Raw genomic sequence first — 288358 nt, 5'->3', positions numbered from 1 at the left:
AACTTCCGACGGGACGTTTCACGAACGCAAACCGCGAACGAGGCCAAAAGTTTGCGAACCGCAAAGTTCACGGCGGACCCCATTGACTTTAATGGCAGGCGAACCTTAAAAACCTCCAGGCCATATTTTCAGCCACAAAATACTTACTAGCTTTGCACACATAGTCCCACAACATGGACACTGACATAACAAAAGTATTAAGTGAATCTGGGATCGACAATGACAAGCATTCTTTTTTTATCTGTGAAATTTTGACAATTCAGGAGCGCTTGAAGGCCACGGAGGAGAGGCAAGGTCAGGGCAGGCTATGAAGGGGGGGCAGGAGATGATCAGTGCCACAGTCAGGGCAGCGCAATCCTGTGCCAGTGTCCCAGTGTGCCAACCTGTGCTTGAGCCCCTCCCTCTGCCCGGCCCTTACCCCCACCTATGCAGGGCTCCGCTGCGGTGGTCCGGAGGTGCCAGTCTGGTGCTGATTCTCAGCCATGGTGCTGGCACTGCCTGCTGATTGGATTCACCGCTGCCATCTCCCTCACTGTCTGAAACCAGCACCGTGATAGAGACTGGGCACCGTGATGGAGAGCACTGACACCAGCACTGATATAGAGAGCACTGACACCAGCACTGAGATAGAGAGCACTGACACCACACCAGCACCGAGATAGAAAGCACTGACACCAGCACCGTGATAGAGAGCACTAAGACCACACCAGCACCGAGATAGAGAGCACTGACAGCAGCACTGATACCAGCAACTCGCTGCAGGACCCAAAAATATGACACTGCTCAACCTCTTCAAACAGGAGGGTACGGGCATATAGTACGGTTTGCTTTTTTTTTACAAGGAAGTGAGCCAAAGGTCCGTGTGCTCGATTAAATAAATTGTTTATAGAGTTATGCATATACATGGTCTACTGGTCACATGTGTTGAATTCCTCCGAGATCCATGCCTCATTAATATTTATAAATGTGAGGTAATCAACACTGTTGTGAGCTAGGAGAGTTCACTTATCGGTCACGATCCCCCCTGCTCTGCTGCGCTGAACATCCTTTCGGACAGGACACTGGACGAGGGGCAAGCCAACAGTTCCATTGCAAATTGGGCAAGCTCTGGCCAGAGGTCAAGCCTGCCCACCCAGTAGTCCTGGAGTTCATCACTCCTCAGAGCGTTCACATCAGCCGTTAACCCGATGTAGTCGGACACCTGTCGGTCTAGGCGTTCCCTGATGCTGGATCCGGATGAGACCTGTCGATGGGTCAGCTGAAAGAATGACCTCATATCAGAAGTCACCAACACATCTCTTCTTGCAGGCGCTGTTGGATTGGTACCCACAACTCTTTCTCTGGGAGTGGGAATTCCTCCTCTGCCAGTGCACGCAAAAGCAGAATGCAGCATTTCTCGAAGCAAGGCTTGGAAGTGCTCCATTCTGACAGCCCTCTGTGACGGTGGTAACATTTCCGCCATTTTGTGTTTGTACCCAGGGTCTAAGTACGTTGCCATCCAGTACTGGTCCCTGACCTTAATGCTTTTTATACGGGGGTCCCTGTTAAAACACTGGAGCATGAAGGCCCCCATTTGCACTAAACTGGAAGCGGTGTGGTGGCCTGGCTCCTGCTCATCATCCAGGATAATGTCATCCTCCTCGTTCTCCTCTCCCCATCCACGCACAACAACAGAGATCCCAGAAAGGTTTAAAGCATGCTCTTCTTGCTCCTCCTCATCCGCCCCGGCACCATCCTCCTCTGACTCCTCTTCAGACTCCTGTTGTTGACTTGTCTCATATAGAGACAATTCATCCAGCATTGCGACTTCCTCATCTTCCTGCTCCTGCTCCTCCACAGCTTGATCAATGACACAATGCAATGCACGCTCCATAAGGAAGGCATAAGGTACCATGTCACTCATGGCGCCATGGCTGCGACTGGCCAGTTTGGTGATCTCATCAAATGGCCGCAGAAGTCTGCATGCGTCGCGCATGAGCAGCCACTGGCGCGGTGAAAAAAAAACAAGCTCCCCAGAACCTGTTCTGCCGCAGAGTTCGTACAGGTAGTCGTTAACTGCACGTTTCTGCTGGAACAGCCTATCAAGCATATAGAAGATTGAGTTCCATCGCATCGGGCGATCACAAATAAGACGTCTGACTGGCAGATTGTGTCACCGCTGAATGTCAGCAAGGCGAGCCATGGCCATGTAAGATCTTCTGAAATGGGCAGAGATTTTCCTTGCCTGCCGCAAAATGTCCTGGACCCCAGGGTATTTGACAACGAATCACTGCACAACCAAGTTTAAGACCTGTGCCATGCATGGCACGTGTGTAATTTTGCCCTGTTTCAGTGCGCTAAGCGGATTGGCACTGAAAGGAGTGCAGGGCCAATGTGGCTCTTGGTTTCCAGGCACAACAGACGCAGCACAGCATGGCAACGTCTCACCTGGCATGTCGAATAGGTTCTGGGGATCTTGGGCGGCGCAGCGGAAGAGACGCTAGCAGCGGAAAAGGAGGAGTCAGCCGAGGAGGAGAGGGAGGAGAATGGAGTAGGAGGAGGAGGAGAAGGAGAGGCAGGCCTGCATGCAATCCGTGGCGGTAATACCAAATCTACCTGGGTGCCACGGGTTACATGCTTGACGGCTGTCAGAAGGTTCACCCAGTGGGCAGTAAAAGTTATTTGTAGTCAGAGTCTTCATACGGAAATACGATGACCCTAACTACCAAGGCCTGAGGTGTGCCTTGGCCTGGCTGGACAGTATGCCTAAAAGAGAGCATACCCTGAATGAATGTATGAAATGTAAATTAAATGATCAAAGCATGGGGGAACGGGTAGGTGGGAACCCAGAAATGAGCCGACGAAGGCTCTGATGGAGGAGGAGGAGGGATTTAAAGCCCCCCTACAAATTCAGGCTAGCCTGCAGCCAGCCTTCCAACTTGTAGTCAGAGTCTTCATACGGAAAAACGATGACCTTAACTACCAAGGCCTGAGGTGTGCCTTGGCCTAGCTGGACAGTATGCCTAAAAGAGGGCAAAAAGACACAAAGTAGGTGTGATGTGAAAGCTACAAAGAAGGCCCGCAACAACCGTTTAGTCCAGAAAATGCGAATGCTCGGCTGACTACAGGAAAGGGGGGTTACGTATGTAGCTACTAACATGGAGGATCTCCAGCGCCCCATGAACCTGATGTAAAGAAAGGACCCCCTGCGGGACCTACAAAAATTGCCCAGGAACCAGACGAATAAACAGAAAAGGGTTTAGGATTCCAGCCTGGTTTGGCAAGTAACCTGGACGTGAGAACAACTGTTTGTAGTGAGAGGATGGAGAAAGCGCAGACCCAAGGAATGATGCAGAGAAGGCCAACTTACTTACCCGACACCAAGGCTAAGGTACAGAAACATGACCACAAACCCCTAGCTTACCCATCTATACCAATAAAGGGGAAGTTGTAAGTGGTAAGAGAGAAACTGCCATCCCGCCTTGTGAGAAGCCCACTGCAAACTCTGCATAAGAACCATTGGTCAGATCGCGCATAGAGAAACTGCATGAACTGGGTTGAAGAATCCTGCACGAAACATGTGCTGTACTGGTGGATGGAAGAGGTTGAACAGAGTTGGGAATAACCCCCTGAATACTGCCCCCCCAGCTGAGGCCGGGAAAGGGGTACCCCGGCGATAACTGAGCTAAGAGTTTGGTCCCACCCCTAAAAACGGGGTGCTACCAAGCACTGAACCCCCATGCGACGGTGGAGGGATGAATGTGCACCCGCCTCCTCCGCAACCCACCCCAAACCCTGAACAGAGAAAGACACAACAAGCAAAAAGAGAACAGACAACCAACACACGAAACAATACCACTACGTACCTGACAATATGAGGATGTAAGTGCAGAAATGGCAAGACCAACAGCGCGTGAATGTGAACCTAATGCTGACACAACCCTAGTGTATGTAGTGAGTGAGCCCGAGCAACCTGCAGCGCCAAGACAGGTAATTAAAAAACGAACACTCAGGGCTGAGGTACCCACAGACCGTGGTGGGTAGTAGTAAAGGTATGGTGAACGTACACGTATGACGTATGGTATACGGGAGAGAAGATTGGGACGACAATCAATTAAAAATGAAACCTCAGCCCGTATGGGTCCGTAGACGTGACAGACCCTGGATGTGAGCCCTAGCTAACAGACATACTAGGAACATCAAGCTATGACGTGAAAGTTACAAACGAAATGCTACGACAGAACAACAGAGACAGATAGCAAACAAACCCTCCAGGCTGGTGTACCCACAGACCGTGGTGGGTAGACGTACAAGAGTGAAGAAATAAGCGTGCAACGTATGACGTACTGTATACGGGCGAGAAGATTGTGGGACGACAATCAATTATTAACGAAACCTCAGCCCGTATGGGTCCATAGACGTGACAGACCCTGGATGTGAGCCCCAGCTAACATACACTACGAAAGACAATAATGCTACGAATGAAAAAGCTATGACAGAACAACAGAGACAGAAAGCAAACAACCCTCAGGGCTAGTGTACCCACAGACTGTGGTGGGTAGACGTACAAGTGAGATGAAATAAGCATGCAACGTATAACGTATGGTATGTGGGCGAGAAGATTGCGGAACGGCAACCAATTGAAACGAAACCTCAGCCCGTATGGTCCGTAGGCGTGACAGACCAGGAAATGAGCCCTGGCTAACAGAAATGCTACGTACAAAACGCCATGACAGAAAGCAGACAGGTAGCAAACAACCCTCTGGCCTAGTATACCCACAAACCGTGGTGGGTAGATGTGCAAAGAAATGAGCGTGCACCGTATGACGTGTGTTATACAGGAGAGAAAATAAAGGGATGACAAACAAAATGAAACAAACCTCAGCCCGTACGGATCTGACAGAAATGCAGGACAGAACGCTATGACAGAAATGCTGGACAGAAACGCTACGACAGAAATGCAGGACAGGAACGCTACGACAGAAATGCAGGACAAGGAACGCTATGACAGAAATGCAGGACAGGAACGCTATGATGGAAATGCTGGACAGAAACGCTACGACGGAAATGCTGGACAGAAACGCTATGACGGATATGCAGGACAGAAACGCTATGACGGAAATGCAGGACAGAAACGCTATGACGGAAATGCAGGACAGAACACTATGCCGGAAAAAAGCTGGACCGAATGATATGACAGAAAAGCTGGACCAAACGAAAAGCTGGACTGAACGATATGACAGAAACACTGGACCGAACAAACTGACAGAAGGCTGGACCGAATGATATGACTGAAACCCCTGGACAGAACGTGATGACAGAAGAACGCAGAGACAGAAACCTGGGGCTGAGCGCCGTGATAAACCCCTGTGACTGAAATGGGTGCCTGGACGTGCAGGGGGGGGGGTGCGAGAGTGCCGGGAGGTGAACAGGTGGGTGAGTGTCCCCCCATGAAAACCGGGAAGCGTGTGGGCATCCCCTCCATGGAGCATGGCGAGAGTTCCCGGGAGGTGAACTGGCTGGCAAGCAACAAGTGGTGGGTGTAGTGTGACGCTACGACTGAAAGTTGGACAGAAACGCTATGACAGAAAAACGCTGAGACAGAAAATGCTGGACAGAAACGTTATGACCGAAAATTCTGGACAGAACGCTGTGACCGAAAATACTGACAGAAATGTTGGACAGAAAACGCTGTGACCGAAAATGTTGGACAAAAAATGCTTACGACCGAAACCTGGACAGAACGCAGACTGGGATCGACACAAAGACCAAAGAAGCAAAATCACAAGAGATAGCAGCAACCCTGGCAGACCTGCCGTAATAATGATTGCTGTGGGTGGTTTGACATCCTCTGTCACAGCAGCAGAGATGTCATTGACCGTTCACCCCCAGAGCACCGTCGCCCCCCCCCCCCTACTGGTGGAGCCAGAGGAGAGGAGCAGGAGGGGACAGAACACTGACCCCCCCACCAGGTGTGCGGCACAGATGCCAATCCCCCCCCCCCAGAATCGGCGGGAGGCCGCCAGAGGCAAGCAGAGTGCATAGGGAGAGAGGAGCTGCCGGGCAGCCAATCCCCCCCCCACACACTGGGAGAAACGGCGGGTGCTCTGCACATGTGAGGGGAGAGGGGGAGCCGGCGGCGGCTGATCACCTCCCCCTCCCCCCACCAAGAGGATTGGAGTGTGCTCTGCACATGCGAGGGGAGAGGGGGAGCCAGCGGCGGCCGATCACCTCCCCCCACCAAGAGAATCGGCTGGCGCACCGCACATGCGAGGGGAGAGGGGGAGCCGGCGGCGGCCGATCACCTCCCCCTCCCCCTCCCCCCCACCAAGAGGATCGCGGGCGCTCTGCACATGCAAGGGGAGAGGGGGAGCCGGCGGCGGCCGATCACCTCCCCCTCCCCCCCACCAAGAGGATCGCGGGCGCTCTGCACATGCAAGGGGAGAGGGGGAGCCGGCGGCCAGCCGAAGCCCCCCCTCTCCCAGTGGAACACCGGGAGAAACAGGCGGGTGGCCCCCTGTGGAGCCTGATCTACCCTGATATGTCAGGGGTCATATCTGTTCAATAAATATATGAGACAGATCGGTCCTAGCAATCCTCCCCTATATTGGATATGTCAGGGGTCACATCTGTACAATAAATACAGGAGACGGATCAGTCCCAGCAATACTCCCCTATATTGAGACCCAGTAATCCTTCTAATATGTGCAGTATGGCAGGGTGCCCCCTCTGTATTGGAAAATGACGGCAGCCGAAAACCCCCCCCCCACTCCCCTCTCCTGGCGGAAACCAGGAGAAGCGGGGGGAGGCCCCCTCGAGGAGCCAGAGCCCCCAGGACAGGGGAGCTGGCGGGCAGCCAAACCCCCCCCTCCACCCGGCGGAACAGCGGGAGAAGTGGGCGGCCCCCATGTGGAGCCATACCCCCCCTAGGACAGGGGAGCTGGCGGGCAGCCGAATCCCCCCCCTCTCCCGGCGGAACAGCGGGAGAAGCGGGCGGACGGCGTGGCCCCCTCCTGGAGCCAGATCAGTGCGGCAGAGAGAGCTGATGGGCGTCCGAACCCCCCCCCCTGGTGGAACAGCAGGAGAAGTGGGCAGCCCCCACGTGGAGCCAGATCCCCCCCCCCCACAGGGGAGCTGGCCAGCAGCCGAATCCCCCCTCTCCCGGCGGAACAGCGGGAGAAGCGGGCGGGCGGCCCCCCTGTGGAGCCAGACCCCCCCGCCCCCAGGACAGGGGAGCTGGTCAGCAGCCGAATCCCCCCCTCTCCCGGCGGAACAGCGGGAGAAGCAGGTGGACGGCGCAGCCCCCTTGTGGAGCCAAGCTGATGGCGGCTGAATCCCCCCCCGTGTGAATGATAGGCAGGAGGCCCCCTCGTGGAACGGGGTGATGCGGAGGATGGGCAGACTCCAGTGGTGCCTCAACCCAGAAATGAGCCGACGAAGGCTCTGATGGAGGAGGAGGGATTTAAAGCCCTCAGACTCCTCCTACAAATTCAGGCTAGCCTGCGGCCAGCCTTCCAACATACCTTCCCTGCCTGTGTTTGCTAGACCACGTGTCTGTGGGCAGATGTATCTTGGCACCGACACTGTGTGCCAGAGATACATTCACTTGCCGCTGAACATGGCCATATAGCTCTGGGATGCCCTTCTGTGAGAAATACTTCCTTCCTGTGACCTTCCATTGTGGTGTTCCAATGGCCACAAATTTTCGAAAGGTCTCCGAGTCCACCAGTTTATATGGCAGTAGTTGGCGGGCTATCAGTTCTGACAAGCCAGCCGTCAACCGTTGGGCAAGAGGGTTATCTGGCGTCATCATTTTTTTACGCTCGAACATTTGGCCCACGGAAGCCTGCCTTTTTGCAGAAAAACTTGAGGACGCCATGATGGACGGTGGAGTGGAGGACAATTGTGAGGAAAAGGAGAAGTAGAAGACGAGGCTGGATGGTGGGAGCCTGGAGTGTGGCTTTGTGGGTTCCGTTGCTCCCACTCGGCTCGGTGATGGCAGCTCATGTGCCTTCTTAAGGCGGTTGTCCCTAAGTGAGTGTTGGGCTTACCGCGACTTATGCGTTGACTGCAAAGATTGCAGATGGCAACACTATTGTCAGCAGCAGACACGTTAAAAAAAGCCCACACTGCAGAGCCATGTGCCGGCATCCTGGGAGCGGCAGATGTGACCATACATGGTTGATGCCTCGCTCCTGATACATTAGCAGTCTGCTTTGTCCCTCCTGTGCAATCTAAGTTCCGCTTGCTTCTCCCCCCTATCTGCTGGTCCATATCTCCCTCTGAACTCCCCTCCTCTTCCTCTCTTGTGGGCACCCACGTGACATCACTAGACACGTCATCATTGACGTCACCTTCCCCACCGCTATAATTAGAGATCTCGGAGTAGGCAGCAACACCGGGGACCAAACTCCTCATTGGGCTGATCTGGGTACTGTCGTCAGACTGCTGAGTGGCGGTTGTTGCTACCTCCTCTTCCTGATCCAATGCCAAGAATGACTGCGCATCGGAAATGTCTTGTGATGGATTGGAAAATAATTCCTGTGACTCAAGCGGAAGGTATATGGTGTTGGTGGTGTTGGTGGTAGTGTCTTTGGGGGTGCACACAGCAGAGAGTGAAGAGTGTGCAGATCGAGAGGATGAGGAGGGTGCAGAAGAGTAAGGCTGAGTGAGCCACTCAACCAAGTCTGGTGCGTCCTTTGACGTAATCGCATGCACCTTCTGCAATTTGCCACTTTGGCTCAAGCCTGTTGCTCCTGCCCTACCCCTACCACCTCTGTGGAAGGGCCTGCCTCTTCCTCTGCCTGTCATTTTTTAAATGACCCTGTGGCAAAAGTCTCTAGAGAAGTGCAGTATGTATGTGGAAGAAGGTATAACACCCCGCTTCAATCTGTTGTTTTAGGGGGCCACTGGTCTACCACATCAGTTATAATACTTTTTTTAAAATTGCGTTTGTCACTCTTTGTCATATCGCTGCAGAACCGCTCAGCAGTCGCAATGCTGCACCGTGGAAATGCACTATACTATGCTTTCTATATGTGCAAGTATTTTATACGTGTATTACACCCCTATATACTGCACACCAAATAGTACACCTATACCAGTCCTTAAAAGGACCTTTGTGGACCTAATAGTAGCTAGCTAGTAGCTAGTGAATTGCAGACTGTCCCTGCTCCAAAAACCAAACTGTCCCTCCCTACACTGAGAAACGACAGCTGCAGAATCGGTCAGCAGCACAGCAGTGCAGTGCACTATATATGCTTTCTATATTTGAAAGAAAGTATATTATACGTATACAACCCTATATACTGTACACCTATAAAAGGACCTTTTCGGACCTAGTAGCTAGTGATTTGCAGACTGTCCCTGCTCCAAACACCAAACTGTCCCTCAGTCCCTACATAAAAGACAGCTGCAGAATCGGTCAGCACTCAGCTCAGCAGTCAAGTATAATAGGCTTTCTATATTTGAAAGAAAGTATATTATACGTGTACAACCCTATATACTGTACACCTATACTAGTCCTTAAAAGGACCTTTGTGTACCTAGTAGCTAGTGATTTGCAGACTGTCCCTCAGTCCCTACACTGATAAAAGACAGCTGCAGAATCGGTCAGCACTCAGCTCAGCAGTCAAGTATACTAGGCTTTCTATACGTGAAACAAAGTATATTATACGTGTACAACCCTATATACTGTACACCTATACTAGTCCTTAAAAGGACCTTTGCAGACCTAGTAGCTATTGATTTTCAGACTGTCCCTCAGTCCCTGCACTGATAAAAGACAGCTGCAGAATCGGTCAGCACTCAGACCAGCAGTCAAGTATAATAGGCTTTCTATATTTGGAAGAAAGTATGTTATACGTGTACAACCCTATATACTGTACACCTATATCAGTCCTTAAAAGGACCTTTGCGGACCTAGTAGCTAGTGATTTGCAGACTGTCCCTCAGTCCCTACACTGATAAAAGACAGCTGCAGAATCGGTCAGCACTAAGCTCAGCAATCAAGTATAATAGGCTTTCTATATTTTAAAGAAAGTATATTATACGTGTACAACCCTATATACTGTACACCTATACCAGTCCTTAAAAGGACCTTTGCAGACCTAATAGTAATAGCTAGTGATTAAACTGACTGTCCCTGCTCCACACAGTGTCCTGTCCCTACACTGACAAAAGACAGCTGCAGAATCGGTCAACAGTGCACTCAGCAATCAGCAGCATGGCAGTCAGCAGCAGTGCACCAGAACCCTATATATACTGTACACCTATACCAGTCCTGAAAAAGGACTTTTGTGGACCTAATAGTAATAGCTAGTGATTAAACTGACTGTCCCTGCTCCACACAGCGTCCTGTCCCTACACTGACAAAAGACAGCTGCAGAATCGGTCAGCAGTGCACTCAGAAATCAGCAGCACAGCAGTCAGCAGCAGTGCACCAGAACCCTATATACTGTACACCTATACCGGTCCTTAAAGCGGGAGTCCGCCGGGAGTCTGCGTTTTTTTTTTTTTAAAAGCCAGCAGCTACAAATACTGCAGCTGCTGACTTTTAAAATAGTGACACTTACCTGTCCAGCGCGCCCGCGATGTCGGCACCCGAAGCCGATCTCTCGATCATCTCTCGGGTGCTGCCGCCGCCATCTTGGGTATGGGAATCAGGAAGTGGAGCCTTTTGGCTTCATTTCCCGGTACCCTACTGCGCATGCGCGAGTCGTGCTGCGCAATAAGGCTGGACCCGCTGCCTCTGGGATCTGTGTGTTTCCCAGCAGGCAGCGGGGGACTTTCGGAAAGGGGAGTAATCTACGCCCCTTTTCGCAGAGAGCTATCCCGGAAGTGGGTGCAGATACCTGTACTGTACAGGTACCTGCACCCCCCCTCCCCCTGAAAGGTGCCAATTGTGGCGCCGGAGGGGGGGAGGGTTCCGATGAGCGGAAGGTCCACTTTAGGGTGGACCTCCGCTTTAAAAGGACTTTTGTGGACCTAATAGCTAGCGATTTGTGTCACTACAGTCTGTCCCTGATCCACACAGCAGCCTCTCCCTACACTGACAAAAGACAGAATGTAAATGGCCGCCAGATCAGGTCTATTTATAAGGTGGGGGAATGTCCTATTGTCCATTTGCTGAAATGTCTCAATTGGCTGTCCTGTACCCCATGATGGATGTGTCATTGTGGGTCAAAGTTCTTTCACAATGTAAACGCATATGTCCACCACGTGAACAGTGCCAGAAGTCCGCTGGTTTGGCGAATCGCGAACACGCAAAATTTGCCACGAACCGACCACCGGGCGAACCGCAAGGCCATCCCTGCTCAGCACAGCATACTGGACGGGAACTCAGAACCACGTGACGTCCGTGTCTTGAATACCCTCTCCCAGAGGGCACAGTGGGAGGTCCACTCCCACTGACCTGACTCCGAGAGGGAATAGTTCAAGTGCCTAACCAGACCATAGTTCCACTCCTGTCCCCAGAGACAGTGCCCCCTGTGGCCAGGCTGAACATCTCACAGTCTAGTCAGACTGACACCGAAGCCAAATTTAGTCAAATAGGCCCAAACCAAACTGTGGTTTGTGTAAAGCTTTATTTTGAAAACATAGTGCATGCTCTTCAGGAGCCCGCCGCTACATATGATTAATCAGGATTTCACTACAGGTCAGACTTGTACTCGGAGTCAATCTTTGGATAGTATAGGAATGGAACAAAGAGCAACAGAGAACATAGACCTGAAGTGTGCCTGGGTCACGTGTTCAGTATGCCTAAAAGGGGGCATACCCAAGTATGAAATGAAATTAAATGAAAGAAAAGAAAAGGGGAATAGGTGGGTGGGACACACGAGCCTACGACCACCAGGGAGGAGACAAAGGAGGGCAGGCTTTATGCAGCCTGACTCCTCCTACAAATACAGGCTGACCTGCGGTCAGTCTTACACTTGTACTCAGAGTCAATCTGTGGATAGTATAGGAATGGAACAAAGAGCAACAGATGCTTGTGGCATCTCAAAAAGTGGCTCTGGGACATACCCAGAGAAACAAGATGACCTCCACCTACCCAAATACCATATAATAAAGGCCAGGCCCCCTGGCGCAAAGTCACAGAAACTGCTCCTATTGTGAATGAATAGTCAAAGTATTCTTTAGGGTCCAGACCCTGATTGGCTAAAAAGGGGGCAGCAATGAAGTATGCATTGAGCTGCAGAGAGGGGAGCGCTAGGAAAAGGCAATAGAGGACCATCCCTGGGTTTATCAGATGTAACACTGATGAGCTGGTTTAAAACCAACACCGGCACCACGCCTTGCCAGGCTCCAAGAACCTGATGACAGTGCCGCCTCCCGACTTTGCGAGCATGCAGATGCAAACAGAAAAAGGCCGGGGTGCCAACCAGTTGATTGGCCAAAAGTAAGCGCAACTCCCCTGGCCTCAGGAACCACAAAAAGGCAATTATAGTGCTGCCTTGAGCACCAAGCTGGTAACCAACGTAAAAGGAGACCTTGAGAGCATGTCAGATATGTCACGAAAAAATATGACCCACGATGGGAAGTCTGCTGAGCACAGCAGGAGGCTACTCTACTGAATCCCTGAGGAAGGCTGAAACAGAGTATGCAGAAAATAAAGAAAGGCCTGTCGGGGTCTTCCAACAACATGAAATGCTGAGTCTCAGCCAGATACGCCCCGAGTGCTGTGGGCCGATACGAGTTGGAAGAGGTAAAAAAAAAAAAATGATGCACACACAAGCCTACGACCACCAGGGAGGAGACAAAGGTTGGCAGACTTTATGCAGCCTGACTCCTCCTACAAATACACTTGTTGTCACCAAGCTTCACACATTAGTATAACACAGGACACCTTCTCACAATAGCAGGAGCTAATTACAATTAACAATACAAACAGTGATCTACCCCCTCCCCAGCCTAATAGGCAACTAAACTATCGTATGAGTAGACTGTCTGGCTCCTACCCAGTTCTAGAGGCCAATGTGATCAGCTCTCTCAACTAACATGTTGAGTTCAGAATCAAACAAACCAAAAATAGGAATATAATTTTTTTAAGTAATCCAAGATATATTTTCTCAGTCACCCTGTCACAGTTAGATTAGAAGGGATGAAGGCCCGGAGACATGTCCAGAGAACACAGAGGATACATGGGATAGTTTAGAAGGGATGGAGGCCACCTCTGTGTTCCCTAGACATCCATCCCTTCTAATCTAATCCATGTATACTCTGTGTACCCTGGACATGTCTCCTGGCCTTCATCCCTTCTAATCTATCCCATGTATCCTCTGTGTTCTCTGGACATGTCTCTGGGCCTTCATCTCTTCTAATCTAACCCATGTATCCTCTGTGTACTCTGGACATGTCTCTGGGCCTTCATCCCTTCTAATCTATCCCATGTATCCTCTGTGTTCTCTGGACATGTCTCTGGGCCTTCATCACTTCTAATCTAACCTATGTATCTTCTGTGTTCTCTGGACATGTCTCCCGGCCTTCAGCCCTTCTACTCTAACCCATGTATCCTCTGTGTACTGTGGACATGTCTCTGGGCCTTCATCCCTTCTAATCTATCCCATGTATCTTCTGTGTTCTCTGGACATGTCTCCAGGCCTTCAGCCCTACTAATCTAACCCATGGTGACCAGAGACCACCTTCATTGAGTGTGTCATAAAAAGTGTTTGGGGACCTGGATCCAGCCCCAGGGGATATGTATCAATGCAATTTTTTTTTTTAAAACTGCAATTTTTTTCGGGAGCAGTGATTTCATTACTTAAAGTGAAATAATAAAAGTGAAATATTCCTTTAAATTTCGAACCCGGGAGGTTTCTATAGTATGCCTGTAAAGTGGCTCATGTTTGCTGTGTTTAGAACAGTCCAAGAGAAAAATGATATTTCTAAAGGAAAACAAGTAATTTAAAAGTACTTGCAGCTATAATGAATTGTTGTTTCGGAAATACACATAAAAGTCATTGAAAAAAATGACATGGGATTCCCCACACAGGGGAACCCCGAACCAAAATTTAAAAAAAAATGCGTGGGAGTCCCCCCAAATTCCATGCCAGGCCCTTCTGGTCTAGTACGGATATTAAGGGGAACCCTGCATCAAATTTTTTTTTTAAATGCCGTGGGGGGCCCCCCCAAAAATCCATACCAGACCTTTTTCCGAACACCCAACCGGGCAGACCGCAGGAAAAGAGGGGGTGCAAGAGAGTGCCCCCCCAAACCATACCAGGACGCATGCCCTCAACATAGGGAGGGTGCTTTGGGGTAGCGGCCCCCCAAAGCACCTTGTCCCCATGTTGATGGGGACAAGGGCCTCATCCCCACAACCCTTGCCCAGTGGTTGTGGGGGTCTGTGGGCAGGGGGCTTATCGGAATCTGGAAACCCCCTTTAACAAGGGGATCCCCAGATCCCGGCCTTCAACCTGTGTGAAATCTTAATGGGGTACAAATGTACCCCTACCATTTCACAAAAAAAGCATGAAAATGGTAAAAAAACACAAGACACGGCTTGAGGCATTTTCTTTATTAATCACTAGCCGCCCGTCCACTGTCATATGATGGCGGGACAAGGCAGTTCTCTTTCTGGGCCGCCGTCATATGACGTGATCTCCTTCCCGGGCCACTAGGGCGCACACGCCCGTCGCGTCACTGGGCACCCGATGTGCATGCCCGGCGGCCGCAATGAATGCCAGGCACCCACGATGTCCGCCGGGCACCCGCAATTGCCCAGTAACTGAGCAGGACAGTGGATCTGTGTGTGTAAACACACAGATCCACATCCTGTCAGAGGAAAGGAGACCAATGGTGTGTCCCTTGTATATAGGGACACCGATTGGTCACCTCCTCCAGTCTGTCCCCTCCCCCCACAGTTAGAATCACCCCCAGGACACTCATTTAACCCCTTTATCACCCCCTAGTGTTAACCCCTTCCCTGCGAGTCACATTTACACAGTAATCAATGCTTTTTCATAGCACGGATCGCTGTATAAATGTGAATGGTCCCAAAAATGTGTCAGATATGTCCACTGCAATGTCACAGTCACGATAAAAATTGCAGATCCCCGCCATTACTAGTAAAAAATAAAAGATAAATAAAAATGCTGTAAATCTATCCCCTATTTTGTAGACGCTATATCTTTTGCGCAAACCAATCAACATACGCTTATTGCGATTTTTTTTTTTACAAAAAATATGCAGAAGAATACATATCGGCCTAAACTGAGGAAAAAATTGGTTTAAAAAAAAAATTGGATATTCATTATCGCAAAAGTAAAAAATATTGTGTTTTTTCAAACTTGTCTGTCTTCTTTTGTTTCCAGCGCAAGAAATAAAGGTGATCAAATACCACCAAAAGAAAGCTCTATTTGTAATTCAAAGTGCAACAGCGCTGAAAGCTGAAAAATGGCTTGGGCAGGATTGGAGTGTTCCTGGTAGGCAAGTGGTTAAAAAATAAAAAAATAAAAAAGTGTCCCACGAAGTCCATTCAAGCCGCATGCCGCTAACGATCTGCCTGCATGGGAGGCACCCGTCAAAATGACCACCTCTCAGGTGACAGCTCTTTTATAACTGAGGGCGAGGCCACAGGATGACATCGCCAGGTGACCCCACCCCCCTCTGACACACGGGTACATACCTATGGTTTTCCCGTAGCGTCAGAGGGGGCAGGGTGACATTACCCAGCGACGTTACCATTTCACACAGGATGAGGCTGGGATCTAGGCCCCCCAGGTACGAAATTTAAAGGAATGTTTCACTTTAAGCATTATTAACCAATTGACCACTGGGCACTTAAACACCCTTAATAACCAGACCAATTTTCAGCTTTTGGTGCTCTCACATTTTGAATGACAATTACTCAGTCATGCAACACTGTACCCATATGAAATTTTTGTCCTTTTTTTTACACAAATAGAGCTTTCTTTTGGTGGTATTTAATCACCGCTGGGTTTTTTATTTTTTGTGCTATAAAAGAAAAATACCGAAAAAAAAGAATTTTTCTTCGTTTCTGTTATAAAATTTATCAGATTAGTAATTTTTCTTCATAAATTTTGGCCAAAATTTATACTACTACATATCTTTGGTAAAAATAAGTACAAATTGGTGGATATTATTTGTTTTTTGTGAAAGTTTTAGAGTCCACAAGCTATGGTGCCAATATCTGAAAATTGATCACACTCGAAGTACTGACGGCTTATCTCATTTCTAACCCTAACATGTCATAAAAGTACAAATGACCCCTTTTTTGAAAGAAGACATTCCAAGGTATTTAGTAAGAGGCATGGGGAGGTTTTTGAGGTTGTAATTTTTTCCTACAATTCTTTGCAAAATCAAGATTTTTTTTTCCTTTTTTTTTTTTTCACAAAATTGTCATATTATCAGGTTATTTCTCACACACAGCATATGCATACCACAAATTCCACCCCAAAACACATTCTGCTATTACTCCCGAGTATGGCGATACCACATGTGTGAGACTTTTACACAGCATGGCCACATACAGAGGCCCAACATGCAGGGAGCGCCATTAGGCGTTCTGGAGCACCCAGGCCAATTCTGACATTTCTCTCCTACATGTAAAAATCATAATTTATTTGCTAGAAAATTACATAGAACCCTAAAACATTTTATAGGGCTTTTTTTTAGCAAATACAATAGAGAATGCAATGGTGGTCGTTGCAACTTTTTATCACGCACGGTATTTGCGCAGCAATTTTTCTAACGCGTTTTAAAAAACAAAAACAGTTTTGTGCTTAAAAAAAAAAAAACAGTAAAGTTAGCCCAATTTTTTTGCATAATGTGAAAGATGAAGTTACGCTGAGAAAATAGATACCTAACATGTCACCCTTCAAAATTGCACACGAATGGCACCAAACGTCGCTACTTAAAAATCCCCATAGGCAACGCTTTAAATTTTTTTTTTTACTGGTTACATGTTTGGAGTTACAGAGGAGGTCTAGGGCAAAAATTATTGCTCTCGCTCTAATGTTCGCAGCGATACCTCACATGTGTGGTTTGAACACTGTTTTCATATGTGGGCGGGACTTATGTATGCGTTCACTTCTGCATGCGAGCACATGGGGACAGGGGCGCTTTAAAAAAAAAAATCTTTTATATTGTTCATTTTACTTTATTTATTTTAGTTTGACATTTTTTCCCCAAAAATATTTTTTTTGGATCACTTTTATTCCTATTACAAGGAATGTAAACATCCCTTGTAATAGGAATAGGCATGACAGGTCCTCTTTACAGTGAGATATGGGGTCAATAAGACCCCACATCTCACCTCTAGGCTGGGAAGCCTGAAATAAAAAAAAAAAAAAAAAAAAAAGGCAGGGTATTGCAGAGTATTGGCAGGGTATGGCAGAGTATTGGGAGGGTATTGGGTATGGCAGAGTATTGGCAGGGTATGGCAGAGTATTGCAGAGTATTGGCAGGGTATTGCAGAGTATTGGCAGGGTATTGGCAGGGTATGGCAGAGTATTGCAGAGTATTGGCAGGGTATTGCAGAGTATTGGCGGGTATTGCAGAGTATTGGCAGGGTATTGGGTATTGCAGTGTTTTGGCGTGTATTGCAGAGTATTGGCAGGGTATTGCAGAGTATTGGCAGGGTATTGGGTATTGCAGAGTATTGGCGTGTATTGCAGAGTATTGGCAGGGTATTGCAGAGTATTGGCAGGGTATTGCAGAGTATTGGCAGGGTATTGGGTATTGCAGAGTATTGGCGTGTATTAAAGAGTATTGGCAGGGTATTGCAGAGAATTGGGTAATGCAGAGTATTGGCAGGGTATTGCAGAGTATTGGGTAATGCAGAGTATTGGCAGGGTATGGCAGAGTATTGGCAGGGTATTGTAGAGTTTTGGGTAATGCAGAGTATTGGCAGGGTATTGCAGAGTATTGGGTAATGCAGAGTATTGGCAGGGTATTGCAGAGTATTGGGTAATGCAGAGTATTGGCAGGGTATGGCAGAGTATTGGCAGGGATTGGCAGAGTATTGGCAGGGATTGGCAGGGTATGGCAGAGTATTGCAGAGTATTGGCAGGGAATTAAGGGGTAAGCTGCTGACACCGATCTCTTCCCCCTCCGCTGTACCGATCGGTACAGAGAGGGGGAGGGAGGAACCGGCGTCATAACATGATGCCGATTTGTTTACAAGTGATAGCTCCATCATTTGATGGAGCGATCACGTGGTAAACGGCTGCGATGAGCCGGCGGTCAGGGATGCTCTCGAGTACGCGCCCCAGGGGGCGCGCGAGAGCTGAATTCTGGGAGGCCGTTAATTAACGGCCTCTCAGAGTTAGACAACCGCCCTGAAGCTGTTAATCGGCTAAGTGGTTAAGTGGTTAAAATCACTGCTCCCGAGTCAACAGGGAGTCAGAGACAAACACCCCCATTTCCCCCCCTTGACCATTTTTTTTTCTTTTTCCCCTTTCCCCCCTTTCCCATCCCTCCCCCTTCCAATCCGACTGAACCATTCTCGCTTCTATACATTCCACTAGATTACCTACACACAACCTCAAATGTTGAATTTGAAACACGAGTCATCGACATCGCCATCTCCACATACACCTAAACGCTTCACTTCGCCAACTATTGCTGCACAACGCATACTCGAGGCTCGATACCATACGCGACCACCGTATGAGAGACCACTTGATTCTCGAGTCCACACACTTAAGTAACAGGAGATGTGCTTACTGATCAGTATGGGCTTAGTTTTATTACTTATACTATTACAATGCTGACCAGGATTTTTGGTTTATGTACTCGTGTCATTTTTCTGTGTTTGTTATCCCATGTATTAACTGTTTCTATAAATAAAATAAATTTTATGAAATCCCCCAAAAAAAATAAAAAATCACTGCTCCCGAAAAAACATTTTTAAAACTTTTTTTTGCATTGATCCATGTCCCCTGGGGCGGGACCCAGGTCCTCAAACACTTTTTATGACAATAACTTTCATATAAGCCTTTAAAATTAGCACTTTTGATTTTTCATGTTCGTGTCCCATAGGCTTTAACGGTGTTCGCATGTTCGAACAAATTTTTTGCCTGTTCGCATGTTCTGCTGCGAACCGAATCGAGGGGTGTTCGGCTCATCCCTAGTCATGTGTGAATGTGTGTCTGCATTCCTTTCTTAATTAGTATTGTAATGTAATGTATGTAAAATAATGTAATACTTTATATTTTTTTATGTTTTTATTTTTTTAACCTTTATTATAGTATGGCAGTCTTCATTATTATTATTCACTATTCTTCAAGTAAGGAAAAGATTACAGTTTGCAAAATGACGTATATAATATATAATTTTATACTTTATTAAACAGCATCCCTCTCCCCAATGTATATTTTGATCATTTTAACACCTCCTGGCTCGACACGGTCACGATATGCCTGATCCTTCATTCCCAGGCTCTAAGAGTTATGTACACCAATTAGCCATACCGTTATGACCACCCACCTAATAATGGGTAGATCCCCTTTTGTCACCAAAACAATACATCAAGGCATGGACTGTCATTTTTATGCAATAGTTTGTCTGCTTACCTGTTTCCATGTGTTCATCTAGAGACCAGCCGACCCTCACCTGTCTGCTTTTGTAATCCATCCTCTGGCATGGCTTCACCCTAGCTCCTATCAGGGAGCTCTATATTAACCTGTGCACTGCAAGCCAACCCGGCTGATCAACCTTTGTGTGTTAGCTTCCTGTTACCTGCCGTGTCCCTGACTATTCCTGTCTACTTGTGGCCCCGACCTTGGCTTTGTCCCTCACTATCCCTATCCTCCTGTTGCCTACTGTGGGTGTGAGCTGGGGGACCCTGGGGGTCGCGACCTGGAGCCAGTTGCAGCCAAGTCCGTCCTCACCACTAGAGGAGCTGGTGAACACCTGCTGGCTCTTAGACTCCGCGCCCCAGGGAATCTTACGCTCTAACCCCAGTGGGATCCGTACCCCATCTGCAGCAGTCAGCCGTAGGGTCCACAACCTTGCGGTGCACTCCTGATCCCTACGGTGTGCATCTGTCACCTCGCCTCAAGGTTACCTGACATGGACTCCACTAGACCTCTGAAGGAATGCTGTGGTATCTGCCACCAAGACATCAGACAGCAGATCCTTTAAGTTCTGCAAATTACGAGATGAGGGGTTCCATGGATAATACTTCTTATAGTGCATCCTAGTGCTATTTCTTCCCCAGGTAAGTGCCGCACACGCCCCCCCCCCCCCCCATCATCCAAATGATGTAAAAGAAAATGTGATTCATCAGACCAGGTCACCTGCTTCCTTGCTTTGTGGTCCAGTTCTGATGCTCACATGCACATTGTAGGCACTTTTGGCTGTGGAGACGGGTCAGCATGGGCACCTTGGTCAGCTACGCAACCCCAAACACAACAAGCTACGATACACTGTGTGTTCTGACACATTTTTACCAGCATGAACTTTTTCCAGCAATTTTAGCTACAGTAGCTCTTCTATTGAATCAGACTAAATGGGCCAGCCCTCACTCACCACGTGCATCAATGAGCCTTGGCCCTGTTGCTGGTTCACCAGTTTTCCTTGCTCGGACCACTTTTGGTAGGTTATGACCACTGAAGACCAGGAACATCCTAGAACAGGGGTTGACAAATTTGCTTGGAATCTAGGAGCCAGCTAAAAAAGTTACGAGCCGGGTACGTGACAGCGATCTGGACCTGTCCCTGGCCTGACATGGAGACGAGTGAGGGGAAGATAGCCCCCAGCCCCCCACCTGTCTCCAAGTCATTGCCCATAGCTCTTAGAGGGACATTTTTAAATTGCATTTTAGTGTAAATATGAGATGTGAGGTCTCTCTGACCCCAGATATCATATATAAAAGAGGACCTGTCATGCTTTTTTCTATTACAAGGGATTTTTACATTCCTTGTAATAGGAATAAAAGTGACACACATTTTTTTTTTTTAAAAGAACAGTGAAAAAAATAAAAATAAAAGTTAAAATAAGAAAAAAAAATTGTTTTAAATGCGCCCTGTCTTGCCAAGCTTGCGTGCAGAAGCGAACGCATATATGAAAGCGGTGTTCAAACCACACATGTGAGGTATCGCTGCGATCGGTAGAGTAAGAGCAATAATTCTAGCCCCAGACCTTCTCTGTAACTCAAAACGTGCAACCTGAAGAATTTTTTAAACGTCGCCTATGGAGATTTTAAAGGTTAAAAGTTTGTCGCCATTCCATGAGCGGGCGCAATTTTGAAGCGTGACATGTTGGGTATCGATTTACTCGGCGTAACATTATCTTTCACAATATATAAAAAAAAAAATTGGGCTAACTTTACTGTTGTCTTTTTTTTTTATTAAATAAAATTTTTTTCCACAAAAAAAGTGCGCTTGTAAGTCCGCTGTGCAAATATGGTGTGACAGACAGTATTGCAACGACCACCATTTTACTCTCTAGGGTGTTAGAATAAAAAAAATATATATATATAATATATATATATATATATATATAATATAATATATATAATATAATATAATATAATATAATTATATATATATATATATATATATATATATTATTTTTTTTTTGTTTTGTTTAGGGGTTCTAAGTAAAGGGATGGAGAAAGACTGGCCCATTAGCATTGTTGGTTGTAATTCCAACGGCCACCACAAGAGGGCGCCAGATTCCAGAAGGAACCATAGGATCACAGAAGGCCTCAAAGCCGGGGGCTCAATTACCGGCCGCCTGCGGCGCGGCCCGACGCGATCGCGCGCGCGGGGGGGGGGGGGGGTCCACGGAGATGGGATACCCCCAGCTATGCTGCGCCTAGAGGCGATTCAGTTCGCATTGTGCGCTATATAAGTATTTCATTCATTCATTCATATGCTGCCCCAGGCGCAAGGTCGCTGATTCTAGTCGCCAATGCGACCTGGCGACCGGGTTTTGTCGAGCACTGTCCTAGAACAGCTGTAGTTCTAGAGTTCCTCTGACCCAATCGTCTAGCCATTACAATTTTACCCTTGTCAAATTCGCTTAAATCTTTACGCTCGCCCATTTTTTCTACTTTCAACATACCAACTATAAGGATAACATGCTCAATTGCTGCCTCAAAGATCCCACCCACATTCAGATGCCATTGTCACAAGTTAATCAATGTTATTCACTTTACCTGTTAGTGGTCATAATATTATGGCTGATCGCTGTATATTTCCCAGAATTGTAGTTTACCAAAAAAGGAGCGCATAGTGGTGAATGGGAAGAGGTTCATGTAATTAACAGTCACATGTGGATGTGCGGAGACAAGATTATCAGGTTTCTTTTAAAGTGTATGTAAAGCCAAAACGTGTTTCTTTGTTTTGAATAGAGTGTGAAAGTGTTAGAACTATCCCTGTCAAGCTATTGTTGTCTCTATCCTCTTTATATCTTTGCACTCGTTCCTGTTCCACAAAGTAGATGGAAATCCAAAATTCTGTGAACAGGAACAGGAGGTGTTGGGATCTTGAAGGTGGGTCACCTATTCTTGTGACACTTGTCTTAGAGGGGATTTCCTCTCCCTTTGGAGAAATTACCTCTTATCCCTGGTGTACCTTCAGCACATGGAGTGAAGGGAAATCTCCCAGATGGAACAAAAAGATGCAAATATCTCACTTGATTTGAAGTGTAGTGCAAATGGTGGGTTCTCCTGGGTACTAAGCACCTATAACAGGATCACTTGACTACACATGGGGTACCTTTATTTTGTGCCATTTCCATCAATGCCTTGGGACAAGGCTGGGGATGCCTTGGGGAATACTCAACCTTAAGGCAAGTCTCCACTATTATGCCGCGTACACACGACTGACTTTTCGATGGACTTCGTCCGGCAGACTGGAATCCGTCTGACAATTCGATCGTGTGTGGGCTCCAGCTTACTTTTTCTTCCCAAAAGTCCGGCGGACCTAGAAATAAAACTCCAGTCCAGTTGAAAAATCCGGTCATTTGTGTGCTAGTCCGACGGACTAAAACCGACACTAGGGCAGCTATTGGCTACTGGACAAGAACGTCCTTATTCTACGTCATCACGTTCAAATCCATCGGACTTTTGGAGTGATCGTGTGTGGCCAAGTCCGTTCGTTTGAAAGGCTGGCGGACCTCAGCTGCAAAGTCCGTCGGATCGTCCGCCGGACCAAGTCTGACGAAAAGTCCGGTCGTGTGTATGTGGTATTAGAGATGAATGTACACGTGCACCATAAGTGTTCTCCAGTTAACTCTTGGGTCCCCATGTCAGTGTACATCTTCTCTGTGACTTGCCTTGTCCACATCCAACTGCCCAGCGTATCACCGTTACCTCCATGGGCACATAGTGTAGACTCCATGCATGCACTTCCCTTAACTCTTCCGTACCTGGGCACAGGCTAAGTTTCCCGTGCATCACGAGCCTGCTCCCATTGCTGTGGGAGATGGACTTCTCACAGAGAGAAGGCCGACAACTCCATCCTGCAAGAGGCTATCTCATCTATCTCAGGCACATGCTTAACGACAGGCTGCTTGTAACCCTAACCTTCCGCTATCTTAGGTAACCCTTGTGTCTTTACATCGTATTAACTCTTGTACTGATGTCTTCATACCCTAAAGTACCTTAGTGACCTGAACTGTCGAACAGTGCTGGTTATTTGCATTACACCCCTTAAGTAAATTCAGACCAGGCTGAAAAGAGTTTCAAAACTTTGCTTGAAAAAGTGAAAAAGGCATTAGCGCGTCCAATATACAAAAGACATTATTCTTCCATACTTTCCTAACCCTAACTCAGGCTGTGTATTGATCCAAAATATTGAGGCCAGGTATTTTTAGTGAAGTGTACAGCATACAAGGACAATTTAGACTCAAGTGGCCTAATCTCAATGCAGTTTTGGCTGAATGGGCACAAATTCCTATGGAGAGACTCCAAGGTCTGCGCAAAGCGTGCAGGTATAGTCACAAAGGGGCCCAATTCAGAATGAATGTCCATGGTTTTGAAATAGGATATCCAAAATGTTCATATAGATATGACTGTTTTCTACAGGTTCAGAAAAAAAAGTATGTCAAACAAGTTCAGCCAACAGACAAAAATAAATAAAGTAAAAACTTGCGTCCACAAAAGCCAGGGCTCAAAATTAAAAAATCCTCAGCTACTAGCCAGGCCTTAAGGCTTACTCGCCACCAGTTGCCCCACCCAACCCCTACCCTGCCCTGCTCCTAATTCTGTCCCTTACTATGCCCTCATAAATGATCTCATGAAATGACACTTAAATGTATGCAGAATTAAGCTATAGGAATAAATATTAACGTTATCAGAGTCCATAAGTGCAGCCTCGCCTGTGCCCATCATTGCAGCCTCACCTGTGCCCAACAACGCAGCCTCACCTGTGCTCATCAATTCAGCCTTACCTGTGCTCATCAATGCAGCCGCCTCACCTGTGCTCATCAATGCACCCTCACTTGCGCTCATCAATGCAGCCTCACCTGTGCTCATCAATGCAGTCGCTTCACCTGTATCCATCAGTGCCGCTTCACCTGTGTCCAACACTGCAGCCTCACTTGTGTCCATCAATGCCGCTTCACCTGTGTCCAAGAATGCCGCTTCACCTGTTCCCAAGAATGCAGCCTACCTGTCTCCATCAATGCCACATCACTTGTGCCCAACATTGCAGCCTACCTGTGCCCTTCAATGCCCTTTCACCTGTGCCCAACAATACAGCCTACCTGTGTCCATCAATGCCACTTCACCTGTGCCCAAAAATGCAGCCTACCTGTGTTCATCAATGCCGCTTCACTTATGCCCAACAATGCAGCCTACCTGTGTCCATCAATGCCACTTCACCAGTGCCAAAAATACAGCCTACCTGTGTCCATAAATGCTGCTTCACTTGTGCCCAACAATGTAGCCTACCTGTCTCCATCAATGCCACTTCACCTGTGTCCATCAATGCAGCCTACCTGTGTCCATCAGTGCACTTCGCCTGTGTCTAAAAATGCAGCCTACCTGTGTCCATCAATGCCACTTCACTTGTGCCCAACAATGCAGCCTTACCTGTATCCAACAAAGCAGCCTCGCCTGTGCTCAATAATGCATCCTCACCTGTGCCCAACAATGCAGCCTCACTTGTGCTCATCAGTGCAGCCTCACCTCTACTCATCAATGCAGCCACCTTATCTGTGTCCATCAATGCCGCTTCACCTGTGCGCAACAATGCAGCCTACCTGTGTCCATCAATGCCACTTCACCTGTGCCCAAGAATGTAGCCTACCTGTGTCCATCAATGCTAATTGACCTGCGCCCAACAATGCAGCCTACCCATGTCCATCAATGCTAATTCATCTGTGCCCAAAAATGCAGCCTCATCTGTGCCCAAAAAAGCAGCCTCACCTGTGGCCAATACTGCAGCCTCACCCATGCCCAACAATGCAGCCTCACCTGTGATCATCAATGCAGCCTCACTTGTGCTCATCAATGCAGCCTCACCTGTGCTCATCTATGCAGTTGCCTCACCTGTGTCCATCAATGCCACTTCACCTGTGCCCAACAATGCAGCCTACCTGTGTCCATCAGTGGCGCTTCACCTGTACCGAAGAATACAGCTTACCTGTGTCCATCAGGAAAGCTTAACTTGTGCCCAACAATGCAGCCTACCTGTGCCCATCAATGCCACTTCACCTGTGCCCAAGAATGCAGCCTATCTGTGTCCTTCAATGCCCTTTCACCTGTGTCCAACAATGCAGCCTACTTGTGTCCATCTAAGCAACTTTACCAATGCCCAAAAATGCAGCCTACATGTGTCCATCAATGCTGCTTCACCTGTGCCCAACAATGCAACCTACCTGTGTCTATCAATGCAGCCTACCTGTATCCATCAATGCTACTTCACCTGTGCCAAAAATGCAGCCTACCTTTGTCCATCAATGGCGCTTCACTTGTGCCCAACAGTGCAGCCTACCCATGTCCATCAATGCCACTTCACCTGTGCCCAATAATGCAGTCTACCTGTGCCCATCAATGGCGCTTCACATGTGCCCAAAAATGCAGCCTACCTGTGTCCATTAATGCCGCTTCACCTGTTTCTCATGCTGTAGAATAGATAATGGGGTTCAAAATCAGAGTTACGATACTGTATAGTATAGTATAGATACTGTCTTGTCTGTTTCAGGAGAATATGTGGAGCGAGGTCATGGATACATGAACATGATGGTTCCATAGTATAGGGCCACCACAGTTAGATGTGAAGTACAAGTGGAGAAAGCTTTATGCCTCCCTTGAGCTGAATGAATCTTCATAATGGTGGAGACTGTTTGAACATACAAAATTAAAGTCAAACAGAAAGAACACATGGCTATGATTCTTGCTGAGATATACATTACTATCTCATTGAACCACCTGTCTTGGCAGGACAGATGAAAGAAAGGTGGCATTGCACACAAAATAATTTATTAACTTGGTGGGACCTGCCGTAGGGCAGTTTGAAGGTGAGGGTAACATGGACAGCAGAGTTCAAAAAACAAATACTCCATGATATAGATGCTAAACAAGCACACGACTTCTTGTTCATGATGGAGTTGTAGTGCAATGGTCTACAGATGGCGGCGAACCTATCGTAGGCCATGACAGCAAGTATAATACACTTTGTAGCCCAAAGTGCTAGGGAAAAGTAAATTTGGGCAACACGTCCCCATAGAGAGATGCTTCTGTCCTTGGCTAGAGCGCATTGATAAGAATTTTGGGCACAATAGTGGAAGAGAAACAAATATCAATAATGGAGAGGTTACACAGGAAAAAATTTGTGTTGAACCATACCACAGGAATCAGTAGAATATATCCAGCAATCGTTATGACACACACCAAGAAGATAAGGAAGCAAATAATCTGGAGGTAGGGAATGTTAGAAAGGCCAAGCAAGATGAACTAGTTTGAAGATGTTTGGAATAAGAGAACACAGGAAACATTGAGAGAGTATGGATTTTATGACGAAACATTACTGTAAGGTTTAACGCCCAACTTCACTTTAAAATAAAAAATAAATCTGTTGCCCGCTCCATCTTAAAGCCCATCACTGAAAACATTTTTTTCTTGTTCAGGTAAATTTTCCCTAAGCATCTTAATGAGTGAAATTGAGAGCAAATTTTTACAAACAAGTAGATGGCAATTTCAGAAACCACACCACTCATCCATAATCCTAACTGATTGTACATAACACTCTTATAGCATAATTAAATTAAATTATAAAACCGTTAAATTGTTCAGGCTTGAGCATCATTTGTTTAAATAATGTGTACTAAAGTGAAAAAATGTACTTTCCAGGCACCAATCATAAGAAATAAACAATAAACTTTTATTAACAATTAATACATAGAGATAAAAAACACATTCAAATACTGCAGTATTACTACAGTGGCAGCTAGACCTCTCCAATATTGGGCATAGATGTCAGAAACATGTCATAGTAGACATGTAGGACTAGACTATAATGTAGCAATAAAATAAGCTCTACATGTTTCGCAAAAATCGCTTCTTCAGGAGCTTTGTATATATTCAAAGAGACAATCAATAATTATAATGCAGTAGAACTATATATAATAGGTAGGCAGATAGTCTCAGAGTATGCAGAAAGCACCTAGGAGCAAACAAATGGACACACAGCATGCAAGGTGCGTGACAGGTGATATGTGGGGGCGTGCCAGATAGAAAATGTATAAACATATGTCTATATAGATGTACCAAAAGGAAGGGAGTGCAACATCTAAACTGGGTAGGCAAAGAAATAAGAAGAAAAATAAACTATATAAAGATAATTAGGAAACTACGCCCGTATCTGGATATTCTCATGTGCTGGGGTAGACAGGATCCTACCTATGCCTACCTTGGTATGAAAAATAGATATTTGTAGATTGGATATATTTAATCTGTAGTATGTAGCTGGGGGGGGGGGGGGGGGGAGGGGAGAAAGAGGGGGTAAGATTGGAGGAAAAGGGTGGAAAGGGCAGGGTGGGTGTGAAGGGGAGGGAGAAGGGAGGGGGGGGATTGAGGAAGGGGAACAAGTTAAAAATAAGGAAGGTAAAAGGGAGGGGGGAGGGAAAAGCATGGGGGGGGGAGAAAAGGGAGGGAGAGAAAAAGGAAGGACAGGGCAAAAAAAGAAAAAACTCAGTGTATGACTAATAAAATATAGTCTCACCTGATGACTATACTCTGTATATAAAAGTAATGTCAGTGTCAATAGACCTGGACAGGTACTAAAACCAGGGAGATTTGCAACATACAGGAGTCTTTTAAAGTATATCGCTAAAGCTTAAAGCACAGAAAGCATAGAGAAAGTCAGATCCACACCATCTGTAAAGATAGGAATGTCTCCAGTAGGCTTGTGCAATTCGTTTCGTAACGAATCGAAATTCGGCCGAATTTTGCATCTTTCGGACATTCGGATGCATCCGAATGTCCGAATAAAAAAATAACAAATTACAACGAATACAAAAGAAATATAACGAATGAATTCGAATGAATTCGACATGATTCGAAATTATTTCAACCGCACTCGAAATTATTTCAACTGCATTCGAAATTATTTCAACTGCATTCGACATTATTTCAACCACATTCGAAAATATTTTGTGACCCAACTTTAGGGCCATGTATCTCGGAGTCACTTGGTGCTAGACACTTCAAATTTGGATATGTTGTAGTGATAGTATTATTGTGTTTGCATACCAAATTTGGGATTTCTAGCTATAAGTGACCCCGAGATATGTGGCCCCAAAATCGGGTCGCAAAATGTTATTAGTTATTAGAGCAGAGAATAACATTTTGCGACCCGATTTTGGGGCCACATATCTCGGGGTCACTTATAGCTAGAAACCCCAAATTTGGTATGCAAACACAATAGTACTAGCACTACAAAATATCCAAATGGAGTTTCTAGCACCAAGTGACCCCGAGATACATGGCCCTAAAGTCGGGTCACAAAATATTTTCGAATGTGGTTGAAATAATGTCGAATCATGTTGAAATCATTTCGAATCCGGTAGAAATATTTTCGAATTTGGTTGAAATATTTTCGAATGTGGCCGATTTTTCGAATTCGGTAGAAAACTAAAACGAAATCCGAAAACGAATTTAAGGAAGTTAATGAATATAACTAAACGAAATTAATGAATTAACGAATTAAAACGAAACAAAACTTTTGCACATGTCTAGTCTCCAGTAAATAATCTAAAAATCCCAGGACGTCAAGGAGCCAGAGATCAGCGTACTTCAGGCCAGGAAATCAGGAAACTCGACAATCAGCATAGTGGAATAGCGAGCAGGATCAGGAACCATATCAGGAACCAGAAGGAACGTCTGCCAAGCAAGTTTTCAACAGGTACACAGGAGAGAGCCTCTGGATGTGTTGACCAAGGCGAAGGCAGAGATCATCTGGGCTGCAAGGCTTAACCACTTCCCATCTGGCCTATAACAGAATGACGGCCGGGTAGAGGAGAGCCGATCGGCGGCTCTCCTGACAGGGGGGGTCTGCACTGATTGTTTATCAGCGCAGCCCCCCCCTCGGATGCCTACACTGGATCACCAGGGAAGCCGCCAGGACTACCAGGGAAACCCCCAGCATGTGGATGGCCAGGTACACAGTCATGGCCATCCACATGTGAAAATTGATGCCCAACTTATGCCAATCAGTGCCCACAAATGGGCACTGACTGGCAACTCTGTGGCACAATAAAAAACAGTGATGCCCAGCAATGCCACCCATCAGTGTCATCACTACCACCCATCAGTGTCCATCAGTGCCACCTATCAGTGCCCACCCATGCCCATCAGTGCCCACCTATCAGTGCCCATCTGTGTCACCTATCAGTGGCACCCATGAGTACCCATCAGTGCCAACCATAAGTACCCATCAGTGCCGCCTATGAGTGGTTATCAGTGCCGCCTTATCAGTGCCTTTCAGTGCAGCCAAATCAGTGGCCATCATTGAAGAAGAAAACATATTTATTTATAAAAAACTTTAACAGAAACAAAGAAAAACTTTTTTTTTCTAAATTTTCGTTTTTTTTTATTTGTTGCACAAAAAATTAAAATCGCAGAGGTGATCAAATACCACCAAAAGAAAGCTCTATTTGTGGGAACAAAATGATAAAAAATTTGTTTGCGTACAGTGTAGCATGACCGCACAATTGTCATTCAATTTGTGACAGCGCTGAAAGCTTAAAATTGCCTTGGGCAGGAAGGTGTATAAGTACCTGGTATTGAAGTGATTAACCACTTAAGGACTGCCTCACGCTGATATACATCGGCAGAATGGCACGGCTGGGCACAATCACGTACCTGTATGTGACTCTTTAAGTGCCCAGCCGTGACCGTGGCCGCGGGACCAGTGGACCCGATCACCGCTGGTGTCCCGCAATCGGGTCACAGAGCTGAAGAACAAGGAGAGGTCTTTGTAAACAAACCTCTCCCTGTGCTTCCCTGTGTGGCTGTCACCGATTGTCTGTTCCCTTTTATAGCAAAAGACAATCAGTGACGTCACATGCCAGGCCACGCCCCCTACAATAAAAACAACACATAACGTCACACATAGCCCCTTCACTGCCCCCTAGTGGTTAACTCCTTCACTACCAGTGTCATTTACACAGTAATCAGTGCATTTAAATAGCACTGATTCCTGTATAAATGACAATGGTCCCAAAAATGGGTAAAAAATGTCCGATATGTCCACCATAATGTCACAGTCACAATAAAAATCGAATTACTAGTAAAAAAAAAATATTAATAAAAATGCTATAAAACTATCCCCTATTTTGTAAACGCTATAACTTTTGCGCAAACCAATCAATAATCGCTAATTACGATTTTTTTAACCAAAAATATGTAGAAGAATACGTATCGGCCTAAACTGAGGAAAGAAAATGTTTTTTATACATATTTTTTTGGGATATTTTTGTTTATAGCGCAAAAAATAAAAACCGCAGAGGTGATAAAATACCACCAAAAGAAAGCTCTATTTGTGGGAAAAAAAGGACGCCAATTCTGTTTGGGAGCCATGACACACAACCGCGCAATTGTCAGTTAAAGCGACGCAGTGCCGAATCGCAAAAAGGGGCCTGGTCCTTTGGCTGCAAATTGGTCCGGGCCTTAAGTGGTTAAGTAAGCAGGACTGACGAGCAGGAAATCATCAACAGGTGAGTCACTGTGGAGAGATAGGAGCTGCCAATTTACCAACAGCTGAGCGGCCAGCTCAGAGAAGTAAGGGCTGACACATGGTAGCCAATCAGATTCTAACTTCAGCTTGTTCAATTAAGCTTTGACAACAAAAAACCTGGAAGCTGATTCGTTTCTATGCATAGCTGCACCAGATTTTGCACTCTCCAGTTTTAATAAATCAGCTATGTGTCTTCCACGTGCCAATGGTACAGGCAGGTGATAGTGTAATAGTGTGAAAAATGTTTTTTGAAATATACCATCCCTTTATACCAACTGAGCATGGCCCAGCACTTTTCAGTATCATTGCAGACTTTTTTTTTGCATTGATTCATGTCCCCTGGGGCAGGACTTGGGTCTCCAAACACTTTTTATGACAATAACTTGCATATTAGCCTTTAAAATTAGCACTTTTGATTTTTCATGTTCAAGTCCCATAGACTTTAACGGGGTTCGCGTGTTCGCACCAATTTTTGGTCTGTTCGCATTTTCTGCCACAAACCGAACGGGGGGGGGGGGGGTGTTCGGCTCATCCCTATTCTGCAGTTCTCAAGGGTCTGGCAGGAAGAGTTTTGAGACATATGGGTGGTCTCCACCATAGCTCTAGGTTACAGAGTTACAGAGGTAACTAGAGTTCTGAGAGTTTCCATCTCCTCGTTTCCTCAGGTTAAACGCCCCCAAAGATCCAAAGAAAAAGTAGTCTCTCTTTCAAGCGTTAGACTGACTTTTGTCTCAAAAAGTGATCATGGTGGTCCCCATGGAACAGCAGGGGTTGGGGTTTTAATTCAAACTTTTTCACGGTGCCAAAACAAAGTGGATATGTCAGACCCATTCTAGATCTCAAAGATCTAAACCGATTCCTGAATATCCGCTATTTTTGCATGGAATCATTCTGATCAGTTGTCTCCATCCTACAAGGAGGAGAACTTCTAGCGTTAATCGACATCAAGGATGCATAGCTGCATGTGCCTATATTCCCCGCTCAGTATCTACGTTTCGAGGTAGAAAAACTCAATTTTCAGTTTGTAGCTTTGCCTTTGCTAATTACTGCGCCTCGGGTGTTTACAAAAGTTCTGGGCCTTCCTCTGGCCAAGTTAAGGGCTCAAGGTATAACAATTGTGGCATACCTAGACGACCTGCTCTTGATGGATCGGTTGGTAGCCCGCTTAGACCAAAGCATGGTCACCACAGTCAACTACCTGGAATACCTTGGTCCTCAATCTAGAGAAATCTTCTTTAAAACCATTAAGAAGACTAGAGTACTTGAGTTTGATCATGGATACAGCCGAGAAAGGGTATTTTTACCCCAAGCAAAATCAGCTCCATAAAGGAGCTGGTTCAGGTGGTCAGGGCAAAGAAGGATCCTTCTATTCAGCTTTCCATGAGGTTGTTGGGAAAGAAGGTGGCTTCATTTGAAGCTGTTCCCTATGCTCAATTTCATTCGAGACTGCTGAAAAACAGTATGCTATCTGCTTGGAACAAGAAGGTCTAAGTGCTAGATTTTCCAATGTCACCAAAGGTGTGCCAGAGCCTCAGTTGGTGGGGGATATCCAAAAATCTGCAGAAAGGGAAATCCTTCATGCCAGTTACCTGGAAGGAGGTAACAACAGATGGCAGACTTCCAGGTTGGGAAGCAGTCCTGTAAGAAGCGACTGTCCAGGGAAAATTGTCCAGCACCGAAAGGACCTTGCCCATCAACATTTTAGAGATTCGGGCAGCATGCTTAGCCCTAAGGGCACGGACATTCAGGTTGCGAAATTTATCCGATCAGGATTCAATCCTACAATACCTCACAATACAATACAATACAATACTGTGTACTAGAGCTGCACAATTAATCGTCAAGAATCGTTATCGCAATCTCGACTAAAGTGTTTCACAATTCTTTCTATGCAAAGAATTCTCTCTGCTATTCTGAAGCCACAGCCCTCAAAAGAAAGGAAGACAAAAACTGGGCAGCCTGCCAAGAAGCACAACATTCTTCTTCAGCTGAACTTAAGTATAAACATGGTAACAATCTGTCAATGGAATAGACTTTGTGTGTAAGTGAAAAAAGTTTAACCACTTAAACACTAAACCTTTTTCTGACAATCGTTGGTTTCAAGTAAAAATCTTTTTTTTTTTGCTAGAAAATTACTTATAACCCTCAAACATTATATATGTGTATATACCCTGTTTCCCCTAAAATAAGACCTAGCGTGATTGTCGACGATGGCTGCAATATAAGCCCTACCCCCCAAATAAGCACTAGTTAAAGTCCTTCTATGTCTTATTCTCAGGGTAGGGCTTATTTTTGGGGAAAGAGAATGGGGTTTATTTGGGGGGTAGGGTTTATATTGCAGCCATCACCGACACTCATGCTAGGTCTTATTTTAGGGGAAACAGGGTATAGATATATATATATATATATATATATATAACGAAAAATTGTATACTCACCTCCCGTAATTTTGCTTTTCCTGACGCATTTTCATGGCAGCACACACTGGGTTGTGACTCCGCCCCCACAACCTGACAGGAATGAATTAAATATAAATTTGAAGGGGAGACCCCCTGCTGCATTCTCTGTATATATCATCACAAAAGAAACAGGGTGGGAACTGTGTGCTGCCATGAAGATACGTCAGGAAAGGAAAATTACGGAAGGTGAGTATACAATTTTCAGTTTTCTTGACGCCTTCATGGCAGCACACACTGGGAAATAACTCGCCAGTCGGGTGGGTGCAAGTAAAATAAATGTTATTCCTTATAATTCTGAATAATTGGCTCTAATGATGGATCTGCCGAAGTCTGCCATGGACAGGTGAGCCGAGTCCACCCTGTAGTGGGAAATAAAGGTATGCCTGGAGGACCATGTTGCTGCTCTGCATATTGTCTCTGGAAAGACCCTGCAATATGCTGCCCAGGAGGTAGCTACTGCCCTAGTTGAATGAGCCCTGATGTCTACAGGAACCGCCAGGTGCTGGGTGGAATATGCCTTTTTAATGGTTCTGACCAACCAGGATGCAATGGTACGTGAGGAAGCTGCTTGCCTGCGTCTGGTTCCATGAGGGATGATCAAAAGAGAATCTGTCCTTCTAAAAGAAGTGGTAGCAGTTAAGTAGTTAATGATGGTTGTCTTCACATCCAGTGGATGCGGATCTCCCTGATCGTTAGTGAAGGATGGAAGGATGATGTCTTGGTTGTAGTGGAAGGAAGTTGCTACTTTGGGTATGAATCGTTCCGAGGGTCTTAGAACCACTCTGTCGAGGAAGAGAACCAAATGAGGCTCCGAAAATCATTAATGCTTGGATTTCTGACACTCTTCTCGCTGATGTAAATGCAATGAGGAAGGACAGTTTCAAAGTCAAGTCCCATAGGGAAATTTTTTCAAACTGAACAAACGGAGGAGTGGATAGAGCATGGAGAACTACTTATAGATTCCATGATGGAAAGACTGGTTTCCTAGGGGGTTTGATCTTTAGATAGACCCTCAGGAATTGGATTACTAAAGGATGGAATGCCCACTTCGTACCTGTTTTAGCTGACAGAGCAGATACTTGAACTTTGAGGGTACTTAAGCTCAGACCCTTGTTAACCCCTGACTGGAGGAATTCCAGAATATGAGAAGGTTCCGGAGAAATGTTATTCCATCCCCTCTGCCGAGCCATGGAGCAGAATCTTTCCTAAATTCTAGAATAAATGGTATTGGTAGTAACCTTCCTGGCTTGCATCAGAGTTGATATAACCTCCTGCGAACAGCCTTGAACCCTTAGTCTAGCCCTCTCAATCTCCAGGCCATCAGGTGCAACTTCTCTGGTGTCGGATGTAGGAATTGAACTTGAGATAAAAGATCCGGAATTATCGGAAGAGGAATAGGAGGTTGAAGGCTGAGCTGTAAAAGTGTCGTGAACCACAGCCTCCTCGGCCACAGTGGAATAATTGCGATTACTGTCACTGAGGATCTCCAGAGCCTGGATAGGAACCTCGCAATTAACAGAGATGGAGCAAATATATACCCCAACCTGAAGTTCCATGGGTGACTCAGACAATCCACCCCCTCCGCTGATGGAAACAAACCTCTTGACAGGAATCTGTGGCACTTGGTATTCATCGGTGTGGCTGCTAGATCTATTTCTGGCATTCCCCAGACTTCTGCAAGGAGAGAGAAGGCCCGAGGGTTCAATGACCACTCGTTGTTGTATAGTGTCTCTCAACCCAGGTAGTCGGCTAATATGTTCTGCATTGCTGGGACATATACTGCTTTCAAACTCGTAAGATGTATCTGGGCTCATTCCAAGATGGGCCGAACTTCCTCCATAATGTGGCACTCCTGGTACCTCCTTGCCTCTGAACATAAGACACTGCCACGTTGTTGTCCATACGAATAACCACATTCTTGCCTCTCAGGAGTGGTGCAAATGCTCTTAAGGCATGGAAGGCTGCCCTGAGCTCCAGTATGTTTGAGACCAGGACTAGAGCCTAAAAATGCCACTGCCCCTGGGCTGCTTGATCCTGAAAGTGGGCTCCCCAACCGCTCTGGCAGGCATCCGAAGTGACTACTTCTGGGTCCGGAGGGACTATTGGTCTGTATTTTGCGAGATTGCTTGGGTGTGTCCACCACCATATCAATTGCTTCACCGATCTGGAAATAAAAATGGTCTGATGCACCAATACTCCATCCCACTGCCTGAGAAATGTGTTCTGTAGGGTTTTCATGTGCCACTGCGACCATTACACCATGGGTATGGTTGCCGACATGGACCCCAGTACACTCAGACAGGCTCTGGCTGGCAAGTTATTTGTTGATAACAGTTTCTGCATCTTCCGTATTAGAGGCTTGACCTTTTCTTGTGGGAGCTGTATCCTCTTTGACCTGGTATTTATATTTGCTCCTAAAAATACCATATTATCATATAAATGTACTCACCGAGGCCAAGATGCCGAGAGCGGTCGCTGTTGCGACTCGGCGCAGACCACCCCTGAAGGTGGCATAGAGGGTGGTTGCACCAAGAGGCAGAAGCTACCAGTAGGACAGTCACTTGCTAGGAGATCAGCAGGTAGCTTGAGCAGAGCTGAAAGGTGATGTCCCGTGGGAAGGTCCAGAAGCAATGGTAGCAAGTCCGTAAGGCAAAGGCAGAATCCAGGAGGCAGGCCAGGGGTCAAACACAGTCCAGATCAGAAGACAACAAGTACCAGGAACACTGAGACAGAAGGGTAATCCAAAGACAAGCCAGGGGTCGAAAACAGGAGATAGCAGGTAAGTCCAGATGCAGGCTGAGGGTCAAACACGTTCAGAAAGCAGGAGTCCAAGGTCAAGCTAGAGGTCAGGTCAGGAGAAGATCAGCGAGGTCGATGAGGCAATCCGGGTCACAAAGGTTAATACAGATCACAAGAGCAGACGTGGGAATCACAGGAAGCTGAAGACGAACCAGCAGTGTGTTTGGGTGACCTCACTTCCTTTATAGGTCAGCGAGGGGTCACAGCCTGTGTGTGTTCATGTGCTTTAGCATATTTCTATTGTGCACAACTGTGCGCCAGAGCGCTTTACCCCTGCGCATCTTATGACACATATTTTGTGTGGGTTGTAGACTGCTCTTCTTCCAGTTGATTATCCATCCGAACTTCTGAAGCATTGTAAGGAGGATTTCCCAGTGATGGATCAGCGTCTCTTGATCTTCTGCTAAAAGCAGGATGTCGTCCAGGTAATGGTGGGTTCGTAATCCCTTCTCCCTGAGAAATGCTACTAGTGGTAACAGAACTTTGGTGAATGTCCTGGGTGCCGAGGAGATGCCGAATGGGAGACACCGGAATTGGAAGTGACGCTGGTCTATGGCGAACTGCAGAAACTTTTGAAAGGCCGGATGAACTGGCACATGAAGATAAGCGTCCGGTCACCCAGATTTATCGCCAGAAGTATGGAATGCAGACTTTCCATTTTGAAAGCCTCCACTTTGATGCCTCTGTTGAAACTTTTGAGGTCTAAGCCCTTGTACACACGGTCGGACATTGTTGCATACACACGGTCGGACAAATTTGTCGGAAAATCCGATCGTACGTAACGTGATGACGTTACTTCATTACGACGGGACTACGTTCAGGCTAGTAGCCAATAGCTTTGGTCTAGGAATTTGATCTGAGCATGCGTGCTACTTTGTCCAATCAGAATTCTCTACACACAGTCGGACAAAGTCCGATCTGATCATGTTGTCGGAAAGTTTTATAGCCCAGCTCTAAAACTTTGTCCGTCAGATATTCCGAGGGAAACAGTCCGATGGAGCCCAAACACAGTAGGATTATCCGACACCGCGGTCTGATTGGACATTTTCCGTCGGAATGTCCGACCATGTGTACAAGGGCTAATACAGGTCGCAAGTCGCCTGTCCTCTTTTTCACCAAAAACAGGGGGGAGTAGAACCCTCTCCCTTTATGGTATGATGGAACCTCCAGGATTGCTCCCTTCTGTTTCAATTCTGCTACGTACTTTACCAGCAGATTTCTTTTTTTGGGTAGTGAGGATGGTAGTCTATTTCTCTGGAAGTGATTTGCTGGGATTCTGTTTTTGAATTTCCATCTGTGTCCGAATCTGATTGTGGATAATGTCCATAAATGCTTTATATGGTTTGACCAAATTTTGATGACGTTTTTCAGCCTGGCGCCCACCTGAGCTGGGTGGGCAGGCGAAATTTAAAAACGACTTCTGCTGTTCCCCAGCCGGGGTAGCCTTGAACTTCTGTATCCTGAGAAAAGAAGGTTTTATGTTCTACCAGTACCTTCTAAATTCCCTACCTGGACGGTAGGATCTGGATTCTCTGTATTTATCCGGAAGATTGCGTTTTTAAGCTGGTCCTTTCTGTGTTCTGGGTCTCCTATCAGAGGGCATCAGGCCTGAATTCCCTCCTGTTACCTTGGAGATGGCAGAGTCTAATTTGGCACCGAATAGGTTTGAGCCATCATACGGAATCCTGCACCAATTCGTTTTGGGTGCTGCATCGGCCATCCACGGTTTGAGCCATAAAGCCCTTCTTGCCGCTACTGAAGCCAGCATTGCCCTGGCTGAAGACCTTATAATATCTACCGAGGCCTCTGCTACGAAGTCCCCTGCTAGTCTGACTTCTTGCAGAGAGGATATTATCTTTCCCATCTCTACGCCATCTTGCAGGTCTTTCTCTATTTTAGATGTCCATCCCGAGATGGCTCTAGCCACTGCCGCTGTGGTAATTGCTGGCCTACAGGATCCCCCAGCCGTGGAATATGCTTTCTTCAATTCCAGATCCATCTTTCGATCGAGCACATCCCGAAAAGAGACCGCATCCTTGATCGGTAATGTAACGTGACAGGCGAGATGCATTAAAGAGGAGTCGACGATGGGATCATTAATCAAGGATTTTACTTTTGATTCTTTCAAGGGGTACATCTTGGCTAATCTATTGGTAAGACTAGACCTTTTATCCGATCGCTCCCACTCGTCTTTAATGAGATCCTCAAGCTCCTCTATGAATGGTAATGATTCCGGATTTCTTTTCAGGTTTGGAAAATATTTTCATACTTTTTGGGGATCTGTCGTCTCGTCTTGCCAGCCGATTACTTCCTTGACGGACTTCGTAAAGGGTTCTACTAGGGAAAAATCTAAGCCGGCTGACATTTACTGACCTTTGCTTTCAGAGGAAGACTCTGATGCCTGAGTGAGATGGGGGTCCGCTGAAGATGTGCTGGGAACCGCTCTATCCAATGCTGGTGCTGTTGTTTCCAGTATGGACTCTCGCACTGATTCCCTTATGAGGTCTGTAGCCATCCTTGCATCCGCCTCTTTCTCTTTGGTAGCCTCACTGAAGCAAGAACGACAGGAAAGTTTATCTGGCAAAGCCGGAGCACCGCATACCCAGCAAGCGTTTGCTGCAGGTCGGGTATGGCGGCTTCGACGGTGCGAGGAAGGAGATCTCCTGCGACTTGACCGACTATGGCGTGAGTGGCTGTGCCTTCGGTGACGTGAAGGAGATCTTGAGCGGCTTCTGCGGGATCTCCTACTTGAAATATGGCTAAACCTTCTCCCATGCCTGGAACTTGCGGCTCTTGATCTAGTCGGGCTGCCAAAAAAAAGTAGCACTTAGCGTCTGGCACTCTTTTTTCTATCTCCCCTTCAATACCTACCTATGTCCGGTATAGCCTCTTAACTAACTTGCTGATGGTGGTCTGCGTGGGCAGTGGACTCCATAAGAAAAAATGACAGGACAGTCTGGGAAATGTAAGAAAGATAAATGTGTAGGTAGATATATTTCTTTTGCCCTCTAGTCTTTTCTGCATATTTATTTATTATTTTTAATTAATTAATTTATTATTTATTAAATATTAATTTATTATTTATTTTACATAAATATATATGAAAATAATAGCAGCAAGAATAACCAAAAATAAATAAATAAGAGTCCTACAGGGACTTACCTTGAGGCTCGAGATTTGTATAAATGCAGAGCAGGAAACTTCAAGGTGTTCCAGTGTAAGGGCAAAGCAGAATACAGAGAAAAAAAAATCTCTGTATTTAAAAATGGTGCCATTGCGGCAGCCGAATGACGCTCCGCGCATGCGCAGAAGCGTCCCGAGTGTTCCTGGTGCCATCTTGGAAAAGGGAACACTGTATAGGTACACAGAAGGGAAAAACCTAGCTCTGCACGTGCGCAGAGCGGCGAAAAGATGAACGGCGGCCATGACGGGGGATAACAAGCACCAGCCATCCCGATGGGTAAGAAAAAGGGTGCTTTCCCCAAAAATAATTTTTTTAATACATTAACGGTATAGCAGAGAAAGGTAAAAAGATTCTTTAAAGCTTATTATATGTCATAGTCCAGATGCCCCCTGAGACCACCAGAGCGGGTGTTCCCTCCATAGAAGATCCTTTAGAGACTGTACAGGAGGGACTTCCAAACAGGAGAGGCTTGAACCTGCTGGGGCGAAGTGCGGCAAGAGGCTTATTCATCTGTAAACAGGAGAAACCGCGTCCGTCCAACCTGTCAGGTGAGGATAAAAAAGAGAATGCAGCAGGGGGTCTCCCCTTCAAATTTATAGTTAATTCAATCCTGTCAGGTTGTGGGGGCGGAGTGTGTGCTGCCATGAAGGCGTCAGGATATATATATATATATATATATATATATATATATATATATATATATATATATATATATATATATATATATATATATATACAGTGCCTTGCGAAAGTATTCGGCCCCCTTGAACTTTTCATAACATAAAGATATAACATTTTAATTTTTTGTGAAGAATCACCAACAAGTGGGACACAATTGTGAAGTGGAACGAAATCTATTGGATTTTTGAAACTTTTTTAACTAATAAAAAAATGAAAAGTGGGGCATGCAAAATTATTCGGCCCCCTTGCGTTAATACTTTGTAGAGCAACCTTTTGCTGCGATTACAGCTGCAAGTCGCTTGGGGTATGTCTCTATCAGTTTTGCACATCGAGAGACTGAAATTCTTGCCCATTCTTCCTTGTAAAACAGCTCGAGCTCAGTGAGGTTGGATGGAGAGCGTATGTGAACAGCAGTTTTCAGCTCTTTCCACAGATTCTCGATTGGATTCGGGTCTGGACTTTGACTTTGCCATTCTAACACCTGGATACATTTATTTGTGAACCATTCCTTTGTAGATTTTGCTGTATGTTTGGGATCATTGTCTTGTTAGAAGATAAATCTCCGTCCCAGTTTCAGGTCTTTTGCAGACTCCAACAGGTTTTCATCCAGAATGGTCCTGTATTTGGCTGCATCCATCTTCCCCTCAATTTTAACCATCTTCCCTGTCCCTGCTGAAGAAAATCAGGCCCAAACCATGATGCTGCCACCACCATGTTTGACAGTGGGGATGGTGTGTTGAGGGTGATGAGCTGTGTTGCTTTTACGCCAAACATATCGTTTTGCATTGTGGGCAAAAAGTTCGATTTTGGTTTCATCTGACCAGAGCACCTTCTTCCACATGTTTGGTGTGTCTCCCAGGTGGCTTGTGGCAAACTTTAGACAAGACTTTTTATGGATATCTTTGAGAAATGGCTTTCTTCTTGCCACTTTTCCATAAAGGCCAGATTTGTGCAGTGTACGACTGATTGTTGTCCTATGGACAGACTCTCCCACCTCAGCTGTAGTTCTCTGCAGTTCATCCAGAGTGATCATGGGCCTCTTGGCTGCATCTCTGATCAGTCTTCTCCTTGTCTGAGCTGAAAGTTTAGAAAGACGGCCAGGTCTTGGTAGATTTGCAGTGGTCTGATACTCCTTCCATTTCAAAATGATCGCTTCCACAGTGCTCCTTGGGATGTTTAAAGCTTGGGAAATATTTTTGTATCCAAATCCGGCTTTAAACTTCTCCACAACAGTATTATGGACCTGCCCGGTGTGTTCCTTGGTTTTCATGATGCTCTCTGCGCTTTCAACAGAACCCTGAGACTATCACAGAGCAGGTGCATTTATACAGAGACTTGATTACACACAGGTGGATTCCATTTATCACCATCAGTCATTTAGGACAACACTGGATCATCCAGAGATCCTCGCTGAACTTCTGGAGTGAGTTTGCTGCACTGAAAGTAAAGGGGCTGAATAATTTTGCACGCACCACTTTTCAGTTTTTTATTTGCTAAAAAAGTTTAAATTATCCAATAGATTTCGTTCCACTTCACAATTGTGTCCCACTTGTTGGTGATTCTTCACAAAAAATTAAAATTTTATATCTTTATGTTTGAAGCTTGAAATGTGGCAAAAGGTTGAAAAGTTCAAGGGGGCCAAATACTTTCGCAAGGCACTATATATATATATATATATATATATATATATATATATATATGTATATATATATATATATATATATATATATATATATATATATATATATATATGTATATATATATTAGGGCTGTTACTGATAAAAAATTTCATGTTCGATTAATCGATTTGTTTTTAATCGATTAATCGACTCATTTTGATTAATTATAACGCACATACAGATCCAACTACTTTTAGCTGATCTTGCATTGCAACTCTGCATTCGTCAGTGGTAAATGTTGTATACACTATATACAATCACCCGACACTAGTTAGTTTCCACAATCCATGACTTAACTTCACAGTTCACACAAATACGTTTTAAATTCAAACTGCAGCACTGACTTAAGTAATTTTTTTTTCCCACAGTAGTGTGACAATCCCTCCACCTCCGGTCTAACTAATCACTCTCACCTTATGGCATGGACCCCTGTGCAAACGGGTGGTCATGCAAGCAGGTATCAAAAGGGTTAACACTGACCATAAACTTCTCTCACGTCTCCTTAGATCTCAGCAAGGACTCCAGGTCATGGGTAGAAATAAAAGAGCTACGTGCTCACCGCTTAAGTATAAGATTACATTTTTGTGTTCAAACACAAACTATTCACATAACGATGATAAAAACACAGCATGTAAAGCCGACAATCTTGTTAGTTCCGTAGGGCAGCAGTGGGTGACGTTGTGCGTAGCTCCTCTCCCATACGCGTTACATTCAATCAGAACTTCAGAGGCACTTGTGGAAGGGGGAGGAGTCCAGTGACGTCGATGTCCGTGACGTCACCGGATCTCTGACGGAACTCCCTGAAGACCCGGAAGCCGGCGGAGAGGTGAGCACCGATAAAAAGAATTTTGAACGATCAAAAAATTAATCAAGGAATTAACCTTTAATTTCCACAGCCCTAATATATATATATATATATATATATATATATATATATATATATATATACAGCTCTACTATGTACACCAACAGAAGTCTAATAACAACTATGGGTGCACTGTATGTATTGTGTACTGTGTAAACCACCAGCAAAGTAGTAGCAACTGCACTATAGGTGCACGGTACTGTGTACACCACCAGAAGTGTAATAACAACTTTGAGTGCACTGTATGTATTGTGTACACCACTTGAAAAGTAGTAGCAACTGCACTAGCAGTGAATGATATTGTGTACACCACCAGAAGAAGTCTAATAGCAACTATGAGTGCACTGTATGTATTGTGTACTGTGTACACCACAAGAAAAGTAGTAGCAACTGCACTAAGGGTGCACGGTACTATGTACACCAACAGAAGTATAATAACAATTATGGGTGCAGTGTACGTATTGTGTACTGTGTACACCACCAGAAAAGTAGTAGTAACTGCACTATGGGTGCACGGTACTGTGTACACCAACAGAAGTGTAATAACAACTATGAGTGCACTGAATGTATTGTGTATACCACCAAAAAAGTAGTAGCAACAGCACTAGGGGTGCACGGTACTGTGTACACCAACAGAAGACATGCCGCGAGTGTCGGCTCCCGTGCACATGCGCGGGAGTGACGTAATCGCGGCTCCGGCGAATCACAGCGCCGGAGCCGCGAGACCCGGGAGTCGCTCCAGGATCCATGGCAGTGGCGAAGAGGAAGACAGAGGACCGCTTCGGGGGCTTCGTTCTCAGGTAAGTTATTCATAATGAGCTAGTATGCTATGCATACTAGCTCATTATGCCTTTGCCTTGCAGGGTTTGTTTTTTTTGTTTTTGTTTTTTCCCCTTTACTTCCTCTTTAAGGAGTTGTTCTTTTTAGAGGTTCATTTGAGTTCACTGTCTTTAAAGAAGACATTGTTTTTCTGTCTTACACGGAGGTTGTATAAGTCTTGTCTACCCCCTTCCCAGACCATAAGTTGAACACTTAGTCAAGATAAGGGAACATGAGCTTTACGAACACTAATTGGTATTTCTAGAATGAGCCCCAGAAACAAGAGGGCTTATTCACAATTACTATTATATTGTATTTTAAATAATGTTTTCTTTCATGATTATTATTATTATTATACAGGATTTATATAGCGCCGACAGTTTACGCAGCGCTTTACAACATTGGGGTAGACAGTACAATGCAATACAATTCAAGACAAGGGGAATCAGAGGGCCCTGCTCGTTAGAGCTTACAATCTAGGAGGGAGGGTCAAGTTATACAAAGGGTAATAGCTGTGGGGGATGAGCTAATGGAGAGAATAGTGAAGTTCTTAGATGGAGGCAGGATAGGCTTCTCTGAAGAGGAAGGTTTTCAGGGATCGCCTGAAAGTGGATAAATTTGGAGACAGTCTGACAGATTGGGGTAGTGAGTTCCAGAGGATGGGCGAGGCTCGGGAGAAGTCCTGTAGGCGGATATGGGAGGAGGTGATGAGGGAGCTAGAGAGCAGGAGGTCCTGGGAGGAACGAAGTGGGCGAATAGGTTGGTATTTGGAGACTAGGCTAGAGATGTAGCTGGGGGCAGAGTTGTAGATGGCTTTGTAAGTAAGTGTTAGTACTTTGAATTTAATTCGTTGGGCAAGTGGCAGCCAATGGAGGGATTGGCAGAGAGGGGTAGCAGACACTGTGCGGTTTGTAAGGTGTATGAGTCTGGCAGCAGCATTCATGATGGACTGAAGGGGGGATAGTCTATTTAAAGGTGAACCAATGAGGAGGGAGTTGCAGTAATCAAGGCGAGAGATAACCAGGGAGTGAATCAGGAGCTTTGTGGTTTCATTGGTTAGAAAGGGGCGTAGTTTAGAGATGTTTCGGAGGTTGAGGCGGCAAGCTTTGGAAAGTGATTGGATGTGGGGCTGAAAGGAGAGTTCAGAGTCCAGGATAACACCTAGCACCCTGACATGTGGTGATGGGTGGATGGTTGTGCCATTGCTCTTGACAGAGAAGTCAGGGGAAGAGGCGCGTTGGGGAGGAAATATTATAAGTTCGGTTTTGGACAAGTTGAGTTTAAGGAAGTGTTGTGACATCCATACAGATATGTCTGTTAGTAAGTTGGTGATGCGTGAGGAGACTGATTGAGTAAGTTGAGGGGTGGAGAGATAGATTTGAGTGTCGTCAGCGTAGAAATGATATTGAAAGCCGTGAGAGGCTATCAGCTGACCCAGGGAAGAGTTGTAGACTGAAAATAAAAGAGGTCCGAGAACAGAACCTTGGGGGACTCCGACAGAGAGGGGAAGAGGAGTGGAGGAAGTAGAATTGTAAGTGACACTGAAGGTGCGTTGGGATAGATAGGATGAGAGCCACTGAAGAGCACAGTCACGGAGACCAAGGGAGTAAAGTTTTTTGAGGAGGAGAGGGTGGTCAACCGTGTCAAAGGCAGCTGAAAGGTCCAGAAGTAGGAGTACAGAGTAGTGTCCGTTGGTTTTAGCAGTTAGTAGGTCATTTGTGAGTTTTAAAAGAGCAGTTTCTGTTGAGTGTTGAGGGCGAAATCCAGATTGAAGGGGATCAAGAAGGTTGTTTTTGATGAGGTAGTCACTCAGTTGGTTGTAAACCAGGCGCTCGAGGAGTTTAGAGGAAAAAGGGAGCAAGGAGATAGGGCGTAGGTTGTTGGGATTGGTAGGGTCCAAGGATGGCTTTTTAAGTATGGGGGTGACCAGTGCATGTTTTAGAGCATTGGGGAAAATGCCAGAGGTGAGGGAGAGATTGAAGATGTGGGTTAGAGAGTGTAGTATAGAGTCTGATGGTGACCGTAGTGTTTGAGAGGGAATAGGATCCAGGGGGCAGGTGGTTAGGTGGGCGTTAGAAAGGAGTTTAGCAACTTCGTCTGTAGTGGCAGTTTTGAATAAGGGGAGTGTTGAGAGTGCCTGTGGGGTCTTAACTGGGGGAGATACCTGTAGAGTGGAGATTTCATCACGGATTGTATCAATCTTGTTTTTGAAGTGATTAGCAATCTCCTGGGCTGTGAGTGAGTTAGTGGGTGGAGGCGGTGGAGGACGGAGTAGAGAGTTGAATGTAGAGAAAAGTTTACGGGGACTGGATGAGAAGGTGTTAATAAGAGTTGTAAAGTAGGTCTGCTTGGCAGTGTGAAGGGAAGAGTAGTATTTTTGGAGGGCAGATTTGTATTGGTTGAAGTCTTTGAGAGACTTGGTCTTGTGCCACAGACGCTCAAGAGCACGACTACGTTTTTTGAGAATTCTAGTGTCATCTGTTTGCCAGGGTTGTAGTGGTCGAGGTCTGATTCTGCGTGTAGTGGTGATGTTTATAGTGTAGCAGTGACACTGACAAGGTGTCCGCTATGTACAAATGTAGTTTTTCCTCAGAACAGTAAAGGGGTTCTGAGGGTTAATTGTGCAGGTTTAACTTTGGCCTCAGTTTGGCTGGGCTGTGTTAGGGTTCTGCCTGGTCATGTGTACAGTTAGGTGCACATGACAGGACCAGAACCAGGCCTAGTTGGACGCTTTGAGTATCAGCGTTCCCGGAGCCAATCACTGGGTGCGTCTGGCCCAGGAGTCTGGGGAAGGGTAAGGGGCTGAAGTCACGTGTTCGGGGTTCGTTCGTTAGGCCAGAGCTGCCTGTTCCTGAATCTGGATCGGGGTTGCCGAGTCTCGGAACCAACTGGTCCGAAGCACAGTAAATGAGGGAGGCTTCAAGGCGTCTGGGTGTGCTCTCAACTTGGAGGGGCACCGCAGCTTGTGTAAGCAATCGGGGGAGGACTCTTCAGAGGAGGTCCAACAAGCTGGCATCCCAAGAAGTGCCTGGCTGCTGGGTTGTCAAGGACACTAACGAATCCACGCTTTTCCAGTACTGCCAAGGAGACAGAGAACGTTCCACGTACTGAGGAAAGGTTCCTGTTCACTTTCGGTTGCAAATTTATTCAAGGTCAGAGACTTTGCAAGTTCCAGATTAAGGTGCTGACTGCCATAATCTCTGGCTAGAGATTTTTTCATCTTTGAAGCGCCCAGCTGTGAGTGGCTACTCTTTGGGTTGCATTAGAGACTTTCTAATGATTAGCAGTTCAAGGTGCCTGAGTTTCTTCACCCTTGCTCTCTGTTCCCATATGAGACTGTGTTTGTTGGATGTTACCCCTGCAAATAAAAACCTTTCTAAAGAACTTTTATGGTGTCAGCGTCCAAAGTCATTGGGTGCTAACCCTAGACATGGAAGAACAAGCCAAGCAGAGGTAACCGGTAAGCCCAAAAGTCAAGGCCACCCCATCGAGGGTTATGGCCGCTACAATAGTATATATGTATTAGTTATTCATATATAAACATGGTTACTACACATATATATTAGACACGTGCGATTCGTTTCGTACGAATCTCAAATTCGTATGAATTTCTCAAAATTCGTACGTTCGGGAGGATCCGAAATACGAATTGCCGTGCGTCCGAATTCTGTACGAAATACGAACTTTTGTTTACGAATTCTGGATCTCAGTCATTATGCTTATTATGACTTGCAGAAGACTTCTGTGATAGAAGTCAATGTAAATTGCCTGAAGACATCAGTGAAGGACTTTCATCCTCTCTGGGCAGGCTGCCAAGAAAAGAACAAAATGATACAATGTTTCTTCTTCAATGGGCTGAACCCCATGTGTAGAAGTTTTCCGTTTAACCATTTAAAGACTAAATCTTTTCTGACACTTGTTGCTTACAAGTAAAAATCCAGTATTTTCTGCTAGAAAATCACTCAGAAGCCCCAAAAATTATATATATTTTTTTAGCAGAGACCCTAGGGAATAAAATAGCGGTTGTTGCAATATTTTATGTGACACGGTATTTGCGCAGAGGCCTTTCAAACACAAGTTAGCCCTTTATCATGGTGCTGGTGTCATTGCTGTATGTCACGCTGCTAATGTCACTGCTCCCTAGAGGTCCACCGAAAAAAAAAGGGCTAACTTGCGTTTGAAAGACCGCTGCGCAAATACCGCGTCACATAAAATATTGCAACAACCGCTATTTTATTCCCTAGGGTCTCTGCTAAAAAATATATATATAATTTTTGGGGCTTCTGAGTGATTTTCTAGCAGAAAATACTGGATTTTTACTTGTAAGCAACAAGTGTCAGAAAAGATTTAGTCTTTAAATGATTAAACTGAGAACTTCTACACACGGAGTTCAGCCCATTGAAGAAGAAACATTGTATCATTTTGTTCTTTTCTTGGCAGCCTGCCCAGAGAGGATGAAAATCCTTCACTGATGTCTTCAGGCAATTTACATTGACTTCTATCACAGAACTCTTCTGCAAGTCATAATAAGCATAATGAGCAATGTTTTTGCCTTTAAATTCATCGTAAAGAACGTTCGTACACGTTAACGACAATTCGTATTTCGTACGAAACAGAACGGAATTTCGGACACGAAATAAGAAGTACGAATTAATTTTATTACGAATTGAAACGGAACAGAACGAAACGAATTTATTGGCGGCGCCCATGTCTAATATATATTATTATGAGGTTGCAAATATGAGGTCTTATGAAGAGTTTGTTCACGAATAACTTTTTAGGCTTAGCCCTTGTACACACGGTCGGACATTCCGAAGGAAAATGTCCGATCGGACCATGTTGTCGGATAATCCGACCGTGTGTGGGCTCCATCGGACTTTTTCCATCGGGAATGTCCGACCAACAAAGTTTGAGAGCTGGATATAAAATTTTTCGACAACATGATCCGATCGGACTTTGTCTGATCGTTTGTAGAGAATTCCAATCGGACAAAGTGCCACGCATGCTTAGATCAAATTATGAGACCAAAGCTATTGGCTTCTAGCCTGAATGTAGTCCTGTTGGAACGAACGAACTTCATCACGTTCCGGACGATCAATTTTCCGACAACTTTGTTCGACCATGTGTATGCCACACCAGTTTCGGACAAAATCCTTCCGAAAAAATCTGACGGATTTTGTGGTCGGAATTTCCGACCGTGTGTATGAGTGCTCTATATGTATTGTGTACACCACCAGAAAAGTAGTAGCAACTGCACTAGGGGTGAACGGTATTGTGTACACCACCAGAAGTCTAATAGCAACTATGGGTGCACTGTATGTATTGTGTACTGTGTACACCACCAAAAAAGTGGTAACAACTGTACTAGGGGTGCACGGTACTGTGTACACCAACAGAAGTGTAATAACAACTATGGGTGCACTGTATGTATTGTGTGCTGTGTACACCACCAGAAAAGTAGTAGAAACTGCACTATGGGTGCATGGTACTGTGTACACACTGACTGAATGTCAGCCTTTCTGTTAAACCGGTCAATACTGGTCGATATTCAGCCTTTGGCAACATTAAAGTGTATCTAAAACCATTTTTTGGATAGAGTAGGGAAAGATCAGAACCTTTTTCAGAATGTTATTGCTGTTCACCTCCTAGCTTGAGATATTCATATGGAGGCGCACCCAATCTGGCAGCTGTAACAGCCTTAATTTTTTCTGGGAACGCTATCCACAAGACTGGAGAGTGTCTGGGGAATTTCGGCCCATTTAGCTAAAATATCATTAGTGAGGTCAGGTACTGATGTTGGCCAGGAAGACCTGACTGGCAATTGCCATTCCAATGGATCCCAAAAATATTCACCAGGACTGAGGCCATAGCTCTGTGTAGGCCTTTCAATTACTTGTGCCTGTGTTCATTCATTTCAAAGGTGTATTTTGGTGGAAACTGCACCAAAGTTGCCAAAAGTATGATTTTGGAAAAGCGGAACTCTGTGGAAAGTACAGTATAACTCCTCCATTGCCTCCTTTGGGACTGCTCCCACACTGCAAGGATTAAATGCTTGTTTACATCTAGGGGACTGAAAAAAGTAGTTTTAATTACCTGATCTAATCTTCCTGCAGGTTCCTCTGTTTTGAAACATTTTCTGCAGCCTCCTCTCCCCTATTCTCCGGCAGTTGGATGCTCCATACATCGGCAAGACAGAGGAAGAGCCCATTGGATGCATTGGACATGACCCAGAGGAACAGTCCACCGCTTGAGCATAGGGGAGCGTCGTCTGCTGGGGGACCAGAATATTGAGTAAGTAATACAAATTTTCCTGTCCCCTAGACCTAAACAAACAATAACCATTGCAACCCCACTGTAAGGGATACAATTCTACTTTTCATTTTGTTTGGCTTTAAATTACAGCACTAAATTGAGAAGATGTGAATGTAGCCTCAAGTTTTATTAATTTTACTATTTTCTGAAAAACCGATAAAATAGATAAGTGAAGTGCTATAAACATTGTCTAAATTTATTAAGGCCAGCCATAGATGGTTTGAATCTTGGCTGGTTCACCAGGAGCCAGTCGAGATTTGAACCAAGTATGGACAGGCTGAAAGTACCAAGTTCGATCAACCTGGGTACAACCAGCCTGACGGAATCGCTTACGATTATCGCTAGCGGTTTTCTCCTGGCAGTGACGGCTTCCCCTGCCCTCCGCTAGGAGCACACAATTGCTTGGCAGAAGGGCGTCCCCCGTCAGAACTGTCTGTGTTGATTGGGGAGTCATGCTAATTTTTTTCTGTGATTGCAGGAAAGAAATGCACACCATCTATAGCCTGCTTAATAGTCTTTTTATTTTATTCTACACATTTTGCATTTTGAAAATCGAAATAGTAATAACTAAAGCCGAACTCCAGGTTGGGCACAAAGCTTCTATTTGGGATTGCAATCTTTAAAATGGTTGTTCGGGCAGTGTATTAAGATACTATCTCTCACCACAGACCCGGCCTGAATGATAACATGCAATTTTAGTGCAATAGTCCATTCACACAGGGGCAACTTTGAATCCCACTTGAAATCGTTCCAAGTTGCCTCTAGTTGTGCAACATGATAAAATCAATGTAAGTGAGAGCCGTCTTAATGCACACTACTGAAGTTACTCCAACTTCAGAAAAGGTTCCTGTACTACTTCAATCCGACTTCTAGGCAACTTGTACCCATTGATTTCAATGGAAGTTGCCTCCAAGTCTGATCCCCTGTCTTAACGGAAGCAACTTTCCGGGAAGGAAAAATAGTTTTCTAGGCAAACCCCTCCCTCCCACAGAGCTGATTATTATGTGATTGGCCACTGGCAAAGTCTCCTGTCCTGGAGGCAACTTCAAGTTGCCTTGTAAGTTGCCTCAATCGTGCTGTGATTCATACTCAAGTTGTGTCCAAGTTGCCTCCCAAAGTCTCGCTGGAAGTCGTGTTGCCCCTGTGTGAATGGACTCTAACTCTTACCATGCCATTGTATACATACACTGCATGGCAAAAAAACTGTTATGCCTTGTACACACGACCGGTTTTCCCATCGAAATAAACTCTGAATGTTTTTCTGATGGAGTTCCGATGGAATTCCGCTGAAATTGTCTTGTGTACACACGATCACACCAAAGTCCGACCATCAAGAACGCAGGTGACGTTTCTACTGTTAAAAAAAAAGAACGTGATGACAGCACGTACGACAGGACTAGAAAAAGCAAGTTCAATAGCCACTGCACCACCCTTTGGGCTCCTTCGGCTAATCTCGTGTTAGTAGAAGTTTGGTTAGAGAAGATTTGTGCTTTTCAGACTCCTGCTTTTTCAGATCATTTTACTGCTGTTCAGTTTGTGCTGGTGGATTTGTATCTGGGTTTTCAGTGCGTGTAGTCAGTTCGTATCTGTTTTTCAGTGCGTTCTTGTCCGTTCGTTGCTGATTTTCAGCTCGCTCTTCACAGGCCTTGCTGTTCTTCAGTGCATTTTGTTAAGATCGTTCTGACCAGCTGACTGTTTTGAAACCATGTTGCGTGTTCGTACTCATCATATAGTTTGTGCTGCGTAGGGGCTTGGTGTTAGGGTTCATACTTTGACCCAAGCCCAGTCCATGAACAGGGCGAGGAGGAGTTCAAGAATTGATTACTCCAGCGTGACCAATTCTCGCACATGCCTCTGCTTCGTGAGATCCAGGAGAATAATCTTGATGATTTCAGGAACTTTCTATGGATGACTGACCCCATGTTTCACCATCTGTTGGCTTTTCTCACCCCTTATATTATGAAGCAGGACACCTGCATGCAGCAAGCCACCTGGAGCAGAGGCTCATCGCCACATTGAGGTACTTGGTGACTGAGAGAAGTCTACAGGACCTCAAGTTCTCTACAGGCATCTCCCCCCAGGCTCTGGGGATCATTATTCCAGAGACCCGTTCTGCCATCATTCAGGTCCTGCAGAAGGACTACATTAAGGTAAGTTTTATCCTTTAACATCACATTATATGTATTTAATGTTTTCGAATGTATTGTATTTATTTCATCATTCCCTAATTACCATATTACCATATGCTGGAATATGCTGTGAATGTCTCCTTTATCCTCATGCATGCTGTAAGCTTTTAAAATGCTCCTTTTTTGGCCTACATGCATATTTGTCTTCACTAACCTCCCCAGCATGCTATTCTGGGCCCATATACACCTATAGCCTCGTCCCTTAATAATGTATTTTGTCAGTTCCATTGTGCTTTACCCAAAACACCCTCTAAAATGTGTACAAATGTTATGTGTGTCCTTAAATTCAGGCAGAGTGCCAGAGTCTTTTTTTTGGCTCCAGCAGTCACCTCAAACCCCCCCTAAAATTTTTACAATGGGGGCCATCAGAGGGGGGGAGGGGGATATGATAAGTGGACCTTAGATTTTTGTCTGGAAATACTCCTTTAAATGTTATACTGATGTCAGCCAAGAATGTTTTTGCTTAATCTGATGGCAATGTTATGTGCAAAAGTACTTTTTTTTTCTGTTTTGACTCCACGGTTTCCTTCAATGCCATAGGAATGGCAGACTGTGGCCTCCCATTTTGCCGATCATTGGGAGTTTCCCAACTGTTGAGGGGCTATGGGAAGCACATCCACATTTTGCCATTATTATAAATATAAGGGGTTTATTAGTTTAGTGTTAATGGTGGTGTTGTCGGCACAATATGAGTTTCTCTATGTGAACGTGGGGAAGAATGGCCGGGTGTCGGATGGAGGAGTCTTTGCCCAGATGGAGTTTTACCATGGTCTCCAAACTAGTGGCCTTGCATTGCCACCTGATGCGGACAATGTGAAAGGACTCCCCTTCGTCTTTCTTGGCAACCATAGGGGCCATGTCCTCTGCACTAAAGGGGAAAGGGACCTTTCCAGCAGTGCTAAGATTAAAAGCCTGCATGTCTGATGGTATGGGAGTGCATTGGTTTATTGAATGGGTAGCTAGCAGACATCTTTTTCAGGGAAGTCCTTGCATTATTCATCAGGATATTTCTAAACTACATACTTCATCTATGACAACAGCATGGCTTTGTAGTAGAAAAGCCCACGTACCTTACTGGCCTGCCTGCAGCCCAAACCTTTCACCAACTGAAAATATTTGGTGTATTTTGAAACAAAATATACAACAAAGAAGACCCAGGACTGTTGAGTATAAGGTAATAAAGGAACCATTTTGTTAAGAGACATCCATTTTGGGTAATGGAAAATTACTGTTAGCGTGACCCCGTGGAAACCTATTGCTTAAGGTCATATGTGTTTTTTAGAATTATCACAAGGTTAGTTGTTTGTACAGAACAGATGGATGCGGTTAAGCTACTTCCCTTTCCAAGAGCAGAAGTAACTTCATGGCGTTAGACCACAGGCCTATCTTGCATCACGCCTAAAGGACATTCTAAACCATATATATATATATATTTAGCTTTTGCTGCTAGGCAGAAATATTGCTTGTGCAAAGAACCATGATGACGTAGTAAAATATACCATCTTGCATATTTTGTGTGGCGATCCCTGATTGGCTCAAACCACAGGGCTGTGCTTTAGCTCAAACTGCATAAAACTACTGTGTGTGCTCCAATAAACCCACAATCATTGTTCACGTACAATTGTGTGTATGTGTGGTGATTGTCCACCGGTGACCGGGACCTCCGCTCCTCCATCCTAGCCTAGGCTACCAGGGTATATACATGGAAGACGAGCACCTAACAGAGCTGGTACCAGCAAGTGGGGTCATCTTTGTGATAGGTAAGTCATTTTGCTCCTTCTTTGGTGTAGATGCTTACTCTGTCCAGATGACTACCATACAAATAGATTAGTTTAAAAAGCTACTGTGCCTTCGCGGCGGACTAGGCTGGTCCCTCGGAAGGTCAAAAGGGCTCGCAAGGAATTTATAGGTTTAGGAAAAAGTCTGACTAGGTTGGTCTGACTATAAACTATTGGTGATAGTTTTATTAACACGGGAAGTAAAAGAATACGCCCGTGACAAAGGGATTGGTCGAGCGGACGCCCACTTGAGAACTTTTAAAGTGCACTATAAATAATGAAATGCATCATGATGTGATTACTTGATAATGTACATGTAAAGTTTTAAAACTGAGCTTAAGGTTCAATATGATCTTCCAAATTGGTATTTCTTTCGATACCTGCAGCTGCGGCACGCTTTTCTCTCTCAGTTTGGTACTGGGGCTGTGGAGATGGGAGTGTCGCCTCTGGAGAAGACGCTGCAGACGGAGGATCTGAAAAAGCCTCTTTCCGTAGTGTACAGACTGTTGTTCCATGACAGACCAAAGCCTATCCAAAAATGTAGAGACATCTGGAGTGCCTTGGTACCTGACTTTGACGGGGATGATTGGGATGACATGTGGGGCTACCCGTTTCAGACCCTAGTCTCGGCTAGGGACAGACTTATTCAGTTTAAATTACTGCATAGAATATATTACACCCCAGCTAGACTGGCCAGAATTTATGGTACGGGTGCGGAGGGATGCTGGCGTTGCACAGCTGACCGAGCTGACTTTGATCATGTGTTTTGGCTGTGCCCACAGATTGTTGAGTTCGGGAGGGGTGTAACGCAGGTCTTACAGTCTGTACTTTCGGTGCCGATTCCGGTCACGGTCGCGACGTGTTTGCTCGGGCTGGTGGAGGAGTTGGCACCTCGAAAGGCGCAGAGGACTCTGATTTCTTTGGCGTTATTTTATGCTCGTAAAGCTATCCTGTTATGCTGGAAGAAACCTGCACCTCCAACGATTTCCTACTGGAAGGGTTTAATTAATAAAGCTTTGCCGTTATACAAAGCCACTTATCTCAGTAGAGGGTGTCCTACTAAGTTTGAGAGGGTGTGGAGATGCTGGCTTGATGCTGCAGATACTGTGAATTAAGTGCTAGGCGGGAGGTGCACTCTCTGAGGGGTGGGGGAGGGGCGGGGAGGGTGATGCTATATTTGGGTTGGTCTACATCTTCATTCTGGGTATTCAAATTGTCGGTTACGATACGAGTCATTTTTGTTGTATGGGAGATACGGTTGTGTTCATAAAATGAGCTAAGAAGTTGAGCGGAGGGCTGCACAAGGAGGAGTTTGTTGGGTGGGGGGTGGGGGTTTGGGGGCTCTGTTTTGGGGCTCCTTTTGTAATGTTTGTATGTTATATGTGTGTTTAAAAATATTCAATAAACATAAATTTTCAAAAAAAAAAAAGTTTTAAAACTGAAATCCTAAACCATAAAAATATGTCTGTTTCTCTTTAGGTGCAAGCGTAAGTATATAGAGTATTAACGTTGTATAAGATATTATTATATAGAGTGGATATCTGTTTGAATAAACCCAACTGTTGATAAATGAATACAGAGTATGAAGAACCAGATTGTAGTGAGGTAGCACCCGCCTGTTCACGCTGCACGCTAGGTTTACTTTTTCTTAGCATTGACGAAAGGTGGATTCTTTTGACCACTAGACCTACAGGCTTCTCTTGCAGACTTGGTGTAAGAGGGGTATATCCCGCCACCAGGAAAGGTACCCTTCATCGTATATTAAGGGTAAATCTTCACAGTTTTATTAGTCCATCTGACCTGGAAGATCAGGGAACTTACCCCCGCATTAGGGAACAAATTATTGACCAAACAGGCTGTTATCACCTCTGCCCACATACCAGGCATACTTTACCCAAATTACTAGATGGGGAATTCTGCAGGCACCCAGCCCCAGAGTCCGGGAACTCCCACCCCGTATGAGTATGTTCAACATAACTTGCCGGGTCCCAAGGTGGAACCTTTCTGGGCACAAGTCCGGGAAAGGTGTCACCAATTGGGAATCCATGACCCAGGACCCCAAGGTCCTTGTTCAGAGGAAGACTGGCAAGAAGTCAGTAAAATTTGTCAGGTACATAAGCATTCTTATCCTCCCTGCAAAGGGGCTGACCCACAATACATGAAGGATTGTTTCTGTGCATGGAACAAATGCCTTGGAAAATATAGGAAAAAATATGCCAAAAACATCCCAGTGACCAAGAAAAAAATCTCACCTCCTAGTGCTCCAACATCTGCGTTTGAGCCACCCCCGCCCTATGTCACTGTAAAGACCGAGACTGGACCACCAGGTCCCCGACTCCATTTATACCCGTCATTAGACCCGAGTGTTCTTGCCAGTATAATATATGGTACAGCAAGTGAAGACCAGATAAGTGGGTGGGAACAAGTGAATAGGACTAGAATAGAAAAAGAAAAGGATGAGGCGGAACAAGTCAGAGAACGAGAAAGATTAAGTAGGTTAACCCCTGCAGAACAGCAGTACGAAAAAGAAAGGAAGGATTTCGAGATTAAAAAAGGTGAGGTAGAAGAACAACTAGAAAAACGTAGAAAAGAATTGGATAAATACCAAAGGGCCTTGGACAAGAGAGTAGCAGAGTTAAAAGACATCGAGTCATCCATAATTACACAACCTCCCACTGCCACTCGTAGCAAAACAAAAGCCATTACACAACCCCCCCCTAAGGAGGTAGACTCAGATAACAACGCCCAGGCTAATAGCAATGTGGCAAGTCCGGGGGCCTCCTCTGAAGATGAGGAGAGCGAGAACGGGGAAGAAGACACCGCCTCGTTTAAAGCTCCTTTAATGCACATAGGCAATACCCAGGTCCACATTCCCTTACCCCTAGGGACACTTTCTAAAATAAAAGAACTTTGCCCAAGTCCAAGGAAGAGCCCCAGGGAGGCAGGTGCCTTTCTAGCTAAATATAGCGTCGGGGCAAGCTTAGATAAGGAGGACGTAAAAGGAATATTGAGTATAGTGGATCCTGACAGCCCAGAAGATGTCCCTATAGACACTCTATGGACCAATCATATCCTAAACACGCATGATTGGGTGGCATTTTGGAAAGGCATAGGTAACCACTGGTCCACTGTATATAAAGGGTCCTCTGCCTTACAAGAGTTAATTTTAGCCAAACAAGGACCCAAGGAGAAATTCTTTGATTTTTGCACCAGGGTCTACAGTCTTTGGAAAGCCGCAGATAAGGCAGCCCCACAGTTATTCACAACCACCATTATGTCAGGTGGCGATCCCAAAGTCACCCAACTTCTCAAATTTACCACCCCCAAATGGACAGATCAAGCACCTGATGATTTTATGAAAGAAGCAAGGTCCAGGGAAAGCTCTGGAGTCTTTGAGCAGAAAGGAGGAATATTTCCCTCCCTTACTTTAGTATCGGCAGAAACGTCCGTTCCTCTAATGGCCATGCAAACATATCCTGGTCCAGCTGTTGTTTATCCCCCGGACCAAGGTTGTTTCAATTGTGGACAGCAAGGACACTGGAAATCCCAGTGCCCTTATAGGACTGGACAGATTAGAGCAAGAGGCAGAGGCAGGGGATTTAACCCCCAGACCCACCCACAGTATCCCCGTTATCCGCCATACCAGAACCCTCGTCAACCACTACCCCAATATCCTACACCGCCACAAATAATGCACCCTCAGGCCCCCAATAGACCACCACCCAGAATTCCTATGCAGTGGCCATCCAATCGGCAGCCACCACCCCAATAGGGATGCCTAGAGTATGTCCCTTCCCTCAGCCTAGTGTGTTACAATCCCTCATGGAGAAGTCTTCCCCAAGTTGTATTACATGTAGATGGACAACGTGTCTGCTTTTTGATAGACACTGGCGCCACCTCTAGTTCAGTGAACGATGAGATTTTTAACACACCACAATGCACCGAGGGAAACTCTATTGGTATTAATGGGACACCTGTCACCCATCCCATCACTCCACCACTGACTGTAGCCACTCCAGAAGGACAGAAATTATGTACCCAAACTTTTGCCGTCTTGTCCTCATGCCCTGTGCCCCTTATGGGATGGGACCTCTTGGCACAACTATGTATTACCATTAAGTTTAATAAAGAAGGTTCCCTTACCACTAGTTCACCATTATGTGACTTACATGGCCCTAAGCGACATGCACACAGAGGCTTCTTTATGCTACTCCCCGCCTCTCTCGAAACACATGCTATCTGGGCGGAAAACAAAGGTAGCGTAGGTTTTATTAACTGTACGCCTTACTCGCCTCAGATGCGCCCTGACGCAGAAGCACAATATCACAAACAATACCCCCTGCCCCCCGAAAAGACCCAAGGCATTGCCCCCCAGATCAATGACTACATATCTAAAGGTATCCTAAAACTAATCATTAGCCCCTGGAACACACCCATTTACCCTGTAAAGAAGGCCAGTGGCGAGTGGAGACTCGTCCAAGACCTCAGAGCAGTAAACAAACAAGTGATTCCCCTCCCACCCCTAGTCTCAGACATCACTTTTATTTTCTCATGCATACCGGCAGACTCTCTATGCTACACAGTAATTGATTTAGCGAATGCTTTCTTTAGCATTCCCATTGCAGAGGAAGCCCAACCTATGTTTGCTCTCTCCTGGGCCGGGGGCCAACTAACCTGGACACGCCTACCGCAAGGGTATGTAGACAGTCCAGCCGCCTTCTCTATGGTACTCAACAAGACTATCAAGTCTTGGACTTCTGAGCGTGGGTCGGTACTAATACAGTATGTGGACGACTTGCTCCTGTGCAGTCGAACTGCTGAAGATTGTGTGGTCGATTCAACATCACTGTTACAACACCTAGCTCACGCCGGGCATCTAGCATCAAGGAAGAAAATACAATGGTGCCAGCCACAGGTAGAATACCTAGGGTGCATTCTAAAGGAAGGGACAAGGCTAGTGTCCCCCAAACGTGCCACAGCCCTTCGAGCTCTCAGTCCCCCAAAAGACAAAGCTGCCCTGCTCTCGTTCTTGGGTGCAATGGTATATTGCCGCCAATGGATTCCTGACTGTTCTCATTATGATAGTATCCTAAGAGAGGCTACTGGCTCGACAGCCCCTAAATTAATAGATTGGACTGAGGACAGACTACAAGCTTTTCAAGCTCTATTAAACAGTCTGTCATGTGCACCCGCCCTGGGATTGGTAGACTATGGTAAAGCTTTTCAGCTGTACTGTGTGGTTTCAGGGAACTCTTTTGCCGCGGTTCTCACACAACAACAAGGAACAGGATACCGCCCGGTTTCTTACCTATCCAAGAAACTCCCTGTCCAGGTTCAAGGCATGACGTCATGTCTCCAGAATTTAGCAGCCTGTGCTATGGCAGTACAGGACGCTAACAAACTGGTCTTGGGCCACCCAATGACACTTTTCACCACCCATTCTGTCACCCACCTCATACAGAACATGAACACCCAACACATGACCTCACAAAGGCTCAGCGGTTATGAGATTACCCTTATGAACACTGACAATCTATCTCTTAAATATGTTCCCGCTAGCAACCCTGCTGTCCGCCTCTTGCACTCCATGCTGCGTCTACCACAAGACCCAGACCAGCTTCATGACTGTGTGGAAAAAGTGGAATCCATCACATCCCCTAGACCTGATCTCACGGATACACCTATTATAGATGCGGAAGATGTTTTCGTTGACGGTAGTTGCTCCCGCCCCTCTGATTCCACTTTCCTAACAGGTTACGCGATAGTCCAATTACCAGACAAGGTGCTAGAAGCCAAGCCGCTACCTCCCTCTTCGGCCCAAGTAGCAGAATTAGAAGCTCTCACTAGAGCCTGCATTCTATTCACTGATAAAAAGGTGAACATTTACACCGACAGTAGATATGCTTTCGGAGTGGTGCATGACTTTGGTGTGATATGGGCTAATAGAGGTTTCAAAACCGCAGACAATAGACTAATTGCCAATTCCACACATATTATGGCTCTTCTCCAGGCCATCCTCCTTCCAAAGGAAGTGGCTATTATCAAGGTAAAAGCCCATTCCTCGGACAACAGCAAATTATCCAAGGGTAACGCCCTAGCCGATAGAACTGCAAAGCAAGCTGCCGCTGTAGTGTCACAGTTTGCTGCCTATCACAGGATGGTGCGGAAGTGACGTTGTTGCGTACTGCGCATGCGCGATGCGTTCCAAACGCTCGCGCCGTGCGTTCCAACATAGTTTCGGCAATACAGTTCAGCGAAACCATCACATAATGTTACGGAAGTGATGTTACACACAACACAAACACGGGCCACGTTGTTGCGTACTGCGCATGCGCGATGCGTTCCAAACACTTGCGCCGTGCGTTCCAACATAGTTTCGGCAATACAGTTCAGCGTAACCATCACATAATGTTACGGAAGTGTTCGTTACAACACTAATACTTCCCTTGTTACCTAGTAGGTTTTGCATTGCTGGGACTTGTAGTGCCTATCCTGAGCTACATGCTTCAATGTTCAGTGTCCTCATCCCTATCCCCATGCTTCAATGTTCAGTGTCCATCCTTATACCCGTGCTTCAATGTTCAGTGTCCTCATCCTTATCCCCGAGCTTCAATGTTCAGTGTCCATCCTTATCCCCGTGCTTCAATGTTCAGTGTCCTCATCCCTATCCGCGAGCTTCAATGTTCAGTGTCCTCATCCTTATCCCTGTGCTTCAATGTTCAGTGTCCTCATCCCTATCCCCATGCTTCAATGTTCAGTGTCCTCATCCCTATCCGCGAGCTTCAATGTTCAGTGTCCTCATCCTTATCCCTGTGCTTCAATGTTCAGTGTCCTCATCCCTATCCCCATGCTTCAATGTTCAGTGTCCTCATCCCTATCCGCAAGCTTCAATGTTCAGTGTCCTCATCCTTATCCCTGTGCTTCAATGTTCAGTGTCCTCATCCCTATCCGCGAGCTTCAATGTTCAGTGTCCTCATCCTTATCCCCCTGCTTCGATGAGGACACTGAACATCGAAGCATGGGGATAAGGATGAGGACACTGAACATTGAAGCTTGCGGATAGGGATGAGGACACTGAACATTGAAGCACAGGGATAAGGATGGACACTGAACATTGAAGCTCGGGGATAGGGATGAGGACACTGAACATTGAAGCAGGGGGATAGGGATGAGGACACTGAACATTGAAGCTCGGGGATAAGGATGAGGACACTGAACATTGAAGCAGGGGGATAGGGATGAGGACACTGAACATTGAAGCTCGGGGATAAGGATGAGGACACTGAACATTGAAGCTCGGGGATAGGGATGAGGACACTGAACATTGAAGCTCGGGGATAGGGATGAGGACACTGAACATTGAAGCATGGGGATAGGGATGAGGACACTGAACATTGAAGCATGTAGCTCAGGATAGGCACTACAAGTCCCAGCAATGCAAAACCTACTAGGTAACAAGGGAAGTATTAGTGTTGTAACGAACGGCCCAGTGTTTGTGTTGTGTGTAACTTCACTTCCGTAACATTATGTGATGGTTTCGCTGAACTGTATTGCCGAAACTATGTTGGAACGCACGGCGCAAGTGTTTGGAACGCATCGCGCATGCGCAGTACGCAACAACGTGGCCCGTGTTTGTGTTGTGTGTAACATCACTTCCGTAACATTATGTGATGGTTTCGCTGAACTGTATTGCCGAAACTATGTTGGAACGCACGGCGCGAGCGTTTGGAACGCATCGCGCATGCGCAGTACGCAACAACGTCACTTCCGCACCATCCTGTGATAGGCAGCAAACTGTGACACTACACCGCCTCCTCCCCTAACCCCCCTGCCCCCACAACAGTTTTCTTTAAAGAACATTTTGCTTCATCCAACTTCAAAACAATTGTAGTACAAATACAAACAATGGCCACAGACCAGGACGTTCATTTCTGGGTCGCTGCAGGATTGACCAAAGACCCCGAGGGTCTTTGGACAAAAGAGGGGAAGGTACTGGGAATACCTGAAGCAAGTTGCATTCTCATACTCTCATACCTCCATGGCCCAGGACACATAGGAGCTGCCCCTTTAACCAAGCTGTATAACAAATCTTTTTGTACAAACAATTTGAATAAACAAATCCAACTTCTGACTAAAAGCTGCCTGACCTGTGCACAGAACAATGTCCAAGGAAAAAGACACGGCCTACACGGTCACCTACCTCCACCCTTAGGACCCTTAACAGACTTACAAATAGACTTCACCCACATGCCCAAACAAAAGGGCAACTTGAAGTGTCTCTGCGTTATAGTAGATAAATGGTCAGGATGGTGCGAGGCGATCCCCTGCGTAGGTGAAACTGCCAACATAGCAGCAAAATGCCTGTTGAATCATTGGATTTGTAGGTTTGGAATCCCCACGACTATCTGGTCGGACAGAGGACCAGCATTCAGTTCCTCAGTAACTCAAGCCGTGGCCAAGTTCCTGGGAATGCAATGGAAATTGCATATCCCATATCACCCACAAAGTGCTGGAGTAGTGGAAAGAATGAATAGGAACATTAAAGACAAGCTAAAGAAAGCCACAGGAGGGACTTTGAAGGGATGGCTCGAACATCTCCCTTCAGTCCTTTTCCAAATCAGGACTACGCCTCATGCCCGGACAAAACTTTCACCCTTCGAAATCCTAATGGGTATCCCCGCAAATATAGAATTACCCCCATTAGACCCTAACTCTGACATTAACATTTATTCCCAACAGGAAATGTACGTGAAAAATCTGGTAAGTATGCTCCACGAAATAAACGAACAAGTTTCTGTCACCTTTTCTCCTCTTCCCACAGAACCAACGCATCCCTTCATCCCTGGGGATAAAGTGCTGATCAAACAATTAGCACAAAGAAAGAGTATCGGACCGGCTTTCTCAGGACCATGGAAGGTGGAAAAGGTATCGAGAACAGCAGTACTGACGGATATGGGGAACACCTGGATCCATGCCAGTCGTCTTAAAAGGTGCCCGCAGCCCCCCTCGACTCCGGACCCTCCAACCGAGACGTCAACATCCAACCGCCTTGTCCCTATCTCATCAGCACGGGAGGAAGACAGCTTGTTCGAAGAAAGTGCATCCTTACTCCCTCAAACCCAAGAACAGCTCCAACTTACCTTGGATCAGAAGTTGCGAGAAGCCCAAAAAGGGATAGAACAAATATCTCTGACAGACTCTGATCCCTTCCAAAAAGACAATCTGGAGCTGGACACTCCGACAGGAAACGACGAAGAAGGACAAGACCTTAGATAGCCGGACACAATGATTCCCCTGTCAATGTCCATGAAGGCCTTGTGCCTCTTATCTTGTACAGCTTTAATTGTGTTCTTACCCACCTGGTTGATATCTAACTGTATCTATCACCCTGAAGATTTGGGACCCATACAGGGTATTTGTGGGACCCCCGATATCCCACAACCAAATAATACACATGTTAGACATAAAAGGAGCAAGACCCCAAAAACCTTTTCCGCTAAAATGTTGTTATTGCAATTTAAATATAGCTATGCCCAGAAATCTGGATTTGAAAAGTGTTGGATATGTAGTAAACTTCACCCCAGCACTGCTAGGATCCCCTTAATGGCCATACCCTTAAACTTCACCCCTCTCCTCAATGGCACCCCTCCTATCGTCCTAACAAACGTCACAAGAGCACTTTCAAATAAAACCCTTACTTTCCAAATTATCGGTAGAAGTCACTTCCCAGACTGGTGTTTTAGGCTGGGAAACTCCACAGACGGAGCTGAAGTTTGCCAACAAGCAAAACTCAACATCTCAATGACATCGATTGCCAATCCTTCTTTCTTTCACACTTCAGATCCCGCCCTAAACACCACTCTTTTAAACTTTCTTAGCTCCAGTTCCAGTTCCACAGTAGGACAATTATTATCAAGTTTGGCCCTCTCTGGTCTTTCTGATAACATGAGGAGAGTATTCAACCAACGGCCTTTAGCTCTAGGAGATACTATTTATATCTGCTGTGGCAAACTCTGCCACCCTTGGATCCCCACTAGACCCCAGGGGTGGTGTTACCTTGCAGCCCTAGCTCCCATCATGGGTGTGTTGGGGGATAGCAAGGGAAGTCACCTTCTTGAGGCTAGTGTACATCCCAGATACCCCCTCAGACACCGTAATAAAAGGGAGTTATTTCTTGAAAGAGATATGGCATGGGCCTGGTTCCCCTCATGGACCGGATGGGGAATAGATTTAATGAAAAGACTAAACAATTACACTGGGATCATTGACGAAATATTAGAAAAGAATTCTGATGACATTACTAAACTAAATCTAGAAACTAGGGCAATCAGGAACCACTGGAGCTGCATGAGTTGGCCATAGAAAGTATGAGTGCAGCCTTAACCGGGCTATGTGAAATTACAGAAGATTACGTAAGAGTGTTGTACCTGGTTTCATAATACAAGTATTGAGGTACCCGATTACTATGACATAATTGCACAGCACCGGGAAGAAGTAAGTAAACTACAGGATGAGGCTAGAAACGTTGCCAAAACATGGGACCCCTTTGCCAGCCTAAGCTTTGGCCAGGGAATACTTGCATGGTTAAAAAACACCGCCATGACTATAATAATGATACTCCTTTTTATTTTGTTTCTATATGCCTGTTACAGGTTTATAATGTGTATAATTGTTAAAGCATCACATACCAGAAATGAAACTATTAAATTAGACGCATTTTCCCATGATCCTAAGGTATGGTACCAGGAAGAATGCGTGACATATGGGATAGATGATATGTGATCTTCCTGTTTTCAACAGGATGATCAAAGGGAGGATTATAAGGTAATAAAGGAACCATTTTGTTAAGAGACATCCATTTTGGGTAATGGAAAATTACTGTTAGCGTGACCCCGTGGAAACCTATTGCTTAAGGTCATATGTGTTTTTTAGAATTATCACAAGGTTAGTTGTGTGTACAGAACAGATGGATGCGGTTAAGCTACTTCCCTTTCCAAGAGCAGAAGTAACTTCATGGCGTTAGACCACAGGCCTATCTTGCATCACGCCTAAAGGACATTCTAAACCATATATATATATATATTTAGCTTTTGCTGCTAGGCAGAAATATTGCTTGTGCAAAGAACCATGATGACGTAGTAAAATATACCATCTTGCATATTTTGTGTGGCGATCCCTGATTGGCTCAAACCACAGGGCTGTGCTTTAGCTCAAACTGCATAAAACTACTGTGTGTGCTCCAATAAACCCACAATCATTGTTCACGTACAATTGTGTGTATGTGTGGTGATTGTCCACCGGTGACCGGGACCTCCGCTCCTCCATCCTAGCCTAGGCTACCAGGGTATATACACGGAAGACGAGCACCTAACATTGAGTAGTTACAATCTTATATCAGGCAGGAAGGGGATAGCATTCCTCTCCCAAAACTCCAGCAACTAGTCTCCTCAGTTCCCAGATTTTTACAAAGTGATGTTAAAAGAAGAGGGGATGTTAGGGCTCCAGTCAAGTGCCTGACTGGAGCCCTAAAACCTATACCTGATTAAGGTATTTTCCAAATGGTAGGATTCAGCGTGCAAGGTCATATCCTACTTTCCCCTCTCCTCTTTATCTCTTCTCTGTCTTTGCTATTTTATCTCTTAGGTCTTCTCACCTATTCCCTCTAAACCTAGAAAAGATACTACTAACTCAGACTGAAGACAAGCTTCTGAGTGAGCAGGGATGCGGCTTCCTTTTCCTTGAGGTAAAGTGCCTCTTCCACGAACATATATAGTTACTAACAAGCGCATCAACAAGCCATTAAGGTTTACAAGCTGACTCTAAGCTTGGAAATGCAATTTGTAGTTGCTTAGATGTTTAATGCACAGTTAGCCAGAAATGTGCCTTGTTATTGGATCATTCTGAACAAGTTATGGGGTTACCCTACATTAAGGGTGCACTCAATACTGACTATGAAGATTCTTATTTGGAAAAACACCTTCCGCTATGTTTTTTCATTAAGTTTAAAAATGTTTTGACTTTTACCTATTCACTCTGTATTTTACATTGCAGAAAATATATGCATTCTTTGTCAAAACTTTTGTATTATTTTTAGTGAAATACTTCAATAAAAAATTTGAAATGAAAAAAAGAGAGGTATGTTGCTGCCATCAATTTCAAAATGACCTTGGTACATTTTCTCAGTTTAAACATTTGATAGGTTTTCGATTTCTTATTGTGAATAAAATATGGGTTTATGATATTTGCAAATCATTGCATTCTGTTTTTATGTAGATTTTAAACAGTTGCCCAACTTTTCTTGAAGTGGGGTTGTAATATTTGAAAACATACTTTAGTAAGAGTATGGAATTCAGACTGCATATAAAAATTGGGCATTCAGTAACACTTTAGATGGTGTGGCAAAGGCTCTATTTAGAATCTATGATTTAGTTACCTCTCAAAGGTAATTTGCTTGTCCTTTATTGCATAATTTAGATGACGCTCAACCAGCTGAAATAGTTCAACATTTTACAGATTAAAAACTTGCTGCCTGTACAATGAAACAGTATTTCTCGTCTTTACAAATCCTAATGACATTTGAACTTATTTGCTAAAGTGATCCTTTAGCTAGGGGTATAATTTCTATGAAATACAATTCTGTTAAAAGGACAGTCCCCCATATGGAAAGCTGGAAGAAATATCTTGGAGGCAATATATATCACGATTCAATGTGTTGGCAATTGAATCTAAGCAGTGGCATCACTATGGGGGTGCGGCCTGCACCTGGGTGACACCTGCAGAGGGGTGACACCATCTCAAGGGCAGTGGAGCCTCGGAGGGTTCTGGGTCCTACAGGCAGGGCTCTTTTCAGCCAGAACGTGCCAGCACTGCGCCATGCAAGACTGCCCAGGCTTCTCCTGTCACAAGTCCGTCACAGAATGACAGTCTGAGCAAGCAATGCTCCAGCTGCACACAATGAATCCTTCTCCACCCACTGCCCAGGTGCATGAGGGGAGGGGAGTCTGTACTAATAGAGGAGGGGGGTGGTTTGTCCTGGGGGGGGGGTCTGTACAGATGGAGGGGGGAGGTTTGTCTGAAAGGGGGGTCTGTAATGATGGAGGGGGGTGGTTTGTTCTGAGGGGGGTCTCTACTGATAGAGGGGGGTGGTTTGTCCTAAAGGGGGTGTCTGTACTGATGCAGGAGGGGGTGGTTTATCCTGAGGGAGGTCTGTATTGATGGAGGGGGTGGTTTGTCCTGTGGGGGGTCGGTATTTAGGGGGAGGTGTGAACTAGGGTAGGGGGGGTCCATACTGACCGAGGGAGGGTCTGTACTTATTGGAGGGGGTCTGTACTGAGGGGGGACTATACTTGGTGAAGGGAGGGTTTGTACTGAGGGAGGGAGGTCAGTACTGAAAGGGGAATATACTTGGAGGCGAGTCTGTACTGATGGAGGGGGGTCTTTACTAAGGGAGGACTATAATTGGTGCAAGGGGGTCTATACTTAGTGGAGGGGGATCTGTACTGAGGGGCGACTATAGTTGGTGTATGGGGGGGTGACACCATGTTTTACCACACTGCGTGGAACCATCCTTAGTGTCGCCACTGAATCTAAGTATAAATTACTTCTGTACTTGTATATATTCCCTCGGCTTTAGGGGGATGCCTGATCCAGGGTACTCATTTACCTATATGGGGGGAATACCTCAAAACTAAAAGGTACATGACTAGTACATATCAACTGGTTTATACACTTCTGGGGAAAGGTATTCCAAAAAAATCACAGACAGGCTCTACTAAACCTTGAACTGAATTTTACTGTTAATAAATAACTAATTTCATCTACTGACATTACTTTTTTTCAACACAGCCAAACAGGTTCTTGTTAAAACATGGTGGTCGTCGACCCCTTCAGTCGACCATGTGAAACAGAAAATTCATTGGTTTCTCCTCAATGAAAATGGCAGCGATCCTCCATCTATTGGTTGAAATCAATCTGGACACTCTGGGTCAATCATTAACCTATTTCCGCAGACTCTATGGTATGTGTTTATCAGGTTGTATGCCCTATATAGGAATATTTCCTTTTACTTATTATAAAACCTTCTTCCACTGTATGTTCTGTGGGTTCCTTATGAAGTTAAGGGCCAAAAGCTGAAGTATTTTTCCTGTCCCCATCTCTGTTAGCATATTTGTGACAGACTCACCCGGGACAGGGGCTTTTGGAGGGGACTGAATACTAGCCTCTACCGGTCATGGGCCCTGGCATTTGGGGGAACGGTGCTCTTTGTGAGCTGTATGCCTGGGGACCCTTGAGGTGGTGTTACTTTGGATTCAGGTCCATGTCCCCCCAAGACACACAGACTCTGGGAACCCTGTATATGCCATATTAGAAATAGTGACTGATTCATACGGTTGGGACACATACTATTAGATGCTAATGTCATCAACTCCAGCCACCTGTCTGTTGTCTTCTATAATGTAAATGAGTCTAGTCTGGCTTGCCACAGCTTTTAAGAGTATTTCACCCATTGTTGTTTGTGCTAATTAACCCTGCAATTGTATGAAGGAGTTTAGATGTATGATAATGTGTAGTGTAGTTAGGGAGTCACATTGGTTGCTTTAAGGGATTAGGTAATTAGCTCATGTTAATTAGGTTTCTGGTTACAGGTGTATTGTTAGAGTAATATGAGCAGGAGGCGGGACCTCCTCTTCTATATAAGACTTATATTTTGGTTCTAATAAAAGAGTCCATGTTCAGCAAATAAACAAGTATTGTCTTGTTTTGTGCTTGTGAGCAGTTGGAATATCTGATATCTATATTCAGATTGGGAGGAAGTGGTATATGACGAAAGCACTCAAGCGTAGTGTGGGACGTTGCGTTACAGTATTGTTATGAGTACTTAGCAGGCCTTAATGGGTTTTGCTTTTCTCAGATTTGTACTGAGGTTACGTAAATGGTGTCTACTAAGGCAAAGTCATTTTACATGATAGACCATTTGTATGACTGTCAACTTTCTGAATATTGCAGACTTGCCTTCTATTTATTGGCCACATGGGGGACCCCTCTTCTTTATCTGCCATGGCCAAGCAGGGAATAGTTGCAATTTTTATTCTAGCCCCCCCCCCCCCCCCTTCACTTCTTGGAAAGATGATGCAGCCGTAATTTGAAGTGAGCATAATTTAGACTGAAAGCCTAGGGGTGGACTAATCGCAGAGTTCAATCTTCTGCCAAAATTTGCCACGGAATTGGCATGATCCTGCTGTCTTTCCAAACACCTTTGGATTTTGTGCTATAAGAGATCCTGATGTCATCGAGAGAGCAGAGACTATGCACACTGACCTCTTCTCTCCTGCTGCTGCATGGCTTTGTGGGTTAGGATTTATTCACTTAAAAAAAAGCATATACAATTGTTTTTTAATTATGAATCTGAAAGCAGCTGAATTGTTTTCTTTTGAGCCATTCACAAAGGCGCATAAACATGAGCTGCCTTCAGATCTATAACACGGAATCCAAAAATCTGCATCCAAGAAAATGTGTATCAACGCATCTATATGAATTTATATATGCGTATATTAAGTCTAAGCAAAGGGGGGAAAATATTATCATTGTGTACACTTACATGTCTTTACATGTTTATACACATCTATACACTAGTATTTTACGAATCATTCTGCAGGAGCTTTTCTGCTAGAAATACGTGTAATAACATCAAAAACATTTTTAGGTGCAGGTTGTTTTCCAGAGCTGCTACTACCTATAGCATGTGCCTGAGATACATGTCAGAGTAGAGGTCGTCGTCAGATCTAATTTGTATCTGTACATGTAACTATGCAAATACACTCTGAGGGCAATGTGACCCAGTTCTGAGTAACCAGAATAATATTGTACTGGTTTAAATTGATGTAATGGACTGTGTATGTGACATATGAGATCAGAATATAATCCTGCATACACCTGCAATGTCATGTCAGTGTGCAAAAGGAACTCTCTGCAAACAGAAATATAATCCACACCTTTACCTTTCATGCCTTGAGAAGGGTTCATGGCAAATGGAAACACTGTAAATCTAAAGGCTAGAACCTTTGGGACTGTCTCTAGGGCTCGCTGGCAGTTGACCTCCCCAAACTGCCAGCAAGTCCTAGAGACAGGACGCAATTTTAGACCCCACAGAGGGCTATTTCTGCAGGCGCTTTTGACCTCGCTACTACAGGAGGTCCACTCCTTCTGGTAAGAATCCCTACTTATTGAGTTATTATCACAAGGAGATTTGCATTTTCCTTGGTGGTGGGGAAAGTCCTGGAATATATCATCTTGCTGGATCTTTCATATTAGTGAACATTGTTGCACCTTATATTATCTTCATCTTTCAGAGACGTCCATATTGCACTTTATATTATATTCATCTTTCATATTTGTATCAATTTTTCTTTACACATGTGCAATTGACTTTTCACATATATTTATTGTGGTGTCACTTTTTGATTCATATTTATTTATTAGTTTACTTCATCTAATAAGCCTGAGCTTTGCTTTTATTATCTTCAAAGGGCATTGCCTCTTCGCATTGGTTCTTAAAGCGGTAGTAAACCCGCTGAAATATTTTTTTTTTCTGACCTTTAAGGGAAAATGCATAATGAGCTAGTATGCACTGCATACTAGCTCATTATGAAATACTTACCTTAGAACGAGGCCCAGATATCTCCGACAACCAACGCTGCTTGCTGTGCCTTCTGGGTATCGCGGCTCCGGCGCTGTGAGTGGCCGAAGCCGCGATATCGTCACTCTCACACATGCGTGCGGGAGATTTCCTTCCTGCAAAGTCCGGCGTCTGCCGAGAAACCTCTGTGCGCAAGCGCTGCTGCAGTCAGCGGCGCATTGCGATGGGAATATCTCCTAAACCATACAGGTTTTTTTAAGCCTTATTATAGGCTTACCTGTAGGTAAAAGTTAAAAAAACAGTATACAACCGCTTTAACGCTATTGAATGGTGCGCCCCTTTTCTTTATCGTACATCACGGGAGACAGAGCCACAGTAATTACTGTATGGGTTATATAGGCACCTTTAGGCGATGGACACTGGCACACCCTAGACAGGAAGTTTAGCTCCCTATATAACCCCTCCCCTTACTGGGAGTACCTCAGTTTTTTCGCATTTGTCTTAGGTGTTGGTCACGAGTAAAGACGTGCTGGGCTGAGCTCCACTGGAATATTTCTTTGCTGGGGCAAGCTATGCAACCGGATCCATTCAAAGTGTTTTTTCAAGGCTGAATTTTATGGTACCCAGGCCTCATGTCAGTTAAAACTAAGTTTTGCCTGTAATGCTTCTCTTTTTAGAGAGCTGGACCCTGGGATCCAGTGCTTGGTTTTTTCAGCCATATTTCCTGGCGGGGTCCTGTACGGGTCCAAGGGTGTGGAACCTTCAATAAAAAGGGTCCCTGATCCTTGAAGGTTTTTTAAACAGAGCCCACCGTGAGTGTTATAGATGGGTCTGTCTGGTTTATGACAGAACTCATTTTCTAATTCTTACCAGGGGCTGCCAAGAGCATGTACCTGTTCCATGCTTGTGAGTCTCGCTCTGTGTCAGTACAAGTTGTACACTTCCTCCAGTCCCAAGCCTCAGGTAAGATGTTGGAAGGTGGGCTTTTCTTTTAGACATCCCCCACCTGGACTGAGGTATTTCTTTCAATCCAGGAGGCTGAGGGAATGCGGACCAGTTGGCAGTATGCCACGCCGCTACCACCACCACTGCCATAGCATGGCGGTTTTCTTTCAGCAGCTCTCCTCCACCCCAGCCCCCCTACATGCAGATCCGTTCAGATCAGTGCCCCGCTCCCGTGGGAAAGCAGTATTTTTTTAAAAGAGTGAGGGGACGCAGTGGGAAGTTGGAAGGAGGGGGGTGGGCTTAGCACGACGTCAGCGTGCTTCAACGTTCACAACAAAGGGGCTGTGTAGGCTATAAATATACCTTTTTCAGATGCATTCAGCTGATGGAGGGACACAGAGCAGATGGGGGCATGTGAGTGTTGGTGAGACAGGCATTCCTAGGGCACGTTTACTTAAGCATTAGCCTGAGCCTTGAAAGGTAGCGGCAGTTGCTGAACTATTTGCTTTTCTGGTAGTACCTCTGCATTTGTGCTTAGCACTATGGGAAGAAGGGGAGGTACAAATACCCCAAAAAACAGGGTCTCAAAGGGAACCCTCCCTCTGCAACACCACCCCCCAGAAGGCCTAAGGAGGCTGGTCAGAGCGAGCCATCTGGGTTGTCAGGGGTTGCAACTGCTTCTGGCAATTCAGCCCCTGTATATATTACTGAGGAGTTTTTCTCCTCGGCCATGATTAGATTGGAGGAAAGATTAGTGGCTTTAATCACATCTTCACAGAGAAAAGCATTAGTTCACCTTCTACCACCCAGGACTCTCAAAAAGAGGAACAGTGGGAGGAGTAAGATGATCACCCCCTCAGGGGACCGTGAAGAGGCTGATGACTCCTCTTTTGAGTGATCAAGTGGGGGAGGACCTTCTTCAGCTTTACAGGCTGAGAAATTGCTGGTGCATTCTCTTACTGAAATGGTCCACTCCACATTTAAGCTACCCTTAACTGAGTCAGTTGAAAAGCCCACTTCTTGTTTGGGTTCACTGAAGTCGCCTCAAGCTTTGCGTGCCTTTCCTGTTCATTCATTGCTGGAAAAGCTTATGTATTCTGAGTGATCCACCCAGATAAGCATCTTTCCACTCCTAAAAAGTTTTCAGCACTTTATCCTATGGTCCTTGTCCTGTTGACAGTGCTCAAATGCTTAGGGATCCAACCGATAAAAAAATTGGAATTCCTGTTAAAAAACATTTTTCTTTCAGTAGCTCAATCTGCAGTTGTGGCAATTGGGGTATGTTAATACCTGAGAGACCATTTAAAACAGGTGCTCAAGGTTTTCCCTGAACAGCAGGCCCAGGATTTAGCCTAGCTGCCAGAGACTTTATGTTTTGCAATTGACGCAATCAGAGATTCTATTCTTCAGACCTCTTGCCTTTTGCTTGGGTTGGTGCATATGCATAGAATCTTATGGTTGAAAAATTGGTCAGCTGAAGCGCCATGCAAAAGCTCCTGGCTGGGTTTCCTTTATGCAGTGAACGGCTGTTTGGGGATGATTTGGACAAATATATCCAAAAGATATCAAGTGGGAAAATTACCCTTTTGCCAGTTAAGAAAGGGAGTAAATGTCCCTCATGTAAACTGGCTCTTTCTCCAGTACAGGGGACATCAGCCTCCAGGCAGGCGTGACGGCCTTCACCGTCAGGTTCAAGAGGTAAACCTCAAGGTCCACCCCAGGGACAAAATAAGTCCTGGGGGAGGAAACCCACAAGACAGAATGCTAAAACCTCTTTATGAAGGGGTGTCCCCGGTCGCTCCAGTGGGGGGAAGACTGCTACAGTTCTCAAGGGTCTGGCAGGAGGAGTTTCAAGACAGATGGGTGGTCTCCATAATAGCTCTAGGTTACAAACTAGAGTTCCAAGAATTCCCATCTCCTCGTTTCCTCAGGTCAAATGTTCCCAAAGATACAGAGAAAAAGAAGTCTCTCCTTCAAGCGTTAGACCGACTTTTGTCACAAAAAGTGTTCATGGTGGCCCCCATGGAAGAGCAGGGGTTGGGGTTTTATTCAAACCTTTTCACGGTGCCAAAACCAAATGGAGATGTCAGACCCATTCTAGATCTCAAACCGGTTCCTGAAAATCCGCTATTTTCGCATGGAAGCATACCTAGACAACCTGCTCTTGATAGACTGGTCGGTAGCCCTCTTAGAACAAAGCACGGTCACCACAGTCAACTACCTGGAATACCTAGGTTGGGTCCTCAACCTAGAGAAATCTTCTTTAAAGCCAGTGAGAAGACTAAAGTACTTGTGTCTGGTTATAAATACAGCCCAGAAGAGGATCTTTTTACCCCAGGCAAAGATCAGCTCCATAAAGGATCTGGTTCAGGTGGTCAGGGCGAAGAAGGGTCATTCTATTCGCCTTTGCATGAAGTTGTTGGGAATGATGGTGGCTTCATTTGAAGCGGTTCCTTATGCTCAGTTTCATTAGAGACTGCTGCAAAACCGTATCCTGTCTACCTGGAACAAGAAGGTCCAGGCGCTAGATTTTCCAATGCGTTTGCCGCCAAAATTGCACCAGAGCCTCAGATGGTGGAGGATATCCAAGAATCTGTGGAAGGGGAAATCCTTCTTATCAGTTACCTGGAAGGTGGTAACAACAGATACCAGCCTTTCGGGTTGAGGAGCAGTCCTGCAAGAGGCGACTGTCCAAGGGAAATAGTCCAGAACCGAAAGGACCTTGCCCATCAACATTCTAGATATTGGGGCAGCATAAGCACAGCAGTGGCTTATACCAATCACCAAGGGGGCACCAGAAGTCATGCAGCCCAGAAAGAGGTAAACCGTATCCTAACCTGGGCAGAAAAGCATGTGCCGTGCATTTCTGCAATCTTCATTCCAGGGGTAGAGAATTAGCAGGCAGACTACTTAAGTCGCCAGCAGTTGTTTCCAGGGTAATGGTCTCTTCCCCCCGACATCTTCCTGGCTATATGCCAAAGATTGGGGAACCTGAACGTGGATCTGTTTGCGTCCAGGTTCAACAACAAAGTTGATAACTTCATATCAAAAACAAGGGATCCGCTCGCATACGGAACAGATGCGTTGGTGACCTCGTGGGATCAGTTCTCACTGATTTATGCATTCCCTCCTATTCTGCGGCTACCCCAACTTCTTTGCAGGATCAAGCAGGAAAGGAAGTCGGTAGTGCTTGTGGCCCCAGCATGGCCCAGAATATCTTGGTATGCAGAGATCGCAAAAATTACAGTATGGACTCTACCACCATGTCCAGACCTGCTATCGCATGGACCAGTGTTCCATCCTACCCTACAAACGCTAAATTTAACGGTTTGGCTATTGAAACCCACATTCTATAGAATAATGGGCTTTCAGGCTCGGCGATATCTACATTGATTAATGCAAGGAAGCCAGCTTCTAGGGTCATTTATTATGGAGTCTGGAAGGAATAAGCTTGCTGGTGTGAATCCAGGGGTTGGCATCCTAGAAAATATGTTATAGGTGGAATCCTACATTTCCTTTCTGCAAATGTGGTTAGAGATGAAGCTGGCCTTGAGTACTATCAAAGGCCAGGTCTCAGCCTTATCGGTATTGTTTCAATGACCACTTGCTTCTCTTCCTTTGGTCCGTAGCTTTATACAGGGGGTAACGCGGCTTAATCCACCGTTTAGGTCACGCCTGAACCATTGGGACTTGAATTTAGTTCTGTCAGTATTACAAAAACAGCCTTTTGAGCCGATATGACATATTCCCTTGGTCCTTTTGACAAGGGAGGTCGTTTTTATGGTGACCATATCTTCTGCAAGAAGGGTATCAGAATTGGCTGCTCTTTCTTGTAAAGAGACATATTTAATCATTCACAAGGATAGAGTAGTATTGCGTCCTCATCCTAGTTTTTTGCCAAAGGTGGTTTCAGGTTTTCATCTAAACCAGGATATTGTTCTACCTTCATTTTTTCCAGAACCCTTTTCTATGGAAGAAAAGTCACTACATTCTCTGGATGTAGTGAGAGCAGTCAAAATCTATTTGGAGGTGACTGCTCAGTTTCAGAAAACAGATGTTTTATTTGTGTTGCCTTGCTAAGTGGATTTGGCAAGTAATTATTCAAGATTATGGTTTGAAGAGGAAAGTTACACCTTTTCAAATCAAAGCGCACTCCACCAGGGACGTTAGTGCTTCATGGGCAGTGCATCACCAAGCCTCAATGGCTCAAATCTGGAAGGGCCGCAACTTGGTCTTCAGTCCATACATTCACCACATTCTATCAGGTGGATGTAAGAAGACATGAGGATATCGCCTTTCGACGCAGTGTGCTGCAGGCAGCAGTATAGGTCCTCAAGTCTGATTGCACCCTACTTTTGTTTGTGTCTCCCTTCCCTCAGATAGCATTGCCCTGGGACATCCCATACAGTAATTACTGTAGCTCTGTGTCTCGTGATGTACGATAAAGAAAATAGGATTTTTATAACAGCTTACCTGTAAAATCCTTTTCTTGGAGTACATCACGGGACACAGGGTCCCTCCCCTCTTTCTGATTACACATGTATTGCTTTGCTACAAAACTGAGGTACTCCCAGTAAGGGGAATGGTTATATAGGGAGCTAAACTTCCTGTCTAGGGTGTGCCAGTGTCCATCACCTAAAGGTGCCTATATAACCCATACAGTAATTACTGTGTCCCATACTCCAAGAAAAGGATTTTACAGGTAAGCTGTTATAAAAATCCTATTTTTCACAGTAGAAAAACATAAGGGAACTGACTTCCAAGTCTTTTTCCTGTTGGAAGTCTCTGTTTTTTTTTCTACTCTTTGTTTGTCCCCCTCAAGTCTTCTGGATCAAGGTGCCATTGTCCCAGTTCCTGTTGCTAAATGTTTGGTTCATTGCCAATAGGGATGAGCTTCGTGTTCAAGTCGAACATTGGCTGTTCGTCCGTTCGGCGAATTTCCGAACGTTATGGGCCGTTCGCGCCAAATTCGTGTGACGCTCATGGCCCACAATGCACTGCGTCATCGCAGTGCATTGCTGGCTCATGATTGGCCAAGCATGCACTGTGACCCCACATGCTTGGCCAATCACAGCGCCAGCAGCGAGGAGAGCCATGATTGGCCACAGGCAGGATGGATATTTGGGGGGACCCCCACGTCAATTTTTTTTTAAATTTGACACGGGGTTCCCCTTAATATCCATGTCAGACCTGAAGGGCCTGGTAATTGAATTGAGGGGAACCCCCACGCTTTTTTTTTTTTTTTTTTTTTTTTAATCAATGAATGAATGAATTGTCGGCTAATACAGAGAACACTCATTGAGTGTTCTCTGTATTACGGAGACCCGACAATTTAGCCGCAAGTGATTTTAAAAGACTTTTTTTCCTGCACAAATGACACTTTGTGCAGGGACAGTTCTAAGCACCAGAAACATGCGCCCCTTCACAGGCATACTATAGATACCCCCCAGCTACGAAATTTAAAGGTAATATTACACTTTTATTGTTTCACTTTAATCATTATTAAAATCACTGCTCCTGAAAAAACGGCCGTTTTTAAAACTTTTTTTTTTGCATTGATCCATGTCCCCTGGGGCAGGACCCAGGTCCCCAAACACTTTTTAGGACAGTAACCTGCATATTACCCTTTAAAATGAGCACTTTAGATTTCTCCCATAGACTTGTATAGGGTGTTCCGGCTTTTCGAATTTGCTGCGAACAGCCCAAATTGTTCACTGTTCGCTGAACAGGCGAACAGGCAATGTTCGAGTAGAACATGAGTTCGACTCGAACTCGAAGCTCATCCCTACTGGACAACGTGTTGCTGAGGCATCGGTCAGAAGGAGCGGTGGAGAAGGTGGCCGTCTGACTGATGCTTTCAGACAATTTTTTAGTCCGCAGCCCCAAGGTATGATCGGTTCCAGCAACCATCGCCAGCGTCTGATTTACATGGTGCAGGAATACCTAGGGGCAAGGTCAGACTTGGACACCTTTCCCACCGAAAATCCTCTGGCTTACTGGGTCTTGAGGATGGATCAATGGCCAGAGCTTGCACAGTATGCAATTGAGCCACTGGCCTTTCCTGCATCCAGCGTTCTTTCGGAACGCACCTTCAGTGCTGCTGGTGGCTTTCTTACCGATCACAGGGTGCGCCTGTCCACCGAATCAGTTGATCGACTGACCTTCATCAAGATGAATCAGTCTTGGATCACCCACAGCTACCAAGCACCTGAAGCTGATGTAACCGAATATTTTTTTTTTAAATATCACATCCCTTCAAGACTGCCTATGCTGATGCTGAGTGACTGTCCTGTTATGTTGATTGTCTATCCTCTTCCTCCTCTGCTGATATGTTGGAAGAACATTTCTGGTTCTGGGTGATGCCATTAGCCCAATTTTTCTGCCCCTGTTTAACAGGGGCGTTTAAGTACAATTTTTGATGCAATGCTTTGCAGCAGGGCTAATTCCTGCAATAAAACTAGAGTATATGGGAGAGGTTGCAGTGTCGTGGCACCAGCACCAGTGCCTAAAGGCCCAATTTTTCTGCCCCTGTTTAACAGGGGCGTTTAAGTACAATTTTTGATGCAATGCTTTGCAGCAGGGCTAATTCCTGTAATAAAACTAGAGTATATGGGAGAGGTTGCAGTGTCGTGGCGCAGCAAAAAGAGAGAAAGGGTTTAGGACTTTGAGTGAAGCATGCCGCTGGAGAGCAAGGAGGCACTAAAGGTTATCAAAATTCATTTTATTCCATAAATACAACATACAATACAATACATTACTGGAACAGAGATACATTGAGACCCGCAAGCCATCTAAAGTTGAGTTGCATAATTTATAATATGCAATATAAATACGTAAACATAAGATATAATTGTATGCGACGTCCCATACAATAGCGATAAAATAGTCACTGACTGTAAACATAAGGTAGCAACATTGTTGGTTCAAACAACTGGATGTATAACCATGATTGTAGCATCTATAGCTTGACACGTTTCGTGACTAACTGTCACTCATCAGGAGCAGACGCTGTAGGGATGTCTAAAAAATTGAAAGGTGAACAGTGAGTAAACTGAACACACATAAGATGGGGAAGGGGGAATTATGGAACATTCACCCATACTTACAGGTCAACAATGAACGGTGGATGCCAAGGCGAAGCTGCAGACAATTGTCTCCCACGGGAGCAGAGGTGGCAAAAACAACGGAAAAGCAACGGGGAATCCTGAAGGGTGAGGTGTGACTGGGGGAGTGGACCCCACCAAAATCCATGTATGTGCATGGTTTGTGAATGAAAATATCTGTAAATAAATATAAAAGTGTGTATGAATATATGAGCAGTATGTGAGATATTATTATATTACTGGTGAAGCAATAATCCAAATCTATTGTAAGAAAGTGGTAAAAGATGTGGGAAGTAAACCTTAATAATCTTTATGTATATATACTCCTTTTTTCTATGGTATCAGACAAAAAATCCTCTAAATCCTCAACAAACTTAAAATGTATTTCTTCAGGCAAGTTTATAATCTATATTTGACCTTACCTTTGATGAAGCTGTATGAAACAACATCAGGGACTATAATACAGACTTCTATTATTACAAGGCACTAAAATTAAACTATATACTTAAAATGCTTATTTCCATACACCCAGGGACATTTTTGCAAACTATTGGTAATGACCTGTCTTAGCAAAAATTCTGTCATAAAGGTCCTCATCTGATCCAATTTAATAATTCAGCTGCTGGGCTTTACACTTCCCATGGTGCACACACCGGAAGAGAGGAGCGGGAGGAGAAGGAGCAGATCAGCTCTCTTCTCCCCCATCCATGTGAGGAAGGAGGGAGAGGGAACTGTCAGTACAGCCTGTGGGCTGTATGAGAGAGATGCTCTCAGCTCAGAATCCTGCTGAGGAGGCACTGATAGGCAGTACTGATGGTCACTGATAGGCAGCACTGATGGGCATTGATTGGCAGCACTGATAGGTGGTACTAATAGCACTGATGAGCACTGATAGGCTGCAATGATGGGGCTGCACTGATCATCAGGGCACTGATGATCAGTGCCCTGATTTTCAGTGTAAACAATGTACTAACAATCTTGCCAGTTATTGGCTCTCCTTTCCTTACATAGACACGGCGTGGGAAGAATAGACTGCCGATAACCGGCAAGTCTGTTTACATGTGATCAGCCGATCACATGGTAAAGAGCCGCTGTGTGAGGGCTGGGTTCAGCCCTTCCTTCTCTGAGCTTGCCGCTCAGCTGTCGGCTAATTGCCAGCTCATATCTCTCCACAGTTACTCAGCTGTTGATGATATCCTGCTCATCAGTCCAGCCTACTTAAGCCTTCCAGTCCAGAGGATCTCTGCCTTCACCTTGGTCAACATCACAGAAATCTCCTGTGATCCTGTTCAAGACTTGCTTTGCTGACATCCCTTCTGGCTCCAGATCCTGCTTGCTGTTCCACTTCATTGATCCCTGACTTCTGGCTTGGCTGACTATCCATTACTGACCTTTGTTTTGACTACGTTTGTTCTTTATACTTTTATTATTAAAGTGGTGTTCCACCAAAAAAAATGCATTAATGTGCCTAAAAAAAATAAAAAATAAAACATTTGGAATTTTTTTTTTTTACTCACCTCTAAATGTCTGTTGCTAGGGGGTCCCTCCTAGTCTGCCTCCTTCAGTGCCTGGGCTCCTGACGTCACTTCCCCTCGGCGCAGGAAGGGCTCAGCTCTGCCCCCTCCCTCTTGTCAATCCTGTCACGTGTCCCAGATGATTGTGTCGCCAATCATGGCATGCAGCGCCGCTTGCACATGCCCAGTGGGTGCCCAGCTGTAAAGCCACAGCTGGGTGCCCACAGTTACAATGCCGCCGAACGGAGGGGGAGACGAGTGGGACATCCCCCCCTTCCGCCGCCCTCCGGTGCTTCTACCGACTCTGTATAGATGGTACCCCTGCGTTACTATGAGATATTCAATATAAATGCAAGGTACTGCAGACACCGTGTGAGTAAACAATTCTCAAAGCAAAATAAAAGGACTGCTTCTACCGACTCACCACAGCGATCGGTGAGTCAGAGACAGGATCCGCCGGCCCGGATGTCCACCATAGAGATTTCCGTGGACCAGATGGTCGCTGGAGTCTCTATGAAGTCCGGAGGCCAAGCGCGATGTTATGACGTCACGCCCGGCCTCAGCATTTAAAAAAACGGTGCCGCCTCGGCTGGGAAGCCAGGATAGTTTTTTTTTTTTTTCTGGATTTTAGGCTTCCCAGCCTAGAGGTGAGATGTGGTGTCTCATTGACCCCATATCTCACTGTAAAGAGACCCTGTCATGTCATATTCCTATTACAAGGGATGTTTGCATTCCTTGTAATAGGAATAAAAGTGATTTTTTTTTTTAAAGTGGCAAAATAAAAATTATGAAGTAAAATTAACAATAAAAACATTTTTTTTAAAGCGCCCCTGTCCCTGTGTCCCTGTCCCAGAAGTGAACGCATACGCAAGTCCCGCCCACATATGAAAACGGTGTTCAAACCACACATGTGAGGTGTCGCCACGAACGTTAGGGCGAGAGCAATAATTCTAGAGCTCCTCTGTAACTCAAAACATGTAATCAGTAAACATTTTTAAAGAGTCGCCTATGGGGATTTTTAAGTATCGAAGTTTGGGCCATTCCACGAGTGTATGCAATTTTGAAGCGTGTTTTTTTTTAAACCATGCAACTGTTTTCTTTTTTAAAAAAGCGTTTGAAAATACTGTGCGAGATAAAAAGTTGCAATGACTGCCATATTCTCTAGGGTGTCTGCTAAAAAAACATAATTTTTGGGAGTTATATGTAATTTTATAGCAGAAAAATAATGATTTTTACATGTAGGAGCGAAGTGTCAGAATTGGCCTGGATGCGAAGTGGTTAAACAAGTGCGATTTAACTGTACTTCAGTCTCGGCCTGATTTCATGGTTTCTGATAGTAGAAGGCCATGAATTTAGAAGATGCAGTCAATCCACATGTTGGTAATATTTTTTCCAGATTGGAAGAACTGGATCACCACATGGATCAGATAGCAGCCCAAGATATACCCACTGAGCTGGAGAAGTTGATCATGTTTGTCATCCTTATTGACTTCAGACTCAGAGAAAGACTCTCTTTTAAGGAGCGCTTGCGGAAGCCTCCTGAACGTTTGTCTCCGAGCTTTGCAGTCCCAGCCGTGCCTCCCTCACCTCCCTCACTACCCATGCCTCCTGGTACAGAGTCGGTCTGTGAAGATGAACCCATGCACTTGGGTTTCACGTGTCTCTCTGCAGATGAGAGAACCTTTAGGAGGGAAGAGGGAGAGATTATGCCTTTATGGTGGCCAGGCAGGTCACTTTTTGAAGTCTTGTCCTACCCATCCAGGGAACGCCCAAACCTTGAGGTCCTGTCACGGACAGACATTAGGTGGCATTGTTTCATCCACAGTTATTCAGAAGGATAAGCCCTTCGTTTCGTCACCCTTTCTTGGTCTGAGTCATCTGTCGATATACAGGCTCTAATCGACTTCGGGACTGCAGGCCTGTTCATTGATGGTGTCTTTGTATCGAAGCACTCGATTCTGCTGCAGCTGCGTGACATTCTACTTGCCATTGAGGCTCTTGAAGGGAGACCTCTACAGCCTGCCCATGTGACTCATGAGATTTCCTCACCTAAGTTTCTGCTGGTTATTGGTTATCCTTGGGTACAGAGGCATAACCCCTTTTTTTATTGGTTCCATGCTGAGGTTCTCTCCTGGTCACCACAATGCAGTGAGACATGCTTCCAGAAGGAAGCCACGGTCCTGTGCTCCTCTTCACTCTCCTCCCTGCTGGAGGAGTACTGCGATTTTAGCAATGTCAACAAAGGGCAAGCTGGTAGTTTGCCTCCACGCCAGCCATGTGATTGCGCAATTGACATTCAACCTGGTGCCATACCCCCATATGGCCGGGTTTACCCTTTGTTGGTCTTGGGGGATAAGACCATGGCGGAGTATGTTGCAGACACACTTTCTTGAGGTTTAATCCGCAAATCCTTGTCTCCTGCTGGTGCTGCTTTATTCTTTGTGAAGAAAAAGAGTGGTGAACTGAGACCTTGCATTGATTATAGGGGCCTCAATTGTTTCACGATTAAGAATGCCTATCCGACTCCATTGATTATGGAATTATTTGACCGCCTCAAGGGAGCAACGGTTTTCACAAAGCTTGATTTGAGAGGGGCATACAATCTTGTGAGGATTAAGGAGGGTGACGAGTGGAAAACTGCGTTTAATACCAGAACACGTAATTAGGAGTACCTTGTAATGCTTTTTGGCCTTTGTAACGCCCTGGCAGTTTTACAGGAATTTATTAATGATGTCCTCCGAGATTATTTGCAGTTATGTGTGGTGGCTTATCTCTATAATATCCTCATATTTTACAAGTCCCTGGAGAGCAACCATACAGATGGCTGTTGTGTGCTTCAGAAACTAAGAAAGAACAATCTCTCTTGTAAACTGGAGAAGTGCGAGTTCCATCGTGAACAGGTTAAATTCCTGGCTTATGTCATTTCCACTGCTGGTTTTTCAATGGACACAGAGAAACTTTTGGCAGTTCTACAGTGGCCCTGACCCATGGGTTTATGTCCTCTGCAGCATTTTCTGGACTTTGACAACTATTATCAGAAGTTTATTCGTAACTTCTCATTTCTGGTCAAGCCCCTGACTGATATGACCAGAAAGGACGGTAACCCAAAGTTGGTCTCCGGAGTCCATTAAGGCCTTTGAGAGTCTCAAGGCTGCCTTTGTTTCTGCTCCTGTGTTGGCACATTCTGATCCTATGTTACCTTTTATCCTTCAGGTTAATGCTTCTGAGACTGGTGTTGGCACCCTTCTGTCTCAACATCCTACCTCTGAGAGCGCTATGCATCCTTGTGGCTACATTTCCAAGATATTGTCACCTGCGGAGTATAATTACAAGCCTGATGACAGAGAGCTGTTGGTGATCATTTTAGGCCTGAAAGAATGGAGACATCTCCTCGCATGTGGCACGGTGCCTGTTCTCATTCTTACTGACCATAAGAATCTCACATTCTTGTCTGAGGCTAAATGCCTCTCTCCCAGAAGGGCGCGATGGGCTCTTTTCTTGTCCAGTTTTAATTACATTGTCTCATTCTGGCGCCTTGTCACAACAATTTTCCTCCACTTCCAAGTTGGAGTCGGTTCTGGTTCCTGTGATTCTTCCTGATCGTATTCTGGCTACGGTTCGCGCCAGTCTCATTTCTCCTTTGGGTGACAAAATTCTTGCTTTTCAGGTCCATTCTCCTCCTGAGAAACCTTGTGACCGCTGCTTTGCCCCAGAGAGTTTCTGTACTGCTGGCCACCCTGGGAAGAATGAACTCTTTTGGGCCATTTCCCAACAATTCTGGTGGTCTAGTCTACGTGCTGATGTAACTGCCTTTGTAGCTGCCTTTTCCGTGTGTGCTCAGTTTATGCTCTGTACACACGGTCGGACATTCCGACCACAAAATCCATCAGATTTTTTCCGACAGATTTTGGCCAATCTTGTGTTGCATACACACGGTCGCACAAAGTTGTCGGAAAAATCAGATCGTTCAGAACGAGGTGACGTAAATCACATACGATGGGACTATAAAGAGGCCAGTAGCCAATAGCTTTTGTCTCGTAATTTATTCTGAGCATGTGTGGCCCATTGTCCATCGGAATTCTCTACACATGATCGGAAAAGTCTGATCGGGTTTTGTTGTTGGAAAATTTTAGATCCAGCTCTCAAACTTTTTCCGTCGGAAATTCCAAAGGAGAAAGTCAGATAGAGCCCACACACCATCAGATTTTCCAACAACATAATCCGATCTGACTTTTTCTGTCGGAATTTCCGACCGTGTGTATGGGGCATAAGACTCCATGACACCTTCCAGTGGGCCTCCTGCAACCCATACCCAACTGAGAGAGGCCCTGGTCCCACTTGTCTATGGATTTCATTGTAGAGTTACCCAACTCCCAGAGCAACACAGTTATCCTTATGGTGGTTGACCGGTTCTCAAAGATGTGTCATTGTATTCCACTTTATAAGTTGACCACTTCTAAGGAACTGGCTTCCATTTGTGCTCATGAGATCTTTCGCTTACATGGGCTAAACAAGGTGATTTTTCTCGGACAGGCGTAGTCAGTTTGTGTCCCGGTTCTGGCGAGCCTTTTGTGCATAGTTGGGAGTTCAGCTTAATTTCTCCTCTGCGTATCACCCACAGTCTAAAGGGGCTGCAGAATGAGTCAATAAGTCCTTGGAGCAATTCCTATGTTGCTATATTTCTGACCATAATAACAACTGTGGGCAGAGTTTGCTCACAACAGTGCCTTGAATTCTGCTTCCCAATTGTCCCCATTTATGGCGAATTATGGTTTCCAACCTTCAGTGTTGCCTGACTTGTTTGTTCTGCAGAGTATTCCTGCATTAGAGCAGCATTTCCGTGGTCTTGTTCCACTTGGGCACAAGTCCAGGAGGCTTTGCGACATGCTAATGATAGGTACAGACTCCATGCTGACCGCAGACGCCTGCTTGCGCCTTTCTACCAGGTTGGGGACAGGGTCTGGATGTCATCTCTGAACCTCAGACTTCATGTTCCCTCACTGAAGTTCGCACCTCAGTTTATTGGGCCTTTCTGTATTCTTTGCAGGATTAACCCAGTGGCTTACGCATTAGATCTTCCTTCTAATATGCGTATTTCTAATGTATTTCATGTTTCTTTATTAAAACCTTTGGTCTGCAAGCGCTTTACCACCTCGGTTCCATGTCCTCACCCTGTCAAGGATGAGAACCATGAGGAGTACGCAGTACAGTCCATTGTTGACTCCTGTAGGTTCCACTGATGCATACAGTACCTGGTGCATTAAAAACGCTCTTGGGTCTCATCTTTTGACGTACATTCCCCGGTCCTCCTCTGTGATTTCCATAGACTTTTTACCCTCAAGCCTGTTGGTCCTCCGAGGGGGAGGGGTCATTGCAGAGGGGGTATTGTCAGAGCTGGGCTCAGCCCTTCCTTCTGGCCGCTCAGCTGTCGACTAATTGTCAGCTCCTATCTCTCCACAGTTACTCAGCTGTTGATGATTTCCTGCTCGTCAGTCCTGCCTACTTACAGTGGCTGTGCAGTTAGTCTGTTTACCAGCCTAGATGCTATGATTTTAATTACATTTTTGAAATAAAGTTGAATAATTCGGAGTGCGGCTATCCAGCTACATCTTTTCTACTTACAGTAAGCTGTCCAGTCCAGAGGATCTCTGCCTTCACTTTGGTCAACATCACAAAGACTATCTCCTGCGATCCCGTTCAAGACTTGCTTTGCTGACATCCCTTCTGACTCCAGATCCTGCTTGCCATTCCACTACATTGATCCCTGACTTCTGGCTTGGCTGACTATCCGTTCCGGTTACTGAACCTTGGCTATATTTTGACTACGTTTGTTCTTTTTACTTTTATTATTAAACACGGGTGATTTAACTGTACTTCTGTCTGATTTCATGGTTTCTGACACGCTGTGATTCATGGTTTCTTGCAGCGGGGCCCTAAAGGATATAGTTATGTTTCTGGACATGTTTATAATGCACAGTGTTTTAGAAAACTAAATGTCACTTTAATTCAAGCTTGTGCAAAGGCAAAGGGAAACAAAAAGGCAACCTCTGCTCAAAATTTTTTAGGTTTAGAGTTCTATCTGACCTCAGTACTTTAAGTCAGCCATATGTGGTTTAAATCCCTGCTGAACCAGCCAAGATTCAAACTATGTATGGGCAGGCTAATTGTACCCAAGTTGATCCAGGTTGATCCAGGTTGGATTTTTTATGTGATTATTGCCAGCAGCTATAGCCACTAATGTTTCTTGCCAAGTGTTCTGTGCCCATCCTTACTTCATTTAGATTGCAAGCTTTATTAAAGGCAAATATGTGCTTTGACCATGCATGGCAAAGCTTCAAGTTCACCTCAATGCAGACCCCCACACATGTATATACTTTTATTTCGTCCTCTAGGAGCTGTTAGACTTTTGGAGAAGAAAAAAAAACATTTTGTTTTATATTTTTATGGAATAAGCCCCATGAGGAAAAGGTTGAAGTAATGCTGTGTACACACGACTGGACTTTCCGGCATACTAGGTCCGACGGAATCAGTCCGTCGGACATTCCAATTGTGTGTGGGCTAATCCGATAGTTTCTCAATTAAAAAATCAGACGGACCTAGAAATAGAACATGTTGCAAATCTATCCGACTGACTTAATTCCCATCGGGAAAACCATTCGTCTGTATGCTGGTCCGACGGACCAAATACGACGCAAGGGAAGCTATTGGCTACTGGCTATTGAACTTCCTTTTTTAGTCCAGTCTTACGTCATCATGTTCAAAATGTACAGACTTTTGAACGAACTTAGTCTGTTTGTGTGTGGGCAAGTCTGTTCATTCGGAAGTCCATTGGAACTCCGCCGGTCGTGTGTACGTGGTATAAGGGCACAATGACTTCAGCTATATACAAATTTTAAGGTTTCACCTATCCTTGAAAATTCCAAACAAACTGGTTGTTGAGCTGAAACCTTAAAAGCAAAAGATATATAAATTCTCTGGTTGGTTAAATAAAAAGACGGAGAAAAAGCCTGATACCTCAATAAAAGGTGACAACACATATACTTGACTAGATTGTTCCAAGTAGAAATTACACATCTACATCTACACAAAACCTATTTTGAAGACTGTAATGCCGGATACACACGATCGGACATTCCAACAACAAAATAGTGGATTTTTTTTCGATGGATGTGGGCTCAAACTTGTCTTGCATACACACGGTCACACAAATGTTGTCAGAAATTCCGATAGCCAAGAACGTGGTGATAAAAGAGAGGACGGTTTTTTTTGGGACTTTATATGAGGTAACGAATGGGTAAATTCATCTGTCTCCATCCCTATTATATGCAAGAAATTTTCAGCAAAGGTAAAGAATTTTGGGACTTTGAATGAAGCATAAAAAAGTAGAATCACATGATCATGGGCTCCAAAAACATACACATTGAATCAGAAAAAAAACATGATGATATAGTTCAATTAAATCTAAGCAATTTATTATACATGATAATGACATAATTCATAATTCACCAAAAAATAGAAATTAATTATCTTAATACAAAATAATAAGGTAATAATAATTCATAGACAACATGATTAAGTTGATAATAGTAAAATATAAAACCAGTCTATGGGTAATAGAAATATTGGTACACGGTAATGCAATTATACTAATTCATAAACAACAATCATGTAATAAAAAATAAAAATAAATGTATATACATATATATTAATAAAACTAATAGTAAAATTGATATCACTAATTACAGAGTCTCGAGATCACATGATTTGAAGATGTAGCATAAGGCTAATGCTCTACACGTTTCGTGGTCGACTCCCACTCCGGAGCAATTACACGTACAACGATCTATAATAAAAGGTAAAAATTACAAGGTGAACAATTGCTAGACAAAAAGGAAGTAAAGAGCAAGGATGCAAAAAAATGCTAAACGCTCTTACCTATAATTGCATACAAATGTAAAAATAATATTATTCAAGGTAGAGGATGCCATAAGGGAATCAAAGCCTCCCCCGGAGATGAGGCTGCACAGATAAGGACACATCGAGGCATAGGGTCACAGCATGAGGAACACCATTGGTGAATGTTTGATAATGAGGTGTGGATACCAATGACTATGAATATTCTGTGGAGAAAGTGAATTGGGGTGAGTGTATGGAACTTATCTATGTGCAAAAACTAAAAAAACACAGTGAATGACTAGTGACTTAAAAATAAAATCCCTGAAAATGTGTGTTATTTACCTTACTATCTCAGTAAGAGATCATAGAATCCAGTGTATGTGAACTACAGAGGATAGTAAGATGTGTGCTCCATCAGCATGCTGTCCTGAGGCCAAGAAATAGCCACAATGTGCTGCCAACACCTCGCTGCGTTATGAAGCAGAGGGAGGAGGAGCAAAGCCAACCCCTGGATGCCTGGAGTCGCTAGGCAGTTGGTGATCAAAAATTCTCCCTCGTGTCAAACGCAGATGGAAAACCGAAGCACAGTTACGTGCAGGCGCCCAACAACGCTGCACGTTGATGCGTGTCACCACGTGGTGCCACACATTGAATGCATGTAGTGTGGTGTCAATGCGTGGCTGGTGATGCCCACCACCTCAGACTCGTGAGAGGAAGGCGGAGGGAGGGGCCAAGTCACACATCGCAGCTCCCGGGGATGCAGACCCAGGCGTCCGCAGCCACCATAAAGTATTATTGAACAAGGGTCAACCTATTGTAAACTAATATGAGTTTATAAACCGTATACTACCTTAGATGCTGTGCTTCTATCCCTATATTTTGGCGAAAAAATAGAGGATGGGGGTTTTTGGGACTTTATGTGAGGTAACGAATGGGTAAATTCCCCTGCCTCCATCCCTATTATATGCAAGAAATTTGCAGCAAAGGCAAAAGAATTTTTGGACTTCGAATGAAGCACAGCTAAGAGCATAAATAAGTAGAATCACGTGATCATAGACTCCAAAAACATACACATTGAATCAGAAAAATAACATGATGATATAGTTCAATGAAATCTAAGCAATTTATTATACATGATAATGACATAATTCATAACCAAAAAATAGAAATTATCTTAATACAAAATAATAGGTAATAAGGTAATAATAATTCACAGACAACATGATTAAGTTGATATAAAATAAATAAAATATAAAACCAGTCTGTGGGTAAAAGAAATATTGATAAACGGTAATGCAATTATACTAATTCATAAACAACAATCATGTAATAAATAAATAATATATATATATATATATATATATATTAATAAAACTAATAATATAAAAATGGATATCACTTATTACGGAGTCTCAAGATCACATGATTTGAAGATGTAGCATAAGGCTAAGGCTCTACGCATTTCGTGGGACTCCCACTCATCAGGAGCAATTACATGTACAACGATCTATAATAAAAGGTAAAAAATGACAAGGTGAACAATTGCTGGACAAAAAGGATGTAAAGAGTAAGGATGCAAAAAAATGCTAAACACTCTTACCTATAATTGCATACAAATGCATACAATTTTTTTGTATATTATTAATATATATTTTTATTTTTTTATTTATTACATGATTTTTGTTTATGAATTAGTATAATTGCATTACCGTGTACCAATATTTCTATTACTCAAAGACTGGTTTTATATTTTACTATTATCAACTTAATCATGTTGTCTATCCCTGCTGCCACCACCCATCCATGCGCACGACCGCTTTCAGGATGTCGAGTGCATGGATTCCAATGGGGTTTTTTTTTTTTAAGTACCTGACTAGAGCCAGAGGCTCTATTAGGCTTCAAAATAGGGTGGACTCGGGACACAGAGAGTGCGTCCTGATCCCCCCCAATTGTGGGATGATAGTGAGTGAATTTTCGCTACTTTCACACTAACGTTCCTTCTGGCCAATCAGAAGGCAGGTGGTGAAACCGGTTTCCCAATTGGCCAAACGCTTTAGAGCAACAGAGAGGAGGCGGACACCGGAGCCACTGCCTGCACAAATGAAGGAGAGGACACCACAGCCCTAGGCCTGGATCGGGTAGGTTCCGACATGCTGGCAGCATGAGGGGGTGGGAGTTGTTAGTCCCGTGCCGCTGGCTGGGGGGTTGGTGTTTGGGTGGTGTGTGCTATATACCCTGAGGCTGAGTTATATATTCTGAGGCTATGGAAATAAGGTGGAGTTCAAAGTGACTTTCTACACCCAAGTGGAGCACTTTACAGACAATTTGAGGATTTTGTTAAACACTGAGACATATGGATGTAAGCCACTATAGATATCTCACCATTTCTGCTAAACCAACTGAATTTCTATCCATGTATGGACAAGCTGGCTGTACTGAGGTTGATCTATCAATTGACTTCAATACAGCCAGCCTGTCTTTTTTTTTCCAATCACTGCTGGCTACAAGCACTGACCGGTGTGAACTGTCAGGGGGCAGAACACAAAATAACAGCAGGGGAGATTGCTGTACCAACATCATATCCTTAGTACAGCAGCTCCAACTGGAGCTGTCTGTTTTTTTTTTTTCATTCAACTGAGTTGAGCAGAAAAAAAAATAGTGGTGTGTACAAGGCTTTACTATGTTGATATGGGAATCAATCGATTTTCTTGAGGCGTGGTCTCTCTGTGCGGACAATTTGGAGCAGTCTCTCTCTCTCTAGGGATGGCCGAACTGTTCGCCCGACGGTCGGTTCGCGGCAAATTTTGGCTGTTCGCGGTCCGCCCGATCGGCGGACTATTGCCGCTGTTCGCCCGGCGGATTTACGTGTTTACTGTGTAAAAGAACTTTGACCTATGATGACACATCCATCATGGGGTACAGGACAGCCAATTGAGACATTACAGCACATGGACACTTGGACATTCCCCCTAACTTAGAAATAAACCCGATCCGGCGGCCATTTTACATTCTTTCTACTGTCACTATAGGGAGAGGTTGCTGTGTGAAGCAGGGAGAGACTGCAGTGACCCAAATCGCTAGCTATTAGGTCCACAAAAGTTATTTTAAGGACTGGTATGGTATAGGTGTAGTTCAGGATATAGGTTTGAGGCATTGCTATTCAAGTCATTGTTGCAGCAGATTGTCTTTTGTCAGTGCTGAGAGAGGGACAGATAGGACGCTGTGTGTTGCAGAGAGGGACAGTCAGTTTAATCAGTAACTGTTACTCTTCGGTCCACAAAGGTCCTTTTCAGGACTGGTATGGTAATAGGGTTGTACACGTATAATATTCTTTCTTCCAAATATAGAAAGAAAATTATACTTGACTGCTGCCCTTCTGCTACAGCAGTCCTTTATGAGTATAGGGACTGAGGTACAGTCTGCTAATCACAACCTACTAGTTCCACAAAGGTCCTTCTAAGGACTGGTAAGGTATAGCGTACTAGAGTATATAGGGTTGAGTGAGGTACAGTCTGCTAATCCTTAAGGGCTGGTATAGGTCCACAATATATAGGGTTGAGGTGCACTACTGCTGACTGCTGCCCTATTCTGCAGCAGTCCTTTATGAGTATAGGGAATGAGGTACAGTCTGCTAATCACAACCTACTAGTTCCACAAAGGTCCTTCTAAGGACTGGTAAGGTATAGTGTACTACAGTATATAGGGTTGAGTGAGGTACAGTCTGCTAATCCTTAAGGACTGGTATAGGTCCACAATATATAGGGTTGAGGTGCACTACTGCTGACTTCTGCCCTTCTGCTGCAGTAGTCCTTTATGAGTATAGGGACTGAGGTACAGTGTGCTAATCACAACCTACTAGTTCCACAAAGGTCCTTATAAGGACTGGTAAGGTATAGTGTACTACAGTATATAGGGTTGAGTGAGGTACAGTCTGCTAATCACAACCTACTAGTTCCACAAAGGTCCTTCTAAGGACTGGTAAGGTATAGCGTACTAGAGTATATAGGGTTGAGTGAGGTACAGTCTGCTAATCCTTAAGGACTGGTATAGGTCCACAATATATAGGGTTGAGGTGCACTACTGCTGACTGCTGCCCTATTCTGCAGCAGTCCTTTATCAGTATAGGGACTGAGGTACAGTCTGCTAATCACAACCTACTAGTTCCACAAAGGTCCTTATAAGGACTGGTAAGGTATAGCGTACTAGAGTATATAGGGTTGAGTGAGGTACAGTCTGCAAATCCTTAAGGACTGGTATAGGTTCACAATATATAGGGTTGAGGTGCACTACTGCTGACTGCTGCCCTATTCTGCAGCAGTCCTTTATCAGTATAGGGACTGAGGTACAGTCTGCTAATCACAACCTACTAGTTCCACAAAGGTCCTCCTAAGGACTGGTAAGGTATAGCGTACTAGAGTATATAGGTTTGAGTGAGGTACAGTCTGCTAATCCTTAAGGACTGGTATAGGTCCACAATATATAGGGTTGGGGTGCACTACTGCTGACTGCTGCCCTATTCTGCAACAGTCCTTTATGAGTATAGCGACTGAGGTACAGTCTGCTAATCACAACCTACTAGTTCCACAAAGGTCCTTCTAAGGACTGGTAAGGTATAGTGTACTACAGTATATAGGGTTGAGTGAGGTACAGTCTGCTAATCACAACCTACTAGTTCCACAAAGGTCCTTCTAAGGACTGGTAAGGTATAGCATACTAGAGTATATAGGGTTGAGTGAGGTACAGTCTGCTAATCCTTAAGGACTGGTATAGGTCCACAATATATAGGGTTGAGGTGCACTACTGCTGACTGCTGCCCTATTCTGCAGCAGTCCTTTATCAGTATAGGGACTGAGGTACAGTCTGCTAATCACAACCTACTAGTTCCACAAAGGTCCTTATAAGGACTGGTAAGGTATAGCGTACTAGAGTATATAGGGTTAAGTGAGGTACAGTCTGCAAATCCTTAAGGACTGGTATAGGTCCACAATATATAGGGTTGAGGTGCACTACTGCTGACTGCTGCCCTATACTGCAGCAGTCCTTTATCAGTATAGGGACTGAGGTACAGTCTGCTAATCACAACCTACTAGTTCCACAAAGGTCCTTCTAAGGACTGGTAGGGTATAGCGTTCTAGAATATATAGGGTTGAGTGAGGTACAGTCTGCTAATCACAACCTACTAGTTCCACAAAGGTCCTTCTAAGGACTGGTAAGGGTGTACTATTTGGTGTGCAGTATATAGTTGTGTAATACACGTATAAAATACTTGCACATATAGAAAGCATAGTATAGTGCATTTCCACTGTGCAGCATTGTGACTGCTGAGTGGTTCTGCAGCGATACTACAAAGAGTGGCAAACGCAATCCAAAAAAAAAAGTATTGTAACTGGTGTGATAGACCAGTGGCCCCCAAAAACAACAGATTGAAGCGGGGTGTTATATACCTTCTTCCACATACATACTGCACGTCTCTAGAGAGTTTTGTCACAGGGTCATTTAAAAAATGACAGGCAGAGGAAGAGGCAGGCCCTGCCACAGGGGTGGTAGGGGTAGGGCAGGAGCAACAGGCTTGAGCCAAAGTGGCAAATTGCAGAAGGTGCGTGCCATTACGTCAAAGGAAGCACCAGAATTGGTTGAGTGGCTCACTCAGCCTTACTCTTCTGCACCCTCCTCATCTTCTCGATCTGCACCCTCTTCTTCCCTCTCTGCTATGTGCACCCCCAAAGACACTACCACCAACAACACCACCACCACCACATACCTTCCGCTTGAGTCACAGGAACTATTTTCCGATCTATATCAAGACATTTCTGATGCGCAGCCACTCTTGGCATTGGATCAGGAAGAGGAGGTAGCAACAACCGCCACTCAGCAGTCTGACGACAGTACCCAGATCAGCCCAAGGAGGAGGTTGGTCCCCGGGGTTGCTGCCTACTCCGAGATCTCTACTTATAGCGGTGGGGAAGGTGACGTCGATAATGATGTGTCTAGTGATGTCACGTGGGTGCCCACAAGAGAGGAAGAGGAGGGGAGTTCAGAGGGAGATATGGACCATCAGATAGGGAGGAGAAGCAGGAATAACTTACATTGCACAGGAGAGACAAAGCAGACTGCTAATGTATCAGGAGTGAGTCATCGACCATGTACGGTCACATCTGGCGCTCCCAGGATGCCGGCACATGGCTCCGCAGTGTAGGCTGTTTTTTTTAACGTGTCCACTGCTGACAATAGTGTTGCCATCTGCAATCTTTGCAGTCAACGCATTAGTTTGCGGTAAGCCCAACAGTCACCGAGCTGCCATCACCGAGCCCAGTGGGAGCAACGGAACACACAAAGCTACACTCCAGGCTCTCACCGTCCAGCCTCGTCTTCTACTTCTCCTTCTCCTCTCTCCTCACAATTGTCCTCCACTCCACCTTCCATCACGCCAAGCTCACGTTTTTCTGCAAAAAGGCAGGCTTCCGTGGGCCTAATGTTCGAGCGTAAAAAAATGATGACGCCGGATAACCCTCTTGCCCAACGGTTGACGGCTGGCTTGTCAGAACTGATAGCCCGCCAACTACTGCCATATAAACTGGTGGACTCGGAGGCCTTTCGAAAATTTGTGGCCATTGGAACACCACAATGGAAGGTCCCAGGAAGGAAGTATTTCTCACAGAAGGGCATCCCAGAGCTATATGGCCATGTTCAGCGGCAAGTGAATGTATCTCTGGCACACAGTGTCGGTGCCAAGATACATCTGACCACAGACACGTGGTCTAGCAAACACGGGCAGGGAAGGTATATCACTTTTACTGCCCACTGGGTGAACCTTCTGACAGCCGTCAAGCATGTAACCCGTGGCACCCGTGTAGATTTGGTTTTACCGCCATGGATTGCATGCAGGCCTGGCTCTTCTTCTCCTCCTCCTCCTACTCCATCTTCCTCCCTCTCCTCCTCGGCTGACTCCTCCTTTTCCGCTGCTAGCGTCTCTTCCGCTGTGCCGTACCAAACTCCCCAGAACCAATTTGACATGCCAGGTGAGACGTTGCCATGCCGTGCTGCGTCTGTTGTGCATGGAAGCCAAGAGCCACACTGGCCCGGCACTCCTTTCAGCTTTGCGTTCACAGGCAGATCAGTGGCTAACACCGCTCAATTTGACAGTTGGTAAAGTGGTGTGTGACAACGGTGCCAATCTGCTTAGCGCATTGAAACAGGGCAAAATTACGCACGTGCCATGCATGGCACACGTCTTAAACTTGGTCGTGCAGCGATTCGTTGTCAAATACCCTGGGGTCCAGGACATCTTGCGGCAGGCAAGGAAAATCTCCGCCCATTTCAGAAGGTCTTACACGGCCATGGCTCGCCTTGCTGACATTCAGCGGCGACACAATCTGCCGGTCAGACGTCTTATTTGCAATTGCCCGACGCAATGAAACTCAACCTTCTATATGCTTGATAGGCTGCTCCAGCAGAAACGCGCAGTTAACGTCTACCTGTATGAGCTCTGCGGCAGAACAGGTTCTGGGGAGCTGGGGTTTTTTTCACCTCGCCAGTGGCTGCTCATGCGCGACGCATGCAGACTTCTGCGGCCATTTGAAGAGATCACCAAACTGGTCAGTCGCAGCCATGGCGCCATCAGTGACATGGTACCTTATGCCTTCTTTATGGAGCGTGCATTGCGTCGTGTCATTGATCAAGCTGTGGAGGAGCAGGAGCGGGAAGATGAGGAAGTCGCAATGCTGGATGAATTCCCAGGGGGGGCTACTCTATCTGAGACAAGTCAACAACAGGAGTCTGAAGAGGAGTCAGAGGAGGATGGTGCCGGGGCGGATGAGGAGGAGCAAGAAGAGCATGCTTTAAACCTTTCTGGGATCCCTGTTGTGCGTGGATGGGGAGAGGAGAATGAAGAGGACGACATTATCCTGGATGATGAGCAAGAGCCAGGCCACCACACCGCTTCCAGTTTAGTGCAAATGGGGGCCTTCATGCTCCAGTGTTCTAACAGGGACCCCCGTATAAAAAGCATAAGGGTCAAGGACCAGTACTGGGTGGCAACTTAGACCCCCGGTACAAACACAAAATGGCGGAAATGTTACCGCCGTCACAGAGGGCTGTTAGAATGGAGCACTTCCAGGCCTTGCTTCAAGAAATGCTGCTTTCTGCTTTTGCGTGCACTGGCAGAGGAGCAATTCCCACTCCCAGAGAAGGAGTTGCGGGTACCAATCCAACAGCGCCTGCAAGAAGAGGCCGGTTTGAAGATGTGTTGGTGACTTCTGATATGAGGTCATTCTTTCAGCCGACCCATCGACAGGTGTCATCCGGATCCAGCATCAGGGAATGCCTAGGCTGATGTGGACGCTCCGAGGAGTGATGAACCCCTGGACTACTGGGTGGGCAGGCTTGACCTCTGGCCAGAGCTTGCCCAATTTGCAATCGAACTGTTGGCTTGCCCCTCATCCAGTGTCCTGTCCGAAAGGACGTTCAGCGCAGCAGGGGGGATCGTGACCAATAAGCGTACTCGCCTAGCTCACGACAGTGTTAACTACCTCACATTTCTAAAAATGAATGAGGCATGGATCTCGGAGGAATTCAACACATGTGACCAGTAGACCATGTATATGTCTAGAAACGATTTTTTTAATCGAGCACACAGACCTTCTTTCTTCATTTGGCTCACTTCCTTGTACTAAAAAAGCACACCGTACTATATGCCCGTACCCTCCTGTTTGAAGAGGTTGAGCGGTGTCATATTTCTACTGGGGCTGCTTATTATGAGGGGCTCCCACCATCCATGTGCTGTACTGAATTCCTCCTGGGGCTGTACCTCTGCTGTGCATATTATGAGGGGCTCCCACCATCCCTGTGCTATGCTCATTATGAGGGGCTCCCACCATCCATGTGCTGTGCTGACTTCCTCCTGGGGCTGCTTATTATGAGGGGCTCCCACCATTCCTGTGCTGTGCTGACTTCCTCCTGGGGCTGTTTATTATGAGGGGCTCCCACCATCCCTGTGCTATGCTGACTTACTCCTGGGGCTGTACCTCTGCTGTGCATATTATGAGGGGCTTCCACCATCCCTGTGCTATGCTCATTATGAGGGTCTCCCACCATCCCTGTGCTGTGCTGACTTCCTCCTGGGGCTGCTTATTATGAGGGGCTCCCACCATCTCTGTGCTGTGCTGACTTCCTCCTGGGGCTGCTCATTATGAGGGGCTCCCACCATCCCTGTGCTATGCTGACTTACTCCTGGGGCTGCTTACGGTGCAGGTGTCAGTGCTGTATATCACGGTGCTGGTGTCAGTGCTTTATGTCATGCTGCTGATGTCAGTGCTCTCTATTACGGTGCAGGTGTCAGATCACTCTATCACGGTGCAGATGTCATTGCTGTATGTCACGCTGCTGATGTCAGTGCTCTCTATCAGGGTGCTGGTGTCAGATCACTTTATCACGGTGCAGGTGTCATTGCTGTATGTCACGCTGCTGATGTCAGTGCTCTCTATCACGGTGCTGGTGTCAGATCACTCTATCATGCTGCAGGTGTCATTGCTGTATGTCACGCTGCTGATGTCAGTGCTCTCTATCACGGTGCTGGTGTCAGATCACTCTATCACGGTGCAGGTGTCATTGCTGTATGTCACGCTGCTGATGTCAGTGCTCTCTATCACGGTGCTGGTGTCAGATCACTCTATCACGGTGCAGGTGTCATTGCTGTATGTCACGCTGCTGATGTCAGTGCTCTCTATCACGGTGCTGGTGTCAGATCACTCTATCACGGTGCAGGTGTCATTGCTGTATGTCACGCTGCTGATGTCAGTGCTCTCTATCACGGTGCTGGTGTCAGATCACTCTATCACGGTGCAGGTGTCATTGCTGTATGTCACGCTGCTGGTGATCATCTCCTGCACCCTATTCTTTGCCTACCCTGACCTTCCCTCTCCTCCATTGCCTTCATGCGCTCCACAGTCCTGAATTGTCACAATTTCACATATAAAAAAAGAATGCTTGTAGTTGTCGATCCCAGATTCACCTCATACATGTGTTATGTCATTGGCCATGTGGTGGGACTATGTGTGCACCGCTAGTAATTATTTTGTGGCTGCAAATTTGACCTGTAGGTTTGCAAAGTTCGCCTCCCATTGAAGTCAATGGGGCCCGCCGCGAACGATACGGTTCGTGAACTATCGGCCGCATTCGCGTTTCGCTTCCGCGAAACGTCCCGTCGGAAGTTCGTCCATCACTATCTCTCTCTGTGTAGGGAAATGTGGAGCGGGGTCTCTCTCTGTGTAGGGAAATGTGGAGCGGGGTCTCTCTCTGTGGAGGGAAATTTGGAGCGGGGTCTCTCTCTGTGTAGGGAAATGTGGAGCGGGGTCTCTCTCTGTGGAGGGAAATTTGGAGCGGGGTCTCTCTCTGTGTAGGGAAATGTAGAGCGGGGTCTCTCTCTGTGCAGGGAAAAGTGGAGCGGGGTCTCTCTCTGTGGGGTCTCTCTCTGTGTAGGGAAATGTGGAGCGGGGTCTCTCTCTCTCTGCAGGGAAATGAGAAGCGGTGTCTCTCTCTCTGTGTGGCATAACTTTACTTACAGAGTGACCCGGTGTCATGTCAAATAGTGTCCCCCGTCGGATAGTGTCTGCTGTGTACTACGCATGCGCAGTACACATGACAAGCAGATTCCGAAATATCCGAAGATGAACGGCCGTGAGTCCAGGTTCAAGCCCCACCATCCAAGTGGACATAGAGTTAGAATAAAAAAGAGCCGAGCAAGGCGAGGCCGTCCCTGAAGCATGGCGATCAAAGCGAGCCCGCGAGGGGCCCTCTAACTATGTGCAGCCCTATGTCCACTTGGATGGTGGGGCTTGCACCTGTACTCCCGGCGCAGGCACCGTTCATCTTCTGAGATTTTCCGAATCTCCTTCTGCTCCGTACTGCGCAAGCTCTGCGCCTGCACAATACACGATTCGATAGTCGGACATTTTTGGACAGAACACCGGCTGGCCGAGACCCATTTGTTCCACTACTGGCCTCTATCGCCTGCACTGGTTGCTAGGATCGCCTGGTGTCTAGCAACCAGCGATGTCACGATCCAGAGGAGGAAAGCGAGGCTGAGGCCACAACATTTAGAGCAGAGGAGGATCTTCTGCCTCCTCCACGCCTATTACTGTTTGGCTCCACCCACCTTCTCCCTCCATCTTCTCCTGTGCGTCGGCATGCACCTCAGAGCCTGCCTGATGGAAGGGAACTGTCACTGACTGTGCCAGGACCACCTCTACAGAGTCATGGGAGCATGAGCTGTCAGCAGAGGAGGTGGTCACATCCTTAGATCTCAGCCAGGGGTCATGCTGGGACTTGCAGTCCTTACTTTTGGGGATGTGACACTCCAAACGTGAAGGACTACAGGTCCCAACATGAACCCCTCAGAGCTCAGAAAGTGTCACACACCCCTGCCCACCCCCCCCAACTAGTGAAGAACTACAGGTCCCACTGTCCCAGCTTAAACCCTTCAGAACTGAGGACGTGTCCCCCCGGCCCTTAAACTAGGTGAAGGACAACAGGTCATAGCATGAACCCCTCAGCTGAGGATGTGTAACACACCCTCAACTAGTGAAGGACTACAGGTCACAGCATGAACCCGTGGGATCTTTAAATCTCAGGGGTTCATGCTGAGATTTGTTTTAGTCCTTCACTTTTGAGGATGTGACCCCCAAATTGAAGGACTGCAGGTCCCAGCATGAACCCCTCAGCGCTTAGGATGTGTCACCCCCCCCCCCCCCCACTAGTGAAGAATTACAGGTCACAGCATGAATCTGTGAGATCTAAGGATGTGACCCCCTTAGATCTCAGGTGTTCATGCTAGGACTTGTACTCCATAACTAATTGGAGGGGGGGGGGTCACATCCTTAGATCTCAGGCGTTAATGCTTGGACTTGTAGTCCTTCAATAGTTGCGGGGGGTCAGGTCCTCAGCTCTGAGGAATTCATACAGAGACTTGTTTGAACTTTAGTTCCTGGAGGCCATGGTGGTACAAGTCCCACAAGGGCCTGGAGGGCCACATTGTCCTCCCTGCCCCTACCCCACCTTTGTGATAATGTAAAACCTTAGACTGTTTTCCCTGATCCATCACTTTGCCACCACTGGTGCTATGGGCCACTTGACTGGACTGGCCCCCCAGGCCTAAGGCTGCCCGCCCTTCCCTGGCTCCTGCATCCAGATGTGTAAACAGCTGCTGAGTGTCCCCTTGTTACACTGAATCAAGTTTGCATTTCATTCTAGTTACAAACCCATCTAGACAAGAATGTATTAAACTTCTTTTAATACAAATAGGCATGAACAAATGTAGTTAACCTGCATCTGCCAAAAACATTGGTATTAGTGGCCGAACAAATGATGTCTACTATGAATGATTACTGTCCCCATGCCATTTTAACCACTTCAATACAAGGCACTTAGATCTCAGCCAGGGGTCATGCTGGGACTTGCAGTCCTTACTTTTGGGGATGTGACACTCCAAAAGTGAAGGACTACAGGTCCCAGCATGAACCCCTCAGAGCTCAGAAAGTGTCCCAGGCTAATTTTTACTTTTCAGTGCTCTCACACTTTGAATGCCAATTACTTAGTCATGCAACACTGTACCCAAACAAAATGTTTATCATTTTTTTTTCATACAAATAGAGCTTTTTTTGGTGGTATTTAAGCACCATTGGTTTTTTATTTTTTGCGACATAAGAGAAAAAAGAGCGAAAATTTTAGAAAAATAAAAAACACATTTTTTTAATTTTTAAGATAAAATTTTGCAAATAAGTCATTTTTGTTCATAAATTTGGGCCAACATTTATATTGCTACATCTCTTTGGTAATATTAACCCAAATTAGTGGATATTATTTAGTCTATTTGAAAGTTATAGAGTCTACAAGCTATGGTGCAAATCATTGAAAATTGATCACATCTAATCACACCTGATGCACTGACGGCCTATCCCATTTCTTGAGGCTATGAAATGTCAGGAAAGTACAAATTCCCCCCAAATTACCCCTTTATGAAAAGTAGACAGTCCAAGGTATTTAGTAAGAGGCATGGTGAGCTTTTTGAAGTTGTAATTTTTTCCCACAATTCTAGGGAAAATTAAGAATTTTTTATTTTTTCACAAAATTGTCATAATAACAAGTTATTTCTCACACACAGCATATGCATACTTCCAATTACACCTCAAAATACATTCTGCTACTCCTCCTGAGTATGGCGATACCACATATGCAGGACTTTTAAAGTCCCTGGCCACACAGAGAGGTCCAACATGCAGGGAGCACCGTCAACGACCTATTACATTTGTGAAGGCCCTGGAGCAGCAGGACAGTGGAATTACCCACAAAATGACCCCATTTTGGAAAGCAGACACCCCAACGTCTATTCTATGAGGCATAATGAATCTTTTGAACAGTTCATTTTTTTCCACAAGTCTTCGGAAAATGTGGAAAGAAAATTAAGACTTTTTTTTTTCTACACAAAGTGGTCAGTTTATAAGATATTTCTAACTCAAAGCATGTACATAGCAAAAATGACACACCAAAATACATTCTGCTACTCATCCTGAGTATGGTGATACCACATGTGTGTGACTTTTACACAGCCTGGCCACATATAAAGGCCCAACATTCAGGGAGCACCGTCAGGCGTTCTAGGAGCATAAATTACACCTCTAATTTCCTAATGACCTATTACACTTTTGAAGGCCCTGGAGCACCAGGACAATGGAATTACCCACAAAAGGACCCCATTATGGAATACAAACACACCAAAGTATATTCTATGAAGCATTATGAGTCTTTTGAACGGTTCATTTTTTTACACAAGTCTTCAGAAAACGTGGAAAGAAAATGAAAACATATTTTTATTTACACAAAGTGGTCAGTTTATAATATATTTCTAACTCAAAGCATGTATATGGTAAAAATGATACCCCAAAATACATTCTGCTACTCATCCTGAGTATGGCGATACCACATGTGCAGGACTTTTACAGAGCCTGGCCACACAGAGAGGTCCAACATGCAGGGAGCATCGTCAGGGGTTCTAGGAGCATAAATTACACCTCTAATTTCCTAACGACCTATTACATTTGTGAAGGCGCTGGAGCACCAGGACAGTAGAATTACCCACAAAATTACCCCATTTTGGAAAGCAGAAACCCCAACGTCTATTCTATGAGGCATAATGAATCTTTTGAACAGTTAATTTTTTTCCACAAGTCTTCAGAAAACGTGGAAAGAAAATGAAAACATTTTTTTTTACACAAAGTGGTCAGTTTATAAGAAATTTCTAACTCAAAGCATGTACATAGCAAAAATGACACCCCAAGATTCATTCTGCTTCTCATCCTGAATATGGCAATACCACATGTGTGGGACTTTTACATAGCCTGGCTACATATAAAGGCCCAACATTCAGGGAGCAGATGAACTGACAGGTACTCAGGTACTCAGATGGACTGTGACAGGTACTTGGGTACTCAGATGAACTGTTACAGGTACTCAGGTATTCAGATGGGCTGTGACAGGTACTCAGGTACTTGGGTACTCAGATGGACTGTGACAGGTGCTCAGATGGACTGTGACAGGTACTCGGGTACTCAGGTACTCAGGTACTCAGGTACTCAGATGGACTGTGACAGGAACTCAGATGGACTGTGACGGGTACTCGGGTACTCAGATGGGCTGGGAAAGGTACTCAGATGGACTGTGACAGGTACTCAGGTACTCAGATGGGCCGAAACAGGTACTCGGGTACTCAGTTGGGCTGGGGGGGGGCAGGAGGTGGCCATCACAAAAAATGATAACATAATTAAATTTTGGTATAACTCTTCAGGTACACGTGACCACCTTTACCTTTGATTACTGTGACATAATACCTTGTCCATTTGACCATTTCATGGCAATGCCGTTGGTACAGTGACATCCCTGATGGTAAGGATATATATGCGTGTTTTACAGACAGTTACTGGGGACAGAATTGTGGTTCCTGGGAGGGGCAGTGGGTTAGAACATAGGACCAGATTAGAGGGAATCTGGACCGGTGAATGTGCCCTTGCAAAGGTCATTATAAAGAAGCCCTCCAGGGAATTGCTGACCAGTTAGCCCCCACTTCCTACATGACATTTCAGAACCAGATGGTCTTAGACATGGTGTTAGCTGAGAAAGGAGGCCTCTGTAAAAAAAAATGGGAACCTATTGCACCTACATTCCTGGTAATACTGGCCCAAATGGTAAGATTGCTCTAGCTATAAAGAAATGAGAAGATCTGTCATTGGAGTTGAAGAACTCAGGTATCACAGACCCATGGGATCAATATTTTAGCTGGATGAGTGGGTGGCAAAATGTGTTCGCCCAGATAGGGGTAACGGTATTAATAATCCTGGTTCTTTTATCCCTGACTGTATGCTGTATTCTACCTTTCGTAAATAAGTTAATGAGCAAGGCTGTAGACAACAGCACACCTACATTTCTCCACCAAGAAGAAGAGGACCCTCTTATGATGGAGGATGACAAACCCTTCACTCCTCTACAGTCACTCCCTGTCCATAATCTCACAATCCTATAGTGTTATCGGGATAGATAGCACCTGATTGCACTTCTCCAGCTGTATCGAGGAGGGTAGTGAACTAGTTGCTGTCCAGCTCTATATACAGCCTAAAAGAGTTGCTGAGGAGAATTGGCCAGGTGAGTAGGACCTTTAGATGAGGGACAGAAGAAAATAGCCATTTTAGGGGGGACTGTGAAGGAATATAATATAATACTGATAATCAGAAAATGTCTATTTGCTTATGTGTATACATGTTTCTATGCAACTCCTTACTTATTATGTAGTATACAGATTGACTGTTTGGAACTAAACATGGCACCTTTACCCTGCTTCCCACGCAGTAGAAGAATGCATACGTGACGACAGAATCAGCTTCAATCAACCTTCAAGCATCAAGTTTCTCCATTTCTCATGTATTTCAACCAATGAGATGTACCTATTAGACTGACATAGCAATGACGTATCTTTGTGTATAAAATATTAACACCGCCCAGGAATAAATCAGAAGTGTAAGAAGTAACTGATCTGAATGCTGTGTCAGAGAGTTTTGCTTCTAGAATGCATGCATGTATACACTTTTTAATTAGAAACAGCAGCAGATAACCTTGAACTAGATTGTAGTTCTTATCTATTACACCAGGGCAACCACAGGGATTCCAGGTGAGCCGTGCAACTCAGGAGCATTTGTAATGCCATGGAAAACAGATCCATGCAGTGATCCAGTTCATCCAATCTGGAAAAAATATTACCAACAAGTGGATTGACTGCATCTTCTGAATTCATGGCCTTTGCCTCTTGTCAGAAACCATGAAATCAGGCCGAGACAGAAGTACAGTTAAATCACACTTGTTTAATAAAAGTAAAAAGAACAGACGTAGTTAAAACATAGCCAAAGCTCAGTAACCGGAACAGATAGTCAGCCAAGCCAGAGGTCAGGGATCAATGTGGTGGAACAGCAAGCAGGATCTGGAGCCAGAAAGTATGTCAGCAAAGCAAGTCTTGAACAGGAGTGCAGGAGATAGTTTCTGTGATGTTGACCAAGGCGAATGCAGAGTTCCTCTGGACTGGAAAGCTTAAATAGGCAGAATACTATGAATACTTATGCATCTAGGTAAAAACAGGATATCATCAACAGCTGAATAACTGTGGCAAGCTAGGAGCAGGCAATTAGCCGACAGCTGAGCGGCCAGCTCAGAGAAGGAAGGGCTGAGCCCAGCCCTGACAAAATATATCTTAACCATATTTACAGATATATATATATATATATATATACATATAGCATGTGTTTTACCTAGATGCATAAGTATTCATAGTATCTACAAGAGTAATGCATATACTCATAATCAATAATTGTATGTGATATTGATGAGTAATTTTGTACCCTTATAGTGTACTGGTTCCTAATTATTATATATACTAGCAACACTATATAGCCAGATACACATTATGAAGATGGACACTTTCTACAAAATATTACTTATAAAAATATTTCAAGTTGAATATTTCTGCTCTATGAATCCCTTGGTGGTTAAAAGAGGCAGTGACAATTCAAATAACAACACATCCAGGACGGTAAACGATTATCTACCTCCACCAGTGGAAATGAAGACACACCTTTTGGGTTAGGTTATAAACATATGAGTTTGTTGTTCATAGTGGTATTTAAGACCACTGACCATTACCCAAGAGAGACTTAAAGGAGAAGTCCAGCCTGAGCTTTTTAGGCTGGGCTTCTCCTCTGGGTCACAGGACTGCAATTCATTTTTCACTCCTGTGACCCATTTTTAGTGGAAAGAGGTCTGAAGTCCGCTCTCCGCTGACGTCACTGCCATCATTTGAGGCAGCGCGTCATCCATACTTCCCAAGTCTGGATCCGCCAGCTGCTTTGACTGAGCCTCTGAGACTGCCTCTCCCCGCTCATCCACGGCTCATTGCTCCATTTAGCATTGAGAAGCAGACCAAAAGTGATACTGACAGTCGGGGAGGAGTGAGAACCGAGCTATTGGCGGTGTTCGGTGACCCGGTTCTCAGTGCAGGGACAGCTGCAGCATCGTTCTGATGCTCTATCCACAGAGGTAAGTATGATTAGCAAAAAAAAAAACATATTTCTCTTTTAATCAGACAGAGACACAGACACACTTCATTCATCAACTCATAACCCCACCCACATTCATGAATATTCCTTGAACCTTATACTCTAAAACTCTGAGGACGCAAGACATATTTCCTCTTTAAGCAGAAGCCGTCTGGTAACCATCATTTTAGACCAGCAGTCATTTTGGAAAGTGTAATTATATTGTATTGATTTTACCTTCTAGTCAACTGTTTTATTTTAAAATATTGATTGATGATTTTGTTTATAGAGTTGGATAACTATTTCTCTCGAGTTGATAACCACCTTGTAGATTTTTCTCTAAGCTTCATTTTTACATTTTCATTTTTGTGGTTTCCTTTCTGTTGATATCGAAGCCGTCTATTTTATTTCACGTTATTGATCACTTACTTACCTGCAGTATAGTAAGGGTTAAATTCATTAAATACAGGCGTTCTGTGTAATCGTCATATATATACAGTTTCTGATTCTACAGGAAGTTTTATAATTTCTGTGTGATTTAAAAAGTACAACACTCCCATTAGAGGGTGTTTCACCTAATTTTCTTGATTTTATGTAACATTTGTCTCTGTCATCCAATATATATAACTATTTTGTATGAATACATGTCTGGTGAATAAATCTATATTTAGTCTGTGTTCATATTGATTGATCCTGTATCTTATAAATATTATCTTTTAAAATAACTCATACATAAATATTGCGCAGAAAAATTATTCTCATGCCGTGTACACACGATCCGACTATCCGGCGGACTTAGTCCGGCAGACAACCCGCCAGACTTTTGTAGTGGAGGTCCGCCGGACTTTCCGAACGAGTGGACTTGCCCACACATGCCCACACACGACTGGACTTTTCCAGCGGACAATCCGCCGGACTATGACGGGGGTTCGCCAGACTTTTGAAATGAACGGACTTGCCCGCACACAGAGTAAAGTCTGTTCATTTTGAACGTGGCTCCACGTAGACGGAACTAGCGAAGAAAGTCCCCCCAGAGCTGTCTAATAAAGTACTTTAAAAACCTGTGTTTTTTTTTTTATTAACACTTTTCCCCCCAGGTGGGTAAGGGTACCATGTATTAAAGGGGCTCCCGGATTCTGTTAAGCCCCCCGCCCGCAGACCCCGACAACCAACGACCAGGGTTGTCGGGAAGAGGCCCTTGTCCTCATCAACATGGGGGCAAGGTGCTTTGGGGTGGGGGGCCCCCTTTCCCCAAAGCACCCCCCATGTTGAGGGCACGCGGGCTGGTACGGCTCAGGAGAAGGGGGGGTCGCTCGCTCGTCCCCACCCCCTTTTCTGACCGGCAGGGCTGCGTGCTCGGATAAAGGTCTTCTATGGACTTTGGGGGGACCCCCACGCCATTTTTACAGCGTAGGGGTTCCCCTTTAAATCCATACTAGGTGACGGGGCTAGTGAGGTGTCAATTTGGAGGCAGCGACATTGACTTCCTTCGCTAGTTCCGTCTACCTGGAGCCACGATCGAAATTAACGGACTTTACTCCATATGTGGGCAAGTCCGTTCATTTCAAAAGTCCAGCGGACTAGCACACAGACGGACTGATTGTTTGCCGGACTTTTTTCTAAGGAACAAAAAGTCCGCCGGAGCCCACACACGGGCAGATTGTCCGATCGGGTGTAAGTGGCATCATAAGCACCACAGAGCAAAAGGAAAAGTCTGTTCAAGCTACAAGTCGCTGGAGCTGTGGCTTACACAGTGCTATGGACTCCCCATATGAAAGCATTAATTGGCCCAATGCTGGTACATGGAGTGAATCACATGTTCCTCTATACCAGTAAATGCCAGGCATTTCCTTTGATTCCAGCAACTAAACAGAGCAGAGCACTGGACTTAAAGCGGGAGTCCGCCGGGACTCCGCGTTTTTTTTTTTTTTTTAAAGTCAGCAGCTACAAATACTGCAGCTGCTGACTTTTAAAATAGTGACACTTACCTGTCCAGCGCGCCCGCGATGTCGGCACCCGAAGCCGATCTCTAGATCGACACTCGAGTGCTGCCGCCACCATCTTGGGTATGGGAATCAGGAAATGGAGCCTTTCGGCTTCATTTCCCGGTTCCCTACTGTGCATGCGCGAGCCGCGCTGCGCAATGAGGACGGTCCCCACTGCCTCTGGGATCTGTGTGTTTCCCAGCAGGCAGCGGGGCACTTGCGGAAGGGAGCGGGCACTTGCGGAAAGGGGCGTAATGTACGCCCCTTTCCGCAGAGAGCTAGCCCGGAAGTGGGTGCAGTTACCTGGATTATCCAGGTAACTGCACCCCCCTCCCCCCTGAAAGGTGCCAATTGTGGCGCCGGAGGGGGGGAGGAATCCGATGAGCGGAAGGTCCATTTTAGGGTGGACCTCCGCTTTAAAAGGAGACACTAAAGGAGCAGTATTGCCAAAGCTTTTTAGGTCATACTTCTCCTATAATCACAGGAGTAAAGTTCATTCTTGTCACTTAGGCGAGCCAGGCTTGGGAAAGATCCCAACCACATGGTCAGTATCTGCCCAGAAGCCTGGAACAACACCTGCGTAAGCCTCTTGGCGATCCGCTGAGAGCCTGAACCAACTCCCCCTGCCCCCTCCACAGCCCAGCGCTCCAATGAATGCTGGAGGGGAGAGCAGAGAGTCACTGCTTGACAGTTCTGGCTCTCTGCTCAGAGAAAAGGGGGAGAACTGAGCAATCAGCAGTGTTTGATCCCTCAGTTCTCACTGCAGAGCCGGCGGGGGTCAGATGCAGCATTGGTTTGATGCAGCATCCACTTTTATTTTGAAGCAAACCAGGTGCTTTGACCTGAAGCATACCACTGGTTTTCTTTAAACACAGCTCTTATTCTGCTTATATCTTTTTTGTTAAAAAGAAAAAAACAAAAAAAACCTGTTTGCCTTATGCCGCGTACACACGACCGGACTTTCCGTCAGAAAAGGTCAGATGGTCTTCCCGACGGAGTTCCGCCAGACTTCCGACCGAACGGACTTGCCCACACACAAGCAGACCAAAGTCCGTTCGTTTTGAACGTGATGACGTACAAAGAGACTAGAAAAGGAAATTCAATAGCCAGTAGCCAATAGCTGCCCTGTCATATTTTTTTTTATCAGTATATGTATATGGCCGTGCCTATAAAGTCCAAGCCCCCTTTTTTCTTTTCTCCAAATTCTTGTATCGTATTTGGTCCTTTGGACCAGCATACAGACAAATGGTTTTCCCGATAGAAATTGATTCCTTTGGACAGATTTGAAACATGTTCTATTTCTAGGTCCGTCTGAATTTTTGAAGAAAAAAGTCAGATGAAGCCCACACATGATTGTAATATCCGATGGAATGATTCCATCTGACCTTTTCTGCCGGAAAGTCTGGTCGTGTGTACGCGGCATAACTCTTAGCCCTTGTACACACAGTTGGACATTCCGACAGAAAATGTCCGATCGGACTGCGTTGTCGGATAATCCAACTGTGTGTGGGCTCCATAGGACTGTTTCTGTCGGAATATCCGACGGACAAAGTTTTAGAGCTGGGCTATAAAACTTTCGGACAACATGATCCGATCGGACTTTGTCCGATTGTGTGCAGAGAATTCCGATCGGACAAAGTGCCACGCATGCTCACATCACATTCCTAGACCAAAGCTATTGGCTACTAGCCTGAACGTAGTCCCGTCGTAACGAAATAACGTCATCACGTTACATACGATCGGATTTTCCGCAAAACTGTGTCCGACCGTGTGTATGCAACACAAGTGTTGGACAAATCCGACGGATTTTGTTGTCGGAATGTCCGACCGTGTGTACGAGGGCTTTGAGGCCTTGTGAGCTTTTCTAGGTCTAGATTTCTTTCTTGAAAAAAATAAATAAATGCACTTTAAGGCTTTGGCTAAATTGTTTTATATTATCATGATAAGCTTATGTTGTGATCTGGAAAGATTTTCAGATAAGTTAGAGATTAGGTTACAGCACCTGGACAACTATGCAGTGAAGCAAATAGAACAGTGCACACAATTTGATGCAAACACAAGTTTAATCATTCAATGTTGATCATGTTTATTGCAGTGTACAGCAAACACAGCATGTAACAACTACCCAATGTGCATATTATAAGATGTTTTCCAAAGTCAATCAGCTTATTTATAAACCATTTGGATATGTGTCAGATAAATAAAATAAAAAAAAAATTGTTTTTGTTACAAGCATGCACTTAAGACCAGCCAGTTTCTACATCATAATATCCTATGACCTGATACTTTGCTCTATTCTCTAATGCCCCGTACACACGAGAGGACTTATGTCCGACAGACTTCCAAAGGAGTTCCGCCGGAGTTCCGACGGAGTTCTGACAGACTTTTCGGCCGAACGGACTTGGCCACACACGATCACACTAAACTCCGACGGATTCGAACGTGATGACGTACGACCCGACTCGAATAAGGAAGTTCATAGCCAGTAGCCAATAGCTGCCCTAGCGTCGGTTTTAGTCCGTCGGAGTAGCATACACACGAGCGGAGTTTTCGAAGGGGACCGGGTCCGGCGGAGTTCCTTCGGGAAAATTTGAAGCATGTTCCATATTCTAAAGTCCGTCAGACTTTGGTGAATCAAAAGTCCGTTGCAGCCCACACACGATCGGATAGTCTGACGGACTCGGTCCTTCGGACTTTGGATGTTGAAAAGTCCGCTCGTGTGTACGCGGCATTAGTCACAGTGATAAAGAGCAGTTTAGTAGTATACAGGAGCGATTTGCATGCTGCGTACCTCTCTTTCTTATAGACAAACTGAGCAATGGTCATTTCGTGCCAGCACTCTTATGTTACTCTTTATACAAAAATAAAAGTCAAGAGTTAAAAAAGTTTCACAGCTCATTCAGTTCGTAAAAATGGGCCTCCCTGGAAATTATACACTAAAACATCTATGGCGAAAGGATTTCAAAGAACACACAAATACTATTGCTGGTGCAAAAATGGAATGACATTAAACAGAACATGTAACAGATAAGTGCACTAAAGGCATCAGGGAAAAATCCCATCTCACATGACAAAGCTCTACTGGCTTTAGGACGTCTGGAAAAATGGCAGTTATATCATTGGCAGTCATACAGCAAGTCATTTTGAAAAAACGTGAAAAATATTAGGAAGAATGTATACAAAGAACGACTTACAAAGCCAAGCAAGAAGTACATTTAAAGAAGAACTCCAGTCTAAACAAATATATTTCTAATGGACTGTTTAGTGCTTCAATAATACTGGGGCTGTTTATAGCTCCAACTGGCTGATCTTATAACCAGTTTGTCTATAAATATCACCCCTATTAGTTAATGTGTGTGCATTTTAGCATATGGGATGGCTGAAATTATTTGTCTGTTCCCACCTAACCACCTACTATAAATTAGAACAATGTGCAAAATAAAAAAGACATATATGATTCAGACTGCCAGTAACATTAACACAGCAGTCTTTTTTGAGTCCTCTCTGTAACAAAGTTGTTTTACCTGGTGATCCTGTCAGTAAGTCTGTTATTATTAAATTTCCTTTAACACAGTGGTCATCAACCCTGTCCTCAGGGTCCACTAACAGGCCAGGTTTTATATATTACCTTGGGGAGATGCAGACTAGAATATTGCAATCGCTGAGCAGCAAATGATATCGCCTGTGATGTATTTCAGTTATCTTGCAAACCTGGCCTGTTAGTGGCCCCTGAGGACAGGGTTGATGACTACTGCTTTAACAGATGAAGTTGTTAAACAAATATGGCAGTTAGATGCATAGATACAGTGAAGCATTAAACATACCCACCCGAAGACAGGTGGTGTGTTACTGGTCAGATCACCAGGTGAAATGAAAGCAAAAAAAAAAAAAAAAATGAAACCTAATGCAGTCACCATGTCTGGTAATCTGCAAAACACAGGACTGGTTAGCTACAATATATTATATTTTTGTTCTTGGGTTTAAAACCCAACTCCGGGCAAAAACCAATTCCCATGCAGTGGAGCTGTGCCCACACTGCACAAGTTAACTGCTCATTCGGTTCGGGGGGAGGAGAAAGCTGTAAACTGACCTGATCCTCCGCTTCACCGGCAAAGGGCGCTCCCCGATGTTCCAGTAAGTGGACTGCTCCTAATGTCCTCGTGTCCACAGTAGATCAGGAACAGTGCACTGTACCAGACGGCTAGACCGTGGGGAGGCAGGAGCTGCAGGAACCGGTCTTGTGAGGGGAGAATCTGAGGATTATATAAGTATATCTCCAATCCTCTAGACAAAAACAAGTAATTAACCCTTGCAGTGCAGACACAGCCCCACTTTATGGGAAAACTTTTTTTTTGCCTGGAGTTCAGCTTTAAGCTCCTTGGGAGTCATTCAAATGCATGTTGTGCCTCTTCCTACCCCACTATTGGCATTTTTGACATGCTGAAAAAAAAGACCCCTAGTTTGTGGAATTCTTCAACATGTGAGTGCCTCTTCGAGCCATACACAGAGTTTTTTTTCCTCCAGAAAGGTTTGTTATTTTTGAAATCTGCACTGGGGTTACAATATGATATCATTTTGAATGTACTCACTGCTTTGAGAAGTCCTTTAAATAGTTAACTGTTTGTAGCATCCAAAGAGGTCACATTCACCAGTAAAACTTCACCCAAAAGATGGTTCTCAGAAGGTCTCAGAAGACACACAAAGCTCAACACGACTCGCACATGCACAGTGGTAAGCTGGCTATGAAGCCACAAAGCTTCATTGATGGTCGCCCTTAGTTAAGATCCTGGTGCCTGCACCAGAATCTGATTGAAGAATTTGCTCAGGTGAAGACAGCAGTACTGGTTCCCTGGACAGATAAGTGTCCTTATATTAAAAGCCAGCAGCTACAGTAGTTGTACCTGCAGACGTTAAATTTTTTGGGAGGAGATTGGAGTTCCTCTTTAAGTATATTCAGTTGCCAAGTGAAAACCAAAATGCACAGTAACAACTGATCCAAAACCACCCTGTGACAGATACTGCTGGACATATTCAAGCTTTGTTTCAGATTGGATCTATCAGATCAGTAGGGCTCACCAGCTATGTAGTGATATGCCCTGTACACATGGTCGGACATTCCGACCACAAAATCCGTTAGATTTTTTCCGACGGATTTTGGCCCTCACTTGTGTTGCATACACACGGTCGCACAAAGTTGTCAGAAAATCTGATCATTCAGAACGGGGTGACGTAAATCATGTATATGGCGGGACTATAAAGAGGCCAGTAGCCAATAGCTTTCATCTCGCAATTTAATCTGAACATGAGTGGCACTTTGTCTGTCGGAATTCTCTACACAAGATCGGAACAAGTCTGATCGGATTTTGTTGTCGGAAAATTTTAGATCCAGCTCTCAAACTTTTTCTGATGGAAAAAGTCCGATAGAGCCCACACAATCGGATTTTCCGACAATATAATCTGATCACATTATTTCCGTCTGAATTTCGGACCGTGTGTATGGGGCATTAGGGTCCTCTTAAATGTATATTAGTGATTGATGTAATAGGCTGATGAAAAGGAGGATGATGAAAAGGATCCTAAGCATATTCAACAATAATGTTTTAATATGAAAAGTTAGCTCTATGCAAAATATATAAATATGTATATGGGGGAAAATAAATTTAATGTACATCATAAAATGTCCTCTGGTTCTTTAGCTCTAGCAATACATTCACCTAAAGGACAGATTTTCTTTAGTATGTAGTTATACAATATTAGGATACTTAGAAATTTTTAATGCATGAAGCCCCTCTATATTTACCCTGTAAGGCAAAGTTAAGAAAACCTGCTATTGTTCAATACAAGCTTATGGCACAGTGGAGATAATGGTTGACAGCATTGCTTCTCTCTGCAAACTGTTACTATAAAACATATGAAAAATATAACATGTTATAACTGCCGTTGCTGCAGAAGTGCTAAATGTGTATTTGGCAGGGTGTATAACCATTATTTGTCTGTTCTAAGGTGTGACAAGTCTCATTTGAAATTTTAATAAAAATAAATAAATACATTGCAAAGAAAGACATGTTTAGAACACACAATTTTGAACAAAGGGGCACAATTATTACTGATGACACCAATGATGTGGCACCATTTCATCCACTGACAGCAACAATGGGGCACTATTTCTCCTACTGACAACAACGATGTGGCAGCAACAATGGGGCACTATTCCTCCTACTGACACCAACGATAGGGCACTTATCCTCCCATTGACACCAATTATGGGGCACCATTCCATCCACTGACACCAACAATGGGGCATAATTCCTCCTACTGACCCCAACAAAGGGGCACAATTGTTCCCAATGACATCAATGATGGGAAATTGTTTGCTCCCACTTATGCCGGGACATTTTCTACTCCCACTGACCATAGTGGGGCCCCCTCTAACTTCTGAAGGACAGTAAACTGGCCCTTTGTTTAGAAAGTTTGGAGAACCTGCTATAGATGAACTGCATCACATATGTCAGTTTTGATTGTGCCCATAGTTCTACTGTAAAGTATGTTTCTGATCCAGGGGCCTTAAGGGCACTTCTCACAGGTTCCAAATGAGCATATACACAACAATTTAAACACTTTTTAAATAATACATATATAATTAATTAAATATTTAATCATTTAAAACATAATTCATTTTCTGGATATTTATACAATAGTAGGCTTATTTAGCAATGTAAAGTAAGTTATAGCTACCAGTCAGAAACCATCTTTTATCAATGTGACTAAATTGATGTCTGATTAGGCCCCTTTCACACGGGGCGGATCAGTAATGATCTGCCCCGTGATGATCCGCTCGCTCAGCGGGGATCGCTCCGTTGTCCCCGCTGAGCCAGCGGCGGACAGGGCGGTCTCCGCACACTGTGCAGGGACCGCCCTGTCAGCTCTCCGCTCTCCTCTATGGGGATCGGACGAGCACGGACCGTCTGTCCGTGTTCATCCGATCCGCTCTGCAGACGGATAGAAAAATAGGATTTTCCTCCGTCTGCAGAATCGGACTGTTGCGGAGGCGGACAATAGCGGGTGTCTGCGGATGTTCATCCGCAGACACCCGCTGTCCCATAGGGATGCATGTATGTCCGTATTGCAACCGCAAACGGGTGGATGAAATACGGACATACTGTCCGCATGTGTGAAAGGGGCCTAAGTTGTTAGGGTAACTGCACTTCTTCAAATCATTACAGTACTTTGCACATTCTTGAATTTGGTTGATTATGGAATTACTAACCAGTGTCTGTAAACAGCATACATGTATTGGTAATAGCTCCAGAATCTGACTGATTCAAGTCATTGAAGTTAACTTGAAATAAAGTGACATAAAGGGTAAAAGGGTTACATAAACCAAAGAAAGAAACACTGAGGAAGATTTACTAAAACTGGTGCTCTCAGAATCCGGGACAGCTGTGTATGGTAGCCAATTAGCTTGTACCTTCAGCTTGTCCAACTAGGCTTTGGCAATAAGCCCCTGTTCACATTGGCGCAATTTGAAATGCGATTTGCCAAATCACATCCAATTGACAGCAACCACACTTTCCCAATCGGTGTGACGGTGCGGTGCCGCACTGATTTCCAAAAGTAGTTCCTGCCCTTCTTTTGGTGATTTCAGGGGCGATTTCAATAGACATCTGTGCAGTAACTCGCATAGATGTCTTTCAAATCGCCCCTGAACTTGCACTGAACTGCGGGTTTGAAATCGTGCGAGTTCAGCTGAATTTGCACAATTTCAAAGCCTTGTTTGGTGTGAACAAGGGCTAAAACCTGAAAGCTGATTTGTTTCTATGCAAAGCTGCTCTTGATTTCGCACTCTCCAGGTTTAGTAAATACCCCCATTACATTAAAGAGAATCTGATTTACCTAAGAATGTGAATAATTAGTCCAAACCTTAATAGTGCACACTTACAGTGCCTTGAAAATACATTCATACCCCTTGACATTTTCCACATTTTGTCATGTTACAACCAAAAACATAAATGTATTTTATTGGGATTTTATGTGATAGACCAACACAAAGTGGCACATAATTGTGGAGTGGAAGGAAAATGATAAATGGTTTTCAATTTTTTTACAAATAAATACGTGAAAAGTTTGGCGTGCATTTGTATTCAGCCCCCTTTACTCTGATACCCTTAACTAAAATCCAGTGGAACCCATTGCCTTCAGAAGTCACCTAATTAGTAAATAGTGTATAATTTAATCTCAGTATAAATACAGCTGTTCTGTGAAGCCCTCAGAGGTTTGTTAGAGAACTTTAGGGAGCAAACAGCATCATGAAGGCCAAGGAACACACCAGACAGGTCAGGGATAAAGTTGTGGAGAAGTTTAAAGCAGAGTTAGGTTATTAAAAAAATATCCTAACCTTTGAACAACTCTCGGAGCACTGTTCAATCCATCATCTGAAAATGGAAAGAGTATGGCACAACTGCAAACCTACCAAGATATGTCCGTCCACCTAAACTGACAGGCCGGGCAAGGAAAGGATTAATCTGAGAAGCAGCCAAGTGGCTTGTGGTAACTCTGAAGGAGCTGCAGAGATCCACAGCTCAGGTGGGGGAATCTGTCCACAGGACAACTATTAGTTGTGCACTCCACAAATCTGGCCTTTATGAGGAGTGGCAAGAAGAAATCCATTATTGAAAGAAAGTCATAAGAAGTACTGTTTGCGTTTCATGATAAGCCATGTAGGGGACACAGCAAACACGTGGAAGAAGGTGCTCTGGTCAGATGAGACTAAAATTGAACTTGAACTTGGCCTAAAAACAAAACGCTATATGTGGCGGAAAACTAACACTGCACATCACACTGAACACACCATCCTCACAGTGAAACATGGTGGTGGGGATGCTTTTCTTCAGCAGGGACAGGGAAGCTGGTCAGAGTTGATGGGAAGATGGATAGAGCCAAATACAGGGCAATCTTAGAAGAAAACCTGTTATAGCCTGCAAAAGACTTGAGATTGGAGCAGAGGTTCACCTTCCAGCAGGACAACGGCCCTAAACATACAGCCAGAGCTACAATGGAATGGTTTAGATCAAAGCATATTCATGTGTTAAAATGGCCCAGTCCAGACCTAAATCCAATTGAGAGTCTGTGGCAAGACTTTAAAATTGCTGTTCACAGATGCTCTCCATCCAATTTGACAGGGCTGGGGCTATTTTGCAAATAAAAACGGGCAAACATTTCACTCTCTAGATGTGCAAAGCTATTAGAGACATCTTCAAAAAGACTTGCAGCTATAATTGCAGCGAAAGGTGGAATCTACAAAGTATCAACTCAAGAGGGCTGAATACAAAGGCACGCCACACTTTTCACATATTTATTCGTAATAAAATTTGAAAACCATTTATCATTTTCCTTCCACTTCACAATTATGTGTCACTTTGTGTTGGCCTATCACATAAAATCCCAATAAAATAAATTTACGTTTTTGGTTGTGACATGACAAAACGTGGAAAATTTCAAAGGGTGTGAATACTTTTTCAAGGCATTGTATTTATGAAATGTTATACATGTGTCCAATTCTTAGATTTGCCTAAGAATTGAAAGCCTATTCTGTCTGACTATTCGCCTTGTTTTGGAGGGTCACCTTAAACCTGACAGTTTCTGCTGACCTCAAACATTGCATTCTCAGGAGTTGGGTAAAAGTATGTCACATCAGGAGAGCCCAGATCTTCTTATTAAAGCAAAGTATCAGACTCCGACAGCTAAAGCTGAAGTTCAGATAAAAGTTCAGGTAAAAAATATTTGTAGCTCTACAGTTTTATAGATCTAACTTACCTGTAATGAACTATCTCTGGTGTCATGTAGGCAAGGGGATCCTGGAGGACTAGTTTTCATTCAGAACTTTTACTATTAAATTCAGCCTGGAGACCTGAAACTATTAACTCACTGCATGCTGGAAGTTCAGAGATAGGAAGAGGACAGGGTATCCCTGCAGTGACAATTTTTCCAGGAACCAGCAGCCTGCATGACGCAGGACACACTTCATTACTGCTAAGTTAGGCCAAAAAAGCTGTAGGGTTATACATACTTTTTAGCTACATTTTAGCTTTAAAGTTTAGCTTATATAGGGGACTAATAAAAAAAAAAAATTGGTCTGTGCAATCATAATTTAAAGCAGACCACTTTTTAAAATGCCCCCTCCCTGCCCCCTTGCTAAAAAAAAGTATTAAAAGGGTAAAAATGACACCTGTAGGGGGGGGAACTTAGGTATTATACTTGCCTTTCCTTCAGCTTCTGAGGTGCAGTGGATATTATCATCATGCTGTCAAGGAGATCCTGGGGAAGGTAAGTACTCCAAGTTTTATGAGAAGACACTACAGCACAGTGCTGGGAGCATCTTCTCATTTGGCCTACTCAACATGTCCCAACTCTCACTGGAAGGAGAATGGTGTTACCCCTTATTTAGGGACCACAGACAGAATCTGTTGGTAAGGGGAGTATATTATCTTACACTTTTGTTTCCACTTTTAAGTGTTTTAACATGGGGGCAAATTTGAAAAGCAGACATAGCATTTTAGGTGCTACTTTCAATTTGAAAATTCCAATTATTGCCTAAGCCCAATCATATATGGTACTATATACAGCATGGTTTATATTTATTTGTTCATGGGAGGTATAGGTGAATTTTTAAACATTTCCACATTTATTTCATTGTGTTCAGACAAATACTGGCAATGACAGGAATTAAAACATAACTATTACATCATCATAGATGTAGCCCAAAGTGTTACCTATCATATGAAATTGAACCTGAGGCCCTGTGTATTTGAATAGGGCAAGTACCACTGAAGTACTACTGTTGTTTTTATATACTGTCAAGTGCTTAAAATAGAAGGGAAATAGGGAGTCTGTATATCTTTAACTGAGAAACTGGTGCCTTTTGCCAGCACCAAAAATGCATGAAGTTATCTTTTCTGATTTCTCAAATAATATTACAGCTGCACAGAGAGCACATAGTGAAAAAAACTTCCAATGCATGCACGCTGTTCATTGCAATAAGGAACACTTTGATTGCGCATCTCCTTCCTGTTGTGTACAGTATTTGGCATATTTAACAAAATGGAGCGCAGATTTGGAGGATTGGGCTAGGCTAAGAGTCTACTTTAGGAAAAATACAAACTTTATTGTTCCTGCTTAATTTACGCTCAGTTTTACATTTGGGCTGCTTTGTTTGGATAAGTTCCTCAGGGGTATTTCCAAGAGGTGGTAAAAGACGCTTTTTGCTGTTCCGTTTATCAGACAGCCATTGTGGGGGCAATTCGAAGGGCCCAAACCCAAACTGCACGGAATACTTGTCATTAAGGATTTCCGCTTCTCCGGGCATCACAGGGGCCACCTGAGCTGCCGATTCAGCACCCTGTGGGATTAGCTTTTGCACCAGAGTATGTTCCACCTCTATACTGCCACTGGGCATTGTTTCCTTCAGCTTGTAGCTTCTGGAGGCCTCTAATTTTATCTCGTTATCCTCATCTTCTTCCACAGACCTGAATATCTGTTGCTGTCCAATATGAAACATCTCTAGAAGCTGGCTCCCTGACCGTACACTGGGCTCCAAATTCACCTCTGCTACCGATCCCAGGTTAACCACATTCCTCCTGCTGTATCGCCGATGAAGTTGAACTATGGTGCCCACTACACATTTACGCACAGATTTGTTGACAGTCAAGAAGAGTAAGGGGTTGGTGACAAGGGAAACCTTAGGCAACCAGATTGCTGTAAGTACTAGAATGTCTGAGATATGAGAAACATTTAGCACGGTGCGATAAACAATCAGTGTCACATATGGAACGCTGCAAAGGATGAAAACCAGAACCATGGACAGCAGCATTGAATGCAGTTCAGCCTCCTTTTGAGAAACATAGGGAATAGATATAGAGTTCTGCGGTGTCCTTAAGGCTGCTATGATCACCTTCTTCTTCTGGCTGGCACTTAGTGCTCTGCGAATGAGTAGCATAAATAGGAAAACCACAGCAACTGGTACTAGAACAGTGGTGACATTGTACACCAGGACATATACCAAGTGACCCAAAGAGTAGCCCCATGACTGGGAGCAGGTAGACATGGCATAGATGTCAGTCACATTAGTCACAGCGAAAACAGGTACACTGGCTACAACTGCATGCGTCCAGATGTAGATCAGCAAGTCTCTAGCCTTGGCATCTGATATCTTCCTCTCTAGAGGGTATAATACAGAGTAATACCTGTGGTAACAAAAACATAGCATATATTAAAAAAAAAACACAGTAATCTAGCAATATTATAACAAAATAGCGATAAATACTTGTTGAATATTTGTTGAATCTACAGTGTATAGATAAAAAGATATGATATTTCATGTATTTAATTACATATTATTGAAATATTCTCACTGAACTATCCTTGTCCTAAGCATGTACTGTATATGTGCAAGAAATGATTAATGGCCATATCTCGACATCTCTGCCCTAACACTGTTTTGGCAAAGAGGGCAAAGGGCATTAAACATATAATCCATTTTACTCATTGCAGTAATGCTTTGACTATCATTTCAATGAGGACGCAGAACTAGTGAGAGCTTTATGAGAATTTTGATTGGTTAACATAAAAAATCAAGAGAGAATGCTATTACTGTTTATATTCAGTACAGGAAAAATAAGTTCTGAGAGGCCACATCTGCAAGGGCAGAGGTACAGTAGCTGGGCAAGTGATCTACAGCCAGGTATGTGGCCCTCCGCTTTTAGAACCCGGAGTGAGAGCAGCCAGGTTCGAGCATAGGGCTGTTGATAGGGCAGTACAGCCGGTCCCCCTGTACCCGGGCTCCGTCAGCTCAACAGGGGGGCCTGGACAGCTTTATTGTTCATTTATGGATAAATTTATTAAATAGATCACCTAGGGCCCTAAGTTGCCACCACTCCTACTAGGCTTCCCAGGACATAACCCTAATTTCCCTGACCCCAGCAGTTCTACAGAGGGTCCTAGGAGGCAGAGGGGAGATTTTTTTTTATATTTTCGGCACACAGGCAGATAAAGCCAGCACTGCAGTTCCTGAAACTCAAGGTAAATTTATGGCTGGCCACCCACAACCTTTCCTTTGCAAAGTGATTCTAGATGCTTACAATAGTCACATTTAATTGCTTCTGTTTATACCTTCTTAAAAAAAAAACTGTGGCTTCAACTGCTCAAGCACTACTGAGAGTGTTATAGTTTGTCCCAAGCCTAGGCACTGTCACTTTTGTTAGATTGCTCTACATGTAAATATGAAAAAAAATATGTAAAATTGAAATTAGATGTAATTGAAACTAAACAGTATAATTACAGTATCATTATCGCACAGTATTTTTGTGACAGTTTTTCTTTAATTGCACTCTGTAAAAGCACATCCAAGTATTTAACACTTGGTTAATCTATGGAGTGTAATGCAGAGGAGTACTATTTTTATTCCTCGCCCCCCAGCAGCTGATGGTTTTCCTCACTAATGCTCCACTCTTGTGGAGTATGTGGAATGTGGACTGGCCCTCCACATCATCATATATAATTCAGGACTAGTGATAGCCACTGGTCCTGCATTTTTTGCAATGATGTTAGCAAGGAAGAACGATTTATTAAGACTGGCCTTCACACCAGAGCCAGCATAGAGAAAGCCTGTGGAACCAAGGGCTAAGTAATTCCTTCTATTAAATGCTCCCTATATTAAACAAGCATTAGACCCTTAAAGGGTACCCATATGGGTTTTTTATAGTTGACAAGATTTCAGCTTTAACCATGAAGACTTTAGAGAAAGCTTGTGAAAAAAAGTCAGGTAGAATTGGCGCTATACCCTTAAATAAAATGTGTGTCAATGTGTGGAACTCTATTAATTAATAAAATTATTCCTAATCTGTGCAATTGGTTAAACAGTTATACATCCATACCAATGAAGGTTGTGAAACAAAAAAACAAAAAACAAAAAAATAAAAAAATAAATTGGTAATATAAACCTAGTGAAAAATACTGAAATAAATAAATCAATGCAATATTATTATCCTATAAACATAAAATGCTGACAAGTCCTTTGTAATATATTAAACAGTTCATAATCCAAATCCAATATCCAAAGAAAATCCCCGGTGCGCTTTGGTGAAAATGAATTATATTGCGCTCACCAGATCTTTACCCCTACTGGGGGAAAACCGCCTTCACAGTGTATAGCCCCTGTGTCACTCTCTGGCATCTCCCTGGGAAATTGGTTATTCATCCATCCACAGTTTAGATTCTCATTTAAACATTACATGTAAAAAGGAGTAGAATCCATAGTGTAGTATGTCTTTAAGAAAGGTTTATTGAAAACAGAAAACTACTCACATCTTATCAGAGCAAGATTCACTATAAGAAATCCTCACACCACCAGCTGCTGCAGTGTATTCAAAAGAGGTCACTTCTCTATAGCCGCGCCTACCAGTTTCGTCGTGCTGACGTCATCAAGAGCGCTCTTGAAACCTTTCTTAAAGACATACCACACTATGGATTTTCCTCCTTTTTACATGTAACGTTTAAATGAGAATCTAAAATGTGGATGGATGAATAACCAAATTCCCAGGGAGATGCCAGAGAGCGACACAGGGGCTATACACTGTGAAGGCGGTTTTCCCCCAGTAGGGGTAAAGATCTGGTGAGTGCAATATAATTCATTTTCACCAAAGCGCACCAGGGATTTTCTTTGGATATTTGCACGAGGCACCATTTGGATTATGAACTGTTTAATATATTACAAAGGACTTGTTGGCATTTTATGTTTATAGGATAATAATATTGCATTTATTTATTTATTTCAGTATTTTTCACTAGGTTTATATTTCCAATTTAAATTTTTTTTTTTTTTTTCACAACCTTCATTGGTATGGATGTATAACTGTTTAACCAATTGCACGGATTAGGAATAATTTTATTAATTAATAGCGTTCCACACATTTTATTTAAGGGTATAGCGCCAATTCTACCTGACTTTTTTTCACATGCTAATAAGCCCCACCTGTTTCCGGGGGGGTACTCCAAGTAGAGGCAGCTCGTACCTCAAAACATTTTAAGACATTTAAGAATTTTTCAGTAGTATCACAATTTTATATGTAATCTCAGTTTTTTCCAAACACCGATTCAGGGCTGTTTAATCATCACAATTATATATACAGTGGTGTGAAAAAGTGTTTGCCCCCTTCCTCATTTCCTGTTCCTTTGCATATTTGTCACACTTAAGTGTTTCGGAACATCAAACCAATTTAAACAATAGTCAAGGACAACACAAGTAAACACAAAATGCAATTTGTAAATAAAGGTGTTTATTATTAAAGGTGAAAAAAAATCCAAACCATCATGGCCCTGTGTGAAAAAGTGATTGCCCCCTAAACCTAATAACTGGTTGGGCCACCCTTAGCAGCAACAACTGCAACCAAGCGTTTGCGATAACGTGCAATGAGGCTTTTACAGCGTCCTGGAGGAATTTTGGCCCACTCATCTTTGCAGAATTGTCCTAATTCAGTTACATTAGAGGGTTTTCGAGCATGAACGGCCTTTTTAAGGTCATACCATAACATCTCAATAGGATTCAGGTCAGGACTTTGGCTAGGCCACTCCAAAGTCTTCATTTTGTTTTTCTTCAGCCATTCGGTGGTGGACTTGCTGGTGTGTTTAGGATCATTGTCCTGCTGCAGAACCCAAGTTCGTTTTAGCTTGAGTACACGAACAGATGGTCGGACATTCTCCTTCAGGATCTCTTGGTAGACAGCAGAATTCATAGTTCCTTTTATCACGGCAAGTCTTCCAGGTCCTGAAGCAGCAAAACAGCCCCAGACCATCACACTACCACCACCATATTTTACTGTTGGTATAATGTTCTTTTTATGAAATGCAGTGTTCCTTCTACGCCAGATATACTTGGACACACACCTTTCAAAGAGTTCCACTTTTGTCTCATCGGTCCACAGAATGTTGTCCCAAAAGTCTTGGGGATTATCAAGATGTGTTGTGGAGAAATTGAGAGGAGCTTTGATGTTCTTTTTGCTCAGCAGTGGTTTTCTCCTTGGAACTTTGCCATGCAGGCCATTTTTGCCCAGTCTTTTCCTGATGGTGGAGGCATGAACGCTGACTTTAACTGAGGCAAGTGAGGCCTGCAGTTCCTTGGACGTTGTTGTGGGGTCTTTTGTGACCTCTTGGATGAGTCGTCGCTGCGCTCTTGGGGTAATTTTGGGCGGCCGGCCACTCCTGGGAAGGTTCACCACTGTTCCATGTCTTCGCCATTTGTGGATAATGGCTCTCACTGTGATTCGCTGGATTCCCAAAGCTTTGGAAATGGCTTTATAACCCTTTCCAGACTGATAGATCTCAATTACTTTCTTTCTCAATTGTTCCTGAATTTCTTTGGGTCTCGGCATGATGTGTAGCTTTTAAGGATCTTCTGGTGGACCTTACTGTGTCAAGCAGCTCCTATTTAAGTGATGCCTTGATTGTGAACAGGTGTGGCTAGAGAAATTGAACTCAGGTGTGGACAACCATAGTTATAGTATGTTTTAACAAGGGGGGCAATCACTTTTTCACACAGGGCCATGATGGTTTGGATTTTTTTTCACCTTTAATAATAAACACCTTCATTTACAAATTGCATTTTGTGTTTACTTGTGTTGTCCTTGACTATTGTTTAAATTGGTTTGATGTTCCGAAACACTTAAGTGTGACAAACATGCAAAGGAACAGGAAATGAGGAAGGGGGCAAACACTTTTTCACACCACTGTACACATATATATTTTTTCAGCAGGAGGTCCCTGCAAAAGGGTATGGACACTAATATCTTAACAATTTGTATAACAACGATAGCAATTTTATAGTGCTAACAAGTTGAGGATTAGTGGCAATAAATATATTCATTTAAAGGTATAGCGCCAATTCTACCTGATTCCTTTTTTACATTTAGAGAAAGCTTGATGTTTGACCACTTTCAACAGCGAGGCTGACACAATAGACTGGAGCAAAGAAAATGAGCATATAATAGTAGTTGTGGCCTATAAGGTTTTACCTTTTACCTTGTGAAAGTGTTAAAGTACATGTAAACCTAAGCGTTAAAATCTTATACTGGGGTTTGGACAAAAATATAGAAACATTAGATGATTTGGAGGTGTGAAAGTGACATGTTTCGTGATGAGACACCTAGCTAACAGGTGGGAAGCCTCACCTTCGTCATTCACTGTGTGCGCTAATAGTCATGTCAGAGCTTACTGGGTTTTAAAGAGGGAAAATTTTTGCTGCCCACTTAGCTGGTGCCTCTGTGATTGAAGTTGACAATTTATTTGCAGTGTCGCGAGGTGCAGTATCAAAGGTTATGATGGCATATACACTTTCCATGAAAACGTCGTCTGATAAGCATAAGCTTTGTCGACATGGTCAACAGACTGAAAGAAAGGAAATTGTACAGGATTGTGCTAGATTTTTGCATGAAGAGTGGTATCAGATTCCATTATCCACTATCCAAGACTTATATTTGTCAATTCACAGGAGAATTCATGCATTCGTGGATACCAAACGTGGTCCAACACCATATTAGGTAACAATTTTGTTCTTTCACCGTACTTGTTTCCATAATTTTGTCCAACCCCTGTATATTAATATGTTAATGGGATTTCAAAAGTAATTTTCAATCTTTTATAATCTCCAGCTTTAAATTATTTCATACCTGGAGATCCAGCAATAAATTACACTTTTAGGGCACTTCCTGTTAAAGGGTGACACTATCACTATCTCCCAGTTCTTACTTCATCACGTTATTTACTTTTAATCATTAGAAAGACCATCCTAAATGATGATATAATAACGATTGCTACAGAGCATGCAAGTAGACAAAAAGTGGCTACGATGAGGCTTCAGATGACCAGCAGCACTCATATGCAAAAAAGTCAGAATGTAAGAGGTCTTAAAGAGGTTCACACCTGTTTTCTGGATTTCTACAGCAACACTCTCTGATTAGAGAAAAATTATCCTCTATTAAAGAGACAGAGCATAGACAGTGGGAAGAGAGGTTCTGTGTGTTGCTGCAGAGAAGGAAGCAGGATCAAGCCCACCATGTAAAAGAAAGAGAGAGCTATGGTGTTCCTTTGACCTTGGGGAGCATGTGGGACGTGTCACCCAAAAACAGCTTAGATCAGCCTTTCTCAGTCCGGGTTCCATTGAACCTTAAGGTCCCTCCAGAGGTCACCACGGGTCCTTGAGCTGTGGCTAACTGACCTTACACTTTGTGGTGCCTGCATAATTCCAGGTCCAAAACCATTTGGCAAAGCAGCCGGCATGATCCCAACAATCTTTCAGCTGTCTGTAAAGGTGGCATTCTGGCTACCACTAAAAGGGTGGCATTTTTCCCATTGGCCAATTAAATAATTGTAGCAGGGGTTCCCCAAGGCCTCAATATTATTTTGCGAGTTCCATTGGGGTTAGGAAAGGTTTAGAAAGGCTAGCTTAGATTCTTCAGACAGGGAGAGAGGGGAGAGATGCTATAACCAGCTCCATTGAGATCAAGTACTGTTGAACAAGTGAAGGTGCACCTGACTGCTGAGTATTGGATGTGTCTACCAAATTCTGCAAGTCTGCCACATTACTGTTAGAGACTGACCATGAATGCTGCTAAATTGCTGCACATCCAGGTTACAGTTAAAGGCATTGTCCACCTTTTGCACTGAAGCCTGCAGAGCATTGCAACTGTGATCAGTTAATAGGACAGAGACTGAGAAAAATCAATCCAATAGTGTCCCCGTATACCAGGTATAATCCAACAAGGGTTTTAATAATTCCCCACTTTATCAAAAACCTAAAAAAAAACTGTTTGGGCTGGACATATAATTTCGGCATCTACCCATGAAGGGTATTGGACAAATTGCAAAAGGGAATTATCACACCTTTAAATTTTAAAATTGTATTTGTTTAATGGAACAAATCATGAAAAGAAATAATACAGAAGTTCAGAACATTTTCTTCTTTGAAGCATGTTTCTTGGTGGAATAGAACATGTTATTGGATTTTCCAGTTTTGTTTTGCTGGCTGTCTTTTGGGGAGAGCTAAACCTCTTACATTGTGAGACGTGAGGCATCAATAGGTCATATTTCATCTGTGATTAAAGAGCATAGAATCCATTGTGAGGGCTTGAAGATAATTCCTGACACATAATGTCGATTTACTCAAATGAATAATTTACTTAGCTAAGTCAATAATGTTATGCTGTGGTCACTGCAAACAAATACAGCTTCAATTAAACACACATTTTTATTTTTTTCTATTTTTTATTTCTTTGCACATAATTTGGGGTACTTAAACTGAATATAATGAATTATCCACGCTATATTTCTATGTTTGACATCTGAAAAGGAACAAAAGGGCAAACCTTGTTTGTTTTTTTTGCTAACTTTTCTTTTCCAAATTACAAATCTATGATGTTAAATGGTGATGTGGTTAAAAAACAACCCCAACAACTTTAAAACCACCCACCCTCCACCCTCACCTTTGTTTTGCCCTCCCCTGCAGCCCCCTACATATTAAAAAAAAATACCTATGCAACCCTTAAAGCTGAATTCCAGGTATGGCTTTCTTCACAAAGTTACATTGGGCCAATGCAAGTGTGCATGTTTCATCCCTGGCAGTTGCTACTACAGTGATGTCTTCTGGGTCCAACATTGAGTGGCTGCCCTGCTGCATAGTGAACATAGGGGAGGGGGGGGGGGGGTCACTTGATTGACACCATTCAGGGAACAGCTTGCATTTCCCTCAAGGAATTCAAGGTATTCTCTGATTGGACGAGGTGCTAATTTTGATGACATTCAGTCAGAACACGCTTTTCATTCATTGAAAGATATGAATGGCTTTAATGCCAAGTGAATGACCCCCTGTGTTCAATATGCAGCAGGGCAGCTGCCTGACACAGGAACTGGAAGATAGCGAGAATCACTGTAGTAGCAGCAGTTACTAAAGTGAATCTCTGCTTCCATGGGGTGAGGCCAGATATAGAACATGCATACTTACTTTGTTTGAAGCTGGACCAATGTAACTTTATACAAAAAAAACATACAGTATCTCACAAAAATGAGTACACCCCTCACATTTTTGTAAATATTTTATTATATCTTAAATTTATTATATATTTATTATAAAAAGATATAATACAATATTTACAAAAATGTGAGGGGTGTACTCACTTTTGTGAGATACTGTACCTGGAATTCACCTTTAAATCCAGGTGTCATCATGGGTCCTTCCACTTCTTGTACTGTGGCTCTTGTGGGTGCACAGAATGATGTTCATGTAATGATGACAGATTCTGGCCAGCTGTTCTGTGATCCCAGGGAGTATGTCTATAATGACCTGGGCCCACCGGAAGTGGGTTAGATGATGCTGGACTGTGGGGGACACTATCAGAATGAAGCTGAGTATTACAATGAGAGCTGCATTTTATTTATTTTTTTGCTATGCTGACCAACCTACTTTTAAAGTAAAAAAAAGTCATAGAGTTGGGTTACAAAATGGTCATAAACTGTTCATGTTAACACAAATATAAAATACATTGTTTTTACCTGTCCAAGGCAATGGCAGCAAAACTGAGGATGGTCACGGAGCAGAAGACTTTGTGCAGGAATTTGATGGTCTTACAGAAAAGCAGGGTGTAAATCCACCAACAGCACTGAGGGTTGGCGCTAAGCACAATATCGAAAGGCACACACACCAGACTGGCACAGATGCCAGAACAAGCAAGGTTCTTTATAAACCTATTTGTTACAGATTTGAGTACGGTGGTCCTACAGGTTGACCAAAGGACAATAAAGTTCCCTGAAAGCAGAAAAAAAGATTACTATGCTAAAATAAAAAACATATATATTGTACACATGGGTAAACACAGATGAAGGACCAACTCCACTCCCAACAGAATTGTTAGATTTAGATATGCATTGGTTGCCTAATTCACCTACTTGTTTCTCTCCCTCATATGGCTAAAATGCTATGTTTATTCAGTTACTCTACATTATGTAGAATACAGAGGAGAGCAAATCAGCATTGTTTCATTTTGCACTGCTTGTGGCGCTCTGGATCCTTGAGAGAGATAAGCTTGACAGCAGCCATGGGGTCTGAGCTTTGGGCAGAAGTCCTCTGATCTCCTCCTATACCCCAGCCATAACATAAGCACTGGACCTGTCACATGAACTTGTCAAAAGTGCCAAATATGCCCACTCTTTCTGCTCCCTCAACTCCATTCATACAAGCTATACTGCAGCTTCTATCAATGAAAAGGGCTCTATAAATGTAGTTTGGGTGGATGAATGCCAGGTCTGCCACCACCATTCATAAATTGCTTTTCATTCTTGGAAGCTATAGTACAGCTTCTGTGAATGGAGGTAGGGTGTAGAAAAAGCAGGCATAATCGTCACTCTTTCTAAGTTCTTGTGAAAAGGTCCCTCAGCTGTGTGGGGGGGGGGGGGGTATAAGATGGGGTCAAAAGACTTCTTGCTCAATTTTGCTGTTTAGGAACATATTTGAGACAGTCATTTTTGATTAAATATGGTTGGGGTGTGGGCTAGGGTTGCCACCCCATCCCTTTAAACCCAAACACATATTACTTATGCAGGTTTTGTGGCTGATTAAGGTGGTAATTAAACTCACTTGGTGCCTTATCTGCATTAAATTATCCTCAGAACGCGTGTAATTCATATGTGTTTGGGTTTACAGGGATGAGGTGGCAACCCTAGTGTGGACATAGAAATGCAAACCTACACCTACAGTAGCACACGATAAACCTCTTTTCTGCACATATAGGGTCTGTCTTACTAAAAAATGAAGTGAGGTGATGTGCAGTGAACCCTGGGCCTAATTTATTCAAGCACAAATTAAGGGATGGTGAACCAGTGTTGATTTAAAGTGGTTGTAAACCCTTACAAACCACTTTGACCAAAAGGTAAGCCTAGATTAAGGATTACCTGTAGGTCCAAGAAATATCGCCTAAACCTATACGGTTTAGGAGATATTTCCAAAAAGACAGCCACCGCTGTCTATGGCGCGCAGTCGCACTGGGCAGGCCGCAGATCGCGGCGATATGCCGCGAGTGTCGGCTCCCATGCGCATGAGCGGGAGTGACGTCATCGCTGCTCCGGCAAATCACAGCGCTGGAGCCGCGAGACCCGGAAGTCACTCCGGGATCCATGGCAGCGGCAGACATGAAGACAGAGGACTTTGGGGGCTTCGTTCTCAGGTAAGTTATTCATAATGAGCTAGTATGCTATGCATACTAGCTCATTATGCCTTTGCCTTGTAGGTAGCTTCCCCCCCCCCCATGGGTTTACAACCACTTTAAATAAAAAGCTCTATTTTTTTTCAGTTTCAATGCATATGATTGGATAGTTTAAATGAAACTAGGTTCACTTTATTTCAATTTAAACTTTATTAAATCAGGTACAGTATAGCAGGAGGATTAAGAAGAAAGAAGTTAAGCAAGTAGCAGTTAGCATGTATAGCAGGTAATTCTCAAACAACACAGGAACATCTATGCTGCCTTTTTGTCATACTGTGATTGCACTGTTGAACTAATATCATCTAAATAGTTTTCAACATGATTTGCAAACTAAGGGGTTGGTTTACTAAAGGCAAAGAGGCTGTTCACTTTTCAAAGAAAGTAGCACAATTCAAGGGAATTTTCCTCAGAGTTTAGTAAATGTGGTGAAATTTCACTTTGTAAAGAATACCCATTCACATGTAGGCAAAAAAAAAAAGGATTTTTTGCTTATACGTGTTTGGATGATGGAAGTCAACAGAGCATCACCTCATTCACTAAGTTCTAGGGAAAATTCCCTTGCATTGTACTACTTCCCTTGAAAAGTGAACAGCTTATTTGCCTTTAGTAAATCGACCACTTAGGATAGATTTAATGTTGTTAAGAATCTAGACTGTTCAGTGGGTGCTTCAGAATATTTTTGATGCAGTCTCCTTTCCTAAACACCTGAATAAAGCCTAGTACACACAGGCCAAATGCCAGGTAATATCGGCCGGTTCAATAAAAATCAGCTGACATTCGGCCAGTGTGTACGGCAGCCAGTCCGACAGAAGCCGGCTCTTCGGCTGGCTTCTGTTGGACGAGCATGCTGGAAAACCAGGAGCTGACCGGCTCCTGATCAGTGCTCTCAGCCAATGGCTGAGAGCGCTGACCCAAGTGTTCTGGTGGGAGGCAATCCCCCGTTAGAACACAATAGCTCAGCAGGGAAGATCGCTGTACTAACATCGGATTGTTAATACAGCGGCTCCGACCTGGACTGTCAGTTTTTTTCCGTTCAACCCACTGGGTTGAAAAAAAAACTGTAAGTGTGCACTAGGCTTAAATCCAAGATAATTAAATGTACACTCAAGTGAAACAAAGATTTTGATTATGAACTAACTCAAGGGACATACCCTGCCAGGCAAAGGCTCTAATTTACATTTTAGCATTCATATTCTGAACCTGTATTCCTCTATAGCTAAATCCCAATAGCATCAAGTATAAACATCATTAACATGGCCCTACATCTGAGCCTGTGAAAATGCAAATTATTATTTTTCCTGGATTCGGTATCTTGTTTCTCTGTTCATGTCCACTGCAGCTTCACTCACGCACTTTGAAGCATGAAAAACAGGTTGCATAGGTTCATGTGACAGGAGTTTGCACGTCCTCCAAATCCAAAATAACAAAGTTTATTCAATTAACTTTAAGTTAAATTGGAACTGTAGTTTCTGGATTAGCTGTTGTGCAGTGATGCCAATGCAGTGTGGTCATCTGAAATCACACAGCAGAAGGCCCACCCAGAACCTACACTGTCAAAGCAATGCAGTCCCTGTCATAGCAATGTACTCACATAAAAATGTCACGTTCATTATCTAATCTAGGCAGCAGCACAACTGTTTTGTCTTATTTAGTCTCATTTGAATGGTACGGGATCTACTTTCTGCTGGTACATTAGCTATTTCAAAAGTTACATGGACATTTTTTACTCTGCAGCTAAAATATGTTTGAAGTGAAATTCATGTAAAATGCAGTCAAATGTTATATAAAGCTTTTGAATGTACACCTGTACTGTTGTTGCATGAGGGCAAGGCTCAGTGCTCCTCACAGATGGGACTCTTGCCACCAGCTTGGTGGCCATCAGAGATTATCTGGTGGTGGCTGGCCCAAGGCTTAGTAGAACAGCCATTTTTCTCACTTAACTCACTGCCTCAATTCACGCACTGTATAATAGCCATATACTCATGTAGCACCTACCCCGATTTTCCCAGGAGCCTGATGGCGACTACCAGAGGTATGAATCAAATGAGCTAGAAAAGCTCCAACATAGGATGATCTGTGGGAGCATGAAGTAGCGCAGTGCCACATCCTCAATAATAATAATTTGAATAGCACATAAAAAATAGACTTTAGAGGCACCAATTATAGAAAAAATGAAGTAAATTTTATTACATATATATTTCATAAAACATGTTAAAAATACAGCCCAATGCAGTGATGACTAAGCCTCTCCAATGTGGATCAATCACATCAAGAACATGTCAAAATAAGACCTATAGATACTGAATAATAACATAAATTGCTAGCTCTACATGTTTCGCGAGAGAACACTTCCTCAGGAGATGAGTAATTGCTGAGCGAAAAAAGAGGCAGTCAATAATAATTTTAATGGCGTACATTCATCATAAAATATAAATCTCAAGGAGCCAGCAGGACCACCATGGCAACAGTCCAACAAGACCAGATACAAGGCATGCAAGTGGTGCAATGGACTACCAGAGGTAGGAATGGCTGAAATAATTCCTCAGGGTGCAGTTTACTAGGCATTGTGGGTGATGTACAAGAAAGAAAGTTGGGCGCCAGTCACTTTTATGCTTAACCACTTAAGCCTCGGAAGGATTTGCCCCCTTAATGACCAGGCAATTTTTTGCGATACTGCACTGTGCCGATTTAACTGACAATTGTTGTGTGACAGAGCACCACTGGTTCAGAGGACAAATCTGTAGAAGAGGCCACAGAGGAAGCAGAAGAGGAGGGGATGGAGGAGAGAGCTGTGGCAGAATCGCCACTAGCATTTTGGAGGTGTGGTGGCGGAACAAGCTCCAACAACACTGAACCCTGTCCTGCATCATTTCCAGCTGCCAGCAGAGTTACCCCGTGAACGAAAGGTGCCTGCTGGAACATGAGTCAGCGGTAATATGCACCTTACTGCTGACTGCCCTGTCCAACAAGGCCAAAACATTGTCTTCCACTGCCGGTAGAGAATAGAAGAAATGGCATTTTGGAACCTGCCACCGAGGTACAGCACATTCCACCAATTCACGAAAGGGGCAGAGTCTACCAGCTGCAAAGGCAGCAGTTGCTAGCAATTTGACCCAAGCTAGCATTTAGAGGCTGAGCATGTAGATGGCTGGGACCAAATTTCTTTTTACGGTTCAGCAACTGGGGTAGGGAAATTTGACTGCTAAAATCAGATGGTGGGGTACTGCTGGCAGATTGACTACAAGTACTTTGGACACCTATTGCTATACCTTCATTCCTCTTAGTGCAGGTTTTTGGACTGGAGGTATGGTAGGGTTGGAGATCCCAGATGAGGAGCAAGGAGAAGTCTGCCTTTTTCTTTGATGTGGGTCTTTCAAGTGCTGTTGCCAATGGACTGCATGGCAGGTTGTCATATGTCTGGTCAAGCATGTGGTGCCCAAGCGGCTGCTGTTCTGGCTACGCTTGATCCACTTCAGGCATAGATTACAAACAGCAACGGTGCCATCTGCTGCACATATGTCGAAAAATGCCCACACCAAGGAACTTTTAAAAGTCAGCAGGGAGTCAGCAGCGCTCTGCATCTGCGGAGCTCTGCGGTGTGATGCAAAAGGGTGGCTGCCCTTAAGCTGCCCCCTAGAGAACATCCTGCTCATTGGAGTTGTGCCTCCTCCTCCTCTTCTCTTAGGCACCCAAGTACAGTCAGTGACCTCATCATCCCCTCCCTACTCTTCACTGGAGCAAACTTGGCAGTATGCTGCAGCTGGGGGAACATGACTGTCAGTTGCTTGACCTTCTTGGGCACCACCTCTCTCTAGGGTCACGTTACTCCCTTTCTCAACCTGGGAACTGTTAGGTGTGACCTCAACAAGTCACCTATTTGTCAGGTTATGTTACCGTTTCCCAATTGTTAGTTAGAGTTCTTATCCAAGCAAAGAGACACGGAGATATTATTCAGTATTTCTGCTCAGAAGTCCGTCGTTAACTCTGACTGTCTCTGACTGACTGTGGCTCTGAGGCTTCTTTATTACATCTTTTATAGACAGAAAAGGGCAAACATCAGCAAATGTAAAAAAACAACATTTTTGCAAAGGAAAGACAATTCTCCGGGTGTTATCAGCTGATAAGACAATCTTCTGGGCGTAGACTGCTTTTTAGGGCTGATGCGGCCTCTTCTTGATGAGTACGTGACAATAGATGACGAATCCTTATTTTACAAAGAAGGATAGAAAAATACATGTATTTAGTATGACATACGGTCAACCATTTTGTTTTCCACATACCTTAATCCTTACATTTCCCCCTTTGACATCACCCCTCCCTCTTGCCCTGGGTCCACCTGAACAAGTTCTAGTCAGCCTATATCCAGAGTACTCTCCCTGACCGCGAGTTGTCAGAGGGGTATACACCCATCCCCCTGGACAGTACCAACATCTAAAATTCAGGAAGAGTGGCTTTTCTGACAGATGGGTGATGTCAAGAAACTAAATCTACCTATCTTCACAAAAGTTCCATCTTTTCCGCATCATTTACCTTGGCTTTCTTGCAAAAGCACATAAACAACTTAAAGCATGCATAAAAGAAAAATACGAATAAGAGCACCACTATAATCGTCATTGCTGCCTTCTTAACCCAAGAGAATAACCCTGAGAAACTAAAAGTTCCACCAAACGGATCCCAGTCGCGACCAATATTTCGGGCCTTCTCTTGTAAATTCTTTACTTTCGTACGGTGTTGTGCAATGATGTCATAATAATCAGGTACCTCAATGCTGGTGTTATGTATCCAAGTACAGCACTCATAGTCCTCAGTAGTTTCACAGAGTCCTGTCAGTGCTGCACTCATACTTTCAATTGCTAATTCATGTAATTCTAATTGTTGTCTGATGGCTCTGGTCTCCAGATTTAACTTAGTAATGTCATCAGAGTTTTTCTCCAAAACATCATTAATAATTCCTGTATAGTTATTTAGTCGTTTCATTAAGTCTATACCCCATCCTGTCCAGGACGGGAACCAAGCCCATGCCATGTCCTTCTTCAGGAATATTTCTCTTTTACTACGATACCTGAGGGGATATCTAGGGTGCATGCTAGCTTCTAATAGGTGATCACCTCGTTCATCACCTACTACTCCCATTACTGGTACTAAACTTGCGAGGTAGCACCATCCCTGAGCTCTTCTAGGTATCCAAGTATAACATTTATCCTCACAACAGATGTATATATTGTTTCCCAGTGCTACTGATCTTGAACTGATATCATTTCTATAACGAGAGGTGTATCCATAGAGGGATAAGTTGGATACTAACCACCTAACATTATTATCCACAATGTTAGTGAGGAAGTCAGATAATGTCTGGTGTGTGCTGGAATTACTGGGATAGAAGCTTCCATTTAATACGACAATGGACAAATTAAACTTGCTGTCTTGGCATTCTCCATTTCCTCCCGTTGTGTTCCCTAAGTTGAAACACCAATCAGGGGAAAAGGCGAGACCATTTGACTTAAACATTACTGTCTCACTGGTATTTGTTCTAATTATGTTAATGCTACTGTTAGCAAGATCAGTATAGTTTATAGGAACTGCCATCAGTGGTATACTTGCTGTGCTGGGGTGTAATTTGCTACAAATCCAATATTTCTCATATCCTGACTTCTGGGCATAAGCATATTTAAACTTCAGTAATAACATTTTTTTAGAAAATCCTTCATCCTTGTGTATTTTATTCTTTTTTTTTTTTCAAAAGATTTTTATTGTGTTTCCATAAAACAAAGTACAGATACTAGACATCTCATATCAGTTACACATCACCAATAAAAAAAAAATAAAATAAATAAACGGTGTAAGTGAACAGACAGTTTAAACATTAGCAAATAGTCTGAAGTACAATCTCACATTGGAAACATTGATCTAAATTACACATGTTCAACCGTTCACTAGTGTATTTTATTCTGTGAGGTAACCAAACTATTAGCCAGAATTACTGAAACAATAAAAAGATACATGTTGTCATTTGCCAACTGGCTCCTTTTTACAATGAGAAGCGTGGATCCAGGTAGGTTTCCCTTCCAATTTCACTGAGGTTGCTGTAATCAATAGCACCTGGAAAGGACCTTCAAACCTTGGTTCCAGTGTCTTTCTGGTATGTTTCTTTACATACACATAGTCTCCTGGTTGTAGATCATGAGTACCTGTGACAGAATTAGGGTCTGGAAGAGAAGAATACACACTCTTGTGGATTTTAGTCAGACGCTGTTGCAACTGTATTACATACGTAGTTAAACTATCACATTGTAATTGCATACTTTGAGGAAAATATAAACCTAATCTAGGTGCACTTCCAAACAGTATTTCATATGGGGATAACCCTGTTTTTCCTGTTGGGGTGTACCTAATAGAGAACAAAGCTAAGGGTAGGCACTCAGGCCATGGTTTGTTCAACTCCTGCATAGCTTTTTGTATTTTCAGCTTGATTGTACCATTTACTCTTTCTACTGATCCTGAACTCTGTGGGTGGTAAGGAGTATGAAAACTTTGTTGAACCCCTAACATTGCCATCACATTTTGCATTATTTCTCCCGTGAAATGTGTCCCCCTATCTGATTCTATTGTTTCTGGGAGACCAAACCTAGGTATCAGCTCAGTAATCAGTTTCTTGGCGGTGGCTTTTGCCGTAGCTGATTTCACAGGATAACTTTCGGCCAGCCTGAAAAATAGGCAGATGCACACGAGAACAAATTCAAAGGGGCCGCTCTTAGGCATTTGTATGTAGTCAATCTGCAGTCTCTGAAAGGGATATTGGGCCCGAACCTGATGTTTACGTGGGGTTTTCACTCTCTGTCCTGGGTTATTAATCAGACAGATTTGGCATGCAGCACAGTAGTTCCTTGCAGTACTACTGAATCCAGGGGCTAGCCATCCTTGGCTTACAATCCTATACATAGAATTGGAGCTGACATGAGTGGGTAAGTGAACAGCCGCTGCCATTGCTGGGTATAGAGAAGCGGGTAGACATATTTTGTCTCCTTCTCTCCATACATTGTCAAGGCCTGGTGCAGCTCCCTCCTTAACCCAACGGTCCTTCTCAATAGCCCCTGCTTGTTCCTGTAGTTCCATTAGCTGCTGCCATGTGGTTTCGGGCATACTCACCTGTACCGTGGCTAAGGTCTCAGGGCTTACTTCCCCTAGAGCTGCCTTCTTTGCAGTTAAATCTGCAAATGCGTTTCCTTTTGCCTCAGTTGTTTTTGCGCTCGTGTGTGCCGCTATCTTCATGATGGCTACTCTTATAACCTTTTGAAGATTGTTCAGGACTCTTTTGATTCCTTCACCATGTTTAACAGGTGTGCCTGCTGCTGTAAGGTAACCTCTAGCTTTCCATATGTGGCCATAATCATGTGCCACACCGTAGGCGTATGCGGAATCAGTGTAAATGTTCCCTTCTTGTCCCTCCAAGTGTTCTAGGGCTTTCTCTAGAGCGGTTAGTTCCGCTTCTTGTGCCGACATGTGTGCTGGTAGTGACTTTGCCTCAATTACCTGTGTGTCCGTTACCACAGCATAACCTGTGTGATATTTACCTTTGTCATCGGCAAATCTACTACCATCTATGTACAGTGTGTGTTCTGCATTTGTAATGGGTATGTCTGTGACATGTGGGAACCCCGTGGTTTCTTGTTCCATAAGTTGGAAACAATCGTGTTCATCAGATGTTATGTCATGAAATGAAAGTGTGTCAGAATCCTGAGTATCTTGTGCTGTATCTACACCATTATCATCATTACTCCCCCCTGTCAAATCTGTCTGTAATGGTAAAAGCTGTGCTAAGTTAAAAGAAGTGCATCGCTGAAAGGTAACATTGGGGGGTAGGAGCAAGGTGCATTGTAGACGCAGCTGCCTTGCCATTGATATGTGTTTTGGTTGGACCTGTGACAAGATGGCGTGTATGTCATGTGTGGTATGTACCACTACAGGATTGTCTAAGACAATTTCTGAGGATTTGTCAATGATAATTGACACTGCTGCAACTGCTCGTACACAGGACGGTGATCCTCTAGAGACAGGATCGAGAGCCGCCGAGAAGTATGCTACCGGCCTTTGTTTGATGTGTTGTTGTGTCAACACCCCTGTTGCGTGTCCCGTGATTTCAGCAATGTACAAATGAAATGTTTTGGTATAATCAGGGATCCCGATCGCAGGTGCCGAAATTAGTAACCTTTTTAAGGTGCTAAAAGATTCATGACCTGCTTCTGTGAGTACATAGGGTACTATTTTCAAGCAATCATATAATGGCTGCATCAGAGAACTGGCATGTGGTATCCATTGTCTACAATATGACACCATTCCCAGAAACATACGAAGTTGCTTAAAGTTGCGTGGGATATTCATTTGTCTTATGGCCTGGACTCGGTCTTCAGTGAGATGTCGAGTACCCTGGGATATACAGTGGCCCAAAAAGACAACCTTTTTCTGACATACCTGTAACTTAGTTCTATTCACCTTGCACCCTTTTTCAGCCAGGAATTGTAACAATGAGAGAGTGGCTTTTAAACAAGTATCGTTATCCGGACAACATAACAATAGGTCATCTACATATTGCAACAATACACAAGTGTCAGGCGGTTGCCATTCCCCCTATTTTTACTTTTTAAGGTTTAGTCAGTGGGGCATCAGTCAAAAGACCGTCATAACCACTTATGGGTATGGTGTCACGGGACGTCATGTGTGGAGGGACTACTGAATCAGACAACAGACTGCGTGACGCTCCTGTGTCAACCAAACAAGGAATATGTTTACCTTCCACCTTCATCAACATGTGGAGCATTTTGTTCTCTGATTCAGCTAGGACTGGGGCAAGTCATGCGGTCGGATCGTCCCTATCATTGGTACGCCTCTGTCTGTAGTCCCTCGTGTCTCTGTCCGTGTTTCCTTCCTGTTCGTCTTTTATCCTTTTCCTACAGTCTCTTTTTATATGTCCCACCTTGTTGCAGTAATAACAGGTAAGAGGTTTACGGGAGGAATTCCCTCCTTCATTGACCCGGGCAACAGTGTTAACTCCCGGTGTCCTTCTGGGTTTAGTTTCTGCTAAATCAGCCTCTATGCCTTGTGCTTTCTGCAACAATGTTCCTCTGTCCCGTATGGCTCTCCATTCGGGAGTACATGCCTTCAGTTTGTCACCTATTTGGGGTACTAGTCCTTCCATAAACTGTCGATTGAAAGCCCTAATGGTGACGGGTAAGGCTAAATCTAGACCTTCGTCAGCCATCATGCTTTCCATGTTGAGGTAAAATTCTGTAACAGTCTGACCTGGGGCCTGTTTTATGGGCGCTGTCGAACCCCTTTCCTGCTGTTTCCCTTGGCAAAATTCTCGTAACTGAGCTATAAACAGGGGTCTAGAGTCTATATGACGAGGGTGTACTCCTGGTGGGTCCGTGGTAGGATCCCCTTGTGGTCTATGGGGAGCAATTTCATTCATAAATTGATTAAACATTGTTAGTGTCATTTTATGTCTACATATATCTTCCCCATCTTGCCAAGTTGCTTCATGTGTGTCTAGTAATTGTGTCACGAATCTACAGAATGCGGCAGGTTTTGCTACGGGATCAGGAGCATTCTGTATTAATGCCATAAGAGTGTCAGCCGACCAAGGTGTCCATGTCCTCAGAACGACTTGTCGGGTCACTGTAGGTGGCTGTCCTGCTTGACCCGCATTTGGATTATTTACTTGTATTACCCTAGTCCGACTATGGACTGGAGCTACGGGCTCTGGTCTTTGAGCTCCGCAATGTACACATTCCTGTGCCCAGTCTGAGTTCTGGGTACCGCATACTCGGCATACCCATCCTCTTCCTCTTAAGGAAGGATAAAGTTTTGGTCTTTCATTACCTGGTGTGGTAGTGTTATAAGGAGGTGGAGTATCTCCCGTATTAACCCTATCGCCGGGAGCAGAAGGAAGACTTTTGTGTCGGACCTTCATATCCCATCCACCCTTTTCCTGACAATACTCCCATCCCTCCTCTTCAGCCCTGTTGGAAACCTTAATTAAACATTGTATTTGTGATACCCATCCGTTTTTCAATATCTCTCCCTGTCTGTCTCTCTTTATATTCTCCCAACCTTCTACACTTAATCCATTTTCTCCATCCATCCCCAATTTCTTGAGAATCCTATTTGTGCCCTGTGCCTTATCCTTCCCATACAACATTGTAATTATGTCTTTAACAGCATAACATTTCTGAGATTCCTCCTGGGGTTTACCATGTGTCTGGCCCATTTTGACAGTCCTGCCTAGGTGGCGTTTGGATCACTTACTAAGTGTCTCGTTGCCTTCTCCTCCTAGGGTGCCAAAATACTAAAAAACCTCTCCTGGATGAGATCGAATTACTTTATATGCTAGCCAACTGACAAATATTATGACCAGACTGACGGCTACAACATATACAAGCATTCCCTTTTGGTGGCCAAACACATATGACTAGGTCTCCGGGACTTTGTGGAGACCTTATTTCCGTCCCATTACCATGGAATCTCTCAGCATTCGTTTCTTATTCCTGCTTTATCGAGGCAGTCAGGACTTATACTTTCAACCCGTTTTTAGGCTCATGAATCAAAAAGCGTATATCAAACTTAAGTGTCGGACCCCCAAAGTACTCTTACGAGTTAAGGGCGCATTCCGTTACCCATTGGGATGATATATGTTTCAATTCACACCATACAAACAGGGCTTATCTCAGTCACAACAGACAGATGACAAGTAGACAGACAAGAAACAACGGTAACATAAGCCAAAATATTAAGTTCAAGACCCGCTTACTACAGAGGTTGGTTTTTACCTGAAGAACAATTCAGACAGATCAGGTGGGCACAAATCTAAGAAGCACAGAGTTTATAAGAAAATAAAGCTTTTCTTACCTGCGCAGGATTTGTCTGTGGTTCTTGATGTGCCCGACCATTTCGTTCCGTCCTTATGTTCGTTCGCCTCTTGTAGTTTCTTCAGCGAGTCCGTGTTCGCGGCGCCAGAAATGTTAGGTGTGACCTCAACAAGTCACCTATTTGTCAGGTTATGTTACCGTTTCCCAATTGTTAGTTAGAGTTCTTATCCAAGCAAAGAGACACGGAGATATTATTCAGTATTTCTGCTCAGAAGTCCGTCGTTAACTCTGACTGTCTCTGACTGACTGTGGCTCTGAGGCTTCTTTATTACATCTTTTATAGACAGAAAAGGGCAAACATCAGCAAATGTAAAAAAACAACATTTTTGCAAAGGAAAGACAATTCTCCGGGTGTTATCAGCTGATAAGACAATCTTCTGGGCGTAGACTGCTTTTTAGGGCTGATGCGGCCTCTTCTTGATGAGTACGTGACAATAGATGACGAATCCTTATTTTACAAAGAAGGATAGAAAAATACATGTATTTAGTATGACATACGGTCAACCATTTTGTTTTCCACATACCTTAATCCTTACAGAACCAACATCAGAGCCTTCAAATCGCTGCGCATCCTCCAGCAGCATGTACCCGACACTGTGGTCAAATAATTTTGGGGACTGTGAACAAGGAGCCGGTGGCAAAGGCTGCTTTATCCTTTATCCTTATCATTAGCTTCCCTCTTTATCCCAGGTCCACACGCAATTACTGAATGTCCAGTCAGGAATTGTGTATAAAGTCAAAATAATTTGTAAAAAGGAAAGTGCAATTTTTCCATTATTCAGCAACATTTATTTACATGTTTGAGGGTCTAGGATGCAGAGGGGAATAATGGGGCCCCACAATCCCCCCCCCAAAATGTGAATGAGTAAGGGGTCCTTAATTTTAAAAAATGTATTACAATGTAAGTATGTAAGTTCGTCATCAATCATAACATTCAGCTATGCAAATCCACATCAATAATGATGAATGATGCCCATTGAAAGAAAACAACATGATCCGCTCCTGTTGCTTATTCATGTCTATATTTGATCAATGACATCTCCCAGGAGACCCTGTCTCCTTGTTTCCTTTTAGCAGCAGGTCCCCAAGAGATGTTATTCGGAATGAATAAGCAGCAAGAGTGGATAGTGTTGGCAGATTTATTTCTGTGGGTGTTGTTTATTATGGATCTGCATTGCTGGAAGATCGTGGGACTTTTTTTTTTTTTTTTTATGAATATGAGCACTATGTACCCCTTACTCATTAACATAGCGAGGCAATTTAAATAGCATTTTTTTCTGTGTAAATGTTGATGTAATAGGTTGTATAACTAGTATACAGATGCACCCTTCACAGACAGGTTCAAGGCATCCCCTAGGCATATTATTTAACATAATTTTTCTTTTTACTATTTCACTTAAAGATATATGAAAATTACTGATCCTCGCCTAATGGAATTTTAAAAAAAACTTTTATTTTTTTTGCTTTGGTTCATGTTCCTCGGGGCAGTGCCCAGCTCCCAAGGCCACTTGTTTGATAATCTCTTGCCTATTCGTTTCTAAAATGGCCATTACTGTTTTTTTAACATTTGGGTCCCTGTTGACTTTAATGGGCTTCAGATTGGGCAGCCAGATTTTAGAAATGTTTGGCAAACCTGGCTCAAATCCAAACAAAAGGTGTTCAGTGTCTCACAGTTCCTTTTCTTTCTACAGCAGCTAGTCTGAGTAAGAAAGCCTGTCCCTTGCTTACAACTGCATAGTGGGTCCTTGCTCTCTGTAAGAAAGCAGTAGTCTCTCTGCAGAGGTCTGATACTCCCCCTACCCAGTCAGCGGGGAGCTCATGCACCCTCCTTATTGTACAGTTCTGGCTATCATTGGATTAGAGGTCTGACACTGGGTATGTCAGACCACCACACCCACATGGAGAGTAGCAGGTTGGGAAACCATCTTTTCTACTTAGACTGTGGTGGTGTTCTAACAAAAGATTTTTTTTTGGGGATTAACAAAGACTGGTGCATACAAAAAAAAAATGCAAAGTTCTATAGGTCTGCTTAATTAGTGATTTCTGTGCCAAATTAATAAAAGAGGCACACACCAAGTTGTTAAAGCGTATTCATGGTTGAAAATGTAAAAAATATAATTTTCCTAATAATCTGAAATATCTTGAAGTTTGAAAACGTACTTTGTAAAGATCCCTACACATTTACTTCTGTACATTCGGTGAAGGGTGTTCAGTATGCCCCGTGAGTGGGCACTACTGTGTCACACATTTCACAAAACCTGTCTTGTGATCTAGAGAGATGCTGAGAGGAGGAGTTCCAGGGGGTGGAGTCAGTAAATGAATTACTGTTTGCAGGAAGAAAGGTACCATGGGATATGTAGTCCTTCGAAACAGAAAGTAAACAGCAGAGGAGAAGCTGCAAAGCATGCAGGTAATACAGGAAGTTGTGGAAAGAGACGGTCAGTAGACAGGCAGCACTCAAAACATGAAAGGAGATTTTTCAAGTAATCATATACTGGATTGTCAAAAATAACTATTGTTTTTATTGGTATTACAATGCTGATGTTATAAAATGAAAGAGTATGTTGTGGCCATGGAACTCCTTTAATTTATCGCATGGTGGTGGTGTGCCAGATTGTTCCTTGACCTGCACCAAAATTTTAGTGCAAGTCTGAGATAATGTCCAACTGAGATCATCTAAAAAAATGTCCTCCCCTCCTTTCTTAATTGCGCCACCTCTCTGGCTATCCATATATATTCCTGTGTCCTCTCCCTGCTGCAGTACTGATAATGGCTCTTACTCCTCCTGCACATGTCCTCCTGCTTCTGAGTTCCTTCTCCTGCATCAAGCTTTCGCACCCCTCTGCCTCTCCAGAGCTCCTCCGGATGGATCACTAGTGCTGTGTACTGCCACCAGGAGCTGATAGGGGAAGGGGGGCACATGTTCTGCATTTCGGCCCTTTTCTCCTACCGCTTTTCACCCTCTATAGAACCTGCTGACATACAGGCACCCTGCACCCCCACTGTTGTGCTCCTTCAATCTCCCTTTGATCCCTGGTACATGGGGATACCCAAAGGCCAGCCACCAGGAGAGTTGCCAAAAGAAACAGCCAGCGAGAGAGAGAACACCATAGTTCTGTGTGATCAGGAATGCGATCAGGAGTGCTGCACTGACAGGGGGAGAACATAGTACGTATCTTCTCCTGGTTTGCTCCTACTCGCTCCCAGCACTAGGCTGACAGTGAGTTGCTCTCATTACTTTTATCAGCCCCTGGGCCCCACTCAGTGTCCCCACCCCCTCTAGTTTCACCCCTGCTCCTCCTCACTACAGTATTTATGCCATTCTGGTAATGGTGCTTATTTTAGAACTTTTCTTAAATCTGCGCATTGCCACAAGTGCTTCATCATTCTGGTGCACAAGAATGGACAATTGGAGATTGGAAACTGTCGCATAGCACTTTTAGGCTAGGTTCATGCTTTTTGGGAATGCATGCACAATGATGCGTGTTCCTGCCACACAAGAGAAATGCTTCTCTTTAGCAGAGGCATAGGTTGCCATTAATTCGTTATGGTACTCTCATGCAAAATGCCTGCGTTTTCACACACACAAAAACACATAGTGCCGCAGCACTGTGCAGTTCTGTGAGAAGCAATTTTAAAAAGAGGTCTAAACCGATTTTTTCCGACGGATTTTGTTCAAAACTGGTGTTGCATACACACGGTCGGACAAAGTTGTCAGAAAATCCGATCGTTCAGAACGGGATGATGTTCTTTTGTTACAACGGGACTACGTTCAGGCTAGTAGTCTATAGCTTTGGTCTCGTAATTTGATCTGAGCATGCGCGGCACTTTATCCGATCGGAAATTCTCTACAAACGGATCATGTTGTCGGAAAATTTTATATCCAGCTCTCAAACTTTGTGGGTCGGACATTCCGACGGAAAAAGTCAGATGAAGCCCACACACGGTCGGATTATCCGATAACACTGTCCAATCGGACATTTCCAGTCGGAATGTCCGACCGTGTGTACGGGGGCTAAGACTTTTTGCCCCATGTTGCTGTGGGTAGGGCAGCCCACTGAAATGAATAGGCTGCCCTACACACAGAACATGGCTCGCACAGATCTGAACATCTTAGGCAGCGTACACACGCGGGGACTGTTCACCCAACTTTGTCCGTCAAACAGTTTCAGCAAACAGTCCGCTCAAAATTAGCATGGACGGACATGGCCACACACGACGAACGAACAGTTTGCTGAAACCGTGCGCGATGACGTGAACGGCACGTACGACGGGACGAAAAATACGACGTCCTATACACTGCATTATAACTTTCGGCGTGTAAATCCTTTCTGAGCATGCGCGGAACTTAGTTTGACGAACAAGCCTACACACGAGCCAGTTTTTCGGAATTTCCGAAAAACCTTGTTCAGCGGACTGTTCGCTGAAACTGTCCACTGAAAGCCCACACACGAGCGGACTGTCCGCCGAAACACTGTTCAGCGGACAAAGTTGGGCGAACAGTCCCCGCGTGTGTACGCGGCCTTAATCTAATTTGGTGCAGCTGGTACAACATCACTTCGAACGTTGTCAATTTATTAGAAGTAATGGAAAAGGTGCCAATATTTACACCACAAAACTAACATATTTCCCTTTGTTAATTCCCCTAATTTTGTTTGGATGCACTTGGAATGTATATAGGTGAGTTTACCAGAAAGTTCAGTTGAACTTTGTGAAACTGCATACATTGATTAATTTAAGAAAAAGATTAGCAGGATAACCCAGTTAATATGTTTGAAGAGATACTGTACAATTAGTATCAAGTGTATTTTATTTATTGTTTCTTTGCTAAGCAATGATGTAAACTAGGGTTGCACTGATATCGATACTAATATTGGTATCGGTGCTGATAGGGAGCATTTGCACGATTACTTGTATTTTATAACTAAACATGTAATACATTCAGAAAGCCCAGCACTAGCTGCATAACTGACTAATCCGGAAGGGTCATTATTTGGCATGGGAGAGTAACGGGGACATCCTTCCTCTGAGTAATTTAGCTGTGTGTAATCTGATTTATCCTGTTGCTAATTGTATATTGCAACAGTAAAAGTTTTTTAGTCTATATAAAGTAGCTATTTTGCTTGAAGAATTCCTGTTTGTTGCAAGTAAAAAGTATGAAATAAGCATATGCCATGCCCTAAATGTATGGCTTCCCTTCATCCAAAATGATTCTAATGTTGTAAATGATTTCTGGAAGATACATACAGTCTTATTTATTTCTCATTCAATTGTACACTCTTGTTCTCTAGGCTTAGATGTATAAATTAAACCAAGAAATCCTTTCTAGTTGCTTATGTTCTTTCATTTCTATCAACACAGTCAATATAACACTATGCAGTGCCTTATGAAGTCTTGAGCTGTAACCTCGCTTTATACTCTTGATTAGTTACACTATCTACAAGCTCATGGCTAGTAGTACTGAAGAGACCATTGCACAGCATGAATAACATCCCTCAATGTTAAATAAAGTCTATTCCTAAACTCAAGATTGTATTAGATGAAGCTCCAATTTTGATGGCAGCTGTTATTTAAATTATACTTCAACTGAAAACTGCTGGAATAAATAAGAGCCCCATCCATCCTCCATATGGTCTAATCTAATCTAGAGTTACAATAAACTACTCCTGCATGTGTAATCTGGACTATTTCCATGCTGTTTAACAGAAGACAGAATTCTGATTTATACAATGGTTCGTGGCTGTTGAGAAGCATAGGTTCATTATGACCAATTAGTAAAATACATACCTCGCCCAAAAATTACACAGAAGCTGTTTAAGTTGGAAGAAGGCAAGGCCACAGCTTTATTGAACTTTTTAAAATGCAACAGACAACCAATGCCTGTAATAGTTAAAGAGGCCTGTGCTTACCATCAGTGCTAGACAGGCATTAGAACAACCATAGAATCGGACTTTCGGGCATAGCCCATTAAAACATTGTCCATTGCTGGCAGGGTCAAAACTGCCAATAAAGCTGTGATGAAACATCATAGAGCAGGTGGAAGGGTGTGCAACTCTTCAGTGTAGCTGTTTTTACAGTTCAGAAGGCAGCTTTCAGCTGCTGTAGAGAGCCATATAGGGGATCAGTTCCAGCATATGCCCCTCTGCTGTACCGGTCACCCATCATCATGTTACGACATGCATTGTTGTTTGTTCACCCTTAAACAATTTAGTCCCTACCATACTTCAAGGATGGGATGTATTTAGTCCCACCCTTCTTCTTAATGCTTTAAGCCTCCATTCGTCATGTGTGCTGTATTCTGCTGGAGTTAGACACACTATGATTTTTTGGCCTATCTGATGTTCATTTGTTATGATCTGCACAAGTTTTTTAATTAAAGCTTTCTACGATCTGCAAGATGTAATTTGGATTGAGTCACTGTCTACCAAGCTACTGAGATTGTACATTAAGCTATCTCACCATAACTGGATCAGCTATAGATATCCATTTATACTTGGGGGTGAATTATTCAGTAGTTGATTCAGTATGCAAGCATTTCTAAACCTTTTTTCAGTAGCGACGCTTTTGAAAATGATGCAAAATATTTAGGCATCCCAGTGTAAAATGTTAAAAACAGAAATGTTAGTTATCAATGGGAAAGCTGATGCTGGACAATACCCATAACTGCCTTGATGAAACCACCTTGGTGGTCTCCCCATCTCATCAAAGTCCCTCCTTCACCTCAAAGGCCCCCATCACATCAGATTCCTTCTTATCAAGATAATAATGATGAGGATTGGTAATTGTAATATGGAACATGGAGGGGGTTAATGTAATCACTGATATATTACTGACCAGTGGCAATTAATAAACCCCTTTGTGCTGCATTAGTGGCACTAGTGGCAGTGTTTTTAAACCCCTTCATACTGTAGCATAAAAAGGGTTAATTAACACTGATGGTGCCACTGTCATTAATTGTGCCATATTACAATAACCATTGTAAATTATTTAACCCCCCTCCTCTCACCACTTCACGCAGCTAAAACAAGGTGTTAGTTAAGGCATTGTTGTGTTAATGAGTTAAGTGATCACTCACTTGCAGTGCACTGAGCTCTAGCTACAGGTCCTAACAACAGCATCTTGTCTTCAATCCCATGCTCCTGGCCTCTAAATCGTGATGTCACACCAGCCGGGACTAGGAAGCTCCTGTCGGGTAGAGATCACTCTGCCTGACAGAGAAGTGAAGTGACACTCGCACTGCTCTGCTGCAACTCTGCCAGCATGTAGCAGTGGCCCCAGTGTCACAGCGATCCACATCCCCATAGTGATGCCACTGGGCCCCTCCAAATAAACTGATGGGGCCCAGGGAATATACTTTAGGCCACCTGGGAGCCAGGGGAAGCAGAAATAAAGTTCTTGCAGCTGCATTTAGATGATGCCTCATAATGCAAATATTGTGAGGTGGCGGAGGGAGAAAGCCTTGGAGTCTGTATCATTTTCTGGGGGCAATGGGGCAACTGCCCCCCCCCCCCAGATCTGCCCCTGACCCCCAGTCACACAGCTGCTCCATCACAAAACTCCCTAATCTCACAGTGCCCCAAACACAGAGCCACCTGGTCTACACAGACCCCTCTTTACATCAGAGCCCTACTTTTTGGCTCCAGAGTGTGGGAGGTAGAGGAAGTCTAGAGGAGGCAGATTTCCATCTTCTCTTGAATTCTGGGGGGGGGGGGGCTGCATGCGGCCTGCCTTGGCTCAGTCATGCATTGCTATTGTGTGGGCCTTAGCAACAAATGATGCCATGGGTCCTGGCCCTAGAGCATCATTGATTGTTACGGTGCTGGTGGCTGGCCCACACACTCCATGGCAACTCATGTTGCTGATCCTGGAAAAACTGGGTTCCATGCTCATTTCATCCCGGGGGAACCCAATGACACTCTGGTTAAGAATTGATGCAGAATACACGTGCATACTGGTAGTTCATCTGTTTCATCAGCCGCTTGGGCACCACATGCTTGACCAGACATATGTTGACCTGCCATGCAGCTCGTTGGCAAGCGTACCTCAAAGACCCACACCAAAGAACAAAGCGGACCTCTCCTCGCTCCTCATCAGCTGGCATCTCCAACCCCACTAGACCTTCAGTCCTCTCTGAAACCTGCTCTGAGAGGAATGAAGGTGTACAATTAGGTGTGTCACAGCCAAGTGCTTCCGGGCACTCTGCTAGCAGTACACCCACGTCCGATTATAGCAGGCAAATGTCCCTGCCCCAGCTGCTGGACCGGACGAAAGAAGTTCACTCCCAGCCATCCACATGCCCAGCGGTTGAATGCTAGCTTGGCTAAATTGCTAGCACTTCAACTGCTGTCTTTTCAGTTGGTAGACTCGGCCCCCTTCCGTGAGTTTGTACAATGTGCGGTTCCTCAGTGGCAGGTCCCCAAACGCCACTTTTTCTCACGGAAGGCGATTCCGGCTCTCTACCGGCATGTGGAAGACAATGTCCTTGCCTCGCTGGACAGGGCGGTCAGCGGTAAGGTGCATATTACCGCTGACTCAGGCCGCGTACACACACGGGGACTGTTCGCTCAACTTTGTCCGCTGCACAGTGTTTCGGCGGACAGTCCACTCGTGTGTGGGCTTTCAGCGGACAGTTTTAGCGGACAGTCTGCTGAACAAAGTTTTTCGGAAATTCCGAAAAACTGTCCGCTGAAACTTTGTTTCAGCGAACAGTCCCCTCGTGTGTAGGCTTGTTCGTCAAACTAAGTTCCGCGCATGCTCAGAAAGGATTTACACGCCGAAGTTTGCATTGCAGTGTATAGGACGTCGTTTTCTAGTCCCGTCGTACGTGCCGTTCACGTCATCGCGCACGGTTTCAGCGGACTGTTCGTTCGTCGTGTGTGGCCAAGTCCGTCCATGCTAATTTTGAGCGGACTGTCCGCTGAAACTGTTTGACGGACAAAGTTGAGCGAACAGTCCCCGCGTGTGTACGCGGCCTCATGGTCCAGCGGGCATGGACAGGGACGTTACCTGTCTTTCACGGCCCATTGGGTCACTCTTCTGGCAGCTGGGAAGGATGCAGGACAAGTTGCAGTAGTGTTGGAGGTTGTTACGCCACCACGCCTCCAAAATGCTACTATTGGTTGTGACACACCTCTCTCCTCCACCCCCTCCTCTTCTTCTTCCTCCATGGCCTCTTCCAGTGCTCTGTCCTCAGAACCAGCGGTGCTCCATAGGCGTTCCAGAGGCTATGCAAGTACGCAGGCAAAACGATGCCATGCCGTGCTTGCACTGGTTTGTTTGGGGGACAGGAGTCACACTGGGGCAGATGTTTTGTCAGCTCTGCAGGGGCAGGCTGAGAGGTGGTTGACGCCACGCCAGCTTAAGCCAGGAATGGTGGTTTGCGACAATGGCACCAACCTCCTCTTCGCCCTCCGCCAGGGACAACTGACCCATGTGCCCTGTGTAGCTCACGTCCTTAACCTGGTGGTGCAGCGGTTCTTGGGCAGGTACCCGGGCTTACATGATGTCCTGAAGCAGGCAAGGAAAGTCTGTGTGCATTTCCGACGATCATTTAATGCCTGTGCTCGGCTGGCTGAGCTCCAAAAGGAGTGGAACCTGCCCAAGAACCGTCTTATATGTGACATGCCCACCAGGTGGAACTCAACGTTGGCCATGCTGCAGCGGCTGCACACACAGCAGAGGGCCATCAATGAGTACCTGTGCGACTACAGCACCAGGACAGGGTCAGGGGAGCTCGGTTTTTTCTCACCACGCCAGTGGGGCATGATCAGGGATGCATGCACTGTCCTGTCAACGTTTGAGGAGGCCACAAGGATGGTAAGCAGTGACAGTGCATGCATCAGTGACACTGTACCTCTTGTCCACCTCTTGGAGCATACGCTGCGTGGAATAATGAACAGGGCACTTGAGGCAGAACAGAGGGAGGAAGAGGAGGACTTCCTTGCCTCTCAAGGCCCCCTTTATCCAGACAGTGTTCCTGCTGTGCCACCCATCACACAGGAAGAGGATGAGGAGGAGGAGGAGGATGATTGTGTCAGCATGGAGGAGGTGGAGGCTGGCACTCAGCATCAGCAGCAGCAGCAGTCTTGTAGGGATGATTTACAGTCCCAAGATACCCATGGACTTGTACGTGGCTGGGAGGAGGTAGCTGCGGATCATGTTGTCCTTAGTGACCCAGAGGACTCCGGACCGAATGCCTCAGCTAACCTATGCTGCATGGCCTCCCTGATCCTGCAAAGCCTGCGGAAGGATCCTCGTATTCTTCGGATCAAGGAGAGGGAATATTACAAGCTGGCCACTCTCCTTGATCCACGGTACAAGGGTAAGGTTGCCGACCTTATCTTGCCGTCGCAGAGGGAGCAGAGGATGAGACATCTCCGGGAGGCCTTGCAGAAAGGTCTGTGCAACGTGTTTCCAGAGACTGGGAGGTTACAAACTCCTGGTCCTGGACAACGTATTGCTGAGGCATTGGTCAGAAGGAGTGGTGGAGAAGGTGGCCGTCTGACCGATGCTTTCAGGCAATTTTTTAATCCGCAGCCCCAACGTATGATCGGTTCCAGCAACCATCACCAGCGTCTGATTTACATGGTGCAGGAATACCTAGGGGCAAGGTCAGACTTGGACATCTTTCCCACCGAAAATCCTCTGGCTTACTGGGTCTTGAGGATGGATCACTGGCCAGAGCTTGCACAGTATGCAATTGAGCTACTGGCCTGTCCTGCATCCAGCGTTCTTTCGGAACGCACCTTCAGTGCTGCTGGTGGCTTTGTTACCGATCACAGGGTGCGCCTGTCCACCGAATCAGTTGATCGACTGACCTTCATCAAGATGAATCAGTCTTGGATCACCCACAGCTACCAAGCACCTGAAGCTGATGTAACCGAATAATTTTTTTTGAAATATCCCATCCCTTCAAGACTGCCTATGCTGATACTGAGTGACTGTCCTGTTATGTTGATTGTCTATCCTCTTCCTCCTCCGCTGATATGTTGGAAGAACATTTTTGGTTCTGGGTGATGCCACCAGCCCAATTTTTCTGCCTCTGTTTAACAGGGGCATTTAATTACAATTTTTGATGCAATGCTTTGCGGCAGGGCCAATTCCTGCACTAAAACTAGAGTATATGGGAGAGGTTGCAGTATCGTGGCACCAGCACCAGTGCCTAAGGCCCAATTTTTCTGCCCTTGTTTAACAGGGGCGTTTAATTACAATTTTTGATGCAATGCTTTGCGGCAGGGCTAATTCCTGCACTAAAACTAGAGTATATGGGAGAGGTTGCAGTGTCGTGGCACCAGTACCAGTGCCTAAGGCCCAATTTTTCTGCCCCTGTTTAACAGGGCATTTAATTACAATATTTGATGCAATGCTTTGCAGCAGGGCTAATTCCTGCACTAAAACTAGAGTATATGGGAGAGGTTGCAGTGTCGTGGCACCAGCACCAGTGCCTAAGGCCCAATTTTTCTGCCCCTGTTTAACAGGGACATGTAATTACAATTCTTGATATAATATTTCACGGGAGGGCCTGTTCCTGTGCCCACCCAGAGTAACTGTGAGGACACCACAACCACCAAAGGTCAATTTTTCTACCACTGTTCAACAATGGCATGCAATTACAATTCTTGATATAATCGTTCACAGCAGGGCGCTCCAGCGCCCACCAAGAGTCACTTTGAGGGCTTACAATGTTGTGGCAAAACCAACACCTTGTTCCGCCATTTCTGCAGAGCATATAGGGCAGGCCCCTACTTTCAAACATCCAACTTACAAACATCTCCTACTGCAAATGGAAGGAGACAACAGCAAGTGAGATGAAAAAAGATGGACGGCAAAACAAATTATACAGGGGTGATAACCCTTCCCTATGTTTTCCAAAAAGCTTAAAAATAGTTTTTTTGACTGGAGCTACACTTTAAAAATGTACCAGTTGAAAATTACAAACAGATTCAACTTAACACAACAAATCTACACAGTCCCTGTCTTGTTTGCACCGCCTGTATACTGCTGTTCTGAGTATATAGGGCCTGGGGTCCACACGTATTTCCTTTTTTTAATATGGGTACGGGGTTCCCCTTAATATCCGTACAAGACCCAGGGGGGCTGGTAATGGGCAGGAAGGGCTACCCATGCCATTGTTCTCAATGATTTTCAACCATATTGCAGGAACCAGATATAACATTAAAACCGCAAGCAGTTTGAAATGACGTTATTTCCGTTAAATGTCATTTTGTGCAGGGACTGTTCTAAACACGGGAAACACGTGGCACTTCACAGGCATACTATAGACACCCCCCAGGCACGATATTTAAAGGAATATTTCACTTTTTTTTTCACTTTAATCGTCATTAAAATCAGTGCCCCCGCCAAAACTGACATTTTTAAAACTTTTTTTGCATTGACCCATGTCCCCTGGGGCAGAAGCTAGGTCCCCAAACCCTTTTTTTAGGACAGTATCTTGCATATTAGCCGTTAAAATTAGCACTTTTAATTTCGAACGTTCGAGTCCCATAGACTTCAATGGGCTTCTAACGTTCGTACGAATTTGGGGTCCGTTCGAAAGTTTTGGTGCGAACCGAACTGGGGGGTGTTCGGCTCATACCTAGCAGACACTTAATCTGAGGTTGCAGTCAGTGGATTCATGGATTAATCAATGCAGTTATTATCAGCAATCAGACTATGTAAATGGAAGTGTGTGCTGAATTATCAGAGGTGATCTAAGGCTTCATTGAGCTTATTTCTAGCAAAACTTTCAAATATCCTTTTTTTCACACCAATCAGCTACCGGATGGCGGAATGCTAGTAATTATGTGGACACATATCCAAATTTAGCCAATGACACTAACTAAATATAGGCAACATGTGTCTATAAAGTATAAGAGCACTGATGTCACCAGCATCTCGCCCATTTGTTTATGTGTACTGCAGGGCAGGGAAAGACCTGAAGCTGAATGCAGTAAAAAATAAGCACAATTTGGAAATTCTGATAGAGATGAGTTCAGAGGACACCCAAGACCATCTTTAGTTACAAACTCTTTGAAAGTGTAAATTCACCTTTTCCGAAGAAAAAAATGAAGAGGTGAGCTATCACTATATAGAGAATAATCTAGAAAAGGGTAAAGTTGGGACTTTGAGGGAATTTAAGGATATACAGTATCTCACAAAAGTGAGTACACCCCTCACATTTTTGTAAAAATTTTATTATACCTTTTCATGTGACAACACTGAAGAAATTACACTTTGCTACAATGTAAATTAGTGAGTGTACAGCTTGTATAACAGTATAAATTTGCTGTCCCCTCAAAATAACTCAACACACAGCCATTAACGTCTAAAGCCATTTTCCCTCCCTGGTGTCATGTGACTCATTAGTCTTATAAGGTCTCAGGTGTGAATGGGGAGCAGGTGTGTTAGATTTAGTGTTATCGCTCTCATCCTCTCATACTGGTCACTTGAAGTTCAACATGGCACCTCATGGCAAAGAACTCTCTGAAGATCTGAAAAAAAAGAATTGTTGCTCTACATAAAGATGGCCAAGGCTATAAGAAGATTGCCAAGATCCTGAAACTGATCTGCAGCATGGTGGCCAAGACCATATAGTGGCTTAATAGGACAAGTTCTACTCAGAACAGGCCTCGCCATGGTTGACCAAAGAAGTTGAGTACACGTGCTCAGCGTCATTTTCAGAGGCTGTCCTTGGGAAATAGACGTATGAGTGCTGCCAGCATTGCTGCAGAGGTTGAAGGGGTGGGGAGTCAGCCTGTCAGTGCACAGACCATTCATTGCACACTACATCAAACTGGTCTGCATGGCTGTTGTCCCAGAAGGAAGCCTCTTGTAAAGATGATGCACAAATAAGCGCGCAAACAGTTTGCTGAAGACAAGCAGACTAAGGACATGGATTACTGGAACCATGTCCTTTGGTCTGATGAGACTAAGATAAACTTATTTGGTTCATATGGTGTCAAGCGTGTGTGGTGGCTACCAGTGGAGGAGTACAAAGACAAATCTGTCTTGCCTACAGTCAAGCATGGTAGTGGGAGTGTCATAGTCTGGAGCTACATGAGAGCTGCGGGCACTGGGGAGCTACAGTTCATTGAGGGAACCATGAATGCCAGTATTCCAACATGATAATGACCCCAAACACACCTTCAAGATGACCACTGCCTTACTAAAGAAGCTGAGGTAAAGGTGATGGACTGGCCAAGCATGTCTCCAGACCTAAACCCTATTGAGCATCTGTGGGGCATCCTCAATCGGAAGGTGGAGGAGAGCAAGGTCTCTAACATCCACCAGCTCCATGATGTTGTCATGGAGGAGTGGAAGAGGACTCCTGTGGCAACCTTTGAAGCTCTGGTGAACTCCATGCCCAAGAGGGTCAAGACAGTGCTGGAAAATAATGGTAGCCACACAAAATATTGACACGTGTACTCACTTTTGTTGCCAGCGGTTTAGACATTAATGGCTGTGTGTTGAGTTATTTTGTTATACAAGCTGTACACTCTCTACTTTACATTTCTTCAGTGTTGTCACATGAAAAGATATGATAAAATATTTACAAATGTGAGGGTTGTACTCACTTTTGTGAGATACTGTATGTTTGGGTTTGAACTAACATTGTACACCCTACCCTCCAGACCCCTGGTCCCCATTGTACTCACGTCCATAGGTGATGAGTTTTCCGTGCCCATGCAGCTGGTGTAGTGGTCGGGGGATTTCAAATTCACTGCTCATCTCCATCTTCTTTCTGCAGGGCTTCAGGGATGGATCACAGAGATTCTGATTGGTCAGTGCCAGCACAGTGCATCGCTATGATCCGTCCCAGAAACCCTGCAGAAAGAAGGGGGAGAAGAGCGTGGATTTCAAATCCTGCACTGCTTTAACAGCTGCATGGCCACTGACAGCTCATCGGCCACAGAAATGCAACAGAGACCAATGGGTGGGGGTAGTGTAGGGTGTTAGTTCACCGCTTCATTCTTCTTAAAAAGGTGAACTAACCCTTTAACATACCAATGCACAACCACTATTATCCTACACATTATACTGTGTTTTTAGGCTTACTAGAAACTATAACCTTGATACAATATTTATTCCCTAAATCATTTTTAGGGCTTGTTCACAAGAGTGTTAAAGAATATGTTACCCCACCATTTCATATTCCTGATATGTGTATCTTGGTCCATGTACTTGTTAAAAAGTATCCTGTTCTCTGTGTATTGCTTCCCTTGTGTGAAATACCTGGTGATCCTGGCAGTCCACCTGCTTTCCGATTTCAAACTGACCATGCTAGGCATGAGAGCACATCCATCCCAGCATGGTCAGTTTTCTGGCCATGCTGAGAGAACCGTCTGCCTGGTCTTCAATAGTCACATTTATTCTGACCCTGCACAGCCCTTCACCGGGAGATCAATGTACCACTGTTTCTCTATCGCCATGTGATCACTTATATAAAAATATAAAAAAAGGAAAGGTATTTATATTGTTTTTTTTTTTATATGTACACACAAATGTTTTGCCTTTCATTTCTATTTTAAACAGCGATGAAGGTAAAGAGTAGCGCTAAATAATCAAACTGATGCAATATATAAATCACTGGTAAGCACGCATATGTTATATTACATGCTCGAAAGGAATCTCCATGTGATGGTATACACAGCCTTGTGACATCTTCACCGAGATATTCTATCACTTCCATGATGGACACTTTTATTTTATTTTGTTACATTTGTGGACTTTTGAATTAGTTTCACTTTTTTCCTTCAGGATGCACATTACTGAGTGATTTATATATTGCATCAGTTTGATTACTTTTTTTGGGTAGGCGCAATTATTATTTTTCTACTCATTTCTATTTTAACCTGAATAGGGTTGTTTTACAAAGTGAGGGTGTGCATACACTATATTACCAAAGTATTGGGACGCCTGCCATTACACGCACATGAACTTTAATGGCATCCCAGGCTTAGTCCGTAGGGTTCAAAATTGAGTTGACCCAACCTTTGCAGCTATAACAGCTTCAACTCTTCTGGGAAGGCTGTCCACAAGGTTTAGGAGTGTGCCTATGGTAATGTTTGACCATTCTTCCAGAAGCGCATTTGTGAGGTCAGGCACTGATGCCTCTCTGCTCTAATTCATCCCAAAGGTGTTCTATCGGGTTGAGGTGCAGGCCAGTCAAGTTCCTCCACCCCAAACTCGCCTATCCATGTCTATGGACCTTGCTTTGTGCACTGGTGCACAGTCATGTTGAAACAAGAAGGGGCCATCCCCAAACTGTCCCCACAAATTTGGGAGCATGAAATTTGTCTAAAGTGTCTTGGTATGCTGATGCTTTAAGAATTCTCTTAACTGGAACTGAAAACAACCCAACACCATAACCCCCCCTCCACCAAATGATTTGGACCAGTGCACAAAGCGAGGTCCATAAAGACATGGATGAGCGAGTTTGGGGTGGAGGAATTTGACCGGCCTGCACAGAGTCCTGACCTCAACCTGATAGAACACCTTTGGGATGAATTCCGGAGACTGTGAGCCAGGCCTTCTCGTTTAACATCAGTGGCTGACCTCACAAATGCGCTTCTAGGAGAATGGTCAAACATTCCCTTAGCCTAGCTTTACACTAAATGCGGGTTTAAAATCGTGCAAGTTCAGGGGAACTCGCTCAATTTCAAACTGGCATTTCAGTCCAACTTCGGGGGTGATTTGAGAGACATCTGTGCAGGTTCATGCACAGATGTCTATTGAAATCGCTCAAGAAGTCACCAAAAGTAGTGAAGAAACTACTTTTGGGAGTCGGCTTTGAACAGATTCAGGCGGTGCTGTTGCCGACAATGGGCTGTGATTTGGCATGCGATTTGACATGTCAAATCGGCCCGGTGTGAACAAGAGCATAGACACACTCCTAAACGTTTTGGACAGCCTTCCCAGAAGAGTTGAAGCTATTGTAGCTGCAAAGGGTGGGCCAACTCAATATTGAACCCTATGGACTAAGACTGGGATGCCATTAAAGTTTGCGTGTGTAAAGGTAGTGTCCCAATACTTTTGGTAATATAGTGTATACTTTAAGCTGTGTTGATACAGTAAAGCATGGTGGTGGGAATGTCATGGCTTGGGGCTAGAATTATTGCTTTTGCTCTAATGATCACGGCAATGCCTCGCGGCAGTTTGAGTATGCATTTTCTTTGGCATGTGAGCACGGAGGAATGGGGCACTTTAAAACATTTTACATCGTCCCTATAAAAAATAAAAATTCTGATCACTTTTATTGCTGATATCACTTTTATTGCTGTCACAAGAAATGTAAACATCCCTTGTGACAGTAATAATCAGTGACCGGTACTCTTTATGGAGGGCTCTGGGGTAACAAACCCCAAACCCCTCTTCTGCACTTGAAAGTATTCAAAACACTAAGATCGGCATTTTTGAAAACTGACATTTTTTTTAAACTGGCGCCATTGGCTGCTGTGTAAACCGGAAGTGACGTCATGACGTCGCTTCCTGGTTTCTACATTGGAGACCCAATCAAAGCCAAATCCGGCTTGTTCAGGTCAGCCGGCTAGCCAGGACGGGAGACCCGGACGGAGCAGCGGAAGGCAGTGGGGGGGGGGACATCCCCTCCTGCTGCATGTAATAACAGCTGAGCGGCTGTTTAGTGGCATTGGTTGCTACTACAATATAGCCAACCGTCCCCTATAAAAAAAACGGTACCAGGGTGACGCCTGCAGCTGCAGGCATTACCTTGGTGCAGCCACTTAAGCAAAATGACGTACAGGTTCGTGAATCGGTTTCAAATAGTAGAAAAGGTAAATACATATATTCAGTGTTTTTTAGCCTGCATAGAGGCTTTAAACTTTTTACTGCCTGCTTCTGCCTGCTGTCAGATTGGAAGCGATCCCGTGGCTGTGCAGCCACGGGATCACTTCCACACACACCCCGGTAAAGGCCGCCCGACACCACATACACAAATGTACGAATGAAAATGCACACGCTGTGGTGCCTTTGCACCAAACTGTCAATTGCCATACACATGTTACATATCGCTGACAGGGTGAGAGCAATAATTCTAGCGCATTCACTATTAGTATGGCAATCTCCCCGCTGAGCTATTGTTTTCTGACAGGGGGACTGCCCCCCCGCCAGAACACAGTGATCAGCGGTCACAGCCATTGACTTCAAGTGCTGATTGGATACTTGTTGGTTTTCCAGCATATCTGTTTGACAGAAGTCAATCTCGCGACCAGCTTCTGTTGGACGAGGAGCTGTACATATGGGTGGAAAGTGGTCCGGTAACTGCCAAACTGACCGCTTTTGGACGATTCTCAGCCTGTGTGTACCTAGTTTAACTGTAAACCAGAGGTCTCCAAACTTTCTGAACAAAGGGCCAGTTTACTGGTCTTAAGACTTTAGGGGGGGCCAGACTGTGACCAGTGGGAATGGAAAATGTCACAGAAATGGTCCCCTAACATTGATGTCAGAGGAAGGATTGGTGCCGCATTGATGGTATCAGTGGGAAGATAAGTGCCCCATCTTTAGTGTCATTAGGAGTGGGAGTAATAAAGTAATGTTTTATAGTTTATATCAGTGGGAATTATGCCCCAATGTTGGTGTTAGTGAAAGGAATGGTGTCTCATCTTTGGTGTCCATGGGAGGAATAGTGCCTCAAGGGCCGGATAAAGGCAAGCAAAGGGCTGCAATCGGCCCAGAGTTTGGAGTTTGGAGACCACTGCTCTAAACGAAGGACTTTTAAAGTGTCACTTATGGAAAAAATAGGGTACTAAGGGTTGTTGCCATTTCATGGGCGCATGTGATTTAAGATTTGACCTGCTGGGTATCTATTTACTCAGTGCAACCTCATCTTTTATGTTTTACAAAAATAATGGCAATTTATTGCATTTATCTGCCCTAAAATTTATTTTAGTGTGTTTTTGTACTGACATTTTGCACTAATATCCTGTAATGTAAAAAAATTAAACCGCCACTATTTTGTTATCTAGGGCAGTGATTCTCAACCAGGGTTCCGTGGAACCTTAGGGTTCCTCCAGAGGTTGCTAGGGGTTCCTTCAGCATTAGGCCATTTCTGCCTCTCAGATAAGTTCCCACTGACACCATTGATCTTTTTAGCTATCTGTAAGGAGGTAATTCTTCCCAATGATCACAAGTGTAAGGACCCCCCTTCCCACTGGCCATCACACTAATGTTTCATGAGTTGTAGATTTCTAATTTTTAGTAGGGGTTCCCCGAGACTGGAGAACAATTTCAAGGGTTCCTCTGTGTTGAAAAAGTTGAGAAAGGCTGGTCTAGGGTCTTCACTTAATATATAATTGTTTTAGTGGTTTATGCAATCTTCAGGGCTAAAATTATTTTTTAAATGTGTGCAAAATCACACAAAAATGGCCCTGGAAGCTGAATGGTTAAAATTGACACTTCAGAACATACCACAACCAATTGTTGTCACAGTGTATGAGATTTGGAGCTTTTCTATCATAAATATGAAATGAATAATATTTCCACTTCCTTTTCCCTCTGATCATCCATTAATACTGAGCCGATTCTAAATATAACTCTGCAGTTTTGTGTAATTATTGTGTATTCGGGCAGCTAAATATAAATTCTCGCTCTCGCCTGGCGCTCCTTTCCCCTGAGTCTGTCACTATCCCTGGCTCGGTTGCTGTGGTAACCCTGTCTTTTCACACATCCCCCTCTTCTATGTATAGTCGGGAAGCATTTTTCCTTTAGTACATCTTGTAGCAATTACATTTGTGAACCCCATTGAGCGGTATATCTGAGTCATAAGCACACAGAAATATACCGCTTCCATAATGTCCCGCTGTTTGTGACACACACAACATGGCCTCTTATGTAACGTTGTTTTGTCTCCCAGCAGCAGTCCGTGCCCAAATGACTTCATAGAAATGTCTGCGCTGATCCCGCAGCACTGTGGGAATACTGCAACCTTTAAACACGTGCCTACAGGGCACTTACACCCCCTTCCTGCCCAAGACATTTTTCAGCTTTCAGCGCTGTCACACTTTGAATGACAATTGCGTGGTCATGCAACAAATTTTTTTATCATTTTTTTCACACAAATAGTGCTTTATTTTGGTAGTATTCAATCCTGGGTTTTAAAAAAAAACATTTTTTACTTTTTTTCTGTCAGTAATTTTTCACTTCCACTGATGTGCGCTGATGAGGTGCCACTGATAGGCTAAACCGGTGGGCATTGATGAGGTGGCACTGATGAGGCTCCAATTATGGGCACTGATGAGGAAGCATTAATATGCTGCACTTATGGGCACTGGCACGTGTCACTGATATGTGCCACTGATAGGCAGCACTGATGGGCACAAATAGGCGGCACTGGTGGGCACTAATAGGCAGCACTGGTGGGTGGTATTGATGGGCACTGATGAGCATTGATGGGTGGCACTGATGGGCGACACTGATGGGTATTGATTGCCTGCATTGATGGGCAGCACTGATAGCTGTCACTGATTGCCAGCACTGACTGGCATCACTAATGGGCACTAATGGGTGGCACTTGTGGGCAGTGGTGGGCACTGATTGCTGGCACTGGGGGACAATGGTGGGCACTGATTGGTGACACTATATTGTAATCAGGGCACTGATGATCAGTGCCCTGATTACATCCCTAGATGTCCCCCTGCGTGGAGATGCTGCTGATCGGCTGTCCTCGCCATACACTGTCAGTGTGAGGCGAGAGAGCCGATTACTGGCATCTCCGTGTTTATTTGTGACTGACTGTGATTGGAGACAACCGATCACATGGTTAAAGAGCCGCAGACGCAGCTCTTTACAGAGAGCGGGGTGGCGCCATGTCCCAGCAGCACGGCCGCGATCGCCGTGCTGCACACCCCCCCCCCCCCCCCAGGTGCGCGAGAGTGGCTGTTCAGGGACAGAAAGAGAGCCGCACCGCAACTGCCATCAATTGGCAGTGGGTGGGCAGCAAGCAGTTAAAGGGGATTTATGGCCAACTTACCTGAGGAGGAGCACAAGGTCTCTAACATCCACCAGCTCCATGATGTCGTCATGGAGGAGTGGAAGAGGACTCTAGTGGACTCCAGTGGCAACCTGTGAAGCTCTGGTTAACTTCATGCCAAAGAGGGTTAGGGCAGTGCAGGAAAATAATGGTGGCCACACAAAATAATGACACGTTGGACCCAATTTGGACATTTTCACTTAGGGGTGTACTCGCTTTTGTTGCCAGCGGTTTAGACATTAATGGTTATGTGTTGAGTTATTTTGAGGGGACAGAAAATGTATGCTGTTATACAAGCTGTACACTCACTACTTTACATTGTAGCAAAGTGTCATTTCTTCAGTGTTGTCACATGAAAATATATAATAAAATATTTTCAAAAATGTGAGGGGTGTACTCACTTTTGTGAGATACTGTATACATGATCCTGCACACAGCGGCGGTCCTGTAGCAGTAAAGCTACAATAGAGCGGTGGTAAAGTGGCTAACAGGCCAAGGTGTCCAGGAAAAGTGACACTTATGCCCCGTACACACGATCGCACATTCTGACAACAAAATCCATGTTTTTTTTCTGACGGATGTTGGCTCAAACTTGTCTTGCATACACACGGTCACACAAAGTTGGTCGGAAATTCCAAATGTCAAGAACGCGGTGACGTACAATGAATCAATTAAATGAAGTTCAATAGCCAGTGCTTCTCTTCTGCTTGATTCCGAGCATGCGTGGAACTCTGTGCCTCGAAATTGTGTACACACGATCATAATTTTCAACAACGGATTTTGTTGCCGGAAAATTTGAGATCCAGATCTCAAATTTTGTGCGAAAGAAATTACGATAAAAAATGTCCGTTGCAGCCTACACGCGGTCGGAATTTCTGACAAAAGGCTCCCATCGAACATTTTCCATCAGAAAATCTGACCGTGTGTACGGGGAATTACAGGGACTGAAATAAACCAACACTACAGGAGTGCTTACAATAGTCAGCATTTATTCATATGATTTAAATGATAAGTTTACCTTTATAGAAAAAAATAATAAATGCACATATTTTTTGCAATACAAAATGTGCATTTATTATTTTTTCCAACTGTGCCTGGAAAGCATTACACCCGTGATCAGTGGATCATGGGTACAATGTCAGGCTTTTGCGTTCAGCCTTTACCTGCATACAGGCTGTCTGTTTGAAAGCTGTAGGGTTGATGAATGAACTACAAGTATGTTCATCAGCAACCTTGCAGTTTTTTCAACACTACAAGCCACCTGCCACAGTGAAAGACAGTACATGTAATTCAATTATTCACAGGAAACTGTGAATGAATGGCACCCCTTTGTTAGTGGAGTTCCGCATGACTGTTCACTTTTAAGTGACAGCGGGTGTGGGGAGAAGAACCTGCCCATTGGCCACAGGGTAAGGGGGAATAGAGGAAAAGGCAGCAGAAGCTGGTTATATGTTCTACCCTAAATACAGGTGTAACATGTAACATGTAACCCTTGAAGGGTTATGTAAAATTAAAAGGTAAACTCACTCAAAAAAACTCACCATCTCTCCAATACCCTCCAGCACAAAGAGGCTGTAATAACACCAACACAATTAGTAGACTATGGACTTACGTGTGGGCATATACTGTAGATATCGTAAAAATCACCCTTTATTACACATTAAACAAATTATACAGTACACATTTTAAAAAAAGCTCTTGGCTTCGAAGTTCACAGCATGTACAGATTCAATTGTATTTCACATGAATTTTGGAAATCATTCTTCAGGAAAACATGTGAAGGAATCAATACATTGGAACCCACAGCTGATCTTTTCAAAAGGGTAAACCCCAATACAATTTATTGGAATTCATAATATTTAAATGCATGAAAGTGTGTCCCAATGAGCCAACTGGACATCCTTATCTCTCGGCTAAAAGCACTGGCATGTGGCCAAAGGTAAACAGGTGATCAGACAAGCAAAATCTTCCAAGTGGTACCCAAGCTTGAATATATATGCTGGAATGCTATGGAAAACACAGGACTTATAGATTTGTCCCTTTGGCTGGGTTGATGGGCTTGGACTGGAAGCCCTTGGTATTATCTGGATATATAAGTTGATCCTGATATGCTGGTTTGTTATTGGTGATGATGTACTTTTGCTATATACCATATATTCAAGTTTGGTTACCGGACATTAATCAATTCACTTACCATTACACAAGGATTGGGTGAGAGAGCCCTGACCCACCTAACGTCATATTCAGTTAAAAAACAGCTGCTGCCATCCAGGTTCTTCTAGTTCAAAGACACTCTTCAGCATAAGCTTTTACTAGTGACCCATGTGCCAGTGCCTTTTATTGCTGCAGACTGCCATCCTTCAACTGCTATCACGGTCACTGCCTGCAGGTTACTAAACAAAGTTAACCACTCTGCTTCCTGCTAGACAGAACACTGTAGCCGCATCCATATATGTTCAAGCCATCTAAGGAGGGAGTTTTTCAGCTTAAATTCAAATTCACAAACATGCCTGCCAATTCCCCCCTTCTCCTAAAGTGACCATTACCAACAATTAAATTGCTCAAGTGACATTTTCCTATAATCTAATATCCCCACCACCATCACATATTAAGGAGAACTGTGCTAACCACTTTGCCTCTTAAGAGAATCATCCTATTTCTGCACATTCAAAATGGACTGCACCTTTCACTGCGTGCCAACATAAGGGCCCCAACTAAGCTGTCAGAAGAATCAACCTTTCAGATTGTATGTGCTCTAAGCCCTTATACACACGGTCGGAGATTCCGACGGAATGTGTCCTATTGGACCGTTTTGTCGGATAATCCGACTGTGTGTGGTATGCATCGGACTGTTTCCGTCGGAATATCCGTCAGACCTAATTTTCCAACTTGTTAGAAAATATTTTCCGACAAACTGGTCCGATCGGACATACTCCGATAATGTGTAGAGAATTTTGATCGGACAAAGTGCCACGCATGCTCAGATCAAATTCCTACACCAAAGCTATTGGCTACTAGCCTGAACGTAGTCCCATCTTAACCACTTTCAGACCGGACAATTTTGCTGGTCAATGACCAGAGGTCTTTTTACAATTTGGCACTGCACTGCTTTAACTGGTAATTGCGCGGTCATGCAATGTTGTACCCAAACAAAATTTGCGTCCTTTTTCTCCCACAAATAGAGCTTTCTTTTAAAGGTATTTTTTGACTGACTCTGTGATTTTTATTTTTTGCGATATAAACGTAAAAAGACCAAAAATTTTGAAAAAAAATTATATTTTCTACTTTTTGTTATTAGAAAAATCCAATAAACTCAATTTTAGACATACATTTAGGCAAAAATGTATTCAGCCACATGTCTTTGGTAAAAAAAAGTCAATAAGTGTATATTTATTGGTTTGTGCAAAAGTTGTCACGTCTACAAACTAAGGTACATTTTCTGGAATTTACGCAGCTTTTAGTTTATGACTGACTATCTCATTTCTTGAGGTGCTAAAATGGCAGGGCAGTACAAAACCTCCCCCAAATGACCCCATTTTGGAAAGTAGACACCCCAAGAAAATTGATAAGGGGCATGTTGAGCCCATTGAATATTTTATTTTTTTGCCTCAAGCGATTGAATAATGACAAAAAGTCACTAAAAAGTTGTCACTAAATGATATATTGCTCACACAAGCCATGGTTATATGTGGAATTGTACCCCAAAATACATTCTGCTGCTTCTCCTGAGTACGGGGATACCACATGTGGTTGATTTTTTGGAAGCCTAGCCGCGTACGGGGCCCCGAAAGCCAAGCACCGCCTTCAGGATTTCTAAAGGGCATACATTTGTAATTTCACTCCTCACTACCTATCACAGTTTTGAAGGCCATAAAATGCCAAGATGGCACAAAACCCCCACAAATGACCCCATTTTAGAAAGTAGACACCCCAAGCTATTTGCTGAGAGGCATGTTGAGTCCATGGAATATTTTATATTTTTCCACAAGTTGCAGGAAAATTACAAACTTTTGTTTCACTAAGTTGTCACTAAATGATATATTGCTCACACGTGCTATGGGCATATGTGAAATGACACCCCAAAATAAATTTTGCTGCTTCTCCTGAGTACGAGGGTACCACATGTGTGGGATTTTTTGGGAGTCTAGCTGCGTACGGGGGCCCCGAAAGCCAAGCACTGCCTTCAGGCTTTCTAAGGTCGTATGCAGGGTCTCCACGAGGACGACAGAGTTCATTGTCTGCAGTTATGTGTGTTGTGTTTTGTAAGTGACAGTGATCGATCGATACTGCACTTGGGTGGGCTGGGCTTGGCGGAGGGGCTAAACGCAGGTGCTAGCAGGTATCTGGGCTGATCCCGCTAACAATGCGTTTTTGGGAAACCTAAACTGCTGGCGACGCTAATATAGATCTGATCAGATCAGATATTGATCTGTTCAGATACTATATTACTAAGGGAGGTTTATGCTTTGCGTGTGGGTGTTAGCGGTACTGGCATTAACCTGACGCTGCCTGGGGCGACGCAGACCCTATCTGACCCTCAAACTTATATCACCTGCCGGGTGATCAGGGGGTTAAACCTTTATTAGGTAATCAATGGCGGGTGCCCTGAAACTATAAAAAAATAACCAACCAACCAGCGTCACCTGTAACAGTTATATGGTGATCACTGGTGAAAGGGTTAACTAGGGGGAAATCAGGGGGCTTTATGCGGTAGTATATGGGGGTCCCTGACGCTATAAAAAGCTGCGGCGAACCTAAATACCTACCTGCCTAACTAGCGTCACCTGTGACACTAATACAGCGATCAGAAAAACGATCGCTTATTAGTGACACTGGCGACGGGGGGTGATCACGGGGTTAAACTTTTATTGGGGGGGTTAGGGGGGTACCCTAGACCTAAAGGGGGCTAACCCTAACTGCCCTAACAGTTATGATCAGGGGGTTAAACCTTTATTAGGTAATCAATGGCGGGTGCCCTGAAACTATAAAAAAATAACCAACCAACCAGCGTCACCTGTAACAGTTATATGGTGATCACTGGTGAAAAGGTTAACTAGGGGGCAATCAGGGGGCTTTATGCGGTAGTATATGGGGGTCCCTGATGCTATAAAAAGCTGCGGCGAACCTAAATACCTACCTGCCTAACTAGCGTCACCTGTGACACTAATACAGCGATCAGAAAAACGATCGCTTATTAGTGACACTGGCGATGGGGGGTGATCACGGGGTTAAACCTTTATTGGGGGGGTTAGGGGGGTACCCTAGACCTAAAGGGGGCTAACCCTAACTGCCCTAACAGTTATGATCAGGAGGTTAAACCTTTATTAGGTAATCAATGGCGGGTGCCCTGAAACTATAAAAAAATAACCAACCAACCAGCGTCACCTGTAACAGTTATATGGTGATCACTGGTGAAAGGGTTAACTAGGGGGCAATCAGGGGGCTTTATGCGGTAGTATATGGGGGTTCCTGACGCTATGAAAAAGCTGCGGCGAACCTAAATACCTACCTGCCTAATTAGCATCACCTGTGACACTAATACAGCGATCAGAAAAATGATTGCTTATTAGTGACACTGGCGACGGGGGGTGATCACGGGGTTAAACCTTTATTGGGGGGGTTAGGGGGGTACCCTAGACCTAAAGGGGGCTAACCCTAACTGCCCTAACAGTTATTTCAGTCACAAATGACACCAATGCAATAATATATATAAAATGCAATTGGTGTCACTGTGACTGGGGGTGCAGGGGTGATTGGGGGGTGAAGGGGGGGGGTGAAAGTGTGCCTGGCATGTTCTTCTGTTAGTGTAGTGTGTTGGTGCAACTCACTGATCTTCTCTCCTCGGTGCCGGAACGAAAAAGACCGACACGAGGAGAGATTACATCACTTCCTCTGCCTGTGTTTACAATACAGGAGAGGAAGTGATGTAGGGGAAGCATCTCATTCGTCAGGAGCGATCGCGAGGGGGTGGCCATGAATGAATGGCCGCCCCCTCATCCCGGATCGCTCCTGCACGGAATCCGACCGCCGCTGGCACTGGGGGGGGCCCGATCGGGCACCCCACCCGCGGGAAGGCATGGACGTACCTGTACGCCAATATGCCTGCCCGTGCCATTCCGCCGACGTACATCGGCGTGCGGTGGTCGGCAAGTGGTTAACGAAATAACATCATCACGTTCTGAACGATCGGATTTTCCGACAACTTGGTCCGACCGTGTGTATGCAACAGTTTCGGACACAATCCGTCGGACAAAATCCAACGGATTTGGTTGGCAGAATGTCCGACCGTGTGTACAAGGGCTTAGACATACTGGTGTGCAGGGGATTTGATAGATTTTCTAGTGCTAAGACTGAGGGCCTGGAGGGCTACTGTTTATATTCTCAGTCCTGCAGGACAAGTGCCCATGCTTTAAAGGGTATTTGACTGTATTGTATTGTTCTTATGCTGATTCACTTTGCTTACCATTAACCCTTTCTTAACTGTTAATTTGTCTTCTGATTTTTTATTGTTAATAATACAACCTGTATGTATTTTATAACAGTGTGTGTGTATTTTTTTGTGTGGCTGCCGAGACACTCCCCAGCCAAGGTAATTTGGTATTGTCAGTAGAAGTGGGGCTCCATTTAGGGCCAAGTAATGAACAAAGGACCCAAATATACCATGGGCTCCTTCAGGGGGAAGCACTACATGAATAATAATAAATAATAAAGTCACACCGCAACGCTGGTGTCATGTGCGGTGAGGAGAGAAAATGCAGCGTGTTTACTGCAGCCTTGTGCACATAGCCTATAGTAGAGTGAATCTTCACATTCCTTTGTCAGCAATTTCTGTTTGAGTTTAAACATGAGGCATGAGGCATGCAGCCTGCACAGCTTAATGCATTACCTCTATCTGTAATCTAAGAACTGCATTTTTCTGTTGAAAAAATGAAATATCCCACAATTCCTTGGTCTCAGTCTAGTGTTCTGCAGGTGAGAGCTAAATAGTAATTAGATCTGGTAAAGTAAAGGAGTAAAGGTCTGAAATATGTTTCATAACATTCAGGGCCGCTGATAGAAATCATTGGGCCCCCTACAGCCCACCTGACGGGGCCCCCTTTAGCCCCACCCCTGGTCCCTCCTTCAGCCCCACCCCTGGTTCTGCCCCTGGTCCCTCCTTCAGCCCCAGCCCTGGCTAGTTAGGACACACAGGGGTCTCAATATAAGGAGTTAAATCTCCCCCATCCACATGACATGACAGGGGGTCGCCCATTATGAGTACACTGTTCGCAGGACACACAGGGGGCCCCCCATTATATGAAGTACAGTACACCTCTTCATACATGTTCTATCACTGTACACCTATTCATACATGTGCTGTCACAGTACACCTCTGCACACATGTTCTATCACTGTACACCTCTTCACACATGTTCTGTCACTGTACACCTCTGCACACATGTTCTATCACTGTACACCTCTTCACACATGTGCTGTCACTGTACACCTCTGCACACATGTTCTATCACTGTACACCTCTTCACACATGTTCTGTCACTGTACACCTCTTCATACATGTTCTATCACTGTATACCTTATTATACATGTTCTATCACTGTACACCTCTTCACACATGTTCTGTCACTGTACACCTCTTCATACATGTTCTATCACTGTATACCTTATTATACATGTTCTATCACTGTACACCTCTTCACACATGTTCTATCACTGTACACCTCTTCACACATGTTCTATCACTGTACACCTCTTCACACATGTTCTATCATTGTACACCTCTTCACACATGTTCTATCACTGTACACCTCTTCACACATGTTCTATCACTGTACACCTCTTCATACATGTTCTATCACTGTATACCTTATCATACATGTTCTATCACTGTACACCTCTTCACACATGTTCTATCATTGTACACCTCTTCACACATGTTCTATCACTGTACACCTCTTCACACATGTTCTATCACTGTACACCTCTTCATACATGTTCTATCACTGTATACCTTATCATACATGTTCTATCACTGTACACCTCTTCACACATGTTCTATCACTGTACACCTCTTCATACATGTTCTATCACTGTATACCTTATTATACATGTTCTATCACTGTACACCTCTTCACACATGTTCTATCACTGTACACCTCTTCACACATGTTCTATCACTGTACACCTCTTCACACATATTCTATCATTGTACACCTCTTCACACATGTTCTATCACTGTACACCTCTTCACACATGTTCTGTCACTGTACACCTCTTCACACATGTTCTATCACTGTACACCTCTTCACACATGTGCTGTCACTGTACACCTCTGCACACATGTTCTATCACTGTACACCTATTCACACATGTGCTGTCACTGTACACCTCTGCACACATGTTCTATCACTGTACACCTCTTCACACATGTTCTGTCACTGTACACCTCTTCACACATGTTCTGTCACTGTACACCTCTTCACACATGTTCTGTCACTGTACACCTCTTCACACATGTTCTGTCACTGTACACCTCTTCATACATGTTCTATCACTGTATACCTTATTATACATGTTCTATCACTGTACACCTCTTCACACATGTTCTGTCACTGTACACCTCTTCATACATGTTCTATCACTGTATACCTTATTATACATGTTCTATCACTGTACACCTCTTCACACATGTTCTATCACTGTACACCTCTTCACACATGTTCTATCACTGTACACCTCTTCACACATGTTCTATCATTGTACACCTCTTCACACATGTTCTATCACTGTACACCTCTTCACACATGTTCTATCACTGTACACCTCTTCATACATGTTCTATCACTGTATACCTTATCATACATGTTCTATCACTGTACACCTCTTCACACATGTTCTATCACTGTACACCTCTTCATACATGTTCTATCACTGTATACCTTATTATACATGTTCTATCACTGTACACCTCTTCACACATGTTCTATCACTGTACACCTCTTCACACATGTTCTATCACTGTACACCTCTTCACACATGTTCTATCATTGTACACCTCTTCACACATGTTCTATCACTGTACACCTCTTCACACATGTTCTGTCACTGTACACCTCTTCACACATGTTCTATCACTGTACACCTCTTCACACATGTGCTGTCACTGTACACCTCTGCACACATGTTCTATCACTGTACACCTATTCACACATGTGCTGTCACTGTACACCTCTGCACACATGTTCTATCACTGTACACCTCTTCACACATGTTCTGTCACTGTACACCTCTTCACACATGTTCTGTCACTGTACACCTCTTCACACATGTTCTGTCACTGTACACCTCTTCACACATGTTCTGTCACTGTACACCTCTTCACACATGTTCTGTCACTGTACACCTCTTCACACATGTTCTATCACTGTACACCTCTTCACACATGTTCTGTCACTGTACACCTCTGCACACATCTTCTGTCACTGTACACCTCTTCACATATGTTCTATCACTGTACACCTCTTCATACATGTTCTATCACTGTACACCTCTTCATACATGTTCTATCACTGTATACCTTATCATACATGTTCTATCACTGTACACCTCTGCACACATCTTCTGTCACTGTACACCTCTTCACATATGTTCTATCACTGTACACCTCTTCACATATGTTCTATCACTGTACACCTCTTCATACATGTTCTATCACTGTACACCTCTTCATACATGTTCTATCACTGTACACCTCTTCATACATGTTCTATCACTGTACACCTCTTCATACATGTTCTATCACTGTATACCTTATCATACATGTTCTATCACTGTATACCTTATTATACATGTTCTATCACTGTACACCTCTTCACACATGTTCTATCACTGTACACCTCTTCACACATGTTCTATCACTGTACACCTCTTCACACATGTTCTATCACTGTACACCTCTTCACACATGTTCTATCATTGTACACCTCTTCACACATGTTCTATCACTGTACACCTCTTCACACATGTTCTATCATTGTACACCTCTTCACACATGTTCTATCATTGTACACCTCTTCACACATGTTCTATCACTGTACACCTCTTCACACATGTTCTATCACTGTACACCTCTTCATACATGTTCTATCACTGTATACCTTATCATACATGTTCTATCACTGTACACCTCTTCACACATGTTCTATCACTGTACACCTCTTCATACATGTTCTATCACTGTATACCTTATTATACATGTTCTATCACTGTATACCTTATTATACATGTTCTATCACTGTACACCTCTTCACACATGTTCTATCACTGTACACCTCTTCACACATGTTCTATCACTGTACACCTCTTCACACATGTTCTATCACTGTACACCTCTTCACACATGTTCTATCATTGTACACCTCTTCACACATGTTCTATCACTGTACACCTCTTCACACATGTTCTATCACTGTACACCTCTTCACACATGTTCTATCACTGTACACCTCTTCATACATGTTCTATCACTGTATACCTTATCATACATGTTCTATCACTGTACACCTCTTCATACATGTTCTATCACTGTATACCTTATCATACATGTTCTATCACTGTACACCTCTTCACACATGTTCTATCACTGTACACCTCTGCACACATGTTCTGTCACTGTACACATGTTCCATTGCTTTCCCCTCATGTACATATGTGTCATCGCTACACATGTGTTCCCTCAGTGCACCCCTCTGCCCACATGTTCCATCACAAGACACCATTGATGGTAAACAGGGTTGAGTGTACAGCTGTAACAAGTGAGGCCACTGGCTCTTACCACTCTTGCTTCAGCAGACATTTAAATCTCCAGGCTGCACATTGTATTTCCTGCACAGTCTGGAGGTCAGGAGGAGGCGGTGCAGCTCTGAGTGACAGAGCAGCAGACCAATTGGCTTGACATCCTGCTGGGAGGCAAAAATCAGTAGATAGCAGTGTAGGAGAGGCTTCCATGGTGCTGTTCTCCTCACTGACACAAGGGACATGAGCAGAGATGTGAGTGGAATGTGAGCAAGTCACACATGCAGGCTACCTGCCGTCGGTGCTGTTAAACTGAAGTCAACCCCTGCCTTGAGTTTACTCACAGTCTGGAAAGTGTTCTCCTCCTCCTCTCCAGCCTCTGAGTGGCGCCTGCCGCTCCTCACCTCTCCGGTGGTCAGACTCATCTCGTGCTGGCTGGAGAAATATATATATTTTTTTCTATCATTCTCTGCTCAGATTGCCCGGGCCCCCCCTGCTGGCTGGGCCCGGTACAACAGGGCCAATTGTACTGGCTTATCAGCGGCCCTGATAACATTATCACTCCCACATTTTTTGATACAACACTGGGATATGGCAAGGCATGGATTAGACGCTGCTGACCCAGAACAAGAGGTCATCTGTTCATTTAGCTAGCTAGTAGGAACAAGCTAGGTAAATGAATACATGGACATTTGAAAATTGATCACCAATGACACTATACACTGCAGCCGGGGTCGGATTAAGAACATCATGGGCCTGGTGCTGAGGTTTTGGTTGGGCTTTTTATATAAATAAATAAATAAACATGCAAAAAATTGTTTTATAACAAATTTAATTAAATAGAGAGAGGGAGGATGAGAGAGAGGATGCGCATGAACATGCATGCCAATTCCGGCAATGCAGCCTGACCAAGGCAAGTGACTGACGGCACAGAACCTGGAAGGAAGACTGGGTGAAGATGGAAGTGCCCGGGACCCGCTGGATTGATCACAGCGCAGCACTGGATGACTCAGTCTGACAGGTAAGTGTACCCTAGTACGCTGTATGCTGTGCATACTAGTACATTATGGCATAACCTACCTCAGGGCCTCTAAAAAGTAGTATTGCTAGCGAAGTTTACTACCGCTTTAATATCACAGGATCCCAGGAGCCTCTCATGGGGCCCCCTACTGACCCGATAACCCTTACGCAGTGCCCAAGTGCATAGTTGCCAACATTTCTAAAATATTTTCAGAGACACTTTTTTTACCAGTGGTATATTTAGAGCAGCTGACATCCTCTATGTTCCTCCTTACATCACAGTATTATTCACAAAATTAAATGAGCTCTAATAATGGGCGGGACAAATATGAGGACCGAGAAGATTTCCTCTAGTTAAACCAAAAAAAGTGTAACCATTCTAGAGCTGGTAACATTGAAGATATTCAATAGTTACATAGTTACATAGTAGGTGAGGTAAAAAAAAAGACACAAGTCCATCAAGTCCAACCTATGTGTGTGATTATATGTCAGTATTACCTTTTATATCCCTGTATGTTGTGGTCGTTCAGGTGCTTATTTAATAGTTTGTTGAAACTATTGATGCTCCCGCTGAGACCACCGCCTGTGGAATGGAATTCCACATCCTTGCTCCTCTTACAGTAAAGCTAGAGGTTAAACCTCTTTTCTTCTCATTTCATTTTAATGAGTGGCCACGAGTCTTGTTAAACTCCCTTCCACAAAAAAGTTTTATCCCTATTGTGGGGTCACCAGTATGGTATTTGTAAATTGAAATCATATCCCCTCTCAAGCGTCTCTTCTCCAGAGAGAATAGGTTCAGTGCTCACAACCTTTCCTCATATCTAATGTCCTCCAGACCCTTTATTTGCTTTGTTGCCCTTCTTTGTACTCACTCCATTTCCAGTACATCCTTCCTGAGGACTGGTGCCCAGAACTGGACAGCATACTCTAGGTGCGGCCGGACCAAAGTCTTGTAGAGCGGGAGAATTATCGTTTTATCTCTGGAATGAATCCCCTTTTTAATGCATGCCAATATTTTGTTTACTTTGTTAGCAGCAGCTTGGCATTGCATGCCATTGCTGAGCTTATCATCTACTAGGACCCCCAGGTCCTTTTCCATCCTAGATTCCCCCACAGATTCTCCTCCCAGTGTATAGGTTGCATTCATATTTTTGCCACCCAAATGTATTAGTTTAAATTTGTCTACATTGAACCTCATTTGCCATGTAGTTGCCCACCCTATTAGTTTGTTCAGATCTTTTTGCAAGGTTTCCACATCCTGCAGAGAAGTTATTGCTCTCCTTAGCTTAGTATCATCTGCAAATACAGAGATTGAACTGTTTACCCCATCCTCCAGGTAATTTATGAACAAATTAAACAGAATTGGTCACAGCACAAAACCCTGGGGGACCCCACTACCCACCCCTGACCATTCCGAGTACTCCCCATTTATCACCACCCTCTGAACTCGTCCTTGTAGCCAGTTTTCAATCCATGTACTCACCCTATGGTCCATGCTAACGGACCTTATTTTGTACATTAAAAATTTATGGGGAACTGTGTCAAATGCTTTTGCAAAATCCATATACACCACATATAGAATTTTAAAGAACTGTTTTTGTGGGTAAGAGGCATAGCGGAGGAGAAAAAGTGGGAAGTATGTGCATATGAGGGAGAGGAATGTGGAGGATATAACAGTGGGCACCATGTACAGGTGAGGAGTGTGTAAGGTATAGCAGGGGGAACTATGTACAGGAGAGGAGTGTGTGGGTTATGACAGTGGGCAGTGTGCACAGCAGAGGAGTATGGAGGGTTGGCAGTGGGCACTATGTACAGGAGAGGAGTGTGGAGAGTATGCCAGTGGGCAGTATGTACAGGAGAGGAGTGTGCAGGGTATGATGGGGGCAGTATGTACAGGAGAGTATTTAAGAAAAATATTCCTCACTGATCCCAGCGCTCAAAACAGGTTGTCAAATTGTAAGCTGCTATCATAAACAAATCATATAATATATAAATATATAGTATAAACAATTCCTTAATCCTTCGCAATGTAAAATATACTATATTGACAGTGCTCAATAAAAACACTACTACAGAAAATAGGAAAATAACAGTTCAAAAATTCCAGAGATTCCATCCGTCTAATAGTTACTGGCTCCTGGGATTCCTCAACATTACACCTCCAGTTCAACAATTCTCCACCCAGCACAGGTTCACATATAAAAGAGATCAGAAACACAATCCATAGTGCAAACTGATTTTAATAGGTAAACTTCTTGCGCGCTCTTTAAAAAACATACGTACACAATCAAGCTATATTATGTCACATATCATGTCACCCGCAGAGGTTTAAAGCTTGTCTCACCGCAGTCCGGATTCCTACCTGGTAAACGATCTCGGTAACAGCGGCGGGTCCCGGGAAAAAAACAAACCAACAAAAACGCAGACGAAACGCGTATGGGCGTGACCGAGCAGCTGTACGCCACCACAGAGAGAGGGTTTGTTTTTTTCCTTTTATATGTGAACCTGTGCTGGGTGGAGAATTGTTGAACTGGAGGTGTAATGTTGAGGAATCCCAGGAGCCAGTAACTATTAAACATGCCTATACTCTTTTAGAATTTTGGTAAGTGTATTACCATAAGGAGTGTCACCGTGCGTGGAGTTTATTCACACTGGCGGTTTGGTGAAGGGCTTGGAGATGGACCTCTTCTTTTTCCTTATGAACATTTAAGCTGAAATTTCCTATCCACATCTTAGGACTTTACACCCTGTTGGAATCTCTGGAATTTTTGAACTGTTATTTTCCTATTTTCTGTAGTAGTGTTTTTATTGAGCGCTGTCAATATAGTATATTTTACATTGCAAAGGATTAAGGAATTGTTTATACTATATATTTATATATTATGTACAGGAGAGGAATGTGGAAGGTATTATGGGGGCAGTATGTACAGGAGAGGAGTGTGGAGGGTATCACAGTTGGCAGTATGTACAGGAGAGGAGTGTGGAGAGTATGATGGGGCAGTATGTACAGGATATGAGTGTGGAGAATATGACAGTGGGCAGGTTGTACAGGAGAGGAATGTGGAGGGTATGACAGTGGGCAGTATGTACAGGAGATGAATGTGGATGGCATGACAGTGAGCAGTATGTACAGGAGAGGAATGTGAAGGGTATGACAGTGAGCAGTATGTACAGGAAGCGAGTGTGGAAGATAAGACAGTGGGCAGTATATACAGGAGAAGAGTGTGGCAGATATGACAGTGGGCACTATGTACATGAGACGAGTGTGGGGGGTATGACAGAGGTTAGTATGCACAGGAGAGGAGTGTGGAGGGTATGACAGTGGGCAGTATGTACAGGAGAGGAGTGTGGAGGGTATGACAGTGGGAAGTATGTATAGGAGAGGAATGAGGAGGCTATGACAGTGAGCAGTATGTACAGGAGAGGAGTGTGGTGGGTATGACAGCGGGCACTATGTACAGGTGAGGAGGATGAGGGAATCTGGGAAGGAAAAATGTAAAGGTTTGTAGAAGGATGTTTAGGGACTGTGTAGTGGTTAAGCAGGCCAAACATGGTTTGAAATTAAGCCAAGTAAGCAGAGACCAGCCATAGTCAATCTATGTATGGGCTAGCTGGTTGTACACAAGTCATTCAGTGGGTGGGGGGGGGGGAGTAACTCTGGGTAAAATCTTTTGGAGTAGGGTCTGTCATGTGCAGGTTGGGAAATGGTCACCTGTGATATAAATTGAAGGGAGGTTACTAACATGGGAAGTGGCTGGGCAGTGACCTAGTTGGTGAGGAGTGTGAAATAGATGATGTGTTTCAAGTTTCTTTCACATTTGCATACTGCCCTCTGAAAAGTGATCTGTGGTGAATTGCTTTTCAATGAGTGGTATAGCAGCAGCTGACAGGCATTCATGAGGTGCTTCTGCCACCTCCTTGATTTTTTATTTTTTTTTACATTGCTGAATGGTAGTTTTACATTGTTGGACTATACTGCTACTGCGAGCAAGTTTGTCTTGCAGTTTCAGGGTCGCCCCATTGAAATCAATAGGTGAGTTTGACAGGCGGTGGTGCCTGTCAAGCTCTACAGGCTCCAAGCTGTCCATTGAGCTCAGTGCCTCTGACAAGAAGAGAGGAGAGGCACTGTGAGCTCATCCTCTCGGTCTGCTGCAAACAGAGTTTGCCAGCTTGTATTTAAACTGGCCTCTCTGTATGTAGCTTCTGACAGGCTATGCCATAGATGATAGGAGCCCCAGTGACCAGTTGTGGGGGAGGTCTTAAGCTACCAACCCCCAAATTTGGGGTCTCTGTCTGTGACCCCCGGTCGCCAAACCACGACCCTCAAAGTCAATTGTTTTTGTTTGTTTTTTTGTGATTTTCTTTTTTTTTTCTTTTTTTTTTTGGGCAAATGGGCCTATCTTAAGGTAAGGGGACTGGAGCTGCAGCTCCAATAGCCTCTATGTTAATCCGGCACTGACTACAGCCACAGCATGTGAGCCCATAATTACATAGTAAGGCCGCGTACACACGGGCGGACTGTTCGCCCAACCTTGTCCGCTGAACAGTGTTTGGGCGGACAGTCCGCCCGTGTGTGGGCTTTCAGCGGACAGTTTCAGCGGACAGTTGGACGGACAAAGTCTTTCGGAAATTCCAAAAAACTGTCCGCTGAAACTGTGTTTGAGCGAACAGTCCGCCCGTGTGTAGGCTACTTTCGGAATGAGCAAACTGTTCCCGCTCGGAAAGTCCGCCCATTTCGAGCGCGTGTACAGGTAGGCGGGGCCCGCGAGGGAGACGTCGCGGGCTCCGCCGCCTGGAATGGGCTTAAAGGGGAACCCCAACGCCGAAAAAAATCGGCGTGGGGGTTCCCCCAAGGTCCACACCAGACCCTTGTCCGAGCACGCTACCCGGCCGGCCAGGAAAGGGGGGCGAGCGAGCGCGCCCCCCCTCCTGAGCCGTACCAGGCTGCGTGCCCTCAACATGGGGGGGTGCCTTGGGGAAGGGGGGCCGCGCGGCCCCCCCACCCCAAAGCACCTTGTCCCCATGTTGATGAGGACAAGGGCCTCTTCCCGACAACCCTGGCCGTTGGTTGTCGGGGTCTGCGGGCGGGGGGCTTATCGGAATCCGGGAGCCCCCTTTAAGAAGGGGGCCCCCGGATACCGGCCCCCCACCCTATGTGAATGAGTATGGGGTACAATGTACCCCTACCCATTCACCTGTGAAATAAAGTACAAAAAAAACACAACACAGGGAAAAAATATTTTATTGCACAGCTCCGGGGGTCTTCCGTCTTCGGGGGTCTTCTCGCCGGACTCCTCCGCTATCTGTGTGTAGCTCTTTTACTAGCGGAGGAGTCCGGCTTTCTTCCTCCCCGCCGCCGGCCTCTTCTCCCGACTTCGGGGGTCTTGTCCCCCTCTTCGGTTCTTCTGCCGGGCCACCGCGCCTTCTTCTAGCTCTTTTGCAGGCGGTGGCCCGGTCTTCTGTCGCCGCTGCCTTCCGTTCTTCTGTCGCCGCCTTCGGTTCTTCTGCCGGGCCACCGCGCCTTCTTGTAGCTCTTTTACAGGCGGTGGCCCGGTCTTCTGTCGCCGCTGTCGTCGCCGCCGCCGCCTTCCGTTCTTGTTCTTCTTCTTGTTCTTCTTCTTCTTCTCCTGGAGATGTTGACTCGACGAGCTCTCCGGCCGGAATGCCAGAGCCGCGCTGTGCGGTCACTTATATAGTGACAATGGGGCGGTGTCACATGGTATATGTCACATGGGTTGGTCACACGGGTTGATGTCACATGGGGACTATGACATCGTAAGGGGGCGGGGTCACCATGTGACCAACCCATGTGACATATACCATGTGACACCGCCCCATTGTCACTATATAAGTGGCAGCGGAGCGTGTCCCTGGCATTCCGGCCGGAGAGCTCGTCGAGTCAACATCTCCAGGAGAAGAAGAAGAAGAACAAGAAGAAGAACAAGAACGGAAGGCGGCGGCGACGACAGCGGCGACAGAAGACCGGGCCACCGCCTGTAAAAGAGCTACAAGAAGGCACGGTGGCCCGGCAGAAGAACCGAAGGCGGCGACAGAAGAACGGAAGGCAGCGGCGACAGAAGACCGGGCCACCGCCTACAAAAGAGCTAGAAGAAGGCGCGGTGGCCCGGCAGAAGAACCGAAGAGGGGGACAAGACCCCCGAAGTCGGGAGAAGAGGCCGGCGGCGGGGAGGAAGAAAGCCGGACTCCTCCGCTAGTAAAAGAGCTACACACAGATAGCGGAGGAGTCCGGCGAGAAGACCCCCGAAGACGGAAGACCCCCGGAGCTGTGCAATAAAATATTTTTTCCCTGTGTTGTGTTTTTTTTTGTACTTTATTTCACAGGTGAATGGGTAGGGGTACATTGTACCCCATACTCATTCACATAGGGTGGGGGGCCGGTATCCGGGGGCCCCCTTCTTAAAGGGGGCTCCCGGATTCCGATAAGCCCCCCGCCCGCAGACCCCGACAACCAACGGCCAGGGTTGTCGGGAAGAGGCCCTTGTCCTCATCAACATGGGGACAAGGTGCTTTGGGGTGGGGGGGCCGCGCGGCCCCCCCTTCCCCAAGGCACCCCCCCATGTTGAGGGCACGCGGCCTGGTACGGCTCAGGAGGGGGGGCGCGCTCGCTCGCCCCCCTTTCCTGGCCGGCCGGGTAGCGTGCTCGGACAAGGGTCTGGTGTGGACTTTGGGGGAACCCCCACGCCGATTTTTTTCGGCGTTGGGGTTCCCCTTTAAGCCCATTCCAGGCGGCGGGGCCCGCGAAGGAGACGTCGCGGGCTCCGCCGCCTGGAATGGGCTTAAAGGGGAACCCCAACGCCGAAAAAAATACCTGTACACGCGCTCGAAATGGGCGGATTTGCCTCCTCCTTACGTGGGCGAGTCCGTTCATTTCAAAAGTTGAGCGAACTGTTTGGCAAACAGTTCGCTGAAACAGTCCGCTCGTGTGTGGGCAAGTCCGCTCATGCAAATTTTGAGCGGACTGTTTGCCGAAACTGTTTGACGAACAAGGTTGGGCAAACAGTCCGCGCGTGTGTACGCGGCCTTAGGCAAACATCATGGATTAAACTACACTAATACCTAGAGTGACACTGTGATGCCCTGCCACTGTGAAGATGGTTAGAAAAAGGACAAAGGGTTCGCACGTATGTAGCATGCAAGACTTTGGGGTGTCAATTATGAGCAGATAAAACTGGTTTTACAGCTTTCTCCAGTTTTTGGTGTACCCGGATTCATCTCCATACTTTCATGATGTCAGAATGCTTTGGGAGGAAAAAAATCTCCAGCTCAATGTCAAGGTTTTCTTGAAGACCAGCGGGGTGTGTGTCCAGGTGCACACAACCTTTATAATGAAGGCTTGAGCATTTTTCAGGGCTCCAGCCAGAAGGGGGGTGTGTCTGGAGACAGAGGTGATCTACTCAGGAGACCGAACTCCATATTGGAGAGATTTCATAGCCATCAGGCTGAGAGAGTCTGGAAGAGCTGGGACAACTAGTGTCCAGGGGACTGTAGGAATCTGTAAGTCTTAGCCCTTGTACACACGGTCGGACATTCCGACGGAAAATGTCCGATCGGACTGTGTTGTCGGATAATCCGACTGTGTGTGGTCTCCATCGGACTGTTTCCGTCGGAATATCTGACCGACAAAGTTTTAGAGCTGGGCTATAAAATTTTCCAACAACATGATCCGATCAGACTTTGTCAGATCATTTGTAGAGAATTCCGATCGGACAAAATCCTCAGATCAAATTCCTAGACCAAAGCTATTGGCTACTAGCCTGAACGTAGTCCCATCGTAACGAAATAACGTCAACATGTTCTGAACGATTGGATTTTCCGACAACTTTGTCCGACCGTTTGTATGCAACACCAGTTTTGGACAAAATCCGATGGATTTGGTTGTCGGAATGTCCGACCGTGTGTACAAGGGCTTAGAGTAGTGAGACAGCCTAGGGTGTCAGAAGAACTCTTAGAGACCAGAAGTGGGCCTGTCCAGCAAGATGCTGTAAGCAAGGCTGAGTGACTCAAGAGAGCCAAAATGGCTGGTGAGAAGGTCTGAGGTCTCAAAGTGAAAGTAAACCCTTTATTATAACAGTTTCTCAAAACAGTTACATTTAAGGCATGTTGTGAATTAAAACTGTCACTGTTGCTTTTGCTCCCAACCAAACTATCAAGTCATCAGTTGGCTGGTGTCATAAACGATCACATGTGCAGCATCATGACAAATGCAGATCAAACAAACACTATGATGGTAGCTATAAAGGATAGGGGGGTTTAGTTCCACTTAAAGTTCCTCCATGAAGACATCTGCTTGTTCAGCATCATAGTGTCCATAGAAATATCCCTGAGCATACATAAGAAGAACTCCTTCTCAGTTTTTGTGTGTGATCAATTGGACAGAGAGAGGAAGTCTTTCCAATGGGGACAGCCTTGAATGAACTAAACTTCATTCTAGCCACAGTACAATAGGTACTAGGAAATTCCTCAACTTCACAAATGTCTGTTTGCAGCTTCCAAAAATACAGTACAAAAACACACCCCTTTAAACACAGCCATTGCCAAACTGAAGAGAAACTACGGCTCTTTAAAGTGAAATGACCTGGCTAAAATGTTCTAAAGGTAACAAATGTATGAAGGCCTGTGATAACATATGTAATGGTAAACATCCACACTTTGTTATCTTCCAAGCAATGTGCAATTTTTTCAAAATGATCAAATCGCCCAAAAATTTCAAAGAGATAACTTCCCTTTTTCATTAATTTAGGCAAAATATAGATTGACCAAACAAATCATTTTGCATTGATCAACAGCACTGAGATAATTTGTTACTGTACAGTATATGATCATATTTCAGATTATGAGATTACATAATGGAAACAGAGATACAACCGTAAAATACGATCGGAATCTACATTCCTGCGTGCGACACATCAAGTTGCGTGCGGGGTGTCAACTATAGTTCAGTTATATCTATCAGAAGACCTTAATTGGAAAATAAATTTGCTCATTTATCAAAGTGTATATGGCCAGCATTTATTTTCCAACTAATCCCTGTGTAGGGATGAGCCGAACACCCCCCTGTTCGGTTCGCACCAGAACCTGCGAACAGACCTAAACTTCGTGTGAACTTTAGAACCCTATTAAAGTCTATGGGACGCGAACGTTCACAATCTAAAGTGCTAATTTTAAAGGCTAATTTGCAAGTTACTGTCCTAAAAAGTGTTTGGGGACCTGGGTCCTGCCCCAGGGGACATGGATCAATGCAAAAAAAAGTTTTAAAAACTGCAGTTTTTTCAGGAGCAGTGATTTTAATAATGATTAAAGTGAAACAATAAAAGTGTAATATTCCTTTAAATGTGGTACCTGGGGGGTGTCTATAGTATGCCTGTGAAGGGGCGCATGTTTCCCGTGCTTAGAACTGTCCCTGCACAAAGTGTCATTTGTGCAGGAAAAAAAGTCTTTTAAAATCACTTGCGGCTATATTGTTGGCTCCCGTAATACGTAATCTGTATTAGCCGACAATTCATTCATTCATTGATAAAAATAAAAAAAAGCACGGGAAACATGCGCCCCTTCACAGGCATACTATAGACACCCCCCAGGTACCACATTTAAAGGAATATTACACTTTTATTGTTTCACTTTAATCATTATTAAAATCACTGCTCCTGAAAAAACGGCCGTTTTTAAAACTTTTTTTTGCATTCATCCATGTCCCCTGGGGCAGGACCCAGGTCCCCAAACACTTTTTAGGACAGTAACCTGCCAATTACCCTTTAAAATTAGCACTTTAGATTTCTCCCATAGACTTGTATAGGGTGTTCCGGCTTTACGAATTTGCTGCGAACAGTCCAAATTGTTCACTGTTCGCTGAACAGGCGAACAGGCAATGTTCGAGTCGAACATGAGTTTAACTCGAACTCGAAGCTCATCCCTATCCCTGTGTCACTGTAGAGACTCATGGTCCCTTTAGCTAGGTTGTACACGAAACCTCAACTTCTGTCCAAACTGGCATTAAGCATCATCCCGTCATTCAAGTGTCAAATTATGTTGACATTAGAGGCTCTGGAATTTGAAAGGTAAATAAAAAGAGTTAGGCCGCGTACACACGCGGGGACTGTTCGCCCAACTTTGTCCGTCAAACAGTTTCGGCAAACAGTCCGCTCAAAATTAGCATGGACGGACATGGCCACACACGACGAACGAACAGTTTGCTGAAACCGTGCGCGATGACGTGAACGGCACGTACGACGGGACGAAAAATACGACGTCCTATACACTGCATTATAACTTTCGGCGTGTAAATCCTTTCTGAGCATGCGCGGAACTTAGTTTGACGAACAAGCCTACACACGAGGGGACTGTTCGCTGAAACAAAGTTTCAGCGGACAGTTTTTCGGAATTTCCGAAAAACCTTGTTCAGCGGACTGTTCGCTGAAACTGTCCGCTGAAAGCCCACACACGAGCGGACTGTTTGCCGAAACACTGTTCAGCGGACAAAGTTGGGCGAACAGTCCCCGCGTGTGTACGCGGCCTTAGGCTTACAACAGCAATTGAATACTCACTCTTTTTTTTCTACTTAGCAGTATGTTCTGTGTCCCATGATCAGCACTGATGTTAACACTCCCTGTGACGTTGCAAGGGACCCCCCCAACCTGATAGGACTGGTTAACTGTAAATCAAAGACAGACCCGGCTCGCAGCATTCTCCTTTTTCTCCTTCCTAACCTGATGGGGACTGGAGTTGCAAAGTATCCCTTACCTCTCCTGGGTGGAAGTCCTTCTTTTACAGCCTCTAAATGAGCTATATGGTTCGAGCCCTATACTGGTGGTCTGGAAGGCATGGTTCAGCCTCTCCTGGGTGGAAGTCCTTCCTGTACAGCCTCTAAATGAGCTATATGGTTTGAGGGTTTGAGCCCCATTCTGGCGGTGCAGGCTTGTCAAAGAAAGCTTTATGTTAGTGGCAGCATTTTCCTTTTGCATTCCATATGTTTTTCCTTCTTTTGTCTGTTTGTCAGTTCTTTCCTGCACCTGCCTATGTTGTGGGCATTTGCCATTTGCAAGATGGCTGCAGCAGTGCAAGTGCATTTTGAGCATGGATGGCAGGAAGTGATGCAGCTGCTGTGTCCAATTTTCTGACTTTTCTAGTTTTTTAAGATGGCGATGGGAGCCCCAGGCTGCTATCTGAGCATGCGCCTCAGGCACTGATATCATCATTAATGGCCAAGGGTACCAGTTTTAAAAGGTTTTAAGGCATTTTTGGGCAACATATGGTGGTGTTTTCTACTCATGCATGCTGGATGCTAATATGGTTATTGAAAAGAAAAATGTGTTGTCTAAAATAGTGAAAAGTGTTACTTCATATTCCATATATAAATAAATATCATAATAAATAATTAAATAATTAAATTTCTAATATGCTTGTGCTTATTCCACAAATACATGGATGACAAAAATAAAAAATAATTCATATTAGAATCAATAAAACAATATCAAACAATGTGAGTGAAAAATTAATAGTCCCATAAATCTCTTAAAGGATAAGTTCCAGGTTTCCGTTACATCAGAGGGGGCGGGGTCACCCATACGTCACTGGGGAACCCCTGGCTTCCCTCACTAGTGTCAGAGGGGGCGGGGTCAGGTGACGGGTGGCCCCACCCTCCTAATATAATAAACGTCAGCGCTGGGATCCCCGCAGTGTCTCCGCACTGGAGACAGAAGACGGATGTATGGACAGCGCTGGACTGAGAGATCCCCCGTCGCTGGATATGATCATCCATCGCTGGATAGCAAGAGTGGATTAGCACCGCTGGAATCTTTTTTTTATTTTTTTTTATTTTTAATAAAGGAATTTTTCAAAAGTGTGTTTGTCTTATTTAACCATTTTTACACTTTATTTGTGAAATGGTAGGGGTACTTTTGTAGCCCCTTACCATTTCAAACAGGGGGGGTGGGATCTGGGGATCCCCTTGTTAAAGGGGGCTTCAAGATTCTGATAAGCCCCCCACCCGCAGACCCCCACAACCAACGCTCAGGGTTGTGGGGATGAGGCCCTTGTCCCCATCAACATGGGGACATGGTGCTTTGAGGGGTCACAGACCCCCAAAGCACCCTCCCAATGTTGTGGGCATGTGGCCTGGTACAGTTCAGGAGGGAGGGGGGGCATGTTTTCCCTTCTTTTGCCTGTTTGTCAGTTCTTTCCTGCACCTGCCTATGTTGTGGGCATTTGCCATTTGCAAGATGGCTGCAGCAGTGCAAGTGCATTTTGAGCATGGATGGCAGGAAGTGATGCAGCTGCTGTGTCCAATTTTCTGACTTTTCTAGTTTTCTAAGATGGCGATGGGAGCCCCAGGCTGCTATCTAAGCATGCGCCTCAGGCACTGATATCATCATTAATGGCCAAGGGTACCAGTTGTAAAAGGTTTTAAGGCATTTTTGGGCAACATATGGTGGTGTTTTCTACTCATGCATGCTGGATGCTAATGTGGTTATTGAAAAGAAAAATGTGTTGTCTAAAATAGTGAAAAGTGTTACTTCATATTCCATAAATAAATAAATATCATAATAAATAATTAAATAATTACATTTCTAATATGCTTGTGCTTATTCCACAAATACATGGATGACAAAAATAAAAAATAATTCATATTAGAATCAATAAAACAATATCAAACAATGTGAGTGAAAAATTAATAGTCCCATAAATCTCTTAAAGGATAAGTTCCAGGTTTCCGTTACATCAGAGGGGGCGGGGTCACCCATACGTCACTGGGGAACCCCTGGCTTCCCTCACTAGTGTCAGAGGGGGCGGGGTCAGGTGACGGGTGGCCCCACCCTCCTAATATAATAAACGTCAGCGCTGGGATCCCCGCAGTGTCTCCGCACTGGAGACAGAAGACGGATGTATGGACAGCGCTGGACTGAGAGATCCCCCGTCGCTGGATATGATCATCCATCGCTGGATAGCAAGAGTGGATTAGCACCGCTGGAATCTTTTTTTTATTTTTTTTTATTTTTAATAAAGGAATTTTTCAAAAGTGTGTTTGTCTTATTTAACCATTTTTACACTTTATTTGTGAAATGGTAGGGGTACTTTTGTAGCCCCTTACCATTTCAAACAGGGGGGGTGGGATCTGGGGATCCCCTTGTTAAAGGGGGCTTCAAGATTCTGATAAGCCCCCCACCCGCAGACCCCCACAACCAACGCTCAGGGTTGTGGGGATGAGGCCCTTGTCCCCATCAACATGGGGACATGGTGCTTTGAGGGGTCACAGACCCCCAAAGCACCCTCCCAATGTTGTGGGCATGTGGCCTGGTACAGTTCAGGAGGGAGGGGGGCATGTTTTCCCTTCTTTTGCCTGTTTGTCAGTTCTTTCCTGCACCTGCCTATGTTGTGGGCATTTGCCATTTGCAAGATGGCTGCAGCAGTGCAAGTGCATTTTGAGCATGGATGGCAGGAAGTGATGCAGCTGCTGTGTCCAATTTTCTGACTTTTCTAGTTTTCTAAGATGGCGATGGGAGCCCCAGGCTGCTATCTAAGCATGCGCCTCAGGCACTGATATCATCATTAATGGCCAAGGGTACCAGTTGTAAAAGGTTTTAAGGCATTTTTGGGCAACATATGGTGGTGTTTTCTACTCATGCATGCTGGATGCTAATGTGGTTATTGAAAAGAAAAATGTGTTGTCTAAAATAGTGAAAAGTGTTACTTCATATTCCATAAATAAATAAATATCATAATAAATAATTAAATAATTACATTTCTAATATGCTTGTGCTTATTCCACAAATACATGGATGACAAAAATAAAAAATAATTCATATTAGAATCAATAAAACAATATCAAACAATGTGAGTGAAAAACGAATAGTCCCATAAATCTCTTAAAGGATAAGTTCACCTTTCATAACATGTTGCACCCATATTACACCCCGCACCTCCCAGCCCCCCCCCCCCCCATTGTTACAGCTGGCAGGGGAATCTTCCACTCCCCGCTAGCTGTCAACATTTTAAAACAGCTCTCTACAAGGTCCGGCAGCCTTTTTAGCCATTTCATGACTGTGAGCGTTGTGGTAGTTCATTCATTCTTTTTGTCAACATGTATCTGCTTCCTCGTATAAGGTACGCGGAAGCCGATACAGTGACAGATCTGCAGGAGACCTGCATGGCAGGGGCAATCTTCTAATCGCTGTTTCAATGCCTTACAAGCTCCTGCAACAAAAAAATAATAAATGCACATTTTTTTAATCTGCAAAAAAATGTACATTCATTTTTATTTTATTTTTTGTGAAAAGATGAACTTATCCTTTAAACTTGTGTGCCCAAAAGAAATGAATCCCAATAGAGTGATAAAAGTGCATACGATAATGTAAAATGCCCCGCTAGTGTGTTTCACACGCAAATCCAGTGCTTCTGGTGATCACTGCAACGGGCTCCACTCAACAGATAACGTTGTCGCTTACCAGAAACAAAGACCTCTTACAGGTCTGACTGTGCCTTATTGATATACACTGGAAGGATGGATGGACTGATGCAATACACCTACACTACAGCTACACTACAGCCTGGTCACATCAAAGCAAACCCAGCAGCCATAAACAGTCACCTTTTACACATTTTCCCAGACCACTTCGGAGGTTATACACTCCCAGCCATAAATAATTTAAGCAACTGTACATATATAAAGAGAAAAGGAGTGCTTCATTGTGTAATATCTCAATAACAGATTTACTATAAAACGTAATTTACTTATACAACGATGAATTAAAAAGGCATCAAATGCATAGATATGATTGGCGCCTGGGTTGGCATGATGATGTCTTCGCAAAAACCCTTCCTTGTGCATTTCATCCTAATGGACATCATCACTGGGGCAACTGAGTGTTTTCCCTTTTTATGGCATTTACCTGGGCTTTTCCTATCTCCTTCTCAGTGTTGCTCTAGGACAGTGATGGCGAACCTTGGCACCCCAGATGTTTTGGAACTACATTTCCCATGATGCTCATACACTCTGCAGCGTAGTTGAGCATCATGGGAAATGTAGTTCCAAAACATCTGGGGTGCCAAGGTTTGCCATCACTGCTCTAGGATCACAATGCTCTTTATGGCATTCGCCTGGGCTCTTTTCTATCTCCTTTTCATTGCTTGCTCTGGGATCACTGTGTCATGCTGTTTTTCTTTCCAGTCTGCTGCTTTGCTCTGTTTCTATGGAGAATGCTGCCCAGTCAGACCTAGGAAGGTTATGATTAAGCGCTAAGCGTAGCGCGAAACACATAAACTTCTACTGTACCCCACACTGTCTGTGATTTATTTTTTTAGGAAGTTCAATAAAAGGTTGAAGAGATGTAGACTCGATGTCTGCCAGCCACCCACGGTCACGGTAGAATGTTCTGGCAGGTAACAACATGGAGATCTGCTGTTTTCCTAGTGATCTGGAACAGCGATCTCTGTGTTGTCCCAGTCAGCCCATCCCCCACACAGTTAGAACACACCCAGGGAACACAGTTAACCCTTTGATCTCCCCAACTTTAACCAGTGTCATTTATGCATTGATCCGTGCATTTCTTTTAGCACTGATCACTGTATTAGTGTCACTGGTCCCCAAAAATTGTCACTTAGGGTCAGATTTGTCCGCCCTCATGTCGCAGTCCCGCTACAAATTGCAGATCGCCACCCTTACTAGTAAAAATAATAAAACAAATTAAAAATCCCTTAATCCATCACCTATTTTGGTTGAAAAATTATTATTTTTTTCATCTGTTTTCTATTAGAGATTGCTCCCCTCTTTGAGTACAGCCCTGAGTGTTTGGAGACCACTTCATACTTTCAATAAAGACACTATATGCCTGGTCCTGACATTCTGAGAGCCATTGACATACGTTTTATCTATCACCTATTTTGTAGATGCTATAACTTTTTTGCAAACCAATCAATATACATTTATTGGGATTTTTTTTTACCAAAAATATGTAGAAGAATACATATTGGCCTAAGGTTATGAAGAAATGCGTCTTTAAAAAAAAAAAAAAAGTTTGGATATGTATTATAGCAGAAAGCAAAAAATATAGTTTTTTTTCAAAATGGTTGGTCTTTGTTTATAGCGTAAAAAATAAAATCTCTTAGGCGATCAAATAGCTCCAAAAGAAAGATGTATTAGTGGGAAAAAGAGGGCATAAATTTTGTTTCGGTACAATGTCGTACGACTGTGCAATTGTCAGTTTAAGTGATGCAGTGCTGTATCACAAAAATTGCCTGGTCATTAACAGCTTAGTAAGAGCAGAAATTGGTAGGAGACTCTGTGGTGGAGGTGCCAGTAGACGTCCTTTGATATTCTTCAAGAGCAATGTTGACCATAGTCATGGCCAGGAGGGCATTATGGCTGAAGCCATGCTCGGCAGATCTGATCCGAACATGGGAGTAGACTTGTCAAGGATGACCACTGTCAGGTCAGGGCGGATATCATCTGACAAAAAACAGAAAAATCTGAAAGGTCCAGCATACAGGCAGCAACTTCCGGGTAGCTATGAGGAGGCAAAATCCTACGGACCAGGAAATTATTACAAAGGGAGAAGTACTCAATCTTCATTGTGGAAGCCTTAAAAATCTAAGGTACCTGTCTCTAGAGAACAGCAGAAGTCCTTTTAAGAGTGTGCTCATCCAATGGATGCCTGTGGGAGCCAGATGAAGCTTGGATGGAAAATATACAGGATGACTGGGCCATATCAGCTATATTAGTGTGACATTGGTGGAGGTTTAGGGATGTCCCCAAATAAAGTTCACTCAGGGGGAGAGGTTACCATAATCCCTTTGCCTATAGCTATGCCATGTAAATTTCCTCTTATTGGGACTTTCAAAGGCAACCAAAGAATTAAAAATATACATTACCTGTATATAAAATCATACATGTTTATCAAGTTTCCTTTAAAACATCATCTGAATAATAAGATAATAAAAGACATTCAATGTTGCTCAACAGAGTCAAAGTGGATATACAAAATACTGGGTGTTAGCTGGGTGGTACTACCAAAGACCATTATTATCCTGCATAGCAACAGAGGTTTATCTTGTTTGAATGGGGTAGGAAATCCAATGCATTTTGAACTTTTACATATAGCTTCTTCATCAGGGATATTTTACCACCCTACAAAGTAGAAAAAAAACTATAGATAATATCCAATTACAGATTATTTTCCAACATAATTCTTTCCATATAATTTATACAAAATTACTTTATAAAAATAGTGACCCGTTGCTTTCCAACTTTCACATACTATCCAGTCCTTTGTAGTGAAAAAAAAAGAAGAAAACAAAAGTAAAAAAGTTTCTATGCTGTCTTGTGAGTACAGGCCAGATAAAAGTGCTTAAACACACATCATCCAGCCACTAAATGTACTCAAAGAGGCCTATTAACTCAGCCCAAAGAATTAGATTTTTGTGTACACTTTTACAAAATTTACAAAATTATACACATTTTTTACTAAATTTACAAAAAAAAAAAAAAAACTCCCACTGAAGAAGAGAAGGTCCATTTGAGGAAAAGGGGGACTCCAGATTGTCCCATAGGAAGATCCATCCTCTGATAGAAAAAGTCAAAGTTGCTTTGGGAACAAAGTCCCTTTCAGCAGAACAGTGCCTGAGTATCCTCAGGTATTCTTAATTGACCAATTGTTGTTTTTGAATGGAACATTATCATGTCAGACCCCAGCCAGAAAGGTTGGGGGACTCAGGTCAAAGAGCAAGCTGCTCAAGGTCATGGGATGTTCAGCTTTTGAGGAATGGTATTGAATGTTCTTGAACTGAGAGCAGCAGTCTTTCTGGCATTTACTTTTATAAGAGGAACAAGAGTAGTACTGTGCACAGACAGCAGTGAAAGAATAGAATTCTTAGGTTTCCATTGGAACTTTCAGTATCAGTAATTGCAATTATACCATTTTGACTGAGGAGGCTCTGGTGTCTGTCTCTCTTACAATTGAGCATTAAGTCACCACTGCCTCTGACAATGATGACGGATCTGCTATCTCATGGCCAGTTTTGTTCCCTAAGTGGGACTTGCCTATGGTCCTCAGCTCGATCAAGGGCTCATTTCTGTCCTACAGAATTGGCTACACTCTGCAATCTATCCCTGAAGACCATATTTCTGGTTGCTACAACCTCTATGAAAAGGGTGTCAGAGCTGCAAGCAGTATATTCGAGAAGCCTCACCTAACGTTTTACACAGACAGAATAGTCCTAAAACCCCAAGACTACTTGTATCCATAAGGTGTTTTTCTCCTTCCACTTCAATCATTTAAATTCCAATTGTGTGTAGACAATTCCGAAGCACAAAGTGCCATGCATGCTCAAAATAAATGACGAGATGAAAGCTATTGGCTACTAGCCTCTTTATAGTCCCGTTATACGTGTTGTACATCACCTCGTTCTGAACGATCGGATTTTCCGACAACCGTGTATATGCAAGACAAGTTTGGGCCAAAATCCATCAGAAAAAATCCAATGGATTTTGTTGTCAGAATGTCCAACTGTGTGTACAGGGCATACTTTTCAAAATATCTTCCTGTTCCCAAAGACTTATGCCAAGTACACACAATCAGACTTTCCGGCAGACTTGGTCTGGCGGACCGGAATCCGTCAGGCCAATTCGATCGTGTGTGGGCTCCAGTGCGGACTTTTTTTTCCAAAAGTCTGACAGACCTAGAAATAAAACATGTTTCAAATCTACCTGATGGACTCAAGTCAGACGGACTAAAAATCTGGAAATCCGTTCGTTTGTGTGCTAGTCCGACGGACCAAATATGAAGTAAGTTCAGCTACTGGCTGCTGGCTATTGAACTTCCTTGTTTAGTCCCGTTTACGTCATCATGACAGACTTTCGAATGGACTTAGTCTGGTCGTGTGTGGCCAAGTCCGTTTCGTTCAGGATATCCGTTGGACCTTCGTCGAAAGTCTGTCGGGAAGACCGTCGGACCTAGTCAGTCGAAAAGTCCAGTCATGTGTACGCGGCATTAGGAGCACATTCAACCAGAGCACGTTCAACCAGGGTAGTGCTAGCTCTGTGGACAGCGCAGTGTTGAGTGTCTCCTGAGGCTATTTGCAAGTCAGTAATTTGGTCCTCCCAGAACACCTTCATTAGACTGCATTCACACCTATTCAGTTTTAGTGCTTTTTGCATTTTGCAGATTTGCACTAGAGTCCATTTAACATGGTTTCCTATGGAACACGATCTGTAGTGCAAATATGCAAAATGCAAAAAAAGCACAAAAAAATGCATAGGTGTGAACCTAGCCTTACGCTTTATTAGGTGAACCGGCTCAGCTCATGACAGTAAAATTTGGTAAATTTGTTGTGCAGGCGCATTCTTACGCTACTGACCATTGCAAATGTTTTCTTGCACCCTCTCCTATGGCGAGTTAGTTCCCATTGTATGCTGCCATGATGTGCCAGGGAAACTGGAAAACTGTATATATTCATGCATCATTTTTACTTTAGTGTCAGTTTTGTAAGTATAGTGTGACCATTCCTGTTTACTTTTGGCACTAAATATCATTACATTACTGCACATTTAACGCAGTATATATCCGTGAGATAATGTACATTTAACGCAGTATATATCAGGGCGTTGCTGTACGTTTAACTCAGTATATATCAGTCCAAACACCAAACTGTCCCTACACTGAGAAACAACAGCTGCAGAATCGGTCACTTCAGCACTGCAGTGCACTATAATATGCTTTCTATATTTGAAAGAAAGTATATTATAAGTGTATTACAACCCTATATACTATACACCTATACCAGTCCTTAAAAGGACCTTTGTGGACCTAATAGTAATAGCTAATTAGCTAGTGATTACAGACAGACTGTCCCTGCTCCAAACACCAAACTGTCCCTACACTGAGAAAAGACAGCTGCAGAATCGGTCAGCACTGCAGTGCACTATAATATGCTTTCTATATTTGAAAGAAAGTATATTATAAGTGTATTACAACCCTATATACTGAACACCTATACCAGTCCTTAAAAGGACCTTTGGGAACCTAATAGTAATAGCTAATTAGCTAGTGATTACAGACAGTCTGTCCCTGCTCCAAACACCAAACTGTCCCTACACTGAGAAAAGACAGCTGCATAATTGGTCAGCACTGCAGTACACTATAATATGCTTTCTATATTTGAAAGAAAGTATATTATAAGTGTATTACAACCCTATATACTGTACACCCATACCAGTCCTTAAAAGGACTTTTGTGGACCTAATAGTAATAGCTAGTGATTACAGACTGACTGTCACTGCTCCACACACCGTCCTTTCCCTACACCGACAAAAGACAGAATGTAAAATGGCCACCAGATCAGGTCTATTTAAAAGGTAGGGGGTATGTCCATGTGCTGAAATGTCTCAATTGGCTGTCCTGTACCCCATGATGGATGTGTCATGGGTCAAAGTTCTTCACAATGTAAACAAATATATCCGCCACCAACAGCGCCAGAAGTCCGCCAGTTTGGCGAATCGCGGGATCATCATCCGCATGCAGACTTTACAAAGAATGCAACAAGATATGTAAGGGTGCAATTAGGGCAGCTACGATAGAACACGAGGCGAGCAAAAAAACAAATCACAAGACATTCTTTAAGTATATAAATAGTTAAAAAAGGAGGACAGACCATATTGGCCCCATTAAGAATGAGGAAGGACATCTGGTTACAAAGGATGGGGAGATGACAAAGGTATTGAATTTATTCTTCTCCTCAGCCTTCACGAGGGCATTAGGGGGCTTCAGTAATCAAAGCTGAAGTGTTTGTCCTCATGACACATCACAGGAAGCACCCTCATGGCTAACAGAGGACAGAATTAGAAATAGACTTGGGAAACGTAACATTAATAAATCACCGGGACCAGATGGCTTGCTCCCGAGGGTACTTAGGGAACGCAGTCAAGTAATTGCCAGACCATTGTTCCTAATTTTTACTGACAGTTTACTGATCGGAATAGTACCAGCTGATTGGAGAAAAGCCAATGTAGCATTAATATTTTAAAAAGGGCCAAAATACATCCCTGGGAATTACAGACCAGCTAGCCTAACATTAATAGTATGCAAGCTCTTGGACGGGATGATAAGGGACTACATACAAGATTTTATTAATGACAATGGTATCATTAGCAGTAATCAGCATGGATTCATGAAGAATCGTTCTTGCCAAACCAATTTATTAACCTTCTATAAGGAGGTGAGCTGCCATCTAGATAAAGGAAGGCCCATAGATGTGGTGTATCTGGACTTTGCAAAAGCATTTAACACAATTCCCCATAAACGTTTACTATATAAAATAAGGTCCATTGGCATGGACCATAGGGTGAGTACATGGATTGAAACCTGGCTACAAGGGTGAGTTCAGAGGGTGGTGATAAATGGGGAGTACTCGGAATGGTCAGGGGTGGGTAGTGGGGTCCCCCAGGGTTCTGTGCTGGGACCAATCCTGTTTAATTTGTTCATAAACAACCTGGAGGATGGGGTAAACAGCTCAATCTCTGTATTTGCGTGCGGACGACACTAAGCTAAGCAGGGCAATAACTTCTCTGCAGGATGTGGAAACCTCGCAAGAAGATCTGAACAAATTAATGGGGTGGGCAACTACAGGGCAAATGAGGATTAATGTAGAAAAATTTAAAATAATGCATTTGGTGGCAAAAATATGAATGCAATCTACTCACTAGGGGATGGACCTCTGGGGGAATCTAGGATGGAAAAGGACTTGGGGATCCTAGTAGATGATAGGCTCAGCATTAAAAAGGGGATTAACTCCAGGGATAAAGCTATAATTCTCCCACTCTACAAGACTCTGGTCCGACCACACCTGGAGTATGCTGTCCAGTTCTGGGCATCAGTCCTCAGGAAGGATGTAGTGGAAATGGAGCGAGCACAAAGAAGGGCAACAAAGCTAATTAAGGGTCTGGAGGATATTCGTTATGAAGAAATGTTATGAGCACTGAACTTATTCTCTCTGGGGAAGAGATGCTTGAGAGGGGATATGATTTAAATTTACAAATACCATACTGGTGACCCCCACAATAGGGATAAAACTTTTTTTGCGGAAGGGAGTTTAATAAGACACGTGGCCACTCACCAAAATTAGCAGTAAAGAGGTTTAACCTTAAACTGCGTGGAGGGTTCTTTATTGTAAGAGCGGCAAGGATGTGGAATTCCCTTCCACAGGCAGTGGTTTCAGTGGGGGGCATTGATAGTTTCAAAAAACTATTAGATAAACATTGGAACAGCCGCAACATATAGGGATATACAATGTAATACTGACATATAATCACACACACATAGGTTGGACTTGATGGTCTTTTTTCAACCTCACCTACTATGTAACAAGGTGGAGATTGTGACATCACTGCCTCGCCACCTCGTCCAATCAGAGAACTGTATGAATGTAACTACAGTCCAGTCACAGTCACACTTGGATGGAAACATACAGTATAATCCACATCTTGTGCAATAAAAATGGAACTGGCCCTCAATGTCCATATGATTCAAGTGCATAAATTCCATGGCATTACATTTATATTTAGCAGTAGGAATGAGCCCGGTGTTTGAGCCGAACATAAGTTCAACTCGAATATCGGGTGTTCGCCGAACAGCGAACAATATGCGGTGTTCGTGGCAAATTCGAAAGCCGCCAGAATACCGTTAAAGTCTATGGGACACGAACATGAAAAATCAAAAGTGCTCACTTTAAAGGCTTACCGTATATGCATTTAGGTTATTGTCATAAAAAGTGTTTGGGGACCTGGGTCCTGCCCAGGGGACATGTATCAATGCAAATTTTTTTTTAAAAAGCCATTTTTTTCGAGAGCAGTCATTTTTTAATGCTTAAAGTGAAACAATAAAAATTAAATATTCCATTAAATATCGTGCCGGGGGCTGTCTATGGTATGCCTGTAAAGTGGTGCATTTTCCCTGTGTTTTAAACAGTACCGCAGCAAAATTACATTTCTAAAAGCAAAATTGTCATTTAAAACTGATTGCAGCTGGTATGAATATTAAGAGGAACCCGGAACCAAAATTAAAAAAAAAAATTGCATGGGAGTCCCCCTAAAATCCATACCAGGTCCTTCAGGTCTGATATGGAAATTAAGGGGGACCCTGCGCCAAATGTAAAAAATAAATGGCGTAGAGGTCCCCCCAAAATGGTCTGATATGGATTTTAGGGGAACCCTGTGCAAAATTAAAAAAAGATTGCGTAGAGGTCCCCCAAAAATCCATACCAAACCCTTATCTGAGCATGCACCCGGTGATGTATATGAGTTCCCCGTGGCGTCAGAGGGGGGCGGGGTCACCAGTATACATCACCGGGTGGCCCCACTTTGAGCTATATAAGAACTGTCACAGAGAAGAAGCGTCAGTCAGCTATGGGGGCGGAATGGTTGTGGCTTATTTTTTCTTTTGCAGTCCATCAGGCAGCGTGAATTTACATTGTGGGACATTTTTATTTTTTTATTTTTTAATAAAGGACTTGTCCCAAGTTGTCTCTTGTCTTTTTTAAAATTTTTGACACTTTTTTTGTAAAATGGTAGGGGTACAGGGTACCCTATTACCAATTCACATGGGGCGGGATCTGGGAGTCCCCTTGTTAAAGGGGGTTTCCAGATTCCAATAAGCCCCCCACCTGCATACCCCCACAACCACCGGGGAAGGGTTGTGGGGATGTGGCCCTTGTCCCCATCAACATAAGGACAAGGTGCTTTGGGGTCAGACCCCAAAGCACCTTCCCCATGTTGAGGGCATGTGGCCTAGTATGGTTCAGGAGGGGGGGCGCTCTCTCGCCCCCCTCTTTTTCTGTGGCCTCCCAGGTTTGTGCTCAAATAAGTGTCTGGTATGGATTTTGGGGGCACCCCATGCAATTTTTATTTTTTAATTTTGGCGCAAGGTCCCCTTAAAATCCATACCAAATCTGAAGGGTCTGATATGGATTTTGGGGGACCCCTATGCCATTTTTTTTGGCACAGGGTTCCCCTTAATTTTCATATCAGACCTAAAGGACCTGGTGTGGATTTTAGGGGGACCCCCACACAATTTTTTTTTAAATTTTGGTTCGGGGTTCCCCTTAATATTCATACCAGACCCATGCTCTTTTTTTCAATGAGTTTTATCTATATTGCCGAGACCCAACAATTCATTACAGCCGCAATCAGTTTTAGATGACAATTTTTCTTTTATAAATGTAATTTTGCTGCAGTACTGTTCTAAACACGGGAAAAATGCACCACTTTACAGGCATACTATAGACACCCCCCAGGCACAATATTTAAAGGAATATTTCACTTTTATTGTTTCACTTTAAGCATTATTAAAATCACTGCTCCCATAGACTTTAATGGTGTTCTGCTAAATGTTTTGCCTGTTCGGGGGGGGGGGGGGGGGGGTTAAGGGTGTTCGCTTCATCCCTATTTAGCAGTTCACAAACTCACTAACTCTTTGAATAATGTATTGTATTGACTATTGCAAAGTAACTGACTCACAGATGCAGTATAAATCCAATCAATTTTCAAATAATTGTGTGCAAGCATACCGAACATGAATCTAATGACTGATATTATGATCCACACAATAACCAGAGCTATTTCCACAATTAGTCACTGTGCCCCGCAGATCGGCAGATCTTCAGATTAGTTATACATGTTAAGTGCTTTTTGTGTGGTGGAGTGCTATTTTGTAAAAAATAATTATAAATAATAACTCCTGCGCTCCCAAAATCAAATATGAATAGAAGGAAACACAAAAAAAAGGCAAGCACTGAATTGTATTCCCACAATGCTAAGTAAATAAAAACCAGATATGAAGTGCTGCGCTACCTATGTGCTACAGTTATCCAATCACGTCTAAACTCTGGATTAATACCAGGTGCAAATCAATGAATCAAAGTATATGAATTACACTTAAAAAAAAAGTGTTGTTCATATAAAACCACACTCACAATGGTTTAAAATCAGCTTGCATGTCACCAATATGTACATAGATACCACAATACCACGATAATAGAAGATGTTGTATTTCTTCTATGATAGGCTACAGTCGATCACAAGAATTTTTTGTTACACAAAGATGTAGATATGTTTTTGGCATTATCTTCCTATGCCTGTAAAATTGTTTGAGTACTGTTCTCCACAAAAGACGTAAGTCTGCTTGCTACTACTGTTGCCTCTATCTTACCACCTTAGACATTTTGACTTTTTTTTGTTCAAAGACACTGGCATTATTCGTAGGACCCTTTAGTGTGTTAGGTGTAAAGATAGATTTTTGTCAGTGTACGCAAATTTATACAGGCTTGGCTGGCAGCCAGGCCTACTTGTTTTTGTTTTCTGGATTTGTAGAAATCCAGGGGGGGCTGCATGACTCACAGGCAGGATGATTGAGACCTCTCACTTATTTCCAGAACATGCTGGAACCATCTGGAAAGGGGAGGTGGAGCTGGCTGGAGTATTCTGAGGGCCCTGACCACTCCTCAACTTGGATTGGCAGGTGGCAGGCCTCCTCAAATACTCAGGGTCAGCCCAGCTGGGGAGGAGTTGTTCGGGTGGAAGCTGGAGCTGGAGTGTTAGGCTTTTGGTGTCTTTGAAGGGAGCTCCCCAATCTGGGGGGCGGTGACCTTGGGTCTGGACTCGGGAGCAGACAGGACCCTCTCATCTCAAGACACACAAAAGTGTCCTGAACAGGAGGCATGTGAGCAAGGAGAGGACAGCAGATGAACACTGCCAGGCAAGTCTCCATGAGGAACAACAAGTTGCAGCCAGGAGGGCCGGTAAGTGGCACATAGTCAGGAGGACTTGGAAGCATGCCTGAGAGGACTGGGTGAAAGCAGTCTGGGATGGGTGCTGAGCCAGTGGAGAGGACTGTGGTGGCACGGGGAGTGAAAAGAGGCAGCTGCAGCCAGGAGGACTGGCAGGGCTTGATGAGGTGGTACTGGGATCAGTAGCCACGTGAGACAGCTAGCACTAGGACTACCAATTTTGCTACACCTTAGGGTCCCTGCCCGCAAAGGGCATTTTTGCTTTGGGCCTGGCTGAGCCAGTATCAGGCCTGCAATTCAAGTGCTAATTGGTCCTGGGAGTTGTAGTTCTACAAGCAAGTTCGTGCTGGAGGTAGAAGAGAAGTTGTATATACCAGAGGTGTATATGGTTCTCATTCCCTATTTCTTTTACAATTAACTGAGCATCCCATATGTACCCTATCCCCATCCACGTTACAATCCCCTAAATAAATTAAAAAACAAAGTACAAGGACTGCTTCTTGACTCCTGAGTGTCCGAAGATTTGTTTGCCTGGCTGTGCAGGGTGAGAGGCGGACCACATCTACCAGCAGCCCCTACAGGGGTATCACTACACTTGCATCCAAATTCAATATCCTAATTTTTGCCAGCAAGATATGTAAAAAAACATACAATTATTTCCAAATGTTAAGCGGTTTCTTTAGCCTTACTGTGGAAAGACAATGCCAGTGTTTATAAAACAGGCAAGGTATACTACATGGCTTAAAGCATGTAGACACTCAAATTTTGAGTTCAGGTGCACAAAACCAGTTCCATAAAGGCATGGTTGGAGAAACTTAAGTGGCCTGCGCAAAGCCCTGCCCTTAAATTGGGAGAGCTACCCCAGTTTTTGCAGACGAAACTCGTAGGTTTAATACTCCGGTACAAGCCACCTCATACCGCGCTGTTTTTATTGTTCATTTGAACTGTTTTTATTTTATATTCATTCACTTGGGTATTTTTTACTTTAATAAAATCCATCATTTGGATTTATGCTATGTGGAGGCTTTTTCTCTTTTCTATGCCTTAAATATAATACCTTCATCTGGAGGAGATGTTTTTGGAGAGCTGTGTTTACCACTGCCTATTGCTGGGGAGTTTTACCTATCTCCACAATTACTGGCGTTTAGGATTTCCATCGGCCTACAGAGGAGGGGATCGTATGGTTCATCTTGGGAGCTTGAATCCACGTCTCTGGTTCCATGCCTGACAGATCCACCACCCTGGGTCCACTACTTCGGGTAAGAGTACCTATTTCTTTCCCCCATTCCTGGAAGATGAAGGCACTTCAAACAGGTGTGTTTATCCACTGTTCAACACATCTACCTAAGAGACTGTCAGACATCTGTAGCAACAGTGTGTTTTCACTCGTCACTGTTCACCTCTGATGCCTCATGGACTATCACATGTTTGCTCTCACTCACATTTGGAATTAGTATTGTGTTTGTCTTTTTATTACATGCCTATGATTACATATGGGTTTGTTTTTCATCTATACATGATAGTGTGTTTTCATTAACGGGTCACTATTATTATAAATTCCTTGTGTGACAGAGCGAGGCTCTGTCCCTATGAAATTAGAGGTAAAGGAGACACAGAGTTTGCATATCTGCGGACTGCAGGACTACAGAGTGTAGAGTTTAAATGGAGAAAACTGCTCTGTCAGTTTTCTCCAGGTTTTGCTAGCTCCAGATGGGATTCTGTAGTTTGGAGATCCCTGAGAGTTATGGGTGGGACGGGATCTCCAACCCTGTGTCCGGGTCTTGAGGCTAGCGAGCAGGGTGTGTGCCCAGCTGCACACAGCCCATATAACGAGGGGATTTGTGTAGGATGGTGGTGTGTGAGCAGCTTGCTGCTTGAAGCTGTGCATGGCCAAAGCTGTGTGAAGGACTTGAAGCTGTGTGCGTCCAAGGAGCCGTGTGCTGTGTGTCGAAGGGTTGGAAGCTGTGTGCGTCCAAGCAGTTTGTTGGACGGGGCAAGTACCTATAGCAGCAGTACTGCTGAAGAGTAGCCAGGTGGGCTAGCATTTTCGTTCTGATTTTGCTGTATTTAATTTAAGCTTGGACCCCTGCGTGGGATTACTGGATGGACTAATATTTTGTTTTCTTCTAATAAACGTGGGCTACCAGGCCCTTAACCATACACGCCTGACTGATGTGGACTAAAAAATGCATCTACCAATTGAGCTAATCACCCCAATGTCACAAGTGGTGGAGAATGCGGGCATATAGACGGTGGAATCCGGGTCCTTGCTCCATGGTGAGTCGCATCAGGAACTACTGCTAGCTGTGTGTGGCAGCCAGGCGAACAGCATTGCGTATACGTTTATTTGATGGACTGTGTTGCATGCGGGTTGTGTACCTGTGACATGTGAGACAGCGAATGAATGGTTCAAGCGGAATCGCAAAGAGTCGGGTGCACTGCAAGGGGCTGAGATCTTGGCCTCTGACTATGTGCAACCCATGCTGCCTACAGAGGAGGTGGGAGACTTCCTTGTAAGATTTGAAAAAGTTGCTGTAAAGAGAAAATGGCCTAGGGACCGGTGGCCAAAACTGCTGCAAACCTTATTGCGGATAGAGTTCCGGTCGGTTTACCATTTGATGGATGGGGACCAGGATGACTACAGCAAGTTTAAAGAGGAAATCCTTCTTAGAGGAGAGTTCCATCGTATCACGGGCCGCCAGCAATGCTCCAGGACGGGAGAAGTGTCGCCGGAAGACCTAGGATTTGGAAATCCAGAGAAACGTAAAGTTTTCTGTCATGGCCGCTTAGGCAAAGGGGTCAGTCCCGAAAGGAGAGTACATCAGCCTGAATCCTGCATGAGTTATAGCCAACCAGCTTTGGAGCGCAAGTCTGCAGTTACCCCTATCAACAAGGATCTTGTGTTACCTACAGGGGGCGTCAGTGGGTTCAGAAAGGCTGCAGTTTTGCTCCATGGCCACATGGGGGAGTCAGCCTATAGAGACACCACACCAGTGAGACAACGCACTCAAGTGAAGGCTATGACATCAGCTGCAGGAACTGGTAAGACTGTTTCAGTTTATGATGCTGAACCCAGTGAAGTGGGAGTATGTCCAGTGGGGAGATCCGCAGTACAAATGGACATAGACTTTCTGCATTGTGCTACCCAGAGCAGTGGGGAGGCGCAGCGTAAAGCCCAACTAGACGCAGGGCTAAAGACTGAAAAGGACATGGGGACTCTGCATATGCCTGCTATGATCCAGCAGATGGCTGGGAAAATTGAGCTAGGGGTGACCAAAACAGTGCTGGTACCATGTTCCCTAGTGACAGCTGCTGCAGGGTTGCCCAGGGAAACTTCCAAGGAGCTTGCAGTGTTGGAGCAGAGAGTTTCCCAGGTCAGCTATGGAGCTGCCCAAATAAGCAAAAGTGCCCCTTTACAGAGAGCGGGTGCTGTGAAGAGTTGCTCAGAGGTTATGGTGGCTTATAGACAACCCACAAAAGCAGTAGCTATGTCAACACATAATGAGAATATTGATGGTCATGCTGACAATAGTGTTGGCCAATGTGATGTGATTGGTGATTATAATGCTGAAAAATGTGTTTCCTGTAATGTTACGACTGAGCCACACAGTGAGAGAGTGTGGGCGCAGCCCCACAACCCTACGTGTAGCCCAGTAGGCAAGGGGTTAATTCAGCCTGCAAAAGTTGAGGGTACAAAGCTGAATGTGTCTGTAGTGCCACCAGAAAAAGGTGTTCAAAATGGTGTGCTGCACCAAGCTTTAGGTGAAGCATCACCCCAATGCAACGTTGATAAAAGTGTGGTGTTACAAAATGATGTATATAGAAGTGAGGAATGTGCAGTTAAAGCTAATGAATCCCAGGTTTCTGTGCGGCTTTCTACAGCAGGTGATGCAACGCTGTGGAACACCCATGGTGGAACCACAATGGACTGGGACAGCTGGGCCAAACAATTGCTAGCCATGCTGGGTAAGGCTAGCTTAAGTAACAAGGGTGTGGACACAACTGCTATGCCAGACAGGGGGATCGCAGAGCCGCTGGTGGTTGAGGGCGTCCTGGTCCCTGCAAAGGTTGCTGCCCTCCCCTCTGAAGAAACAGTTCAGGGCACTGGCATCGCAGATGTGTTGTCCACAGCTCCACAGCTAAATGATATTGAGTATCAAAGTGATAGTGTGACCTGCAGAGGCTCACCAACACTGGTGCAGAATGGATAAGTGTGAGACATGTGTCTGACAGCTCTCCAGGGGAACAACAGGCCGTGATGATGAGTACCTCCAAGGAGGATGAGGTCTCTTCAAATGTCTCACCCTCTCAACCTGCAGTCGCTGAGCCCCTCCATGTCTTGGACAGGGTAGAAGACTCTAGAAAGTTCTGGTGTTTAGACATGGGATGTTTAGAGATGACCGAAACCTTACTGGAAATGCTAGAGTTGGTAAAAATGAACTCGCTGTATACTTGGGTATCTCCACCGCAGTTGGACCAGGTGGTGCTGCGTAGCACCAATGGGTGGAGCCAGGTGGTACAGGCAGTGCTGGGAAACCATGACCAACAGTGGAATTGGTGGGACCAATGGTTAACCATTTGGCACAGGATCTCCAGATTCTCTGTGAGCGTACTTCTAGTTATTGATTGGTATGGAAGGCACGCGAGAGAACTGCTTGAGATATCAGAGGTCTCTCCGTCTGGGGCGGTGACTAGAAAAATCTCTGCTGGTGTGGTCCGAGGTGCGGCGGAGCAGTGGTCAGTAGAGGGCGCAGATACTGCCTTACCCGCTAGGCCTCATGAGAAGGAAGGGCCCAGAATGGACTCAGCAGTAGCAGAGATGCTTTCTGTCACTGGCCCAGGGGTACAAGTTAAGGTGCCCGGAGACACTATGGGAGAAAGTGTTAATGTTGGTTGCCGTAACAATGTAATGTGTACACCTGGAAAAAATGGTTTATGCTTGGGTCAGGCTAGTTTGTTAGAACAGGTACCCATGGAGTGTTTGACAATGGGTGAGGTGGAGCTGTGCTATGGTCCCGTCGGACGTAGTCCCTCCTCAGGTCTTCTTCTAACAAACACTGAATTGGAAAGCACTGATGATATGGAAAGCTGTGATCTGTTAAGAGTTTGTTCTGTAAACAATGATTTGGTTGCAGTGGGTACCAAGAAAAACTGTTTTGAACCTGAAATACTGATGGTGAAGGGTAAAATGGGTATTTGTAAGTTGAAAGGAGGGCTCAAGGAAGGCAGAGTTCCCCCAAGAAAAGTGAATAAGCCCAGGGACCCCAAAAGAAGAGGAAGGCTGAGTATAGGACAATATAGGAACCTGTTAAGATCCAGGGGGGAATGTTCCTGGAAGCGCACCCGGAAAAAGGGTTGGGCCTACGTGGCTGACAGCCAGCACAGAGGTGTCCCAACCATCATGATGGGTGCTGGTGTTCCTCCCTCCGGATCGAAACAAAGGGGGGGATATGTGACAGAGCGAGGCTCTGTCCCTATGAAATTAGAGGTAAAGGAGACACAGAGTTTGCATATCTGCGGACTGCAGGACTACAGAGTGTAGAGTTTAAATGGAGAAAACTGCTCTGTCAGTTTTCTCCAGGTTTTGCTAGCTCCAGATGGGATTCTGTAGTTTGGAGATCCCTGAGAGTTATGGGTGGGACGGGATCTCCAACCCTGTGTCCGGGTCTTGAGGCTAGCGAGCAGGGTGTGTGCCCAGCTGCACACAGCCCATATAACGAGGGGATTTGTGTAGGATGGTGGTGTGTGAGCAGCTTGCTGCTTGAAGCTGTGCATGGCCAAAGCTGTGTGAAGGACTTGAAGCTGTGTGCTGTGTGTCGAAGGGTTGGAAGCTGTGTGCGTCCAAGCAGTTTGTTGGACGGGGCAAGTACCTATAGCAGCAGTACTGCTGAAGAGTAGCCAGGTGGGCTAGCATTTTCGTTCTGATTTTGCTGTATTTAATTTAAGCTTGGACCCCTGCGTGGGATTACTGGATGGACTAATATTTTGTTTTCTTCTAATAAACGTGGGCTACCAGGCCCTTAACCATACACGCCTGACTGATGTGGACTAAAAAATGCATCTACCAATTGAGCTAATCACCCCAATGTCACACTTGTTACCACATTCATGTTTTGATGTATAATTTAGATCACATATAAGTTTATTTCATTGAACATTTGTATATGATACTGAGTTTCTATCCAGTCACCATATCACATAACCTTTGTTAATAATTCTTATTATAGTGTTGCGACTTCCTTGTGACTCACTATCACACGATGTCCTTTACATTTACTCACGGTGTGATTCTTGTATGTTGTGTTCTTCACCAAAAGAGACGGATCACTATATTTTTTGATTAAATAGCCCATTTTTTAAGGTTCGCTACATTCACTTACTTTCAGCGCCACACTTTTTATTTACAAATTGGGAGAATGCCTGCTTTATATTTGTTACAAGTTTCCGTTTACATAATATAAATGTAAAAATTAATAAAAAATTACTGCTTACCTTATCACTTGCTGAAAAGTCATATTTAGCTCTCCTTTTCTATGTAATGTTAAAGAGTAGGCAGGGGAGTAGTGTTTGTCATATCTGCTATAACCATGTCTGTACTATGTTGGCAGACCCCCAATATCAGTTGTAAACTAGATATGCAGGACTAAAGCCATACATGGGTTTGAAAATCAGCCGGATCAGCAGGGAAATTGTACAGAAGTTGAACTACAGATAGACTTCTGCATAACCGTCCTGTAGGATTTTCCTCGCTCAGTCAGCGCTAATTCGTGTATTTTGACGACTGGGATGTCTCCCCACTGCCAGAATACAATAGCTTGGCAGGGAGGATTCCCCCATCCACATCAAGTGAGTGGATGAGGGAATCAAGTCTTTTTTTTTTATTTAACCAATTGGGCTGCCTAACACATGTAGAATCAAACCCTTGTCAGCACTTCAGTAGTAGCACTGTGCTTAACTTAGTGTAAACTCCAGATTACCAAGTATTAGATATAGAGGTGAGTGGAGCAGGAAGAGATTGCATTTTGTGAAAGCCTGAGAGAAAGCCTGAATGAGGGGTTCAATTGTTGGATGCAATGTTAGGTACATTGGGAAATGTGGATAGCACCAGGAGAGTCTATGCAGGTGGCAGTGTGAGAGTGTTTGAGTAAGGCCCATTGTTTAGAGTCTCTGTGTCTGCCTCTGTTAATCAGTCTGACCAAGTGACATACAGTGGTGTGAAAAAGTGTTTGCCCCCTTCCTCATTTCCTGTTCCTTTGCATGTTTGTCACACTTAAGTGTTTCGGAACATCAAACCAATTTAAGCAATAGTCAAGGACAACACAAGTAAACACAAAATGCAATTTGTAAATGAAGGTGTTTATTATTAAAGGTGAAAAAAAATCCAAACCATCATGGCCCTGTGTGAAAAAGTGATTGCCCCCTAAACCTAATAACTGGTTGGGCCACCCTTAGCAGCAACAACTGCAACCAAGCGTTTGCGATAATGTGCAATGAGGCTTTTACAGCGTCCTGGAGGAATTTTGGCCCACTCATCTTTGCAGAATTGTCCTAATTCAGTTACATTAGAGGGTTTTCGAGCATGAACGGCCTTTTTAAGGTCATACCACAACATCTCAATAGGATTCAGGTCAGGACTTTGGCTAGGCCACTCCAAAGTCTTCATTTTGTTTTTCTTCAGCCATTCGGTGGTGGACTTGCTGGTGTGTTTAGGATCATTGTCCTGCTGCAGAACCCAAGTTCGTTTCAGCTTGAGTACACGAACAGATGGTCGGACATTCTCCTTCAGGATCTCTTGGTAGACAGCAGAATTCATAGTTCCTTTTATCACGGCAAGTCTTCCAGGTCCTGAAGCAGCAAAACAGCCCCAGACCATCACACTACCATCACCATATTTTACGGTTGGTATAATGTTCTTTTTATGAAATGCAGTGTTCCTTCTACGCCAGATATACTTGGACACACACCTTCCAAAGAGTTCCACTTTTGTCTCATCGGTCCACAGAATGTTGTCCCAAAAGTCTTGGGGATCATCAAGATGTGTTGTGGAGAAATTGAGACGAGCTTTGATGTTCTTTTTGCTCAGCAGTGGTTTTCTCCTTGGAACTCTGCCATGCAGGCCATTTTTGCCCAGTCTTTTCCTGATGGTGGAGGCATGAACGCTGACCTTAACTGAGGCAAGTGAGGCCTGCAGTTCCTTGGACGTTGTTGTGGGGTCTTTTGTGACCTCTTGGATGAGTCGTCGCTGCGCTCTTGGGGTAATTTTGGGCGGCCGGCCACTCCTGGGAAGGTTCACCACTGTTCCATGTCTTCGCCATTTGTGGATAATGGCTCTCACTGTGGTTCGCTGGATTCCCAAAGCTTTGGAAATGGCTTTATAACCCTTTCCAGACTGATAGATCTCAATTACTTTCTTTCTCAATTGTTCCTGAATTTCTTTGGGTCTCGGCATGATGTGTAGCTTTTAAGGATCTTCTGGTGGACCTTACTGTGTCAAGCAGCTCCTATTTAAGTGATGCCTTGATTGTGAACAGGTGTGGCAATAATCAGGCCTGGGTGTGGCTAGAGAAATTGAACTCAGGTGTGGACAACCACAGTTATAGTATGTTTTAACAAGGGGGGCAATCACTTTTTCACACAGGGCCATGATGGTTTGGATTTTTTTTCACCTTTAATAATAAACACCTTCATTTACAAATTGCATTTTGTGTTTACTTGTGTTGTCCTTGACTATTGTTTAAATTGGTTTGATGTTCCGAAACACTTAAGTGTGACAAACATGCAAAGGAACAGGAAATGAGGAAGGGGGCAAACACTTTTTCACACCACTGTAAGTTCATCAGATAGTCAAGGTTTCCTTGGAGTTTGAGGATATAGAGGAGTTGGTAGGATTGTCGTTTAAAGGATGTTTCCATGGTCAAACTAGACCGGAATTCCATTTCTAGAAATTACACTTTTTGAAAGGGGGTGGGAAATTCAGAGTAAAGGTATCCTTCAGAATGGCTGAAATGGAATTACACTTTAACCCTACCGGACTTGCAAAAAAACTGGAATGTTGGTTGAAAGCCAGGCATGAGTTCAGACAGACACACTCCAAAATCTTGTGAAAAGCCTTCCCAGAAAAACTCAATTTTAATACACATAGTTTAACGATGGGATGTCCAGCAGACACGTACAGCTGTGATGGTCAGGTCTCTACAACATTTTGCCCATAGTGTGTTTGTGAGGTCAGTGTTCCCCCTTCATTGTGTAAGTGAGTGAAAAAAAAGTCAGGACTATGTGACATATAGAGTGCAGGCGTTATAACTATGTAATATACAACATTAGTTGCTCAATGTGCCCTTACACTGGTGGTCAGTGTGCCTTCTTATAATGGTGGTCGGTGCCTAATGTGCCCCTTGGCATTGGTGGTCAGTGTGTACCCTTACGATCACGGTCAGCTCTTAGTGCGCTCCTTGCTTTGATAGTCAATACTCAGTGTATCTCCTTACTTTGGTACATTGATGGTAAATATACCCCCTTACACTGGGAGTCTGCCCAGTTATTCTCATCAGGTCATGGATGAGGTTCCCCTGAGTTATACTTTTTTAGATCTTCCTCCAGTTAAGTCAGGGATTTCCATCTCTTCAGCTCCTATATCCACAGCTTGGTAAGTCCTGGCTAGTGGTCACTGGGATAGGGCATCTGCCGACTTGTTGATTGTTCTAGGCTGATTCACAGTTTGCCAGAAGGGTGGCCCAATATTGCTCCAGAACAGCAAAGATGATGACCCTTTCCTGGCTGCTTTGTACTTGTTTGAGCCCCTATGCCCAAGTACTGCCATTGGTTCTTAGCTGGAACAGAAGGGAACAGCCAGCAGCAGCATGGGAGCCCACATCAACTGCTTCTATAAGACCTCAAACACCTCCTGTTGTTGCGACCCAAATTCTGCTTTTATATAGCCCCCATTCTGGTTTACCCCATGTAGGAGCTTTTGAATCAGGACAGAGTGATAGGCTCAGTGCTTGATGAAACACTAATTTCCTACCAATACCAGAAAACTTCTGACTTCAGTCATGGTCTTTGGGGGCCTTCATTCCTTTATGGCCTTTACTTTCTTGGGATTGGGGAGTGCACTTGTCTGGAGATGACATGTCCTAGAAATTCTGTGTCACATTTGTATAAATGGCTTTTCTTGGGTTTGCGCTTCAGCCCATACTGGTGTAGCTGGGCCAGCATAGCATCTAAATGTGCAGATGGTCCTGGAATGTGGCAGAAAACATCATTATATCATCTAAATAGGTATATACTTTCCAGGTTTTTGTCCCCAAGACAGTGTTCCATCATTCTCTGAAATGTTACAGAAGCATGATTCGGCCCAAAGGACCTCCATTTGAAGTAGCACAACCCTATGAGCATAGGTGTGCGCAGCCTATTGCATTAGGGTGTGTACTCCAAAGCACAAACACACATGCCTGTGTGTATGTATATGTATGTATGTATATATATATATATATATATATATATACACACACACATATATACAGTTGTGCTCATAAGTTTACATACCCTGGCAGAATTTATGATTTCTTGGCCATTTTTCAGAGAATATGAATGATAACACAAAAATCTTTTTTTTCACTCATGGTTAGTGTTTGTATCTTCAGGTGAAATACAGGACTCTTTGAAAACATGTGGTGTGGCTGTTTCAAGATGCACAATAAGGAGGCACTTAAAGAAAGATGGACTGCATGGTGGAGTTGCCAGAAGAAAGCCATTACTATGCAAATTCCACAAAGTATCCCACTTACAATCCGCCAAACAGCACAGAGACAAGCCTCACACCTTCTGCCACAAAGTCATTTGGAGGGATGAGACCAAGATTTGTAGAGGAGTCAACAAGGCCTACGATTAAAGGTATACTATTCCTACTGTGAAACACGGAGGTGGATTGCTGATGCTTTGGGGATGTGCAAGTTACTAGAGATGGACGAACTTCCGACGGGACGTTTCGTGAATGCGAACCGCGAACGTGGCCAAAAGTTTGCGAACCGCAAAGTTTGCGGCGGGCCCCATTGACTTCAATGGCAGGCGAACTTTAAAAACCTACAGGTCATATTTTCAGCCACAAAATACTTACTAGCTGCTCACACATAGTCCCACCACATGGCCACTGACATAACACATGTATGAAGTGAATCTGGGATCGACAACTACAAGCATTCTTTTTTTTATATGTGAAATTTTGACAATTCAGGACTCAGAAGCGCATGAAGGCAATAGAGGAGAGGAAAGGTCAGGGTAGGCTATGAAGAGGGTGCAGGAGATGTTCACCAGCACCGTGATATAGAGCACTAACACCAGCACCGTGATAGAGTGCACTGACACCAGCACTGAGATAGAGTGCACTGACACCAGCACCGTGATAGAGTGCACTGACACCAGCACTGTGATATAGAGCACTGACACCAGCACCGTGATAGAGTGCACTGACACCAGCACAGTGAGAGCACTGACACCAGCACCGTGATAGAGTGCACTGACACCAGCACCGTGATATAGAGCACTGACACCAGCACCGTGATATAGAGCACTGACACCAGCACCGTGATAGAGAGCACTGACACCAGCACCGTGATAGAGAGCACTGACACCAGCACCGTGATAGAGAGCACTGACACCAGCACCGTGATATAGAGCACTGACACCAGCACCGTGATCTAGAGCACTGACACCAGCACCGTGATAAAGTGCACTGACACCAGCACCGTGATAGAGAGCACTGATGCCAGCACCGTGATATAGAGCACTGATACCAGCACCGTGATATAGAGCACTGACACCAGCACCGTGATAGAGTGCACTGGCACCAGCACTGTGAGAGCACTGACACCAGCACCGTGAGAGAGTGCACTGACACCAGCACCGTAATATAGAGCACTGACACCAGCACCGTGATAGAGAGCACTGATACCAGCACCGTGATAGAGAGCATTGACACCAGCACGGTGATATAGGGCACTGACACCAGCACCGTGATATAGAGCACTGATACCATCACCGTGCACCACAACCCTATATATTGTACACCTATACCAGTCTTTACAAGGACCTTTGTGGACCTAGTAGCTAGTGATTTTCAGACTGTACCTCAGTCCCTACACTGATAAAAGACTGCTGCAGAAACCAACAGTAATCTGCAGCACAGCCCTGCACCAGCACCTTATATATTTTACACCTATACCAGTCCTTAAAAGGACCTTTTGTGGACCTAGTAGTAATAGCTAGCTAGTGATTAAACTGACTGTCCCTACTCCACACAGCGTCCTGTCCCTACACTGACAAAAGACAGCTGCAATCACCAGCACAGCAATGCACCAGCACCCTATATATTGTACACCTATACCAGTCCTTAAAAGGACCTTTGTGGACCTAGTAGTAATAGCTAGCTAGTGAATAAACTGACTGTCCCTGCTCCACACAACGTCCTGTCCCTACACTGACAAAAGACAGCTGCAATCACCAGCACAGCAATGAACCAGCACCCTATATATTGTACACCTATACCAGTCCTTAAAAGGACCTTTGTGGACCTAGTAGCTAGTGATTTGCAGACTGTCCCTCAGTCCCTACACTGATAAAAGACTGCTGCAGAATAGGGCAGCAGTCAGCAGCAGTGCACCACAACCCTATATATTCTACACCTATACCAGTCCTTACAAGGACCTTCGTGGACCTAGTAGCTAGTGATTTGCAGACTGTCCCTCAGTCCCTGCACTGATAAAAGACTGCTGCAGAATAGGGCAGTAATCTGCAGCACAGCCCTGCAGCAGCACCCTATATATTGTACACCTATACCAGTCCTTAAAAAGGACCTTTGTGGACCTAGTAGCTAGTGATTTGCAGACTGTCCCTCAGTCCCTACACTGATAAAGGACTGCTGCAGAATAGGGCAGTAATCTGCAGCACAACCCTGCACCAGCACCCTATATATTGTACACCTATACCAGTCCTTAAAAGGACCTTTGTGGACCTAGTAGCTAGTGATTTGCAGACTGTCCCTTAGTCCCTACACTGATAAAAGACAGCTGCAGAATCGGGCAGAAGTCAAGTATAATATTCTTTCTATATTTGGAAGAAAGTATATTATACGTGTACAACCCTACATACTGTACACCTATACCAGTCCTTAAAATGACCTTTGTGGACCTAGTAGTAATAGCTAGTGATTAAACTGACTGTCCCTGCTCCACACAGCGTCCTGTCCCTACACTGACAAAAGACAGCTGCAGAATCAGTCAGCAGTGCACTCAGCAATCACCAGCACAGCAGTGCACCAGAACCCTATATACTGTACATCTATACCAGTCCTTAAAAGGACCTTTGTGGAACTAATATTAATAGCTAGCTAGTGATTAAACTGACTGCCCCTGCTGCACACAGCGTCCTGTCCCTACACTGACAAAAAACAGGCTGCTGCAATCACCAGCACAGTAGTGCACTGAACCCTATATACTGTACTACACCTATACCAGTCCTTGAAAGGACTTTTGTGGACCTAATAGCTAGCGATTTGTGTCACTACAGTCTCTCCCCGCTCCACACAGCGTCCTGTCCCTAAACTGACATAAGAGAGAATGTAAAATGACCGCCAGATCAGGTCTAGTTATAAGGTAGGGGGAATGTCCAATTGTCCATGTGCTGAAATGTCTCAATTGGCTGTCCTGTACCCCATGATGGATGTATCATCATGGGTCAAAGTTCTTTCACACTGTAAACACATATGTCCTCCGGGCGAACAGCGGCAATAGTCCGCCGATCGGGCAAATCGTGAACATGCAAAATTTGCCGCGAACCGACCACCGGGCGAACAGTTCAGCCATCCCTACGAGTTACAAAAGGCACAGGATATTTGGTCAAAACTGATGGCAATATGAATGCAGTACAAGAATAAACCTCAAAAAGTGGGATTTTTTAGCATTTGAAAAAAGAAAATGTATAAAATATATATTTCTTGATCATACATCACGGGACACAGGAGCTTCATTACATAGTGGGTTATATAGGCACCTCTGGTGATTGGACACTGGTTGACCCCAATTAAGGAAAATTCCTCCCCTATATAACCCCTCCCATATGGGAGGCGCCTCATTTTTTTCGCCAGTGTCTATGGTGATTGGTCACGTAAAACTTTAGCTCTGTGCAGGTCCCTGCGGGGGCCTAAGGGCTACAACAAACCGGATCCATATCTCGGGCCGATATTTGACTCCCAAGATGGTATGGTACCCGGGCCTCGTCAGCCGAAGAAACGAGGTTTGGCCTGTAAGTCCTCTCCTATTGGAAGACTGGGCTCTGGGAAAACCAGACTTGGTGTACTGTTTACACAGAGCGCACAAAAGTTTCTGGCAGAGTCTTTTACATGGTCCGGGTAGGAGGCTCTTCGAGAAAGAGCCCCAGGTAAACCTGAAGGTTGGCTAACACTGCCCGCTGTGATGGGTGAAGGCTGGAATTTGTCTGTTTCAGCAATTCCTGCGGCGGGGACAGGTAAGGGAAGTTAATCCTATATATATATATATATATATATATATATATATATATATATATATATATATATAATTATATGATGGATTTCTTCATTTTGAGTAGTTGAATGTCTTACCTGGTTTCCACCACTAGAGGGAGTAAGAGCAGCCTGATGCATACTTACATGCCTTTTCAGTACACACGCTCAGTGAAGCCTGGTTCTCCAGCTGTCTCACGTCTCCACTACAGTCCCTGCCACAATAGAGGTAATACAGGGGTCCCATGTAGTCTGAGGGTCCTACGCAGCTCCGATGGAGTTTTCCTTTCCCCCCTGGATCCCGCGGTCCTCGTGCACGCGCGCGCGCGTTCCTGGGCTAATGGAGGAGGGTGGAGTGTGGTTGTGAGCCGTGCATGTCAGTGTGCACAGCGCTGTACTGCGCAGGCGCCAGGCGGCAGTTTTAAAAAGCCCAGAGTCAGGGGGCTGTAAGTGTGAGACACAGGAGCTGTGGGCAGTAAGCATCCGAATGGATTGGATCCAGGCAAACCTTAGACACCTACTCAGCATCAGGTTCTGCAGTTTAAGCATATATAATTATTGTGAGACTTTAAGCACAACAGTAATTGCACTTTGTACTAGTACCTCTGCTTTACAGCTTAGAACTATGTCTCCTCGTAAGAGGGTCTCGGGGGGAGGTAACAAGAGCACTGGTAAATCACCGCCTAGGTCCAGGGGTTCTAAAAGTGCTTGTAAGTTAGGCATCCCCCCCCTGCAAGACTGGGGCCAGCCTCTCAGAATGAGTCAGTGCCCCTGTCAGGTTTTGCAGCCTCTCCTAATGTCCCAGCCCCGGTTTATGTCACTGAGGACTCCCTTAGGGCTACATTGGAGGGTTTTGAAGGGAGAATAATGAATTTTATTTCTGCTTCCCTGAAAGATAGCAGGAAAAGGGGTAGATCCCCTCCCTCTGCTGAAATTCCTCTCTCAGGTGATTCTTCTGACAAATGAGGAGAGATCCCTATCTTGGTACAGGGATCATGAGCAGTCGGATGATGCAGAGGAAGAGGAGAGAGTCCCCTCTTCCCAGGCGCTCAGAAAACAGGTGCAGTATTATACTGAATTGGTGCGTACCACATTCAGAATGCCTGCTGCTGAAGTCGCTACGTCCTCTGTTTCTTCCCTGGGAGTCAGGAAAGCCCCACAGACTGCCTATTCCTTCCCAATTCATCCCTTAATGAATGAATTGTCGTATAAGGATTGGAGACATCCCAATAAACTGCTTGCTCCTCCTAAAAGGTTTTCTATGCATTATCCTCTGGAGGAAAGTTTCACCAAGAAGTGGGGGGTCCCATCTGTTGATGCGGCTATTTCTTGCGTGAATAAAAACCTGACTTGTCCCTTGGATAATGCGCAGGTATTTAAAGATCCAACTGATAAGAAGCTGGAAACCTTATTAAAAGCCTCCTTTTCCATGACTAGCGCTGTGGTGCAACCTACAGTCGCAGCCGTAAGGTTGTGTTAGTTCCGCAAGGAACAGGTTAAGCAGATGCTTGGACTCCTTCCCAGTGAGGAAGTAGAAAATTATATAGAAATACCTCATATTCTGTGTTTCATGATTGATGCGATTTTGGATTCTGTCCAACAAGCATCACGTTTGTCTCTCATGTTGGTACACATGCGAAGGGCCCTATGGCTAAAGAATTGGGCAGCTGAGCTGTCATGCAAGAAGCATTTGATTGGGTTCCCGTTTAAAGGGGAATGTCTGTTTGGAGAAGAATTAGACAAATTCGTCCAAAAGATTTCAGGGGGTAAATCTACTCTCCTTACAGTCAAAAAGAGCAAACGTCCATCATTTAGGCGTTCTCTTTCTCCCAGAGCATCAAGCTCTAAGCAGTGGCGACGGCCTTCTCAACCCTCCTCTACAGGAAAGGCTCAGGGCCGGGCCTAAGGGCAGAAAAAGACTTGGGGGCGGAAGCCTGCCAAGCAGAGCCCAAAAACTTCCTTGTGAAGGGGCGCCCCCACTCGGCCGAGTGGGGGGAAGGCTTTGGCAGTTTGCGGAAGCCTGGCGGGAAGAGATCTGGGACAAGTGGGTGATCTCTTCGGTATCTCTGGGCTACAAGCTAGAGTTTCAGGAGATTCCACCTTCTCGCTTTCTAAGGTCAAGGATCCCCAGGGATCCAGTAAAGCAAAACCGCTATTTCTGGCCTTAGATCACTTACTATACCAAGGGGTGATAGTAGAAGTGGACCCAAAAGAACAGGGTTCAGGTTTTTACTCGAATCTCTTCACCGTCCTGAAGCCAAATGGAAGTGTTAGACCTATCCTGGATCTGAAAGATCTGAACCGGTTTCTACACATCCGGTCCTTCCAAATGCAGTCAATTCGCACTGTGGTCTCCTCCCTGCAAGGGGAAGAGTTTATGGCATCAATAGATATCAAGGATGCATATCTCCATGTGCCAATATTTCCCGCACACCAAAAGTATCTAAGGTTCGCGGTAGAGCGGCGCCATTATCAATTTGTGGCCTTGCCGTTCGGGCTCGCTACGGCCCCTCGAGTCTTCACAAAGATTCTGGACCCTCTCTTGGCAAGCCTAAGAGCTCAGGGTATAGCCGCCATGGCTTATCTAAACGACTTGCTTCTCATGGAGAAAACGGTAGCGTTCCTGAACCACAGTGTTTCCAGAACACTAGAACACCTGGAACGCCTAGGTTGGATTATAAACCTAGAAAAGTCGTCTCTACAGCCTGCTACCAGGTTGAAATACCTGGGTATGTTTATCGACACCGCTCAGGGCAAGGTGTTTCTTTCCAAGGCCAAAAGCATTGGCCATCGGGGATCTGGTGCGCCTAATTCTGGGCAGAAGATCTTCCCCCATTCGATTGTACATGAGACTGTTAGGGAAAATGGTCACCTCCTTCGAGGCCACTCCATTTGCCCAGTTCCACTCAAGACCTCTGCAAAGATGCAACTTTGCGGCCTGGAACAGGAAGCCCCAATCCTTGGATCTTCCTATGCGTTTATCCCCAGGGACACACAGGAGTCTCGTGTGGTGGCTATAAACCGAGAATTTGCTGAAAGGCAAACCTTTCTTCCTCTTCCATGGAAGATTATTACGACAGATGCCAGCCTGACAGGCTGGGGAGCTGTGTTAGAGGAGACGTGCTCGCAGAGGAAATGGTCTGCGATCGAGAAGCTATTGCCCATAAATGTCTTGGAGATCCAGGCAGTTTATATGGCTCTCATAAGGTGGTCTTCCAGACTACGGGGTCTCCCTGTTCGGATTCAATCCGACAATGCCACAGCAGTGGCCTATATCAATCACCAGGGCGGTACCAGGAGTCTGGTAGCGCAAAAGGAGGTGAATTGCATACATGTCTGGGCAGAAAAGCATGTTCCATGCCTTTCTGCAGTCTTCATTCCAGGAGTGGAAAATTGGCAGGTGGATTTTCTGAGCCACTAGCAGTTGTGCCCAGGAGAATGGGCTCTGTACCTTGATGTGTTTTTGGACATATGTCGCAGGTGGGGTACTCCAGACGTAGATCTGTTTGCGTCCAGGTTCAACAAAAAACTGGACAAATTTGTATCAAGAACAAGAGATACACTCGCTCAGGGGTCAGATGCTCTGACAGTTCCCTGGGATCAGTACAATCTGATTTAGGCCTTCCCCTTGTGCCCGCTTCTGTCGCGGTTCCTGGGAAGAGTCAAGAGGGAAACAAAGTCGGTCCCATTTGGCCCAGGTGACTGTGGTACACAGGGATCATGAAATTGGCAGTAGGCAGGCCATGGATCCTCCCTCTCCGACCAGATCTGCTCTCGCAGGGTCCAATTTACCATTCTGCTTTACACAGTCTGAATTTGATGGTTTGACTGCTGAGACCCACATTCTCAGAGACCGTGGGCTTTCGGGGCCAGTCCTTTCTACTCTGGTTAATGCCAGAAAGCCGGCCTCCAGGCTTATTTACTACAAAATCTGGAGGGCATATGTTCCTGGAGTGAACTCAGGAAATGGCATTCTAGAAAGTATGTCATTAGCAGGATCTTGGCTTCTCTTCAGTCAGGCCTAGAAATGAATTTGGCCGTAAGCACTATCAAGGTGCAGATTTCGGCCTTGTCAGTATTTTTTCAGAAGCCACTTGCATCGCATTCCCTGGTGCGGGCTTTCATCCAGGGGGCTATGCGGAAAAGGCCGCCAGTCAAACCTCCGGTATGCCCATGGGATTTAAATTTGGTTCTCTCGGCTTTGCAGGGGCAACCTTTTGAACCTGTGCATCTGGCTTCATTAGTTCTTTTGACCAAAAGATTGGTTTTCTTGGTAGCCATTTCCACGGCTAGAGAAGTGTCAGAACTAGCAGCTCTCTCCAGCAAAGAGCTGTATCTAATTGTTCATAAGGACCGGGTGGTCATGCGCCCCAACAGGTCCTTTCTGCCTAAGGAGGTTTCGGGATTCCATTTGAATCAACATGTAATCCTACCATCCTTTTTTCCGGACCCACAGTCCACAGAAGAAGAAGCTTTGCACACTTTGGATGTGGTTAGAGCAATCAGTGTATCTCTTCAGGCAACTGCTCAGATAAGGAAAACTGATTGCTTATTTATTTTGCCGGAAGGACCTAGGAAGGGCCAGGCGGCATCAAAATCCACTCTCTCAAGGTGGATCAGGCAGATTATTTCTCAGGCCTATAATGTTAGAGGGAAAATCCCTCCTTTTCAGGTGAAAGCGCACTCTACTAGGGCTGTAAGTGCTTCTTGGGCAGTGCATCACCAGGCCTCCCTGGCTCAGATCTGTAAGGCTGCAACTTGGTTATCAGTCCACACGTTCACCAGATTCTATCAGGTGGATGTCAGAGGGCAAGAGGATGTCGCCTTTGGGCGCAGTGTACTGCAGGCTGCAGTTTAGGTCCTCCGGCCCATTGCGGTCTATAATTATGATCTGTGTCTCCCTCCCCTCAATCTGAGCATTGCTTTGGGACATCCCACTATGTAATGAAGCTCCTGTGTCCCGTGATGTATGATGAAGAAAATAGGATTTTTATATACAGCTTACCTGTAAAATCCTTTTCTTGAGAGTACATCACGGGACACAGGGCTCCCGCCCCTCTTGGGTTTTACGTGGTTTCCTATTGCTTTGCTACAAAACTGAGGTGCCTCCCATATGGGAGGGGCTATATAGGGGAGGAATTCTCCTTAATTGGGGTCAACCAGTGTCCAATCACCAGAGGTGCCTATATAACCACTATGTAATGAAACTCCTCTGTCCCGTGATGTACTCTCAAGAAAAGGATTTTACAGGTAAGCTGTATATAAAAATCCTATTATTTATTACAAATAGATTTGAGTAAAATTCCAAGTTGGAAATTAGAAAGACAATATCAATTAGTGATGATATCACATAATATGAAAGTTAAATGTAAACAAGAAGTGGTAGTCCCCAGCTACTTTATCATAAACTAGTTGGGACCAGAACTGTGTGACTGCAACAGAGTGAACCAGACATAAATAGGTGAAAGTAAGTTTATTAAAGTGGTTGTATACCCACATTTTTAACTTTTACCTACAGGAAAGCCTATAATAAGGCTTACCTGTAGGTAAAAAAAATATCTCCTAAACCTGTACGGTTTAGGAGATATTCCCCTCGGTATGCGCCGCTGACTGCAGCGGCGCATGCGCACAAGGGGTTTCTCGCCGTCAAAATCCGGCAGCAGCCGAGCGGCCGGACTGAAATCTCCCGCGCACATGCGCGGGAGTGACGATATCGCGGCTCCGGCCACTCACAGCGCCGGAGCCGCGATACCCGGAAGAAACGCAGAGGGAGCATGTCAGCTCCCTCGGCGTGGATCGGGCCAGATGTCGGGGCCTCGTTCTAAGGTAAGTATTTCATAATGAGCTAGTATGCGGTGCATACTAGCTCATTATGCCTTTTGCTTTGCAGGTTTAAAAAAAAAAAATGTGCGGGTTTACTACCGCTTTAAAGTAAATGCATATAAATGTGAACACACCACCAATACAAACTGAGTGAACAAAACAACCAAACAGTGATAATAAACTAACCAGCATATGTAGCAAAAGGGAGTACCAGAATCGTAGTCAAGCCAGGCCAGGGTCATAAACAGGAGATCAGTAGATGGGGGGCCAGGAGTAAACGACACGGAACAAGATGGAGGGATCAGCCTGCAGGGCAAGGATACAGGAATACAGGAACAGATACAAACAGGTCCAGGATACAGGAATCAGGGTTCAGGTTCAGGTTCAGGTTCAGGTTCACAGATAAACAGGCTGCAGGTGAGGGAACAAGGACAATACCAGGGCAAGGTGTGTGTGCACTTGCTGGTTATTTATACTATATCTGCTATCAAAGTCATGTGATGCCTGATTGCAGAATGTAATACCTGCTCCACACTGCCAGGATCCCTCCTCTGGTGGACACCAGTATTGCGGCCCAAAGATGACATAATTCCAGCAGGGAAAAGCTCTTTTGACAGCTCCAAACTGCCAGGAGACACCTGCTGGTGGATCTCAGTACTGCACGCCAAATGATTGATATCACCAGTGGAGGGAACCTTTTGTCATGGTTATGCAGTGATCTTCCTGTGTTTGCTTACCTCCCCTCATGTGTTCAGACTAGAGGCCAGCCACTTCCACCTGGTGGTTTTTATAACCTCTCCTCTAAGCATGGCTCCACCCCAGGCCCTATCAGGGAGCCCTGTATTAACCTGTGCACTGCAGGCCATCAGTGCTGATCAACCATTGTGTATTCCTTTGTGTGTTAGCTTCCTGTTACCTGCCGCGTGCTCTTCTACTGTTTTCCGTTACCGACTTTGGCGTGTCTTTGACTATCCCTGTTTGCCTGTTCGCAGACTTGAGACCCAAGAATCGCATCAGACCCAGGTGATGTGATTCCTTCAGGATTTGGCATCGCGTGTTGAACAGGCTCAGGCCTCATTAGGACCCCCGACTCAACAACCTCAACCGCTATCTGCCACTGCACCTATCGTATCAGTCGCAGTCACACATTCATTACAACTACCAGCTCCGGCCCATTTCTCTGGGGACTCCAAGGCTTGCAGGGGGTTCCTTAGCCAGTGCACAATTCCTTTTGAACTTCAGCCACAAAACTTCCTGTCCGATCGGGCAAAAGTCGCATATATCATATCCCTCCTGTCCGGCGAGGCGTTAGCTTGGGCCGCCCCTCTGTGGGAACTGAATGATCCAGTGGTTTCTAGCCTGTCTGATTTCTTGAAACTTTTTCGGAATATCCTTGAGGAACCGGGTCGTGTCTCCTCAGCGGCTAGCGCTCTTTTACGTCTCCGTCAAGAGTCTGCGTCTGTGGGACAGTATGCTCTTCAGTTCCGTATCCTCACAGCTGAATTGAGCTGGAATAATGAGGCCCTAGTTGCAACCTTTTTACATGGCCTCTCTGATAGAGTGAAGGATGAATTAGCAGGAAGATCCCTTCCTGCTGATCTGGACAGCGTCATCACCTTGTGTAACCAGATCGATATTCGCTTTCAGGAGAGGGCCCTGGCAAAAAGACGCCAGCACTCCCCGTTCTTTAGGCAGCCTGAGCCCCCAGTCCCTTCTCTTCGATCCGAGGAACACCCCCTGCCTACTGAGGAACCTATGCAGTTGGGCTGGACTAAATTATCTCCCGAAGAACGTGCTAGGCGCAGAACTCTGGGCCTATGCCTCTATTGTGGGGCCAAAGGTCATTTCCTTGACACTTGTTCTCTTCGTCCGGAAAAACGCTCAGGGCTAATACATCTAGAAGGTGGAGTATTAGACCCTGAAATATCACCTTCACCTTCTCGTCTTCTCCTTTCTGTGTTGCTTCATGTCGGTGCTTCCTCTCGTTCGGTCTCAGCACATCTGGATTCCGGAGCAGCTGCCAATTTCATGGATTGGGCATCCTCCATGAGACTTACCCTTTTGCCCCTTACAACGCCATTGGTGGTCTTGGCGATTGATGGCACGGTTCTCCCAGGGGGCCCTATCTGCTTTCAGACTCTTCCTGTTAAGATGTCAGTAGGGAACCTCCACCAGGAGTGGATAGCCTTCCTTGTCTTACCTAAGGCTTCATCTCCTATCATATTAGGTCTTCCTTGGTTACGGCTCCATTCTCCACACGTTGACTGGTCTGCTGGACAGATCCTGGCTTGGGGTTCCTCCTGTTCCTCTTCCTGCCTACTCAAGGGTACCTCAAAGGAGAAACTTCCTGTTACCACCATCCCAGTATCTTCTGCTCTTCCCACTGTATATAGCGATCTCTGGGATGCGTCCTGCAATAGTCGGACTGATGCACTCTCTAGGTCATGTGGTACTCTGGATGAGGGGCCCACCTATGAACCTGAGTCGATCATTCACTCCAGTCCGCATAACCATTTACCTTTGTCTGTCCCTAATCTCCCTTGGACGCACAGCCAGGCTAACTTGTCTGCAAGTTCCACAGTTGCTATGCCCTGTGATGCGATTGAGATGGTCGCTACACCTGACAATACTATTCAGTCGACCTCTGCACCAGTTATGCCAGTCCAGCCCATGCCCAATGAGCTTCCTGCTTCTTGTTCAGTACCTTCGGTGACCTGGCCTCACCCTACTGCTACTATGTCCGTTCAAACCCGTTTAAGAGGCTCAATCCATCCTTTGGATAGAATTCCTCATTCGGCCAGGAGGGGTTTTCAATCTTTTTCTCAGGGTTCTCTGCATTCTGTTTGTGTTGCAGCTATCCAGCTTGACTCTTGTGACATGTCACTTTCTAACCAACCTGACCTCAGGGATCCACTGACCTCTGCCCAGTCTGGTGGTCCTGTCATGGATGCCCAGCTCATCTTTAAGGGTGTGGGGGTCCCTGCTCAGACTCCTGATCTTCTCATGCCCTTACCCATTCCTAAAAAGCCTTTAGTCCTCAAGTCCTCTCGTCCTCTCCCTACCTCTGTTTCGGTCTCTGAGGATAATCTAAGATACAAGGTTAGTCAAGTTTTGGATTCCCGGCTCCGTAAAGGCATTCTTCAGTACCTCGTACTTTGGAAAGGGTTGGGCCCTGAGGAGAGGTCTTGGATCACTGCATCTGAGGTCTTTGCTCCCTGTCTGTTAAGGAAGTTCCATCTGGAGTTTCCCTTTAAGCCTGGACCCAGGCGGGGGAGGGGGAGGGGGAGGCCTCGTAAGAGGGAGGGTACTGGCATGGTTATGCAGTGATCTTCCTGTGTTTGCTTACCTCCCCTCATGTGTTCAGACTAGAGGTCAGCCACTTCCACCTGGTGGTTTTTATAACTTCTCCTCTAAGCATGGCTCCACCCCAGGCCCTATCAGGGAGCCCTATATTAGCCTGTGCACTGCAGGCCATCAGTGCTGATCAACCATTGTGTATTCCTTTGTGTGTTAGCTTCAGTTACCTGCCGTGTGCTCTTCTACTGTTTTCCATTACCGACTTTGGCGTGTCTTTGACTATCCCTGTTTGCCTGTGATCCTGACCTTTTGGCGTGTCCCGACTATTCTTGTCTGCTTATGGCCCCGACCTTGGCTTTGTCCCTCACTATCCCTATCCTCCTGTTGCCTACTGTGGGTGTGAGCTGGGGGACCCTGGGGGTCGCAACCTGGAGCCAGTTGCAGCCAAGTCCATCCTCACCACTCAAGGCTCTGGTGAACACCTGCTGGCTCTTAGACTCTGCGCCCCAGGGAATCTTACGCTCTAACCCCGGTGGGACCTGTCTCCTGTCCGCAGCAGTCAGCCGTAGGGTCCACAACCTTGCGGTGCACTCCTGATCCTTACGGTGTGCATCTGTCACCTCACCTCAAGGTGACCTGACACCTTTCCTGACATACTTGCTGTTTCTTCATCGGTGGATTATGATGAGATAAGGCAGATGGGGATCTCCATCGCATTTTGAAATGTGAAAATACAAGTAAATCTTCTTCAGGGAATAATACCACTTCTGAAAACATAATTTCAATAGAAAAACAGATAAATATTTTATATAACTGTATATGGAACTGCATCCACAAATGTACATACATACGTAAATACATATCCATACACATATATACACTTACAATGTTTGAATTTTCTAGCAGGAGCACTCCTTACGGTAGGTAACAAGAGAGCCATGTATCATTCTATCAATACTCTTCATGAACTGCAGGAACCCAGCAGAACCAGCTTCAAACTACCCCCAAAGGAAAATGAGAGGAGATACAAAAATGCACTATCGAGAGGAAAAAGAAAACAGACAAAATCTGCTGCTAAAAACCCTAGGAAGATAATTAGTATCAATTCCATGGGATACTGGGTCAACTTACATTATATTCACCAAAAGGCTGTCCCAGTAGCTACCTAAATTCAAATATTTGAACTTACTTGTAAGAACCTTTCTCACAGCTTGCATTTAGAGGGTAAGTTCAGTATAACAATACCAGCTTTTATATTACAAAGTGCCAAATATGCTGCTAGCAGTCCTGGGAATAATGCATAAATCCACATCAAGTGGAACGCCCATGCCCTACAGAGATGAGGAATGAATGGCGTCGGTAAAGATTACCGGCATCCCTAAAGTACTGCACATGTGCGGGAAAATTACACGATTAGCATCAGATCGATGTGCACGATTGCATCATAGCCAAGCCCCATTTGGCCATATCATATCCTTTCTCCACGATGACAACATCTTGAGACCAGGATGGCGGCCATGATGGAGACAGGCAGGAAGAAATTTCTTAAGCTCCATACACACTATCAGATTTTCTGCTGATTTTTTCCTTCAGATTTAGCAAAACCATATAATATGAGGTCAAACCTTAGCAGTTTCAATTTGTATGCAATCAGGCAGGCTCTTGCACTACATGGTTTTGGTAAATCTGAAGACAAAAATCAGCAGAAACTCTGAGAGTGTGTATGGGGCTTTATACAGGCGACGAATAGGCATAAAGAAGAATTGAAACTCTCTATTCCCCATAAGTATTTGAAAGAAACAAGGAATAATAAACCTTCAATGAAATAGAAAAAATTTTATTTGAAGTCTCCTGTACACCAAAAAGGCAATGCCCCTGCTATTACAAAACATTTTTCTATATGTAAAGTTTACAAAACACAATTCTTATATGTCCAGAATAGAACATAGTATGTAAATATATTTATGGGCATAAACCCAAAGACGTGACATTTTTATATTAGACCATGAAACTAAAAATAGGGAATCGACATACAGGGTGGAAGAGAGGGAAAATTATCCAGAACCTCACTTACCCTTACCATCTGAAACATTATCAATGAAAAAAACACAAAAAAGAAGAAAAAGGAGAATGAAAATAGAGATTTATTAAAATTTTATAATGTAGAATGTGCCTATTAGTCAGTTTTCCCTGAACAAAAAAGCTCTCACATTCATTAAGACCCCGTACCATGGTGGCATTAAGATACCTAATCCAGTGCATCTCCCGCTGGAGTAGAATCTTATTCAAATCATCCCCATGGGAAGGAATGTGGACTCTGTTGGGCATCCTATAATTATGTCCCTTGGCTACATGTCGGCCCAGGGGCAAATATAGATTGCCAATACTCATGCTGTGCATGTGTTTAATAACTCGTTGACCTAGTTCTTGTTTGGTCTTCTCTATATAGAAAGACCCACATTGACACTGCATAAGATACACCACACCTCGCGTTTTGCAATTTGCAAAATGCTTCACCCGAAAACGCTCACCACTGGGCAGAGTAAAGTGTGTACGCCTTCCAATTACAGAACACATGGAAACGTACCCCAGGTCTTACATGGATCCCCCCTAGAGTTCCCTCTATATTCACTTTAAACAAGTCTGCCACCAATGGATCCAGCTTTTCTATAAGTAATCTGTGGATTTTTAGTTACTAAGTTCCACAAATGTGTGTCTTTATTCAGAATGGGCCAGTGTTTTGCAAGAATCTTTCTAATTTTGTCATGCTCATTTGAGTACCGTAATATAACTCTAATGATATTACTATCCTTATTTTTCCCCTTATGTTTGAAAACTAGGTCTTGTCTTTTAGTGCTTTTAACACAATTTTTAAACACGATTTTATGTAGCCCCTTGCTAGCAATCTACTAGTAAGTGCATCGGCCTCCAATTGGAAATCCATATCTGTAGCACAGTTGCGCTTGATGCGCAAAAATTTACTAAAGGATATGGATTTTTCAAAGACTCAGGATGGAAACTGCCGGCATGCAACAAAGTGTTGTCAGCAGTGTCCTTCCTAAATAATTTACTTGTAAGTTTACCAATTTCATCCTTAAGAATACTCACATCCAAAAAATCGACCTTACAGTGATCATAGGCCATTGTGAAAAAAAGGTTAAAGTGGTTGCGATTAATTTGTTCAAGACAATTCATTAATTGGTTTTCTGGACAATCCCATGTCAACAGTAAATCATCCATATATCTTTGCCACATGACGATATGCTGTGTATATATGGATGTGGATCCATGCAGTATTCCCATATTTGGAACTTTGTAATATAAAAGCTGGTATTGTTATACTGAACTTACCTTCTAAATGTCAGATTGGCGAAAGGTTCTTACAAGTAAGTTCAAATATTTGAATTTAGGTAGCTACTGGGACAGCCTTTTGGTGAATATCATGTAGGTTGGCCCAATATCCCACGGAATTTATAGTAATTATCTTCCTAGGGTTTTTTCATCAGATTTTGTCTGTTTTCTTTTTCCTCTCTATAGTGCATTTTTGTATCTCCCCTCATTTTCCTTTGAGGATAGTTTGAAGCTGGTTCTGCTGGGTTCTTGCAGTGATATATGTTTTTTTTTGTTACCGTAAGGAGTGCTCCTGCTATAAGATTCAAACTTTGTAAGTGTATATATGAGTATGGATATGTATTTACGTATGTATGTACATTTGTGGATGCAGTTCCATATACAGTTATATATAGTATTCATCTGTTTTTCTATTGAAATTATGTTTTCAGAAGTGGTATTATTCCCTGAAGAAGATTTGCTTGTATTTGTACATTTTGAAACGCATTGGAGATTCCCACCTACCTTATCTCATCGTAATCCACTGATGAAAAAACAGCAAGTAGCTGGGGACTACCATTTCATGTTTACATTTAACTTTCATGTTATGTGATATCATCACTTATTGTTATTGTCTTTCTAATTTCCAACTTGGAATTTTACTCAAATCTATTTGTAATAAATACATATATTTTATAAATATATTTTCCATATTTTATTACTTTATTAATTTTCTATTACTTTTTTTAATTGCCTTAAAAAATCCCACTTTTTGAGGTTTATTCTTGATTTCCATATCAAGGGATGATGGCAATCACATGTATAGCCATATGAGTAATTTATTCTAGATGAATGCAGTGTGTTATCAAAAAACACTGGAGGAACATTTGCATTCATCAGCCAGGAAGCTGCGCTTGGGACGTAATTGGACATTCCAACATGACAATGATCCAAAACACAAGGCCAAGTCGACCTGTCATTGGCTACAGCAGAATAAAGTGAAGGTTCTGGAGTGGCCATCTCAGTCTCCTCACCTCAATATCATTGAGCCACTCTGGGGAGATCTCAAACATGCAGTTCATGCAAGACATCCCAAGGATTTACAGGAACTGGAAGCTTTTTGCCAAGAGGAATGGGCAGCTTTACCATCTGAGAAGATGAAGAGCCTCATCCGCAAATACTACAAAAGACTTCAAGCTGTCATTGATGTTAAAAGGGGCAATACATGGTATTTAGAAATTGGGTATGTCAACTTTTGATCAGGGTCATTTGGATAATTTCTGTTGTAATTATGATTTAAAAAAGAGTAAACACAGTTGATTGATAACAAATGGCTTCAGCCAAACACTAACCATGAGTGAAAGAAAAGTTTTTGTGTTATTCATATTCTCTGAAAAATGGCCAAGAAACCATAAGTTTTGCCAGGGTATGTAAACTTATGAGCACAACTGTATATATCTATCTATATATATATATATATATATATATATATACACACTATATTACAAAAAGTATTGGAACGCCTGCCTATACATGCACATGAACTTTAACCACTTCCCACCCGGCCAATGCATATATACGGCCGGGTGGGAGCCGTCTACTCCTGATCGGCCGTTTAGGAACGTCCTTCAGAAGCAGCGGGATCGCGCGCGCGCATGCCCGCGCAGCGGCGCGATCCCGATGTGCTCGTGTCACCCGGACACGGCGCATCTCAGATCGGCAGGAGGGCTCTGTGATTGGCCCTCCTGATCACATGACGGCCGTGTCCAATCACGGCCGTCATGTGATGTAAGCAAACAGCCGGTTGCTAGGCAATCGGCTCTCCTCTCCTCACACGGAAGTCATCGCTGAGGAGAGGAGAGCAGAACGCTGCAGCCGGCTGATGATCAGTGAGTATGAGCTGTTTTTTACAGCTTTTTACTCACTGATCATCAGTCTAGTGTCAACACACAACACACCACACAGTACAAACACAGTCCCCACATATGTCCCCAAAACACACATGTCCCCAAAACATACATGTCCCCAAATAATAAAAACACATGTCCCCAATAATAAAAACATGTCCCCCACATATGTCCCACTAAAATCACATGTCTCAATGATTATCTGCACACATATGTACGTGATCACCTGCACACATATGTACATGATCATTTGCGTACATATGTCCGTGATCACACAAACCAATTATTATACACTTAACGGAATTTTTTTTACCAAAAACATGTAGCAGAATACATTTTGGCTTAAATTTATGACAACATTTGATTTTATTGGATTTCTTTTCAAATAGAAAAAAGAAAATATTGTTTTTTTTCCAAATTTCCGCTTATTTTTCGCTTATATCGCAAAAAATTAAAAACGGAGTCGTGAATAAATAACACCAAAATAAAGCTCTATTTATGCGAACAAAATGATAATCATTTCATTTGGGTACAGTGTAGCATGACCGCGCAATTGTCATTGAAAGCGCTAGAGCGATGAAAGCTGAAAATTGGTCTGGGAAGGAAGGGGGTGAAAGTGCCCTGTATTGTAGTGGTTAATGGCATCCTAGTGTTAATCCGTAGGGTTCAATATTGAATTGGCCCATCCTTTGCAGCTATAACAGCTTCAACTCTTCTGAGAAGGCTGTCCACAAGGTGTGTCTATGGGAATGTTTGACCGTTCTATCACAAGCTCGTTTGTGAGGTCAGACACTCATGTTGGATGAGAAGGCCTGGCTCACAGTCTCCATTCTAATTCATTCCAAATGTGTTCTATCGGGTTGAGGTAAATAGTAGTGTGGTGATTACTTATCATACTAAAGATCGGCATGAGGCATTAATAAACATCAACAGATTTGGACAATGTGCCTGGCTGCTGAGTTCATCTCCCAATCCCTGCACTTAGTGCATTGATGTGCACTGATTGGCAGCATTAATGGGAACTGATTGGTGTCACCAATAGGCAGCACTCATGGGTGACACTGATTAGCAGCACTGATAAGTAGCATTGATTGACACTGATAGGCACCACTTACCAATGTCTCTATTACCCATAGATTGGTTTTATATTTTACTATTATCAACTTAATCATGTTGTTCATGAATTATTACTTTATTATTTTGTATTAAGATAATTATTATATTTTTTATTATTATTTTTTATTTCTTGTTATGAAATATGTCATTACCATGTAACAATAAATTGCTTAGATCTTATTGAACCATGTTATCATGTTATTTTTCTGATTTAATGTTTATATTTCTGGAGCCCATGATCACGTGATTTGAATTTTTTTGTTCTTAGCTGTGCTTCATATAAAGTCCCAATATTCTTTTTGCCATTGTTGCAAATTTCTTGCAGGCACCACTTATTGGTAGCACTGATGGCAGCACTAATTGGCACTGATTGGCAGCATCTACTACTTCAGAAAACCAGCTCAGAACACAAAAGCTACACACAGTTATACTCATGAACAGCATCCTACATAGTAGTCCAGAGTAGCCTTTTTTTGGACATGCAGACCCCAGCAGATGTGGCTGGCCACAGGGCACTGTTGTTTCTTGATACCAATAAGGCAATTGATGGTGTCATTTGGCGATACCTCTGAGCTGTATTGTCCAAATTTGGTTTTGGTCCTAGATTCATTGCATGGGTACAGTTACTGTATGCCTCGCCACAGGCCGCCATACGCATGTCAGATAGGATGTCACACGTCTTTGCACTTGGCAGGGGAACTAGGCAGGGTTGCCCCCTGTCTCCCCTGCTATTCCCATTGGCTACTGAACCTCTAGCTGCACAGGTGAGGGACTGTCCACAAATGAAAGGATTTCGTTATGGTGAATTGCATGAGAAGATAATGCTCTACGCCGATGACATGCTCCTCTTTCTGGAGGACGTGGATGCTTCATTGTCACATGCAATGTCCCTTGTTGCTGATTTTGGCCACTATTCAGGCCTTACCATTAATTGGTCCAAGTCCACACTCATGCTCCTGGATGGGGTCCTGGTTTGAATACAGATCTTCCTTGTCCCGTCCCCATAGTGACTTCCTTTAAATACCTAGGCATTTATATATCCCCCAAACTGACTGAGTATTATAGGCTAAACATAGGCTAAACATATATCCCCTGCTGACTCACTTCAGAGACAAAATAAATATATGGAACAAACTCAAAATATCCCTGGCAAGGAAGATGAATCTCGTACCTGCTCCACAACACGCCAGTAGTTATTCCACTGAAAATATTTTGAGTGGTCAACTCCCCATTCAGATTACTATTATGGCAAACTAACCTCCCCCCCCCCCCCCCCCCCACAGTTGCAGCACCTGATAGGAGCTATGGCCCAGTCTCTGGCGGGCTCACCAGCTAAACTTCTGCTGATTGGCACAGGGGTGAGAGGGCCTGGAGGCTCAGGCGTTTCAACGGCATAACAAACAAATGCCCACTTACATACTTCTTCAGAAAGTGTGGAACAAGGTCAAACAGCTGCAACAAGTCACTGGGTACACAGCCTACAGCACAATCTGGGGGAATAAATCTTATGAGGAACTGGTGAAAATTCAACAGGGTCCCAGGTGGCTCCCCCTAGCTTTTCTACTGCTTACAAATAAAACATGCTGTTCAGGCGCAGGGAGTCGCAGTTGACTGGGTACAGTCTCCCACCCCTATTTTCCACATACTGCAAAACGCAACAGACACAAAGGGTATAAATCCCAATGTTACCTCATGCTTTTTTCTTCATTTCTGGAGGGACACCCCATGAAGGTAGCATCACAATGGGAGGCAGACTAAGGCCCCATCACAGGGGAGCAGTGAGAACAGGCCCTTCAGGCTGTCAATACCTGTTCACTTAATGTATCACAAAAACATTTCCCAATTATACATCCTATTGAGAGTGCACTACACCGAAGTAAAGCTGCATAAGATGGGTAAAATGCCAGACCCGCTGTGTGGCAAGTAAAGGATAGTGCCGGGTGACCTAATACATCTCTTCTGGAGCTGCCCCAAACTCCACAGGTATTGGATGGGGGGTCTTGGCCCTACTCAACCGGGTATTTCAAACTAATGTCCCTCTTGAACCCCTGGGGTGCCTTCTAGGGGTATTGGATGGGGCAATCCCGGAGGAGATGACAAGGACGGCTTTCACCAGAGCACTGTTTCAGGCTAGGAAAACAATACTTATGAGCTGGAAATCTGCTACACTGCCGATGGTTAAAACATGGATTCAGCATATGGGCAACACTCTTATCATGTAAAAATACATATGCCCACACAGGGGGAATCCTGGGAAATTTGACAAGTTGTGGGCTGCATGGCTTGATAGGCCAGGTATAAGCCCCAGAGAATTGGTACAGATGAGACTGCTTATAGAGGTACCTGGAGACACACTTGTGTGGGCAACAGTACAAACACTGGGGCTGAGGTTTTTTATTGTTTTCAACATATGAAAAATAACAAGGCACAACAGTACATAGAGAAAACATCAGCACGTACATTTGAAATGGATGCTATGGGTGGGTACACCAAAGGAAAGAGTAAAATAGGTTTGTGCCTGCTTACTTTGGCTATGGCCAAGTTTGATAATCTTTTGTGTAGTTCTTTGTGCAAACCAGAAAAGTAGATGCCATGGGGTTGATTTACTAAAGGCAAATCCACTTTGCATTGAAAGTGCACTTGTAAGTGCAGTCGCTGTAGATCTGAGGGGAAGCTATGAAATGAGATGAAGCTCTGCTGATTTTATCATCCAATTACGTGCAAGCTAAAATGCTGTTTTTTATATCCCTTGCTTGTCCCCCTCGGATCTACAGCAGCTTTACTTCCAAGTGCACTTGCAGTGCAAAGTGTATTTGCCTTTAGTAAATAATCCCCCATATATCCTTAAACTAAACTAAGTTTTAAAGTACAAAGTAAGAACAAATAAATACAGAAAGGGGGAACAGAGTGAAGAAAGAAGGACAAGAGGTGGAGGGAGTAAAGAGGGAACGAATACGGAAAAAAGATAATTCAGTCCAAAAGATAATTCAATCCAAAGTTTGTAACATTTACGCTTAGTGTCACCTAGAAGTTACCAAGACATCTTACACAATTGTAGGCATAGAAGATTTCCATGCCATAGCTAAAGTTTGTTTAGACCCTGTTAGGATAAGGATGATAAGCTTGAACTAGGAAGTGGTACATCCTACAGTTTTCAAATTAAGCAACATCTCCCAGGTTTTTTTCCTAATGCTCCTGCCCAAAACAGTATACAGTGCCTTGAAAAAGTATTCACACCCCTTAAAATTTTCAACATTTTATCATGTTACAACCAAAAATCTACATGTATTTTATTCGTATTTTATGTGATAGACCAATACAAAGTGGCACATAATTGTGAAGTGGAAGGAAAATAATAAATGGTTTTCTAAATTTTTTACAAATAAATATCTGAAAAGTGTGGCAAGCATTTGTATTCAGTCCCCCCTGAGTCAATACTTTGTAGAACCACCTTTCACTGCAATTACGGCTGCAAGTCTTTTTGGGTATGTCTCTACCAGCTTTGCACATCTAAAGAGCGACATTTGTGCCCATTCTTCTTTGCAAAATAGCTCAAGCTCTGTCAGATTGGATGCCATGGGTCTTTGAACAGCAATTTTCAAGTCTTACCACAGATTCTCAATTGGATATAGGTCTGGACTTTGACTGGGCCATTTGAAACCATTGAAAATGCTTTGATCTAAACCATTCAATTGTAGCTCTGGCCGTATGTTTAAGGTCGTTGTCCTGCTGGAAAGTGAACCTCCACCCCAGTCTCAAGTCTTTTACAGACTCTAATGCCGCGTACACACGGCCGGACTTTCTGGCAGAAAAGGTCCAACGGTCTTCCCGACGGACTTTCAATGGAGTTATGAACGAACAGACTTGCCCACATACAAACGGACTAAAGTGCGTTTGAAAGTCCGTTCATTTTGAATGTGATGACATACGATGGGACTAAAAAAGAAAGTTCAATAGCCAGTAGCCAATAGCTGCCCTTGTGTCGTATTTGGTCCATCGGACCAGTATACAGACAAACAGTTTTCCCGATAGGAATTGAGTCTGTCGGACAGATTTGAAATATGTTCTATTTCTAGGTCAGTCGAAATTTTTTAAAGAAAAATTATCGGATTATGCTACATACGATCAGAATATCCGACGGAATGATTCTGTCAGACTTATTCTGCTGGAAAGTCCGGTCGTGTGTACGTGGCATAGCAGGTTTTCTTTTAAGATTGCCCTGTATTTGGCTACATCCATCTTCCCATCAACTCACACTAGCTTCCCTGTCCCTGCTAAAGAAAAGCATCTGCACAACATGATGCTGCCACTACCATGTTTCACGGTGGGGATGGTGTGTTCAGTGATATACAGTGCAGCGCCGCGATCCCGATGTGCTCGTGTCACCCGGACACGGCGCATCTCAGATCGGCAGGAGGGCTCTGTGATTGGCCCTCCTGATCACATGACGGCCGTGTCCAATCACGGCCGTCATGTGATGTAAGCAAACAGCCGGTTGCTAGGCAATCGGCTCTCCTCTCCTCACACGGAAGTCATCGCTGAGGAGAGGAGAGCAGAACGCTGCAGCCGGCTGATGATCAGTGAGTATGAGCTGTTTTTTACAGCTTTTTACTCACTGATCATCAGTCTAGTGTCAACACACAACACACCACACAGTACAAACACAGTCCCCACATATGTCCCCAAAACACACATGTCCCCAAAACATACATGTCCCCAAATAATAAAAACACATGTCCCCAATAATAAAAACATGTCCCCCACATATGTCCCACTAAAATCACATGTCTCAATGATTATCTGCACACATATGTACGTGATCACCTGCACACATATGTACATGATCATTTGCGTACATATGTCCGTGATCACACAAACCAATTATTATACACTTAACGGAATTTTTTTTACCAAAAACATGTAGCAGAATACATTTTGGCTTAAATTTATGACAACATTTGATTTTATTGGATTTCTTTTTAAATAGAAAAAAGAAAATATTGTTTTTTTTCCAAATTTCCGCTTTTTTTTCGCTTATATCGCAAAAAATTAAAAACGGAGTCGTGAATAAATAACACCAAAATAAAGCTCTATTTATGCGAACAAAATGATAACCATTTCATTTGGGTACAGTGTAGCATGACCGCGCAATTGTCATTGAAAGCGCTAGAGCGATGAAAGCTGAAAATTGGTCTGGGAAGGAAGGGGGTGAAAGTGCCCTGTATTGTAGTGGTTAATGGCATCCTAGTGTTAATCCGTAGGGTTCAATATTGAATTGGCCCATCCTTTGCAGCTATAACAGCTTCAACTCTTCTGAGAAGGCTGTCCACAAGGTGTGTCTATGGGAATGTTTGACCGTTCTATCACAAGCTCGTTTGTGAGGTCAGACACTCATGTTGGATGAGAAGGCCTGGCTCACAGTCTCCATTCTAATTCATCCCAAATGTGTTCTATCGGGTTGAGGTAAATAGTAGTGTGGTGATTACTTATCATACTAAAGATCGGCATGAGGCATTAATAAACATCAACAGATTTGGACAATGTGCCTGGCTGCTGAGTTCATCTCCCAATCCCTGCACTTAGTGCATTGATGTGCACTGATTGGCAGCATTAATGGGAACTGATTGGTGTCACCAATAGGCAGCACTCATGGGTGACACTGATTAGCAGCACTGATAAGTAGCATTGATTGACACTGATAGGCACCACTTACCAATGTCTCTATTACCCATAGATTGGTTTTATATTTTACTATTATCAACTTAATCATGTTGTTCATGAATTATTACTTTATTATTTTGTATTAAGATAATTATTATATTTTTTATTATTATTTTTTATTTCTTGTTATGAAATATGTCATTACCATGTAACAATAAATTGCTTAGATCTTATTGAACCATGTTATCATGTTATTTTTCTGATTTAATGTTTATATTTCTGGAGCCCATGATCACGTGATTTGAATTTTTTTGTTCTTAGCTGTGCTTCATATAAAGTCCCAATATTCTTTTTGCCATTGTTGCAAATTTCTTGCAGGCACCACTTATTGGTAGCACTGATGGCAGCACTAATTGGCACTGATTGGCAGCATCTACTACTTCAGAAAACCAGCTCAGAACACAAAAGCTACACACAGTTATACTCATGAACAGCATCCTACATAGTAGTCCAGAGTAGCCTTTTTTTGGACATGCAGACCCCAGCAGATGTGGCTGGCCACAGGGCACTGTTGTTTCTTGATACCAATAAGGCAATTGATGGTGTCATCTGGCGATACCTCTGAGCTGTATTGTCCAAATTTGGTTTTGGTCCTAGATTCATTGCATGGGTACAGTTACTGTATGCCTCGCCACAGGCCGCCATACGCATGTCAGATAGGATGTCACACGTCTTTGCACTTGGCAGGGGAACTAGGCAGGGTTGCCCCCTGTCTCCCCTGCTATTCCCATTGGCTACTGAACCTCTAGCTGCACAGGTGAGGGACTGTCCACAAATGAAAGGATTTCGTTATGGTGAATTGCATGAGAAGATAATGCTCTACGCCGATGACATGCTCCTCTTTCTGGAGGACGTGGATGCTTCATTGTCACATGCAATGTCCCTTGTTGCTGATTTTGGCCACTATTCAGGCCTTACCATTAATTGGTCCAAGTCCACACTCATGCTCCTGGATGGGGTCCTGGTTTGAATACAGATCTTCCTTGTCCCGTCCCCATAGTGACTTCCTTTAAATACCTAGGCATTTATATATCCCCCAAACTGACTGAGTATTATAGGCTAAACATAGGCTAAACATATATCCCCTGCTGACTCACTTCAGAGACAAAATAAATATATGGAACAAACTCAAAATATCCCTGGCAAGGAAGATGAATCTCGTACCTGCTCCACAACACGCCAGTAGTTATTCCACTGAAAATATTTTGAGTGGTCAACTCCCTATTCAGATTACTATTATGGCAAACTAACCTCCCCCCCCCCCCCCCCACAGTTGCAGCACCTGATAGGAGCTATGGCCCAGTCTCTGGCGGGCTCACCAGCTAAACTTCTGCTGATTGGCACAGGGGTGAGAGGGCCTGGAGGCTCAGGCGTTTCAACGGCATAACAAACAAATGCCCACTTACATACTTCTTCAGAAAGTGTGGAACAAGGTCAAACAGCTGCAACAAGTCACTGGGTACACAGCCTACAGCACAATCTGGGGGAATAAATCTTATGAGGAACTGGTGAAAATTCAACAGGGTCCCAGGTGGCTCCCCCTAGCTTTTCTACTGCTTACAAATAAAACATGCTGTTCAGGCGCAGGGAGTCGCAGTTGACTGGGTACAGTCTCCCACCCCTATTTTCCACATACTGCAAAACGCAACAGACACAAAGGGTATAAATCCCAATGTTACCTCATGCTTTTTTCTTCATTTCTGGAGGGACACCCCATGAAGGTAGCATCACAATGGGAGGCAGACTAAGGCCCCATCACAGGGGAGCAGTGAGAACAGGCCCTTCAGGCTGTCAATACCTGTTCACTTAATGTATCACAAAAACATTTCCCAATTATACATCCTATTGAGAGTGCACTACACCGAAGTAAAGCTGCATAAGATGGGTAAAATGCCAGACCCGCTGTGTGGCAAGTAAAGGATAGTGCCGGGTGACCTAATACATCTCTTCTGGAGCTGCCCCAAACTCCACAGGTATTGGATGGGGGGTCTTGGCCCTACTCAACCGGGTATTTCAAACTAATGTCCCTCTTGAACCCCTGGGGTGCCTTCTAGGGGTATTGGATGGGGCAATCCCGGAGGAGATGACAAGGACGGCTTTCACCAGAGCACTGTTTCAGGCTAGGAAAACAATACTTATGAGCTGGAAATCTGCTACACTGCCGATGGTTAAAACATGGATTCAGCATATGGGCAACACTCTTATCATGTAAAAATACATATGCCCACACAGGGGGAATCCTGGGAAATTTGACAAGTTGTGGGCTGCATGGCTTGATAGGCCAGGTATAAGCCCCAGAGAATTGGTACAGATGAGACTGCTTATAGAGGTACCTGGAGACACACTTGTGTGGGCAACAGTACAAACACTGGGGCTGAGGTTTTTTATTGTTTTCAACATATGAAAAATAACAAGGCACAACAGTACATAGAGAAAACATCAGCACGTACATTTGAAATGGATGCTATGGGTGGGTACACCAAAGGAAAGAGTAAAATAGGTTTGTGCCTGCTTACTTTGGCTATGGCCAAGTTTGATAATCTTTTGTGTAGTTCTTTGTGCAAACCAGAAAAGTAGATGCCATGGGGTTGATTTACTAAAGGCAAATCCACTTTGCATTGAAAGTGCACTTGTAAGTGCAGTCGCTGTAGATCTGAGGGGAAGCTATGAAATGAGATGAAGCTCTGCTGATTTTATCATCCAATTACGTGCAAGCTAAAATGCTGTTTTTTATATCCCTTGCTTGTCCCCCTCGGATCTACAGCAGCTTTACTTCCAAGTGCACTTGCAGTGCAAAGTGTATTTGCCTTTAGTAAATAATCCCCCATATATCCTTAAACTAAACTAAGTTTTAAAGTACAAAGTAAGAACAAATAAATACAGAAAGGGGGAACAGAGTGAAGAAAGAAGGACAAGAGGTGGAGGGAGTAAAGAGGGAACGAATACGGAAAAAAGATAATTCAGTCCAAAAGATAATTCAATCCAAAGTTTGTAACATTTACGCTTAGTGTCACCTAGAAGTTACCAAGACATCTTACACAATTGTAGGCATAGAAGATTTCCATGCCATAGCTAAAGTTTGTTTAGACCCTGTTAGGATAAGGATGATAAGCTTGAACTAGGAAGTGGTACATCCTACAGTTTTCAAATTAAGCAACATCTCCCAGGTTTTTTTCCTAATGCTCCTGCCCAAAACAGTATACAGTGCCTTGAAAAAGTATTCACACCCCTTAAAATTTTCAACATTTTATCATGTTACAACCAAAAATCTACATGTATTTTATTCGTATTTTATGTGATAGACCAATACAAAGTGGCACATAATTGTGAAGTGGAAGGAAAATAATAAATGGTTTTCTAAATTTTTTACAAATAAATATCTGAAAAGTGTGGCAAGCATTTGTATTCAGTCCCCCCTGAGTCAATACTTTGTAGAACCACCTTTCACTGCAATTACGGCTGCAAGTCTTTTTGGGTATGTCTCTACCAGCTTTGCACATCTAAAGAGCGACATTTGTGCCCATTCTTCTTTGCAAAATAGCTCAAGCTCTGTCAGATTGGATGCCATGGGTCTTTGAACAGCAATTTTCAAGTCTTACCACAGATTCTCAATTGGATATAGGTCTGGACTTTGACTGGGCCATTTGAAACCATTGAAAATGCTTTGATCTAAACCATTCAATTGTAGCTCTGGCCGTATGTTTAAGGTCGTTGTCCTGCTGGAAAGTGAACCTCCACCCCAGTCTCAAGTCTTTTACAGACTCTAATGCCGCGTACACACGGCCGGACTTTCTGGCAGAAAAGGTCCAACGGTCTTCCCGACGGACTTTCAATGGAGTTATGAACGAACAGACTTGCCCACATACAAACGGACTAAAGTGCGTTTGAAAGTCCGTTCATTTTGAATGTGATGACATACGATGGGACTAAAAAAGAAAGTTCAATAGCCAGTAGCCAATAGCTGCCCTTGTGTCGTATTTGGTCCATCGGACCAGTATACAGACAAACGGTTTTCCCGATAGGAATTGAGTCTGTCGGACAGATTTGAAATATGTTCTATTTCTAGGTCAGTCGAAATTTTTTAAAGAAAAATTATCGGATTATGCTACATACGATCAGAATATCCGACGGAATGATTCTGTCAGACTTATTCTGCTGGAAAGTCCGGTCGTGTGTACGTGGCATAGCAGGTTTTCTTTTAAGATTGCCCTGTATTTGGCTACATCCATCTTCCCATCAACTCACACTAGCTTCCCTGTCCCTGCTAAAGAAAAGCATCTGCACAACATGATGCTGCCACTACCATGTTTCACGGTGGGGATGGTGTGTTTAGTGATATACAGTGTTAGTTTTCCACCACACATAGTGTTTTGCTTTTAGGCCAAAAAGTTCCACTTTGTTCTCATCTGACCAGATCCCCTTCTTCTACATGTTTGCTTTGCCCCCCACATGGTATCTCACAAACTGCAAACAGAACTTCTTATGGCTTTCTTTCAACAATGACTTTCTTCTTGCCACTCTTTCATAAAGGCCAGATTTGTGGAATGCACGACTAATGCCGCATACATTCGACTGGACTTTCTGGCGGAAAAGGTCCAACAGAATAATTTCATTGGATATTCCAAGCGTGTGTGGGCTTCATCTGACTTTTTTTTTCAAAAATTCTGACGGACCTAGAAATAGAACTTGTTTTAAATCTTTCCGACAGAATCAATTTCTATCGGGAAAACAGTTCGTCTGTATGCTATTCCGATGGACCAAATACGACGCAAGGGCATCTATTGGCTACTGGCTATTGAACTTTCTTTTCTAGTCCCATCATACGTCATCTCGTTCTAAATAAACAGACTTTGGTGTGATCGTATGTAGGCAAGTCCATTTCAGCAGAACTCTGTCGGAACTCCGTCGGAAAGACCGTCAGAGATTATTCTGATGGAAAACCGGTCGTGTGTACACGGCATTATAGTTGTCCTGTGGACAGATTCTCCCACTTGAGCTGTGGATCTCTGCAGAGTTACCATGGGCCTTCTGGCTACTTCTCTGATTAATGCTCTCCTTGCCCGACCTGTCAGTTTAGGTGGACGGCCATGTCTTGGTAGGTTTGCAGTTGTGCCATACTCTTTCCATTTTCAGATGATGGATTGAACAGTGCTCCATGAGATGTTCAAAGTTGGGATATTTTTTTTATAATCTATCCCTGCTTTAAACTTCTCCACAACTTTATCCCTGACCTGTCTGGTGTGTCCATTGGCCTTATTATGCTGTTTGTTCACTAAGGCTATCTAAGGGCTTCACAGAGAAGCTGTATTTATACTGAAATTAAATTATACATAGGTGGACTTTATTTACTAATTATGTGACTTCTGAAGGTAATTGGTAATCAGAGTAAAGGGGGCTGAATACAAATGCACGCCCCACATTTCACATATTTATTTGTAAAGCATTTCGAAAACCATTTATCATTTTCCTTCCACATCACAATTATGTGCCGCTATGGGGGTTATTTACGAAAGGAAAATCCACTTTGCACTGCAAGTGCACTTGAAATTGCACTGAAAGTGCACTTGGAAGTAAAGTCGTTGTAGATCTGAGGGGGACATGCAAGGAAAATTAAAAACAGCATTTTAGCTTGCACATGATTAGATGATAAAATCAGCAGAGCTTCCACTTATTTTAGATCTACCCCTTAGATTTAGAGCGACTGCAGTTCCAAGTGCACTTGCAGTGCAAAGTGAATTTGCCTTTCATAAATAACCCCCTTTGTGTTGGTCTATCACATAAAATCTCAATAAAATACATTTACATTTTTGATTGTAACATGGCAAAATGTGGAAAATGTCAAGGGTTATGAATACTTTTTCAAGGCACTGTAAATGAAAGTGTAACTAAAGACAAATCTTTCTTTTTTTCTTTTTTTTTTGGATGGAGTGGAGAAGGATTAGAACACCTGTCAAGTTTTTATTACCGTCTGTCCCCAGTTAGGGAGAATTACCCTCTCTATTTTTCATGTTTGTCATCGGAAATGAAAGTAAAAACAAAAAAAAATATTTTGTGTTGTCCCCAGAACTGTCCTGATGACCTCACTTTGTAGAGATTTCCATTCCCTTCCTGTTTTCACTATGGGACAGGAAGTGAAGATAAATCTCCCCAATGGCCTACAGATGGCAAAAAAAAAAAAAATGGACAGGTGTTATAACCCTCCCTTGCTCTATCCAAAATGAAAAAAAAAAAGTTTTGTCTTTAATTCTACTTGAACTGATAGACACCTATCCAATAATATCTTATTTGGGGACAGTTCCAACAGGTTTTTAGGAATGTGCCAGCTTCATTAGAACTCTGAGTAAATTTGGCTATCCTTTGGGGCACTATGTAAACCTATGCTACCTAAATAAAAGTACCTTATAATTAGCTTCATTGGTGTTTATCGATTTAATAGTTCCGGCATTTAATACAATAGTTTGTCAAAAAATTAGGCTGGAGTTCTTAAAAGCAACATTTTTCCTTTGTCAGTGTTTACCACCCTAAGATTGCTGGTCGGATCACAAGGTAAAAATTAAGATAAAAATCATTTAAAAATATCTAACACCGTCACCACATCTAAGGCTTGCTTCCAAGGTGCAATATATTACATTTTTGGGGGTTTAGATACGCTTTAATATGTACAATAGTTAAAAGACAAAACTCTTAGAATTCTCAAGAAGGTACAGTAGTATGGAAGGTAACATGGGGACAACAAGCCATCAAATCAAAACCAGTGTGGCAAGAGCAATGGGTGGCATGAAATGACTTTGCTTTATAGTAGATGACCCAAAGTTGAACTCATGGTCCTCGAAGTAAAATCCTAAATGCATAACATCAGATTTTGGACTTCACCTTGAAAATGGATGGCCATGTCATTTTAGAGAGAAAGATTACGACAAAAAGACTTCAGAAGAGATTAATTAAAAATGTATTGTATCAACGCATATTTCCATTGACTGCAATGAATCCAGTTATAGAAATAAACTGCTTTACTTTGTTACTGCAGTATTTGAGTACTTCCAGTAGTATTTGGATGGTGTTTAGTGGCATTAATCTCAGAGATCTTTCAGCCTGCTGGATAATTATACCACTAATGATTGGACTCTTCGGATTTTCAAGGAAAAAACTGAATACTTCAATTGCTACATATGTGCTAAGTATAATTCTACAACAATTTAAAAGCAAAGTTAGTGTGACACCCTGTGAATTGAGGTTGATTGGAGGATGGGCGTATCTCAGATCTGATCATCCGATCTGCCTATCCATAGTGAGGGGGGCATTCAATGAGAAATGGAGGAGATATATGATATATAAGATACTAGATGTACAATGGCTGATAAGGCATGAAAACATGGCATCGAGTACCATACAGTATATATTAACCACCACATATAGCAGTGGGATCCTGAACTTACCCAATAGAGAACCAATGAATATAATAACTTGAACGCTGGTGGTGAAATGTCTGTAGCTCAGCCCAGCACTGCTGCTGCTGCGGTTGCTCCATAGGACTTGAGAATGAGACACGTTCCTAATTTCCAGTGCCCCAGCCTGATAGAAGCCAATCTCACTCCTGTTTCTGAAGATCAGACTGCCATTATAACCCATGGTGGTTCTTCTACCACCTACTGCATTTGTTGCACTGTCAGGGCTGCTCTCAGCATCATGGCTCTGAAGCCCACAGCTCGGCACGCTCCCTGGCTTTGTGCGCCCATCTCAGAATAATTACCTGACTAGTCCGGATAGCGTGCATTTTTTTTTTCCTTCACCCGGTCTTACTCTGGCTCTTCGTACGGCAGGAAGAACACAAGCCTCTCTCCTTGCTTTTCACCCCCAGCAAACATCTCCAAAACAAGATCATGTCAGATGCCGGTAAAAAAGGAGGGGGGGAGAAAGAGCTGACCCTGAATCTCATTGCTCCTCTTTTCCCTTTCTGCGAATCTCCAGCACAGGCTCCCTCTCTCCACCTCTCTCTTCTTGTTACCGTCACTGAAACTGATTAGGAAAGAGAACCAAAAGCGTAATCAGTCTCACAGCCTGATGCTGGGGAACAAAAGAAGAAAAGGCTTGACATGAAATGTCTCCCTCACCTAGTCAAGCAATGCAATGATTGCAGAGACATGAACACACAGCGTAGGCTCATTAGCCACTGAGAGGCTCGATATACAGGCTGCCTTCATCTACACCCAGTTCACAATGAAGGCTCATCCATTTCAGACTTTTTATATCCCTTCTGCAAAAAAAGATGCAATCCCAACAGGCCTGGATATTGGAAATCAACAGAGAAGGATGATAAAATGGTTCCAGGCTTGCCTTCCCACCGACTGTCACTATATTCATGAATACAAATCCATTCAATTCTATTCCAATGCATTTCAATGCAGATTTATCTAGGCCTAGAGGATGGCATCTGTCCTGGGCATAAATGTGGGGGTTGGAATATTCGTGACATGTCCATAATCAGATAAGGGAAATATTGGCAAATATGAAAATAATACGCATATTGCTTAGTGTTCACCACACAAATTCAGATTCTTGTGCGTGTGATATTGGCTACATATAGAGCAAAGGTACAGGATCAAGAAGATTTTTGGGTATTGGAAAACCAAAAATGTATGAAATGTACTGCATCATAACTACAGCTTTTTTTTTTAAATATATGTTTCACGTAGGGGCAACATAAGTTTATGAAGCATACTCAATTCACAAAGCTAAGGGTGGCTATACACATTACAATATCATTGTACAATCTGTTTTAAATTTACCAAAACTAGGTAATATGTGAACAAAACATAAACAGTTCCATTTAGTGTGTAACCATCTACAGGCACTTATATTACATAGTTGGTGGTAGGGCTAATGGCATAGCTCCCAACTGTCCCTGATTTCAAGGGACTGCCCTGGATTTGGAACAATGTCCCTCTGTCCCTCTTTCCTCCTGATTTGTCCCTCATTTTGATCTGATCTTCATAGCTGTATATTATAGGAACTTTTTATATTTCAAGAAGTGTCTCCAAGTGCTAAACCCAGTGGCGGCTGGTGAAGTTTGAGGATGGGGCACCAGACCCTACCCTTCCTTTTTGACCCCTCTCTCTTCTCATAAGCCCCACCCCTTATATAATCCACCCATTCTGTCCCCTGTATTCCACTTGCTTCCACCCATAGTGTCAGCAGTATACAGCTCAGCATCACAGGACAAAGTATACAGCTCAGCACCACAGGAGAGAGTATACAGCCCCAGAATCACAGGACAGAGTCTACAGCTCAACCTCACAGGACAGAGTATATAGCTCAGGCTCACAGATCAGGGTATATAGGTTAGCATTAAAGATAGGGTATATAGCTCAGCATTACAGATAGGGTATATAGCCCAGCATTACAGATAGGGTATATAGCTCAGCATTACAGATAGGGTATACAGCTCAGCATTACAGATAGGGTATATAGCATTGCGCAGGGCTCGCGGCACTGACAGCACCCCCCCTGCCACCCCCACGAGAGGTCTGGCACTTACCGGGCTGTGGTGTCCTCTCCTCATGCTTCCTCTTTCTCTTCTTCCCCCAAGGCATCCAATAGGATCGACTGGCTCAGCAGCGGTGGCAGAGGTGCCCACTCCTCATGCTTCCTCTGCTCTTTTTCTCTTCCAATAGGATCGCCTGTCGCTTTGGCCAATCAGGAAAAAGGTCTCACTGATCTGCCTCCTGATTGGCGGTGAGGAACTTTAGTGTTAAAATAGCAAAAATTTATTTGCTATGGTCACACAATTGGGTGGGACCATGGGTGCTAAAAAAAAAAAACACCCCCGCCATAGGAATCCATGCACCCAACATCATGAAAGGGGCGAGGCGCATGGATATGGGGGTGGCGCCTGTGCGCCCTCAATGCACGGGCCGCCACTGGCTAAAATGCTAATACAATTTCTAAAGTGCTACATTTGTAAACCTTAAAAAAGTCAGTATAAAGGAATAGTAGTGGTAAAACAAAAGCACTTGTGGGTCTAACTAATCTTTTTTTTTTTTTGCTTAATTCTCCTTTAAGGGGGCATGGCGGGGGTGTCCTCCTATGCCTACATACTTTTGCTAATAGGTGTCCCTCGTTTCCATCTCAAAAGGTTGGGAGGTATGGCTAATGGTGGCCAGTATTGCTTTGGAAAATGATTGATTATTTATGTCACACACAGGGGAGTGAATTTTGATTGATAGCTAAGATAGGATCATAACTTACGATCTTAAGGTATCGATCTCATCTCTATTTCCACTATGTAATCTCATAATCTGGTCTATAAAAACATGATCGTATTCATGAACACAGTTTTTCAGTTCTGCCTATTAATACAGAATGTACATTTTTCACCCAGGCTGATCTACTAAGTTTGATCAAATTGATCAGAAGGGAAGTCATGGCTATTCAATTGTTCAATCACGCATTGATTGGATAAAAAAATCAAAGTGTGTGTGTGCCACCATAATCTAATCCAAATCAAATCTAAAGTGGATCCAAATTACATACCTCCCAACATTTTGAGATGGGAATGAGGGACAGCTACTAGAAAATGTATGTAGGCATAGGACAATTAACCAAAAAAAAAGGTTAATTAAATCCACAGGGTTTTTTTTTACTACTACTATTCTTTTATATTGGCTTCTAAAATTTTAAAATTTAAAAATGCAGCAATTTAGAAACTGGATGAAAGTTTTAGCACTGGGAAACACTTTTGAAAGATAAGAAGTGCATTTTATATACAACTATATAGATCAGGCCAAAATGAGGGACAAATGAGGGGGGAAGAGGGACAGAAGGACATTGCTCCAAATCAGGCACAGTGCCTCGAAATCAGTTGGGAGCTATGAAATTAAGTCTAAATCCGAAGGTAAATTATGGCTATTTGATTGTTTGCAGATTCAGCTATTTTGATGAAATCACACATTGATCAGATAATAAAATTAAAGCATGTGAGGCAAACTTAAAGAAGGTTGTACAATCAGATGTTATAGTGTATGGTCATCTTAACGCAACCAAGATAAGGATCCTCTTTTTTTTTTAAAGTGAGAGTTATTATCAGCCAATGAGTCCAATCAGATTTGAAAATGAGTCAATTAAAAATGAAGATCTTTATGCTTCTGTTAAAGCATTGCAAAATAAGTCTAATGCCCCGTACACACGATCAGGCTTTCCGACAACCAAACCGTGGATTTTTGTTTGAAGGATGTTGGCTCTAACTTGTCTTGCATACACATGGTCACACAAAAGTTAGCCAAAAATTACGAACGTAGTGACGCACAAGACGTACGTGATATCTCCATTATGAATGCTAGTTATATCTCCGGCTCGTACTTTATTCCGAGCATGCGTGACTTTTGTCCGACGGTCTTGTGTACACACAATCGAAAAGTCTGACAACAAACATTTGTTGGTAGAAAAGTTGAAAACCTGCTAACCAACATTTGTTGGCGGAAAGTCCGACAATAAATGTTCGATGGAGCATACACACGGTTGGCCTTTCCGGTAGACATGTGCAGAGTAAAATATTTTGTTTCGGAATTTCGTTTTCATCCGAAAAATAAATTTATTTAGTTACTCCCGAAATTTGTTTTTATTTATTTCGTTTTTCGTTCAAAAATTGCATTCTTCCGAAAATCCACATGAATTACGGTCGAATCTGTCTTTTAAGGCTTATGGTGTCTGTCGAATGTAGATTCGACAGAGCTAGTATATAGCATACTTCGTGTGAACTTTAGAACCCTATTAAAGTCTATGGGACTCCAACGTTCAAAATCTAAAGTGCTAATTTTAAAGGCTAATTTGCAAGTTACTGTCCTAAAAAGTGTTTGGGGACCTGGGTCCTGCCCCAGGGGACATGTATCAATGCAAAACAAAGTTTTAAAAACGGCCGTTTTTTCGGGAGCAGTGATTTTAATAATGATTAAAGTGAAACAATAAAAGTGTAATATTCCTTTAAATTTCGTAGGGGGGGGGGGGTGTCTATAGTATGCCTGTGAAGGGACGCATGTTTCTGGTGCTTAGAACTGTCCCTGCACAAAGTGTGATTTATGCAGGAAAAAAAGTCCTTTAAAATCACTCGCAGCTATTATGAATTGTCGGCTCCGTAATACAGAGAACACTCATTGAAAGTCATTGATAAAAAAAAAAAAAGCATGGGGGTCCCCCAAATTCAATTACCAGGCCCTTTTTTTAAAAAAAATAATTTGACGTGGGGTTCCCCCTAAATATCCATACCAGACCCTTCAGGTCTGGTATGGATATTAAGGGGAACCCCACGTCAAATTAAAAAAAAATTGACGTGGGGGTCCCCCTAAAAATCCATACCAGACTCTTTATCTGAGCACGCAACCTGGCAGGCCGCAAAGAGGGGGGGACGAGAGAGCGGCCCCCCCTCCCTCCTGAACTGTACCAGGCCACATGCCCTCAACATTGGGAGAATGCTTTGGGGGTCTGTGACCCCTCAAAGCAACTTGTCCCCATGTTGATGCGGAGAAGGGCCTCATCCCCACAACCCTGGCCGGTGGTTGTGGGGGTCTGCAGGCGGGGGGCTTATCAGAATCTGGAAGCCCCCTTTAACAAGGGGACCCCCAGATCCCCAGCCCCCCCTGTTTGAAATGGTAAGGGGGTACAAAAGTACCCCTACCATTTCACAAAGAAAGTGTAAAAAATAGCTAAATAAGACAAACACACTTTTGAAAAATTCCTTTATTAAAAATAAAAAAAAATTAAAAAAAGATTCCAGCGGTGGCAATCCACTCTTGCTATCCAGCGACGGACGATCATCTCTCCGGGGTCCAGCGATGGCTCATCTGAATCAGCGCAGCGAATCCATCCTTCTTCTGTCTCCACGAAGGAGACACTGCGGGGATTCCGGCGGCCTGACGTTTCTTATATGCGCAAGGGGAAACCCAGGCTTCCCCGTGATGTATGGGTGACCCCGCCCCCCCTCTGATGTAACGGAAACCTGCCTGTGTTACATCAGAGGGGTGCGGGGTCACCCATACGTCACGGGGAACCCCGGGTTTCCCCTTGCGTCAGAGGGGGGCGGGGTCAGGTGACATGTGGCCCCGCCCTCCGCATATAACATGTGCTTTCGTTATCGTTTGTCAAAGCGAAAACGAAAATAGCTGAAATTCGGACAAAAATGCATTCGGACAAAAACGAATGCACGTGTCTATTTTCCGCCAACAAGCTCACATCCATAATTTTTTATTGGAAAATCCGATTGTGTATATGGGGCATAAGAAGGCAGCGCAGCTTTCTACGTCAGCTCTAATATGGGAAAGGGAGGGTTTTAGATGAAAGGTGGGACACATTTATCACAGGTCAGGTGACATTTTCTGTGTGCTGGGTAAATTGTCTCAGTTGTGGCAGTGGTGCAAAAAAGTATTTAGTCAGCCACCAATTGTGCAAGTTCTCCCACTTAAAAAGATGAGAGAGGCCTGTAATTGTCATCATAGGTATACCTCAACTATGAGAGACAAAATGTGGAAACAAATCCAGACAATCACATTGTCTGATTTTTGAAAGAATTTATTAGCAAATTATGGTGGGAAATAAGTATTTGGTCACCTACAAATAAGCAAGATTTCTGGTTCTCACAGACCTGTATCTTCTTCTTTAAGAGGCTCCTCTGTCCTCCACTCATTACCTGTATTAATGGCACCTGTTTGAACTTGTTATCAGTATAAAAGACACCTGCCCACAACCTCAGTCACACTCCAAACTCCACTATGGTGAAGACCAAAGAGCTGTCGAAGAAAAAAAATTGTAGACCTGCACCAGACTGAATCAACTGTGGGAGCATTAATTAGAAAATGGAAGAGATACAAGACCACTGATAATCTCCCTCGATCTGGGGCTCCACACCAGATCTCACCCCGTGGGGTCAAAATGATTACAAGAACGGTGAGTAAAAATCCCAGAACCACATGGGGGGACCTAGTGAATAACTTGCAGAGAATTGGGACCAACGTAACAAAGGCTACCATCAGTAACACACTACGCCGTTAGGGACTCAGATCCTGCAGTGCCAGACGTGTCCCCCTGCTTAAGCCAGTACATGTTTGGGCAAGTCTGAGGTTTGCAAGAGAGCATTTGGATGATCCATAAGAGGATTGGGAGAATGTTATATGGTCAGATGAAACCACAGTAGAACTGTTTGGTAGAAACACCACTCGTCGTGTTTGGAGGAGAGAGAATGCTGAGTTGCAACCAAAGAACACCATACCTACTGTGAAGCACGGGGGTGGCAACATGATGCTTTTGGGGCTGTTTCTCTGCAAAGGGAACGTGATGACTGATCTGTGTACATGAAAGAATGAATGGGGGGCGTGGCTAGCCAGCGCTGGAGATGGCCGTCTGATCTCACAGCTCCACAGAGACGGAGAACACCGGAGCACATGAGACCTGACAGGAGGGAAAGATCAAGCCCAGAATCGCTCCATATCTTCCCTGAGTGCCGCCCAACAAAGTCCCGCAAACAGATGGGAGAACACGGCATTAAAAAAACTCACCATGTTCATGTTTCCACAGAACAAGGTTAGTCAGATCCAAGATGGAGGAGCCACGGGAGGCTTTCACAGACCTCCCGGATGCACTCCACACAGAAATGGGCATAGCACCATTGCCTCTATCCCTCGTACATGACCCAGGCTCCTATCCCCTTACCTCCAGCCCAGCCAAAGCCCAGGTGCGGATGGATGCACCGTATCCACGGCCACCTCACGCCAGGCTAGAGATCCAGGCCTAGGCCTTTAATCCTTTCCAATCCAACCAGGCCTTGTACAATTATATGGCATCCTTCCCCACCACGGGCCAACCGGTCATAGACACTACCCTAAAAGAAATGCTCATGTCCCTGCAAACGTCTCTGATGACTGACCTATCATCAAGTTAAAGAGGAGCAAACATGGGTCTGGGCCAAGCTGGCCGATTTAGAAGGCCGCTCCAGCCGCAACAACTTAAACTACAGAGGGTCCCTCAATCTATTCCCCCGATCAATTCCTCATCAATTGCCAGACGCCGCGGAGTTGGAGAGGGCTTTTAAAAATCCAGCCCGCATCAATGCCGGTCTAGCAATTGATGAGGAAGTTTCTTTCCCTTTTCTTTTTGGATGGGCATTCATTTTAACTTCGCTGGGCAGCTGGGATGACTGCTTAAGCCAACGGTGTCCTCACTACAGGTAATTCCTATTTGATTGGATTGGTCATTTAGCTTCATGATTAGTTATCACTGGAACTAGTTGCAGACAGCGTTAGGCTGTCCTCCTATGTTCCTTGTTTATATTGCATTAATTGGGGCTAATATATTTATGTTCCCTTCGGTTCACCCTGTTATAGGTGGCTGGACAGAATACCTATTTACATACCACTTTTACATTCTCTGGCAGTATTATACCAACAACAGTATACTGTTTGGAAGCCAATGTGGTTATCTTGATTCATTCAACTTTGGTTATTTCAATCACCTCCAGGTAATATGTGTTACCAGACTCTCCCTATTTTTGACTTTTAATGTTATTGCAGACATATTACAATGTTAAACTGTCCCTCTCTGCAGATTTTTGGGGTCCAGTATTTCCCAATGCGGCCTCTTTCATCAAAACCTTTTTTACTGCACGTCTGTTTGATGTGATTTCTGAACTATAGACTTTTCGAGTTTATGTGCACATGGTGAGATACTATTTTTCTGCCCACCCTTTATCATTTTGATACAATGATATATGTGCTTAATGTATCGATTTAGAATTCTTGGAACAATTAATCTATTTGCTGGCCATGTATAATACCCCTATGTATTTACTCATATATTTTGTCTTAATTTGATATATCTTTCTATGTTTTTCTATTTTTCTTAGTTTTTAATATTTGCTGCATTATCCTGAAGAAGCTTAAGGGAGCGAAACATGTAGAAAATCGCAGCATTATCATATGTTTCGGATTGGTAAAATTTCGTGGTTTTATGATTTATACCCTACCTGGATGCATTCAATGAATTTATCTTTAAAAGACTGTAAGTTTATTTGTGTAATTTATTTTTATCCGTATAGAATATTTAATAAAAATCGTGTCTATTTTTATGTGGGTATTATCTTTCATTAATTCTATTTGGGTACCATTTAAAAGTCTCGGGGGCTGGTTACCCTCCAGCCCCTTTCCATCTTTTCCCCTTTTCTTTCCTAATTTTTTGAAATAAACGTTACAGCTCAGGAGACAGCTGAACCCCATTACCATAGACCTTTTCATCCATAAAATCCTATACAAATGGAGAAATCCTGCAACCTTACTCATCACAAAGAATGGCACCACCCATGTTGTCAGTGACCTGGTAAAATGAATGCACCTTCTGCATGAATGGGGCATCATCCTGGAACCACTGAAAGAAGGAATCCCACCTCTGCCACAACAGAAGCCTCAACAAAGGCGCATCGACCAGGGCTCCAGAATGCACCAACCCTAAGTGACCACCTGAACCGGTTGGGTAGCAATCACAACAAAAATTTCTCCCTCGCTGCCTTATGCGATTTTTTTTTCAAGTTTTACTAGTTACTAACTGTTTCCTCCCTTTAGCAGCAAAGCTACATATAGCTTCCTGTTACATATGCCGCCATGAAACTTTCATTGAAGAAACTGCATATAACAGAAACACTACTACAGATTTGTTCTAAATTTTTGCTATTATAGCCTTCTGACTTGTTGCTTTCCCCCAGATTTTTCTCATAGCTCTTCTTCTAGGACTTCAATAACACAGCACTGAATCTACGGAACCTACTCAACTTCAAAAAGGAAACACCTACTCATCGATCGCTATATGTATTGTAACATGGGGGACCATTAACTTTCATGGTAGATGCGTTTTCAGTGATCCAAGCGAGTCAGAAATGATATTTTAGGGCATGGTAGCCCATTTTTATTAAAACAGGAAAAATAAAAGTCTGTAACAAAGGTTTTCCACACAGGGCTTCTTCTCCAACAAATAAACACACAGAAAATGCTAGCCCACCTGGCTCTTTAGCAGTACCTCTGCTCTTTATCCTTCTCACACAGACCACAGGATTCCTATGTGGATGGCTTCACTTTAGCGCCCACAGCTCTACTCTGGCCTTAGTCCTCAGGCCGTTGCACTGCCTCTTCCAGTCACACGTTCTGGCTGCCTCCTGCAGCCCCTCTGACTCCTGGAGACCTCCTGTCTCTCTGGGTGTGGAGCAGTCTCCAACTGGGAGCCATGAGGTCTTCCCATACCGTCATTATAAGTGCTGTGCTCACCTGAGCACACACCCTGCTGGTAATTTACAAAGTCTGGACACAGGGTTGGAGATCCCGTCCCACCCAAAACACTGCTCCAAGCAAATGTGCATACCCTGTGTCCCCGAAACTATCACTTTTACCTTGACAGCATCTCCTACTGTCACAGCATCTAACTGTTAGCCCTTGTACACACGGTCGGACATTCCGACAACAAAATCCGTCGGATTTTGTCCTACGGATTTTGTCCAGAACTTGTGTTGCATACACACGGTCGGACAAAGTTGGCGGAAAATCCGATCGTTCAGAATGGGATGAAGTTATTTCGTTACGACGGGACTACGTTCAGGCTAGTAGCCAATAGCTTTGGTCTAGGAATTTGATCTGAGCATGCGTGGCACTTTGTCCGATCGGAATTCTCTACACACAATCGGACAAAGTCCGATCGGATCATGTTGTCGGAAAGTTTTATAGCCCAGCTCTAAAACTTTGTCCGTCGGATATTCCGATGGAAACAGTCCGATGGAGCCCACACACAGTCGGATTATCTGACAACACAGTCCGATCGGACATTTTCCGTCGGAATGTCTGACCATGTGTACAAGGGCTAATTGTTACCTCCCCCCTCACACAACCTCTACTCTTAGCCACTGGTCATGTCGTGTAACATCCTATCCCTTAACACCAAGCGTCTGAACCACCCGGCAAAGCACCATTCCCTCTGGCACACAAATCTCCGACCCCAATGGCCGCTACCTCATTCTCATATTCACCCTCAATAAGGTAAACTACACCTTGATGAATTTATATGCCCCCAATACCCGTCCGACAAGCTTCCTTAGGAAAGCTCTAAACAAAGCACAAGCGGTACGTCAGGGCCATTTGTTAATCTGCGGTGACTTTAATATGGTAGCAGACATGCACATGAACACTACTTCACCAGCGAAAAGGAGAGAATCCCCCCTGAAGCAACTCCTCGCATCACATGATGTCTTTGATGTGTGGAGATGCCATCACGGGTCCAAAAAAGACTACACCTACTTCTCCCCCCACCACAAATCGTATTTCAGAATTTATATGTTCCACACAGACAAATGGTTGCTACAAAATATTTGCTGTATATATCTGTAATCCACACCATGATGTGGTCGGACCACGCTCCAATCACTGTCTCAATTAACGACACTGCATCCCAGAGGAATACATTCCTCTGGCGCGCGAACGACTACATTCTGCAACACCCCATCTATTCCCAAGAAATTAAAAAACATCTACAAGAATACTTTGATTTAAACAAAGGATCAGTGGGGGACCCCGTCATAGTGTGGAACACGCACAAAGCGGTTATTAGAGGTACTATATTGAAACTAAGCTCCATATGTAAGAAAATGAGGATGCAGCAAATAGACACCCTTACATCTCAAATCACAACTCTTGAATCCCAACACAAAACTAACCCAAACCCAACACTCCTAGCCCAACTGTTGACCCTACGACGGGACTTACGTTCATTACTCCTGCATTCATATGAACAAATCCCACGCAAAATCAAAGTCAATACCTAGTCGACATCCAACAAAGTGGGTAAGAGACTAGCGCAATGCATGAAAGGACAAAGAATCAAATCCAGAATATCTCATTTATTCTACCCCCATTCCAGTGACAAATTGACTAACCCCCAGGATATAGCGAACGCCTTCAGCGAATACTATAGCAACCTGTACAACATCAAACATGACCCTAATACCCACCAACCGACATCTGACGACATTACTGACTTTCTCCACCAAATTAAACTCCCAACATTGACAGACGCTCAACTGTCCTCCTTGAACAAACCATTCTCTGAACAAGAAATCCTAGATACAATCTCAACACTGCCAACGAACAAAGCTCCCGGCCCGACGGCCTATTGGGTGAATACTATCAACATTTTTCAAATCAATTACTTCCCCACCAGATGGAATTTTTCAAAATTGCTGCCCCCTAATCAAAATTCATTGATGAATCATTAAATGCCCTAATAATTACCATCCCGAAATCAGGGTAAGATCCAACCTCCCCTCAAAACGTCCGTCCTATCTCCCTACTGAACCTCGACATGGAAATATATGCCAAGACGCCTGATGATAGTTATGCCTGATCTCATACATAAAGACCAATCGGGGTTTATAAAGAGAAGACAAGCACCTGACGCCACAAAACTGATGATAAACCTGATACACCATATTGAATCTAGCAGAACGACTTCTCTGCACCTCTCTCTGGATGCAGAGAAGGCGTTCGACAGGGTCCACTGGACTTACAAGAGTTGTTAATCAAGTTTGGTTTCAAAGACCACATCTAAAATGCTATAATGGCACTATATACTACCCCATCGGCATGGGTCCACTCCGCAGATATGCTGTCTCAACCATTTCACATAACAAACGGCACTCGTCAGGGGTGCCCATTATCCCCACTAATTTTCAATATGCTGAAGGAACAACTGGTAGAACACATACGCTCAAACCCCCTAATCACAGGTCTCACAATAAACAAAGTCTCACACAAGATTAGTCTTTTCGCAGATGATGTCATACTGATACTCACTAACCCAACTTCCTCTCTAACTGAAGCCCAAAAACACTCGATTGGTTTGTCACTATCATACTACAAACTGAACGTAACTAAATCACAAATCATGGACATTAAACTGGACGCCACTTCCAGAAATGTACTACAGGTCCAATTCTCCTTCGCCTGGGTAGACGATAGTATCCCCTATCTGGGAGTACATCTCACTAAATCAGTTAAACACCTCTTCACAGCCAACTTTAAACCTCTCCTTGCTAAATTAAAGATAGAAACACAAGCCTTAACCAAACACAACCTATCATGGTCCGGCAGACTCGCAGCATTTAAAATGCTCCATCTGCCCCAAGTCCTTTACCAAAGCACCCCCTCATGTTGAGGGCACGCGGCCTGGTACGGCCTGGTACGGTTCGTCCCCGCGCCCTTTCCTGGCCGGCCGGGTAGCGTGCTCAGATAAGGGTCAGATATGGTCTTAGGGGAGGACCCCCATGCCGTTTTTTCTGTGTAGGGATTCCCCTTTAAGTCCATATCAGGTGACGGGGCCAGCGGCGCTTCCTTCGCTGGTCCCGGCTAACCGAAGCCGCACTCAAAATGAGCGGAACTTTCCTCCCTGTGTGTGTGGGCAAGTCCATTTATTTCAAAAGTATGGCGGATAGTCCGCCGGACTATACGGCGGATAGTCCGCCGGACTATACGGCGGATAGTCCGCCGGACCTAGTCTGCTGAAAAAGTCCCGTGTGTGGGCAGGTCCGCTTGTTCGGACAGTCCGGCCGAGAGTCCGGCGGTTTGTCCGCCAGACTAAGTCCTCCAGATAGTCTGATCGTGTGTACGCGGCATTATAGAGATAATTCCTGGAGGTGACATGTACCTAACTGGACTTAACTCATATGCCGCGTACACACGAACAAACTTTCCAGCAGAAAAGGTCAGACGGATTCATTCCGTCGGATATTACGATCCTGTGTGGGCTTCATCTGACTTTTTTCTTCAAAAATTCTTCAAAAATTCAGATGGACCTAGAAATAGAACATGTTTCAAATCTGTCCGACCGAATCAATTTCTATCGGGAAAACCGTTCGCCTGTATGCTGGTCCGATGGACCACATACGACGCTAGGGAAGCTATTGGTTACTGGCTATTGAACCTCCTTTTCTAGTCCCGTCGTACAAAATCACATTCAAAACTAACAGACTTTAGTCCGTTCGTGTGTGGGCAAGTCCGTTCGGTCGGAAGTCCATCGGAACTCTGACGAAAGTCTGTCGGAACTCCGTCGGGAAGACCGTCAGACCCTTTCTGCCGGAAAGTCCGGTCGTGTGTATGCGGCAATAGAGTTATAGATGTTTGGGGATGTTCTGTGCAGATAGTTGATTATATAATATTATAGGAGCTGCTGCCTCCACTAAGTCAACTACCTGGGTAGGGTCTAGATGAGAACATTTAAAAGAGTATTGGGTATGGCGCTGCTCTGTGTAGCTGTGTGTTTTCCTTTTAAACAAAAAAATTTGGTAAAACAAGTGCTTAGTGCTCTGTGCTTTCCCATGTATTAGCACAGAGCACTAAGCGCTTGTTTTACCTATTTTTTTAATTTAAAGGGAAACACACAGCTACACAGGAGCAGCGCCATACCCACTACCCTTTAAATTTTCAGTGCCTTTACTTTTTAAAAAGAATTTCTGGAATTCATTTTAAATTAAACACACCTGAACTCAAGATGGAAGACAAACAACAGACTCCAGCAAAGCAAAACATCACAACACTATAATGTTCATAGACCTACAACTGCCTTTTTTTTTTTTAAACCCCAACGACGAACTTCTCCTTTTTGCTCCTTCTTGATGCTAAATGTAGAAGTATAACTTTGTTATATCTGTTTGAAATGCAAAAAACCCTACCTGTTGATCTTGTTAGAAATGTAAAGCTGTCCTGTGTCCTGATCACTCTGCCTGTATTATTTAAAGTAGTCCAATCGGACTCACAGTTCTTATCTTGGACTATAAATGATTTAACTCATCTTGTGGAGAAGAGGTAAGAGGGTATGCTGTAGTTGAGCTATGCTGACAACCCCTCCGTAGGACTTTTATCCTCCATACAGGTGTAGTGGAAAAGGGATCTAAATCAGATTTCTTGCACTGAGCAGCAGGACTATATACTTTACCTTGCACACAAATCTTTCGTCTTGAGTAGGCGACTCGAACAACGGCTGTTCGCACGTTCGGTGAATACCAAACGTTATGGGTCGTTCATGCCAAATCTGTGTGGCGCTCATGGCCCACAGTGCACTGCGCCATTGCAGTGCATTGCTGGTTCATGATTGGCCAAGCATGCACTGTGACCCCGCATGATTGGCCAATCACAGCGCCGGCAGCAAAGAGAGTCATAATTGGCCACAAGCAGGATGCCTGTGGCCAATTATAGCTCAGGGGGTTTAGTGCACGCCCCACACTATATAGGGCCGTCAGCATGGCGGCCTTGTGTAGTGTGTTCAGGCGTGCAGGGAAAGAGATAGGCAGGGACAGTGTGTTCTTTTCTCAGGCATCTGCAGGAGTTAGTGGGTGTTGTGTGCCTCCAGCACAGTATACACCTGTATCTACCTTTTATTGCTGGTGTTCTCTAATACAGGCATCTGCAGGAGTTAGTGGGTGTTGTGTGCCTCCAGCACAGTATACACCTGTATCTACCCTTTATTGCTGGTGTTCTCTAATACAGGCACCTGCAGGAGTTAAAGTGGGTGTTGTGTGTCTCCAGCACAGAATACACCTGTATCTACCATTTTTTGCTGGTATTCTCTAATACAGGCATCTGCAGGAGTTAGTGGGTGTTGTGTGCCTCCAGAACAGCACAGTATACACATGCATCTACTCTTTTTTGTTGGTGTTCTCTAATACAGGCATTTGCAGGAGTTAGTGGGTGTTGTGTGCCTCCAGCACAGTATACACCTGTATCTACCCTTTTTTGCTGGTGTTCTCTAATACAGGCATCTGCAGCCTTTACAGTGGGTGTTGCTTGCCTCCAGCACAATATACACTACCCAATTGCTGGTTTTCCCATCTCCCTGCAGGCCATGACTATGTCTGGAAGGCCAACAAGGAGAGGCAGACAGTCACCAGCCAATAAAAGAGGGCAAGCAGGCTCTGTGTCTAGAGACAACAGTGCTGGTCGTGGACGCGGTGCATCGTCATCAGCACGTGGCCATGGGACACACTTGTCCTTATTTTCAGCAGCTGGAAGTGTTGAGCTGCATCAGCCTGAAGACTTGGTAGAGTGGATGACCAAGCCCTCTTCATCCTCCTCATCCTCTCTCACCCAGGCTCAGGGTACTAGCAAAGCAGCTGCCAACGCGTCCTCTTCCCTCGTCTCAATGTCATCAGTCACTCCTTCCCTAGACCCACCATGTCCTCCTGAGGAGTCCCCCGAACTGTTTGAGCACAGTGTTGGGTACATGCTCCAGCAGGATGCCCAGCATTTTGAAGGCTCTGATGATGATACCCAGCTAGAGGAAGGTAGTAGCATGAGCGCAGAGAGAGGGGATGCTCAAGAAGGACAGCAATCTGGCCCAGTGGTTGAATGCTAGCTTGGCTAAATTGCTAGCACTTCAAATGCTGCCTTTTCAGTTGGTAGACTCCCCCTTCCGTGAGTTTGTGCAATGTGCGGTTCCTCAGTAACAGGTCCCCAAACGCCACTTTTTCTCATGGAAGGCGATTCCGACTCTCTACCGGCATGTGGAAGGCAATGTCCATGCCTCACTCGACAGGGCAGTCAGTGGTAAGGTGCATATTACCGCTGACTCATGGTCCAGCAGGCATGGACAGGGACATTACCTATCTTTCACAGCCCATTGAGTCACTCTTCTGGCAGCTGGGAAGAATGCAGGACAAGGTACAGTAGTGTTGGAGATTGACCCGCCACCACGCCTCCAAAATGCTACTACTGGTTGTGACACACCTCTCTCCTCCTCCCCCTCCTCTTCTTCTTCCTCCATGGTCTCTTCCAGTGCTCTGTCCTCGGAACCAGCGGTGCTCCGTAGGCGTTTAAGGGGCTACGCAAGTACGCAGGCAAAAAGATGCCATGCCGTGCTTGCGCTAGTTTGTTTGGGGGACAGGAGCTACACTGGGGCAGATATTTTGTCAGCTCTGCAGGGGCAGGCCGAGAGGTGGTTTACGCCACGCCAGCTTAAGCCAGGAATGGTGGTTTGCGACAATGGCACCAACCTCCTCTCTGCCCACCGACAGGGACAACTGACCCATGTGCCCTGTGTGGCTCACGTCCTTAACATGGTGGTGCAGCGGTTCTTGGGCAGATACCCGGGCTTACAGGATGTCCTGAGGCAGGCCAGGAAAGTCTGTGTGCATTTCTGCCAATCATTTAATGCCAGTGCTCGGCTGGCTGAGCTTCAAAAGGAGTTGAACCTGCCCAAGAACCGCCTTATATGTGACATGCCCACCAGGTGGAACTCAACGTTGGCCATGCTGCAGCGGCTGCACACGCAGCAGTGGGCCATCAATGAGTACCTGTGCGACTACGGCACCAGGACAGGGTCAGGGGAGCTCAGGTTTTTTTCACCACGCCAGTAGGGCATGATCAGGGATGCATGCACTGTCTTGAGGAGGCCACGAGGATGGTGAACAGTGACAGTGCATGCATCAGTGACACTGTACCTCTTGTCCACCTGTTGGAGCATACGCTGCGTGGAATAATGGACAGGGCACTTGAGGCAGAACAGAGGCAGTAGGAGGAGGACTTTCTTGCTTCTCAAGGCCCCCTTAATCCAGACAGTGTTCCTGCTGTCCCACCAATCACACAGTTAGAGGAGGAGGAGGAGGAGGCTTGTGTCAGCATGGAGGTGGAGCCTGGCACTCAACATCAGCAGCAGCAGTCATTTAGGGAAGATTTACAGTCCCAAGAAACATGTGAACTTGTTATTGTCATGTTGTCCTTAGTTACCCAGAGGACTCTGGACCGAATGCCTCAGCTAACCTACTCTGCATGGCCTCCCTGATCCTGCAAAGCCTGCGGAAGGATCCTCGTATTCTTTGGATCAAGGAGAGGGACCATTACTGGCTGGCCCCTCTCCTTGATCCACGGTACAAGGGTAAGGTTGCAGACCTTATCTTGCCATTGCAGAGGGAGCAGAGGATGAGACATCTCCGGGAGGCCTGGCAGAAAGGTCTGTGCAACGCTTTCCCAGAGACTGGGAGGTTACAAACTCCTGGTCCTGGACAACGTGTTGCTGAGGCTTCGGTCAGTCACAAAAGGAGCGGTGGAGAAGGTGGTTGTCTGACCGATGCGTTCAGACAATTTTTTAGTCCGCAGCCCCAAGGTATGATCGGTTCCAGCAACCATCGTCAGCGTCTGATTTACATGGTGCAGAAATACCTAGGGGCAAGGTCAGACTTGGACACCTTTCCCACCAAAAATCTTCTGGCTTACTGGGTCTTGAGAATGGATCACTGGCCAGAGCTTGCACAGTATGCAATTGAGCTACTGGCCCCTAGCCTGCATCCAGCGTTGTTTCGGAATGCACCTTCAGTGCTGCTGGTGGCTTTGTAACCAATCACAGGGTGCGCCTGTCCACCGACTCGGTTGATCGACTGACCTTCATCAAGATGAATCAGTCTTGGATCACCACCAGCTACTAAGCACCTGAAGCTGATGTAACCGAATAATTATTTTTGAAATGTCACATCCTTTCAAGACTGCCTATGCTGATGCTGAGTGACTGTCCTGTTATGTTGACTGACTATCCTCTTCCTCCTCAATGATCCTGTTGATATCTTGGAAGAACATTTTTGGTTCTGGGTGATGCCACAAGCCCAATTTTTCAGCCCCTGTTTAACAGGGGCGTGTAATTACAATTTTTGATGCAATGCTTTGCAGCAGGGCTCATTCCTGCACACCAACTAGAGTATATGGGAGAGGTTGCAGTGTCATGGCACCAGCACCAGTGCCTAAGGCCCAATTTTTCAGCCCCTGTTTAACAGGGGCATGTAATATAATTTTTGATGCAATGCTTTGCAGCAGGGCTCATTCCTGCACTCCAACTAGAGTATATGGGAGAGGTTGCAGTGTTGTGGCACCAGCACCAGTGCCTAAGGCCCAATTTTCAGCCCCTGTTTAACAGGGGCATGTAATTTCAATTTTTGATGCAATGCTTTGCAGCAGGGCTCATTCCTGCACTCCAACTAGTGTATCTGGGAGAGGTTGCAGTGTCGTGGCACCAGCAAGCAGTGCCTAAGGCCCAATTTTTCAGCCCCTGTTTAACAGGGGCATGTAATTACAATTCTTGATATAATAGTTTACAGCAGGGCACTCCAGCGCCCACCAAAAGTCACTTTGAGGGTTTACAGTGTTAACTTGTGGCAACACCAACACCTTAGGGCCACATTTCTGCAGAGCATATAGGGCAGGCCCCTACTTTCAAATATCCAACTTACAAACGTCTCCCACATGCAAACGGAAGGAGACAACAGGAAGTGAGATGAAAAAAGACGGACGGCCAAAAAAAATTATACAGGGGTGATAAACCTTCCCTATGTTTTCCAAAACGCTTAAAAATTAATTTTTTGACTGGAGCTACACTTTAAAAATGTACCAGTTCAAAATTACAAACAGATTCTACTTAACACAACAAACCTACACAGTCCCTGTCTTGTTTGCACCGACTGTATACTGCTGTTCTGAGTATATAGGATCTGGGGGCCCCACGCCTTTCCTTTTTTTTAATTTGGGTACGGGGTTCCCCTTAATATCCGTACAAGACCCAAAGGGGCTGGTAATGGGCACCCATGCCCTTTTTAAATGACTTTTTTTCCGTTAAATGTCATTTTGTTCAGGGACTGTTCTAAACACGGGAAACGCGTGGCACTTCACAAGCATACTATAGACACCCCCCAGGCATGATATTTCAAGGAATATTTCACTTTTTTTTGCACTTTAATCGTCATTAAAATCAGTGTTCCCGAAAAAATGCCCATTTTTAAAAACATTTTAGGCATTGACCCATGTCTCCTGGGGAAGGAGCCAGGTCCCCAAACCCTTTTTAGGACAATATCTTGCATATTAGCCATTAAAATTAGCACTTTTTATTTTGAACGTTCGAGTCCGTTCGAAAGTTCTGGTGCGAACCAAACTGGGGGGTGTTCGGCTCATTCCTAGTAACAATGAAGAACAGAAATCACTCTCATGGTGTATCCTCCGGCGGCTCCATTAAACTCTCCTTCCTTCCATCAATCCTCCCTTGGGAACCCCCCTAAATAAATCCCCCCCCACCACACCCTCCTTTTTTCAATATTACGTAATAAAATTAAAAACCAGTGGACTCCACTGAGCCTGGATATATCGAGGGCTACTGCTATAATCCCACATGGGAACTGTTTGATTAATTAAAGTGATTCTAAATGCTTTTAAAAAAAATAACAGACAGGTTTATACTTAACTGCTCGGTGCATTAGAACTGCACAAAGCAGCCCTGAACATCCTCTTCTGGGGTCCCCTGCAGATGCTTCTGGCTCCTCCTCTCGGGGAGTGCCCTCATAGAAAGCTGTTTTCTGTTTGTTGTGCAAGCTTGTTTCTGAGCCTCGCTGTCTGTATCTGTAGACATGCACGAACAGCGGAAATCAGCCCGCCCACCACTCCCTAGTCAATGGCTTTATTGACAGACGATTGGCTCCTGCTGCCTCAGCAAAGCTTGCGGGACCTGGAAGGGAGGGGAGAGAAGAGCTGCAGATGTGCACAGTACTAGATCGAATGAGCATTCAGGTAAGTAAAAGGGGGGATGAGGGGGCATACTGATGCCTAAACATTTTTACCTTAATGTAGGAAATGCATTAAAAGAGAAGTATGGGTTTCATTTTTATTTTTAGATTTATACTTACCTAGCTGCCCCCCAGGGAAAAGACATAACAAGAAATCCACTTCAAACATTCAAACCTGGTACAGTATGTCTTTGATTGCAGAGCTTAGTGTGGTGAAGCACTGATTGGGTATTTTTTACAAGGTGAAGCTTCACCACATTCACTAAGCTCTGGAGAAAATTCTTTTTGCATTTAATAAATCAACCCTACTGTCAAGTTGGCTGCAGACAGTGAAAAGGACTCTGTAACGAATGAAGCCAGAAGTTTTTGATCACTACTGGTCTTGGTTCTTTATACTGCCCATTGAAGCAACTGGTCTTGGATTGATCGGTTGCTTTGGAGGGGTGAGGGATCAGGGTCCCTCCAGGGAGCAGATGCCTCCATTAGGAGGACCTGTCATTGTCCCAGCTACCACAAGGGCTGTTGTCTGAATACCTGGAGAGAGAGATTGCATTTGATATGATACAGTAATTGTTTGGCCAACCATTTTCCATTCTGCTCCTTTGATTATTCAGGTGATATTTGAGGAGCCAGATGAGGCTGACAAGGTCACTCACAGCTCTAATTGGGTCTGATTCCTGACATGGATTTTCAGCTATTAACAAGGACAAAATGCTTTGTTCTAGGTATCTCAATATCCACTAGATGTCACTTTTGGTCTTTTTTAAATAGAGGATACTTGACAAAATGACGTAAGGCTTGTTCCATAGAGCCAACAGCTTTAATTTTATTATTGTTGTCATTATTGTCTTAATTGTCATTAATGGGGTGTGTTTTTAACAAAAGGAAAAGTTCTCCTTTAAGAAGCAATATAGCTGTAGAACAAATTAAGGTCTATCACCTCACCTTTGCTGTTCCTTCTATCTGTGTGCTTCAAAACTGAGCCAAGCAAAGCATTGTAATTATTTTACATGAATGGGTGCAATGATCACTTAGATGAATGTATTATGACCAACAGCAGGAGAGCAAAGACTTGAGCAGGAAGAAATTAGGTCCGATTTGCCTCTAGCCAACTTCCCTAAAGCCAGAGTAGATGTATTGATAATTAGTGCAGTAGCAAAGAAGGCTTAGGCAGAAGAAGGGAGTTGAATAGTACCCATAGACCAGGTCACTGAGCCTACTTCTTTGAGTACAAGTAAAGAGATAATCTCTTGAGGAACACTTTATAGTTATCTTTAATAATCATTATTTATTTAATCATTTTTAAAATTTCACTCATCTGTTCGAGAAATGGAGTGTATTTGTACAAGCCTAGCCATGAAGGCAGCGCAAAGAAAACTGAGGACATGTAGTGTAAAGGTGAGAAAAGCGAGTCAATAAAGCTGCTAACAAAAAACTTCTTGACTAATATGACCGCAATACACTAAAATCTAGTTTGTTATTCGTTAATAATAGTTTTCATATTCTTAACAATAGGGCACACAATCCAAAACATAAGACATTAAACATATACCCATTAAGAGTACATGTGGTTTTACTTGCACGTGACTAGGTAATCTTTGTAAAGTGAAGTTTTACCTCATTTACTAAGCTCTGGAGCAACTGCCCTTGCAGAGTGCAACTGCACTTTGCAAAGCGCACAGTCTATTTTACCTTTAGTAAATCAACCCCAGTATATAATTGTCTCTTTATTTTCCTTACTTTGTAAATAAATGACAATTTCCCAACATGAACAACCTTAGTCACAAGTGCACAGAAATGTGCAGAGAGAACATGCATAACCAAGTTATGCAAGGGTCTGCTCTATCGGTTTGGGTTTTGGGTTTTGCATCCCCCTATAAGTCAATAGGAATGCAAAACTCACTTAAAGCAGTGTTCCGCCTCGTGGAAAAAAATAAATAAAAGTCAGCAGCTACAAATACTGTAGCTGCTGACTTTTAATATATAGACACTTACTTGTCCAGGAAGCCCGCGATGTTGGCACCCAAGCCGAATTTCAGATCAGCTGACGGGTATTGCCTACTGCGCATGCGCGAAGGAGGAGGGGGGCCGAATTCTCGAGGGAAAGCGCCGAAACGTCATCTCCCGGAAGTAGGGAAGGGTACCTGTCAAAAACAGATGTGGCACCCCGAGGGGGGGGGAGCAAATCAGCGGAAGTTCCACCTTTGTTTTTTTTTAGCCGGCTAACATTGGGGCCTAGTCTTTACAGTGGCACGCATAAATACAGTCCCAGTAAAGTCTACATGCAGTGGTAAAGGCTGCTAGACAATTGTCCAGTCTCTTTTTGATTAGTCCCTACTAGCAGCAACAAGTTCTATGACAGCAGTGCCCTCTCACCAGTCCTAGCAGTATGGCAGTAACAGTCCCGCTGTTCAGAGGTTCTCTGAATCTGCCTGCAATCCTAAGCCCACAGGTACACAGTGGTCTGGTCCCTGTGCAGCAGAGGTCTGTATTGAATCAAAAGCTTAGTCCTCGGCCTCTGTGCACTTTGATCTGCTCTCTCTCTGAACTCCAGCACACAGGACTCTGACCTTTGACTCAGCTCATGGGCTTGTGTCAGGTGGGTGCATACCCAGAAAGGCAGGTGTGCTCACTTTGGTCCCCACGTAGCAAAAAGGGAGAGCTCCTGGGTCTGCATTCTGGGAGATTCAGCCTTTCCTCCTCCCTCACACTGTATCCTTCTAGGTAACCATTTAGGGCTAGAGATAGTCTGAACAACCCTTTGGTTCAGTTTGCGCCAGAACTTTTCAATCATCGCAAAAGTTGGGAGCCAAACGACGAACCCCATTAAAGTCTATGCGACCCAAACTCAAAAAATCAAAAGTGCCCATTTTAAAGGCTTATATGCAAGTTATTGGGCATATGGGGTCCATGTACAGGTATAGGGGATTGGGGGTAGTGCCTTGGGGGACATGTATCAATGCAAAAAAAGTTTTTAAAAAAATACAATTTTTAAATGAGCTGTGATTTAATGACACTTAAAGTGAAACAATAAAAAATAAAAATTCCTTTAAATGTAGTGCCTGTGGGGCCCCCTTAGTCTGCCTATAAAGTGGTGCATCTGTACCGTGTATAGAACCTGCTTCAGCAAAAAAAATCAGCTGTTAAAATCCTATTTTCTTTTCTTACATCAGGGGACACAAAGCCATAGTAATTACTATGTGGGATGTCCCATGGAAATGGCAACTGAAGGGGGGGAGACAGAACAAAAACAGGAGCCAGAGGACTCATACTGCAGCTTGCAGTCTACTGCGCCCAACGGCAATATCCTCATGATCTTTAATATCGATTTGATAAAATCTGATAAATGTATAAACCGAAGACCAAGTCACGGCCTTACAGATTTGAGCCATAAAGGCCTGATGATGCACCACCCAAGAGGCACTACTCACCCTGGGTGAGTGTGCTCCTAACCTGAGAAGGAAGAATTTTGTTCTTTAAGCTGAAGCTTGAACAATTACTTGATGAATACATTTGGAAAATATGAATAAATAAATAAAGTCGCGCTATGGAAAAATCAAATCTCCTAAGTGATAGAAATATGTGAAATAAATTGAAAATAAAATAAAAATTGGAGAAAGGAAAGGAAATATACTGGGTTAGAGCTGCCTGTGCCTGAAGCCCTCACTTCCTTATTGGGGAGGAGAGGGAAATGAAAATGTGAAATAAAAAGGTTATGGCGCTAAACCCTATTAGTGATGAGGTGAGTTAACTTATCAAATCCTAGTGTTTAATTTTTTATATAAAAAGAGAAAGAAAAAGAAAGAAGCTGTTGGTGATACCGTGAAAAAAATCCTAAAGCAATTTTATCCAAAACAAATTGTGTGTGATTAGTGTGGAGTCAGCATTCATGTTCCATTATAATAAAAACAAAAAATGAGTATTAAATTATCATATGCGTATCAGCCTACTAAAAACATGTAAACCTTCATTAAATGTGCAAATTAGTGGAAATAATGTTAATATTCAACAGTATGTTAGTGTAAAACAGATTGTGCAAACATGTGCAAAAAAATGTGCAAAAAAGCAACTAAAGGTCAGAACAACCAAGGATCAGAAATAATTTAACCATAAAATCGCATGAAGTCGCTAAATGTGCGAATAGACAATATTTTCAACCAATAATCGCATGAAGACGCATCTGTGTCCAATATAAGTCCAAAATTAATATTTGGCTTGATAGTGCTGCCTCTTCAGACTATTGTTGTAATTGTTACAAAAAGTCAATGGGGGGTATTTGATTTACTCGTGCAAATAGTGCGGGCTTTCAATTAGAGAACTTCATCCCCGGTGCGCCACTCTGTGCTGTAGTATGTGAATGCTCTCACCAGAGTTAATGCCCCTGTGGGGCTGGATGGACCTTCACAATGTAAGCCACTGTGTCGCTCTCTGGCTGCTGCTGGTGCACTGGGTGAAGATTTTACATTAAAAGCATGTACATATAGGAAAAACTCCGCCGTTCGTCTCAAACGAGTGCACACAACGTGGCCACGCCCTACGCGTTTCATCACTACGACGTCCTCTGGAGCGCTCCAGAGGACGTCGTAGTGACGAAACGCGTAGGGCGTGGCCACGTTGTGTGCACTCGTTTGAGACGAACGGCGGAGTTTTTCCTATATGTACATGCTTTTAATGTAAAATCTTCACCCAGTGCACCAGCAGCAGCCAGAGAGCGACACAGTGGCTTACATTGTGAAGGTCCATCCAGCCCCACAGGGGCATTAACTCTGGTGAGAGCATTCACATACTACAGCACAGAGTGGCGCACCGGGGATGAAGTTCTCTAATTGAAAGCCCGCACTATTTGCACGAGTAAATCAAATACCCCCCATTGACTTTTTGTAACAATTACAACAATAGTCTGAAGAGGCAGCACTATCAAGCCAAATATTAATTTTGGACTTATATTGGACACAGATGCGTCTTCATGCGATTATTGGTTGAAAATATTGTCTATTCGCACATTTAGCGACTTCATGCGATTTTATGGTTAAATTATTTCTGATCCTTGGTTGTTCTGACCTTTAGTTGCTTTTTTGCACATTTTTTTGCACATGTTTGCACAATCTGTTTTACACTAACATACTGTTGAATATTAACATTATTTCCACTAATTTGCACATTTAATGAAGGTTTACATGTTTTTAGTAGGCTGATACGCATATGATAATTTAATACTCATTTTTTGTTTTTATTATAATGGAACATGAATGCTGACTCCACATTAATCACACACAATTTGTTTTGGATAAAATTGCTTTAGGATTTTTTTCACGGTATCACCAACAGCTTCTTTCTTTTTCTTTCTCTTTTTATATAAAAAATTAAACACTAGGATTTGATAAGTTAACTCACCTCATCACTAATAGGGTTTAGCGCCATAACCTTTTTATTTCACATTTGGAAAATAGTGGATTTTGACGCTGCCTGTCCACATCTTGGACCCTCTGGCAGTACAAAAAAACCTTGTGTTTTGCGAACCTGAGCGGTCGCCTTTAGATAGACTCTGATCGCTCTTACTACATCAAGATAATATAGTGCCTTCTCTTCCCTAGATTAAGGCTCTGGGGAAAGGAAGGAAGAATAATATCCTGGTTTAAATGAAAAACCTGTTACCATTTTGGTAGGAATTCCGAATGAGGACATGAAACCACTTCATCCTTATCCTTATGCATGATGAAATATGGCTCTTACAAGACAGAGCCGCTAGTTCCAATACTCTTCTAGCAGAAGAAATGGCAACCAGAAAAGATTATCTTTCCTGTCAAAGAACCAAGGCAATTTCTCGTAAAGGTTTGAACAGCTGATTCAGCAAAGCCGATAAGACCAATTTTAAATCCATAGGATTTAGAGGTGCCTTGATAGGGGGAATAAACCGTGTTACCCCCTGAATAAGCTACGCACCAAGAGTGGGAAGCAAGAGGCCATAGGAAAAAACAATGACAAGGCCGGGATCTGGCTCTTGATAGAAGTCAAGGCCAGCTTCATTTCAGATCCCATATGCAGGAAATCCGGAATCCTGCCTATGACATACTTTCTGGGGTGCCAACCCCTGGATCCACAACAAGAAACATATGCCTTCCAGACTCTAAAGTAAGTGATTCTGGAAGCCGGTTTCCTGGTATTACTCAAAGTAGACACTACCCAAGGAGATCACCCACAGTCTTTTATATAGTGGGATTAAACCCGTTTGTATGATATATACAGGGACTGAAGTGTTCTACCCCTGAAGGCTCAATTTGACTAGCCTTATCCCTCTCAGAGGAGGATGACATTCTTTTGGCAATGCATTTAGTTTACAGTGCAAACAAATGACCTTTTGGAGAAGCTCCTGGTCTCACTACCATTCATAGCCTGAAGCATAAAGCAGAGGCACTATGCAAAAGAATGTACATTGCTAGGCTATAGTTCAGCACCATTAGCTGCTATTAACCCTAGCTACAGTAAAGTATAATGTGCCAAAGGAGTAAGCCTGTGTACACTAACCTGACCAAGCCATTCACCTGCTCTGTCCCTCCACAGCTAGCAGTAGTTTTTCAGCGCTGAGACCAGCTTTCTCCACGTGTGCCCGCCATCTGACGCCGTTAGCCACGCCGCCACATGAATTACGCCCCCTCTTTCCTTTCAAGGAAGGTGTTTTCCCACGCTTAGTGGCGTCCTGTGGACATGTAAGCATGGCGGGGGGTAAATCCTCCGCCGAGCGGCCGTGGTCTGCCCTTTGAATTTTTTTTTCAAAGGAAAAGAGGCAACTGTTCTGGCATGTCCCCCCGAAGGGGAATAAAGCCAATCTGGGGGCACAGGAAGAGACCAAACCCCCTTCTCTTACCAGAGGGTATGTTCCAGCTGGAGGAGAGGAGAGTGAAGGATTCTGCTGTTTCCAGCGTCAGGACGGTGAGTGCTCAATACAGCCCCCAGTGGTGACACATAGGCATGACAACACTATACATAGAAGGAGAAATTCCTGAGAAAATCTCCCTTACCTTATCCTCACAGCAGGGTTTTATCAGAGATAAAAACCCAATCTTCACCCTTCACGGTAGGCTCTGAGACCTTATAGGAAACCTTCAGGAATCGGGGAACTCTCAGGTTATCCCACAATCCTGGACCTGCGACAGCACCCTGCCAGTAAAAACTTTATGGCCTCACTACCAAAAAGTACTGGATCCCAGGGCCCAGCTCTCTAAAGAGAAGCGTTTGCAAGCAAAACCTTGTTTCTTCGTACATGAGGCCCGGGTACCATTCATTTAGCCCATGAAAAGACATCAGAATGGATCCGGTCAGCATGGCTATCCCTCATCAAGGATTACTACCCATGTAGCTCTGCACAGCACATCTTTACTCGTGACCAACACCTTAGACACTGGCGAAAAAAAACGGAGGACTCCCAGTAATGGGAGGGGTTATATAGGGGCGTGCCAGTGTCCAGCACCTGTCGGTCCGATATAACCCACATAGTAATTAGTATGGCTCTGTGTCCCCTGATGTAAGAAAATAAAATGTAAATTTGATGCCCTAGTTAAACAGTTGTGGAAAAATTGGTCCTTAAATTGTGCCCATGAAACCCTTTACCAAAAAAATCTTTCAGATAAAATCAACACCCACAAAACTAGGCAGTCTTAACAAGGCAAAGGATAAATCCAAGGGCAAAAACAAACTTAACTTACCACCAGCCAGCAGACAATCAAATAACCTGTATAACAGTATGCGTTAAAAGCAGGGGTTTAGTCTGCACACATTTGCAAATGCATGCGTAAGCCACAGAGCCTCGTCAAGGCACCCTGGTATCTGTGGTATCTAACACTAATTTATAAATGTCCCCACAGTGGAGGCACATGCATTCTGGTGGATAGGTGAGAGCAGGTGGACTGAAGGGGAGCCAATCTTGCAGAGATTCCACATCCCAGTGTTCTCCCATCACTGTAGGTTCATGATCCTACCTTCCTCAACATCAGAACCAAAATCAGAATCAAGTAATGCCTGTGCATCGTCAAGGAGCAAGTGGCTGATGCTGTGTTCAAATAATTCAGGTGACTTCTCCATGCATGATGCTGGGGCTATGGCAGGAGTAGCTGTGGACAAGGAGGCAGAATATACCACTCTGGCAGCTGTGGTGGACTGCGCACTAGTCTCTGCTTGGGTGACAGAGGATGAGGAGGATGACGATGGTTTAGTAAGCCAGTCCACCACCTCCTCTGAATGCTTTTGTGGGCAACATCACTAAACAAAGAAAATGGTGCCCTACCTGAGTATGGACCACGTCCACCTTTGCCTGTGGACACATACGCCGCTGGCCCCCTCACAGTGGCATAGGAACATCTGCCTCTCCTTGTTGGCCTTCCAGACATGATGGGGGCAGGGGGCTTATTACTGAAATGTAATAGAGACGGGGAAATGTTTAATTGGATGCAAGTTAATCAATGGAAAGTGGTGCTTGGTGCACTTTAACTTGAGAACCGCCGCTGACAGAAATGTCAAAACTATAAAAAGGAGGAACAACAGTGCCGCAGTCAGAATATATCTTAAATATACTGCAATAAAACTGCATTGACGCACTTCAATATACTGCTGTAAAACTGCACTGATGCACTACAATTGCACTGACACACTACAATATACTGCAGTAAAACTGCATTGATGCACTACAATAAACTGCTGTAAAACTGCAGTGACGCACTTCAATATACTGCAGTAAAACTGCACAGACGCACTACACTGACACTACAGTAAAACTGCATGGACACACTACACTGACACTACAGTAAAACTGCATGGATGCACTACACTGATGCTGCACTATCACTATATTCACACTATACTAACACTCTACACTCACAATAGAATCACAATAGCACACTAACTTGCTAGTAGCAATGAACAGAGCCCTGTTCTATCTATCTCCACTCCAACATCACACTGCAAAGGGCTCCTCTGGGAAGGAACCATTGGTCTATAAGCAATGAACCATGATTCGTTTAAGCCATTGTGACTTTCTCTAATCATTGCTCTGACAGTTCTCTGTGCCCCGATTAGGTAAAGCCTTCATTGATTCAGCCAATCAGGGCTTAGAATGCATTGTGGGGCGTTTGGCGGGCCAAACAAACGATTGAATGCCATGCCAATTCAGGTGTTCGCGGAACGGGCAAACAGTCAACATTCAGGCTTTCTGTCAACAGTAGGTGGTGTTGCAACGGCAGGTCTTTAGTAGGCCTGTTCTTCCTTATTGGCAAATCTGGTATACTGGAAAGGTCCTGCACCCTTATTTTCAGATCAAAGTTTCTTTTTTTTTTCGCTGGCCTCAGTTGTCTGAGGCAGCCTGGGATTTCTCGTATGCCATTTTCAGATTCTTCTTCAAACAGATATCCCCTATGGGATGTCATTGAAGTTTGGTCTGGAGAGGTGCTAAATGCTAGGTCAACTGGCAGTCGGGGGGCATCCTCCCAAACATGAGCCAAATAGCAGCCTTTTAAAAAGACTTGCATTGCACTTAAAATCTCTCTCTTGGTCCAACTGAATGCATTGAGGCAATCCCTAATAGACCATAGATGCTTGCTGGTCTTTACTTGGGAATGCCTTGGCATAGCGGGTAAAGTGATCAGTCACCACTAGGACATTCCCCTTGTCCACTTGAGTTAAGTTTCAGACACAGAAAGTCAATACACACAAACTCCATCGGTCCTTGACTTTGGAGATAGGCAATTAGGGCGGCTCTGTTGGGTAAAGTCTTCCTCTGTATGCATCGTAAGCAAGAGTGACAGTATCCTTTGACTTCTGCCCACATGCAGGGCCAATAGAAGCGGTCTCTAGTTTTAAAATTCTTTCAGGCCCTAAGTCCAGGTTCACACTGAGATGCAGGAATTAAGCATTTTGGGGTCCCGATTTCGGCCACGATTTCAGACATCTGTGTAGATGTCAATGTAAATCACAGCCCAAAATCGCAAAAAGTAGTACAGAAACTACTTTTTTAAATTGGCTGATTAGGACGGTTCCATTGACGGAAATTGCTGCCGTTTTGACATGCGATTTGAAATTCAGTAGACCACCCCATTACATAATTGAAACCGATGATTTGGAGAGCTGGTTAGCAGCAGATGTGGACATAGATCCTTTAATGTCAAACTATAGATTGGGTCTTCCATCTGATCCTTTCTTAAAGTGATTGTAACGTCTCTTTTTTTTTTTATAAAAATAACAAACATGTTACACTTACCTCCTATGTGCAGTGGATTTATACAGAGCAGCCGGGATTCTCCTCTTCTCTTGGCTCTCCTGGCCCATCCCTTCTATTGGGTGCACCCACAGCAAGCAGCTTGCAATGGTGGCACCCGAGCCGAGTCACAGCTCTCCATGTCCATTCAGACACAGAGCGGCGAAGCCATCTTTCTATTCTCATTGGCTGGCTGAATTTGATTGACAGCAGTGGGAGCCAATGGCATAGCACTGCTGTCTCAGCCGATGAGGAGGGAAGTCCCGGATGGCCAAGACATTCCTACAACATCGCTGGAGCTAGATGAACACCAGGTCAGTGTTAGGGGGCGGCTGGAAACAGAAAGCTTTTTATCTTAATGCATAGAATGTATGAAGATAAAAAACCTTCGGCCTTTACAGCCACTTTAGGTTTCTCCTCAATAGTTTAGGTGGACTTTTATTTCTTACTTGGCAAAGGTAAGAGTAATACTTGAGTACACCTGCAATCGGGACACCAATAGCTTTAGCCCCTCTTGCCCCACTGAACTGATGCTCCACTCCTTGGCATAAGGCTTCTATTCTTTCTGACATGTTTTGTGTGAAGTCTCTCCTGGAGGAGTCTTAAAGTGGTTGTAAACCCTTACAAACCACTTTGACCTACAGGTAAGCCTAGATTAAGGCTTACCTGTAGGTCCAAGAAATATCTCCCAAACCTACACGGTTTAGGAGATATTTGCCCAAAGACGGGCACCGCTGTCTACGGCGCATGCGCCGTAGACAGCGGCGAGCAGGCGCACCGAGCGTGGCATCCTCGATAACGAAGATGCCGCGCAATGCCGCGCGTCTCGGCTCCCGTGCGCATGCGCGGGAGTGACATCATCGCGGCTTCACCGAATGACAGCGGCGGAGCAGCGAGACCCACCGAGAAGATGGATGGGGAGGACAACAGGGGACAGCGGTGACATCGCTGGCTCCTGTGTCAGGTAAGTGACACATAATGGACTACTATGCAATGCACAGTAGTCCATTATGCTTTACCTTTGCAGGGAATGAAAGAGGAAGTAAACTCATCAGGGTTTACTTCCTCTTTAAGGCTATAAGGTCTTCTAGACAGGGCATCGGCATCATTATTCCCCATGCCTGGGTGGTACATCAAACTGTCCAAGAATCCGGATAGGGCAGCCAACCACCTTTGCATGGTGGCATCTAACTTGGCTGTGGCAAGTACATAGGTGAGTGGGTTTTTGTCAGTTTTGACCATGAAACCTGCATCATTCAAGTAATCTTTCAGCTTATCCACCACTGTCCTGCTCTTGATTAGGGATGAGCCGAACACCCCCCGGTTCGGTTCGCACCAGAACTTTCGAACAAACCCCAAATTCGTACGAACTTTAGAACCCCATTGAAGTCTATGGGACTCGAACGTTCGAAATTAAAAGTGCAAATTTTAACGGCTAATACGCAAGATACTGTCCTAAAAAGGGTTTGGGGACCTGGCTCCTGCCCCAGGGGACATGGGTCAATGCCTAAAATGTTTTTAAAAATGGCCGTTTAATGACGATTAAAGTGAAAAAAAAAAGTGAAATATTCCTTTAAATATGGTGCCTGGGGGGTGTCTGTAGTATGCCTGTGAAGTGCCACGTGTTTCCCGTGTTTAGAACAGTCCCTGCACAAAATGACATTAAACAGAAATAACATCATTGAAAACTGCTTGCAGTTTTAATGTTATATCTGGTTCCTGCAATATGGTTGAAAACCATTGAGAAAAATGGCATGGGTAGCCCTCCCTGCCCATTACCAGCCCCTTTGGGTCTTGTACGCATATTAAGGGGAACCCCGTACCCATATTAAAAAAAGGAAATGCGTGTGGCCCCCAGGCCCTATATACTCAGAACAGCAGTATACAGGCAGTGCAAACAAGACAGGGACTGTGTAGGTTTGTTGTGTTAAGTTGAATCTGTTTGTAATTTTCAACTGGTACATTTTTAAAGTGTAGCTCCAGTCAAAAAAAACTATTTTTAAGCTTTTTGGAAAACATAGGGAAGGGTTATCACCCCTGTATAATTTGTTTTGTCGTCCATCTTTTTTCATCTCACTTGCTGTTGTCTCCTTCCGTTTGCAAGTAGGAGATGTTTGTAAATTGGATGTTTGAAAGTAGGGGCTTGCTCTATATGCTCTGCAGAAATGGCGGAACAAGGTGTTGGTTTTGCCACAACATTGTAAGCCCTCAAAGTGACTCTTGGTGGGCGCTGGAGCGCCCTGCTGTGAACGATTATATCAAGAATTGTAATTACATGCCATTGTTGAACAGTGGTAGAAAAATTTACCTTTGGTGGTTGTGGTGCTGGTGCCACAACACTATAAGTCCTCACAGTTACTCTGGGTGGGCACAGGAACGGGCCCTCCTGTGAAATATTATATCAAGAATTGTAATTACATGTCCCTGTTAAACAGGGGCAGAAAAATTGGGCCTTAGGCACTGGTGCTGGTGCCACCACACTGCAACCTCTCCCATATACTCTATTTTTATTGCAGGAATTAGCCCTGCTGCAAAGCATTTCATCAAAAACTGTAATTAAACGCCCCCGTTAAACAGGGGCAGAAAAATTGGGCTGATGGCATCACCCAGAACCAGAAATGTTCTTCCAACATATCAGTGGAGGAGGAAGAGGATAGACAATCAACATAACAGGACAGTCACTCAGCATCAGCATAGGCAGTCTTGAAGGGATGTGATATTTTTTAAAAAAATTATTCGGTTACATCAGCTTCAGGTGCTTGGTAGCTGTGGATGATCCAAGACTGATTCATCTTGATGAAGGTCAGTCGATCAACTGATTCGGTGGACAGGCGCACCCTGTGATCGGTAACAAAGCCACCAGCAGCACTGAAGGTGCGTTCCGAAAGAACGCTGGATGCAGGACAGGCCAGTAGCTCAATTGCATACTGTGCAAGCTCTGGCCAATGATCCATCCTCAAGACCCAGTATGCCAGAGGATTTTCGGTGGGAAAGGTGTCCAAGTCTGACCTTGCCCCTAGGTATTCCTGTACCATGTAAATCAGACGCTGGCGATGGTTGCTGGAACCGATCATACCTTGGGGCTGCGGACTAAAAAATTGTCTGAAAGCATCAGTCAGACGGCCACCTTCTCCACCGCTCCTTCTGACTGATGCCTCAGCAACACGTTGTCCAGGACCAGGAGTTTGTAACCTCCCAGTCTCTGGGAACGCGTTGCACAGACCTTTCTGCAAGGCCTACCGGAGATGTCTCATCCTCTGCTCCCTCTGCGATGGCAAGATAAGGTCGGCAACCTTACCCTTGTACCGTGGATCAAGGAGAGTGGCCAGCCTGTAATAGTCCCTCTCCTTGATCCGAAGAATACGAGGATCCTTCCGCAGGCTTTGCAGGATCAGGGAGGCCATGCAGCGTAGGTTAGCTGAGGCATTCGGTCCGGAGTCCTCTGGGTCACTAAGGACAACATGATCCGCAGCTACCTCCTCCCAGCCACATAGAAGTCCACGTGTTTCTTGGGACTGTAAATCATCCCTACAAGACTGCTGCTGCTGAGTGCCAGCCTCCACCTCCATGCTGACACAATCCTCCTCCTCCTCTTCCTGTGTGATGGGTGGCACAGCAGGAACACTGTCTGGATAAAGGGGGCCTTGAGAGGCAAGGAAGTCCTCCTCTTCCTGCCTCTGTTCTGCCTCAAGTGCCCTGTCCATTATTCCACGCAGCGTATGCTCCAAGAGGTGGACAAGAGGTACAGTGTCACTGATGCATGCACTGTCACTGCTCACCATCCTTGTGGCCTCCTCAAACGGTGATAGGACAGTGCATGCATCCCTGATCATGCCCCACTGGCGTGGTGAGAAAAAACCGAGCTCCCCTGACCCTGCCCTGGTGCCGTAGTCGCACAGGTACTCATTGATGGCCCTCTGCTGCGTGTGCAGCCGCTGCAGCATGGCCAACGTTGAGTTCCACCTGGTGGGCATGTCACATATAAGGCGGTTCTTGGGCAGGTTCAACTCCTTTTGGAGCTCAGCCAGCCGAGCACAGGCATTAAATGATCGGCGGAAATGCACACAGACTTTCCTGGCCTGCTTCAGGACATCCTGTAAGCCGGGGTACCTGCCCAAGAACCGCTGCACCACCAGGTTAAGGACATGAGCTACACAGGGCACATGGGTCAGTTGTCCCTGTCGGAGGGCGGAGAGGAGGTTGGTGCCATTGTCACAAACCACCATTCCTGGCTTAAGCTGGCGTGGCGTCAACCACCTCTCGGCCTGCCCCTGCAGAGCTGACAAAACATCCGCCCCAGTGTGGCTCCTGTCCCCCAAACAAACCAGCGCAAGCACGGCATGGCATCGTTTTGCCTGCGTACTTGCGTAGCCCCTGGAACACCTACGGAGCACCGCTGGTTCTGAGGACAGAGCACTGGAAGAGGCCATGGAGGAAGAAGAAGAGGAGGGGGTGGAGGAGAGAGGTGTGTCACAACCAATAGTAGCATTTTGGAGGCGTGGTGGCGGAACAACCTCCAACACTACTGCACCTTGTCCTGCATCCTTCCCAGCTGCCAGAAGAGTGACCCAATGGGCCGTGAAAGACAGGTAACGTCCCTGTCCATGCCTGCTGGACCATGAGTCAGCGGTAATATGCACCTTACCGCTGACCGCCCTGTCCAGCGAGGCAAGGACATTGCCTTCCACATGCCGGTAGAGAGCCGGAATCGCCTTCCGTGGGAAAAAGTGGCGTTTGGGTACCTGCCACTGAGGAACCGCACATTGTACAAACTCACGGAAGGGGGCCGAGTCTACCAACTGAAAAGACAGCAGTTGAAGTGCTAGCAATTTAGCCAAGCTAGCATTCAACCGCTGGGCATGTGGATGGCTGGGAGTGAACTTCTTTCGCCGGTCCAGCAGCTGGGGCAGGGACATTTGCCTGCTATAATCGGACGTGGGTGTACTGCTAGCAGAGTGTCCGGAAGCACTTGGCTGTGACACACCTAATTCTACACCTTCATTCCTCTCAGAGCAGGTTTCAGAGAGGACTGAAGGTCTAGTGGGGTTGGAGATGCCAGCTGATGAGGAGCAAGGAGAGGTTCGCTTTGTTCTTTGGTGTGGGTCTTTGAGGTACGCTTGCCAACGAGCTGCATGGCAGGTCAACATATGTCTGGTCAAGCATGTGGTGCCCAAGCGGCTGATGTTTTGGCCACGCGAGATACGCTTGAGACATATGTTGCAAATAGCAGCGGTGCGATCTGATGCACTCGTCTCAAAAAAGGCTCACACCAAAGAACTTTTAGAATAACGCGCAGAGGCAGCGCCCTGCACAGGCGGAGCTCTGTGGTGTGATTCAGTCGGTGTGCTGCCCCTAAGCTGGCCCCCTGAGGGCATCCTGCCTCGTTGGATATGTGCCTCCTCCTCCTCCTCTCTCCTACCAGGCACCCACGTGGAGTCAGTGCCCTCATCATCCCCTCCCTCTTCATCGCTGTAGCAAACCTGGCAGTATGCTGCAGCTTGTGGAACATGACTGCCAGATTGCTGTCCTTCTTGAGCATCCCCTCTCTCTGCGCTCACGCTACTGCCTTCCTCTAGCTGAGTGTCATTATCAGAGCCTACAAAACACTGGGCATCCTCCTGGAGCATGTACCCAACACTGTGCTCAAAGAGTTCCGGAGACTCCTCAGGAGGACGTGGTGGGTCTAGGGAAGGAGTCACTGATGATGACATTGAGAGGAGGGAAGACGATGCGTTGGCAGCTGCTTTGCTAGTACCCTGAGACTGGGTGAGAGAGGATGAGGAGGATGAAGAGGGCTTGGTCATTCACTCTACCAAGTCGTCGGACATGCGGTTCAACATGTCCAGCTGCCGAAAAGAAGGACAAGCGTGTCCCATGGCCAGGTGCTGATGACAATGCACTGCGTCCACGACCAGCACTGTTGTCTCTAGACACAGAGCCTGCTTGCCCTCTTTTATCGGGTCGCGCCTGTCTGCCTCTCCTTGCTGGCCTTCCAGACATGGTAATGGCCTGAAGGGAGTTGGGTAAAACAGCAGTTGGGTAGTGTATATTGTGCTGGAGGCACACAACACCCACTAACTCCTGCAGATGCCTTTATTATAGAACACCAGAGATAAAGGGGTATACTGTATTGGAGTCACACAACACCCACTAAGCCCTGCAGATGGCTCTATTAGAGAACAGCAATAAACGGTAGATACAGGTGTATATTGTGCTGGAGTCACACAACACCCACTAACTCCTGCAGATGCCTTTTTTATAGAACACCACAGATAAAGGGGTATACTGTAATTGAGTCACACAACACCCACTAAGCCCTGCAGATGGCTCTATTAGAGAACAGCAATAAAGGGTAGATACAGGTGTATATTGTGCTGGAGGCACAAAAAACCCACTAACTCCTGCAGATGCCTTTATTATAGAACACCAGAGATAAAGGGGTATATACAGATGTATACTGTGCTGTGCTGGAGGCACACACAACTTCCAATAACTCCTGCAGATGGCAAGTGGGCTCAAATAGAGAAGAGCTATGTAGGTGGATATAGCGGTGTGTACTGGGTACAGAGCACGCAGACAGCATGCACAAGCTCCTAACACTACTGACTGCAAGCTCTATTATAAAAGATAGATCACTAGCTATATAGGTGAGGTGAATATAGCGGTGTATACTGCGGTCAGGGCAAGCAGACAACAACCACTACAGAAGAGCAAGATCGAAAATCGGCCGATAACGATCGGTGTGTATTGTGTTGAAGGTACACAGAACACCCACTAACTGCTTCAGACGCCAACACACTACACAAGGCCGCCGCGCTGGCGGCCTTATATAGTGTGGGGCGTGTACTACACAGCCTGAGCTATGATTGGCCACAGGCATCCTGCCTGTGGCCAATCATGGCTCTCCTCGCTGCTGGCGCTGTGATTGGCCAAGCATGCACTGTGACCCCGCATGCTTGGCCAATCACAGCACCAGCAGCGAGGAGAGCCATGATTGGCCACAGGCAGGATGACAGGCAATCATGAGCCAGCAATGCACTGCGATGACGCAGTGCATTGTGGGCCGTGAGCGCCACACGAATTTGGCGCGAACGGCCCATAACGTTCGGAATTCGCCAAACGGGCAAACAGCCGATGTTCGACTCGAACATATGTTCGACTCGAACACGAAGCTCATCCCTACTCTTGATACAGCACCCCGCCTAATCCATCTTGACTGACACTGACGTGTAGTTCATATGGTTAGGTTGGAATGTCGCTGGCTGGGACATTGGTTAAGCTTCTCTTCAGCTGATGGAAGGCCTGCTCCCACTGGTCTTGAATTGATTTCTAAGCCCTTGTACACACGGTTGGACATTCTGACGGAAAATGTCTGATCAGACCGTGTTGTCGGATAATCTGACCATGTGTGGGCTCCATCGGACTGTTTCCGTCGGAATATCCGACCGACAAAGTTTTAGAACAGGGCTATAAAATTTTCCGACAACATGATCCGATCGTACTTTGTCCGATCGTTTGTATAGTATTCCAATCGGACAAAGTGCCACGCATGCTCAGATCAAATTCCTAGACCAAAGCTATTGGCTACTAGCCTGAACGTAGTCCCGTTGTAACGAAATAACGTCATCACGCTACGAACGACCGGATTTTCCGACAACTTTGTCCGACCGTGTGTATGCAACACCAGTTTCGGACAAAATCCGACGGATTTTGTTGTCGGAATGTCCGACCGCGTTTACAAGGGCTAAGGCTTTCTAGGTCCCTTAACTTATTTGATTGGTTTTGGTGGGCCTTCCTTTAGAGCATGGGTCTTCAAACTATGGCCCTTCAGTTGTTCAGGAACTACAATTCCCATCATGCCTTGTCATGTCTGTGAATGTCAGAGTTTTACAATGCATCATGGGATGTGTAGTTTCACAACAGCTGGAGGGCTGTAGTTTGAGGATCCCTGCTTTAGAGGAACACATGGAAAGAAGAAGTAAAGGTTTTACACTATCTGGAGACTTCCTATCTTTTATGTGCTATTGTATCGAGTGGAGAGCCCTGCACGGGAGGGGAGGAGTTGTGAAGGACTGAGCTAATTCCATGTTGTGGAAGTTACAAGATCAGAGGGATGGTCTGACGGCGTGAGAACCTGCATACCATGTTTACATCTGTGGTGTCCCTCTGTAACGGGGGGTAATGTCTTTCTGGTAAGGAGCCAATCTCTATATAGTTGGTGGTGGATATAACATGGCTCGCACGTTTGAAGAATCTCAATTGGATTTCAGAATTTTTCACTTCTATCACGGGTGGCTGGCAATTTACATTGGACACACTTTACATATATTTTTGAACTGTATTCTTACATTAACTGTGGGGACTATAAGTATTTCATTTGTGACAACCAATGGTTTATTTAATTCTTTGAATTTTATTCATTTGTGCTTGTATATGGGGTATCTACATTTTTAAGCACAATTATTGCCTTTGGAGGTAGGGTTTGAAATAATACTAGGTGAGGGGTTTAGGACACTTGATTTTGAGATATTTATGTGACTGGTGATATCAGAATTTGTATGTTGCACAAGCACTAGGTAAAATTTGTGATTTATTCACATTTTCATATTATTTATAGGTTAGCGCAATTCACTATTCTCCCTATCTTATATACATGGGTTAGTGTATTGATCGTGGATAGGATGTGATAACATCATCACACAACCCTACCCCAATTCACTTGAGCGTTGGAAGTAGTGCAAACACTCAGAGCAATCTCCCCATAGCTTCATTGCAGTGCTCTGGTTGACATAATTTTAGGAATCAGCTCCACCCCAGTGTCCATTCTCTGGGAATCAGCTTTGAGGACAACAAAGGGCCCGGCTACTGGGTACTTTTTTCTTGATTTGGTTCTGTGGTAACTGCTTTGATAAGGTTCTGAAAGCTTGGTGTGTGTTTTACTGAGACTGCCTATTCAAGGTCAAGGAGAGTGAGTTGAACAGTCACTGCCAGGAGGGCCTTCTGCAAGGCTTTGGACTTCTGCTGTTGTTTCCTCATATCTTTCAATTTGGAGTTGACTATTGTAGATGGGCAACCAGTTGTCTTTTTCACTGGGGCCCTCTAAAGTTTCCAGACACTTTTTTGGATACCAGCTTCTGTAATACCTTCAGGGCTTCCAGATAGAAGCTTCTGTAACTCCTTCAAGACTTATTCTGCGTTGTGGTGGCTTTTCTGCACAGGATCACATACCTAGTACGTGATCCACGTGCTGGGCTAGGGAGTGCACCCATGCATCATCGGTGCCCCGGCTGTGCTGCAATTTGCTGCAGCATGAGCCAATCAGCAGGTGCTGGTCGCTGATTGGTCGGCAGCACCCGATGATTGGCTCTGGACATTACTGAAAAGAGCCCTGCATTGGTAAACAAACACAGGTCTCTTCTGACAGCAGCAATGTGCTGTTTTTATTTCTTCCTAGAAAGCACAGCACATTGCTTAGTAAAAACAGCACACACAGTACACAGTAAAACACGTTGCCCACACATTAAACCCCTTGATCACCCTTGATGTTAACCCCTTCCCTGGCAGTGTCAGTACAGTACAAGTGCATATTTTTTAGCACTGATCACTGTATTGGTGTCACTGGATCCAAAAAAGTGTCAAAGGTGTCAGGTGTCTGATTTTTCTGCTGCAATATAGCAGTCTCCACTGATCGCCGCCATTACTAGTAAGTAAATAAAAAGTCCACAAATATATTCCATAGTTTTTGGACGCTATAACATTTGCGCAAACCAATCAATATACAGTTAGTTTTCTTTTTTTTTTTACCAAAACTATGGACCAGAATAAATTCTGGCCTAAATTGGGTAAAAAATTACATTTTTTACATTTTTTTTATTGGCTGTGTTTTATAGCAGAAAAAAAAATATATATTATTTTATTTTTATTAAATTGTCAGTCTTTTTTGTTTATAGCACAAAAAAAAAACAAAAAAAAAAAACATAGGAAGTAATCAAACACCATCAAAAGAAAGTGCTATTTGTGGGGAAAAAAAAAGGACATACGTTTTATTTGGGTAGTGTCGCATGACCGTGCAATTGTCAGAAAATTAACGCAATGCTGTACCGTAAAGTGGCCTGGTCATGAAGGGGGATAAAGCCTTCTGGAGCTGAAGTGCTTAAAGCAGTTATAAACGCTGAATGTTTTTTTTCACCTGAGCCTGATCTCGATCCAGTGATGTGCACGAGTGCCGAGGCTCTCTCGCTCCCCATTGGCCCATTGTCTCCCACTTCTGTCAATCAGAGCAAGTGACAAGAGAGCGGGGGGGTGGGAGGAGACAGAGCATACAGAGTAGGGCTCAGGAGCAAGCAGACGAGTGTCCCCATATCAAGTGGCTTGCTGTGTGGGGCACTCAAAAGGTGGGAGAGGAGTCAGGAGCACCAGCGGGGTACCTGAGAATAAGAGGATCAGGGCTGTTCTATGCAAAACTATTGCACAGAGCATGCAAGTATAACATGTTGTTATTTTAATAATAAAAAAAACAACCTTTACAATCACTTTAAGAATGAATGTCTCCACAGCACATTTACACTAATGTATATGTTATCACAGTGTGAGCCCAGCCTAAAACAATTTAAGGGGGAACAAAAAAAATGTTTTACATATTTCTGAGCTTGAAAACAAATAACCTTTAATCACTTTAAACATTCAGAAAGTGAGTGCCTGTTTTTATGTCACAAGTAACTGTACTTCCTACTCAAGGAAATGAGATTAAAACCCATCTCTGTACCCAGTGTTAGAAAGGAAACCATAACACCTTCTGTTGCTTACTGATGCAGACTTATTTTGGTCACACCATACTAAACAACATGATAGCTCATTCTGGTTATGAGAATTAGAAAAGTACAGAGGCTCAAAATTAAAGAGAGAAATTTTTTTTTGTCATGACGGTTCTGTAGGTATCTTTATGGTCTCCTCTGCTCTGCAAAGCAAACTGAGACTAGTTTGATCGGGTGCTTTCCTAGCCTGTAAACAAACAGCCAAAACGGAACAAACAAAATCCTTGTCACTTCATATTCCAAACATATAATAATTAATTAAAAACTAATGACTTCCTAGTAAGACTTATGCTTCTAAGGCCAGTTTTAAGAACTAGTGGCGTTCTGATGCTTAACTGTAGAAGGGATTAGGCAATTTTTTTTTGCTCAATTTAGGTCGATATGTATTCCTCTACATATTTTTGGTAAATCGCAATTGGTTTGTGCAAAAGTTATAGCGTCTACAAAATAGGGGATAGATTTATGGCATTTTTTTTTTTTTTTACTAGTAATGATTTTTATCGGGACTGCGATATTACGGCGGACATATCGAACACAGGGGGGAGGGAGGGAGAGAGGGGGAGAGAGAGAGAGAGAGGGGGGAGAGAGAGAGAGAGGGGGAGAGAGGGAGAGAGAGAGAGAGAGAGAGAGAGAGAGAGAGGGGGGGAGAGAGAGAGAGAGAGAGAGGGGGGGGAGAGAGAGAGAGAGGGGGAGAGAGAGAGGGGGAGAGAGAGAGGGGGAGAGAGAGAGGGGGAGAGAGAGAGAGAGAGAGAGGGGGAGAGAGAGAGAGGGAGAGAGAGAGAGAGAGGGAGAGGGATCTGGGTCCACTCCCCTGAAAGAACCAGGATCTGAGGGTTTACACACACAGATCCTGGTTCTCGCAATATCACGAGCGATAGCGGGAGCCCGGCGGTCATCGCGCCTTCTGGGCGCTCGCATTGGGTCCGGGGGTGTGCGCCCCTAGTGGCCGAAATGCAAGAGGTTAAAAGCAACAGTAAGATGATTATCATATAAACTTTATGATGTTTAGAACAGACTGTATGTAGGATATGTTACCACAGTGAATTTCTGCATCCCCCCCCCCCGGCCCAGGCTGGACCAAGGCAAGTTTAAAAAATGTATACATTTTTGGAGGAGTTTCAGTTTTAAAGTGTGCCTAAAGCCAAAACATATCTTCTGCTTCCGATATTAGCTTTCCTGTTATGGTTTTACTGGTGTATCTATCACTGGGGGTAGGGGGGAATTCACCTTGTGCGTTTGTCCCAGTGACAGTTGTCACAAGAAAAAAAATTGAGAGTAATCAGAACAGGAATAAAGATGGAATCTACAAAACTGGCACACATTGTGTTGACGATCATGTAAATGAAAATTCCAACAGGGAGCCAAGTGCAGAAAGTAAACCAAGGAGCCAAAGTAATTATAAAAGTCACACTGGACCGCTGCTACCACGCTCAAATGACCAAAGAAGAGACAGACAAAAACAACAGAATTGGGAAGCACAGGATCCAGGAGGTGGCAAGGAATCAATTGGGAGATGGAATCCACGTGAAATTTAAAAGCAGTTCAATGCTGATAAAACATGGTACCAATAACACGACTGTCGAAATAACCTCTAATATTGATCGGTTTGTCACACTGAGATTTGGAGATGACCTTAGTGATGTTTCTATAGTTGCTATTGAATCCTGTGATAAATCTAGCACTCTGTTGGGAGGAAGTGTTATTGTGTTTATGTTTGGGACAACCATCTGCACAGGATGTAAAGGCCTCTGAAAGTAATTGTATACCACTCAAGCTCTGGCATCTGCTGTGATACTCATCACATCCCCTGCTCTGATCCATCAGGCTTTGCTGAGGTCTGTCTGTGGTCGGAGCGTGCGATATGGCTGGGGAGAAGTCTTGTGGTGTCTGGGCACCTTGCAGCTCAGCCTCGTACCCACTGCCCCTCCAGCATCCATCTCTGGTCTCACCTGCCGCTGAAGCAGCTCTGCCATTTTCCACTCTTTTTTTTTTTTTTTTTAAACATTGCTGGTGGTTTGAGTTGTGTACAATCACTTTTTTCAATACTGAATGGATTTGTATATATGTGTATGTATGTAATATATATATATACATATGTGTATGTGTGTTTGTATATTGATTTCTACATAATTTTCTCTTTTTTAAAAAAAAATATTACTATCTATTTGATAAACTGTTTTTAATCCCTTGTACGATAATGAATTAACATTAACATTTATTTTTGCTTTCAAATGTTTTTCCATGATATTCTTTACGATATCCAGTGTGAGGGGTTAGCTCGACAGCGGGTGTGTGTGACCCCCTGGATGGGTTCACAACACAAAATCAGGCACAGCAGACAGCGTTGTAGGTGCAAAAAACAAAAGATGCAGTTTATTTATGCTACATGCAGTGATACATATAACAGCCAAACAAAAAAAATAAAACATGAAAATAAATCCTGGTCAGCTTGACCTCTAACTACACACTTAGATTCCCTGTCTAACAACTGAGTGCAGCCTTGTGCTGCACCAGTCCCTGTCTCTGTTGTAGAGGTTTGCCACACAGGCGTTAACTCACCGCACAGAACAGATATCACACTCCCCAGTCTATACAACACAAAACTGGTTCCAGGATGGAGCATCTCCCTAAGCATGCTGGGGTTTTTTGTAGAGGTCTTAATGAGCCCACTTACTTCAGCTGGGCTCATTAACTCTTCCCCTCTAATTGTAAAGGTCTGCATAAAGCCTGAATCTAGGGCACACATATTTCCCATCCTGGATACAACCAGGTGACTTTACCTGCATGCTGCCACATACCCCCCCCTCTTGTTTCAACCTTGGGGTTGTAACACAAGCAGTCAGACACGCATGTATCCGAGACAAAGCATCCACATTCCCCATTTTAACACCAGGGCAATGCTTAACTGTAAAGTTAAATTCTTGTAGGGCCAGGAACCACCTATTTACCCTTCTATTGGTCTCCTTGTTCTGAGCCATCCACTTTAAAGGAGCGTGATCAGTCACCAGGTCAAAGTGCCTACCTAGCAGATAGTACCGAAGGGAATCTAGAGCCCACTTCACTGTTAAACATTCCTTCTCAATCGTGGCGTAATTTACCTCATGGGACTTCAACTTCCTGCTGAGGTAAATGACTGGGTGCTCTTCCCCGTTCCAGACCTGGGATAACACTGCTCCTAACCCAACGTCTGATGCATCAGTTTGTACAACAAAGTCCTTAGAGAAGTCAGGTGAGTACAACACTGGCTGGCTACATAAGGCTGTTTTTAAGGACTGAAATGCTTCTTCAGCCTCTGGGGACCATTTAACCATGACAGACTCTTTCCCTTTTGTCAGGTTGGTGAGGGGCACAGCCTGAGAAGCAAAATGGGGAATGAATCGTCGATAATAGCCAGCGATTCCCAGAAAGGCTCGTACCTGTTTCTTGCTGTTGGGACGTGGCCAACTCTGTATGGCCTCGACTTTATTGACTTGGGGTTTTATCACCCCCCTCCCAATAGTGTACCCAAGATATTTGGCCTCCTCCTGTCCAATGGTACACTTCTTTGGATTGGCCGTAAACCCAGCTTCCCGGATAGAGTCTAGGACTGCTTGTACTTTCGTGAGACCCAGTCTGTGCTATGGATAATCACATCATCCAGGTAAGCTGCAGCATATTTCTGATGGGGCCTCAGAATCTTATCCATTTTCTGCTGGAATGTTGCCGGTGCATTCTGTAACCCAAACGGCATTCTCTTATATTGGAATGCCCCATCTGGGGTTACAAACGCAGTTTTCTCCTTGGCCGACTCGGCCAGGGGAATTTGCCAATAGCCTTTGGTGAGATCAAGAGTTGTCATATATCGGGCTGTTCCCAGCCGGTCAATCAACTCATTTCTACGCGTCATGGGGTAGGTGTCAAATTTTGTAACTTTATTTAATTGTCGAAAATCATTACAAAACCGCCAGCTCCCATCAGGTTTGGGCACTAGTACGATAGGACTGGACCAGTCACTCTGGGACTCCTCTATCACACCCAATTCCAACATCCTTTGAACCTCCCCACGTATTGCCTCCCGTCGGGCCTCTGGTATTCTATAAGGTTTTAGTTTTACCCTTTCTCCTGGCGGGGTGATAATGTCATGCTCTACGCCAGATGTTTGTCCCGGAAGCTCAGAGAAAATCTCTTTGTTACGAAGTACAAACTCTTTAACCTCCTGTTGTTGGGGTGTCGATAAGGTGTCTGCTATTCCAACCTCAGGAACTAAGCAATCAGGCTGTACTTGTGACAAAGTCTCTGCGACTAGGGATTCCCTATCCCTCCAGGCTTTCAGCAGATTGACGTGATAGATCTGCTCCGGCTTTCGCCTTCCTGGCTGTCTAACCCTGTAGTTCACCTCACAAATTTTTTCAATTACTTCATATGGACCTTGCCATTTGGCCAGAAATTTGCTTTCAACCGTAGGGACTAGCACCAAGACCCTATCCCCCGGGGAAAAAGTACGGGTCTTGGCCCCACGGCTGTACACTCTCTGCTGTGCTAACTGCGCTTGGGTTAAATGTTCCTTTACAATTGGCATTACCTGTGCAAT

At 44.4% G+C, this 288358-nt stretch overlaps 1 protein-coding gene across 1 annotated transcript; it reads right to left on the bottom strand.

Moving 5' to 3' along the window:
• Positions 1-117078: 117078 nt before the first annotated feature.
• On the bottom strand, positions 117079-243468 carry GPR176 (G protein-coupled receptor 176). Its single transcript, XM_077464732.1, has 3 exons — positions 242573-243468; positions 128197-128449; positions 117079-119843 (listed from the first exon to the last, which is right to left on the bottom strand). The coding sequence occupies exons 1-3, from the start codon at positions 242763-242765 to the stop codon at positions 118733-118735; spliced, it is 1557 nt and encodes a 518-aa protein (XP_077320858.1). The 5' UTR covers positions 242766-243468; the 3' UTR covers positions 117079-118732.
• Between the last annotated feature and the right edge of the window lie 44890 nt (positions 243469-288358).

This window comes from Lithobates pipiens, unplaced genomic scaffold (assembly GCF_037356315.1).
Source record: "Lithobates pipiens isolate NorthernLeopardFrog02 unplaced genomic scaffold, aLitPip1_a1.2 Scaffold_30, whole genome shotgun sequence".
In the NCBI taxonomy this organism is placed as follows: Eukaryota; Metazoa; Chordata; class Amphibia; order Anura; family Ranidae; genus Lithobates; species Lithobates pipiens.
The sequence above is the reverse complement of the archived record's forward strand: the minus strand, read 5'-3'. Positions and strand labels throughout refer to the sequence as shown.

Bases quoted from the DNA above. Each gene is read 5' to 3' on its own strand.
- GPR176 (XM_077464732.1), bottom strand. From the start codon at position 242,765: ATGGGTTATAATGGCAGTCTGATCTTCAGAAACAGGAGTGAGATTGGC. The intron at 128,450-242,572 runs GTAAGTTCAGGA...TTCTGCTTTCAG, and splicing joins ATTCATTGGTTCTCTATTGG to GGAACTTTATTGTCCTTTGG. The intron at 119,844-128,196 runs GTAAAAACAATG...TTGTTACCACAG, and splicing joins GCTGCCATTGCCTTGGACAG to GTATTACTCTGTATTATACC.